Source organism: Microcebus murinus, chromosome 16, assembly GCF_040939455.1.
Source record: "Microcebus murinus isolate Inina chromosome 16, M.murinus_Inina_mat1.0, whole genome shotgun sequence".
In the NCBI taxonomy this organism is placed as follows: Eukaryota; Metazoa; Chordata; class Mammalia; order Primates; family Cheirogaleidae; genus Microcebus; species Microcebus murinus.
In genome coordinates, this window is record NC_134119.1 from 9,901,813 (window position 1) to 10,185,306 (window position 283,494).

Here is a 283,494-nt window from a genome sequence, read left to right on the forward strand (position 1 = left end):
AGGCACGTGCTCTCACAGGTAGAGGCGACAGTGCTTATCCTTTGATGTTATGTGGACACGAGGTGCCGGTCCCGGCCTCTGCCTGCAGGGAAATTCCATGCGTGTGTAGACGCTGCTCCTTCCGAGCCGCTAGGGGGAACTTGAGGACCGAGGGACACTTCTGCTTCCTGTTTTCAACCAGCAGCCAGGCCCTGCGTGCCCAGCTGCCCCGAGTTTCAAGACTTTGCTTTCATAGCTTCAGAACTCATTTCGTGGCCAAGGGCGCCGTGAAAAACAGACGTTTCTTTTCATGTTGTTGACCAGAATATTTTGCAGGACTTAAAAAAAAAAAGGGGGGTGGTGGTGGAGGAGAGGGTGTGGGAGATGAATATTTATTTGCTCTTAGACATTTGCATTTTTGAATAATTGGCAAACGAAGGGGCCTCTCCCCAGCTCACTGTTGAGGCTAATAAGGTTTTGAGACGAAATGTTCCAACATCCCAAGTACTTTAACTGTTTTTGTTATGAAACTTTTCAGGGTGACTTGAAACCCTGCGGTATTTGCGAGGAGGTCTATAAATGATGGATTTGCTCACCTCAAAATAGAACTGTAGTCGCTCCAAACTTTCCAGAAGTGGGAGCACAGTGACAGAATTCATTCAGGACTTGCTAATTTCCTACTGCAGATGGGTTACATAACAGCACGGTCCCGCCTTTGCGCCTCCCAGAACTACCCATGAAGTGATGGTGAAATGTATCATTAAAAAGCTAGAAATAGCTCTGCTAAACTCTGGGAAAAAGATGAGTTTTTTTTTCTGATAGCCCTCCCCGCCCCCCTTTTTTCACCCAAACATTGCATAACGTTAAAAAAAAAAGTCAAATCTTTCCGTGGGATTTAATTTCATTCTCCATGTGGCTGTGGTCGGAGGGGTAACTTAAGTGCTTCGGGGGCTGGTGGATTTTTGGAGGATCACGCATTCCCGGATCAGTTTTCATCTAAAGTTTTAGCCGGGAAATACACCCAACCCTGGGGTTTTTCCCCCCGCCCCGCCTGCCCTCCTTTTGGGATGGGTTATCTACGCGAGACATGGCATCTTCTCAGAAAGCCTGCCTTCCCTCGGGGATGCCAAGACAAAGCCACCCGCCACTTTCTGTGTTGCGGTTTGGTCTCGAAATGGATTCCCTCTAAAATTTGGGGTAACTGAGTCATATGTGAAGTCACTGGCCCCATAGCCTTTGCTTGGTGACAAGCCAGGTCTCATTTCTTAGCATCTAGCCCCAGGTTCTGTCTGCCCACACTGAGAACTTGGTGTTCTAAGCCTCTGCTGTCCATTTTGAAGAGATTTAAGAGAAATGCATTGTTTCTTTTATCAGGTCCAGATAAACCCAGGACTATTTTTTATTTCCTTTGAGAAAGATTAGAGAGTCTAGAAGAAAGAAAAAAAAGGGGGTGGGTGGGTGGGGGGCGTGTGGAATATGCTGACATCTTCATTCCTTCATTCACCAAATATGTACTGAGCACCTACTACGTGTTAGACACTGTTCTGGGGGCTGGAGGTGTGGCAGGGAAGTGGATGGGCACAGGCCCTGCCCGCAAAGGGTTTATATTCTTGTATGAGAGAGACAAGAAACAGATAATGAACTTCAATATCAGGTGGAGATGGAACCTCCTAAGATGATTAAAAACAGGGCAAGTGTCAGGCAGAGGGTGATAGCCAGGGAAGAATAAGGGTGGGGAAAGTGACCAGTGTCAGAGAGGGGCCCTCTAGGGATGGGCCACTGGCTCAGAGCCCTGAAGGGTTCAAAGGAGGGGGCTGTGGAGAGAGCTGGGGGAGGTGGCATTCAGGCAGTGGTGCATGCAAAGGCCCTGGGGCAGGACAGGCTGGGGCATGATGGAGGGGCACAGGACTGGAGTGCTGAGACCGAGGAGGAGAATAGAGGTCAGGGAGCTAGGTAGGACTTTGGCACTCAGGCTGAGGAGTCCCGTAGCAGAACTGAGCGAGCATTATTCAAGTTAGCCGTTCATACTTGAACTATGCCCAAGGGCCCCGTTTCACTCCCTGCTTCCTACCCTGCCTCGCTGACCCAGCCCACCTGGGGTCATCCCACGTCCGTGTCTAAAGGGGCTCAGGTGAAAGCCCTTGCACTGGCACCCCCCCCCCCCCGCCCCCAGCGCGCCTCCACAATTTGATTGACATAAACCACGCTAGTAGCTAAAAGGCAGCAGCCAGTCCTTGCATGAAGTGTCCTCTTGCTTTTCCAGGGGCTCACACGAAGGGTCTCTGTCCAGCCTGCAGCCTGGGGTGCGGCTGGCAGAGGCGACCGTCCATTCTAGAGTCCTGGGACTCGGGCTGCGTGAACTGCCACCTAGAACTGGGAGGTGAGTCGGGGGAAGAGACATAGAAATGGGCAGAGAAAAATTAACTGGGTCATGTTCTTCGAAGCTGCCACATTTCCTGAATGTGCCCACCCGGGTCAGATTTCGAAGATGAAGGCTTTTGTAGTCCTGAGCTGCAGGAGCCCAGGCTGCGTTCAGATTCCTCCTGAAGAAAGAAAGAATAACGAGAACAGGCTGCGGAAAAGAATGTAGTTAGTGTCTTAAAGATGGCCAAAATATTCATTCTCATTTGTCCTTTTATGCGAAACAGATTTTTAAAAAGGCAATTGGAGCAGCTAACGACATCCAGAACCCTATTGATTCGAGCGGGGCGGGGGGTGGGGGCCTAAATTGGCCCAAACAGCTAATCAGGCCCAAAGAAAGAGGTGAGTTGATTACCCTGGAAATTGCACAGGAATTCTTCAAAGACCTGGCCAATCATTAGAGTTTAAGATGCTACTCTTTATGCACATAACTTAGCATAATTTTATTAGGCAGCTCATCACCACCCGAATTAGAGACAATCAGGCTGGAGAGACTGCGAGCGCGGGGCTGGCTCAGGCAGCCGCGCAGGCTTGGGTCTGCTCTCAGCCGGCCGGTGCTCGAGGACGGCACCGAGAGGAACCTCGACCTCGTTTCTGCACGCTGGTGGGAGTGGAAATGAATGCAGTGTCACCTTAGGGGGAGGTGCGGGAGTCGGGACGGGAGCAGCTAGGACTCACACGGCCCGGGTTGGAAGGTCACTTCCCCACTAGCTAGCTGGGGGTACGGGGCCAATGCTCGGAGCCCCGGCCTCCGTGGAAGGGGCAGTGAGGCCGGGGCGCTGGGGGCGGCAGACACAAACGGTGCTGCTGCTGTCCTCCTGGCCTCTGTCCACAGAGGGAAGTCCGTCACCAAAACGAGTTTCTACGCATGTTTTTCCCGAACACTGCAATGACCCGTCTGGCTAGAGTTCCTAGGAGATTTCAAAGTCTTGGGGGCAGGGACAACATCCGACCTTGACTCTTTCCGTGACCTCCTCCCGGTTCTGCAGGCGCTCTGCCTTTGCGGACCTGCCCTGGGTCCTGCGGCCCGGCCTTTGTCCTGAGCTGGGAGTGAGCCGGGCTCCCATGAGCTGACAACCGGCCGGCCGGGCGCCGCTCCGAGGCCGAGGCCGGGTGCGCGGAGGAAGCTGAGGGCAGCGCCCAGGTCCACGTGCTCAGGGATTTGGAGGGAGAAGGAAAGTAGGTAACAGAATCGGCCAATCACTTAAAACTTTTTTTTTTTTTTTACATTAAGACAACAAATTCATTAATAGAATAGAAGGCAGGATTTGCTTGAATTTTAAAAAATAAATCGCGGAACCTGAGAGAAGGGAGGGCGTGCTCCACTGCCGGTTTGTCTCACGGTACCCAGAGGAGGAACACTTGGGCGGTTTTGTCCTTAGCCAGCCCGGAGTCTGGCCCGTGGTCAGGGCTCAGTGAACCTTTGTGGCATTTGTTTTGTTTTGTTTTTTAATTGTGGTAATATACATAACAGAGTTGGTCATTTTAACCATTTTTAATTGTATAGTTTAGTGGCAGTAAGTCCTTGAGTTTTAAGAGTGGTTTCTGGAAGATTCAGGAACCTGACTGAGCAACGTGAGCCTTGCCTTTTTCTGGCTTTTTGCATTTGCAAAGTGCTTTCCCATCTACACTTCACAATCCCACGGGGCAGGTGTCATTATCCCCATTTTGCAGATGAGAAAAGAAAAGACACAGAGGCTGAGGTTGAACCAGGCCCACGCAGCACCTAAAAATGTTCCATGGTTGAATTTTGACACAGGATGTATCTGTGAGAATAAAAAAACATCCAATTGTGATAGAACAGAAAATTCCCAAACAACATAGTTTAAATAAGACGGAGGAAAATAAGCCTGGGTTTAGGAGGCCCAGGGGAGGTGTGCTGGCTTGGGCTATCGTGGGAAACTGAGGTTGCCTCAGCGCTCCACTCTCCTGTCCCAAGGCTGATGCTACCATCTCATGGGTCAGGATGGCTGCTGGAGATCCAGCCTTCATGTCTGAAGTACAGGCAGCAGGAAGGAGCAGAGGGAGTGGGCCCTCTCCCTTGAGAGAGAATTCCCAGAATTTTCCCACACATTATTTCTGCTGACACCTTAGGCAAACAACCCCATTACCACACCTGGCTTGCAAAAAGTTTGGGAAATGTAGCCTTTTACTGAGAACCCTGATGAAAGCCAAGGCTCTGTTTCTGAGGCAGGAGGGGAGAAACATGAGAAAGATGTGCAGTAACAAGGAGCCCTTCCCTTACATTACGCCATTCACTTCCCATCCACTTAAAGTTAATTGGGCGCCAGAGGAGCGTGAGCAGGTGCGAGGTGTGCACTCGCCCTCTGCTGAGGGCGATCATTGTGAACACGCAAGGCTCCATCTGGCCAGAGCCACATTCTTTCTTTCATCTGCCTTTTTTTTTTTTTTGCATTCCTTATTTCATCCATCCTAATTTTCCTTGAATCCTTTAGTTTTGCATCTTACATTGTCTTTTCATTTTTAAAAATGTAAGCATAGCAAACATACAGTAGAGTGTATTTAGTAGGCTAATATTAAATGCATAGCTGATGAATTTTTACATAGGCTTACACCCACGAGACCTCCACCGAGATCATATGGGAAGTATCTGGTTCACTGTGTAAGATTAAACTACCAACAAACTCGCAGTGAGATAGCACCTCATACTTACTAGCCTGGTTATGATAAAAAAAGACATACGTTTTGGCAAGGATGTAGAAAAATCAGAAACCTCATATGTTTCTGGTTGGAATGTACAGTGGTGTGTCCGCTTTAGAATACGGTGTGGCAGTTCCTCAAGTGGTTAAATGCAGAGTTTCCATATAACCCAGCAATTCCACTCCTAGGCATGAGCCCAAGGGAAATGAAAACATGTCCACACAAAAAATTGTACATAAATGTTTATGGCAGCAATATTCATAAGAACAAAAAGTGGAAGCACCCCAGATCTCCATCAACTAATAAACGGATAAATAATATATGGTGTGTTCACACAATGGAATCTTATTCGGCCACAAAAAGGAATACGAGCTACGGTGTGGATGACCCTTGAAAACATGCTAAACGAAAGAAGCCGGACACCAAAGACTGCACGTGTGTGATTCCACTTACATGAAATGTCTAGCACAGGCAAATCCAGAGAGACAGTGGATTCGTGGCTGTCAGGATCTGAGGACAGGAGGACTAAGGGGTGACTGCTAATGGCTACCGAGTTTCTTTTTGGGTGATAAAAATACTACAAAATTAGATTTTGGGGAGGGTTGCGCAACTGTGTAAATTTACTAAACCTCATTGAATTATAGACTTTAAATGGGTGAATTTTATGGTACATAACTTATATCTCAATAAAGCAGTTAAAACCCTGCCAAATGGTTTTCCAGAGTGGCTGTACCACATTTCACACCAGCCACGTTCGAGAGTTCCAGTTGTTTTATATCCTTGTCTGCACTTGGCATTGTCAGTGTTATTTATTTTTGCCATCCTAATAGGTGTGCAGTGGTATCTCATCATGGTTTTAAACTGTATTTCCCTAATGGCTAATAATATTAACATCTTTTCAGGTGCTTGTTTGCCATCCACATGTCTTCTGTGGTGGAACGTTCATGTCTTTGGCTTATTTTTAAAAATTAGATTGTTTCCTTACTGTTGAGTTTTGGGAGTCCTTTATATAGTTCTGGGTACAAGTACATTGCTGGACAAGTGATTTGCGAAAATTCCTCCCCCCACCCCCTTGTAGCTTGCCTTTTCATTATCTTTCACTGTCTCTCTGTTAACATTTCAAATTGTCACCCTTCCAGAGAGTGCGTTGTGGTATGTCATTGTGGTTTGAATTTGCATCAAATCATGTCTTAGTCTGATCTGTGGGGTCGTGGTTCAACAGCAGCTAAGGCTGCGTGCAAAGTGCTTTACCTGCGGACTCTTCGGAAGAGGGACTCTTTCGTTATCTTTTTCTATGGAAGAGGCTTTAGGAAATGTGGCGGCTTGCTCACGGTCAGACAGCTTGTAAGAGGCGAAACTGGGACTGGTGCACAGGTCCGTTGACTAAGATGTGGCTGCTGCCTCTTCTGAGCTATAGTCGATTCAACTTCAAGACTCTTGGTAAAAGCAACAGCCTCCCTTCTCTCCGGCAAGCTACATTCTTTCATGGCATGTCACAGGAGGTTGAGAAATGCCAAAGCTGGTGACGAATGAATGCTCCATTTATCAGACCCCCATCATTCCCAGGAACCATCCTCACCTTCATCCCTGACATAGCAGTTCCCGGGGAATTGCCACGTTCGCTAGCCGCTGTCATTGTGGCTGCTCCAGCTTTCTAATTAAGAGCAGAGCCAACCTCAGGATATGGGGTAGAGGCCTCAAACCATGAGTCATTGCGGGGATGTCATCACCCCGGGGGAAGAGAGCCCCAAGCTGTCTGGAGGCACCGTTCGATACCCACTGCGTGCGTATCTTCGAGTACCTGCTGGCTGCCGGGCGACTTCTAGGCACTGGGTACGCCGCCATGATGTAGACATTCACGGGCCTGGTTTCTTACGGAACATCTGTCTCAGGCGGGACAGAAACAGGCCTCCTTCGGGTCTTTGTCCACATGTCCCTTCCCAGAGAGGCTTTCCTTCACCTCCCTGTCTGACACTGCAGTCCTGTCACTTCCTAGCCCCTTTCGTTACTGTGTTTGTCCTCAGGCTTAGTCTCGTTTGCTAAAATGTGAGGTCAGGGGCTTTTAATTATTTACTATTCTGGGTGCCTAGAAAAAAGTGGCTCATAGTGAGTGTTCAGTAAATGTGAAATGAATAGTTGAAGTAAACCAATAATGTCATTGCATTGTACAGCGAGGGATGCTATGGTGACAGTAAATTAGGGTGCTGCTGGGGAGACTGACTGGAGTGGGGAGGGGCTTGGGGGTTGGGGAGTGTGCCAGGCTGTTTTAGACTTGGTGGTCAGGGAGGGCCTCCTTGAAGAGGTGGCTTTCGAGCTGAAATCTGAAAGTTGAAAGAAGCCAGCATTCACGGATGTGAGGAAACAGGGTTCCAGGCAGATGAAATAGCGCATGAAAACGCCCTGTCACGGGAAGGGTTCAGAGTATTTAGGAACAGAAAGGAGAGTAATGGCAGCTGTTGCAGAAGAGTGGCAGGAGGTAGACACTGTTGCCCAGTAGGAGGGCATCTGTTTACCCCTGGGCCTGTCCCCACCACGCCAGGCAGTGAGCTGCCTCTGGCCCTTGGAGGTAAGCTGCAGAGTGGACCTGCTATGTGTCATGTTGAGAGACTCCAGATCCCAGGGTCATGGATTCCCATAGCCAGAGACGTCAAGAATATGGCTCATACCCCAGACCACATTGCTTATCCTAAGTACAACTGGTTTCTTTCTCTAAGTCCAGGGCTGTGGCTTTTGGTAGCTGGGTCAATCATGAGAAAACTCTTTTAATTCTTAAGAGTCTCTCCCCTGGGTCCAGGGAATGCCTCTTAAAGAAAGAGACTTCTGAGGGCCATGCATCTTGCAAATCCGTGTGTGGATGCTGGGTTCTAGGCACTTGGACCTGTATTAACTTGTTGAATCTTCACTATAACCTTGTGGGCTAAGTGGAATTAAACTCATCTGACAGACAAGGAGAACAAGATACACTTAAATTCCAGCCCTGGAAATTTATTAACTGTGAAATGCTGGGCAAACATTCTACTCTGAGCCTGAGATTTTTCACCTGTAAAATGAATGCATGTCTGTGTGCATGTGTAACACCCCCCTCAGAGTCCCCCCAATTGATATGATAATATTTTGGGGGGAGAAATAAATATGGTGATGTATGTGACATGCCTAGGATGGTACATGAACTTATTATCTAGTTATAGCTCTGTGGTTGCACACAACAGAAATTAGCACTGGCAAAGTTAAGCTGAGAAAGGAGAAGGGGGATTTATTATTGCCAGGTTGTAGCATGGCTCGCAGACTGGAACTTTGGTTTGGACACGCTGAGGATACAGGTGACAGGAGCTAATGCACCATGCAGTCAGGTCTCTGCAACTTATTTTCTCTTTTTTTATTATGGCATTTTGTTACAGCATTTGCAACTTGTTTTCTGGCCTCCAGCTCTTTTGCCCCACCACCCCCTCCTTGCATCATTCAAGAGTCAACATCATCGTGTGAGAATCTGATGAGCCGAGGTGGGGTCACATAGCAGGGTATTTTTTTTTAAATTGAGGCAGGGCCTCACTCTGTCACCCAGGCTTGAGTGTAGCGGCATTAGCGTAGCTCATTGCAGCCTTGACCTCCCGGGCCCAAGTGATCCTTCCTGCCTCAGCCTCCCAAGTAGCTGGGACTATAGGTACACACCACCACACCTGGCTAATTTTAAAATTATTATTTATTTATTTTTTTGGTAAAGAGACAGGGTCTTACTACATTGCCCAGGTTGGTCTCGAACTCCTGGCCTCAAGTGATCCTCCCACCTCAGACTCTCATAGTGCTGGGATTACAGGTGTGAGCCACCACACCCAGCCAGTATTTTGATTGACACTTCCTCCAAGACGGTCTGCTACCGGGAAGAAGTAATTCCCCAAAAGGATTGTTTTTGTTCTCCCCAGGAGAAAGGGCAAATGGACGTTTTGTGGTCAAACAGTAACACCTGTCCCCCACGGTAATAATTTCGGCTTTCCTACTGAACTCTCTGGTCAAGACTGTCACCTCTGCAGGCTTCCCTTCCTACTCCGCCAAGTGCAGGCGCTCAGTTCCACACCAGCGTGACCGTCTCTTTCGATCAGCTTTGAAAACGTCCCCACAGGAAGTCCTCTTACAACTCATTGGCCGGTGCTAGGATACACGCCCACCCGTCAACCAATCGCTGGCGAGAGAGGCGCGGGCAAAGGCCAATCAGAGCGGAGCCCTGGCTTCCCGGAAGCCGGAGCGGAGCGGGCGACGGCCGCCATGCTCTCGCGCTCCGGGGGCCGCGGCAGGACTCTCCCCGCCGGCCGAGCGCGACAGCCGTGGGGCGAGAGGCTCCTTTTCCCCTCTGGAAGACGTTCTGGAACGTTTCTGGAGCTCCGCAGAGGGAGGCGCCCCGGCACCCCGCCGGCAGCGCCGCCTCCCCGCAGCGTCGAACGTGGCGCGCCGGCACCTGCGGGGAAAGCCACGCCAGGTGTTCGCACCCAGTGGACAGACGCGGCTCTGGCCGGCGGGGGGGAAGCCGCCTTGCCGGGCACCCGTCGGTGGCTGCCGGCCTAAGGCAGTTCTTAATTAGAGTGCCGGGTCGGCCCTGCTCCGCCTGTTGGGGGTGGCTGTCCCCTCGGCTCACCTTGCAGGTAGCTGCCCGTTCCAGGGTGGCGCTTCTCCGCCCGCCTGTACCCGTGTGCCCGAGCACGGCCACTCTTCCCCAAAGCTGGGAACTAAATGTGAGGTGCTGAAAGAAATATTGCAATTGAAATAATGCTTTAGGGAACGCTTATATGCCTTGGAGTGAATTAATATCTTAGGGGAGGGGGGAAAAAAGCCCCTTCTCTAAGCACAAATACATAACTTTTCACGTTCCTTTCTAGGCACCAAGGATTTTTAACAGCAGTGTAAATCAGATTTTACAGGCCACATATTTCAAGCATGGAGTTCATTAAATGTGTGAAATTTGACATTTGCTTCAGGGCGTGGCTAGGGTCTCCAGCAATGAATCACAAATTGTGTTGGGCTTTTCCGATCAAGTTCAATGTGCTAATAGCCCCGTGGAGTTGCACACAGAGGCAGTTTCCCTTCAAGCCTTTCCAAGGCCGGTTCTCTCCGGAACACACTCCTTTAATGCACTGGGCACTCATAAGAGATGTGGGTCCGCCATTGTCGTTCCAGTTGAGCATGGTGGAAGACTCGGTCTTGCAGTCGATTCCTGAGTTGTGTCGGGAGATTTATTGATTCAGTAGCCATTTGCTCAGCACCCACCCTGCCAGGCTCTGGGCTGGGCCCTGAGAGTTCAGTGGCAGATGAGCCGGTGTCTGGGCTGGAGGAGTCTGCAGTTTTGGGGGGAGGCGGTGGACATAAAAAGACTTAATTTCACCAACAATTATGCAATTGCCAACTGTGAGAAGTGCTGTGAAGGAAAACCTGACGTGTTATGAGGCCCAGGTGTTAGGGGGAGACCTATTTTTTTTTTTTTTTTCTTTCTGGGAGTATCAAGAAAGAGCTTTCTGGGAGTAATAGTTGAGATGTGAAGGAGGGGTGGATCTTAGCTAGAGTAAGAGTTGGGGGTGTGCAGGGGAGGGAGAAGGGGGACAAGGTGGAGAACAAGCTCTGCCCTCAGACACTTGCTGACTAAATATTTAAAGACCACCTGACGGGCTTGCTCTGGAGTAGGTGTACGGATGGGGAGAAAGCCTTGGAACTTGTATTAGTGGAAACTCACGGTTGCTGGTGACACAAGATCAATTCACTGGGAATTTATTGGTCCGTGCATCTAAAAAGTACAGAGTAGATCTAGCTTCAGGCATGGCTGGATCTAGGATGCAGATGATATGAGGCATCTGCTTCTGGCTCTGGCTCTGTCTTGCTTTATGTTTGCTGCTTATGTCAGGCAGAACCTCTCTTCGCGGTGGCCTCAGCTGCACAGACACATTCCACTAGTTTTCCAATCCCAGGCAACGGAGTGTCTCCTCCTCAATAGTTCCAGCAAAAGTTCTAGGTTTGAATCACATTGGCCTTTGTCACATGCCCAACCCTTAGAGAAGCACTGTGGTTAGGAGTGTGCAGTGCCCTGCTTGGCCAGATCTGGGTCACAGGCCATCTGCGGAGTCGGAGAGGCGAGGGGATACTCTCTGCCTAAGTCTGAAGACTGAGAATGGAAACGGGGTGTTCCCCCAGAGGAAGACTGGGGCGGGTGCTGGTATGAAGAGGCGGGATGATGGGTGCAGGGCCAGGCAGAACATCTGTCCCAGAGGTAAGGCCTCAGGTGCGCGAGTCTTGGGGTGCTTCACCGTGAGTACCAAGACGACGTCACTGAGTTTCCGTTCTGTGCCATGCACGGTGCTCAGGGAGAGCTGAACAAGAATGGCTCCCCGTCCCCCGAGTCCCTGTCTCTGAGAAGGGAAAGGAGGTACACACATGACCAGAATTCAAGGAAGGGTGGTAAGGTCTTTGAGAGTATTGTGAAGACAGAGAGTAAAGAAGTGACAGCTATGACATCGTCATGGAAGACAGACCTGCCCGAGAAAGGCCTTAAGCAAGGAGTGGAGTTGCGGGAGGCCGAACGTGCAGAGTGGACTGGGCGGGACGGGAGGCACGGAGGCTGGGGCGTGGGCATGTTCGCTGACCGCTCAACAGGCCGTCTCTCAGACGCATAGAGACTTGTAGAAAAACACTCGTGGGAAAGTGCTAGAAGAAGTTGGAACCCATTGTTGGTTGCTATGTTAATTAGAATGTGTTTGGCTGCCAGTGACAGAAACTCATCTCACACCAGTTTAAAGCTAAAGAGAGAGAGGTAGTGGGCGGGTAGCACTGGCGTCAGGCGCGGATGTATCGGGGCCTTAAAGAAGTTTTAAATGCCAGTTCTTTCGCGATCTCACAGCTCTGCTTCCCCCTGTGTTGACTCTCCCCTTTTGGTGGCAAGAGGGCCTCAGCCATCTCCTACCTGCGTCTTTCAGCCTGGCAACAACAGCAGAGGGAGAGAGAGAGAGGGAGGAGGACCCTAATTTTCCACAGTTCCAGCAGGGACCTAGGGTTGGCTGTGGATGTCCTGACTTGGGTCACGTGGCCAACCCTAAACCAACTCCCTGTTCGGGGGAATGCTGCGCACTCAGCAGCCCAGCCTGGCTCACACACCCTCCTCCTGGACCTGGAATTATGGGCAGCCCCCAAACCACTTGGACTCAAAGTTGGGGAGGTGTGATTTCCTGGGCCCCTAAGAAAACCACTGAGGGTGGAGTTACTGGGGGAAGAGAACAGGAATGCTGGAAAAACAAAAACAACAGACCTCCATCACAGGAAGGTTTAACATCACAGCGAGGAGTTGGTATTTATTTCAGGAGTCAATAGGGAGCCATAGAAGGTTGTTGAGCAGGGGAGCAGTGGTATTATGATCTGGGCTGTTCCTTAGGAAGATACCCTTAGCAGTGGTGGTGGGGAGTGGTCAGCTAGAGTGGAAGGAGAAGAGGTGAGGGGAGGGGAAGAGGGTTTTGTGATGGGCCAGGAGAGATGAGACGTAAGTCCAGGATAGGGCATCGGCTGCCAGAGCGGAAGAGAGACCCGCGCGGGAGGGAACTGGTGGGGTGGGGGTGGGGACGTGCTGGACACTTGGCGAGGGACGCAGAACGGGAGGTGGGAGCCTGCCCCTGGAGGTGGTGCTGATTTTGGAAGGACGTGACCTCCAGGGGAAGACGGGGCTGTGGCAGGAGAACAGAGGGGCCTCTCCCGTCTCTCCTCGGAGCATTTGGGGGCCAGTCGCGGATCCCGTGGGCATGGCCTTCTGGCTCTGGGCAGGGCGGGTCCTCGGAGCAGGATGCCATTTTCCGCAAAGCTTTCCAGATGTTTGCTTTGTTGGTTTGCTTTATTTATTTTTTTAAGTGGTAACAACAAAGGGGAAAAAAACCAACCAAAAAACAAAGCAAAGCAGAAGTGGAGAGGGAGGGGCCCTTTAGGAGAGTGGCCTGGGCAAGGCATGAAGTGGGGGCACCTGCCCCAGGTGACCCACAGCTCCCTCTGCTGCCCTGGCTGTCTGGGGACAGCGCTTGTTCCACGTCCTTCCCCGTCCCTGTCCCTGGGCCCAGGCCCTTTAAAACTCTCGGGAAGGAGGCTGCCGGCTCTGTGCTGAGCCCCGCACCCTCCCTCGGCAGCCAGGCAGTGACTCAGACCTCCCCAGCCTCCTGCCTCTGTGCAGGGCGGCCACAGGGCTTCCTCCAGGGACCCGGGAGGCAGCTACTTCCCAGTCCTTCCTGCCTACAAGTGTCATTCCTAGAACCTGGGCTTGGGAGGAAACAGGGCTCTGCCTCGTATTAGCCTTGTGGCCCTGGGCGAGTCACAAAGCCTCTGAGCCTCAGAACAGCGAGGGCTGGAGTCTGCCGCCACCTGGAGCAGTGCTGGGCTGGGGCGGTGAGCACAGGCAGGTCCCGCCCCGAGACGCGGTAAGGCGTTCCCAACAGGAGCCATGGCCAGCGTCCGTGCTCACAGGAGAAATCGTGGGCCAGAGGAGGCCGGCGGAGAGGCCGGCGCAGATTCCCGCGGTTGGGCAGCGGGGGCTCCTGGGCTGTGGAGGGAGGCGGGGTCCCTGGGTACCTCGGTAATCAGAAACCAGACCCAAACGAGCAGGGTCGCTGGATAAAACCACAGGACCCCCAGTGAAATTAGGATTTCAGATAAACGATAAGTTTTTTTAGCATAAGTATGTCTCAAATGTTGCATGGGATATACTTATACTAAAAATATTGTCGTTCATCCAAAATTCAAATGTAACCCACATCGTGTGTTTTTATGTGCTACGTCTAGCAAACTTGCAAACCGATGGCTGTAAAAGAAGGAGCTTATCATTGCAAAGTCCAAGGAGGGACCCCAGGCTGGCTTGGACCCGGGGTTCGAGCTGCAACTAGGATTTGGTTTCTGTCTCATCTCGAGGCTCCGCTTTTGCCATGCTGGCTCTACCCTAGCTTCCCCCTCCCGTTTCCTGATCGCCACGCTCTCCCAGCCTCACCTGCAGCAGGTAGGAATGAGAGTCTGCCCAGGGCCCCCACCCCAGCTCCTGCTGTCCCTGCGCCAGTGGCTGTGCTCAGGGGAACTCGTACGCTGATTGGCTTGGCCCTCGGTCACATGACTCGACTGTAACCTGAGAATGAAGGGCCCTCCCAGCGCACAGGTGGGAAGGGGTGGGCTGCCAGGGGGAACCCGGAGACCTGTTTTGCCAGGGGTGTGGGGCCGCGTGCACTGCCGCGGGTCTGGGTGAAGCCCTGGTGCCCTGACTCTGTCGCCCTTGGTTTCATCTGGGGGACCAGTGACCAGTGCACCTGCAGCCCCATCCTGCCCGGCCTAGCTCAGTGACGACACAGCCCTCAGCCCGCCCTGCGCCGGACCAGCCGTGAGGAAGGGGGAGAAAGTAAGTCAGAGGAGCGACGGAGCACGTCTGTGGGGCCCCTGCTGTCTGGCGGGCTCCGGGCAGGAGCCTTCGCACGCTGGGCTCTAGCTCGGGCCGCCATTGAGATAGGCGTGGTCATCTCTGTGTGACTCGGAGAGAAACGGAGTGTGTCACATGCAATGTTTTTGGCCACAAGGAATGCAAGACCCGACTCAAACTGCCCTAAACCTTGCGGAGCTGTGGTGTCTCGTTCTCAGGAACTTCAGGGGGAAGGCGGGTTTCAGGAGTAGCGCGATCAAAGCTGTGCGGTTCCCTCAGTTTGCTCCCCTCTGAGTTGGCCGCGTCTTCAGGCTGGCTTGCTGCGGGGTGGCGAGGGGGCTGCTGTCACCCGCTGGGGCCCCCGCTGGCCAGATCTCCAGACCTGCAACCCCTGTGGGTGAAATAGGAGATGCTGCGAGTGAGAGCATCCCATTCAAGGTCGCTTGCATGAAAAAGAAGTGTTTTCAGATCGGTGAAAAGCTACATGAAGGTTCCCGTGGCTTCAGGCGTGGCTGGATTCGGGCTGAATACTGTCAGCAGCACTCAGTCTCCTTCCGTCGCAGAGAGCGTGTGGGCGGCGTTCTCTGCCGTCTCGCTGTGCAGAGTGCAACGCGCCGCAGCGGCGACAGCGACTCCAGGCTGACATCCCTGTATCTCAGGAGGAGAGAGAACGTATGTGTGGGTGAGGTTCTCTTTTTCAGCAGTTCAAACTACTGTCCCAAGGCTGATTGTCATCGGCCTGAGCGGGTCACTCTGGATGCCGATTAGCTGGACCTAATGCCCTTCCCCTCACGTGCCCGTCCCGAGAGCTGCGGTGGAGTCAGCCGCTCCTGGGCTGCATGAACCGAGGGTCAGAAAGGTCTGATCCCACAAAGAAAACTGGGGCGCCATTTCCAGAAGGAGTGGGAAGGGGCTGGGGCAAAGGCAGTGGATATTGGGACGGGTCTTCCTGCAGGCGGGCCATGGCGGAAGGTCCCCTCCCCTCCCGGCCCCTCCTCCCCAGCCTGGGCTCGCGGGCTGCCAAGATTGAGGCCGGAGACTGTCTCCTGCTATTCATGCTCTGACTTTTTGGGTTTAGGGGAGAGGCCGGTAGCAGCAAGCTGCCCTCCTTGTGCACGGCCTTTCATTTTCACTTCCCATCTTGTTTTTAAAATTAGTTTTGCTCTTAAAACTGATGACAGTGCGATTTTCTATTGCCCGCCTGCAAACCGAGTCAGCTCCATGACAAGCATCACTTTGAGAGACTCTGGCCACACGGCCGGCCCGGGGCTGACGCGCCTTTGCATGGAGGAAGGGGAAAAGATCGACTGTAAATAAACATAATTCATGGAAAGTGGACAGTCTCCCAAGAATGCTGTCACCGTCTCCCGCTCCGTGGGCGGGAATCTGGTTTAGGTCCCCTTCTTGACTGCCCGGCTCACCGGGCTCCGAGCGCTGGCGGCTGCAGAGCGTGCGGGGAAGGAGATGCCCGCGGGCCCTGCAGAGCGTGCGGGGAAGGAGATGCCACGGCCCCTGCAGAGCGTGCGGGGAAGGAGATGCCCGCGGGCCCTGCAGAGTGTGCGGGGAAGGAGATGCCCGAGGCCCCTGCAGAGCGTGCCGGGAAGGAGATGCCCGCGGGCCCTGCAGAGCGTGCGGGGAAGGAGATGCCACGGCCCCTGCAGAGCGCGCCGGGAAGGAGATGCCCGCGGCCCTGCAGAGCGTGCGGGGAAGGAGATGCTGCAGCCCCTGCAGAGCGTGCGGGGAAGGAGATGCCCGAGGCCCCTGCAGAGCGTGCGGGGAAGGAGATGCCCGCGGGCCCTGCAGAGCGTGCGGGGAAGGAGATGCTCGAGGGCCCTGCAGAGCGTGCGGGGAAGGAGATGCCCGCGGGCCCTGCAGAGCGTGCGGGGAAGGAGATAACACGGCCCCTGCAGAGCGTGCGGGGAAGGAGATAACACGGCCCCTGCAGAGCGTGCCGGGAAGGAGATGCCCGCGGCCCTGCAGAGCGTGCGGGGAAGGAGATGCCGCGGGGTGCGGGGAAGGAGATGCCCGCGGGCCCTGCAGAGCGTGCGGGGAAGGAGATGCTGCAGCCCCTGCAGAGCGTGCGGGGAAGGAGATGCCCGCGGGCCCTGCAGAGCGTGCGGGGAAGGAGATGCCTCGGGCCCTGGTGAGGGCAGGTCTCGGCTCCTCCGCACACGCCTGTCTGCTGCTGGGGAAGCCGCGCGATCTGGGGCTGCAGCAGTTTGGGGGTAGAAAGATTGAGACGCCGGCATCCACTTGGCCCTGAAGACGGTTGGTTGCGTCTAATGTAGCATTAAGCTGCTTCCTAGTTCTAGGCCCCGCTGCGCCCTGGCAGAGACCCGCCGTGGCACCTGCGGGTGGACCTGCCCCCACGCGTGGCGGCCCGCAAGGCCCGCGGTGTGCGGTGTGCCATGTGCGGTGTGCGTGGTGCCGTGTGCGTGGTGCCATGTGCGGTGTGCGTGGTGCCGTGTGCGTGGTGCCGTGTGCATGGCGCGGGCACCCGGGGCCCCTGCTCTGCGCAGGTGGGCAGGCCCAGAGCCCGGCCTCCCCGCAGGCCCCACCTCGGCTCGGTCACAGAGCGCCCCGAATCAGAGCCGCTGCTCCCCGCGCTGTGCCCGGGCCCCTGGCCGGGCTGGGGACAGCTCTGTTTACCTTGGAAGGCCCGGCCTCTTTTGTAACACTCCCTCATTGTTGCCAGGAGCCCAAAAATACTTTTATTAATGGAAAAACAGGGATGGCTCCACAAAGAAATATTTTGACAAGCCCAGAGGAGCCAGCGGGAGGTTCAGAGCGTATCCTCAGGAAGCCGGTGGCTCTTATCTTCCAGGGAGCGGGGAAAGCGCGGCTTCGGCTCGGCTGCCGGCCCTCGGGGCTGCCAGGCGCGGCCTGCCAGCCGGTTGTGCTAACACAGCTTCCTGCAGTGCGGCCTGCTCCCAGCCCCTGCCCCATGGGGGTACAGCCCCCAGCGCCCGGTGGCCTTGTTCCGGGTCACCGCCCGGTCCAGCTGTTCTCCCTGAGTGCAGGCAAAGGCTTGGAGCTCCTGCGACATCCTTCTGGGCCCGCTGTGGCCCAGCGCCCACCAGCGCCTCCTGGGAGCGGTGGCTGTGCGTCAAGGCCCAAGCGCTCAGGTAAGGGGGCCTTCCGGCTGCACTCACAGAGCCGGAGGCTCCTAGTGTGTGCTGACACTGTTTTAGGCACCCTTACATGCACTAACTCCCGCATACCTGATGGCTCTTTATTATTCCTAAAATAAAATCCATATTGGTTAGAATGCTGTTGTACTAAAGATTCCCAAATAACAGTGGCTTACATAAGTTAGGTATTTAGTTCTCTCACAAAAGAATCTCGGTGGGAGATCTAGGGTTGCTGTGGAGGCTCCATGATCATCAGGGACCTGAGCTCCCTCTATCTGGCAACTCTGTCTTTCTTACCACAGTTTCTACCTCATGGCCCATAATGGCTGCTTGGGTGCCTATCATCAAACCCACATTTTAGCAAGAAGGGGAGAGGAGGAAGTGGATAATATGTCCCACCTCTTTAAGGGTTTGTTTTTAGCCTCCTCCACCATGTGGCCTATGGCAAGTCATTTAGCCTCTTGTGTCACCTGTGAAAAGGGAAAATATTCAAACTTCTTTCAAAGGCTGTGAGCATTAGAAGTGTAAATACATGTCAAACACTCGGAACAGGGCAAACCGCGGTGTGAAAACGCAACACATTTTAGTGACTGTTACATTGACTCTGTTCAGGTGTCACCGCTCTGGAAGGCCTCCCCCAGTCCCCCCGCCCAGGTTATGTGCCCTCTCGTGTACTTCCTGGCTCCCTGCTTTTGTATTGTCTGTTGACCTCTCTGGGCCCATTGCTGGAGCGCTCCCTGAAGATTTGCCCTGTCTGTCTTGTTTTCCCACTGTGTCCCCAACATAAAGTTCAGGGCCACATGGCAGGCACCCAGAAAACTTGTCAAATGCGTGAAAGAATGAATATTTCCAGGGACAGCAGGTTTCCAGGGACAGCAGGCTCACTACCTTATGGCACGCTTCCTCAGGGCCTTTGCACATGCCATTCTCTGCCTGCAATCTGTCAGCCTGGCTGGCCGCTCACCTCATTCATTTCTGCAGTGCCACCTCCTCAGTGAAGCCTTCCACACCGCCCCGGCTAGAACGGGCTGCTTTCCCATCCCTCCCGAGCTCCCTGCTCTGCGTCACGTGTTTTCTGGGCACCTGTCGGCGGTGCTGTCTGTGTTGTGTGTTCACCGTGGGCCTCCCCCTGCACTGGGAGCCCCATGAGGGCAGCATCTGCGGGGTTCGCTCACGGCTGTGTCCCAAACACCCAGAATGTTGCAGGTATGCAACAGTGTTTGTTGAATGAATAAACAAAGGATCAAGGTGGCCCATTTGATTTTTTTTAATATAAGGAGGAAAATGCCAGTTATATGCACCCTCAGTCCTTCCCCTTCACAAGAGAGAGGCTGGATGTTTCAAGCTTCACTCTCAAAAATGCAAATGAGATTCCACCCTGCCCCTGTCCCTTCCTTCTGCCCCTGTCCCTTCCTTCTGCCCCTGTCCCCTTCCTTCTGCCCTGTCCCTTCCTTCTGCCCCTGTCCCTTCCTTCTGCCCCTGTCCCTTCCTTCTGCCCCTGTCCCTTCCTTCTGCCCCATCCCTCCCTTCTGCCCCTGTCCCTCCCTTCTGCCCCTGTCCCTTCCTTCTGCCCCTGTCCCTTCCTTCTGCCCCTGTCCCCTTCCTTCTGCCCCGTCCCTTCCTTCTGCCCCTGTCCCTCCCTTCTGCCCCTGTCCCTTCCTTCTGCCCCTGTCCCTCCCTTCTGCCCCTGTCCCTTCCTTCTGCCCCTGTCCCTCCCTTCTGCCCCTGTCCCCTTCCTTCTGCCCCTGTCCCTCCCTTCTGCCCCCGTCCCCTTCCTTCTGCCCCTGTCCCTCCCTTCTGCCCCTGTCCCCTTCCTTCTGCCCCTGTCCCCTTCCTTCTGCCCCTGTCCCCTTCCTTCTGCCCCTGTCCCCTTCCTTCTGCCCCTGTCCCTCCCTTCTGCCCCTGTCCCCTTCCTTCTGCCCCTGTCCCCTTCCTTCTGCCCCCGTCCCCTTCCTTCTGCCCCTGTCCCTCCCTTCTGCCCCTGTCCCTCCCTTCTGCCCCTGTCCCCTTCCTTCTGCCCCTGTCCCCTTCCTTCTGCCCCTGTCCCTTCCTTCTGCCCCTGTCCCTTCCTTCTGCCCCTGTCCCCTTCCTTCTGCCCCTGTCCCTCCCTTCTGCCCCTGTCCCCTTCCTTCTGCCCCTGTCCCTCCCTTCTGCCCCTGTCCCCCTTCTGCCGGCAGAGCGAGCGAGGCCAGCCCGAGCTGCAGCCTCCAGGGCCGGAAGCCAATTCCCTCTCCCTCCACGTCAGCTCCCCAGCTTCTAGGAAAATCTCCCGTCCTGAGGCCGGGCATTCCGGGGCTGCGCTGGCCTGGCCCGTCCGCCTGCAGGGGGCTGAGCGGGAGGGAGCGCGCAGGGCAGGCTCTCCTGGAAACTTGCTGTCAGCAGCCTGGGAGCTGGCGGCCCAGGGCTCTCTCCAGCTGCCTCGGAAACCTCCCTGCTGGGTCTCATTCCGTCTTGGGGGGCCCCGGGATCACCGCGGCCGATCGGGGTAGCGAGATTCAGCACTTCTGGGCTGGAAAAAGCGCGCTGGGTGTTATTTCGGGAACAGCCGCTCATGCGCGTCTCCCGCAGATCGCGGAGGCGATTAAAAGCAAGACAATGTATTTTGAAACGAGCCAGGCGGGGAGACACCCGGCCCTGCCCCAGCTGGGAACGGGGAGTTCCTGCCCGATGAGGCGGACCTTTCCATCCTCGGGCCGGGGAAGGCCTCCCCGGCTGCCAGCCGCCCGTTCCTTCCCCTCTGCCAAGCCGGCTGGGCACCTCCGCCACCTCCTCGGCCACGTGTCCGAGTGAGGGTCCCTCCCCGCCAGCTGAGCAGGTGGCCTGGCGGTCGCGGCTGCCTGTCATTCATTCATTCATTCGTGCAGCAGACGTTGACAGGATACAGGAGTGTGGCTCTGGGGCCAGGCTGCCACCGTCCAAATTCATATTCTGCCGGTCGCTTACTGTTTGGTGACCTTAGACCTCTGTGCCTCAGTTTCTCTCACCTGCAAAATGGGGCTAATAGCGGCCATCATCTCAGTTGTTACGAGGCCCAACCGAGTTAATACACGTGGAGGACGCGGGGCAGAGTCTGTCACGTGGTCACCGCTCAGTGGACGCTGGATGGGACTATTTACCGAGGACCCACCAGTTCCAGACTGTGCGCCAGGCCCCGGGTCAGACAGACGAGCCCCTCGTCTAGTGGGGAGATGAGTCATAATTAACTAGACAAACAGACGAGACAATTTCATATTGTGTTATTCACTCAACAAACACTTTCGAGGTCCGACCACACGCCAGGTGTCACTCTAGGTGCCAGGGACCTGAGGTGAGTACAGTTCCTGCCCTCAGAGAGTTGCTGTTTAGCCGGGAGGCAGGGAGACGTAGAACACGTCACCGAATACGTCGTCTATTCGTGGCAAGTCACAGGAGCTGTTAGGAGACACGACAGGCTGCCGTGATGGAGACGTGGGGGCGGGGCGGGGCTGGCGGGCCGGGAGACTGTTTCGGAGATGAGGCTCATGGAGGAACGCCTTCATAGGGTGGCATTTGAGCTGAGGCTGAAAAGAGGAAAGCAGCCAGCCACAGAGATCTGGGGACAGAGGGTTCCAGGCGAAGGGGTAAGGACGTGCAAAGGCCCTGAGGCATCTGGAGCAGGGGCGTGGCCGGGAGATGAGTCAGGTGTGGAGGGCCGGGCTTTGGAGGCCATTATGTTCATTTTCTGTTGCTTCCCCCAAACTTAGTGGCTTAAAGGAGCAAGTGTTTATTATAATCTCGCAGTTTCTACAGGTCAGGAACAGCTTAGTAGGGTGGCTCGGTCTTTCCTGAGTTGAGCCACTGGCCGTGGCTGCAGTCATACGAAGGCTTGACCCAGGCACTCACGACCGGCTGCTGGCAGGGGGCCTCAGTTTCCCCACACACAGAACTCTCCAAAGGGCTGCCTTGGTGTCCTCACCACACGGCAGCGGCTTCCCCCAGAGCGAGTGATCCGAGAGGGCAGGGCAGAGCCACATCCCTTTTATGACCCAGCCTCAGAAGTCGCAACAGTGCCGCGCACAGTGGGGAGGGACGGCCAGGAGCGGAACGGGAACGCCGAGGGGTGCCGCGCGCCTTCCTGGAGGCCGGCCACGTCAGCCACGGTCAGGAACTGGATTTCGTTCTAAAGGACGGGACCCCCGAAATGGTATGTTTGGTTGATCTGGGTGATAACAGCAGGACAGTGGAAAGATCACAGTGACTCCAGCAACAATTACTGGGCACGTAGTGTTCACTGTGCACTGCGCCCGTTGCTTCATTAGACACATTGGCGTCGGATCGTCATGCCGCCTCAAAAGGTAGGTGCGGCTCCATTCCACAGATGAGAAAGCTGAGACTTCTCCTAAGGAAATGTGATCCAAGGCAAGGCAGGGAGGCCAGTAGCATCACCCGGATTAAGAGAGGAGAGTAGGGGTGGGAGGAGAGAAGGAGTCGCCTGGTGGAAGGCCCAGAAGTGAGGACGTGCAGAACTCGGGGGGCTCTGAGTGTTTCAGCAGGGCGGGAACGTGGAGTTCAAGGCAGTGGGCAATGTGAGGCTGGAGGGGGTGGGCTAGGGCTCGTGGGTCTCTGCTGGCCACACGGGACTTTGGGCTTTATCCTAAGGTATCTGTAAGCCAGTGGGGGGTTTCAGCAGGGGGAATGACACGATCAGATTCCCGCTTTGGATGCTAAAGCTTAGAAAAGGTCGAGCTGGTCGTGCAGACCTCGGGAGGGACCGGAGAGGAGAGGGGAGTGCCGAGGAGGCTGCAAAGTCACCAGTTCCCTGGCGAGGCCGGGAATGTGGGGGGAGGACGGTGGGTGGATTCAAGAGACTTTTAGGGGGAAGATGCTCAGAGCTGGGAGGCGTGTGGGGCGTGGCAGTGGGAGGGGGGAAAGAGTCACGATGGCGACCGCCAGGGCCGGGAGGATGGAGGCGGCTGGTCTGAGCTCACGGGCCGCACTGACCGCCCTCCACGAACGTCTCCAGCATTTTAGCCCACGCAGGCAGTTCCCGCTCCTGCCGCCATTCACTGCTGCTCCCTTGGCATCACAGTGTCCTTGTCCACCAAGTCGAGGCAAGGGCCATGGAATAAGCCTGGTGAACAAATACGAGCCTCTCAGAGCAATTGAGAAAACACCCGAGAGGCAGTGTAGTCTCATGGGCAAGAACATGACCGCTAGAGCTAGGCGGCTGGGGTTCAAATCCCACCTCTGCCACTTACTGGCTGTGCAACCTGGGGCAAGCTGCATAACCCCTCTGTGCTGCAGTTTCCTCCTCTGTCAGACGATCATCACAGCCTGTTGGGAGGATTCGATGAGTCCATGCCTGCCACATAGCAAGCGCTCCATAAATGTCCATTGATACTCAGGTCCACAAACCTCGCAGTTCTGGTTTTCAGACACCCGTGTTGGGCCCACTTTCTATGTTTGAAACATGCAGAAACCCAGACCAGTTCTCAGCTGCCGTCTGCACTTCAGCCAGGAAGGGGTTGACAGTCAAGGGGCCGGCAGGCACGGAGATGACACGTGGACCATGCAGCGAGGGGCTCTCGTCTCACCTGGGCTGCCCAGGCCCTTTCAGGCATCCATCCCTGGCGGTGAACCAGCTGTTCCCGGCAGCAGTCGGGGGCGCCCCAGCAGGGGTACCGGTGTTTCTGATTTACGAGGGTGTCGGGGGAAGGGGATCTAATAAAAGGCTTCCCCGGTGATTCAAGGTCTCCTTCAACCCAGATGTCCTGCAGCCTCCCTGGACAGTCCCCCCGGGGCCACCTGGACGCCGCCTATTTGCTTTGATTCCGCTTCTCGTCTGCTTTTCCCTCACTCGCTGCTGTATTCCCACCCCGGCGAGGGCTGCTATTTTGGGGAGTTTTCGTGGATAATTTAGTGGGCGGAAGCTCCCCACCCACCCCTCTCCTTGGAGCATCCCTTAAAAAAGGGAGAGTGCTCGAGAGAAGTGAAAAACAGTGGGTGGTTCAGTTCAAAAGGACAAAATATTTCTTGCCCTGGCACTGGGAGAGGAAAGAAATTGTCTGAGGAACCGAAGAACAGCTAAACTAAGAAGCCGAGAGCTGCAGCCCAGAAGGGCAAATTAGGTGATTCAGCTGCAGCGCCCCGGGCTCCAGCCTCGTAGCATTAATGAGCTTTAAAAGGGAAAAACGCTTAGCGGGACAGAGGGTGGGCTCGGTGAAACCGTGGCTGATGCCGAACCTCCCGGCTCCAAAAGGCATCGGCGCGCTGGGCGGCGCAGGCACCTGCGCATGGGGCTGGCCTCCCAGGCCTGCGCTAGGCTGGGACGGGGTCTAAAATGATCCCCAACAACGAGTCTGCCAGAGGAGGGCCCAGCGAGCCTGTTTCCTGCCTCGCTTCTGGCCTCTCAGATCTGGGATCCGAGGGAGGCCTCCGGGAGGCAGGGGACACGGTGCCAAGAACACGGGCTTTGTTGCCAAACAGGGTTGGGTTCAACCCTGGGCCGGCCATTTCCTGGCTGCCTGCGCACCGCCTCGTGGAGCCTCAGTTTGCCCGTCTGCAAATGGGGCTCGCAACATCAAGCTCTGTGGAAGGGTGAAAGGAACAAGATGTCCCAAAGAGCCTGTGTCACACCCGGGAGGTGGCAGTTGTGTAAGGAAGGGAGGCCTGGCGGGGACGGGCATGAACACAGCGTCACACAATCTCACTCCTTCCCGGTTTAATCCCTACTCATTCCCTGACCGTGGGATGGTTTTCTTCTTTAAAAAATATCAGCGGTTGGCATTTATTATATGCCTTACTCTTCCTAGCACTTCGATTAAATTCATTTAATCCTTACAAAACCCTGTGAGGAAGGTATTACTATGTGTCCCCATTTCACAGAGTGGTAAGTCTCTGTTACAAGGCAGAGCCAAGAGTCTGATTCAAGAGACTGAGTTTTGCGTTGCCTTTTATGTTGTCCAACCCAGGGCTGCCCAGGAGAACTTTCTACAGTCATGGAAAGTTCTACTCTGGGCTGTCCAGTTTGGTAGCCACCAGCCATTTGTGGGTTTTGAGCACTTGAAAGGCGGCTTGTGCCACTGAAGAACTGAGTTTTACAGTTGATTTAATTGTTCATTACTTTGAATTTTAATGGCCACATGTGGCTAGTGGCTACCATATCGGACAGTGCGGGGCTCACCCCTCCTAGCTCCAGTATATTGCTTTGCAGGGGACTTTACAGATGACTCTAGCTCAGAGCCTGGCACATAGTAGGTGCTGAGTTAAGGGTTGCTCCTCGTAGTGTTTCTAAGTATCGCACTAACGGTCTTCAGAAGATGGTGGTTTGCAGGCTTCCTTGGTGTCTGGATAGTGGCAAAAGAAAGCTGAGTTTCTTTCATGCCTAGAATGACCAACTAACTTGTCTCAACTTGCCTGGAACTTTCTTGGCCTTAAAACTGGAAGTCTCACGTTCCAGGAACCCCTTCAGTCCCAGGTACACCAGGGCGGTTGGTCAGCCCGCTCTTGCTTGAGGAGACTGGACAAAGAAGACTCGAGGACTGGGGCTTCCTCATTCCCTCCACGGCCTTACAGGCTGCACCCCGGGATTTGCCAGGTAAACCAACAGGCACGACGCCTGCCCGCTATGTGCCTTGGTTTCCCTTTTGGCAAGTGGGAGAGAAGATCCTCAGTTTGCAGGGCGGTTGCAAGATCCTCAGTTTGCAGGGCGGTTGCAAGGAATCCAGTGGCTCCGGGGTTGGACTTACTAGAGAGGCAATGAGACTTCCTCACTTGAACCCCTTAGCACACAGTAGGGGCACAGGCAATGCTCTTGGGGGAACAGCATTGCTGAAGCTCCGCTGCTGGGGCTCCCCTGGCTGAGACAGGCTTGGTGGAGAGTCCCCTGGGTGGGGCCGGGGGTGGGGCTTTCTCAGGCCCAGTTCCAGCTGCTCTTTGGGGGCCAGCGGCTCCAGCAGGAGTGGTTGGGTCCCAGAGCTGCCCAGTGAGGCTATTGTGGGCCAGTGCTGGAAGGCTGAGTGGTCCCACGGCCGGAGCCAGCTCCTTCTCAATGCCTCTTTAAGTTCAAGTCTCTCTGGGGGGAGGGGGAGGTGATGAGTCACCAGCCTCGTTCTACCCACGGTTTTATCAGGGCTCAAAACAGTATCTGAAATGTCCATTTTCAAAGCCAGCTTTATCTTTGGGCCCAGAATTTCCCACTCTGCATGCAGGTGAAAATGCAAACGTAGTCAAAGTCCAGAAAAGGCGTCCTGACAGCCGCCCCTGTCCCCCTCCGTGTCCCCGCTGGCCTTCTGGGGGTCGGCTGCCTATCCATGCGGTTGCGAACCACGCGGGGCATCCCGCGGAGCTCCGCAAAGTTCATGCCATCCCTTCCCTTATTTTCCTGTTTATTCAGAGCATGTGTAAACACACGGGTTGCCTGGTTTCGGCGTCTCTTTGGCCATTTCATGATTGCTGGAGCCTCTGAGCATCACTGGAAACCTTGGATTTTCTAAATGAATCTAAAAATAAACTCTTTGAGAAAAAAATCTAGAAGTTGGAGAGTTGACATAAGGCACCGTTATTTATTTCTTTTCCTTCCTCCTCCTCCTCCTCTTCCTCCTCCCCTCCATCCCTGCACACACAGCCCCGCGCTGCCAGAGGCCTGAGGGACTGGGAAGGCCCGCGGGCAAGGGGCCAGGCCTTGGACAACCTGGGCTGTGGGTGAACGCTGGGCAGCTCTCCCCGCTTGGCGCCCGCTTGGCACGGGGGGCTCGGGAGGCCGGGGCGTGCTGGCCCCCAGGCCCGGGCGGGCGGCGGCCGGGCCGCTCGGAGCAGCCGCCTGCAGCTCCTGCAGCGCCGCCTGGACACGGCCCCCGCCCCCTCCGCCCCTCCGCCCGCTCCGCTCCCTCTCCCTGACTTTTCTCCCGAACAATCAGGGACTTGTGCTGGCGGCCGAAGGAGCCACGGAGCTGGCTGGCCGCGGAGGAGGCGACGTCATGGATTCCTGAGTGTGAAGTTTGCAGGAAAGCCCTTAGTTTTGGAGATGGACGGGATCCAGCGGTTTCCATGGCGCTGGATAAACAGGAGGAAACAGTGAGGGAATCCCGTTATTTTACTGCATTGAAATCCTATAAACACGGAGCGCGGGGAAGGAAGTCGCGCTGCCTCTGGAGTAAGGCGGATCGCGGAGCCGCGCCGACTCCGCCGCGCCGGGAGCCGGGAGGCGCGCAGCCCCGGGCCGCTCCGAGGCTCCTGGGCCGGCGCAGCCCCGCGGGCACGCGGCGCGGGCCACGGGCCACCGCGGCAGACCCCCGCCTGCAGACGCGCGCCGAGCCCCCGGCCCCTGCAGATGCAGAGACAGGCTGCGTTCCGACCGGGCCACTGCCGTCCCCTCCGCATCATGGGGTCTGTGGACCAAGGTAACGACTCCCGTCCCCCAGCCCCGCGCCCGGCCCTCTCCCTCCGCTCCCGCCCGGGCGCGCGCCTTCCCGGCTCGCAGGTAGCGCGGCGGACCGGCGCCCGCGCGCCGGGGAGGGAGCGGGGAGCCGGCTGGACGGCGCGCGGGGGCAGGGCGCGTCCCGAGCCGGGATTCCCTGGCCGCGCCGGCGGGAGGCTTCCCCCCGGGACGCGGGCGCATTCCCGCCGCTAACCGCTGGCTGCTTAACCGCTTCGGCGCTCCGCTTGTGACAGCAAACGCCATTCCGTCCGCTGCATTGCTAACGCTAGTGGTAGTAATAGTAAATTGATTTTTTTTTTCCTTTTAAGAGAACAGGCTTGACAGTTTACTCTTTAGTAAATATACTAAGGAAGGACGACTTTGCTTCCTAACAGTTACAGCAGCAGATGCGCTGGGACATTTAAACAATTTTCTTCCCTTTTTTTGATGCGCCCGATGGACAAAGCCCCCCAGCCCCCCTTTAAAGCGCAAAGTGCCGTCAGTTTGCTCTGCGATCTGATTGCACTCCGCTGTCCCTGTTTCTGCTTCTCTCCCCTCCCCTTGGGTCTAGCCCTGCAGTCATGCTACTCGGATCTTCTGGGGAGGGGGTTAGGGTTATACGAAGAATAAGATATGAAGACATCCCATCTGGTCGGCATTGCGGAGGGGCTTTGGCTGTACAATAATTAATCGGTCTTTGGAAATGCAACCCGGCCACGCTGTGATTTCCAGAGGCCGGCCCTGCGCTGGGGGCCCGAGGGGGGGCACTGCCAAGTGGGAAGGGCTGCAAGAGTTAAGCGAAATAAATTCGCGTGGGAGGAGTTAGCCTCGTGTCATAAAATCAGAGTTGAATGTAGGTTTTGTGCTCTGCGTGGCTGATTAAAGTTCTGGGGTTGTGGGGGGGGGTTATGAAATGACAATTTCAGTAAATAAACCTGAGGGGCTTTTTTTTTTGAAAACTAGATTGAAGCCAAATGCCTTGGGTTAGGTAAATGGTGTGCTTTGCCGCAGGAGACCTCAATGGTACATATTTTTAGCTGAGTCGCGCTTTTGAAAGCAAAGACCCTGCCAACACGTTGAATGTTTTAACTGGTACCAGTTCGTCCCGTCCTCTGCTAGTGGTCAAACCTATGACATAATGGCAAAAGTTTTACTCATACCGTATCGTCTGTAAAAGTGATGCTCTCAGACACATTAAGGACACAAAATGGTTTTTACTGTCATAAATGCGGAAACCAAGTGTTTGATGTTCTGATGAGGGGGGTGGGGGAGACAGACTTGGGCCAAATTTAGCTCTGTTTGGAAAGGAAGAGAGAGAACTTAGAGGAGAAACTGGGCTGCTGTTTTACTGTGTGATCCAACACAAGCCTCGGGTTTTACTGGGACTGCTAAATCTCCGCTCCAGGTGTGCGAACTCGCTCCCCTGCTAAGGTTCCGAAGCGTGTGTGTTTTGTACGTGTGCGCACCAGCCGCCCTCCCCAGTCCACGTTCATGTGTGCAGGGATTGTGGGCATGTGCATGCCAGTGTGTGTGTACATGTGGGAGACAAGGGCACCAGATTGCTCCGGGCAGACCACACTTGGCATGCCACGGCAGCTGGGCACACAGAGTGCAGTTCCAGCCATCAAAGACAGCTGGCTTGAAGTGGGCTGATCCAAGTGCTTCAACTGTGCCCTGCATAGGGGTCTCTCGAGGGAACGCCCAGTGCCCCTTTAAACTCAGACACCAGCCTGATCGGAGACAGCCCTACAGTGTGCATGCAGATGGGGGGAGTCAATAAATAGAGAATAGAAATATTTGCATGGTAAAAAAAAAAAACACCGAACTTTCTGTGCAGCTTTGGGCTGAGGCCCTGGGAAAAACTGAAGATCTGAAAGAGGTGTGTTCAGTTTTATCTGAAGTGAAATGATGGAAAGTATTTCAGGAATAAACAAACTCAGGGTGAGGAGCTTTGTTCACTCCCAGACCCAAACTCGCTGCCTCCCGCTTGCATCAGGATTTCTGCTTGGCCACATCACCACTGCACGATCGTGGGCAAGTGACTTGAGCTCTCTGTGCCTCACTCTTCCCATCTGTGAAATGGAGCCAGTGATCATGCCTCCCTTCTAGAGTTGTCACGAGAGTCAGTGACGCACCAAGGGAAAGCACCTAAAACGGCGTCTGGCTCATAGTCAACGCTCTATAAATGTTAGCTGCAATTCCTATTCTGTGAAAGATGCAAAATAATAACTGATGTTGTAGAGAAACTGGCTTTCACAGCAAACGTTCTTTGAAGAGATGCCGTACTTTATACCTACCAAGGTACTTTTTAGTTTGCCGGAATTTTACAGTGACACAGGGTTACGACTGTGGCTTGTGAAGCCTCAATTTCCTCATTTGCGAAAAATGAATAATGAAAGCACGGCTCTCATAGGGTTGTCTCGAGTGTCATGTGAAATAAAATGTGTAAAAAACTTAGCACTGTGCTTAACATGCAGTAAACACACCCCAAACGTCATACCACCCGACAGTTGAGGCAGTGAGACTTGGCTTTGCCCAGGGCCGTGCAGCCCATTGGTAGCACAGTGACTGGCAGGCAGTGAGTGCTCAGTTGCTGTCTGGGATGATGACAGCAAACATGCTGAACGCTGACTCTGGCTGGGGGCTACGCGTGCTTTACAAATATTAAGTCTTTTAATCGTATTTTAATTGTCGGTCACAGTGCGACATACTTATCACACCGCATGTGGTAAGCACAGCAATCCTTGTCTCCTTTATGGAGGAGGGGAGTGGGGCACAGAGAGGTGCAGTCTCTGGTCCAGTGTTGCCCAGCAAGGAAGTGGCAGAGCCTTCATTTGAACCCAGGCTCTTGACCATGTGCTCTGCTGTCTCTGAAACTCTCTAATACTTTTACAATCTTCTGTAATGCCATTTGACAGATGAGGTCACTGAGGCGAGCTCAGAACAGAGCTGGGTCTGTCCTCCCTTCAACGCCACGTTGTTTCTTAACATATCCTGGAAGAAAAAGAGATGTGTGGGAGGACATGGAGGGTGTAAGCCTCATTGTCAGAGGTGGGGAAACTGAGGCAGCCGCTGATGTGTGAGTCGGCGTGGGAGGGCTCCTTGCTTTGACTTGCCTTGGGGAAAGGAAAGCACAGTGTTTCCACTTCCACCAGAGGAAGAAAGTCCCCAGCCAGCCACCGAGCAGGCGCCAAGCCAACGCTGTTTGCCATGCTCGCGGGGCTGAGAGCCCTTCCCAGGGACCCCTCTTCCTGGCTGCTCCTTCCCTTGTCACCCAGACGGCCCCTCCTTCAGCAAGCCCTCCCAGCCCGCGGGCCTCGCCTCTCCCCGGAACTCCAGAGAGAACCGCTCGTTCCCCAGAGGCGCCTCAACCATCTTATTAAGAACTTTTCTCAGTATGGTTGTAAGCCCGAGGACGGGGACCAGGTCTGTTTCCGTGAATCTGCAGTGGGTCCCCGGTAACATTTCTGCCACCCAACAGGGTAATAGCTTGAGCTCTGAGTCAGAGGTTCAAATCCTGACTCTGTCACTTGCTAACTTTGCATGGCCTTGTGCAAGCAACTTCATTGTCTCGTGCCTTAGTTTCCCCATCTATAAAAGAGTGATAGCAATATTACTGAGAATGATATTTAATATATTTAACACATGGGTATAAACCAATCAGAACAGTAAGAGCAGCGTCCCAAGACACTCCCCTGTTGAGCCAGGTTTTAACCCTTTATTTGCTGGGGAGGGTCCTAGGCAGTAGAAGTCCTTGGAGGGCAGGGGGAAGGAGGGGCAGCAATTATTTCACAATCTATGGAAATTTTCCATCTTTTCATAAACAATATGACCCTCAAAGTACCCATGCAATAAATAATTGCTGTCATTATTATATAATTCATTAATTCAATCAACATTTATCCTTCCTCCCTCAAAAAGCAACCCCCCAAACCAATTACCAAGGGCTTTCTCATGCATATTTTCATTGGATAGTTCGTTTAGTATATCACTGAGTGATTGAGCATTTCACATCTTACCAGGAAGAAGCCAGCCAGGTTCCTATTTTTTTCCTTTGCTAGAACAGGAATTTGAGACTTTCTGTCCACCCTGGACTGGAGGCCTCCTCTGGGCTCCCAGGCCCCTGCCCTGTGCTGCCCCATCCTGCCGGTCACACTGATGGTAATTATCTGACCATTTATCCATGTCCTCACCAGGTGTGAACTCCAGGAACCAGAGACCACACCTCTTTTGCTCACCACTGTAGCCCCATTGCTGGCAGTACGCCTGGCGCTTAGTGGATGCTCTGTGATTTTTTTTTTTGTTAAATGATGCATGGAGGAATGAATGAGTTATGAATGAATGATGTACAGTAGGGGTGCCATGACTTGTTAAGGCCACAGAATAAGACAAACTCTGAAGCCCTGTGCCATCTTTTTGGCTCACTCTCTTCTGCTTCCTTTTAACAATGACAATGGCCTTTAGATTTCCACATCGTCTCACCTGGGGCTGGTGACTTCAGCAGGACTCCTGGACCATGCAGCTGGCACGTACCTTCATGTTGTCATCTGGGATAAATAAGCCCCCAGCAGAAACAGCAAGCCACAAACAACGGCGACAATGAGGATGGCAGCCACCACTTACTGAGTGCCGGCTGTGTGCCAGGCACCATTCCAAGGGCTTTCCATGTGCCTCCTCGTTCGTCCTGTCACTGGCCCTGCAGTTATGACCCCGCTCCCCCGGGGACCCATCCCTAGTAAGTTGTGGCACTGGCACTCAAACCCACACCACCGTGCTGCTGCCTGTCATGCTGAATAATAACGACAATAATAGCAATTATACAATAATAATAATGACAATAAGGTAATAATATTTTCCCTATGGGACATACACTATATGGCTAACCACTTTATGAATATTATCTCATTGGATTCTCACCAAAACCCCCTGAGAGGCTGGCGTTGAGTACGACCCTCCTTTCAGAGAGGAGGAAAACCAAGACGGGAGCGGTCACGGCATTTCAGGGGCAGCAGCAGGCCCAGCTGATGCCAAGGCTTCCGAGAGCCCCCACTGTGGTCCTGCCTCTCCCGCTCCCTGCAGCAGCCAGGACGGTGGGCTGGAGAGGAGGGCCCAGCCCCCGAGGGAGGAGCCCGCCACTAAGTTTGGAGTGGGGGCTTCTTCCCTTCCCTCCCAAGTGACCCTCCGCGCCACGCAGTGGCTCTGGCAGCCCTGTGCCCTCCCTCCTGCCATCTTCCCTCTGGGGCTTTTCCTCTCCTTTTCTTCACATCTTTCTCGAAGGCCCAGCCCAGTTCCCATCTCCTTTTAGGTGCCCCCTTGACCACTTAATTGGTTTCACCCACATTTTTAGAGCATGTGCCAGGTGCCAGGTGCCGTCGAAGACGCTGGGGCTGGGGCGGCGAGCAGGGCAGATGAGGCACCTGCGGCATGAGGCTGGCACCCCGGGGCAGGTGCACTACGAGACGTCCCAAGTGATTTCAGATGCTGTTAAGTGCCAGGGACTCAAATAGGAGAGTGGAGCTGCTGTGAATGACGTGTGTGTGTGTGTGTGTGTGTGTGTGTGTGTGTGTGTGTGTGTTGCGGGCAAATGTATTAGTTTCCTGTATTAATTTGGCTGCCCTAACAATAGAACACAAACTGGGTGGCTTAAAACAACAGAAACTTCATCTCTCACAGTTCCAGAAGCCAGCATTCTGAAATCAAGGTGTTGCAGGGCCACGTTCTGTCTGAAGGCTCTAGGAGAGAATCCTTCCTGGTCTCTTCCAATTTCTAGTGGCTTCTGGAAGTCCTTGGCATTCTGTGGCTTGTCGGTGCATCGCTCCGCTCCGATTTCTGTCTCTGTCTCCCATGGCCTTCTTCCGTGTATGCTTGTGTGTTTACTCCACTTCGTGCGAGGACAGCAGCCGCTGGACTGGGCCCCAGTGGTCTAGTATGACCTCATCTAATTTGATTACATTTGCAAAGACCCTATTTCCAAATAAGGCCCATTCACAGGTATCTGGAGTTAAGAACTGAATATAATTTTTTGGCGGAGGGACAGTTCAACCCACAGCAGTAGGAGTGCTAATTCAGACTGAATGGCCCCTTCCTTCCTAAGATGTCTTTTTGTCGTTGAGTGGCTGTAAAGTGCCAGGGGGAAGAACATTCCAGGCAGAAGGAACCGTGAGTGCAGAGGCCCAGAGGAGAGGCGTGTGCTTGGGCTGCTGGACGGACAGCAGGACGCCCAGCGTGGCCGGGTCAGCAAAGGTGCAGGGTGAGTGGTGGGGACGAGCTCCCGGAAGCAGGCCGGCAGCGCCGCGTGGGATCTCACTCATAGGAGCTGGAAATTCGTTCTCAGGATAATCGGGGCCCCGGGGCAACTCCAAGCAGCAGCATGTGTGGTCCCACGCATCTTTCCAGAGGGTCACACTGGCCCCTGAGTGGAGATCAGCCTCTGGCCAGGAGAGAGCAGGTGCCAGCAAAGCAGGTGGAGGCTGCCGCGGTGGCCCCGGCAGGAGGTGACGGTGGCTGGGGCCAGTGTCGGGTCGGAAGCAGCGCCTCTCGGCCCAAAGAGCTTTCTCCTTTGGGGTTCTCAGACTGGGTTCCATTGAGCCCTGGGATGTCATTCCCAAGCTCAGTAACTTAAAGTTTAGGTGAAGCCTAGCAATCGGCTGATGGAGGAATGAGAAAGAGAGAGAGGGGGAGGGAGAGAGCGAGAAGCGGATGCGCCCTGCTTTTGTGCAGGGAGCGGAGAGGAACGCACTCCACTCGGGTTTGGCCTTGCCCACGGGAGCCGCCGATGGGCAGCCTGGAGTCCGCTTGCCTGTCCTCATCACTCCCTGACGGTAAAGATTATGCAATCGGCACAGATGCTCGAGTCCGCAGAGCATCTGGCAGGAGAGAGAATGGAGAGGAGAAACGCCATCCCAGGGGTTACCGTCATCTGGGAGGACGGCCTAGGTGACAGAGCAGGGGTGGTGGGCCAAGAGGGACAGGCAGGCGGGTTGAGAAGTGGCGTGGGCAGAGACTAACCAACCCTCCCCTGCCTGCCCCTCGAGGCGCCCACTTGGAAGATGATGGCGCCTCTCTGGCGGAGGGACGGTGGCCTCTCCTGCTCAGCGCAGGGCGGGGACCGCAGCGGAAGGGAAGGCAGGTCTGTCGAGATGCCCTCCTGCCGAGCACTGTCCCCTAAGCAGAGGGAAATGTGCTACCAAGCCAGGAACAAAGAGGAGGCACAAAGCCAGAGCAAAGCAGCCGTGCGTGCAGGGTGGGCGGGGTGGGACTGAGACCAGGCTCCCAGGCTCAGGGCTCCGGGAGCCGGCAGGTGGCACAAATGCAGGAGGAAGCAGGTGGGGTGTGTTGAAGCGAGGGTACCACAATCATCCCAAGGGGGTGGCCTTTACTCACCTCTGGCTGATTGGTCCATACAGGCGTATGGGCCCAGGGTGGCCAGATCTGCCCATTTGTTTTTTTTTGTTTGTTTGTTTTTTTAGGAGAAATTGGAAATTTGTAATTTTATAGGAAGTCTCCCAATTTAAAAATGTTAGTTCCGATTAAAAAGAAATGATTGGGCAAGCCAAACATACTGCACCTGCAGGATGGAGCTGGCGGAGCTACTGCAGGCCTGTGACTTCTGCTGCTGTCCAATGGGACATTCTTGCATTCCACACCTCGATCTGGGTTCTGGCTTTGAGTAGAACCCTTGTCGGGCAATGCCCGCCCGGCAGGTGGGCAGTTGATCCCAACCCAGTGCCTTTGCTACGGTCCCCTCCTGGAAAATGGTGTTCTCACAGCAGAGAAGTCCTGCTCCGGCTTTAGGAGCTGATGTCTCAGACGACAGATTGGAGTGAAAGTCAGGTTTGAAAAGGTCTTGTTGCCCCAATCTATAAGGAGCTCCTTCCTGAAAATGGCTTTGCAAGAGTGTTGGGAGGTGAGTGAGGCTTTTGGGGGAACAAAATTTAAGGGGTGGGGGGGCCATCAAAAATCTCAGTAATTATGACAGACCATATTTTAATGTAATATTTTAAAAATCAAAATCAATGCCAAAAATCCAGGATAATCTGAAATGTAATAAAGTTTAAAGACAGGAGCAGCATGACTCTGGTGGCACTGTCACTGCTCCTGTCTTCATTAAAAGTTTGACCGTTTGTTCACCAAGGACTTTCTGTCGTTATTGTTCATTTTGATGTTGTAAAACACTATGCGAACACATAATTTATTTGATTTTTTTGGCGCCCTCTTGAAGTTTGCTTCTGTGGCTTCTACCCTAGGGCCAGTCCTGTAGGAGTCAAATGCCTCTGTCTATAAATTATAATATTAACACCCGAGTAACGACGAGTCCTGGGTGTGCTTTAACTGGGGCGGAGATCACGTCTGGAATCCGGGAAAGAATGTTCCTAGTTTTTGAATCAGACATGAAGCGTTTCAGTGCCTGCCTGTTATAGGCAGTGTTTTATTGTAATGGGGGGCTGTCAGGATGTGGGGTGCATGATAAGAATTCGTGATTTATTCATTACACAGATGGTCTCTGAGTTATGATGGTTTGACTATTTTTTGACCTTCCAATGGTGTGAAAGCGAAACACATGCACTAGAAACCATACCTTGAGTATTCATACACCCATTCTGTTTTTCACTTTCAGTGCAGTGTTCATTCCATAAATTACATGAGATAAGCAACACTGCATCATAACATAGGCTTTGCGTTAGATGATTTTGCCCACCTGTAGGCTAACGTAAGTATTCTGAGCACATTTAAGGCAGGCTAGGCTAGGCCAGGCTAGGCTATGAGGTTTGGTAGGTTAAGTGTATTAAATGCATTTTTGACAAGACATTTTTAATTTGCGATGGGTTTATAGGGATGTAACCCCATTGTAAGTTGAAGAGCATCTGTCTACTGCTATCAGCACTGGCTGCATAATTTTCAGGGTGCAGTGCAAAATGAAAATGCACAGCCCTTTGTTCCAAAATTAAGAATTTTATGATGACAACAGCAGAGCAGACTGCAGTGCAGAGTCCTTCTAAGCTCGGGCTCTTCCAAGGGTGGGGTGCTGTGGGGCTCTGCACGCCACACCCCTGAAGCCAGCCCTGGTTGCTACTCGTGTTAGCGTGGTGGTTTCCTTATTCGTGTCAAATGAGTATTAGAGCTGGAGTGGTAACTCAGATATTATCTGAGTCAGCCATCCTGTTTTACAAGAGAAACTGAGGCACAGAAAAGTCAGGTGTCTTGCTTAAAGGCTACAGCGTGGGTTAGAGGAAGAACTCAGGTTGGATCCTGGGCCTCCCAGTTCTGGGCTTTTCCTTATTGTACCACAAGAGCAGCCCGGCCGCTGCCACATGGTTATGTCTTCATGCCCGCGGGTGCCACGGACCTTCAGGAAGGTCAGCTTGGAAGGGGAGGGAGGGATCACATCTACCCCAACAGCATATTTTCTATCACAGGACACTTTCCTTTATGGAGAACAGTCTTTTTCTTTTCCTCTCTGTCTCTCTCTCTCTCTCTCTCTCAGAGTTTTTGAGAGATTTTGTTTCAGAGTTACTTGGGTTCTCCTGATGCAGTTTCATTTCCCGACTGATCTCTTAGGCGGAAGCCCTGAACATCACGTCCCTGGGGAGACCTTCCCTGAACCCCCGTCTACATCAGATTTCCTCGATCCGAGCCCTGTGACACATCCTGCTTTCCTTTCACGTGTGCGTCTCCGTTTGTAATTATACTTCGGGGCAAATGCTTGTTGACGTGAGCTGAGTTCCTGGGCCGGGGTCAGATGGTGCCAGTGTGTCTGGAGTTTCAAACTCTCCGTGGCTTCACCAGCTCCCCATTGCACTTTGGCTGGAGAGATCGGGGGAAAACTCAAAAGTCAGGACGCCCACAAGCCGGTCGGCTGCAGGGCAGGGAGAAGGGGTGACAGCAGGTTGAAGGACTCCATCCCCCACCCGCCACCACCTGGGGTGGCCACTAGATGCATAAAGGTCATGCATTCTGCTCCTGGCCCCTGCTTCTAAGAACACAAATTATTTGTTTTGGAGTCGAAAATATGCCTTTCCCTCAACCCCCCCCAATCAAGGTGGGCTTTAGAGGAGGAAACCCTCCTACTCCTCACTGCTCCAGCAGAAACCCTCCATGGGCTGGGGACCAGTCTGAACCCCTTCCCTTGCAAGAACTCTGACTGCTCTAGTGCAGACTTCAAATCACAGACACTTTGAAAGTATATCCACTGTTCAGAGGGACCACTGAGGCAGTTAAGGTCTTACTTAGAACTACTTGAACCATCCTTCCTAAGGCTGAAGTTTTTACAGCACTTGACTGGTTATAAAGTAATCTTCTCTTTAATATTTCATTTTATTATTGGCTATCTCAAGAGGTTGTCCAGTTGGGGACAAGAATGTAGGTTCTTGCCCTAGCAATTGTGTGGCCAGGGTAAGCCTCAAGGAGACAGACTCTTAAAGAGAAATCTAAGGATCTTGTACATACAAGGAGAGTCAAACTTCATCCACCCATCCAACCCTGCAGACATCTACTCTTCCATTGATCAACTGATCCATCCATCCCTGCAAACATTCACTCTTCCATTTATCCATGCAAACATCCACGGATTCATTCATCCATCCATGCATTCATTCTTCCATCCATCCATCTACCCATGCATCATCCATTCGTCCACACATCCATTGTACATTGGACATCTGCCTTAGTGGATCTCATAGGCCAGTGGAGATGGCATTCTCTGATTGGCCCAGTCTAGGCCATTTGTCTAGTGGGCCATCTAGGCCCACTTCTTTGCCAGGGGAAGGTGGGGCAATGGGGTTGGTAGCTCTGTCAAGAGTATAGAGTAGTTTCCCAAAGGAACACACTGGGGTGCTGTTATGAGAAGAAGGGAGGAATGATCCTGTGTAGGCACAATCAGCAGGTAGGTACTGGATTAGAGGCTTGTGATCATTATGGGGTGGAGGAACGAGAACAGATGTGAGTGTTGTAGGAGGGTCACCAGCTTTTCTCCTTTTCTACAGCACAAGGGAAGGCTGGTTCCCTTATTATCCCTGACCAAATTTCAGCATCTGGACCTTGGGGCCCTGTCATAAGGACCCATGGGAATCCATTTCCTTCTAGATTCTTGGCCACAAGTATCCTAGCCAGAGTCATGACTCTTGCCTTCTCCACCTAAATATATCAGCCACCCCCTAAGGTGCTTGGTGGATACACACAGTATAGCTGTGCTTATAGTTAGGAAACAAAGAAAAGAGTTTCTTTATGCTCTGACAACCAGAAAGTGCTCCCCAAGACTCTGAAATGAGTCCTGAGCTAGGCCCAGGACTGCAAAGGAGTTTGAGTCTAAACCAGCAGTTCTCACTTCTGGCCACAAATTGGAGCTTTTACAAAATACTGATGCCTGAGCCCACTCCAAGACATTCTGATTAAATTGATGTCTGGCGGGGCCCAGGTATTTGAATTTTGAGCAGCTCTCCAGGTGATTCTAACGTGAAGTTTGGGTTAAGAACCCTGGGTCTCAGTACAATTTGGAAAACCCTATTCATTGCTGTGCTGCTTTGCTTGCAGGTGGTAACCTTGATTAAGGTAGAGACTGTGTCTTGTTGACGGCTGCATCCCCGACACCTGCAGCAGGGCCAGGTACCTGGCACGTGCTCAGTAAATACTGTGGGATGAAGATTGACAGCCCTGCACAAGTCCCCTTCATGGCAGAGTCACTTGGGGTCAAGTTGCAGTTCTCACAGGGCTCTTAGGACTTCTCCCACCTAATCTGATCCTCAACACTGCCCTTTGGATTCACCTGAGATCTTTTTAAAAAATATCTTCAGACATTCAGGTCGAGTGGGTGTAGACTGCAGCCGGAGCCCACGCATTTAAAAAGGTGTCCCAGTTCATTCTAGTGCTGCTGGGACGGAAGACCACGGTACCGATTTCCTTTTCTACCACGGTGAGTCTGTTTTCTGAATTTGGCTAACTTGGCCGAGATCCCTGGAAGTGTTTTCTTCGGGGGGTGGTACTGGCTTCCTACGTAGTGTTTGCCAAACGTACCTGTTCATAACATTAACTTTGTATGCTTGATTAAAAACACACATACCTGGCTGGGCACGGTGGCTCACACCTGTAATCTCAGCACTTTGGAAGGCTGAGGTGAGAGAATCCCTTGAGGCCAGGAGTTCAAGACCAGCCTGGGCAACATATCCAGACCCTGTTTCTACAAAATATAAGAAAAATGAACTGGGCGTGGTGGTGCCCCCTGTAGTCCCAGCTACTCGGGAGGCTGAGCCTTGAGGATGGCTTGAGCCCAGGAGTTTGCGGTTGCTGTGAGCTGTGATCGCATCACTGTACTCTAGCCCAGGCAGATAGAGGGAGACCCTATCTCCAAATAATAATTAAAGAAATAAACAGATTCCTGAGCCCATACTTCAGACTTACAGAATCATGAACTCCAGGGAGGGGCCTGGGAGTTGTGTTTTCAACAAGCATCAGGTGTGCCTGTTACCGGCCAACCTCTGCACCAGCACTGAGCTCCTCGCTCTGCCTCCAACACTCTGAGCCCCTAGGAGCTCTGGCTCTTTCCCTTGGTTCTCACTGCCAGAACACAGTTGCCCCACCTCTTCCCAGCAATCAGGTTCCTCCAAATGTCACCTCCTGAGGGCCCTCCCTGACCACCAAGGGTCTGCAACCTCTGAATCCCAGGCTTTACCCCTGGTGAGTTCTCTCCCTATCCCGGCACCCTAAGGAGATGCTTCTTGTCCCCTGTTTATCTCCCCACTGCCAGAAGCTGAGATTCCCAGGGCAACAGTGTCTGGTTCATCCAGCACCTGGCATGTGGTGGGTGGCCAAGCAGTGTCGCTGTAAGAGCGGGACCTGCGCTCCCTCTCAGAGGGGGGGGCATGCCACAGCTGTGATTCCTTCCCAGGCCCTGGGGATTGGGGGGGGGGCATGCCACAGCTGCCAGCACACGCAGGCTCCTGGAGACACAGGTCTGCAATAGAAGGGAGTGGGTGCCCTCACCCCCCTTGGAGGAGAAAAGGAGGGAAAAGGGTGGGATCAGTGGGCTCCCTGGGGCAAAAGTACCAGTGGCAGCAGCTTTCTTGTCTACACCTTGGGGATGGCAGGGCGCGCTGCGCTCACCCCAGAAGGGTGGGAGGCAACGAGCGGCTGGCGGTGGCCTGGGCCCCTTGCTAAGCACGGCGCCCTGGCAGGGCCCGCGGGCGGCCTCCTTCCTCCCCAGCGCGGGCCGGCCCGGCGCGCGCCCCTCCCCCGGGCCCGGGTGGCGGCCCCGCCCCCGCTGGCCTGGCCGCCCTGTCCCCGCCTCCCCGCCCCCCCTCCTCGGGCTGCAACAGGTGCCTCCCGGAGCAGGAAGCTCGCGCCGCCGCCGCGCAGCTCCCCCGGCGCGTCCAGGACCCGCTGCGCCCGGCGCGCCGTCCCGGACCCGGCGTGCGTCCCCACGAGGGAAGTGACCCCGCCGCTCCTGCCCCCTCCGCGCCCGGCGTGCTGCCGCCTTCGCCTTCCCGGGCGAGGGGCCACGGAGAAAGCCGCGCCCGCCCTCGCCCCGGCCCCGGCCCCGGCCCCGCAGCCCTCCCGCCGCCTGGAGCGCCATGGACGCCCCGGAGCAGCAGCCCCCGGACCCCGACGGCAGGGACGGCCCGGGCCACGAGCCAGGGGGCAGCCCCCAAGACGAGTTCGACTTCTCCATCCTCTTCGACTATGACTATTTGCCTATCGAAGGTCGGTGGAGGCTCCCCAGGCCTGGCCCCCGAGCCCGGGCGGGGGCTGGGGCCTGGGGAGTGGGCGCAGAGCCCCCGCACGCTCCGCACGGCCCACTCCCTCGGGGGCCTGGAGGGGAGGGTGCCCCTGCCCAGGTGAGAGGGAGGGGAGGTGGCGTCAGTGACCGCCGCCACCCTTAGGGGGCGGTCGGCTCACTCTTGCCCCGTCGGGGAGTCGGTTTCCAGTCCCTTGTGGCTTGTCCCTGAGGGCCACTGCCCGCAAAGCAAAAGGCGGCAGGTCCCCAGCTGGGGGTGGCGTCTGCTCGCCCGTCCCTGGGACTGCGTGGTCAGAGGGCAGTGGAAGTGGTTTACTTGCCTTTGGAGGGGGAGGTGAGGAAGCAGAGGATGAGTTAGTGGGGGGGCATGCACAGAGGGGTGCCCTGCACGGAATTGTCAGGGCTGGAAGCTGCGCCTTCCCTCCAGGCGCTGGAGCGAGACAGCGCTGTGCCCACCCCCCCCCCCACCTCGTGCGAGGCGGCTGCTGGGGACGTGGTGCGAGCTGAGGAAGAGGCTGTCTGGTGCCGGGGTGGTTTGGCTCTGGGGCGCGGCCGGCCCATTTCCTCCCTGGCTGCTGCTGTGCGCGTCCCCCTGGGTCAGCCTGAGCTTCGTGCAGTGATCTTCTTCCCCTCGGCTGCAGAGGATTCGGGGGTGGGGGGACGTGGGGGTGCAGGGGAGCCGGAGTGTGGATTCGGGAGGACGCCGGCTATTCCTGCCCAGACTCGGTGGGTCTGTGCCTGCGGCCGCCCCGCGTCGCTGGGGGCGGGGGACTTCCCCAGGCTGGGCGGAGATCGCATCTGTCATTTCACGTGTTTAGCAGGAGCACTCGTCAGGAGGAGGAGGAGGAGGCGGAGGAGGTCATAAGCCCAACCTCACTGTATTTTTCTGGTTAGCAGGTTGTCTTGGAAAAAACAAAAAGAAACCCAACCAGGCTTCCTGATTTTGACAGCCCAGCCCAGCTCAGCCCAGCCCATGCTTGTAGAAGGCTGGGGCAAGCCTGCTGGTAACTTCCAGACGCTCGGAGCCCGCCCGCATCTGGTGCGTGGGCCGGGCCGTGCTCCCCGGCTGGTGTAGGAAGCCTGTCGGGGTGCTCGATGCTCGGTGCCTCGCTGTTTTCCCGGCGCTGAGTTAGGCAGATGAGTGGAGGAGTTTTCATTTTCCTATGGCGGGTGTCCTCTCTGGCCACCTTGGGTGAGGCATTTGCTTTGACTTTGGGTATCGCTTTTGCTTGGATACCTGGAGATGGTAATTAGTGATTTTTGTGTTTGGGCTGGAGTTGGAAATAGTCAGCAAAAGACACCAGTCTCCCAGAGCGGCAATCTGGAGGGCGTCCTTTGCTTCGAAACCATACAGTTAAGAACCCACAGGAGCCCTCGCTGACATCAGTGGTCTTTCTGTTCCTTAAGATCAAAGTCATGTTTTGCAGGGAACTGACACCCCTCCCAGATTCCCAATCAGCTAACTTTTATTTTTGTGTGTGTGCCCGTGGGGTGGGGGTATTTCCAGGGAAACAGTTTCCAGGCCAAATCTGAAGGGAGGTGCTTTTCATAGTTTTTTTTGGCAAGTGGTGCTTGGTGGCCACCAGATGGGTATCTAATTTCCAGAGAAAGCCCTGGAATTTTTTTTTATTTTTGATAAACTTTATTTTTTGGAACAGTTTCAGGTTTATAGAAGAGTTGCAAAGATAGCACGGAGTTCCCATGTACGCAACACCCAATTCCCTCATATTATTAACATCTCACATCAGTATGGTGCATCTGTTATAATTTATGAAGCGATATTGACACATTATTGTTAACTGAAGTTTATACTTTATGTAGATTCAGAATGTCTTTGTTTTTTTTTTACGAGCTGGACAGTTTTGAGGAGCGCTGGTTGTAGGGTATTATAGGTTGTCCGTCCAGAAGGGTTTTTCCGGTATTTTTCTCATGATTAGAAGAGGGCTGAGAGTTTCGGGAAGGAAGGCCCCAAAGGTAAAGCACCCTGCTCACCGCCTCACATCACTTCGAGGGGACGTGCCGTCAACACGATTTAGCCTGTTGATGTCAACCTTGACCACCTGGCCGAGGTGGCACCTGTCAAGTTCCTCCACCGTACAATAACTCTGTTGCAAACTATGCTCTCTGGGAGGATTTAGTATGCAAAGCCCACCCTTCAGGAGTAGAGAGCTATGCTCTGGAATCTGCGAAATAATGACTGTCGAGAGGTAGGCAGCACAGAAGAGTCAGCGCCCATGCCGTGCAGGGACACGGTGAGCTTCGAGAGGCCAGTGTGAGCTGTCCCAGGTGGGGTCTGGCTCTGGCTTACCCAGATGCCACGAGCAGTCACTGCTCTGTGCATGGTGGGCCTCCCCAGCGGCCAGCACTGGCCTTTGCGCAGTTGTTAGGCTTTGCCCCAGATGACAGCGTATTGGTGGTGCCAGGGAGTGTTCCCTAAACTGTGGGCTTGGGCTTGGCAGAAACCAAGGAAGGAAAAGGCCTTCGGGTGGGACAGACATCATCGTTAGAATTGGTCGAGGTTTGGGGAGGTTGAATGCTCATGTTTTGGAGCTTTCGCATGTAGCAGGCGTTTATTAGCGCCCCGTAATACCCCTCCAGCCCTGGCGGGCAGGCGCTGTTAGCACCCCCATTTGATGAGGAGGACGCTGTGGCACACAGAGGTGGAGCAGTTTTCCCAGGAAGGCAGAGCTGAGGCGTGATACTGGCCCACTGCAGGGCCTGGGCTCTCAACTCTCGTGGAGGGTCCCCGTTCCCTCCTGTGGTGGAGACACGTGTCAAGCAGTTAGCAAGGGCCCCGGGACCACAGCTGGGCTGGCACTTAAAGCATTTACCGACAGGGTGATCTTGAGCAAGTCCTTGAACGTCTCTGGCCCTCAGTTTGCTTATCTGTAAAACAGCTGAAAAAATAGTATTTACCTCATAGGGCTGTTGTCCACTTTGAATGGATTAACCCATTTAAGTCGGCTAACACAGGGTGTGATTTGCTACTAGCATTTTATCAACCCTTTGCTTTCGTTAATAGAGGCGTTCCAGTTCATGCAAGCCATTGTTTATTTACTTGCCCTGCTAGGGAGCAGCTATTGTGTTAGGTCCTGGGGAGCAGTGGGGACCAGGCCCCAGCTCCTGCCCTCAGAGGGCTGGTGTTGCCTGTTGTTTTCTCTCGTCTAACTGCGCTAACGAACAGCTCCAGCAGGGTGTTACAGCCTAGAGGAAGCGGCAGGCCTCCTTGCCTTGTTCTTGAACCCAGCAAGAGTCTAGGGTGGGCTTTAGGTGGAGGTGTATGTATTCTATCGTGTTAAACAAGTCCCCATTCATTCCTATTTCCTTGAGAGTTTTTGTTAGAAATGGGAGTTGAATGATACGAAAGGCTTTTTGGCATCCGTGGAGAAATAAAATTTTATTCTTCTTAGACCTATTAATATGTTGGCTTTATTACTAGATTTCCTAATATTGAAACCTTCCTGGGATGTACCCCACTTGGCCGCTGTGTATTATATTCTTGTGGTTGTGGTTTGGTAATGTTTTATTTAAGATTATTTTTTCAGCGGTATTCATGTGTGATATTTGTCTGCAATGGGCTTTTTTGTGTGCTCTCAGGTTTTTTTCCTTTTCTATGCTTGGGAACAACTTATGTGCACCCTGGTTTCTGAAGGTGTGATAGAATTCCTCTGTGACACTATCTGTGAACACTTACGGGCCTGGTACTTATTTGTGGAGTTGTTTCTCTATGGCTTTCTCTGCTACGTTTGTAGAAATTGGCCTGTTTACACTTTCTATTTCTACTGGAGTAAATTTTGGTGCATGGTATGTTTCTAAGAAATTATCCATTTCATCTGCCTAGGTATCAAATGTATTTTCCAGAGATGAGCAAAGTAGACTTATTTTTCTTCTAGTAGAGGCGACAGCCAAGTGCATGGTGATAGACAGACTGGGGGCAGGGAGGTGGGGTCCTGATGGAGGGGGCACTGAGCCCGGCTTGGACGGGGAAGATGTGCTGGCTGTCCCAGGCAGTTCAGAAGTCGAATTCCCTTGTGCGTGTGAGACTTCAGTGGATCCATACTCCTCCCAACTTGTAATGCATTGGGAGAGATGGGTGGGCACTGGGACTCTCTGGTCACCTGCAGAGGTGCCGGATGTCCAGTGTCCTGGCTTGGAGACAGACACGGGGGAGGTGCGTGTGTCTGCTTTGCCTCAGTAGGTCTGGGGCGTTCCTCCTTCCATTCCTGGTAAGCTCGAGCATACGGCGCCAACTCTGACCTTTTGGAAAGGAAAGCAGACTGTTCTATCGCTGCCTGTTGCTTTGTAGAGTTGACTCCTGAGATTCTTAAACTTTTGGGGTCACAGCCCTTTGCAAAGCTGATGAAAGCCCCAGACCCTGCACAGACACATACATGCTCCATGCATGTGCACACTACACACGTGTGTCCCTTCCCCCACACACTGGGCCGCCCCCACCCCGTCCCCCACTGCAACCCCAATCCCCACTCCCTTGCAAATTCCCCCTCATTGCCTTCATACCACTTCTCAGGGAGAGACACGGGCCCTTCTGTGGCCCATTCGCTCCTGTCGCTTGCACTTCAGCTTGGGAACACCTGCTCTCAACCTATTCACAGGGGACAATTAAAACCTCGTTCGTTCGGCAAACACACTGAATGCTGGTGTTGTGCCAGGCCCTGTGGGGGTAGAGAGACAAATTAGATGTGGTCCCTGCCCTTACCTGCCCCCGGCTATTATGGGACACAGCCTGGTAAACAAATAGGGACAAATGAGGTGCTGTGATACAGTATCTGGGTTTTTTTTTTTTTTTTGGTGCTTACTAAAAATAGAGTTCTACACTAAGCAAGCAGGTTCGCTAAACACATGTGACATTCAGAGACATTGCCGTCTGTGTTAAGGACAGGCCTTAATAAGCCTGCTTTGGACAAATAATGTCTCCAGGTGCAGCTGGAAAGGTGAACCCAGGGCTAGAATTGAGTAGCGGCCTTGTCGGGGACGCAGAGGAAATGGGGGTAAAGTTGCCTCCATCATTCTTTACCACTGAACACATGTCATCCTGGCCTCCAAGTTAAAGGCCCTCTGTTCTTTAGGGGGCCTTAGATTTTGATCAGGAGCAGAGGCTCTTAAAACCTTAAAGCAGTGTTGTTCAAATTGGTTCCCAAGCCACTCCAGCCACATAAGGCGGTGGGTTAAATAAACCTGAAGAATGCAGTGTGAGTGGCAAGTGGTTCTTAGTCCTGGCTGCGCAGTAAAATCTCCCTGGATCAGTGAGGTCAGACTCTTTGGGGTGAGTTGGCTTTGCTGAGAGTCGTGCACCAGGCAAATGGCAGGCCGGGCCTTGAACCTGCGCACTTGGGACCCTGAGTCCCTCAGCACTGTGGCTCATAGCCAGGATGTGGCCCCCCGAGAGGGCAGCGGGACCCCCGTAGAGCTGCGTTCTCCGGCTGTGTCTGGTGTGTCCCAGGTCGGGTAGCACGTGCGCACATTCGCCCCTAGGAGCTGATACTTACGTGGTTATAAGTTGCGTGTTTACTGCTGTCCTAATGGGATCATGCTCGTTATGAAACTGGCAAGAACAGAAACGGACAAGGACAGGATGCAAATGGGAGTTCTGCTATTTTTACGTTTCTTTCTGCATCCCCATGGATGGTCCTTCATGCCTCCTGGGTGCCTGAGCCTTCGTGCCTTCCAAACCTGCACGCCACTGGCTCAGCAAGTCCCAGCACCAGGTCTGACGTCAGAAGACCCTGGCTCAGGGTGCTGCCTTAGCTGCCGTGTGCCTGGGCGCCCGTGAGGAAGCAGGGCTGGCACGCAGCAAGCCGCGATCTCGGTATTTGCCGAATAAATGGATGAAAAGCTTCAGGGTTCCCGATGAGCATTATGCCGGAGGGCAGGTGGTTTTTGTTCCTTGGGCTTGCGTTTTCTCCTCTGTGAAATGGGGCTGGCCATGACAGTGCCCACCGACACAGATCCTGCACACGCACATGCGTGGTGTGTGCGCGTGTTCCTACAGTGTGTGCAGGGCTGACGTGAGGCTTCAATGAGGCAGTGTATTCAGCGCAAGGCGACAGGTGGCATCCACGGTGATGGGCTCTGAGAGATCTTCTAGCTCTCCTGAATTCTCGAGGGCATCGGCCTTGGACTTTGAGGAATCCTGAACGTTAAGAGAGGATGGACAGCAAGTGAAGGGGCATGCCGTTTGGTGATTCGGGCTGCTGGGCTTGAGTCTGGCGCTATAGCAAATTTTCTAACTCTTATGCATGTTCAGTTCTGACTTTAAAATCTCTCCTCTGTCCCTGCCTCAGCCCTGGAACTTGGCTGGCTGCAGAAGCTTCCTCAATTGTCCAGATTCTGTGGCTGGGAGAGTCCCATGTGGCTGCCTGTCTCGGGGATGCAGGATCTCCCCTGGCATCACGCCTGGCCCCATGGGACTGCCTGAGCCGGGGCCAGGAAGGAGTAGCCCTGAAAATGCGGCGTGATGGATGCACTGTGGCTTCCCCCCAAGGAGGGACTTCCTCCTTCCTCCCTCCCCCACACAGGAAATAACGACAAGCTCTGCAGAGCTCCAGCCGTCCTGGGCTTCCCTGGGCTGGTGCAAGGTTAGGTTTTTGGTCATCGTTCTCAAACTGAGCTCAGGGAATAAGGCAAGACCTCGAGCCTGGGGCTCTTCCTGGGATAGGCCGGGGGGCTGTCTGCTGCCCCACCTGGAGCAGAGCCTGGTGCAAGTTTCCCAAAGCAAGAGGAACTGCCTTTGACATTTTCCCTGAACGTTTATTATAAACTTTTCCCAAAATATGTATGCAAAAGTGGAGATGATGGTATAATTAACTCCCATGTTCCCAGCACCCAGCTTCAACTATTATTGCTTTTTTACTTTTCTAAAAGACTCAGCTTTAGAATATTATTGTTGACAATGACAGTAAGGCCAGACTTATTCTGCTCCTCCCATCCCAGCATGTCCTCCCACCCTCACCCCTGCCTGCTTTAAATCCAATTCCACATGTCATAATATTTTATTGATGAATAGATTAGTATGTATCTCTCAAAGATAAGGACTCTTGAGAAAAATCAAATACTATTAATAAGCCTAAAAAATGACTTAGGATGAAATAGCCAGTGTTCAGATTTTCCTGCTTGCCTCATAAGTTGTCTTTTTATAATTAATTGGTTTGAACCAAACATGATCCTTGTGTTGTATTTGGTTGACACGATCATTGTCTCTTTTATTCTATAAAAAAACCACCATTAGTCTATTTCCTTGCCATTTATTTGTTGGAGGAACGAGGTCATTTTTCTGGGGCAGTTCTCCCCACTTTGGATTTTGCCAGCCACATCCCTGTGGTGTCATTTAACCTGTTCCTCTGTCCCCTGCATTTCCTATAAACTGGCATTTAGATCTAAATCCCTGTGCCTTGGATCTTTAATGCTTTTTTTCCCCCTCTGCAAGAGAAATATACCAAAGGCAGACTATAAGCTACACACAGAGCAGGCAGATTGCTTTTCCTGAGTTGGCATTTGGGACTCTCCCTACCTTCAAATCTGAGGTTTTGGGAAAGAGCATTTTTTCAGCTGGGCCTATTTTAGTTAATAAAGTGCATTTCTAAAAGCCAGTACTTCTCATGTGAATTTTAATTGAGCCATGCCTGGGTGAACTTTCTGGAGGGAAGAAAATGGCCTGCAAAGCTCAGGATTTGTAAAGGCCCTTATCAAAACAGACCTGCTCGGGCATGCCTGCAAAAGCGGGAGTGTTAAATGAGGGGGAAAGAAAAACCCCTTTAAGTCTGAAACGCCTGCAGAAGTTATTTTAAAGGCTACAGAGAGGGGCTGTATACCTGAATAATCCTACGAAGGTGGGCTACAGGTCTGAAAGCTGCAGCGGGTGACATCACCTCCGTTGCCATGGAGCAGGGAAGAATGTCTTAATAACCAGGGGTTGGCAGGGGCCGCCGATTAAGTGTGCCCACCCCCGGGAACATGGCACTGAAATGAAAGCTCCCGGGGAAAAGCATAAATAAAGAACCCGTCAGTCAGTAAGGTATTAATTTTAAATCTCTGCCCCTGGCCAAGGGTTGCACGGGCCCCGCTGTCTTCAAGGGGAAGTTTCCGCTTGGATCTTATGTTGGCCGAAAGAAAAGTGGAGATGAGCTTTTCAGGCCGTGCCGGGGGGTGTGGGGATCAGCTGGGGACTCAGCTCCCTGGGGCGGCAGGGGTGAGGGTGAGGGCCCTTTGCCAAGTTGGTTAGAGGATGAAAAGAAGGGATGCTCCCCCGCCCGTGCCCCCTTCCGTGGGCCTTTGATGGTGGGTTCAGCCGTGGCGAGCCCCGTTTCTGCAGGAGGATTATCTGAAGTCTATTTCTGGTTAATTCTTCTGACCAGATCTTTCCTTCTCCTTTTGGTGAGGAAGCCACTGCGAGTCCCGCTCTCTGTCGTGCACTGTGGTCTCCTCTGTTTGAAACAGAACTCTCTAAATCACAAATTTGATCTCAAATGGCTATCTTTAAAAACAGAGGTAGTACGGCAAGGCGACTGGGCAAACGCAGCATGGTGCATTCCTACGGTGAAATGCTACGTGGCAATAAAAAAAGAAACGACTCATTGCACGCAGTGTGAACGAAGCTCAGACAGTGTTGAGCAAAAGAAGTGAGACGTGTCCATCCTATGTGATTTTATTTATGTGATGTTCAAGAACAGTCAAGCCCGGTCTATGGTAGGAGAAGTCAGTGAGTGGTTCCCCCTGGCAGAGGGGGACACAGGGAACCTTCTGGCAGGACTGTAAGTGTTCTATGTCTTGAGTGTGTGCGCACAAATAAAAAGGCACGAGATGTACATTAAATATTCATGCATTTTACTGCAAGTAAGTGATGCCTCAGTTTGAATCCCGGCTCTGTCCCAACTGTCTTTGTGAACTTTGAAGTTTTCCTGCACCCCAAGCCTCAGTTTCCCCAACTTTAGCACGGAAGTGCTGCGATTACCCACCTCCCAGGGTGGCTGTGAGCTGCAGGGACAGCACGCGGGAAAGCTGGAGGCACGGTGGACACCCGCTACTAGAATGAACGAAAACAGGAGTGTGTCTGGAATTCTTCAAGGCAGAAGGGCCCCTTGAAGCCAGCAAGAGGCAGTTCTTCCCATCCAGATTGGAGGATGGAGATGAGTCCTGTGTCTGCCACGGGCCTGGGCCCTGCTGCCCCCATCTAAAAGGTGACCTTGAGGCCTGCGGGTTGCAGATTCCATACATTCTCCACGCCTCTCCAAAAGCAGGACGTGCCGGCGTGCGGGCGCCTGTGTTTCTGCAGACGCCGTGCCAGCAGCCGCGCTGCGAGCCTCGTTGCTCCAGGCCGTCCCGGCCCTGTGTCCCGGGCGCCTGGCCTTCGTGGCAGCCTGCCTGGGAAGCACTGCTGGGCCTTTCTCGGCCTGTCTGGTGCAGGCAGACAGCTGTCTTAGCCGGGGCAAGGTCAGCAAAGACCATGGCGTTCAAGGTGGCTTTTTCCAGTGGCTGCGCACGGACGAGACGGGACGGTAAACGTCCGTCCTTTCCTTTCTGGCACTTCTGGACCTGATTTGTCCGGATGGAATTTCTCGGCTTTCAGGGCCCGCGTCTGTATGTGTCACCTCTGAATGAAGGGTGTGACGACCTGAGCGTCGTCATTACTAACACACATGATTCACTGACGAGGAATCCAGTTGCCGTCGCGCCTGCGCGCGGGCCGGCGGGGAGCGGGGTCTGGGCGGCTTTTCTTATCCGAAAGTTCGCTGAGTGTCGGGTGTGCTATTTGCAGGGGATGGGTCGCTTTTCAAAGAGGTCCTTCCCTATAGCTGGTGCTGGTCGACCAGAATCAAATCCATCCACCTTCCCGCTCCGTTCTGCAGATTCCCTGCAGCCCCCGGTGTGCAGGGGGTTATGGGCGCCGTCGGGGCGGGAGGCAGCACTGGTCTGTCCATCCGCACGCCTTCCCTCTGGCTGCGGATCTTCCGTGCCAGGTTGTGACATCCTGAGTGCTGCCGTGGCGACAGACTGTGATGTCTCAAACCTGGGCCTGGGCCTCGCACCACCTCGGGGGTGAGCTCGCGGCGCGCTGCACCGGGTCACCTCGCCCCGGACGGGCCCCGGCTCTGTGGCCCTGTCGGCCGTCTCAGGGGCGTCCAGCCCCGAGGCCAGGCCCCGGCTCCTCTCCTGCAAGCCGTTCAAACCCGAAGGCGCCATTTAGCTCTGCGCCCTCCTCCTCCTCTGCAGGACGGCCGCCTCCTGCAGGTTCCCTCGCTAGGTTTCTATTTTGGTCATTCTGTTCTGCTTCCCGAAAATTCCACCCGCCCGTAGCTCTCCGCAGAGAAGATGTTCTCTTGCTGTTCCTTTTTTCAAAAGTGATCTGTTGGCTGGTGGGTTGGCACTGAGTGGCCACCTCGGACTTGGCCGTGCGTCCGTCTGGGGGGGTGAGCAAGAGGAGGAGGAAGGGCTCTGGCGGGGCCGCGGTGTGGCCTGACTGCGATTTTTAAAATAACCCTTGACTCAATCCCGGGGCAAATAGAGGGATTGTGAACATTCCAGAAGAAAGGAATCTGTGTCTTCAGTTGTCGGGGGCAGTCTAGCTCCTGAGGGAGACAGTGAGGCCCCCAGGGAGTTCCTGTTCCAGCGCGGCCTCATTCCAGGTGCCGGGGTGAGGCGTCCGTCCCCGTTTATGAGAAGCGGGGAAGAGTGACGGTTAGGCAGGCAGGAGGGCCAGGTTGCCCGAGACTTGAGTCTCGGCTCTGCCACTTAGAAGAAGTGTGACCTTGGGCAAATGACTCACCCTCTCTGGGCCTCATTTCCCCCATTTATAAAGTGAGGAAACCATCTCATACATTTCACAGGGTTCCCGTGGGGCAAACATTAATATATGTTAGATGCATTCTTGGTATTAAGTAAATGGTATAGCTATGTTAGCTGTTAACCATTTTCATTATGACATGTTGTTCACTGAGTCACTAACACTTTAGTAAGATTTAGGGGATCCATTCCCAGGTAGCCTGGGGGCGTGGGAAGGAGGGGCATGGGAGCCATTCTTCACACATTTTCTGAAGGTCAGCGGAGTCTGTGATGAAAAGGAGAATTCCCAAAGTGCTGACCAATCCATTTTATTTTTATGAACATTTCTTCCTTTTTTTTTCTTATTTTTAAAGCTTTTAAAGGGGCTCAGGGGCTAGTGCATGTCATACTTTTCAAGTTGTAAAGTAGAGCAACTATATCAGAGAAAGGGCAGAATTTTGCTTAAAAGATCATTCTTTCAGTGATGATAATAACCCACTAGACCCCATTTATTGCGTATTCTCTGTGGTTTGGGCTTTGTGTGGATTAGATGAACTGTCAGGCTGGTATGGTCACCAACCTCGTCACCCTCATGTTCCATGTGAGGACGTGGAGTTTCCCCAAGTCTTAAGCCAGGCGCGGGAGGGGAGCGGGGTCCCCTGACGCCGCGCTGCTCTGTGGCCCGGGACCTGGGTCTCTGCAGACCCCCAGGGGGGCGGGGCCGGCCTCTCCAGCAGTTGTGTCTCGAAGCTCCTGGAAGTGGCCAGAGCTCTCCCCACACATTAATGAGGCCCGGCTTCGGGGCCAGAACCCAGGAACGTGGTGACAGGAGGGTGGTGAGGAGGGTTTTCAGACGCCTGCTGCCGAGATGAGTGTTACCTGCCAGGGCGGGTGGTGAGCAGCTGTCTCGTTTCTGAATCAGCGCGGGTCTGAGGGCATGACTCACGGGGGACGCCTCCAGCAGTCCGAGCGCCTGGGCTGCACGCGGGCCTTGTGCGCCGGGCTGGGGGTCAGCGCCGGGCTGGGGGTGCAGCGCCGGGCTGGGGGTCAGCGCCGGGCTGGGGGTGCAGCGCCGGGCTGGGGGTGCAGCGCCGGGCTGGGGGTGCAGCGCCGGGCTAGGGGGTGCAGCGCCGGGCTGGGGGTGCAGCGCCGGGCTAGGGGGTGCAGCGCCGGGCTGGGGGTGCAGCGCCGGGCTGGGGGTGCAGCGCCGGGCTAGGGGGTGCAGCGCCGGGCTGGGGGTGCAGCGCCGGGCTAGGGGTGCAGCGCCGGGCTGGGGGTGCAGCGCCGGGCTGGGGGTGCAGCGCCGGGCTGGGGGTGCAGCGCCGGGCTGGGGGTGCAGTGCCGGGCTGGGGGTGCAGCGCCGGGCTGGGGGTGCAGCGCAGGCGCGGTGCTCGGCGGGGGCGGCTCTGCCCGGCAGGACGGGTCGGCAGTGCCTGGAGACAGTTTTGGTTGCCACAGCTGGGAGAGGGGCAGGGATGCTACTGCTGGCATCTAGTGGGTAGAGCCGGGGATGCCACCAAATGCCAATCAGACCCCACAACAAGGAGTCCTCCAGCCTCTCGTGGAAAGTCGTTCTGAGGTCGAGCATCCCGGGCCCGGGGTTGACGATGCGCCCGGGTCGGCCTGGGTACGAGCTGTGGGGCTTCAGGCACGGGAATGCGCCTCTGCACGTCTCAGTTTCCTGCCCATGGAAGGAGGGTCCACAGTGCCCACCTCGTAGATTGCTGTGAGGGTAAAATAACATACTGCATGGCATGTGCTTGCAACGGTGTCTGGCATGTGAGTTCTCAATAAATTTTAGCTGCTTTTGCTGCATCATGTATTATTACCATTGCTCTAAGACCCTCATCTGCCTTCTAAGAGCTCATAGTCTAGGGGGAGACGGAAAATGAATCCACAGATAGACTTCAGTATGGGATTCTGTGGCATCTGGGGACATAGAAGAAGAGCTGCCTGACCCAGCCTGGGGAATCAGGGAGGGCCTCCAGGAGGAGGTGGCTCAAGTTTAAATTATGATAGCCAAATAGTAGCTTGTTAGGAGAAGTGAGGTCAGCAGGTACAGAAGGGCATTCAGGACAAAGGGAGCAGCATGTGCAAAGGCACTGAGGCACAGAGGACCTAGAGTAGTGACCTCGGAATCCACTGCCACGGCTTCCACCTTCTTCCTCCCTTTTGGTGCTGATGCCTCGAGTGCAGGCCAGGTGCCTCCCGTGGCAGGCGAGATGGTTTCAGCTGGTCCTCCGCTGAGTACACGGCATACAACGAGAGCTGACGTTTTCAGTGGTGTTCTGTCTTTGAGTGGGTCAGGAGTGGAGTCTCAGCAAGGCAGCGCCGTGTCTTGAACACCTTTCTTTCTAACACTTGTTCTTCTCTCCCTGCTATCTCCGGTCCTTAGCACAGGTAGACTTTCTGGGGTCATGAAAAAAATATTCCATATCTGGACTGTGGTTTGTGGTGACAAGGGCGGATAACACTGGGCAAAACTCATTAAACCCCACACTCAGCATCTGTGCCCACACCGTAGCTAAGGCGGGGCAAGCCTCAGGCTCAGGGCCTTTGGCCAGCCACTCTGTCTCGCTCCAATTCTGTAACTTTTATTTTTGTTGTGTCTTTACCCTACCTTCTGTTTATGGAGGTGACATTGATTTTCCGTTTGTGGTTGTAGTGTAAAGTTTCCCTTTAAAATAAAAATTAATGAGTGAATCTAAATACTAGAAATATTAAGCAAATCATATTTACTGGTGGTGCATGGCTAGAGCAAAGATCATGCCAATAGTAAGAAAAGCAAGATTTTTGGAAACCCTCCTGAGAAAATGTGGTGGTTCTGAGATGAAACTAACGTCCCCCAGTGCCGTGTGGGTGTTGCAGTGAGTGTCGGAGAGGTGTCTGCCAGGGTGGCAGTTGTTTAAGGGGAAAGAGCAAAGGAATCTCAGCTACTTAAATATGTTAATGATGCACCATTTATGAAATTTACTGTCAAATACCCAGAGGACTCAGAATTATTATTAACTATTTTCATATTCTTTGTTTGCTGTTAAACATTCAGTCTTAGGGCCAGGGGGAAAAAGGGAAGAAAAAACTGGTGCTTGGATTAATTAAAACCAATGTAAATGCTTTCAATATTTTTGCTCGGCAAACTGGAGCTTTCTGTTTTTCAGTGTTCGCAGGGAGTGTGAGTGATGTGTTTTTTTTCATGGCTGCACTTCTGTGGACTGTTCACATCAGCCCTGAGGGTGTGCTTCTGATAAGATGCAAGGCAGTTTTTCTGATAAGGCTGGAAGTTTTGCTAAGAGACTTTCTGTGTTTTGTTTTTCTGGTTCAGAGGGCAGTGAATTCTCAGAATGTTGTCGGACATGGACCTAACATTGATCTTTTCCTAGATTAAAAGTCTATGCTCTGTTACCTGCTAGGAAGATTGCGTGTGTGTGTGAGAGCATGCAAGTTCAAACACAAGCTTACGTGGAACTGCAGCTTCATGAGAACTCCAGACCCTCTAAACTCTTGCTAGAAAAAACATCAAAGGATTTCAGAGCCAGAAACAACCGAGGAGACTGAGTCAGTTTAATACTGTTCTGTTATAAACGAGGAGGGTTTGAGCCCTCAAGTGGGCGGGGGATTTTTCCAGAGTCACACAATTAGTGGCAGAGCAGGACCAGAGTCTCAATTTCCTGCTTTGTAAACCAGAGTTTCATTAGTATGTATCATTTATGTCAGCCGCCACCTATGAAATAAAATTTAAAATGTTCCTTTTGGGAATTGCTTCTTTTCTCTACATAATTATAGAAATCAAAAAGTCTTTCTGCTGAGCCACTGTTTCCTAATTCCTTAGTTCCTCTGCTGGAGGAAGTCATTGTTAACCTGTGCCTTTCAGAGCAAGCCAGCAGCTGTGTGTGTGTGTGTGTGTGTGTGTGTGTGTGTGTGTGTGTGTGTTTACATTCTCTCACTTTTTTTTGTTTTATTATACTATGGACACTGTATACAGCTTGCTTTTCTCTATTACCACTAAATCTGGTGGTCATTCCACATCAGTGCAGAAAGCACTTTTTCAAGCCTTTTTATAGCTGTAGTGTCTCCTGTTCTATGAAAGAGCCAGGATTTAACCCCTCCCAAATCGATGGCCTTCCCGTCACTTCCAGTCTTTGGGATCCCAGACAGGACTGCAGCAGCTGGTCTTATGCACACTGCATTTTGCACAGATGAGAGTTTATCTGCAGGATGCATTTCTAAAAGCTACATCACTTGGTTCCAAGGGCACGTGTGTTTGGAATTTTGATAGACACTACCAAATTGCCCTCTCTAGAGGTTACATCCTTCTACCTCTTTGTTTGGATGTTAGCATCTTTGAGTAATTTAAATACTCCACGTAGACTTTTCTGAACTTGGGTTGTTCATTCGTTCAGGCAGCCGACACATCTTGTTTGGAGACCTACTTTGTGGCCGGTGCCATCCAAGGGCTGGGGCTGGGGCTACGCTGTGGAGCAAGAGAGTCCTCATGGCGTTTACTGATGGGTGGGGCTGGGGCTGCAGGTTGGGAGAGGCTGACAATAAGTGGATAACTCCACTGTTGCTTAATTGGGATGGTGAAACGTGCAAAGAACAGAGCAGGGACCTGTGAGCAGGGCCTGAGCTAGTCGAGGAGGTCAGGAACCTTCCAGGAGCATGTGGCACCTCAGCCAGGCTTGTGGGCATGAGTGGGCTTTAGTCCTGTAGAGGAGGGTACCTGGGTGTTGGTGGGGGAGGAGCTGTTGAGGCAGAGGGAACAGCAAGTGCAAAGGTTCTGAGGCAGGAAGGAGCTCGGTGCTTTCTGAAACCTCCGCTTTGCCTGGAGTCCAGAGAGAGGGAGGGGAGAGAGCAGACAGAGGGGAGAGGAGGTGGGCAGGCAGGGCCCTGCCAGGCTGGCCTTGTTGAGGTCATTTATCTTTACTCGAAGAGCTGAGGAAGCCATTTGGGGGCACTCACTAGGAGTGGGGGCACCATCTAGACCCTACGAGATCACCGCAGCACTCAGCTAACCCGGACAGCGCTTCCTCTGGGATGGCGCAGAAAGGGCACAGGGAGGTTGGGACTCGCCCGAGTGGCCCCCCGGGCCCACCAAGGCAGGAGCTGGTCACACAACTGCAGGAAGACGTCCTGTTTCTGGCCGGCGGGCCCTTGGACTTGATTCTTTCATTTACTTAGTCTCTCGGCCATTCAGCAAACGTGTTCGGAGGGCCTGCAGGTGCCAGGCGCTGTGGCAGGCGCTTGGCAACCAGTGCGGAACACGGGGCTCCGCCCTGGCGGGCTCAGCGCGCGGTGGGAGCCGTGCACGTCTACAAAGGGCCAGGCAGCCGGCAGTTTCGGCTCCGTGAGCCCCGCAGTCCCTGCGGCAGCCGCAGCTGGAGCGCAGACACCGCGGCTGGCTTTGTCCGCCCTGCGCAAACACACAGGCGCAGCGGTGTTCTAATTCACCCCACACCCGCCCGCGGTGCGCCTGGCCTGGCGGAGCGGCCGAGCTTCCCTGAACAGATAAGTATCTGCTGTGATGGGAGCTGCCGACAGGTGTCAATGGAGAGGAGATGCCAGGGAAGAGGGTGGAGGTGATCGTTTCAGGGGGCCAGTGCAGGAGGCGCAGGCAGCGCACATGCGGGAGGAGCTGCCTGAGCACCGCGGGGTGTCGGGGGCTGCTGCTGGGCCAGCCTGGGCAAGAGTCGGGACAGGCCGGGGCTGGGGACATGCTGTGTTGGACGCTTCAGGACCTCCTGAGGTGCTGGGAAGCCTTTATAGTGGGGTTTGAGAGGGGACGGTTCAGAGGCCGCCGTGGGGGGCAGAGGAGGGGCAGGGGGAGGAATGGGGAGCCCAGGGAGGAGGGGGCAGCAGCAGTCAGGTGGAGAGGGTGTCTGGGCAGCCGCGGCGGGCTGGGAGGCAGGGAATTGGGCTCGGGTCTTGGTGGCGGAGCAGTTGGGGTTCTAGAGCAGTTGGGGTCAGTGAGGGTCAAGGCCGACCTGCATGGCTGAGGGGGAGGGGAGGGGCCCTGCGAGGTGGGGTTCCCTGGAGGCCGAGTGGGGTAAGGGGCGGCGGGAAGGAAGTTAGTTCCCTGGCCGACTCCGCAGGGATCTCCCAAGCAGCCCGTGTGCCTGGACTGAGTGGTGAGGCGGGGTGTCCTGCCTAGGAGGGGGCAGGCAGGGAGTTCAGTGACGGAGGGGAAGGGGGGCGCTTGTGCAGTTGACACAGAACGACCCGCGTGAACACCGTTCTCCAGTAGGGCCCGCCGAGGGGGCAGCACAGGTGGGCAGCCACCAATAAGGAAAAGATGAGGTCGTTCTGCGTCCGCTGGTTTTAATAGTTTGGGGGACTCTATCGCCGTGACCCTGCCTTTTGGCGGTGGGATTTCTAAGCCTGCTAATTCCGGGTCTTTGGGTCAACCTCTTCCCCTTGCTGGGCCTCAGTTTCCTCGTGTGTAAAAGGACACAGTTGAGAACCCGGGTCAGGGATCCTGGTTCTGAATTAAGCCTCTTGTTATAGCGGGTGTGACTGTCTGGGGTTCGAGCCCCCAGCGCTGTGCAGCGCCCCCCCTGTGTCCTGGGCCTTGTTGTGTGCACAGAGCGCCCAGACAGGCCTAGGCAGTGTTTTTCAAACCGTGGGTCACGACCCACTGGTGGGCCAGGAAATCCACATATTGGGTTGTGAGCAGTGTTGAAACGAATTAACCTCAGATGAGAGGGAAGGTCAGGGGCCGGCCTGTGTGGCAGGGTAAGTATTGTGGGTGCGGGGGTGGGGCCGGGCTGCGAGATACACTGCATTTCCCCTAAGGACTCCATTCAAACCGAGTTCGAGGCCATCCGCCCAGCAGCCTTCAAGGCCCAGCTGGGACCTGCGGTGCGGAGCACCTGCCCCTAGACTCGTTCCGCTTCGGCCTCTCTCTTCAGGGGGTCTGGGACGGAGGGCCTTGGTTTCCTCCGGGGTGAGGGCAGAGGCTCCAGCGTGGGGTTTGGCGGCGGGGATCTGGGACAAACAGTCAGGAGGCTACGCCGCGCCGCGAGTTCCGTTTTAGAGGCTTAAACAGACCCCCTCCCCCTTCTCTTTCCAGAAGAGCCGAATGCACGTAAGGTCGCCAGCCCGCCCTGCGGATTCGCATACCCCGATGTTGCCCTGGACTATGGCCTCAAGCCGTACGGCCCCCTTGCCGGTTTCCCCGGCGAGCCCCCCGGCCGGTTCGGAGAGCCGGAGCGGGCGGGGCCCCCGAACTTTCTGAGCCCGGCCCGGGCGGCGGGGGCGGCCGGCCTGAGCCCTCGGATCGAGATCACTCCGTCCCACGAACTGCTGCAGGCGGGGGCGGGCGCCCGCGCGCGCGACGCCGCGCCCCCCGCGGAGCAGCCCGCGCCCGCGCCGCCCGGCCCGCGGTTCACGCTGCCCGTGCCCGGCTTCGAGGGCTACCGCGAGCCGCTTTGCTTGAGCCCCGCTAGCAGCGGCTCCTCTGCCAGCTTCATTTCCGACACCTTCTCCCCCTACACCTCGCCCTGCGTCTCGCCCAATAACGGCGGGCCCGACGACCTGTGCCCCCAGTTTCAAAACATCCCTGCTCATTATTCCCCCAGAACCTCGCCAATAATGTCACCTCGAGCCGGCCTCGCCGAGGACAGCTGCCTGGGCCGCCACTCGCCCGCGCCCCGTCCGGCCTCCCGCTCCTCGTCGCCTGGTGCCAAGCGGAGGCATTCGTGTGCCGAGGCCTTGGTTGCCCCGCTGCCCGGAGCCTCACCCCAGCGCTCCCGGAGCCCCTCGCCGCAGCCCTCGTCCCGCGCGGCAGCCCAGGACGACGGCGCCCCGGCCGGGTTCCCCCCCGCGGCCGGCCCCGCCGTGCTCATGGACGCCCTGAGCAGCCTCGCCGCGGACCCGCCCTGCGGCGTGCCCCCCAAGATGTGGAAGACCAGCCCCGACCCGTCCCCCGTGCCCGCCGCGCCGCCCAAGGCCGGCCTGCCGCGCCACCTCTACCCGGCCGTGGAGTTCCTGGGGCCCTGCGAGCAGGAGGAGCGGAGGAACTCGGCGCCCGAGTCCATCCTGCTGGTGCCGCCCACCTGGCCCAAGCAGCTGATGCCGGCCATTCCCATCTGCAGGTGAGCACGCCTTCCTTCCGCCTTCCGGACGGTGGATCCCGCCAGCCAGGTCTAGCTCTAAGGGATGCAGAGCCCAGTAGGCTGGATTTGAATCCTGGATTTGCCACCTGCTGGCTGTGAGCCCCTGAGCCACACACAGTTTCCCGATCTGTAAGATGGGTATAATTAGTGTGCCCGGCTCACCAGGTGGATGCAGTCACAGGGTAAATGTGATCGCTCATATGCACCTCATTCATTCATTCAACAAGTACTTATCAAACACCTGCTATGTGCTGGGTTCTCAATACAGGTACTGGAGAGACCGTGGTGAACTGAACAGGCAAAAATTTCTCCTTCCTGGAGCTGACATTCTCGTAAGCCCAAAGCAGCCTTAATATGTCAAATCTGCCATCATTTTAAAGGGAATCGATTTTTGTTGGCATCTACTGTGTGCCTCAGTGTAGCACTTGGTTATATGGAGGCCCTAAAAAAAAAAAAGTGAAAGCCATAAATCTCAAGGAGCTTAGAAATCATGGCAAGCTGAAGAGACGCACATAGACAGCAGCTCATAGGCGTGGGGGCCTTTTAGGACCGGATCTGAGCCCCAGCTTGGCCGCTCACTGCCTGTGTGGTCGTGGGTCTCTCTGGTGCTGCTGTCCTGCTGCTGCACTTGTGTCAGACATTGCTAATCAACTGGGACCCTCTTTCTCATCCGGCACGTTTTTGATGCTGGGGCCAGGGCAGACATCATTAATCAATCAAGGCTCTCCATTTTTACTTAGCATCTTTCTGGCCTTGGTTCATTCCCTGTGAGATGGAGATGATGATAGTACCTACCCTATGGCTTTTTCGCCCCCGGGGATTAGGTGAGCTGATATATGTTAAACTCTTAGCACAGAGCCTGCACAAAGTAAGGGCTCAAAGAAGGGATAGCTGCTGTTAGTTACAGGAGAGTCTTATTAAAGGGAAGTACTTTAAAAAGTGCTTCCTTGTTGACAAGCTCGTTTGTGCTGGGAGATTGGTCTTAGAATAGCTTTTAGAGTAGTGACCGTGACAGTAATAACCACAAACATTTACGGATGCTTCCTAGTGCCAGGGACCATTCTAAGTACAGTCATTCCTCAGTATCCGTGAGAGATTGGTTCCAGGATCCCCCAGAGATACCCAAATCCTCAGATGCAAGTCCCTTATGAAAAAGTGGTGTAGTATTTGCACATAACTTATGCGCATCCTTCTGTATACTTTAACCACTTCGGTACAGCGCTCACTGACCGCGAAACCTGGCCCACAGCCGGCACTCACAGTCCGCACGACGGTCTGTGCTGTGCATGGACGACGGATCCCTTTTGCTCTTGTGTGACGAGGAAAGCTTTAACGCACTGAAAGCTTGTTTTACTTTACAGGCAGCTTTACTTGTCATGTAAATCAGAATAGGTAACATACACATATATGTTTTCATTACGTTATTTTTAAATGTTCACAGTTTTATTTTGATAAATGAAAAATTAGAAAAGTCATATCACGGGTCGGCTAAAGTCGATGCTCGTACCGAAGTGGTTAAATCATCTCTAGATTACTTATACCTAATGTCGTGCCTACACATGACTTCACGTGGGTTTAGCACGGTACTTAGAGCACAGCAAATCCAAATTTTGCTTTTTGAAACTTTGTGGAATTTTTTTCCTGAATATTTTCCATCCGAAGTTGGTTGAATCCATGATGCGGAACCCACAGATACAGAGGGCTGACTGTACTCTGTGTATATTATTTAATTCTCCTGTAAACCTAGTTTGGTTTTAGTTGTTATCGTTCATTTGATAAGAAAAAGGAGGTATATAAAGGCTATGGGCAGATATTATCTGTTCCGTTGGATGAAGAATTGGAAGGCTTATATTGTTACCATTATCCCTATAGTTTTCAAATTGGCTTTTGTTTTAGCAAATGGAAGCCTTTATTTTCCAAATAAAATATTAAATTGAGAAAATACATAAAGGTAGAGCCATTTTGACTACTGCAGGAAGGAGGGCGGCCAAGGGCCCTGCCCAGTGAGCTTCGTTTGCCCCTACACCAGGCCACAATGGACCGCAGGGAACATTCCGTCTGGCATTTCCCCCAAAGTGGGTGCCGAGAACCCCAGTGCCACAGTAGGTCAGTCGGTGCTTCTTAATGAAGGAGTTTCTGGATTTAACAGAGTTAAATAGGTACCCTTGTGCAGGCCTTCTCAGAGCCTTCAATGTGGACAGAGTCTACAGTGATTTCAAAGGCCATTTAGCTATAGCGTTCTGAGTTCTGTGACTGAAGTGTCACCAAGCCACCTTAGGAAATGCTGATCAAGACCAACTCCTGGTACAGATTTGGGCTCAGAGAGATGAAGTGACAAGCCCACAATCACCGGCTAGTGAATGACCACATTGAAAACTAGAATCTGGAATTCCCGGCTCCTCATTCTTTCTGCTACATATACATATCAGTCTTCAAACCATGAGTTTATTACTGATCATTAAGGAGCATTGATATAAAAATATGATTGTGATAAATTTATCTGAGACTGTTATTTATAAAATACTTCCCAATGCATTCTGTATCTTGATCTAAGAGATTCTGAGTTTTAGGGTCTTTTAGTCCTTAGCAAGTGCCAATCTGTGCCAGCCAGTGAGATATTTGCAAGAATTTTCTATAAGGTTAAGAGGATAGAGTATTCAGGAAAGTCTCTTGATAACCTTTCTCCCAGGGCATATGGACACTCAGCAGAGGGCTAGAATTCAAGTGCAGAATTTCAGGCTGGCTCCAATGGTCTAATTCTTAAGATTCTATTTCAGTGTCAAAAAACTGTTTCAGAATCAAACAAAATTATAAATTGAAACTTGAGGATAGCCCATGGAATCTTCTACTCATCACTACATTTTTTTTTTGAGACTTCAAAAGATAATTAATGCAGGATGAAGAGCATTTTTTAAAAAATGAGTCTTTTTGCAAACTTTAAAAAAATTTTTAGCCGGGCATGGTGGCGCATGCCTGTAGTCCCAGCTACTCGGGAGGCTGAGGCAGGAGGATCGCTTGAGCCCAGGAGTTTGAGGTTGCTGTGAGCTAGGCTGACGCCACGGCACTCACTCTAGCCTGGACAACAAAGTGAGACTCTGTCTCAAAAAAAAAAAAAAAAAAAAAAAATTTATAATAATTTGAATACGTGACGTGGCTGCAGGAGAAGCTAATGGCATCTTAGCACTGTAACTAAGGTAGAAATAAAGGTCTTTTGGACACCCTAATCCTGCGGGGTGAGAGGACTTGAGGCGGCGGTCTGGTTGGGAAGAAGGGCTGGAGATTTGCTTGTACAGTGAGGGCGTAATTTCCAGTGGGATTGTGTGTTTACGTTGGACTCTGTCACTGATAAAGTTTGTGGAGGTACTACCACCCCCCCTCCCGCCCTGCCATTCTCCTCTTGGTACTGCTGTGATAGAGGAGAGAGAGAGTTGGCTTTATTGCAAATGCTTAATTAAGTCCAGTTGATAGTGTCATATCCTAGCAGCCCCGAGCCAAGAGGGAAAGAACACTCTGATTGGATTAATGATTTCTGCCATATGTGAAAAATCAGGACACAGTGATACAAATCTGTGCATTTGCAACTTCAAAGTTACTTGGAATGTACAAGGCTTCTTTGAAGTAAAGCTGCTCATTCATTCATTCATCCATCCACCCATGGGATAGTTAATGAGAGCCTATCAAATGTCAGGCATGGTTCTAGGATCAGTCCGTAAATGAAATGTTTTCTTAGACCTGTTTTAAATAAATTAGCTTAGAGACAAGAGGCACTGTGGAGATGCAAATGGTGCACTGGATTTGGAGTCAAGAGACATAGCTGGAGCCTTGCTGCTGCTTCTCTGTCATGTTGGGGAAATGAACTCATGTTCTCTGGGGTGCAGAAGGAGTGGTCTGGACAGATCTTCAAGACCTCGGTCAACTCTTAAACGACATAATTCTAACCACATATCAAGTACCTGTTGGATATGCTGGGTTCTTACCTTAGTCCATTTTCTGTTGCTTTAACAGGATACCTGAAACTGAGTACCTTATAGGAATGAAATTTATTTCCTATAGTTCTGGAGGCTGGGAAGTCCAAGGTCGAGGGGAGCATCTGGTGGGGGCCTTCTTGCTGGTGGGGACTCTCTGCACATCCCGAGGAGGCGAGGGCAGCACGTGGGAAGGGGGCTGATGTGCTAGCTCAGGTCTCTCTCCCTCCTCTTTTAAAGCCTGCAGCCCCACTCCCATGATAACCCATGAATGCATCAACCCATTAATTAATTAATCCATGAATAGACCCAGTCACCTCTTAAAGTCCCCACCTGTCCATGCTGCCACATTGGGGATTAAATTTCAACATGACTTTCGGAGGGGACACCTATTCAAACTGCAGCAGTAGGGTCGAGGCTATATAAGAAAATGAAACTTAATGTCCTCAAAGATCTTACGACTTCAGACGTGAAGATATGTGTATCTAATACCGTAACTAAGTCGGACAGTCTTTAGGAAATATCTATTTATTTGAAATATATATTACAGGAAAAATAATTACAGTGAATATTTATTGAACGCTTTTTGTGCTAAGCTTGTCATACGATCTCGGTATCCCCATTTCACATCTGCGGAAACTGAGGCCTAGGGAGGTAGAGGCATTTGCTCAGAGTCACACAGGTGGTTGGAGGTGGAACAGGGACTTGAACCTGGACGTGTAACCCCAGCCACGTTCTTGACATTTCCTCTTCATTTAGTATCAGGGGCTCATTCGCTCCCGAACTGGACACCTCTATGGTGCCTACACGTTGGGTACTTGACCTGCCACGTAGTGGTGTGACTGGAAGGGACCTCTCCCCAAAACGTACGTTTAGCTGAGATCATCATCTGACGCAGGGATAAGAGCTGTGATGACCCGTAGGTGCCATCTGGTCCCTTTCCCGTGTGGTTATAAGAGTGCGGATAGGAGGGGCGAAGCTGCTTGCGTAGAGGCACATGGCAAGTGATGGCACAGGTGAGGGCCCCGATTTCCATTTTTCCCAGAAGTTGCCACAGTTAGAAGCATGCTGGAACCAACACATAACGAAAGGAGCTTCACCAGTTGAGAACTGGGTCAGGCCGTCTTCATCAAGACGAGAGCAAAGACAAAGACCCCGGCCCTGTGGGCGGCGCTGGCTGCCCCGTCTGAGGGCCGTGCGCCTCCACGGCCTCTGGCCTTCTGTTCACATACGGCCACGTGCTGCACGATGGCATCTTGGGCAGTGACAGACCACCTGAATGATGGTGGCCCCTGAGATTATAATGCTGTGCCTTTTCTGTGTTTTGAGATGTTTAGCCACACAAATCCTCACCATCGTGTTGAGGCTGCCCACGGTGTTCAGAGCGACACGCGGCGCGGGTGCGTAGCCTGGGAGGGCGGCTAGCCGTGCAGCCCAGGCGTGCAGCAGGCGACGCCGTCTAGGTTCGTGTTGACACGCTCCATGGTGTTCGCGTATCGACCCATTTCTCGAGATGTGTCCTGTTGTTAGACAGCATATGACTGCATCCACAACCTTCAGACGAGGGCCACTCAGGGTCATCGCGCAGGCTGACGGGCCCTGTTGTGCCGTGCCCGTGACCGACTCCGTTTCTCCTGCAGCATCCCGGTGACCGCCTCCCTCCCTCCGCTCGAGTGGCCTCTCTCCAGCCAGTCGGGCTCTTACGAGCTGCGGATCGAGGTGCAGCCCAAGCCGCACCACCGCGCCCACTACGAGACAGAAGGCAGCAGAGGGGCGGTGAAGGCTCCCACCGGCGGCCACCCCGTCGTGCAGGTATGGACTTGGGTTCTCTTCCTTTCGTGTCTGGGGTTTGTCACTGGGCGACTCACCTCTGCTACGCCACTACCAGCGCTCGCGAGGCTGAGGTCTGTGTGTGTCAGCCTCCTGCTGCTTTGAGGGACGAGACCTTCGAGATTGAGTTGGGGTCAGACGCTGACCCAGCTGCGCAGGCAGGAGGGGAAAGTCTCGTTGAGCTGCATAAGAGGATAGAAATGATGTTCTCGTGCCAGGATACTTCTTCCCTTCTCGTTCTGATTGAGAAACTGCTAGAGTTTCGCGGAGGTTCGTGTGTTGACAGAAGGTTTCTGAAGCCGTCATCTTAAGTTTCAGATGAGTGTCCATCGAAGGAAACCAACATACTCTTGTAAAATACAGGACAGTAGGAAAAATTAAAACTGTACCTGAGCAAACTTCCTGAAATAGCTCTATTAGTATTTTGAGGCATTGCCTGTTGTGTTTTTTCTATTCACAGGCATGGCAGCCTCAGTCTCTATTGCTGTATGTTTATATACCTGATAAAATACACTGTGACACCCTGGGACTGCTCTCCAGTGCCCAGAACGGTTGCCTTATGTGCTGTGTCCTGGTTCATGGTCTTGATGGCGGGAGGGCTGGGCTGTGACAGTCACTCTGTCACACCTGAAAATTGCTTTTTGTAAAAGAAGGTCCTCATATCCTTGTGATCTTCTCGGCTTGTCAGTTTTAGGATGGGAACCTCCTGGCCTGCCGTGAGGCTGCTGAGACTCTGCAGGTTTGAGTCAGAACTTTTGGTAGTAACAGAGAGAGGAGCTCATCCAAAGCAGATTAGAAAGACGGGATTGTATGAGCGGGAGATGCCGCTCAAGAGTACCCGGGCTTGGGAAGTCAGGGTCCAGGACTTGTTGGTCAATCCGTTCAACAGGTGGATTCATTCTGCAGGTGTTTGTCGAGCACCTGCTATGTTTGTGCTGTGTGTCGTGTTTGATGCTGGAATACAGTGAGGAATAAGAAAGAAGTCATGGTCCTTCCTCGGGGCATTTGCTCACACTCTTCCTCCTGTGCAGTCCCCTCCTTGGAGGGATCTTGGCTGACTCCTCTCCATCTACGTTAACTCTTCTGTTTTGCGTGCCCAGAGCTGCTCCATCCTGTTTTCCTTCCTGCCACTTGCCACAGCTTGGAATTCTACCACTGGCACGATCATTGAGTCTGCGTCCTCCTCCCCCGACCATGAGCTCTGGGGTAGGATGGAGTTCGGAGCCCCTTCCTATGGTCTCTGTCCATTTCGCTCTGTGTGGTGTCTCCATTCACTGACGTTTATTGAGCACCTACTGTGTGCCAGGCACAGTGCTAGATTCCAGACATGGTATGATCAAAACATCCAGAAATTCTCACCCTCATGAGCTTACATTTTAGCAAGATGATAACAAACAGTTAACACTTACCGCATGTGAGACCCCGTTCCAAGTGCTGTACGCGTGTTAGCTTATTTAATCCTCAGAGGAGCCCCATGAGGGTTACAGGTTACAGTTAGGTCAAGGAGAGGTCAAGGAGCTTGTTCAAGGTCATTGCTGTTAACTGGTGGAGCTGGGGTTTAGACACTGCAAGCTCTACCTGCGGCACCGTGGGTCTGATCCGTATGCCGACCACTGCCTTCTCCCCAGTTTTACACGCTGGCCTAGCCTTGTCATCAGCTCGAGGGGCCCAGATTCTCAGAACTGCCGACTGGCCCTGGTTCAGGGGGGTGCCCCCCTCCACTGTAGTTGGCTGTGGCCAGCGAGCTTGGGCCGTCCGAGGAGCTAGGCTCAGCTCACCCACACACTGGGGACTGCAGCCGTGGAAAGTTCCGGAGAAGGGAACGGGCTGTGCTTTCCTGCACCTGAGCTTTGTGCCCATCCCTCCAGCGGCTTCCAAGGACTCATCCCCTTCCTGCCTGGAACTGTGACACCCAATGTCACGATTTAAAACTTTGCAGCCATATCCTCATAAGACAAAAAGTGGAGCATTAAAGAAAAATTCATTTGAATAGGTGACGTGTTTGTTTCCAAACAAAACTTGCAAATCTCTGATTTTTAGAGTAGGAAATCAGTTTTTTTTTTTATTTTTTTTAATATCTTCTTTGAAGAGTGAAGAAAAGAGGGATCTTTGAGACCGTGGCTGCTCTTAACCTTTCAGTGGGCGCAGAACCCCTTCGGAGATCTGGAGTGTTGCCCTTTCTGTCCCGAGAAGCCGCTGAGAAGCGGCGTTGCCCTGCGTGGGCCTCGCCTAGATGTTTCTAGCGGCTTCTCTCTCGACCTGTCTTCCTCTGTTTCTCCGTGCGTGTTTCTGTTTTGGAGCCTTGAGGCCTTTTCATCCCCTTCAACGATTTGATGTCCCACCCTTTTCTCTTTGCTTCGCCACACTATAGACCTTCATTCTTTTTTTTTTTTTTTTTTGCATGCTTAGTGGTTTTAAGCGTCTCAATATAGAAAGAAAATGAGTCCAAGACCATCTCATTTTCTCTCCTTAAATATAAAATTAAAAATCTTAAACATATGCCATGTTCAGCTGTTCTTTTTTCTTTCCCCCATTTTTTGGAATATCACTTGGTCTTAGAAGAAAGTTTGTTCCGAAACCTTCAGTGCTTTTCGGACCTCGTGGCTCGCTCCTTCGGCCAGAGCTTTGCTGGGCGCGGCCTGCGTCGGGCCCGTGCTGGGCGCCGGTGATGCCGCGCGGGGCGGTCGGCACAGTGCCAGCCCCGAGGAGCCCAGGGCCTGCCAGAGGTGGAGGGCGGACCAGGGCCGTTCGGAGTGACTGTGGCCCAGATACGGGCAGGTCAGGGAGGCCGGAGCGGCCCGTTGCCGGCGCTTTGGAATGGGGGTGTGGGCTGACACCTGGACGCAGGGTGAGATGCAGTGGCTGAGAGGAGCTTGTGCATTGGGTTGTCGAGCTGGGGTGACCGTTCCAGCAAAGCACACCACGCCAAGAGATGGTACTTGGAAGACCTGCTTTAGAGGGTTTCGCTGAGGAGGTGACTCACCAGCTGGAACCTGGAACAGGTGATGGTCAGCAAAGAGATGAATGGCATCTTCTCCCCCTCCGTCTGTCTCTTTCTTTCAGTGGTGGCGGGAGAGTGTTCCATTCACAGAGCACAGCACATGCAAAGGCCCTGAGGCAGACGAGAATTCTGTGTGTCTGAGGAACTGAGGGAAGGCCAGTGTCATTCAAGTTTAGCTTGGAGGCTGATGGTTGGTAGGGCCAGACTGCGCAGCAGGGCTTATGAGCCAAGGTGAGGAGCTAGGGTTTTATTCCAGGGCAAGGGGACGGGGTTTAGAGTAGGGGAGGAATGTGATTCTAATTTAACTTTTTTTTTGAGACAGAGTCTTACTCTGTTGCCCGGGCTAGAGTACCTTGGCGTCAGCTTAGCTCACAGCAACCTCAAACTCCTGGGCTGTAAGCGATCCTTCTGCCTCAGCCTCCCGAGTAACTGGGACTACAGGCATGCGCCACCATGCCCGGCTGATTTTTTTCTACATATTTTTAGTTGGCCGATTAATTTTCTTTCTATTTTTAGTAGAGACGGGGTCTCGCTCTTGCTCAGGCTGGTCTTGAACTCCTGACCTTGAGCGATCCGCCCACCTCGGCCTCCCAGAGTGCTAGGATGACGGGTGTTAAGATCACCCAGGCTTCTCCCTGGGGACTAGATTAGAAGGAGTCAGGGCGGGGGCCGGGAGATGGGTTCCGCAGGCTGTGGCAGTGCCAGGGAAAGATCCAGGTGGTGGCGAGGGCGGGAAGGAGGCGGCGGGCGGGGGAGAGATGGATTCTCTGGTGTGATCTTCAGGACTTCGGTATGAGAGGTGAAGGAGCAACTGTCTGGATGGTGGTGAAAGACTTGAGGAAGAAAAAGCTTTCTTGGGTGAAGACGGTGAGTTCAATGTGGGGCACGGAAAGCATGAAGAGCTTCCAAGGCATCCAGGCCAAGGTGTCAAGCAGGCCGTTGGCCGTACGAGTCTGGAGCTCAGAAATGCAAAACCTTGAATTGTCTAGCTCGCAGGCTGCAGACTGCCACAGGACCACGCGCTCCGTTCCTGGAGGCGGCCTCGGGTAGCACCCCCGTGCAAGGACATACTTCCCCCTCCTCCAACACCCCCCGTGCCCATCCATCAGCAGTGGACCAAGGAGAGAACCAGAGAAGAGACAGAATCACAAACTGACAAGCTCACGACACGCCGGGCAATGCAAGGCAATGACTGAATTGGCCTGAAACGTCGGGGACAGGAGGGAGTGGTGGGGGGTAGGGCACAGCGGCACCTGTGACTGACCTCAAGGAGGCAGGCACTGTTCAGTCCCCGTAGGTCGTGACATGGGTCCAGTGTTGCCAGGTATTATTACAGTTTGTCTTTTTCCCCAGAGAAGCTAGGAGTCTGAGTTTTTATGTGAAATTCGATTTTTAAGTTTTGGCCACCAAATCAAACTTCAGGTTAGATTCGGCTCAAGGCAGACATCCTTCGGGTCACATCCTCTGGAGCACGCAAGCACTGTGCTGCCTCGGCGTGTACCAGATAGCAAGGGGTGAGGGAGAGGCGATGTTTGTGTGGTCTCTAAGAATCGCCCGGCTAGGGGAGGAGCGCGGCGTCCCTCTCGTCAGGCGCTGAGCCTCGTCGGCGTTGAATGAGTGGAGGGTTCTGTCGGAGGAACCAAGACGTCTGAGCTCACTGGCCTGGCTTTGGTCTGCAGGTATCAGATGACAGAGGGAAACGCTTGATCCGTCTCGGAAGAGGCACTCGCCCCTTGGCGGAGCCCCGCCGTCGGGCCCTCATTCCATTTGAGGACGGGCTGCGCCGGTCCGTTGCTGGACCAGACTCCATGCAGAGCAGCTCTGCAGGGCTGGGCTTTGAGGGCTTCCACAGCGGTCTGTGCAACGCCATCGCCGTCTCACCCCTGCCTGCCTGCTCCACACCCTTCAGCCGCGTCCGCACACAGGTCCCTGGGGGGGGGTGCTCTGTCATGTTCCTCATCCATCTCTGGGGGGCCTTTCCAGAAGCATCATTCTTGCCGCCCTCTGGGGCAGGTTTTCCACCGAAAGAACGGTCGCGGGCCGTCCTTTTAGTTAGAGAGTGATCCTCACCTCTGAAGACAGCGCCCCGAGTCTTTGCAGCAGATGTCGGGCATAGGAGAAGGGCGCGGAGAGCTCCTTCAGGCGGAATTCCTTCCAGATGCAGAAATCCGGTCGCCGCTTCGTCCCGGCAACGGTGGCGAGTAGCGGGCTAGAGGGTGGGGCCCACGGCGCACCTGTCCAGGTCACCCCCACCCCCAGGCCGGAGGACACCGGTTTGGTCCCCAGGCTTCCATCTCACGAGACGGACTAGGGGACGCTGGTGCTCCTGCTGCTGGAGTTCGGCTCTTGTGCTGTCCGCGGCTCCCTTGAATGGCGTCCAAGAAGGGAAGAAGGAAGCCAGATGGGGTCTCTCCCTTCCAGGCGAGGGTGGAGTCGTGACAGCAAGCAGCCCCCCACCGGCAGCTGGCCAGGCACGCCGGCTTCTATTTGTCTAATAAAATCTCGGGCTTGGTGAGACCCCCGCCCCCAGCCCTCCTGCCAACTGCTGCCCTGTTAAGACAGGGGACAGGAAGCAGGTCTGGCCCGTGCTAATTTGTCTCCATCGGGCTGCTGTGTTGGCGGCTGCGGAGGTTCCATCAGACCTTGCGCAGAGGGGCAGGGGGAGGAACCAGACGGCGACCAGGTGGCTCTGGCCAAGATCGCTGTGAGATTGTTGGGGGTGCATTTGCTCATTTATTCAAGCTGTTTACCCAGCACCTACTGGGTGCCGGGCCCTGGGAGCGTGGCAGTGAGCAGAACAGATGAAAACCCCCACCTCGCCTCGGCAGTGGGGAGGTGAACAGGACGGCTGATAAAGGGACAACCAGACACTGTGCTGGCAGGTGACCGCTCCGACGGGGAGACCACCCGGGCAAGGCGAGCTGGCGGCGGTGGGACAGGCCTCCGGGGAGGAGACATCGTGGCAGACAAGGGGAGCTGGGGGCAGACGGCTGGCGCGGGGATCTGGAGCAGCAGGGCCGGCCAGGGGGCCTCGGCAGGGAGGGTGATGCTGGACCTCGCAGGGCGCCAGAGGACGCGGCTGCGAGTGAGGCGGGAGCCGCAGGGCCGGGCCTGACTCGGGTTTCGGCAGGAGCCCTCTGGCTACCCTGCGACGAGAACGGGGCTGGACTCGAGCGTGCGTCCCAAGTCGGGCCGGCCGGACTTCATGAGACTGGCATGCCAGGAGGGTGGTCCCCTGTGTGCATGAGGCTGCGGCCCCAGGAAAGCCGGGGTCCTTAGGGCGCAGTGGCCCGGCCACCCCCACTCCGATGGCTCCTCTTGTGGAAGGGAGGGTATCTTGTAGGTGACGTGATCCGTCCCCTCGCTGGAGGACGGGGGCAGGGTGGGGCGCCCACAGGGCTGTGCAGAGCTGGCGTCGTGCCGCTGTTGTCAGGAGGAGCCGATCTCACACCCTGGCTGCGTTTGTGCCAGTCTCTTGATTATAACTCTGGAGATTCAATTTAAAAACTTGCAGAAGAGGACAGTCCAAGCCAAGTGTGTCCACGGACCAAGAGTGGCCTCCTGAGTGTGTCCTTGGCCAGAGCCTGGCGTGGCCACTGATGGTCTCGTGGAAGAATCGAGACCAGGGTGCTGGCCTCCCGCCAGCAGGTGGAGTGGAGTGTGCACAGGTGCGGTGCGACCAGTGCCGGCCACCCGCGTGCTGGTGCCGCTCCCTGCCAAGGACACGCCGAGATCAGGCGAGCGGTGCTTTCCGAGCATAAGCTGTCACGTTGCCCCGGAACGCAGGCAGAAAACAGGTTTCAGATTCTCGGAGAAACGTTTGCCAAAGAGGGATTAAGTCTGAAATGTGCAATATTTCTGCCAACCAGTGGGACCATATGAAAGCAAGTTCAGACCGGGCGCGGTGGCTCACACCTGTCATCCCGGCACTCTGGGAGGCCGAGGCGGGAGGATTGCTCGAGGTCAGGAGTTCAAAACCAGCCTGAGCAAGAGTGAGACCCCGTCTCTACTATAAATAGAAAGAAATTAATTGGCCAACTAAACACACATATATATATATAAAATTAGCTGGCCATGGTGGCGCATGCCTGTAGTCCCAGCTACTCTGGAGGCTGAGGCAGGAGGATCGCTTCAGCCCAGGAGTTTGAGGTTGCTGTGAGCTAGGCCGACGCCACGGCACTCTAGCCCGGTCAACAAAAGTGAGACTCTGTCTCAGAAAAAAAAAAAAAAAAAGCGAGTTCATTTGTCCCACAAGCCGTTTGGGGGCCCTACTAGGTGCCGGGCAGCGCGGTGTGACGACGGGAGCCGGGCTCACGGTGCGCCTGCCCCAGTGTGACCCATTTCATCCTCGCAGCGCTGCCGTGGAGTGTGGCTGGTAGGGTTACCACGCTCATTTTCCACGAGGAAACTGGGGCACGGGGCGGGGAAGCAGCTGGCCTCGAGGCAGCCCCGGCTGCAGGGCGGCAGCGCAGGTCTGGGCACGGGGGTCTGTGGCGGGGCCCACCCCGACAGCCAGCAGCCCTGCTCCTGGCCAGTGGCAGGGCGGGTTGTTTGGAGCAGGGCAGTGCTGGCGTCGGTGGCTTTGGGACTCTGGGTGACCCCCTGGGCTGCAGTTTCTTCAGTTGCAAAGTGATGAAGACCTCGCCCTGCAGGCTGTGTGTTTTGTGTCAGGAGTACTTAGGATGCTAACCACAAGTGCCCAGCGTGGTCTTTGGCACCGAGGAAGCATTTAATCCACTGTTCTTCTTGGGGAGAGAAGGCAGTGTCGGTGCATGATCTGGGATCTCTTGAGCTCTGCTAGCCTAGCAGTCGATTCCTGTGCCTATTCCAGGTTTTTCGTTTTAAGAGACTGGGTCTCACTGTTGCCCAGGCTAGAGTGCAGTGGCATCATCATAGCTCACTGCAGCCTCACACGCCTGGGCTCAAGCGATCCTCCCGCCTCGGCCTCCCAGGGTGCTAGGATTACAGGCGTGAGGCACCGCGCCCGGGCCAGCCTTTTCTGATTGATTTGACCAAATCTGAGACTAATCTATGGTACGGAGAGCACGGGGAGAGTCGCTTACTTACACGTCGTGTGTTACGTACATGATCTTCCTTTACCCACACGGAGGGCTGGGGCTGCTGTCATTCCCGTTTGACAGATGGGGGAGGCACAGGGGCGTGAACACGCCTCACCTAAAGGCAGGCAGCCGGTCGGCACTGGGGCCCTGACCTTGGCTTTTAACTTCCGGGCTCTTATCTTTCTGCTCGCCTGTTCGTGCGCCCGTCCGCCTGCTGGCAGCCGGCCGTGCCCGGAGCAGGGTGCAGTCGGGTGCGTGTGGGTGCTGGCGGGCTCTGCGGCTGCGGGGGCGGATGGTGGGCGTGCGGGTGAGGCCCGCAGGCCGCACGATCTGAGCACTGACCCGGCGCCGGGCGTTCGGGTCCCGCCCTTGCCGCCACCCTCTCCACTAAGGGACCTCAGGCCAAGCCAGCTTCTTCTCGTCCCGTGGGAAAGGAAGCATCTGCGTGCGTGAGTGGCTTGGCGTGTGCCCGTCGGCTGCGGCGTGCCGGAAGAGAGGGGACCGCGACCACGCCTGGGAGCCCTCAGAGGCCCCGGCCGTCCCGCTGTGACCCGTCCGCAGGTCGGGGCTGGCGTGCACAAGGAGCTGCTGTGTCCCCGGCTGGCCCTGCCGCCCTTCCGGCTGCCCTGTGGGCCCCGCGGGCGTGGGGCCGAGACCTCTGCGTCCAGCACTCAGCATTGTCGCATCTGGTCCGTGAATGAGTCTGCAGACCGCTCGGAAGGCGCCGGCTCCATTGACAACAGAGTCATTAACTGACCGCGAGGGGGGTGGAGGTGGGGGCAGTGCCTCTCACGGCCCCACTCCCTCCGGATGCCGGGCGACAGCGTGGGTGTCTGCGCGGAGCCGCCTCTGGCAGAGATCGTTCCGTTTAGTGAGCACTTACTGTGTGGCACGCTCGCCACACGGTCCGGCCTGCACGGCCCCTGCTCTGTGCGTGAGGAAACCGAGGCTCCGAGGTCCTGAGTGGCCGCCCCAAGGAGCACATTGTCGCCAGTGACAAACAGGCCGACCCTGCCCCAGCTCATCCTGTGTGCCAGCTTCGGGAGCTGCTGGTGCTGTTGTTAACATGAACCCCACTTACAGATGGACAGACTGAGGCTTACGAAACCCAAGTGGCTTTTTCAGGGTCACACTGTTCTTCGGAGGGGATGATAGTAACGCCTGCCTCCCGGGGTCAGGCAGAGGTTACACGAGTTAACACGGTCCAGTGCAGGGCCCCGTGCGTGGCGAGTGCTCAGGACGTGCTGCTTGTTGTTGTTCTGTGTTATTGTTTGTCCTGTTGGGTGAAGAAAGGGAGCGCGTGTTCTCACGCGGAGGTTAGGGTTCCCGCCACGACCCCGAGCCGGGAGGGTGTGAGCTGTACACCGGACACAGGTGATGCGGACATCTGCGCTTGTCGTTTGTTGAGAATGCGCTCGGTGCGTGGCTCTCGTCCTCAGGTGACACCGGGACGTGGCGCGGTGACCGCGAGCCTCGTGAGGTCACAGGGCTTGCTACGGTTAGGCAGCCGGGACGCGCTGGGGCTGCGTTTAAGAGCGAGTGTGTCGGGCACCGTGGCCAGGCGTCTCTACTGTGCTGGGGTCCCCGCGCCCACGCCGAGGGGTGGCTGATGCTGACTGCTCTGACACAGGGGCGAGGGGCTGTGTGTGTGCTGTGCGCGCACACAGACACACAAACACACGCCTATAATTTATGCCTTCCTTACTACATGAATATGCGCTATGTGTATACGCACGGGATATATACACACACACGTGCGTCTCTGCCCCTGCAGTTTTACTGAATTATTTATTAGACTTTTTTATGTTCTTTAATATGTACTCATGGTTTAAAAAATATAGGAAAATATGAAAAAGAAACTAAGAAGTACCCTTCATTACCTGGAATGAAGTACTGTTCTCGCCTGGCATTTTTCTTTCTTTTTTTTTTTCTTTTTTTTTTTTTTTTTGAGACAGTCTTGCCTTGTTGCCCAGGCTGCAGTAAGTGCCGTGGCGTCAGCCTAGCTCACAGCAACCTCAAACTCCTGGGCTCAAGCAGTCCTCCTGCCTCAGCCTCCCGAGTAGCTGGGACTACAGGCATGCGCCACCATCCCCGGCTAATTTTTTCTATATATATTAGTTGGCCAATTAATTTCTTTCTACTTATAGTAGAGACGGGGTCTCGCTCTTGCTCAGGCTGGTTTCAAACTCCTGACCTCCAGCAATCCTCCCGCCTCGGCCTCCCAGGGTGCTAGGATTACAGGCATGAGCCACCATGCTGGCCTTTTTCTTTGTGGCCTTTCTTCCCTGTGCCCCCACACTGAAGCTCGCGGCACCGCTCCTGCCATCCCTGCCTGGACGAGTCTGTATCAGGTCGTTTTGATGATGCTGGAGGAGCGGATGGCGGTCACTGGGTACAGTTAGAAACTGTTTGAAGGGCTTTCCACATATAAATGGATGCAGACCTTCCAGTATTTCTAGGCAGTTCTTGGAGACACAGAGAGGCTAAGTAACTTGCCTGCAGTCACACAGGAGTTGGGTGACCTGGAACTGAACCCAGGTGGTCTAGCTCAAAACCCAGTGTTCTTAACTGCACAGGCCACAAAGAAGAAATTGGCATCTTTAATGACCCTGAGATAATTTCTAGGTTGCTCCTAGGGACTCTTACTGTTGCTTAAGTGTTTTTAAAAATTCATGAAGTGAATCTAGTCTGGGCAAGCATGAAGCCGTACTTTTTCCCTGTCAGGCTGCTTAGGCTGGTGCCGTCCACCGGCGGGGGTCCCTGTGTCTGGCCACGGCAGCCAGAAGGCCGCTGCCAGGCGCAGGCAGGACAGTAGGCGGTTTGTGGGGCAGGTGCGGCTCGCTGAAGCTGTCCTTGGGCTCCAAGGTGTCCACATCCGGGGTGGGGGTGGGGGGAAGAGCTCCCAGGTGCAGGTGAGGCATTTAGATGGTCCTGGGACCCGCCTGCCCATCCTTGCCCTGCAGCCTGAGTTCTCAGCAGACTACTGCCAGGACTCTGAGCAAGGACAATCTGACCTCCCAGGGCCTCAGTTTCCCCTGCAGCACATTGGAGAGAATGTTCCTTTTAGGATTTCTACAGGAGTAAATGACCATGCATAAAACACTACTTAGCGCAGTACCAAGTACAAACTGCTCTGGTGTCTTCCATAGATTGGTTTTTGGGGAGGAAACACATCCACATGTTGCAGAATTTGAAAGGCGCAAGCCGGGCACAGGGCAAGACCTCGGCTTGAACCCCGGTGGCTGTTTCCTCTCTCCGAGGCCCCAGGGCCACCAGTGTCTTGGACAGCCTTCCAGAGAGTCTGCGCTCGTTCTCGGGCTGTGTTCATTGTCCTGGTTGCCATGATTATCAGCATTATAATATATGATGTACTTGGGAGACTACTCAGTACGTTTTAAATTCCCAGTAAATGATCAAGGCAGTTATTAGTGTTGAACTTAAAAAGGCGCTGCATTTTGATTTTCCAAATAGGATGTGAAGCTGAATCGATCTTCTTGGAATTACTTACTTAACCGAATAGACCATTCCCCATGAAACTTAGGTTTCTGCTAAGTGAATCCCACCTTCCTATTTGACATTTATTAAAACTATAAATGCTATTCTAATGAATACAATTTTTGGAAACTGCATCAGGTGGATGTTTATTAAACCTGGGGTTTTTCCGACCCTGGGCTTAGTGACATAAAGAAGCCATCAGCATACACTTGCCTTGTCCCTCATCTACCCATCTCTCCCTCCTCAATGCGTCAGAAAAATGATATGCTAAAGATGAAATCTGAGCAATAGATAGTGTCCACAAAAGAATGGTGCCATGCTTAAAATATGGCAATAAAAGTGTTGACTTAGGATTATGAGTGATTTTCTTCTTATTTTTTATTTATTCAACAAATATCACTTGAGCTTCTACCATGTGGCAGGCACTGCGCTGGGTGCTCCCTGCTCAGTTTGGTCCAAGGATGGGCAGCCCAGACATCCCCTGGGAGCTTGTGAAAAATATGGCATCTCAGGCCCCACTGCAGCCTACTGAGTCAGAATCTGCATTTTATAGGGTCCCGAGGTGGTTTGTGTGCTTATTAGAGTCTGAGACACATTATTGTAGGATAGGAGTCATCAAATGATGACAGACAAATATGGCCCACCACTTGCTTGTCTAAATAAAGTTTTATTGGCACACATCCACACTCATTTATTTACATATGTTCTATGGCTGCCTTTGTATTACCACAGCAGAGGCGAGTCCTTACAACAGAGGCTTTATAGCCTGCAGAGCCTAAAATATTTACATTTTTTGTCCTTTACAGAACAAGTTTACTGACTACAGAGGGAGTTGGAGTAGTGAACAGAACGGACAAAATCCCCTGCTCTTACAGAGCTGCCACTCAGGTGGAGGGAGACATAAACATGTCTACATTCTGTCAAATGGTTAAAAAACAAAACAGAAAAACCAATAAGAAGATAAGAAAAATAAGGCAGGAATGGGGGATAGAAGATGACTCGGAGGTGGTGAGGATGCTATTCAGAGAAGAACTTCCTGAAGAGGTGACATTTGAACAGAATTTAGAGTATGGTGAGGGGGTAAGCTGTGTCATTATCTTGGAGGAAAGTGTTATGGGAAAGGGAACAGCCAGTGCTTAAGGCAGAATCTTGCTTGGTGTCTACCTTGGGCATCAGTACAGAGGTAGGAACCTGGGGAACTCTTCTGCATGTCACTGGGTGCAGTTGCACAGGCTGTGCACTGTGCAAAGGCACAACATGTCGTGAAGGTGCCATTCACATTTGCATATTTGGTAAGACAGTATTCTGACACATACCTGCTAAAGGTACAGAGGAAGAGATGTCTTTTGCTCATCTGCACAGAAGTGCCAGACAAGCTAGCGGTGACCTTGGTGATAGGGTTCTTTAAAAGAGAAGAAATCTGTGTGTTTGAATGGTTTTAGGTTAGGAACTCAGTCTTTGCACTGGTTGCTCAGCTCCTTCGCATTACCTGCCTGGCCCCTGAGGCGTTCGGGTTTAACTCTTGCTAGCAGGGATGGTGTTTCTGGTAGGCGGAAAGACATTGCTGTGCCATTATTTTCTTTCTTTTGGGTGGGGGTTTTTGCCGCCTTCTCCTTCCCGCCCTCCACCCAACCAGACTGCCTGGGGCGGAGGGGCTGGGGGTGGGGAGCGCTGTTGGCTTCCTCCTCTGCCTGTGCCCTGCTGTGCAACCTCAGCCCACCCGCGTCTCTCTGAGCTGTGGGAGCCTCAGCTCCAGAACGAGTGGGCGGCTGCGGAAGCCTCTAGACTAACTCGGTCCTGTGACTCAGAATAACAGGTATCACCTGAGCAGAAGTGCCTGTGTTTAGTTTTGCTCACTTTGAGGTGGGTGTTCCAGCTTCTCTTCAACTTGGCTTGCCTTAACTTGCAGTCCAGGTGGATCCATTTGGGACTTGAAGCTATTTTTTTTTTTTTTTTTTTTTTTTGAGGATGATTGAGCTAGAAACAGACTTCGGGAATCGTCTAGCTGAATGATCGGCATGTCTGATTCATACATCATTTTACTGAGGGCTGCAGCTTCCATTTTACTGAGGGATCCCTGTGTGCCAGACCTTTTCATAAGCTAACGTTGTCACAGTCTCATACCGAGTACTTGAGGTGCAGGTATTGTCACCGTCAGTCTGCAAGTGACCAAGCAGAGATGTAGAAGATGAGGTGAATCACACAGCTTGCGCAGTGGCCGCACTGGCAAAGCCGCGACTCGGCATCGAGAGCTGGGCTCAGGAACGTGTCATTCACCGGGTACGCGCAATAGCCATTCTCCACGCACTGACTTACCCGTCCTGACGTTATCAGCTGGGTCGTGTTATCTTACAAATGAGAAAGCTGAGCCCCAAAGAAATGTGCCTTGCCCAAGATAAGGCTCGTAGAAGTAGGACCATTTCAGATTTCTAATCTTCCTCCTCCTCCTCCTCCTCCTCTTTGCCTCGTGGACTTTTATGTGCGTCCTCTTTACATGTTGGCATCTGTCACAGGTCTGTTCATCTGTGCCCAGGTGTGTATGTGGGGGGGTGTTGGTACTCTGGTGGCCATTGGCTCAGCCTTTTCTTACCTCCTCCCCTCTGCCACTGACACCCAGCTGTCATCCTCCCTTGTCTGGGTGACAAGGACAGGCTCCTAAGTGGCCTCTCAGCCTCCACTTGTGCCCCCTCATGCAGTCTGCACCCCACACAGCTGCCAGAGGATCTGTTCAGAATGTAACTCGGCCCACACCCCTCCCCACTCTGACCCTTTCTATGTCTCCCCTCACTCAACAAGCACAGACAAAGCCCTGTGTCACCTGGTCCCTGCCTGCCTCTCTTCCTCACTCACTCCACCCCCACCCCTACTGCCCTCGGCGCTGCTCCTCAAATGCGCCAAGTGGGCTCCTGCCTCAGGGCCTTTGCACGTGCCGTCCACAGCTCCCAGCTCCACATGGCTCCTGTCTGTGCTGCGTTCAGGTCTCAGCTCAACTGTCGCCTCCTCAAAGAGGTTTCCTCTGACTCTTCTATCAAAATAGATACCTTTTCTCTGCCAACCTCTGTCCTTCCGCTTGGGTGGGTTAGTTTTTTTCCCCCGTTAGCCCACGCAGTCATCTGTCCCGTCCGCCACACCTCCGCCATTTCTCCAGCCCAGCCTCAAGTCCAGGGCCTGTCGCATAGTAGGTGCTCAATCTGCCACATGAACGGTGACAGAGGGAGCGTGACCGCTGATTCTCGGCGGGTCCCGGCGTGGCGCTCGGCCTCTGGGGTGGGTGGCGCCCCGGGAGCCCGGGGGTGGACGTGCTGACACAGGCAGTGGCTTTCCTGTGCCGCAGGAGGCCAGGGACGGAAGTGACAGCCGTTGGGCAGGACCCGTTCAGTTCCCGGGGACGGGCCAGGCTCCCCTGCCCTCCTGGCCCCGGCCAGCATGACTCGGGCTGGCCCGGGGCGAGCAGAAGTCGTGACTTGATGGAATAGGCACAAGTCAGCTTTATGATGATGAAGACGACGAAGGAAAAAAAACCCTTATTTTTCACTTTCCTTTTTTAATCGAGAAGTATGCTGTGGGTGTTCCCTGTGGTTTCTCAGTCAAAGAGGGCATTGTGTCTGCGCTCCGAGCTCCCCCGGGGGCTGCAGCTCGCGTGTGTCTAACTTTAGCTTTGAACTGACGCCTTCAGGGCCGGGCCGGGTTGGGGGTCCCGGGTCCCCCGGAACAAGGCGGCAGGCTTGTCGATTGTGTCCAAAGCGTGCCTGGCGGTCGCGCCCCGTCCTCGTCCTTTTCCGAGCCGCCCCCTCCCCGGCGCCCCCCTGTCGTCCGGCCGTCCCCACCCCTCCGTGAGCAAGGAGGGGCCGGGCCCGCGGGTGGGAGACGGGGCCGGACGTGCGTGGCGTGCACCCCGAGGCGAGGTGGGGTGTCCGCCCGCACGTGGGCTCGTGCGCAGGGTCTGAGCACAGGCGGTTTGGGGTGGCACCGGGGTGGCAGCCACGTAACCCTGAGGAGCAAAAACGCAGCAAAGTGTTGCATAAAAGTGGGGTCTCGCCACGGTCAGACGGGGGCCCCAACGCCGCCCCGGGAGCGTGTCTCTGCGGCGAGTCCTCTCTCGTGTGTGCTCTTGCTCTTCCTTACACACCGCGTGCCTTGTCCTCGCTCGCCTCTTCTTTTCACGTTGATTTTCTGGCGGGTTTCTTCTTCTTCTTGGCCGGGAGCAGAGGCTTGGCGTGGGGCTGGCGGTGGAGCCGTGTGACGGGCGGGCTGCCCTCTCCCTGGGGCCGCCCTGGACGTGCGCCATCAGCTGCAACTGGACTTCGGGAAGCCGAGCCTTGCTGGGGACCCGGGTGCGAGTCCTCACTCACATGGGGTCAGCCCCCGGTGCCCTGCCAGGGCCAGGATGGGAGTGACGTTTCATCGTCTCCTAAACCCATCTGCAAAACCCAGCTGAGCTGCCGAGAACAGAGGGGATTCCAACCCCTCCCCCACTGCCCTGGGGCCTTGTAGGACTGCGGGTTGGGCAACGTCATTCATTCAGTCAACAGCTACACCTGGGATAGAGGGAGAAAGGAGCTCGGTCCCTGCCTTCAGGGAGCACGCAGTCTGCTGGGAGAGACAGCTAAGGGCATAAAAGGGGGTCACAGGGGGCCAGTTGAACAATGTGGTTCATAGCAGAGGGATGAAGCCGGACAGCCTGGGTTCAAATCGTGGTTCTATCACTTACTCGCTGTGTGACACTGGGCAAGTTACTTAACCTCTCTGTGCCTGTAAAGTGGGATGATGATAGCACTTAAAAAAGAGGTGACCGTAAAGGTTCTATCACTTACTCGCTGTGTGACACTGGGCAAGTTACTTAACCTCTCTGTGCCTGTAAAGTGGGATGATGATAGCACTTAAAAAAGAGATGACCGTAAAGCATTAGGCAGAGGGCCTGACATTGGATAAATGTTAGCTGTTCTTATTTGTTTATAGAGATAAGAGCCATAGCAGACAGAAAAGGGCTACATAATAGAGAGAGTAGTGAGGCCCAGGGAGTCTGGGGTGGCTTCCTGGAGGAGGTGACTTTGGAGTGGCGGGGCGGTATTACAGGACATGAAGGAAGAGTGAAGGAACTACTGGTTATGTGCAGAGGCGAGAGGACAGTCTGAGAGCTCAGGGCCCGAGTCTGCGCACAGGTGGGTTTTGACTGGCCCAGGGCTTTGAGCAACAGTCGACTCTGGGGACCCGAGTAACAGCTGGGAGATTTCTCACACAGAGCTGGATTTCCAGCACAGAGGATCTGGCTGCACGGGGCCGTGTCCTGCAGGGCAGGTGCGGGCAGCGGGGCGGTGGCCCTCCCTTTAGACCGTGCCCGGGCTCCCTGGCATCCTCGGCGCCGACCAGGCCTAGCTCGCTCTTCGCGCGGCTCCTCTGGGCAGCTCACTGGCCGCGCCTGGGCAGAGGCCTCTGTTCACGGTGGGGAGGCTCTTCCCGCCGCCAAGCCGGCCGCCGCATGTCACGGGCAGCCTTGTACGAAGCATGGGGCGGTTCCGACCCACAGATTCCCGCGGGCACCGGGGGGGTCGCTGGGGCCTGATGAAGTTCCTCTTTAGGCGGCACGCCTGCGCGGACCTGGCCGGGGCGCATGACGCGCGCTCTCTCACGCTGGGGGGTGGCATGCGGCCCCTTTGTCGTTGGCTTTAAACACAGAAGGCAACGGGCTAGCCCTCCACGAATTTATAGGAGGGAGCAAGTCAGTTTTCCTTGGTCCCTCCAAATCCCACGCCTGCTAAAAAGCCAGTGCCCTGGGGTCCGTCTGCACCCTGCCAGTCGGCAGAGGAAACCCGGTTCAGAACTGGACGAGACAGACCCCGCGCCGGACAGGGGCGAGGTGTGTGGACTTACACAGCGACAAGCCTCGTCCTGGGCAGTTTAGATGGAATGTGTCCCCTTCTACCGCCCTTTAAATCAGGGAGAAGCTGCGTCCTCTTGGAGGCGCGCCTGTGGCCGCACTCGGATCCCGTTAGCACGGAGGCTTTGGGGCCGGCTGGATCCCGGCCCCACGGAGCGGGGTCGGGTCTTGCTGTGCCCGCCCGGAGGCCCGTGCTAGTCGCCCAGTGACTGAGTGTCCATTTGGGGACTGTGCTGGCCTCGTTTCCAAGTGCGGATGACTTGCAGGAGGTGGGCACGCCCGTTTGCTGTCACGCTCAGGACGGTCTGTGCTGCCTTCCTGGTGACAGCTTTTCTCGGTTGACAGAGGACTTCGGAGTTTGAGCCCAGGGTAGGCCCCAGGCCCCGGTGATCCTTAAGGAGTCAGAGTGAGCTCTTCCTTCTTGCGACAAACTTCTTTTCCCTTTCCATCAGAGTGTTCTTCCTGGCACACTGTGACCCCTCAGCCAGTCACCTCCGTGCTGTGTGTGGGGGGTGGTGAGACCCCCCCCCCACTGTGAAGTGCCTGGCAGGGGCCTCCTCGGTGGCAGCCAGGCTCCACCCCCAGCCTCGGGCTTCAGGATGCAGCTGGATCCACCTCTTCACCAGGGGAGGCTGCAGCCTCTATGAACAAGAATCCGAAAATAGCAGCGGAGGAAAAGGGCTTTGGGGGCATTAAGTAGAGCTGGGGGATGGAGCCTTGACAAACCCCCCGGAGTGAAGTGTGCGTGAGTGACTGATGTGTGCTATTAATACGCTTCCACTTGAAAGTAAAAGGAAAATGTTTCAACAGAGAGGAAATAGGAGGAGCAGGTGTAGCAGAAAAGCAGCCAGCGGGGGCAGCTGCCCGGCTTGCTGTTGGTTCCCCGTTGTGCCCCGTTCTGAGCTGGGCACCTGAGGCAGCTCGCTTACCCTCTCTGAGCTAATGTACGGAAGCAGAGTGGCCGGCACAGAGCTCGGCACGGGGCAGGAGCAGGGCGCCGGGGCCTTGTCTTGCCTCTGTGTCCGTGTTCCAGGGGAGACTAACAACCAGACCAACTAACGGTGACGTCCAGACGGCCTGGAGGGAGTCTGCATGGGTGACGGCGGGGACTGCTGGCGTGTGCCGAGCTCTTACTGTGTGTGGGGTGCTGTGCTGAGCACCTCTCGCCTGCTCTGCCGTCTGACGCTCAGCACAGCTCCCGCAGCGGGCGTCTGTCGCCGTCCCCCTTGTGCCCGCGGGGACTCAGAGGCGCGGCTGGTGTTCCGCGGCGCAGGCGAGTCCCGGATCTGAGACACGAGAAAGCGGCTGGTCCCGGGCCCCCTGTTCTGGGCCCGCTCTTTGCTGGTGTCCCGTTCGCGTCACAGCGGGCAGTGTCTACCCACCACCTGGTGCCGAAGTCGGCACGGACGAGACTCACGCGTGGACTCGGCTGCCCTGGGTCTCCCCGCGCACCTCTGCTCCTCAGGGGGCCGCGCGGTCTTTGCCCGCGGTGGCACCGCGCCAGGTTGCTGCCGCTCTGGAGGAGCCTCGGGTGGGGCGGCTGGCCTCGCCCAGGGTCCTGGCGACCGAGACCCCCATGGGGTGGAGAGACGCCCAAGGATGAGAGGCGCGCTCCCCTGAGAGGGCAGGAGACTGGCCGTGTCCAGCTGGGACCGCCCCCCGCGAATGGAGGTGCCTCGGGTAGGGCGGCTGGTGGCGCCCAGGGTCCTGGTGGCCGAGACCCCCCCCATGGGGTGGAGAGACCCCCATGGGGTGGAGAGAGGCCCAAGGATGAGAGGCGCTCTCCCCCGAGAGGGCAGGAGACTCGCCGTGTCCAGCTGGGACCAACCCCCGCGAATGGGAAGGTGAGCGGGACTGTCTGCAGGATCGACAGCGTGTCTCCAGTATGTCATCGATTTCCGTCGCTCAGATGCGACCCGGTGCCACCTGCCCTTGCCCCATGCCCACAGCAGCCACAGGGGACGAGGAGAGTCACAGCAGTGCAGGAGGAGGACGGTGTCCGCCGAGCACCTATGTGCGCCGACACTGGCCCTAGGAGCGCACGTGCACCAAGCCGTCAGCCTGGTCACTGTGGACTCGCGGGTGCTCCTCCCGCCGCACACGGGCGCAGAGGCGCTTTCGGAGGGTCTGAGGGACCTGCCCAAGGCCAGCAGCGGCCGGTGCGGCAGTCGGGACTGGACCTTGGGTTGGCCAGCTCCCAAGGCCCCTGCTGCTTTGCAACCTCCTCTTCCGTTTTCCCGACGGCAGCACCAGGCCCAGACGGTTTTGGTGACTCTGCAGCCGCCACGTGGCCAGCTGGAGGCTCGCTGTGACACTCCAGCCCCAACCAGGAGCTGCCCCTCGGGTGCCCGGGTGCTGCGCGCACGTGGACACGTTGCAGAGCAGGGGACACGGGACGACATGAAAGGGTCACGCTCGGCCTTGACGGGGGCCCAGCCCGCGCTGGCTTGGAGGCGGTTGAAAGGACAGCGGCGATAAGGAGCCGCTTTATCACGAGTGACAGGCGCGCTTCCTCCCTCTGCGGAGCCTTAAGCCTCTTCCAAGTGGCCTGGCCTAGGGCCGGCCTGCCCCCAGGGCTGGCGGGGGCCGTGAGCCCGAGCGCTGGGGGCGGTGGGTGCCAGGCCTTTGAAGCCACCGGTCAGGCGTGGCCCTTATCTCGGCTGTGCGCTGGGCCGGAAAGGGAAGAGGGGGAAAGGCGCTCTCCTGCGCTTTGTGCTGGGGCCTGCGGGGCTTGTTTCCCGCTTCCCTGCGAAAGGATGAGGGATGGGCGCTGGGGGCGCCCGGGCTGGCGGGCTGTGCCGGCGCGCTCACGCACACCCGCGCCAGGGTTGCGCGGTCCCCGCCGCCCTTCTCGACGGCTGGGAACCCGCTCATGCGGGGCCTGGCGCCCGGCCTCGTCTAGACGGGAAGGTGTGATGGGATTTAGAGGCGAGGCCCCCGCTCCTGCCGCGGGAGCGGTGCACCCGCGAGGCGGTTGGGGTGGCGGCGTGGGCCGGGTCTGGGATGCGCAGGGCTGCGGCGCCCGGCCGAGCGGGACAAGCGGAGTCGGTGGCACCAATGGGGCGGGGAGTAGGTGCGCGAGAGTCTAGCGGGAAGGCGGCCGGACCACGGCAAGATCCTTCCGCACCTTCGCAGGGAGTAGGGCTGGGGCGAGGCGTGCGTGCGTGTGCTTGCGTGTGCGTGTGCGTGCGTGTGTATGCGTGCGCGCATGCGTGTGTGTATGTATGCGCGCGTGTATGTATGCGTGTGTGTATGTATGCGCGTGTGTGATGGGGGGTGGGGAATATTCTCAACTGGTAAATGTGAAACTCAGCGGGGAGAAAAGAGTGAGAGATGTGCAGATTGATACCCGAGTAGATGTGCGCACAGCCGGGCGTGCGTAGGGACTTGGGTGTGCCCTGGGGTGTCCCTGGCCAGTGTGTACTGGCTCATAAGAGCTGATTGTTAAAATTTGAGGACTTCCACATTTTACTGTAATCCGTGCTCCTGAGGTTGCTGGGTCCCCTGTGTCCACATGGGGAAACGGTGTGCAGTGACACTACCGTGCATCTCATCCCAACCCCACCTGCAGCGACAGCACGTTGGAGGCTGGAAACCAGCCGTGGGGGGAGGATTTGCACCGGGCGCGTGGGTGGCAAACGCGATGAGCCAAGCTTTTTTCTTGGAGAGCTGGTTGTTAGCCATTTCCGGGCCCACCGTTGTAGACCCTTCGGCTGCATGTGCACACATGAGCAAGGAAGGTAGAGAGGCAGTCGGAAGGGCTACCCGAACAAATGCCACTTGTAGTTTCTGGACACTACATCACGTTTTTGCACGTTGCTTCGCTGATTCTCTACTTCTGTGAACACAGGGCCATCTCCTGGCACATGGCCAGGCAGAGGTACTTTTTCTTCTCCCGGTCTCTAGCAAACCTTCTCGAGTCCTTTCGGAAGGGTGTCTGGATGCTGACACCTTTTCTTAACAGGTTTGTTGATGATTTACTGGCTTCGGAAACTGCCCACCCTGGGGCTCCCCAGCCCTGGTTCCGCCCGTGCCTGGCACCAAGCCTGTTCTGATGTGCTTTGTGCGCCAGTCCGGTGTTCTGCAAACTGGTTCCCTGGGGATGGAGACATGTCGGTTGATTTCGTGCTGCTGAGCGTTTTCAGCAAGTGTGATTATGTTAATGGCACCTTTGTTTTGTCGTGTATTTGTGTACACCTGCGACTTCCACCTGGTGCCCCTGGTTTCCTGTTGATGGTAGTGATGTGAAGTTGCTCTTAAATTTCTGTAAATAACGGTGAGAATTAGATTTCAGAGACTGAGTAACTAACAGTTCTGTAAAAGATGAAGAATGTGGCTGGAGAATGGCTCGGGCGTGGGGAGCGGTGCAATGGCCGTTCGTGGCTGTGCTTTCCTCCCCCTTCAGAGACAGCTGGAACAGAATATCGTATGGCTGTCAAGAGAATGGGCCGTGGAGCTAGACCCGCTGGATTAGAATGCTGGCTTCCGTCTTCCTGGCTGTGTGACCTTGAGCAAATTGCCTAACCTCTCTGTGCCTCAGTTCCCTCTTGCATAAAATTGTAGTGCATCTCTCATCAGTCTGGGATGAAGGTTGATAGATACCAGTCAGCACTTAGAGCAGCAATGCCTGATACATTAGCAAGCACTCGGTACATTATTAGCTGCTGCTGTCGTTGCTATTATGATTAATTATAGCATCTCCCTATTATATAGATTTTTCCCTGGCGTGGCTCCTTTTGTGATTAGGTGGCGCTCAACAAGTATTTGTTGACTTGAATTGAATTTAACATTTTTAGAAGCTGCTAGGCCTGGCCCCTCTCAACCAGGAAAAAGCAATTCGGGAACCAGACAGGAAGTAAGCAGCGATTTTGTTTCCAGTGAGCACCACGTCATCGCCGCATGTGTCAGACAGTCACCTTGCCCCACGCGCCTCCCCTTTGGGAATACCTCTCTAGATGCTCATTTGGACCGTGAGCAAGAAGCCCGGGAGACTCCCAGACTGGCTGGGGTGTGTGTCCTTACTGGGTACGTTTCTCAGCAGTAGGATCGTTTGACTTTTTGGACGTGGCAGTTTCTTTCAGATTCACTTTCAGCACTGGCTTTTTAGAGAAATGATTTTCTTATGAGGCCTTTTGGGAAGCAGACTTGCGCACTGATACATCTGCTGTTGGTACCGTGAGTTTGTTTAGACTGAGGCTGCCCTACGCATGGTTGTGTTATTCTCGTGGAAATGCAGTTGAGGAGACCACGAGGGCATTGAGGACTTGGTGTCACGGTGATGGGGTGATGAGTCTTTCAGTTAGACTTCGGTTTAGTTGCATCTAGCAGAAAACCCCAAATTTTCTGTTCACCCAAGAGTTTATTTTGCTATGTAGAAGGTGTAGAGGCTTAGAGGTGGGTAGTCCAAAGTGCTATGATATGTCATCAGGAATCCAGGTTCCTTCTCTCCTCCTGCTACACTTGGGGTCACCTCCTGGTCCAGAATAATTGCTGGAACTCCAGCCATTGCATCCACATTCCAACTAGTGGAATTCCAAGGAGGAAAAGAGACAGGGCAAGAGGGGCCCACTCTCCAGCTTGGTGAGCTTCCTCCCAGGAACAGTTCTGCGAGTCTCTTGCACATTTCTGCTTACATCTCACCGGGCAAATCTAGTGATGTGGCCATGCTCACCTGCAAGGACGCTCAGACGTGTAGACTCTGAGCTGGGCTCATTGCCACCCGAGGTCATCGGGGTCCTGTTATTAAGGAAGGGAGACTGGATAATGAATAAGAGTAAGTGGTCTCTGCCACAACAGATAAGCTTAAAAAAGATACCACAATGCTGTTTTCATGGTAAAAATTTAAAGTTTTGGGAGATGTGGCCTGTTGTTTGTTGTCTGATTTGCCATAGCCTGTGGTCTAGGGAGGTGAGTCTCAAACTTGTAGTCGTGGCAGGGCTTTGGGACAGGCCCATGGCGGACGGTGGGACAGGAGAGGTCTCCCGTGCTGGGTGGTCCCCAGGGACCTTTGGGATTCTCTTTTGCGAGGCTGCGCCCCGAGGTCCGGACTCCAGCCTTGCGCCTTTCAAGCCCGCCCGTCTCCTTCAGTGCTGAGCGTGCAGTGCCCGCGACTCCACGCGGCACATAGTAGGTGCTTTCTCCACAGTCAGGCAAAGAATACGTGAATCTGAGCCTTGGTTTCCTCATCTGTAAGGTACAATTGAGCACACCCTCGTCCTCGCGGTCTTTGTAGATAGCGCATGTTCTCGGCCGCAGAGAAAGTCGGCGCTCAAAGTGCTGGGCAAAGCATGGCTATTTTTACTTATTTAATAAGTTTTTAAAAATTACAGTAAAGGTAATATATGCTTATTATAGAATGTTTAGAAAATACGGTCTATTCATTACTGAGGCCCCTACGTGCCAGGCTCTTAGCCCCCACAGAGTGTTCGTTCCAGTGAGGGGCAGACATTGAGCAGGTTAAACCACAAACAGGATCAGTTTAGGTTGTGGTGAAGCATTTTGAAAGGAAGCTGGATGATAAGAGGGAATGCCTGGGGAGGGGGTTTATTTTATATTAGGGTACTAGGGAGAATCCTCCCTGGAGATGAGCTCATTTAAGTCAATATTTGAACCAATGGTAAGGAACCAGGCAGGTGAGAATTAGGGAAAGGTCATTCCAGATGGAACAGCAAGTGCAAAGGCCCTGAGGCAGGGTGAGCTTGGCTGTTTGAGAAATAACAAGGATACTTGTGTGGCTGCCTGCAGTGGACAAGGGACAGAAGGGAGAACTCAAAGCTGGAGAGAGAAGAGAAAGAATCAGATGATGTGCAGGACTTGTGCAGGGCATGGAATTTGGATTTAATTCTTTACGTGCCGGGGAGCCATTGGTGGGTTTTAAGTAGGGAAGTGACACAATCTTACTTGCTTTTGAAAGATCCCTCTGGCTGCCTAAGGAGACTCTATTTAGGATGAGGACAAGAGCAGAGGTGGAGATTAGGGGGTGGATGCAGTGGTCCAGGTGAAAGACGTGGGGCTGGGGCCCGGGGCGGTGGAAGAGGGTGAGGAGTGGAGGCTGAGGGGTGCTCTGACAGTGCTGCTGGCAGCGTGTCGCGTCCGGCTGGGGGCAGCGTTTCACTGCAGGTGTTCTGCAGAACGAGCCCCCTCCCTGCAAATGTGAGCTTAATTTAAGAGTGGTTCTCAGTGGGGGTGACTTTGTCCCCCAGGAGGCAACGTTGGCATCCCAGCTGGGGAGGGGCCAGGGATGCCGATGAACATCCCCCAGTGCACAGGGCAGCCTCCCCAAAACAGATTATCGGGCCCCAAATCAATAGTCGGCCGTGGTCAGTCATACCGAGGTTGAGAAACCCTGATTTATTCGTTTTTTTGCCCCCGTATCTTAAAGAAATTGTGGGATAAGGATAATCCCAAATGTGAGCGCCCATCCAGAGGGTACCGGATTCTCCACTGAAGGGCTGTGTGTCCGTTATTCCGGAGGGCGGCGCTCAGCTTCACACCCCTGCCCTGAGCGCGCTCTGCTGAATGAATGAATGAATGAATGACTAAACGAAGGAGCGAGTGAACTTGGCCGTGGCCTGCTGGCGAGGTGAATCAGACTACACCGGCCCGCAGGCTTCCGCCTCGTAGTGGAGGCCAGGCCCGCCGCGCAAGAACGGGCTCCTTGTTCCGAGTGATGCGTGTGTTGCCCTGCCAGGCGCCCGCCCCTCCCGGTCACCGGAGCCGTCTCCGCGCCGTCTGGCCGCGCAGTGCGGAGTTATGCAGCGAGCCCTCCAAAAACCCACCCTTTGAAACGAAAGAAACTGGATCCCCAAATCCCAAAATAGAGTGCGGAAAGGTACACATCACGTCTGCCTTCTCCTTTTTTTTTTCCCCCTTGTGGCAAAAGTGACTCAGAAGTTTTGGTCTGGATCCAGAGAGACCTGCAGGGCCTTCGGTGGCGTGGGGGCGGGGGTGTAATTTGATTGGGAAGAACGCACCGTTTTCACGCCTGAGCTGCCTGGGTTTCCCGGCCGACTTCCGCCCCTCTGCCTGTCTCTCTGCAGCTTTGGGCTGCAGTGGGGGAGGGGAGGCCAGAGCCCACGCCGTCCAGACGCCCTGTCTCGGGGGACAGTTCACGTGAAGCTGCGCTGCAGTTTCCTTGGGGAGTTTTATCAGTGTGGTCTGACGGCTGCCACCAGGGCTGGCACTGCGGGATGCCCCTCCCCGCAGCCCTGGGGCACCCACACGCTGCCATGCCGCGCAGGTCCCCCCTCCTGGGGATTCAGTCCTCCCTCCAGCCCCTGCTTCTCCCAGAGAAGCCCCTGCAGACGGTGGGCAGCTTGTTCCTTAGCATCAGGCCGGTGTCCCGAGTGGGGGATCTGGGGAAATGTCTGGGCAGGGCGCTTTCCCCTCGCCGGCCGGTCCCTGCGAGCACAGGGGCAGCGGGCAGCGTTGCCCGCGCCTCTCCTCCCGCCCCGTCTGCGCCAGGCTGCCAGGCTGCTGTGCCTTCGACTCAGTCTCGAGATCATAAACTTCGTTTTTCCAGCCCCAGTTTGTCTCCTCTCCCAACTCCCAGCGTAATTGGGCTGGGATAATATGTCTCTTTCACGGTGAGACACATTCCTGCAGGCTGGCCCAAACGGCCGCGAGTTTACGCAGACTCCAAACGCTGGGGATTCTCATCCAGACATGAATAAGCCTCCTTGCGCAGAGTCACTGGAGGATGAGTCACTTGGCACTGCGTCGCTCCGCATAGGAGCCCAGAACCGATCTGCTCGTTTGTTTATTCGGCAAATATTTATTGAACACCTACTAGAGGCCAGGCCCTGTTCAAGGCGCTGGGACAGGCTTGCGTTTGAGTGTGTGTGTGTGTCGGGGGGGGGCAGGGACAGACAATAAGCAAATGCATAAAATAGCAGGTATCATGTGCTGTCAGGAAGGAAATAAACAGGAAGATGTGACAGAGAGACGTTGGGGGAAGTTCTCCGCCAGCCGGGCTGCCCAGAGAAGGCTGAGACCGGAAGTCAAGGGCAACCAGCTGTGGGAAGGCGAGTGTTCTAGGCTGAGTGCGTTGCATGTGCAAAGGCCCCGAGGCAGGAACAGACTTGGGCTGTTGAGGGAGCAGCAAGGAGGCCCGCGTGGCTGGGCCAGCGTGGGGAGACGAAGCTGGCCACGTGGGCCAGGGACAGACCTTGCAGGGCTTTGGAGGCCGTGATGAGGAGTTTGGATTTCATCCTAAGTACACCTGAGGATTATTCCATCTTAGAGCTGGAGGGCAAGACAGCCTTCAGGATGATTTCTTCCAAGGACTGAGACCAGACTAGAGGCACTTAACTGCCCAGAGTCACCCAGCCGGAGATGAAAGGAGGTGAACGGGCGTTAACCGTAGTGCGTGGTGCCACGTGCTTTAGGCACGGCCCTCGCCGTCCTCCCGGCAGCCCCGCGAGGCGTGCGCTGCCATCAGCCCCATTTGCGGAGGAAGAAACTGAGGCCTGGAGATGTTATCCAACTTCCCCACCACGACACAGGTCGAGCCGCTGTCAGGACGTAAACCCAGAGGGTCTCGGTGTTCAGCCGGCTCCACGCAAGAGGGGGGCAGAGAGAAGACGCGAAAAGTACTCGTTTGGCATCTTAAACAGAACAAAACACCCACCTCTACCCACATGCTTTAGGCTTGCGTATTCTAACCCGGTGCTTCCAGACTCATCTCTGTGACTCAGTGGCTCTTTGGCCCAGGGACAGGGTAGGCCAGGATGGGATTGGCGGTGGGCGCCCAGGGCTGAGTTGACATTTCTGTCGAGTGGCCCAGAAGCTGGAGGTTGAGGGTGGAGAGGGCGGTGAGAGCAGAGAAGCGAAAGTTAATGTCTCCTGCCCCTGGGGGAGGGGCAGAGGGGTCCGGGCTCTTGACCCAAAGACCCCCCCAGGGCTGTGGGGGGGGGGTGCAGCGTTTGGTCCTGATTCCCATGAGGCCAACGCGCCTTGCCTCTCATCCCCCCGCGCTGGTTTCTGGGCTTCCTCGGGGTTTCAGATGCGGACATGGTAATTGGAAACAAATCTAGCATGTTTCGGGCCATCAAGCCTCTCGAGTGAGCGTGCTTGCTGTGCGGTGGATATGTCTGTTTTTAATTTCCAGTGATGTGAGAAATATAGAATGACTCGATTCCTAATTTAGAACACGGAGAGAGACGGACCGGCGTGGTTTTCGAGCCCGTCCAGAACGTCTGACTCCCTGCTCGCGGTGCCCCACGCGATTGCCATGTGCGCGGCGCTCGGCGGGGCGGCTGGTCGCCGTGGTCGCCTGCTGGCCCGGGCACACATCCGGCCGGCGGGATCCCAGCTGGGTGGGAAAGCAGACTTGGGCCCCTCTTCATCACCCCTGTTAGGGACAGGGCGGCCCAGGTCAGGGACCGGTTGTCCGACCGGCCGAGACCTGCCCACACCCAGCAGGACGAGGCTGCGACAGTTGCCCAGGCTGGAGAGGAGTCGGTGTGGGCGGCTCAATAGCTCTTTGTCGCGGAGGGGGAGGGCCTGGAGAGGCTGCAGCTGCTCGGCTGCTCGGCCCTCCCGAGTGGCCTCGCTCTCGGGCCGGGCACCTGCGTGGGGCTCTAGGCGTGGAGGCTGCTCGGGGAACAGGACAGACCGGGCGCTGCCCTCGGGGCTGACGTCCCAGCAGGGGAGGCAGCAGCGGTCACATGGCCGTTTCCTGCAGTGTCAGGTGGTGGGAGGTGTCAGGTGGTGGCACAGCGTAAAGCAGGGGTGTGGATGAAGGGTGAGAAGGGTGTGGGGTGTCCTGTGGGATGGGGGGTTGGGGGGCCTTCTCTGATGAGGGTCACCTGAGGGCAGGTGTGAATGCAGAGGGGAGGGAGGAGGGGGCAGAGCCATCCAAGCAGAGGGCAAGATGAGTGCCGAGACTCTGGGGCAGACGCCTGCCTGGTGGGTGCCCGCCGGCTTGAGGGCCACGGGGCTGCCGTGGAGGGCGGGGGAGGGAGCATGGGGCCAGGTCTCATGGGGTCTTCTGAGTCTTGTTAAGGACTTTGGCTTTTTGGTGCAAATAAGATGCTTGCCGTTGGGGGGATTTGAGCAGAGGAGCCACAGGCTCTAAGTTACAGTTTCAAAGACTTTGTAGCTGCCCGTGAGGAGACTGTGGGGGGGCACGGGGTGGGCGGGGGTGGAAACCAGAGACCAGGCCCCCCTGGCCAGGGCACTGGGGTGGAAGAGGTGGAGGAGGCAAGGGTGACAGACTGGAGTGGGATTTAGGGACAGAATTGGCAGGGCTTTGAGAGGGCCCCTATATGGGGTTGAGGCAGAGGGGGAAGGATCAGGAGTTAGGGTCTTTACTGGAGTGGTTGATAATGCGCTCGTGAGCCAGATTCGAGATGCTCGTTGGCACGACTGGCTCAAGCCATGGGCCAAGTGTGCCTGGTGTGTGCGTGTGTGTGTGTGTGCACATGTGTGTGCATGTGCGTTTGTGTGTGTGTGTGTTGGGGCTCAGGGTGGCAGATAGATGCTGCAACTTTGGCATACAAAACTCGGTGCAGAATTTGGGATTCTGTGTGTCTGTTGAACTCCCCTCCCCACGTGCTGCGTGGCCGTGGGGAATTGCAGTGCCCGCCTCCCCCCGCGGGCTTTTCCCTCTTTCAGAGAGAAATCTTTGAGGATGACAGCAATTTCCTAATATTCAAAATTCAACAAAAATGCTACTTAACGTCGTTAATGTTTTATTTTGGTGAAACTCAAAACAGTTTGCTTGGCCAGCTGCCATTTTGGAAACCAGTCCCACATTTCGGGTCTGAGCCGTCCCGCTGAGCGTGTTTGGAAAGCTCTGAGCAGAGTTGATGGAAGAGTGGTTTTCGAGAAGTGCCACTTGCAAGAGTTCTCTCTGCACTGTTTCCGATCGGGGGCAGTTGGGAACCACCTCCATGCACGGCTACCTGTAGGGGTTAGTTACAGCTGTGGGCCGCAGGTAGGATGGAAACGCTAGGGTAGGGCCAGGGCTGGGGCCAGGTGGGGGACGTGAGGCACTAGCCCGACCCTGAGAGTGACACCCCTCGAGTCCTGTGCCCTGGGCACCTCACCGGCCCTGGGCTAGTCTGAGCCCTGGGCAGTACTGTGCAGTCATTTGAGATCGTCTCATAAAACAGGATTTAATGACAAGAGGACATAGTCATTATATTACAAGTGGAAATGATACGTAAAGTAGCACGCCTAATATGTTTATCTGTGTGCCTGGAAGAAAGGTCTGAGAGGGTAGATAATTTTAGTCTGATGGGAGGAATAAGCGTTAGTGATCTATTGCGCAGAATGGTGACCAGAGTAAACAATCATGCATTGCATATTTCAAAATTGCTAAAAGTATATTGGGAATGTTTTCACCATGAAAAAAAAGAAAAGTATGTAAGGTAATGGATTTGTTCATTAACTTGATTTAATCACGCCACAATGTAAATACATACCAAAACATCACACGTTGTGTCCCATAAATATATAATATACACAATTATTATTTGTCAATTAAAAGTAAGACAAATGAACAGTAAAACAATTGTGAATGAAAAAAAGTTTTGAAGGATGTACACTGAACTGCTGCTTCTTTTGTGGGGGGAGTATTTTTAAAAGAATTTATGTTGTCTCTTTTTCCTGCGACGAATGAACCCTTACTACTTTGTAACAAGAAAAAGGAAAAGCAAGAATTAACAGATGTCAATGCCCTTTTATCTTTGCAGAACAGCTATGAATAAATTGGCGCTAAGAGTGGGGGTGGGGGATGAGACCGATTGGCCTCCTCTGTGACATCGTGGGTCTTTGAGATGGGGAGACCATGCTCGTTTGCATCCCACTGCTTTTGCTGAGCCTGTAGGATGGACCTGCCTGTCTCAAAGTGCAGAGTCCAGACTCGGGGACTTCACCTCTTTCTGAATCAGAAGCCAGCCACCAGACAGAGGACGCAAGCAGGGCTGGTGGAGGCTGTCGCCACCCATTCGCTTATGAGCCGTAGGGTGGCGAGTAGGTTACTTCACGCGGCTGAGCCTCAGTTTTCTCATCTAAAGAGGACAACACTGCTTTGCTCTGAGCCTTGTGTGGGGACCGCATTAGCCGTGCTTGCCAGCGATCAGAATATACTGCATAGGAAAACCTCCACCTGCGGAGGGTGCAAAGTTTTCCATGTGACGAGGTTAGATGTATGGGGAGGATGTTTAAATCACACATCACTTGATCTTCCTTGGATCTGATTTGCAAGTAGCTGAGCTGGCAAGGGGACAGAGTGGATGTCCCCAAGCCTGCAGTTTGCATGCGGAAGTCACGTCGAGCTGCAGCACGGGCCCCCACCCCCACGCGCGCCGCGACGCTCCCTGCCCGTGCATTCAGCTCTGCACGCTGTGCTCAGGAAACACGCCGCCTTCCTGGAAACTCCTCAGCTGCCTGGGAAATTACAAGAAGCAGAGAACTTTCGCTCTCACCTTGGCCGCAGGAAGTAGAGCCTCCTGTGCTCTGGAGGCCGGCTGGGGCCTCTGCTCTGCCTGCAGGGCGACCCTGCTTGCCCCGCCAGCGCCAGCGGGACGACCTCACCTTTGGGGGAGCCTGGGAAGGCCACACCGAAGTCTCCCGACCAGAGTCTCCCTAAAATGGGGACGGCAGGGAGTTCGGGCCCTTGAGGGCAGATCGTGTCTTCTCAAGACATCAGGTTCTGTTTGCAAAGCCCACATGGCTCGGTGTTTGGAGAAGCAAGTAAATAGCGAAAGCCTCGCGGGGCTGGCAGGGAAGGCTGTTCCGGAATGAACCTGAGCAGTCGGAGCTCCGGGCAGGTTGTCCACCTTCTGGGGGGTGGATGGGAAGTGTCCTTTCCACCCAGGATGGCCAGGCCGCCTCACCCGGGCCCTCCTCCTCCCGGCGCCCCAAGTCAGTGCCTGCTCAGCTGCCCACGGAGGGGACTGGAATTAGTGGTCCCTGGGCTTTTCCACACGGGCAGATTCGGGTCGTCGCTCACTTTTCGAGTTATTCGTGTCCGCTCTCGGCCCTCCCGTTCCGCTCTGTAAAGTCGCCTCCCTGTTTTGATCATGCTCCTACGACAATTCTTGTTCCGTGGGCTCCTACTGCGCGCTGCGCTTTGGCACCCAGCGAAAGTCATCCTAGTTAGTCCTTTGAAGAGGCCTGGGGAGGGGGGGTGACGTCCCTCTGTGACTGGAACCTGAGTGGAAACTCACGAGGGTGGAGCGGTGGCTTCGGAGTCTCGCAGCTGTTAGGAGTGGAGCCAGGACTGAAGCTGAGCTGTGTCCGACCCAAAGAGAGAAGCTTCACTCCTCTCCTGCATCCCGCCCTTTCCTGATGTTAGCCCGGGGCAGGGGACCGTTAGCCAGCGTGGGGTGGCTCCACCTGCTCCCGTCCGTGAACGAGAGAGATTGTTCTAGGCTTTTCTAAGAAAGGAGGTTTTTCTCTTAAGGAGCAACCGTTTTTGTTTGTTTTAGTTGCTATTTGTTTCTTTCTCTACTCCCCAGCTCCCCCCCCCCCCCCCCGGGCCAATCTGCCTCTGTCTTCCTTTCTCTCTCCCCCAGCCCTGCCCTCCCGTTTAGCAGGAAGAACGCCCTTGATCTTCTAATTCAGCTCTTGCTCGTGCTTCCTTTGAGGATGTGCACTTTCTGACCCGTAGTCATGGGTCAGGGGGCAGCTGGGAATCCACCAGATGCCAAGGACACGGAAAGTGTAGCAGGATAGGGGGGTGGGCTTGGAGTCCGGGAGTCCGGAGTTCGAATTCTGACTCTGCCTTATACTTACCGCGTTGACTGGGGCAAGTTGCTTGACTTTGGCAAACCTCAGTTTCCTCATCTGCAAGATGCAGGCAACAGTATGCCCATCCCGCATGGTTTTGTCGTGATTCGTGTGCGTTCGGTGCCGCATCGTTGCTGTTGGCGGCCGTTCAGTCAGCAGTGCCCGTCGGCCGCGCTTAACAGAACGAGCAGGATCCCCGCTTCTGCGGAGCTCGTGTACGGGTGGGAGAAAGAGATGCTCATAAACAAAGAAACAGCTAACTGAACAAGGGTTTGAGGGTAATGAATTAAATACTCCAGTGGTGTGCTAATAATTGCTTAACATATGATTTTTCAGGGGAAAAAAAGCCCCAATTCATAGTATTTGCCAATTTTTGTGGTGTAAATATTCCCACCATGGCTGGGAATATCCATACCAAAGTGGTGTCAACTGGCTCTTTAAATCCCTAAAACTTTAACAGTTGGTTCTTGCAAGGCCAACAGAGCTGGCTTTAGCCCTGGGTGTATGTAAATAATGTGGTTTGGGAAAAACCCGAGGATATGAAAAACCAATGTACTAGTGGAAGAGTATTCCAGGCAGAGAAAATAGCTTGTGCAAAGGCCCTGAAGTCAGAAAGGGCTTGGTATGTCCAGGGAAGAAGAGCATGGCTGCTGTAGGCAGGATCCTAACTGGGTGGCAGACAAGGCCAGTGCTTGGCTTTTGGAAGCCTAGTAGACCATAGCACTGAGTTTGGATTTTATTTTAAGGCCACAGGAAGTCTTTGGAGGGTTGTAGGCAGGGGAGTGCCTAGATCTGATTTGCATTTTTAAAAGGTCGTTGAGCTGTTCCGTGAAAGACCAGCAAGAGGCAAGTCGGGCAGTGCTAGTCACCCCCGTGAGAGAGGCGACGGCGGCTCAGGCGGGTGTGCCAACAGGGGAGAGGATAGAAGTGTCTGGATTCAGATAGAGCCGTGGGGAGGGACAGATTTTATCTCCAGGTGCTCCCTGGCTGTTTACCCTGAGTACACCCAGCAGGAGGTTTCTGCTCTCCTGTCATCAGAGGAGGAAGTGGCCTCACGCTCAGACCATCAGGGCTCAGATCCATCCCACCTACTTTTCTTCTCCATGCCACCTCCTGATGAAACCAGGAGAGGAGATGAGGAAATATATTTTTGCAAAGCAAAAACAACAAAACCAAAATCTCTTCTCAGTGCTGCCCTTCCTGCTCTGGACTTTTGTCACTGAGAAAGGTGATGGTGTGGTCGGGTTGAGGAGCACACCCTTCCACTCCTTTTCCTATTGCATTTACACGCATATGAATGGGTGGACAGAAAACACTCGTCATTGTTTTATAAGTTTTATCATGTTGTATGTGGTTTTCTACCCATTGCTTTTCTTTTTTAACAGTGTGTTCTAGATCTTTCTGGATCAATTCATGACCTATGCCTTACTATTTTTTAAAAACACTGCTTAGTATTTCAGAGCATGCCACGTTAGTCATCAGGCTATTGATATAACTCATTGTTCATTATTACATTTGTTGTAACAAACATTTTTCTACATGTCTACTATACGTATAGTCTTTGTGGTGCATAGTGAGAGGTGGAATTACTGAGTCAGAGAGTATTGATTTATTTATGTGTGTTTATGTTAGAGGTACTGCTCCAATACTCTTTTTTTTTGAGTCAGAGTCTCACTCCGTTGCCTGGGCTGGAGTGCCGTGGCGTCAGCCTAGCTCACAGCAACCTCGAACTCCTGGGCTCAAGCAATCCTCCTCCTGCCTCAGCCTCCTGAGTAGCCAGGACTACAGGCATGCGCCACCATGTCCGGCTAATTTTTTCTATATATTTTTAGTTGGCCAATTTCTCTCTATTTATAGTAGAGACAGGGGTCTCGATCTTGCTCAGGCTGGGTTTGAACTCCTGACCTAGAGCAATCCGCCCACCTCAGCCTCCCAGAGTGCTAGGATTACAGGCGTGAGCCACCGCGCCCGGCCCTCTAATACTCTTTAAACTAGTTGTACCAGTTTATATTCCTATCAGCCACATGAGAGTGCCTGTTCCCCTACAGTCTCCAGAATACTTCATATTAACAAATATCTACATGCGTGCCGATCTAGTGGGTGAAAAATGGTATCTCATGGTTTAATTTGCATTTTTCTGTTTCCAAGTCAAATTGACCATCTGTTCTATGTTAATGGCCATTTGTTTTTCTGTGAACTTCCTGGTCATTTGACCATTAATTAATTCATTCAGCAAATATGTACTAGAATGCTTACTATGTGCAAAGCAGTATCCTAGGTGCTAGGGATTTTGTGTCAAGTTAAGTAGACAAACTTTTCTGCCCTCAAGGAGGTGACAGTTTAGTTCTGAGAGAAAGACTTAGACAAAAGAAATCAAGAAGAGATATAGCATGTTAGATTGGATAAAAAGAAGAAGGAGAAGGAGCTAGGGAAAGCCTTAGGGGTGGGCCTCAATTTTAAGCAAGAGGTCCAGGAAATCTTGTCTTTTACCTACTCACTTGTAGGCATTCTTTGTATATTCTATGCGCTGATCTTTCGCCTGTTACTGATGTATGCTGCCCCGATTTTCTTCCAGTTTTTAACTATCTTTTGACTTGCACGATGATGCTTTCATCCCAGTCTTTTTTTAAATTACAAAATCAAACTCCGTTCATTGGAATATACTCGAGTAGAAAGTGAAAGTCCTTCAGATCTTCCCAGGCCACTATGGTCAAGAGCTCTGTGCCTGTCCTCTCAGATTTGTGTTCTGTCCTCACCACTGGCGATACCCCCTCCAACCGCGGTCGGTCGCCAGTTAAGCATAGTTCCTGGCACTTTCTCCATAAATGCAGTTCTGATCTACTCTCCAGAAATGCAGTTCTTCCTCCTGGCCGCTTCGTGTTCCATTTTAGGGGGAAATCTCTGAACTTTATCCAAGCCATCCCCTCTGGCTGGACATCAGGGTTGCTTCCGGTTCCACGTTCTTCCCGATGATGTGACAATCCTGTCTTCTTCCTACTGCTCGTAGGTTCTCTGGTCGTTTTCGTTTTGCTGGACTGGAGCCACCGCGGCCCGAGCGTTGACGATTCCGTTTTCTCCCCGCAGCTCCACGGCTACATGGAAAATAAGCCTCTGGGGCTTCAGATCTTCATCGGGACGGCCGACGAGCGGATCCTGAAGCCGCACGCCTTCTACCAGGTGCACCGCATCACCGGGAAGACCGTGACCACCACCAGCTACGAGAAGATCGTGGGCAACACCAAGGTCCTGGAGATCCCCCTGGAGCCGAAAAACAACATGAGGGCAACGTAAGGGCTCGAGGCTGGGGGTCCTGACGGGGCGGGGGGCAGGGGCAGCGGCAGGGATTTGGGAGAGGGGACTCTGCGGAGTTGACGGAAGCAGCCGCTGATGGCAGTTCTCTTTCCGTGGCTATTCTCATATGTCTTGGGAGGAAGAATACTCAGGAATCTTTGAGTTGTGTCGCTTGGGATGAGGCTAAATGTATTTACATTGAGAAAGTTGATCTGACCGTGGAGATAACAATGCAGGGAGGTCCAAACGCACAATGCTAATGCACCTGCAGCTAAATATGCCTGTGCCTATGGCTAAAATTTGGGAGACACTATACACGTGTTTGGGGATTGAAAACCTCCACATGGGAAAATAAATTCAGACTTACAGGAAAACTGCAAGGAGCGTGCAGAGAGCTCCTGAGCGCCGTGACCTGGTGGCTCAGATTTACCAGTTGGCGATATTTTTCACATCCGCTTTATAATTCCTTCCTCACCCCCTTGCCCAGACCGTTTGAGAGCTGGTTGTAGACGTTATGCCCTTTTTCCTTTTAAATGCTTCCGGGTGCACTTCCTACAAGCAAGGATGTGCTCTTACACAACCCTGGTACGTTTGTCGCATTCAAGAGATTCAGCGGCGCTCGCTTCCCTCAGCTACTGGTGATCAATGTTCACTAGTTGCGTAGAGTTTTTCAGATGCTTTTGAGAATAGAAGAGTTGGCATGAAAAATCCCCCCAGAGAAGTAATTTCCACTGGGGAATTTAATTACTTTAAGTTTTTGTGTGTGTGTTTTTTTTTTTTTTTTTTTTTTTAACCCCTGTCTTGGTATAAATTCCTGGCCGGAATGCTCGCGGGGGCTTTGCAGTTAAGCCCTGTGGCCGGCCACAGGGTAAGTTGAGAGGGTTCGAGGCGTGACGTTTCCTGTTTACCGACGGGCTGCTTAACCTCCGGCAGCATCGACTGCGCGGGGATCCTGAAGCTGAGGAACGCGGACATCGAGCTGCGCAAGGGCGAGACGGACATCGGGAGGAAGAACACGCGCGTGAGGCTGGTGTTCCGGGTCCACGTCCCGGAGTCCAGCGGCAGGATCGTGTCCTTGCAGGCCGCATCCAACCCCATCGAGTGCTGTAAGCGGGGCTCCGGGCGGGGCCTTCGGAGAGTGGGCGTGCGCCCGGGCACAGTGCCCGGGGGGGCCGCAGGGATGTGCGGGGCCTACAGGGGCGTGTTGGCCGCAAAGGACCAAAGGGGCCAGTGACAGGGCACATTTAAGGGTTTCCAGGCTCTGCTTTTATTTGCTTCTGGAGGGCTTTGCGGCCTCCCAGGAAATGAAATAATACCGCTAATGAGTAGCCTACAGCCTTGTTTAGAAGATTCAAAATGTGTAAATATTATTCTGGCTTGAAAAGGGGTAGATGCATTTGGAGTGAGTTCATTGCACAGCATGTCCCTTCTTTCTTTTCCTGCTCTCTCCTGTCAATGTGAACAACAATATCACAGTGACTCTGGTTCAGCTTTGACTCTGCTGGTCACAGCGCCAAGTGCTCGGCATGGAACGGGCCATTTAACATGCACAGCAGTCCTCTGCGCTAGCTGCTGTTACTATGCCCATTTTACAGATGAGAAGGGAGAGACCCGAGGGGGTGAGAAACCTGTGCATACAACCAGGAATGGCAGGGTTGGGATTGGAACCGGTGCTTTGCATGCAGGGACCACGCCCACCCCAGCCCCTGCGGCCGGTCCCTGTGTGGCGACTGAGGCATGTTTGTGTCCAGCACTGTGCCGGGTGCTTGGGGAACACAAGATGCCCTCTCTGTCCCCAGCAAGCTTACGGTCTGGTGAGGATAAGGACACCCAAACAGATGGTTTGTAAAGTTGTAGAAGATTTTTAGAACTAGTATGAAGTGGCCAAGATCTGCCACCTGGCAAGATACTGAGCAGAAACCTGGCTCCTTCCTACCAGGTTTCAAAAGAAGTAGCTTTGTGCTCATCCTTAGGCACTTTCTAGAAGTCTTGTTAGCTTTTGCAATTAGACATGACAAAGCTGACTGTCTGCTCAGTGTTTGAATGTTTAGAAATTACTTTAAAAGGTATAAAGAAGAAAAGTAAACATTGTTCCAGAAACAAAAACTGCTTACATATATATATTTTTTAGTCTTTTCCTTCTAAGAATATTTTCTTTTTGTTGTTATAATCATGTTCCATAATTAAATTTTTTTTTTTGCCTTTGTACTGGACATTTTACCATAACTGGTGTCATAAAATCAATTTCCTACAGAGGCCTGGGCAGTTGTGAAAATGAATGGAGTGAGTTGGGTGGCAGACATTAGGGAGTAGCGGAGATTGGGGGCCAGGATGGCACATTCCCCACTTAAATGAGCTGCTGTTACTTAACTGTAGCCATTGTTTCCACATGGGAGTGTAGACTCAATGTGGCCACATCTTCTGACTTTGTAAAGAGAAACCAAAAATCTGATTTTTAAAAAAAATGGCAACAAATTCAAAATACTCTGCATGTCAGAGTCTGCCTGTGGCTTCTGTTAATCAGAGGTGGTCTTAAGACACTGGTAAGCGAAGGGGAAGCATGAATATTTTACGCAGAACACGTTGGGCAACTTGGTCTTTGGAAGCAAGTGAAGAAGCCCTCTGACTTCTTCCAGCCTCGCGAGTGAAGATACAGTGCAGGCTGAACTGGCGTCGAGTTTGTGCTCTGATGTTGGAGGAGAGAGACCCAGCAGCAGATAGCAAGGGAGAACAAGTGCTGGAAACCACGTCTCTGTAGAGACATTGGAATTCCCCGCTCTGCTCGGCAGACCCCACCCCCCATCCCCCGAACGCGGGTCACGGTGGCTGCCCCGCCCAGCTTGGTTTTGAACATCTCACGATGTTTTGGGAAGGAAGCTCGGGCTCTTCCTCACTGATTTGGGGGATTTTGAGCAGATAAGGGCTCCCCTTTCTGGCAAGTGACGCGCTCTCTGGCGTGGGGCTGTGGTTTGTAGCAAGGTGAGGACCAGGAGCCCATGTTCCTCTCTGTCTTTGGGTTCCTCAAGGCAACTTATCTACGTCCATCTGAGACTTTAAGGATCATCACTGAGCCGGGGGTACCTCCAGCAAGACCTTCAGGGCGTTAGAAAGTTATCTGGACCTTGAGAGTTTTTTTTCCGACTGATTCATCTACCTCGTTTTGACAGATAAGGAAACTGAGACTTTCTTGGGAGAGTGATTGACCCATTTTTACTTAGTAGATAGCAAAGCCAGAGCCTCCAACTTCCTGGTTCTATGAAATACCTTCTTTTGGTTTCCATAACCCACCCTTTCTTGCAGTGCCAAGCTGAGCTACCAGTTGGCTTCTCTGCCTCTCTCACCCGTCATCTTCTGTCATTTATTTTCCCTCCTTCGTTCTGTTGCCCTAGACCAGAGCCTGTTAGCTCCGTAAATATTGGACGTCTTGGCTGACTGTGTAATCCACAGGGAGATGTTCAATAGATATCTGTCGACAATTGGTCAATAGCATGCATTAGCAAAGATGTGTAAAATAAATATTTATTGACTAACGACTTAGTGTATACCCTTTGGGGAGGGTGAGCTGGTAAGAAAAACACTTCGTGGGCTGGTACTTATTTGCAAGGCTAACTTATTTACTTTGGAGGTGCCTTTATCTGCCCTCTTAGGGATCAAGGGTAAGTTCTTTGAATTTTTAGTAGAAAACACAGGAACAAACCACCGGAGGCCACTCTTTGGAAAGTGGAGTGGTCTGCTAAACAGTGCAGGTTCCTTCTGTTTGTTTATTGATAATACCCGCTTGCCAGAGGTCCATTCTCACTTTGGCGCAGACGCGCCCCGAGTGCATGTTTCTGGTCTCCTGTTTCCGCTAGGTCTTCAGTATTGCCAAGGAGACCCTTCTGGTTTGCACCACTGCTCCTTCCCTTGTTCTGGGGGAGGCTGCTTTGAACCCTCTCCAGTCTCTCGGCCTCGGGGCGCCGCCCCCGCCCCTTCCCACTGCAGGCAGATAACCGCACCTCCCACTTTCCTGGGAACGGGACGAGGTCAGAAGGGAACACCCTCGTCTTCCCCAACAACAAGCCACCCACGGCCGGCCGGCAGCTGCCCGCAGCCCTCCCCCCTCCCCCCTGCCCCGTCCACTGGGGTGGAGCAGTCCCCACCCTGCTCTGCCTCCTGCCTGCCGGGCCCAGCCCCTGCCTCCCGGCTCCTCCGTGCTCCTGGCCCTGTCTCCTCGGGGTGGTCACGCTGCCCCTGCTCCCCCCCCGCCCCCGCCCCCGTTCCCCAGGCTGCCGAAACATCCCCACAAACTGGGTGGCTCCAAACAGCAGAAGTTTATTCTCTCTCAGTTCTGCAGGCCAGAAGTCCGAAATCAAGGGTTGGTTCCGCTGGAGGCCCCGAGGGAAAGTCCGCCCCATGCCTTTCTCCAGCGCTGGCGGCTGCACCCCCCTTCTCCGCGTCTCTCTGCGTGTGTCCCATTCTGTAGGACACGCATCTTTGGATCTAAACCCCCATCCAGGCCGATCTCATCTCCATCTTTACCTCAGTTATATCCGCAAAGATCTTATTTCCAAATACGGCACGCTCTGAGGCTCCGGGCGAACGCGCAGTTCAGGGGGTGCAGTTCATTCCACCTGCTACCCAGGCGTCCTCAAGCTACGGCCCGTGGGCCACATGCGGGTGTTTTCGCCCGTTTGTTTTTTTACTTCAAAATAAGAGATGTGCAGTGTGCATAGGAATTTGTTCATATTTTTTTTTAAACTATAGTCCGGCCCTCCCACGGTCTGAGGGACAGTGAACTGGCCCCTGTTTAAAAAGTTTGAGGACCCCTGAGCTGCACCTTCGCAGCTGCGCTTCCCGACCTCCCTCCTGTCTGCTGCCCAGTCCCCAAGTGCACGGGGATCTTCCCTAACTTGCCAGCTTTGCTCAGGCTGTGACCCCACCCAGAACACAGGTTGTCAAACTGGGCTGCACGCTAGAATTAACACACACACACACACACACACACACACACACACACACACACGAGATACGGATCCCCCGGCCCTGCCCCGGAGACTGATTTGGCTCGTTGGGGTGCAGCCCAAGCACAGAGACTTGCAGAGGTGTCCCCCACGATCCTGGTGTTCGGCAGAGCTTGAGAACTGCCGACCTAGAGCCCTCTCCTGCCCCAGTCCTCAGTGGCTCGGCCGATTCCTCCTTATCCAAGGCCCCTGTGTAGATGGCTCCCGGCAGAGGAAGCGACCCCCCACAGGTGCGGGGTCCCCTCTTTGTGCTCTGACAGCCACGTTTGCTTATTGGTCTCTCTCCTGTAAGGACCAGCCCAGTCCATGTTTGCCGGGGCCTGGCGCGTCACGATGCCCTCCTAAATGCTGAACAAGTGGGAGAGGACAACAAGGGTTTCCACACGGCCTCGTGGGGAGACAGGGGCTGCAGCGAGCCGGCGGATGTCTGCAGGCGCAGATACCTGGTACCGTGACAACTTTCCGGAGCGTCTCCAGCCATGACTCGCAGCGGCTCTGCCCGAGGCCGGAGGGCTTTGGCCCTGCCCTGCAGACTGGTGCCGCTGTTGGGATTTCAGAAAACACCCAGTCATTTCACACCTAGCCCTGCCCCTGCCTGCTCAGAGCCCAGAATGTAAAGTCACTTTGCTCATTTTGCAGGGCCTAGGGGGCGGGTATGGGGTGTGGGTTAGAAATGGGTTTTCTCACTTGCTTCTCTCTCCCTCTCTCTCTCTGGCATGTGTATTTTTTACTGAGCTGTCGTTGAGATGCGGGAGATTGCACGGATTGTAAGCGCTCAGTTCAGTGGTTTCTGACAATGGCACGTACCCACACGACCGCCACTCGGAACAAGGTGTAGAGCCTTCCCCTCCTCGGCCTCCCCGGGCCCCACGGAGGCAGCCACTGCTGTGATTTCTGCAGCCATTGCTTTGTCTTCTTGCTCTAGAACTTCATAGAATGGAAACATGTCGGCGCAGCCTGTACTCTGTGGGGTCCGGCTGTTCTTGCTCAGCATGCTGTTTTTGAGATGTGCCGCTGCTGCTGTGGGGTTTGGTAGTCCGTGGTCCGTGCCTGTTCACCCGCTGGGCAGCATTCAGTTGTGCGAACGTAGCAACAGTTGCTCGTTTACCACGCGACAGAGGTTCGAGCGTTCCCGGGGCTTGGGCGTACAGCCGGGGCTGCCGCGAGCGTGCCTGTTCCAGGGCTCTGTGCACAGATGCTCTCGTTTCTCTTGGGCACACACCTAGGAAGGGCGTTGCGGGTGCATGTGGTGACTTACGTAGTCTCGGTGTCATTTTACACCCCGCACAGGAGTGCAGGGGAGTCCCGGCTGCTCTCCGTCCTCGCCAGTGTGTGGCGTGTCGGCCTTGATCGGTGCAGCCATTCTGGTGACGTGAACTGGGATCCCGTCACGGTTTTAATGTGCGGTGCTCCCGTGACTGTGACCTCGAGCCCCGCTCAGCGCTTGTGGGCTGCCTACGTGTCCTGTCCGGTGGAGTGTCTGTTCAGGTTATTTGCCCATTTTTTTATTCGGTCACTCATATTTTTATTGTTAACGTGCAGCATTCTTTATACGTTCTGGGCACGAGTCCTTTATCAGATGTATGTATTACGAGTATTTTTCCCCAGCCTGTGGCTTGCCTGTTTATTTCCTACATGATGTCTTTTTATGAACATCAGGATTTTATGTTGATGAAGCCTAATTTGTCATTTTCTTCTCTTTTGGGCTTGGCGCCTATTTTTTTTTTTTTTACTTCCCCAAGAAATCTCTGCCTATCGGAGGTAGCAAAGATATTCGCTTATGTTTCCTTCTGGAAGCTTTTGGGTTCTGGCTTTCACGTTTGGGGAAATGACCCGTCTCAGGTTGGTGTGTGGGGGCGGGGGGGTGGGGCAGTGACACTAGTCATGCTGACCAGGGAAGGCCCCTCTGAGGAGGTGGCATGATAACCCGGACCTGAGCAACTGGTCCAGGTGGCGCAGCAAGTGCAAAGGGCGCAGCAAGTGCAAAGGCCCTGGGGCGAGGATAAGCTTGGAGTCTCCAGGGAACAGGAAGGCAGCCGGGGAGATTGTGTGGAGTGAATGGAGGTGAGGTGTCCCTAGCTGGGGACCCTGAATTTTATTCTTGGGTTCCACGTAGGGGGCTGACATAGGATTTATATTTTAAAACTCTTATATTTTAAAACACTGTGCTACTCTTTTAGCACAGAGCCTAGCACACAGTAGGCCCTAATAAATTCTTGAAGACCAAATGAAGGAAGAAAGGAAGAGATGGGAGAGACAGAACAGGGAAGAGGTGAAGGAAAATGCCCAGTCACCTACTGTGTGTTGAGCGCTTCCTGTATGTGGCTGAATCAGCGTGGGGACACCACGGGGGACCGAAGCACAGAGAAGGCAAACTGCCGGCAGCCACCCAGCTGGTAGGAGGCGAGGCCAGCTGTGACATCCACACCCTCCTGCACCCCAGGGCAATGACGTCGAGCTACATCTTGAGTGACAAGATTAATTGGGGCCAGAAACCCACAGGGTGGCTTCATGTCACTGTAAATCAGAGACCAGCCGGGGACCCCCGGGGGGCTGTGGACACCCCTACCCCACGTAGCACCAGCCTGTCTCCCTCGAGACCCCGTGGCACAGATCTTGGATGGAAGCTGGGCTTCGGGCAGAGAGCAGGTTGGCCGGGCCTTTGTCAGCCTTTGGCCTCCTTGCAGTGACCATGAAGCCACGCGTCAGAAACGCCAGAAAGCTCCTTGCTGGGCGCAAGGGTTCAGAGTGGTGGGAGAGGGGTGTGGGCTCTGGAGCCAGCAGCAGCTCGAGTCCAAACCCTGCTGCTTGGTCCTAGGGAAGTTAACGTTTTGTGCCTTAGTTTCCTCATCTGTAAAATGGAGAGATGATAATGCCTGCCTCGTTGCAGGGGTTAAATGAGTGTGTGTGCATCTCAGGAAGGAAGTACTAGCTGTGATCACACAAGATAACGCAAGAACCTCCCCCGTGGTGGCCCAGTCTGGACAAATCTCATGGTCTCACCTGCAGCCCTGCAGAGGAGACTTCCCAAACCCCTGGCTGCCACCCTGTCCCTGCAGGGTGACCACAGCCCAGGCAGCAGTAGGCAGGTGTGGGAGTTGAGCAGACACGCACTGTTTCAGGTGAGCCGCAGCGGGCAACACGCCCTGCCGCAGGCGGGAGCCCAGATGCTTATCTGGCCGGTGGAGTGGGCCGGTGGGCGGGTGATTGCAGGAAGGTCGGTTTTTCTGAGAGCCTGGGATTGGGGTGGCTCCTTGCTGATTGATACGGTTGCCTGCCTGGCCCTTTGCTGGGCTGGGATGTAGGAGCAGGGAAGGCAGGTTGCCCTTGCGAACACCTACGGTGCCCCCACAGAAGCACTTGGCTCGTTCCCATCCTCCGCGTGACCCCAGGAGGCCCATCCTAAACACTTGCTCAATTCGCTGGTTCTGAGACACTGCACGGACGGGTGCCAGGGACTGAGGCCTGGCCGGGCTTCCGCAGGGCAAGGCTTGCTGCGGTCGCTGGGCTGGCGGGGCACAGGGCAGGGCTGGGCTGGTGGCCAGGCTACCTGGGGCCCCCAGCCACCGGGGACTCATGGAGCCCCAGGGAGGGTCTTGTTCCCAGGAGATACCCGGGAATATTCGGAAGGAGCCGCGGTTAGCACGCCGGGTGGCAGAGTGATGATGGGATCAGGAGAGGCGAGGCCGGCTCCCGCTGCGCAGCTGGGCCCGTGGGCGGGGCGGGGCGGGGCTGGAGGAGTGCGAGTCTGGCGGGGCGGGCGCTGGCGGTCCGTGCTCCGTAGAAGGGGCTGAGGCCCTGGAGGTCCAGAGCTGGAGCCTGGTCCCTTGCACCCCAGATGCCGCATGTACGCACACGTCACGCCCACTCCCGCGCTGTGCGTGCCGGCGGTTTGCTCACAGAGGCGAGCCCCACGCTAAGGGAGAACTGGGTCCCCTCGTGCCACCTCCCCACTTCCCAGGGAGACCCGGGGAGGGCCCGAGTGGCAGCCAGGGGGTGGGGGGCCTGTCTGCTGGCCCTGCCCGCCAATCCCAGGTGGGCGTGAGTCAGCCCCAGTTCTAGGCCAAGCCGGCCGGCGGGGCCAGGCTCCCTGCCGTAGAGACGAGGGGGCCTGCCGTAGAGACGAGGGGGCGTGTGTGCAGCAGCCGGAGCCCCTGCCCCGACGGGAGGACGGAGGACTCTTCCTGCCCGGGATGCACGCCAGGTGGTTCCCCGGGGCCCTTCCCTGTTTCACTGAGAAAGGGCTCCTTGCAGTGGCGGAGCCCAGGCTGGGGCAGATCCTGCCAGTCCCCGTGCTCAGCTGCAAACTCGCAAGCATAGCTCAGCGTCCTCAGCTCCACCACATGAGTGGGCCCTGCTTTGTGGTCGCACGGAGTTGACCGATAAAAATAAACATAACTAGCACTCATCGAGTCCTGACGAGGACTCACGCGTCCCTGCATTATTACCTCGTTTAATCTGCAAGTGGCCCAGCGAGGCTGGTGCCACGATCATCCCCATTTTACAGATGAGAAAATGGAGGCAAAGAGATTGAGCCACTTGCCCAAAGTCCCAAAGCTGTCACCTAGCTGGGATTTGAACTTGGGCAGTCACTCCGCAGCATCCTTACTTTTACAGATGACCCTAAACCGCCTCACCGTGTGGGTGTTTTGTAACGTAAACAAAGGCGTGCATACGGCGCCTGGGGACCCCACACTCTCCGTGGCACCAGCAGTGGAGAAAGGGCTCCACTGCAAGGAGCCCTTTCTCAGTGAAACAGGGAAGGGCCCCGGGGAACCACCCGGCGTGCATCCCGGGCAGGAAGGGTCCTCCGTCCTCCCGTCGGGGCAGGGGCTCTGGCTGCTGCACACACGCCCCCTCGTCTCTACGGCAGGCCCCCTCGTCTCTACGGCAGGGAGCCTGGCCCCGCCGGCCGGCTTGGCCTAGAACCGGGGCTGACTCACGCCCACCTGGGATTGGCGGGCAGGGCCAGCAGACAGGCCCTCCCACCCCCTGGCTGCCACTTGGGCCCTCCCCGGGTCTCCCTGGGAAGTGGGGAGGTGGCACGAGGGGACCCAGTTCTCCCTGACAGAACCTGCCCTTCTGCAGAGATGAATTCCTTTGGGCCCCTCCTGCCTCTCTCCTGACGCTCTTGGGCAGAGAGCGTCCTGCTTGGCACCCAGTTCCGAGGCAGGGCAGTAAAATCCCATTTGCAGGCCTGCTCGGGCCAGCCCGGGGACCCCATGCTGGCGTGAGTTTCCCTCCCCCCGCCTTTGCAGGGGCCGCTGCTCGCAGCACACCAGCGCTGTTGCCGGCGAAAGTAAACACCCAAACTGGTTAAACCAACAGCGCCCTGTTGATTCGGAGCTCGTAAAAATACAGAAGCCCCAGCCGCTTTATGACGTGCCAGAATCCGGGGCAGGAGGGGGAGTCCCGTTGCAGGGGCCGCCTTGGAGCTCAAGCTGGGGAGAGGTCAAGGCGTCACCCCCAGGCCAGACGCAGGCCCTCAAGAATGGCTTCAGAACAGAGGCCCCTGGTTTGGTTGGAAAACTGCAGCTGCGCGTTTGGGATTTCGTCTGCGATCTCGAAATGAATGCAGAGCCCAACGGGTGTTGGTGGGTCTAGGCCTGGGAGGCCCCCGGCTTCCTGAGAGCCCCCCGTGGGCCCTGGAGGAGTCACCCCAATTAGCAGCCACAGGTGATCGAGGTCGCAGCAGCAGCGGAGAGCCCGAGCCCGGGGGTGGTGCGGGCTGCTGTTTCCTTCCTCGGTTCCTCTTTCGGGGGCTGATTGGATTCCGTCTGCTCAGCTCTGAGCACCGGGCCTGCTCTGGAGGACTTCCCCGTCCTCAGGTGGCCTCGTCAGTGTGGAACTTGGCTCTTAAACGAGTGTGTGTGACAAGTCACCTGGAAAGATCGTTAAGATGCAGATCCGGCCTCTGCCTGGTAGACTGGGGCCCTGGGGTGGGGGTGTGGCCTGGGCTCCGCATTTCTGTGAAGCCCTCCCCCGACCAGAGGGTTCCCTACAGGTGACCGGGGAGCCACACCCAGAGGGATGCTGGCCGTCGGGGTCAGGAAACCTGGGCTATGGCTCGGGGTCCCCCAAGAACAGCAGTGCCGGCGGATGTGGTCTGCTCGTGGTCAAAGACAAGTGCTGATCCTGCGGCCGGCACGTGGCCGTCACTCAAGAAGCCGAAGCTTTCGGCGTTGCTGCCCTTGCTGACCAATATTTGTTGAGCCAGACGTGCTTTTCATGAACTCACCCATCTAATCCTCACGACGACCTGTGAAGTGGGGCCGTTAACAGCCCCATTTTACAGATGGGGAAACTGAGGCTCAGAGCTCTGAAGACTCTTACAAGGGTCGCCCAGTGAGGGGTCCAACACTGCAGCCTTACCAGGGGCAGGAGCTGCCTGCCTTGAGTTCCGAGCACCGATTTTCTCCTCTGTCCAATGGGCCTCGTGGTGTCTTCCTTGCTGCCGCTGCAGGGCTGTGATTTAAGGGTTAAAAAGATAACAAGAAAAATGTTTCGAAAATGACTAAGCAAGGAAAAGAGCAGCGTTTTGAAAGTCAGCGAGAGTAAACACTATGGCCTCTTGGGCAGTTACTGTGTGCTAGGCACAGGCTCAGTGTTGTCTTATGTTGGACATTTTCTTTTATTGTGGGGAAAATGCACACAACACAAAATTGGTCATTTTAACCATTTTAAAGTGTACAAGTCAGTGCGTTAAAGTAAAGTACCTTCATAATGTCGCGCACCTACCACCACCCTCTAGTTACAGAACATTTTCATCACCATGAAAGCATAACCCTGCACCCATTAGCGGTCACTGCTCAGTCTCCTTCCCCGGCCGCTGAAAACGCCCTTCTGCTTTCTGTCTCTGTGCGTTTGCCTGTTCTGGATGTTTCGTATACGTGAGACCATATACTGTTTGTCCTTTTGCATCTGGCTCCTTTCACTTGGCATAATGTTTTCAAGGTGCGTCCCTGTTTGGGCGTGGAATCAGCTCTTCATTCCTTTTTCATGGCTGAGTAACATTCCATGTGAGTACCCTGTGTATTCACCCATTCGTCCATTGGTGGACCTTTGGGTGGACGCTTTACCGGCTACGTGCTGACCACATCCACGTATTTATACATAGGATTTCTTAGACTGCTTGCAGTAGACCCATGAGACAGGTACTGTTAAGATTTTACAGGGGAAGCCCTGGTGACTCAGAGAGGTGCAGTGACTTGCCCAAGGTCACACAGCAGACACAGGGAGGTGGCAGACACAGGACTCAAACTATGGTTTTCTGACCCTGAGCCCGAGCTCCCTCTGTACGCTCCTCCGCGGCTCTCAGGGCGTTGCCTTGTGCTGCAGTGATGGTGCCACCGAGCAAACCTAGAGTCCATCGGGATCCTCTGAAGATTGTTTTTGAAAAAGCAGAACCATGCTGGGGCCTTACTCCCAGACCGTTCAGGTCGGAATCTCTAGAACAGCTCTTCTCGCCCAGGGATGATCGTGCACCTGCTTCTCCAGGGGCCGTCCAGCCCTGCCTGGAGAGATTTTCATTGTCACAGCTAGGGCGTGGGGTGCGCCTGGCATCTGTGGGCGGGAGCCAGGAGTGCCGTAAACACAGCGTGGCCCCACGCCAGGGCGTCGTCCGGCCCCAGTGTCGGCAGCGTTGGAGTGGAGAAAGCTTGCTGCAGAGCTAGAGCCTGGACGTCGGCCCCTTTTGTAGTCCCCGGCCGGGCTCCGGTGTGCAGCAGGGCTGCGCTGTGCTTCTGCAGCCTGACAAAGTCCCCCGGCTCCCGTCCACTGCAGACTCGGGCTCGGCAGGTGCAGGCGGGGCCGGGGGTGCTGCCGTTCTGACAGGCTCTCCCGGGACGCCCACACCCCGGCCCGCGCTCCGAGTTCTAAGACTGCAACGCGGATAAAGGCAGCTGGGCTGGACTCTCTGCTTTGCTTTCTTGCTTTTCTATGTCCTGAAAGTTGCATTTCAACAAAAAGTTTTCCTTCAGGTGAAGAGTAAGGAGTGCAAACGGGACAAAGGTGGAATCGTGGGTTGCTTGAGACTGGGGCTTTGCAGGGAGAAGCAGGGAGGTTCTTCGGGAGACAGAGGAGTTGTGTTCCCAGCGGCAGCTGGCCCAGCCAGCCTCCAGCCTGGGCCCTGCTGGCTGCGGGCCCTTGGCTGGCTGGCCCAGTAGTGATGACTCAGGCTTTCCACCTGTGAAATGGGCGGGATGGCTCTCGCCGCCTCCCCACCCATTCCCAAGGCCAGAAGCCCCCAGAAGCTCCTCACCTTCATCACAGGCCCGTCTTAAAAGCTGGGACCTGCAGCTGCTGTTTTCGCTGCTAATAAATCTCCATTTGTGGCAGCTCAATTAGGAAGTCATCACAAAGCTCCAATATTGAAAGACGGGATTAATAACCCAGCCCATGTGGGAGAAATTAGCAGCTTCTGCGGAGAGCCCTTTTCAGCCTGTGCTGTGGCTGGCAGCCCCTGGAACGGCGCCGGCAGGCGGGTCTCTGGGCACGCAGGGCCCGGCCCCGCTGGAGGGGAGCCCCGTCGGGGGCTGCTGCACGTTGCTAGGCTGTGCTTTCAAGGTGAAGCGTCTGGAAGCCTCTGGCGGTGCTTGGCAGACTCCCGGGATGCCGCCAAATGCATCCGTGCCCCGTCCACGTGGCCCCGGCAGACGGAGGCCCAGGCAGGGCGGGAGGAAAGGGCTGGGATTGGGCCCTGGGCCTCACGCGGCTGCTGCCTGGGCTCCCGGATGAGGAGGTCCTCGGCCTGGCAGGGAAGGGCTGGCCCTCCGCCCAGCTCTCTGGGCCCCGGGAGGCACGCCAGCAGCTCGGACTGACTCACCGGGGGCGGGCCCGGCCTCTTGGCCCACGCTGCAAGGCGGGGGTGGGGAGGCGGGCCCGGCGTGGCTGCGCCTGTGGCCTGTTTCTCACCTGCCCAGCGAGGGTGGCTGGAGGGGGGAGGGTCTGCATTCTTTCCTGCATCCTACCTTCTAGAATGATCGCTGGCCTGCTAGATTGGCTTAGGGACTGGGCTCTGGAGCTAGAGGCACTTGCTCTTGAGGGCTCAAATGGAAGCTTCCCCGTATACCCTTGGCCAAGTGGTGGCCTGACTTCTCTTAGCTTTAGTCTTCTCCGCAGTCAAATGTGAATAATATTAATCCTTCCTCCCTCTGAGGGCCGCCGTGAGCATCAGAGCACAGCATTCCGGCTTAGTGGTCAGTGCCGGCCGGTCCCCTGTCTTTCATTCTTCATAGATCTAGATGAGGCTACAGAGGTAGACGAGTGGATACACTGAGACTCGTCCATCCACCCGCCCATCCACTTGTCCATCCGCCCGTCCATCCGCCCATCCATCCACCCGTCCATCCGCCCGTCCATCCACCCGTCCATCCGCCCGTCCATCCGCCCATCCATCCACCCATCCATCCACCCGTCCATCCGCTCGTCCATCCACCCGTCCATCCACTTGTCCATCCACCCGTCCATCCACTTGTCCATCCACCCGTCCATCCACTTGTCCATCCGCCCGTCCATCCACCCGTCCATCCGCCCGTCCATCCACCCGTCCATCCACTTGTCCATCCACCCGTCCATCCACCCGTCCATCCACCCGTCCATCCACTTGTCCATCCACCCGTCCATCCACTTGTCCATCCGCCCGTCCATCCGCCCGTCCATCCGCCCGTCCATCCACCCGTCCATCTGCCCGTCCATCCACCCGTCCATCCACTCGTCCATCCACCCGTCCATCCACTTGTCCATCCACCCGTCCATCCACTTGTCCATCCGCCCGTCCATCCGCCCGTCCATCCACCCGCCGCCGACTCTGCCTTCTAAGCCCTGGGCTCCGTTCCCGCCAGCAGGCTCCTCGCAGTCCACAAAGCACAGCGCCGCCCTCGCGGGTCTGCACTCTAGCGGGCGGAGAGACGGGAGAGGAGAAACCAACAGGAGCTTCGGGTCACGTATCTGAAAGTGAACTGCTCTATGCAGAAAAGCACAGCAGAGTAAGGCCGGGTAAAGGCGACAGGAAGGCAGAGACGGGCAGGCCGGCGCTGCTGTCTTCACTGTGGGCGAGGGAGGGCCCGCAGGGGAGGTGACAGCTGAGCAGAAACTGCAGGCAGTGCGGCAGCGGGCAGAGGGAGGCGCCGGCTCGCGCAGGCGCTCAGGGAGGCGCGTGCTGAGTGCCTGCGAGACAGCGAGGGCGTCCTAGACGTGGGGCTGGGGCGGAGTGAGCGAGGCGGACTTCTAGGAAATACTGGTCCTGGGGGCAGATCCGGGGTGTCAGACCCTGGGAAGCACCACGGGCGAATTCCAAAGCGAAGGCACCTGAGCCCTCCAGGAACCGGTGCCACGTGTGGCTGCGGGACGCCCTCGGGTTTCGGCTGACATCAGATTCGCAGGGAGGGTGCGAAACCTCTTGGGAACACCCGGATTTGCCCGTCCTCTCATAGCACAGTAAAGCGTGCGGCTCTCGTTCTCCCGCCTTCCCTACGAGGAGGACAGGCATCCGTTTCTTGACTCATAACCCACAAAACATGGTGTAGGAAGGAAACTCCCTCAAATGACTTAGGGCACTTTTTACAAGGACGTTAGCACTTGGAGGGTCACCGGTTGTCAGGAGTGATGGTTCCACTTTTTGATGACATCAGGTGACCCGTGTGGGTTGTATCTATCTCACGACCGTGAAATCAGACCGCCTCTTTCAGGCAGACGTCTCCCCTCGTCACATGACCTCTCTGTCTCTCTCTCTCTGGCCCTCAGCCCAGCGATCCGCCCACGAGCTGCCCATGGTGGAAAGACAGGACATCGACAGCTGCCTGGTCTACGGGGGCCAGCAGATGATCCTCACGGGGCAGAACTTCACGGCCGAGTCCAAAGTCGTGTTTACCGAGAAGACCACAGGTCAGTGGGTTTGCAGTGGGTACCGAAGTGACCGTCTCTCTCTTCTCCACAGCATGGATTTGGGGGGTAGATCTCACCGTGCAGAGTTTTATACCCTGCTGTTTTTACTCACTGTGTCTTCAGAGATTATGAAGGCCACGCTGCTCACCCTTGCATGAACGTGCCATGCTGTATTTTAACTGATTTTAGGTTGTTTTGATTATCCCCCACCCTTAACTCTTTTTTTTTTTTAAATTATTGTCTTCACACAGAGAAGCAAACTTTTAAACCATTTTTCTATAGTAAAAAGGAAGGCCAAACAGTGCGATGATTAAGTGTGCAAGCTCTGGCCCTGGAAATCCTGAGTTCAAATCCTGATTTTGCTACTTGCTTGCTCTGTGATCTTAGGCAAATTACCTAACTTTTTCTGTGCCTTGATTTTTCATATATGTAATAATAATAATAACAAGAGTTGTTACCCCATAGGGTCGTCATGAAGATTAAATGGGTTGATACATGTTAGGTAATTATAACAGCACCAGGTATAGCATAAGCCAATAAACATTGGCTACTTAAATTTTTATTATAAGTAGTACTACAATTAATCTTATACTTTTAGGATTAATCTTCTTATACATGCATCTGTGTATCTTTTTTGTTTATTTAGGGCTTATTCCTGGCAGTGGAATTTTATATGGTCATTTTGAGGACTTTAAATACATATTACTAAATTCCCTTCCAGAACTCTATAAATTGAAACTTCTACCATGTCAGTAATACTTTCACCCCATTCCAGATATGGTATTTTTGAAATTATAAAAATATCATTTTGGGATTAGTATTTCTTTGTACTTTGCATTTCTTTGCTATGAGAGGTTTAATGTTTTTGGCCATGTCTGTTCTTTCTTTGGTATACTATCTGTTAATGTCTTCTTCCAGCGGGGATGTGGTAAAAAGATAACAGATCTGAAGTCAGAAAATATCAGATTAAAGCGAGTATTGATGAAACGTGTTGTCAGAAGGAAATTAGCTCAAATAACTTGGGGTACTTTTGGATGCTAGACCTATTTTTTTTCTTAACAGTCATGATTTCAGTAGGTTAATTCAATGGGGTGTTGATGGTTGCTGATTTGTTTGTTTATTTTCCTTAAGATGACCCAGAGACTGTAACAGGCAGGCTGTCCTGTTGTGGAGATTGTGCAGGGCACAAGGGTGCCTCCTTTGAGGGCTGCCATTCAAACCGGATACGTCTCGGGTCTATATGTCACCAGGACAGCCTCTGAGGGGTGGAAGCAGAGTGTCGTGGGGAAGGGGGGCTGCCTTCTGGCTCACACACAGCCTCCTTTTGGAACGGGCTGGCCCCGAGCCCATGCTTTGAGAGAGCATGCTAGGAGGCAGAATTTATTTTAAAGAGGTTTGACCGAAGGCATTGCAAAAAAGAACTGAAAAAGGACAGTCAGGAAGGCCGTGGCAGTGGGGAGTGGTTGAGAAGGCAGGCGTGGGGGATCGCGAGGGTTCGATGGGATGGGGGGTGGCGAGGGGCAAGGCGTGCACACCGTGGGGATGGCTGTACTGAGTGCCCCGCTCTGCCGCCACCTGTGCAAAGTCCCCTTCCTCTGTCCCCAGCTGGAAAGCGGGGACAGCGACAGTGCTGCCCCCAAAGGTGAGGGCTAAACGGGTTCAGGCAAGTGAGGGCTGAGCACCGAAGTGCTCAGCGAGGGCAGGGGCTGCCGCTGTCATTCTGCGCTGTGCGGAAGGAGGGGGTTGAGACTGTCTTGTTTGCGCAGGGCGCCTCCCCGGCGGGAGAGGAGGTCTGGGCGTGCGTGTGACCGGGCGGGACGGCGGGGTCCCTCTTGGAAGCGTCGGGTCTGATGTGCCCGTGGGGCCCCTCCGTATGAGCCACGGTCTCGCCTCTGTGAAAAGGCAAGCGGTCCGGAGCGTTGCCACGTGGCCTAGAGGAGGAGGCTGCTTCCAGCCTTACGCTGTTCTAGCAGCTCAGTGACGATCAGCCTCTCTGTTCCTTTCGTCACCCAGGTGACCGTTCCTGTGCTCGGGGCAGGCTGCTCGTGTTCAAAACCCAGCGCCACGACTCTAGCTGTGTGAGCTTGGGCAGGTTCCTCAACCTTTCTGGGCAGCAGTTTCTTCATCTGTGTGATGCGGGCGGTGACAGTCCTGCCTCGCCGGGCGGTCATGAGATTAAGACTTCATGCGTGTTAAGTACTTACAGCAATAAGTTAGTGTCACAACAATGAGTAGCACGTAGGCGGCGTCCAGCAGGTGTTAGCTGACGCTGTTTGTGGCTGCTGTTGCCGAGGGTTCAGGATTTTGTGTGGGGCCATGGAATCAAGGGCGTGTATAGATGTTTAAAGTCTCCTGATGCACTTTTGGGGAGGCTCATTTTGCAGGTGGTGGTGGGCCAGCATAGACGCTCTGGGTAGCAAGAATTGGCTAGGCTCTTGTAAATCAGAGGGCAAACCAAGGTGGCCAGAGTGGAGGCTGGTTAACACTGGGAAATACATTTGGATGAGTGTGCAGAGGCCAGAAGAGAGAGTGTTCCCAGTGCCAGGTGGAGAGACATGGCCTTGGTTTGGTCTGGTTCTGGGTAAAGTAATAGGGAGTCATAGTAGGTTCTTGAGGAGGGGAGTGGCATGGAATATAGATGACCACATAAGCATAGCTTCTACGGCTTTCACGTGCCTCCAGTAGCAGGAAACCCATCCTGCTGGCCTTGTGCTGACTTTGACAAGAAACAAAGGTTGCTTCAAAGCACCTTATTGGCAGAGGGGAAACGCTGATGAGGTGCAAACATTTGTTGCTCATGTCTGGGCAGACAGAGCCTCTGCACGGTGCTCATGGGACTGTGCAGGGCAGAACTGGAGGCTGGATCCCACCAAGCTCCTCACGCAGTTAGGAGCCAGCCAGCTTTCCAGTGCTCTGGGAGCTTAATTACTTTGAAGCTGCCCAAGGGCGCCAGCGAAGCGTTTGTTGAATGAATGAATGAACAAACGAATGAATGGCACTTACTGTATAGTTTCCATTCTGTTGCTTTTGGAAGAAATTTCACCTCTTGAAGGGAGGAAAGCACAGAGCCTGTTCAACTTCGAACGGCCGGGTGTTACGGAGAGCAACGGCAACAGCTCCCGTGGGGGGACGCGGTCTGTGGCCCCCAGGCACACAGGCAGGCTTGGAGAAGGCAGGGGAGCCAGCCATGGACAGTCGCCAGTGTCGTCAGACTCCCTGCGCCTCGGTTTCCCTCTCTGTAGAATGAATCCTTGCCTCTTAGAGCCGAGCGCATAAGCGAGCAGTATGAACTTAGTGCCTAGTAAGCGTTTACTGACGTCCGTGTTGTTTGTGGTCTCCCAGCATGCTCGTTGCTCAGGCCACAGTCATCGTTTCGTGACACATGCTGCTCCAGGGGCTGGGGGGGCTGGGCGAGCTCTGGGCGGGGCGGGGAGGCGATGGCTGTGGCCGTTACAAGCTCAGGCTCTGAGGGCAGATGGCCCGCGTTCGAATCCCTGATCTGCATTTAATAGCTGTGTTGTCCTGGGTAAGTCACCTCACTTCTCTGAGCCAACAATTTCTCTTTTGTAAAATGCAGAGGATGATTTTATTCCTCTCGGGAGGTAAGAAGATTAAATGAGATGGTACAGACTAGGTTCTTTGCATAGGGCTTGGCACATTGAAAATATTCATTAAGTGTTAGCTTTTATTATCATTACATTTTGGCTGTGAGAGGACAAAGATGAGTAAGATTTTTATCTCATGGAACCAAAGACAAAACAATTAAAGACATTAAAAAAAAAACCAATAATAAGTAATAATAAAAAACTATATGCCAAGCCTTGTTCTAAGCATGTGATGTGATTCCTCATGACAGCCCTACAAGATAGACTCCTGTTCTCCCAGCACTACTGATGAGAAACTGAGCACAGAGAGGTTAAGTAACTTAGTGAAGATCACACAGCTGGCAACGGGCAGTGATAGCATTTGACCGCAGGAAGCCTGGCTCAGAGTCCACATCTTGAACCATTAGCTGTTCTACTTTTAAAAAGCTTAGAGTCACATCACTTTTAGAACAGCTAGAGTCACTTTAGCTTAGAGTCACATCAATTTGCCCGAAGACCCTCCACTGGCCCCGAGCCACGGACTTGAACCGTGTTGTGGCGACTGAGACAGTTCTGCAGAGGGTGCCTGGAACGGGGAGGATCCGTTTCTGACCCTTTCGTGCCTGACTTAGGAACCCCGGGCGACTGCAGTCTCTGGGCGGGTGGCAAGAGACCAGCAGGGCATCTGAGACGCCGCTGACACCCCGAGAAGCAGTGGTCTCCGCGGGGCATGGGGGGACGGGGCTCGGCTTGCCCTTGCCCGCAGCCGGCCCTGCTCTCTTGACCCCGAGAGCTCGCCTCCCAGCCCGGGCCGCCTTCGCAGGGGGAATCCCTGTTGCTCAACTTCTTTTTTCCAAAACTCACCCCCGTTCCCATCTCCATGGACAGTTTGGCCGGCAAGGGCTCCGCGGGGCGGGGCGGGCAGCTGGAGTTTTCCAAGGAAGGGGAATCCCAGCTGTTTCTTGCATTAAGGAAAGGTGACAGCCTCCTGGGCTAATCTTAGCCCGCGTTTGGTCATCCGCGCCCGCGCTCCAAGGCTCTTTTTATAGCCGCGGGCTAAAATGGAACTGGCAGTTTCCACTCCAGGAGGACAGATGGGAGCACGGTGGAAAAACAGTAGGAGAGGGCCGCGCGGTGCTTCTTAAGTTAGAGAAGCTCGGTGTTTTGGAAAAATGGCGTCTTATTTATAGCAGCGGTAATACTGATAATTATTATACTATTTGTGTTACTATTTTTACTTATTTTGGGGAGTTGCAAGGGCCTGTGTGATCTGGCGCCTGCCCACCTCTCTGATCTCAGCCTGGAGGACTCCTCCCCAGCCCGCGCTTGGCCGCGGCAGCTGCTGGCTTCGTTCTGTCCCCGAGCACCCCAGGCTCACTGCTGTCGCGGCCCTTGCTCCTGCTGTTCCCTCTTGGAGTGTTCTTGCTTCACCAGGGCTGCCTCCCTCCTCCTAGCCCAGTCTCAGCCCAGAGTCTGCCCCAGTGGGGCCCGCTTTCACTGCCCCCCTCCCCAGTGCCCTGTCACCTTCTGTCCCCTTGCCCTGCTCTGCCTTCTTGCTAGCACTTAGCACTCCTGAGATTATCTTGTCTCTTTACCCAGTTGTCATCTTGTCGTCTTGTCAAGATGCCTCATCTTGTCTCCCATGCCAGACTCTTAGTTCCTTGACAGCAGTGTGCCGCTGTGTCCTTGGCATTTAGAAGGGTCCCTGGCACGTAGTAGGTTGCTCATTCATATTGTGGCTTTAAATTTTTTATTTTTTTATTTTTAGAGATGGGGGTCTCACTATGTTGCCCGGGCTGGTCCTGAACTCCTGGCCTCAAAAGTGATCCTCCCACCTTAGCTTCCCAAAGTGCTGGGATGACAGGCATGAGCCACCGTGCCCTGCTGTCATTCATACTCTTGAATGAACGTGTCATCTCCCTCAGTTGTCACTTCAGCCCTGGGAGGGAGGCGGCATAATCCCCATTTCACAGATGCGGGAACTGAGGCTCGTAGACTTCAAGTCGTGGGCCTCAGGTCCGTGCACAGCGGTGACTGGTGACGGGGCTGGAGTCCCAAGGCAGCGTTTCTGATCAGCTCCAGAGTAATTTTCTAGTCGCGTCAAAGGGGACAAAGAGAAAGCAAACAGAACAATTAGGATCGTCCCTATTTATCATTCTCAGTAATTGCTGAAAAGCCATTTATGTGTTCTCTGAAATTCAAGAAATGTGTCACCCTGCGGGCACAGTTCACGCTGGGAAGTGCAGGCTGTTCCTAACTTCAGTGGGAACCCTGGCCCCCGGCCACAGGCGGAGTCGGGGGGTCCCAGCAAAACATTGCAAAACAGGAAAAAATCTAAGGACACAAAAATAAAAGTGGTGTGGCAGCGGAAATGGGGTTGCCATGGCTCAGAGCGACTCGCTGGGCCTGGGTGGGATCCAATGTTTTGGAAGGTTCCTCCACATGACACAGGGTTTTGGAATTTTTCAGCTGGTAAATCCTCCTTAATTCAGGCCCCGGCCTGGGCCAGGCAGCTCCCTGGCTCTCAGTGTCCCGCGGGGGCGTAGGTTGGAAACCGGCCTGCGTCGGCTTACTCAGCTTCGAAACTCAAATTGTTTGAAGAGGATTTTTGTTTTGTTTTGTTGGATGATTTTCTTGGAACAGCCGGATGGCAGAGGCTCCCATCACCTGTCGGGAGGGCAAATTGATTTTGTAGAAAGGAGGCGTGGGCGGTGGAATTCCCTCTTTCCCACTGAGTCATCATATCCTGATCTGAGTCATTTTATTACTTGGAGGTCCCCAAAGGTTGTATTTTGAGCTTTGTTTAATAAATAGAAGTACATGTGCTTAAAATAATTTTTTTTTTTTTTTTTTTGCTAAATTAAGTATTTTTCCATGAATTAGTGTCCTGGAGAAATTGGAACCACCTTAGAGGAGCTGCACCAGCTCCTCCCACCTGTCCCTCCCGCCGGCCTGCGGTGCCTGCCGCGGTGGTCTCCGGAGCTGCGGGGCTGGTATGGGAGTCTCTAGACGGGCGTCCCTCTGGGAAGCGTCAGACTCCAGGCTGGGCCGGGGCATGACTAAGACTCCGCGGACCTTTGCCCTCGGTGACTCAGGTCCCCTGTGTCACGGCCCCCTGGGCTGGAGGAGCCCACCACTTACCCACGGCCCGGCTCGGACACGGAGCTCCCTCCCAGGCCGGGGGCCAGATAGCAGTGCCCACGTCCCACTGGGGCTGAGAAATTGGTCTCGTTTTCAGAGAGCTCAGCGTGCGTCTGAACGTGGGTCCCCTTGCATGAGAGAACAGACTCCCACGCAAGGGGACCCTGCAGTTCGTTTCGTTTGGATGCCGTTGAAAGTGGCTGCAGAGAAATGAGATTTCTGACTAGAAAACACGCTGGGTCCAAGCGATTCCACCGTCGGAAACTGTTCCCGGTGCCAGAGGCCTTTGTGGGGTCCCCGGTTCGCAGGCTGGATCTTGGGTCCCCCAGCAGATGTGGTGGGAAACCTGGATCGGCCTCGTGCCGTGGACTTGGGACTCGGTTTCCCCGTCTCTAAAGTGGAGTTGTGGGCGTTGTAGCAGTACAGAGAGATCAGGCACGTGGCAGGTGCTCGGCAAGCGCCAGCGGCCCTTCTGCGTGCGCTCGGGGACCTCAGTTTCCCTCCCAGGGCGTCTGCGAGGCAGAGCCGTGCTGGTTGCTTGCCTGGGAGAAGAGTCCTTCCCGGCGCAGGTGAATCTGTCTCCCCTGACCCCTGACCCCTGACCCTTGGGCTCCTGGGCTCCTGGGCTGACAGCTGGAGGGAGCTTGACTCATGGCCCGCTCCCTCCCCTCCCCCACGTCACAGATGGGGAAGCTGAGTCACACGGTGTGGTTGGCAGACTTCCTTGAGGTGAACGAGCTCGTCAGTGGAGGGCTGGGCCTGAAACCCCAATTTCCTGGTTCCCAGAGCGACCGGCTGTCTGAAGCGTGTGGCGTGCGGAGCCCCAGAGAGGGTGACTGACACCTAGAGGAGTCCCACCGGGGCGGGACCAGAGGGGCTGGGACCGGGCTCTGTGCAAAGCTGACCTTGACCAAGCCTCGGCGCCTGCTCTCGGCCCCGCTCCCCACGCGGGTTTGTCGGGCACCTACAGTGTGCGGCGCCACGTCAGGCTCTGAGGGCACGCGGCGGATGAGGCCTGCCCTTGAGGGTGGACGCCTCCCACCTGTCGATACGCAGGCACTCTCAGATGTGGGACATGCTGTGAAGGCAGGGGAACCAGGCCACAGGAGGGAGAGCGAGCAAGGGGGTGCAGCTGGGGGGAATACGGGACACTCGCTGAAATTCAAATCTTAGTCAATCAGCGAGTCTCTTCTATGGCGAGGAGCTTGGGACCCACTGGTTGTGAAAAAGGATTCATTCTGAAACTCAGATTTAACGGGATGGCTTGTATTTGTATTGGTTAAATCTGGTGACCCTGGGTGGGGAGGTCAGGGAGGACTTCCCGGAGGAGGCGGCTTTGAGCAGAGCCCTAACGCCGGGAAAGAGGGTTGGAGGCAGGAGGAACCGCCCAGCGCCAGGGCCCCGGCCCGGAGGTGAGCTGAGGGCGTCTGAGGAGCCCACAGCCGAGCCGGGTGGCTGTGCGGCGTGAGCCAGGGGCCGTGTGACCCAGCTGAGCCTGCAGAGGTGCAGGGGCGGGCAGACTGTGCCCGGCCCTGCGGGCACGTCCAGGAGGGTGGCTTTTATTCCCGTAGCAGCGTGCCGTTGCTGGAGGTGTCCAGGCAGGGGCGCGGCACGACCCGGTGGATGGGTCTCAGAGCGCCCTGGCGATCTGGAAGAGGAATGGGCTGGCCGCTGTCCCCGCAGGAGGGCTGGTCAAGCCCACCGAGCAGGAGGTGGTGGCGGGAGAGGCCAGACTGGGCGATCGAGGGACCCCTCCCCAGATCCCAGTCGGGCCGTTTGGGCAGTGTCACCGTGTTGGACAGGTGGGATCCTCAGCTGGGGGGACGTTCCCCAGCCCCCCCGAGTCTGCTGACCTCGTTCGGCCCACGCCGCCAGGGAGGAAGGACAGGACGCCTTTTCCTGCTGGTCAGTGGTCACGAAGAGCAGACTGAAAGGACTTCGACCGTTTGCATTTGGCTGGTTTTAGCAGCAGGGCCGGGACTGGGAAGCCTCACGCGGTTTCCTAACACAAGCGGACACTGTGGTCTCCTCCCCGTGTGCCTGGAGCCCGGCGGTGTGCTCAGGGCCCAGGTGGGGACGGGTTTGCCTTCCTCCTCTGGAGGGCTCGCTCGTTTCCCCCGGGGTGCCGGCGTGAGCCCGGGCCAGCCCCCTGCTCCTGCGCCGCGTTCCCTGCTGGAGTTGAAGGGCCGCCTGCTCGGGGAAGCCCTGGCACCGACCCGGGACCGGGACCGCCCGTCAGCAAGGCTGGCCAGGGATGCGCGTTCTTCGTGCCGGCCGGTGGGGCTCGGTGAGTCGGCGCTCCAGTGGGGTCAAAACGAAGGCTGCAACGTTCATTCGGCCATGCCCCCACCCTGCTTCCTTTTTCGTGCAGAATCTTGCTAAGTCTTCTCCTAGACCCAACCCTGCGCCTAAAGCGGCCGGCTCCTTTCTCTTCCCCTCTGACTCAGACTTGGAAGGGCCCGTTTCGTGCTGGCTGCCGGTCCCTGTGAATGTTGGATGGGGGAGGTTTGCCCGAACGTCTGCTGGAAAGGCCGAAGCCCTTTATTTCATCTCAGCCCGGGACAGTAGAAGCGCACTTGGTGCTCCCGGTCCTATTCCGTGGGCAGGTCTGCCCCGAGCCCCAGAGCCGGGGCGTGGGTTGGAGGTGGGTTCTTGGGACTCCTGGTCCACGGCACCGAAAGTGCCACTGAGGGTGGGTCCCCATCCCCCGAGCTGCTCTGGCTGCGTCTGATTCCTCGTCTGCACCCGCGTTCCCGGCTCCGTCCTCATCAAACGGTTCCCAAAGGGGGTTCCTCAGCTTCCTCGATAAGGGCCCAGCGATTCCTCTTTGCAGGGTCCTTTCGCTGCAGGGCTCAGCGGCCCTGGCCGTGGGCCACGCATTGGGGAATCCTGAGGTCAGTCTGTTCGTTTATATAGCCGGTGTCTATTGAGCAACTACTACGTGCCAGACACTGAAGTGCCAGGGATAGAGCAGAGAACGGGACAGGCACAGCCCTGCTCTGGGGCACCCACAGCCTGGGCAGTCGGGGACAGCAAACCAGGAGGGAGCCAAAACGATGCCAGAGAGAGGAAGGGAGGAATAGAAATGACAAGGTGGTTCGGGGGGTCTATCTGAGCTGGAGCAGGACGGGAAGGGGCAGTCACAGGAGGTTTAGAGGGGAGCCCTCTGCTGGTGGGGTGGAGAAGGCCAGTGTGGCTAAGCCCAGCTGGGGACGGAGGTGGGTCCCCATCCCAGGAGAGGTGAGGACCCTTGAGCCCCCGTCTCCCTTGAGCCCCTTGAGCCTTGACTGTCAGGCCCTGCCTCCCTATCTGGAGGCCCCTTCTCGTCCCACATCCCCCACAGCCTGCAGGGGGCCCTGGGCACGGTGGGGGCTGAATCGGAGCCGGGGGTCCGTGCCCACCTTCCATCCCGAGCGAGAGACCCGCCAGGGAATAGGCAGTTGCGATATACCTTGTTCTTATGGGAAAAAACCCGTTTATTAAAAAAATAAATAAAAATGCAAACAAATGAAGTCACCCACCATGCTGTATGTTTGCTGAACCAGTGAAGGGAGAGGCGAAGGTCTAGCCTCACCTGCCCAGGCCCCGCCCCGGGGGCGTGGCCACAGGAGTAGTTTGGGGCACAGGTGCCCTGCATTCATGCAGATGGATTTATAGTCTCTTTTTAAAAAAATAAATATTTTATTTCAAAGCATTAAGGGGGCACAGATTTTTTTTGATCCATGGTTTGAGCCAGGGCTTTACATGTGCCCATCACCCGAATAGTGTTCATTGCCCCCCTTAGGTGGGTTTTGCCCCCTTCCCCTCCCCCCTGCTTGATTTCCAATGACTTTTGCTTTAAAGTGGCGGCATGCTCTGCATACTGGTCTTCAGCTCTTAAAAAATATATATTTTTAATATAATAGGGACATGTTTCCAGGTGAGAAAATACAGATCTGCTTTATTTTAAGGGCTGCCTAGTATTCTTATCTGTAATATACCTGATAGTCCACCCTAATGAGGGGTGGCCCATAACTCATTCAGCCAATCCCCTATCGACGAATGCTTTCTGTGGCCATTTTATTCATCTGCAATGAGAAATGTAATGCAATGAAATGACACAAAAAACTTTGATACCCACTAGAACACTTGGGTCTGGTTGGCCGGCCAATTCGTTTTTCCTAGAGTTGGACCAATGTGAAACTCCAAGTTCTAAAATAATAATTATGGTAGCTATGGGCTGGGCATTTTGCTAAGCATTGCACGTACACTACTTTAATTCTCACCATGATTCTGTGAGGTCCGTGATATTACCTTTACCATTTTGCCTATGAGGAAACAGAGGCACAGACAGGCTAAGCTACCACTCAGAAGCCACACAGCTAATAAGGAGCAAGGACAGGACTCGAACCTGGACAGGGGGCCATGAGAGAGCCCCACCAGCATTTGTTTTGAACTCCACTGCCTCGTGAGAGCGGGAGGCTCAGAGGGCAGGATTCGTGAGCCCCCCCAGCGAAGCCCCGGGACTTGAGAGGCAGGGCAGAGGGAGGGAGGGAGGAGGAGCCCCGGAAAATGGCCCCGAGGTACTTTGCAAACCGCAGGCTTCCCTTAGAGACCAGCCTGCTGGGGCGTGTCTTCCACGTGCTGCGCAGTCGTGCAGTCGAGAAGGACAACAGACGTGGGCTTTCACCTCCCGTCGGGGACCTGTTTGTCCAGAACTGAGTGCAGACCCTTCGTGAGTGCGCGGGCCAGGCTGGATTCCCGAGGCTGTCCTTTGAGCCTTTGATATCTAAACGAGTGCAGAAGAAGGCAGACAGACTCTTGGCTTCAGTTCACGGGTTGGCTTTTAATTCCTCGTTCTTATGAGCCTGCGCTCTCTCCCCAGCTCCCCACTTTTTTTCAAGTTAATGGTGAAAAGACCCATCTTTGAAAGGAAAGGAAAACAGGAACATGCCACCATCTCACGTAACAGACATTGTCCTTTGTAAATTCCCTGCAGCCTGTACCTGCGGGCAGCAATATGAATAATTGCAGTCAGAGAATGTTTATTATTTTCTGATTAAAAAAATGCTTGTGTGTGTGTTTTTTAAATGAACACACTGTAGAATACATGCAAAAAATCCCACAAAGCAATGTTTAAATAATCTGTTGCCACTAGCCATAGTAATAACCCTCACCGTTTACCTGCGTCTGTTATCTGTCGGAACAGCCGGGCGGCACAGGGGCTGTGATTATCTCTGTATCTTGGATAAGAGGCAGAGAGAGGTGTAGTGTCTTATCTGAGATCACACAGATAATTGGGGGGAGTCAGGGATTTGAAGCCAGGTCTGTCTGCTTGGGGTTCGGGGTACACAGGAACGCTCTACGGTAGGTAGAGCGTCGGGGAACAGGGAGGGGAAGTTGGCTCCGGCCGCGGGACACGCCCGAGAAGGCCGGGGTCACGGTCGAGGCCTGAGGACGCTGGAGCGGCCGGTGTGTCCTCCGGCCCACGGGGGCCGCTTCCCCCGACCCAAACTTAGCGCTCGGTGGCCGCGGGAGGTGGCCTGTGCGGGCGTGGCCGGGGCTCTGGCCTGTCTGAGCCTGGGTGGGCACACCTGCCCCCCAGGGCTGCCGCACGGACGAGACCAGCCCTGACCGCGAGGGGCTTGGAGCGGTTCCCGGCCGTGGCGCGTGCTCACGAGAGTCGGGTGGGGACGGTGCCGGGAAAGCTGGACCGAGGGCGGGAGCCTTGAAGGCCACGGCGGAGCTTCCGTGGCACCCCGAGGGCACGGGGCAGCAGGGAAGGGCGAGAGAAGCTCTGTGTGAATCTTTGTGGTGGGTCGGGCCCTACAGGATCCCACCCATGCGGGATCTTTCTCTGGCCTCTCAGGAAGCGGGTCTCTTATCTCTGTGTGATACCCTTGACCTTACGTCAGAAATGTCTTCCTTATTGGATTGTGGCAGTTCTTGCTTAAAGGCAATGATTTAACGACTGTCTACTGTGTGTCTTTGCACGACCCCCTTCCTTCTCTGAGCCTCAGTTTCCTCACCTGATGGTGGTGGGCTGGCTGTTTTGTTGTTGTTGTTGAGACAGGATCTTGCTCTGTCCCCCAGGCTGGAAGGCAGTGGTGCAATGATAGCTCACAGCAACCTCAAACCCCCGGGCTCACACGATCCTCCTGCCTCAGCCTCCCAAGTAGCTGGGACTACAGGCAAGCACCACCATGCCTGGCTAATTTCTCTATGTTTTGTAGAGAATAGGGTCTTGCTATGTTGTCCAGACTGGCTTCAAGCTCCTGGGCTCAGTCCGAGTTGCTGAGATCACGGGTGTGAGCCCCCGCGCCCCGATGGGGCCGACTGATTTCTGAGAGTACTCTAAGTACCTGTGCGCTGGAATTCTGTGGCCACCGGCGGGCAGAGTTCTGTTGACCACGTACGCCCACCAGAGATGGGGCAAAGGTCTCCCTCCCGTCTCTCTTGGGTCCCTACACCTGGAGAGGAGACTCTGAACTCTCCCCTTGGACACGCTTCATGCTACACGTCACTTTGTACGCTCTGGGCCTCGTCTGCCTCCTGGCCTGAGTCAAGGAAGCGAGCTGGGCGTGGAGCTGTGGGGACCCACCTAACATTCCGGCCACTTTTGCAGGCCCCCCTTTCTCCCTTTCCTCCCAGTGATGAGCTTCTGAAAAGGGTCCTTTGTTTTCAAAGCAGTGGCGCTCGGGCAAGCAGACATGGTGCTGTTGGCGGCAGAACTCAACTCAGCCAAGGGCGGGAGGCCGAGGGAGAGAGCTGGCGAGCCAGACGGCAGCGTGTTATCGTCCCTCTGTTCATGTCTTACTCGATCCTCTCGCTTAGAGCTCACTTTGCAGTCGGGGGATGAAAACACACTTTTTGACAAGGACCTGAGCCTAGCTCGGACAGCCATGCTCCTGGGGGTCACCTCCCCCGAGAGGGGGACACGTGTCTCTGTCGGATGACCTCAGACCTGTCTTTGACAAAGAAATGAGGATTGTCCCTGACTAGTGCTCTGTCCGGGGCTTCGCATGGCAGGAGAGCCCAGATCTGGATGACTGCGGTTCAGGCTCCTCGACAACCGTCTGTCCATCTTTTCTTGCTTCCTTTTGAGCAGTGTCTGATGGCAGCTTCTGGCCTTTTTCTTGGCCCCATCAGCAGCCTTTGGAGCCCTCGATGCTTTTGCATGCTCAGTCACCAGATGTTTATCAGGCACCTACAGTGCGTTGGGTGCTGGGGACATGGCCATGGTGCAACTTGGTCCGCCCACAGGGACCGCAGGCCACGGTGAGAGTCGGCACATCAGCCACCTGTCCTCTTCCGTTCTGGCCAAGCCCACGTCTTCCTCAGTCATTTCGGGAATCGCACCTAATAGAACGGTCAGGTCAGGCCTTGCAGACTTAATTGCTGTGAAGGGCTCTGGCTTCGTCGTTGTTTGCCCCTGTTAAGGTCATCTAGATGGCCTGAGCTTTGGTAGCAATCACGAGACTTTCTGTTAATTTTTTTTGAAGGGGAAAAATATGTTCTATACTAGTAAGTTCCAATAATGCTTGAAGCCTGGGTTTCTTCCAGTGAATCTTAAGAGCCAAGACTATATGGGTTAAAGGCCAGGTGGGATGGCTCATGCCTGTAATCCTAGCACTTTGGGAGGCCAAGGTGGGAGGATTGCTCGAGGTCAGGAGTTTAAGACCAGCCTAAGCAAGAGCAAGATTTTCTCTGTGAAAAATAGAAAAATTAGCTGGGTGTGGTGGGTGGTGGTGCATGCCTATAGTCCCAGCTACTTGGGAGGCTGAGGCAGGAGGATCGCTTGAGCCCAGGGGTTTGAGGTTGCAATGAGCTATGATGTTGCCACTGCAATCTAGCCTGGGTGGCAGAGTGAGACCCTGTGTCAAAAAAAAAAAAAAAAAAAGATTATATGGGTTACAATCTAAGCACAGTTAATAGCTATGCTTAAAAAGTGGGGAGGGGTTCTTTGGTCAAACGCTGGAACATGCTACACACTCCAGCCTGCTTTGCAGGGTTACTCTGCACATGTGCATAGTAAAGCCTCTGAGAAGTCCTGCAGTAAAGAGACCCATTTGACTTTGACTCAGCAATTTCCGAAGGCTCATTAGCTTGTAGAATTTTCCCTTTTTCATAAAACCATTTAATATCCTTCAGAATCAGTGTTCCACAAAACACCCTGGAAATACTTGTGGAAATGATTTGTTTCAGCTGAAAACTACCCAATGGCCAATGTAGGTGGTCAACGAGAGAAATCAATTATTTGCAAATGCGGAGTTTTATTTGGCCCAAAATCTTGGCCCCAGACTGGGGAAATAGTGCTCTGCTCCCGGGAAGGAGAGTTTACTATTGAGCAAAAGCGTTTCATCCCTTGTTGTCATGACTCACACGAGATCCAGGCCGGCTGTGGGCGGGAAGGTGGAGGGGGAGCTCTCGTGCTCCCCTGCTCTCCAGTGGCTCGCCAGCCAGCACGCCGGCTCGGAGGCTGGGCTCCCTCCTGACTTGGGGTAGAATGTTTAAGCCACCAGTGTTCTCAGACAGTCGTGAGGGCGGTCTCAGACAGAGACCCCGTAACAGGACCCCTGTAGCAGTCTTGGCACATGCAGCACCTTTTGGAAATAGCCTTTAGTTGAACAAAGCATATAATAGAGTGCAATGTACAGTGATACTTTCAATGCTTTTGTTTAAGCAAGAAAGATATATAGACATTCAGACGCAGAGAAAAAGGATAATAATGGTAGAATTTCAGGCAATTTCTACTTTTTTCTTGTTTTTCCATTATCGCTTAGTTCATGCCTTCCTATGGGGAAAAGAAATATTCATCTATATAAAAATATAAATAATATAAATATACACATGCCCATATATATGCACATACACACCTTATTGAAATGATACAATATGTAAACCTAGATAAATATAAGATGGTGAGTTTTTATCTTTAAATCTTTGGTTTCTAATAGTTCCTTCAAAGTCTGTCATTTTTTAATTTTTCCAGATGGGCAACAAATTTGGGAGATGGAAGCCACGGTGGACAAAGACAAGAGCCAGCCTGTAAGCACACGGACAGGACGACTGTCAGCTGAGTGTCTGTGACCCCTGTCACCGTTCCTTCCTTCATGCTCTCTGTCCCTCTTTTCTTCCTCCCTTCGTCACAGTCCCCTGTGTTGAGGATCCAACAGGTGCTCCCTAAGTACATACCGAATTGATGACTGAATTAAACATCTACTGAGCACCAGGTCCTCTGATTCCTAACTGTGACATCTTACTAACTTTGACAGAGTGGCCTTCCTTGCCATCATCGCTGAAAAGTTACATCCCCCGTAAATCCAGTTTCACCCATTGAACCTATGGAATGTGTCGAGATTCCCACTAGGGTGTGCTTAGGGTCTGAGTAGGAATCTAGACACGACTGCAGTTACGTTCATGACAACTCCTTCTTTCCAGAACATGCTGTTTGTTGAGATCCCCGAATATCGGAACAAGCACATCCGCACGTCCGTGAAGGTGAACTTCTATGTCATCAATGGGAAAAGAAAACGGAGCCAGCCGCAGCACTTTACCTACCACCCAGGTAAGGGGTTCCCTGGCTGCCCCTGTGGTGTGGAGGGGCGGCCGGGTGTGGGGCTTAGGACTCCGAGGTCTGCTCCTAGCGGGGCGCCCTTGGGCAGGTGACTCGATTTCTCTGAGCCTCAGTTTCCTCACCTGTCCTATGGCATCTTCTTTTTAAGAGATACAGAAATGCACATAAAATACTTATCACAGTGCGTAGCAAGTTGCTGATGTCAATGCTATTAGCTATTATTGTTGGCATTAATATTTTCCTTTGTGGGGAGGGGGGACAGGAGAAAGGCACGTGTAGGCATGTGCAACAGAAGAGTGTTAGGACACTAAGCAGGTGACTCCTGTCCCTGTCTTGGATTTGATCATGGGGGAGTAAAAAGTGGCTGCACCCACAAACCTGCAGAATCTTCAGTTGTCTCCACAGTGGCTCAAGTGGTGGCCAAGTGGAGTGAGTGGGCGGATGACAGCCCAGAGGGCTCGTTCTTGCGAAGTTGTACAGCCCCAAGAAGAGTGATGAGTACCATTTTTCATTCATTCATTTGTCCGGATAATATTTGAGTGCCAGGCACTGTTCTTGGCTTGTAGACACAGCAGCTAACACAACAGGTTAAAAATCCCTGCCCACAGGGGCCTGACATTCTAGCAGAGGGAATAGCACTGACATTGTTGATATATTGGATTATGATTAGGGCTGCAGAAAAGGTAGACAGGAATAGCCAGAGGGTGGTATAATTTTAAGTTAAAAAAAAATGCCTTTTGAGCACTCCTTGGGAGATAGACTGCCCACTTCCCAGGCTGAGAAAGACTTGCTGGCCACCTTTCCAAATTGGAAACCTGTAATTCGAGAACATCACCCGGGGTATAATTTCCGTCCTACGATGGTTTCGCACGGAGCCTGTGGGCTGCTGGGAGCGTTAGACCGAGGGGTACGTCTGGGTGGCCCGCCCTGGTGGGCTTGGCTTCAGGGGACTGCGTCCGCACAGGGGCCACCAGGCCGGGCCTTACATAACACGCTGTCGGGGCAGTGGCCGGGCCACTCAGGCCACTAACAGGACCCCAAACTAGGAGGAAATGGCTGAGAGGTTCTAGACTGCCGCTCGAGGATACCCTTGAACGGAGAGGTTTTCAGTGACGTCTTGTGGCACACTGTCCCGTCATCGGCGGCTTGTCTAACTGAGCCCAAGCAAGCCCTCCGTCCCCCGCTGGGCCAGGGACTGAGATGGCGGCCTTTGAATGGCATCTCAGGGAATGATTTCTGTGGTTGGAGCCCGACCTGCTAGGCCCCCTTACCTGCTCCGACCCCCGACACGTGGCGCCCCGTGCCCCCGTCACAGTCCCGCTGCCGACCCGCTTACTCCAGCGAGAAGGAAATTCATTCCTCAGCTCCTGGGGCCGGGAAAGCCCTGGTGAAGATGTTGGGGACGGACCCATTGTAGTGATTGGTGCTGGGCGGGGAGCGAGGAGTGGCAACGGCAAGCACGTGCACAGTAATAGTGACGTTGACGGTAAGGCAGTAATGACAGCAGCAGCACACATTGAGCGCTTACTGTGTGCCAGCCCCTGAGCTAAGTGCTTTGTACACGCATCTTATTTAATCCTCCCAACGACTCCAGAAGGCATGATTGTTACTGCCAGGTAACAGATGGGGAAACTGAGGCCTGAGCCAGCAGCTCTGGTTCCCCCCAGTACTACAGAACTGAGGAAGGGGACAGCCACTACTTGGTCATTCCTTTGTCTGGAAAATACTTGAGTGCCCGTTATGTACCAGGTGCCGTTTTGGTCCCAGAGGCCCCAAAACCAGACAGAAGTCCTCCCTGGAAACTGACCTTTTGAGGGCGGGTGTTATAAATAGTAAATAAGCACATAAAACACACGCAGCATTTCGGAAGCGGGCGAGTGGCGTGATGGAAACGCGGGGACAGGCGATGAGAGCCGCCAGGGAAGGGGGAGGTGGGAGGTATGGTCTCAGATCAAGCCTCCTCCTCTGAGCCCTCGCCTTGGAGAAGCAGGCTGCAAGCGCCCCGGGGCTGACTCAGCCCTGCCGCCGCTTTCCAATGCTGGGAAACCCCTAATTCAAGATGAGCACCGCCAGGGTGACATTTCTGACCTCAGACAGTTGCACGGGGACCTTTTGCCCCGGGCTCCTAAGCGACAGGGCCCAGCTGTTTGGTCCCACCCACTTGGGCTCCCAAAGCCCGCGGCTGTGCGCGAGTCGTCTGCACGTCCCGGCTCCCTGCGACGGGTGCGCCCGTGTGCTTCTCTCTCCCCGCAGTCCCCGCCATCAAGACGGAGCCCACGGACGAGTACGACCCCACTCTGATCTGCAGCCCCGCCCACGGGGGCCCGGGGAGTCAGCCTTACTACCCACAGCACCCGATGGTGGCCGAGTCCCCCTCCTGCCTGGTGGCCACCATGGCTCCCTGCCAGCAGTTCCGCTCGGGGCTCTCGCCCCCTGACGCCCGCTACCAGCAGCAGAGCCCCGCGGCCGCCCTCTGCCAGCGTGCCAAGAGCCTGAGCCCCAGCCTGCTGGGCTACCAGCAGCCGGCCCTCATGGCTGCGCCCCTGTCCCTCGCGGACGCCCACCGCTCGGTGCTGGTGCACGCGGGCTCCCAGGGCCAGAGCTCGGCCCTGCTGCACCCCTCTCCCGCCAGCCAGCAGGCCGCGCCGGTGATCCACTACTCGCCCACCAGCCAGCAGCTGCGCTGCGGGGGCCACCAGGAGTTCCAGCACATCATGTACTGCGAGAACTTCCCGCCCGGCAACCCCAGGCCCGGCCCGCCCCCGGTCAGTCAAGGCCAGAGGCTGAGCCCCGGCTCCTACCCCACGGTCATTCAGCAGCAGAACGCCACCAGCCCCAGAGCCGCCAAAAACGGACCCCCGGTCAGCGACCAGAAGGAAGTGTTGCCCGCGGGAGTGACGATTAAACAGGAGCAGAACTTGGACCAGACCTACCTGGATGACGGTAAGATGCGGGATTTTCCCATGCTGCGAGGTGGGCCCTGACGCATCCCCCCACCCCGGGACGTTCTTGTGTGGCCTGGGGGGTTCCTCAGCCTCCCTGGGCCTCGGTGTCCCCATTTTTAACTTAAGGGACTTGAATCTGACCTCGAGGGCCTCCCCCCCACCGTGCAAGAATGACTTCCCAGCAGGGGTTTTGGGGTGAGCAGCAGCAGTTTGGGGTGCCTCCCTACGACCACGCCAGTGAAGGCAGCAGACGAGGGGGGCAGTGTCTCCAGGTCATGAACTGGGTCAGTCTCAACGCTTCCACTTGCTTCACCATTGCCAGATTTAGACCAAGGCCAAGAAAACAGAAAGGAAGGAAAGCTAACCTCCTTTCATTCCTGCACAGAAAACCCCGACTTTATCAGCCGTCCTTTGTGCGTGTGGGAGAGGGGACGGGAAGGGAAGAAGGCGGCCCATTGAGAAGTGGCTCCTCGGAAGCACTTGCGGGCGGGCGGGCCGCGGGCGCTCCCCACCGGCCGAACAGAGGCGCACATTGATGGGCGGGGACGGGGACTTCCGCAGTGGGGAGCCCAGCTGCTGGGGCGCCCGGGCAGGGGCAGGATGCAGAGGGGCTTTGTGCGCGGCTGTGGGTGCCGCGTTTGCTGGCAGAGCGCCCGGCCAGAGGGTGGGCCTGGCGGGCGGCTGTGGTGTGGCGCTGGACTGGGCGCCCAGGGAGGAAGGACCAGTCGTGTTGCTAAGACCCACCTGGGACCAGCCAGGTGCAGCTGAAGGTCGGGGGTGGGGAGGCAGAGCAGCCTTCCCTTGGGGGATCCAGGAAGCAGAAAGCAGGTGGCTGGAGAGTCTTAGCAGGAGAAGGAAACCCAAACCTCTGGCGGTCATCGCCGGCTCCAGCCTCACATTTCACGGGCAGTAGCATCTGATACACCCTGAAATCTCGATGATTCAGGAAAATTAACTCTCAGGAACCCAGCCAAGGAGTAGGAAGTAAGGCAAAAGCTTCAAAACAGCCACAGTAGTTTTGGTAAAGACCAGGTATGACGTTTCAGACCCTTCGGTGCCAGGAAAATCCCTTGCTCCTTTCTCAGAGACTGTTGGTTTTTACTTTACATAAAACCTTGACCAGCCAGGTTATCTGGGGGTCCTGCAACTTCTGGTAGTTTCCGTGCCCTCTCGCTGGTGAGACTGTCTATCGAAAATGTCCCCTAACCTCATCAGTGATCTCTCGGGCCACTTACTGGAGGGTCATCCTGGCCTTACAGGCTGCCCTCGGGGATTGTTGTGTGAATAATTGATCTGTTTGATCCTGAGTAATCCAACACAGGTGGAGCTGGCGTCACTGCTGTGTTTTAGGAGGGAGACCTGCATGGTCGTGCAGTCCATCCTCAAACGACGTGTGTGCACAGTGGTTGAGGTGAAGCCTCGGTGCTTGTTTTAAAAGAGGGTATCACATAGAGAGCTAGCGACTGCAGGACGCCAGTGCAGGGGAGCCGTGCACGTGGCCGTGACTGCACTCCCGTCCACGTGAGGGCTTGGGGTTGCAATGGAGACCAGGCGCTTTATAAATAAATGAGCGTGGGCGCAGGGGCAGATCGCTCTCCCCGGCTGACCCCGCCCGGCTGGCTTTGATCTCCAGGGCAAGAAACGCTCTGGCACCTCCCACCCCGCCCCTCGCCGGTGCCAACGGTGCGCGATGGGGGCCCCGGTTAGAGAACCAGCGTCCGAGAGGCCCGAGGTGGTCGGGACCCAGGCCCACAGGCGTGCTCGCCGCTCCCACACAAGCTCACGTTACAGAAAAGCAGCCCAGTGTGGGCGCCGTTTGGGCTCCTGAAGCCCTTTCTGAGCACAGGCAGGTCCAAGGTCGTGGTGACTGTGAGCTCTGGGCGGGGTCAAACATGAGTCAGCTCTAAGGATGTCCCAGAGAACCGAGCGTGGCAAAGTTTAAGTACATTCCTCATCACCCCAGCTCGTGGGATTTTAGGAGCTGTTCTCTGAAAGGAGGGAGGGTTCTGTGGCTTAAAAAGGTAAAAAAATAAAAAAAATAGATTACACCAAGTTTGTAAAAACATTGTTGCAGGACTTCTCAGAGCCTTCACTGTGCTAGTGGACATTGTGAATCTCTAAACCGAGGGAGGGTCGCCCTTCCCAGAATGACTTGATCACAGAGGGGAGAGTGCGTTGTTCCTTGTTGCGCCTTCCAGGGGGTGCTGTTCCCGTTGTGCCTTACTGCGCCCTGTGCTAGGGGAGCCCGGGACGGTGCAGCGGGGCTGGCCTGGAAGCCCCTCTCCCAATACTTGCCAGAAATAACACGAAGGAAACTGAGTCCTAGAGCCCAGCACTGCCCCGTCCCATGCGCCATGTTCAGGCTTCTCGATTCTCGGGCGTCATGTCCCTGGGGCCTGACGGGGCAGTGGAGTGATGTCTACCCGTGCGGCCCCGAGAGGCAGGGTTGTGCCGATGGTTAGTGTTCAGGGCTCGACCGGCCTTGACCCTGAGCCTGGGTCCGACGGGGAGGCCCCTCATGGCCTGTAGCGCCCAGCGGCACCCCCCAAACTGCATCGCCACTGTGGCCACCCGGAAGATGTAGGTGCAGCTCTGTCCCCCACTGCCGGGACGTCAGACCCTCGGGAGGGGCATCCGGGGAACATCCATACACGCGTGCCCCACCGCCAGCTCTGTGCATGTGGGTCTGCGCTTCTTGGCGTGTCGTCACCTGTTTATTACCAACACGTAGACTGCAGGGCCCCTGGCCCGGTTCTCTGATGTCTGGCTGGGAGACTTCCTGGGTGTTTAAGCTCCTTCTCTGTCCCTCTCATTGACCATTCCAAGGGAGTCTCTCCCCGACGACGCACGCGTGGCTGCCTGAAGCCCATGCTGAGCTCTGGCGTCCGGGCATTTCTGATTTGCCGTCTATTTCTTTGCCTTGGGATCCTGCCAAAGTAGGCTTTCCTTGGAAACTTCGTGAGAACTCGGCCTGTGTGTTTCGAGGGTCGAGGGAAAGTTCTGTGTCTGGAAAAGGAAGCGGCCGCCGGTGGGCATGGGTGCTTCCCTGTCTCGCACAAGTGCAAACAAATCCTCTTTGAAGTTGGCCCCGGGCCGCCCCCGCACCTGGTTATCGGTTCCGGCACCTGGGCCAGCGGTCAGGGCATCCGCCCGCTCGGTGCCGGCCGCCTGTGCTGTTCGCGGCCCTTCCCCGCCCGCGTTCCTGTACACGGACGCCGGCCGGCTCGCCCGTGTGTCTTGCAGCTCCAAACTGCTGCTGCTGCCCTCCGCTCCCAGCACTGGAGCCATCCTCAAAAAGCCCCTTGGAAATGGCAGGATAAGTGCTGTTCCAGGGCACGGCTGGCACCTCCCCGACCCCAAGCCTCGTGCTGCTCTGTCCCCGCAACTCAGGCACTTTCTCACGGTTCTCTGGGAGGAGGATTTGCACGCTGTCTCTTGTCTTCTCTCTGCTCTCCCGTCCCCCTTCTGTGCCGAGTCTCTTGCCCTGACGCCCCAGGTTGTGGCTGGGGGGCACCGACCACTCCTGGCCACGGCTGATCCCATGACCGAATCCTGGCTCACTGCACCCTTCTCTGCTCCCCAGCCCTCCCTGTCCTTAACCCTCCTCTTCCCCCCATCCCTCTCTGCCCTTGACCTCCCTGTCCTTGGCCCTTGACCTCTCTGTCCTTGTCCTTCCCTCCCTCCCTCTGTCCCCAGCCTCCCTGCGTCTCACCTGCAAGTATTCTCTGGCTGCCAGCCCTGTGCCGGGACTTACGGATACACTGGTACACAGATCAAGCGGATCCCTTGCTCTCATGGAGCGTGCGTTGGGTCCAGGAGTTAGCATTTGAGGCAATAAGTAAGAAAGCGAATTCCAAGACAGCGATGAAAGCCACGTGGGGCATTGCATGAGATTAGGAGCTAGAGGTGGCCGGGCGGGGGCAGCGCCAGCCCCCTGGGATCGGGATGGAGCCAGCCTTGGGAAGACCTGCAGGGAGGGCGTTTCGGGGGTAGGGAACAGCAGGTGGCAGAGGCCGGGAGGTCACAGGGGTGGCCTCGCACTGGCAGGCTTTCAGCAGCAGTGTGGCGTGATTTGTTCTTTGGAAAGATCCCCATGGGGCTGCCTTTGGAACGTGGACTGTAGGGAGGCAGGAATTGGAAGGAGAGACGAGTTAATGTGCTGTTTCAGGACAGCAAGAGGTTTCCTTTGTTTTAGACAAAGCCAGCTCCTGGGGGGGGGAGTGACTCGCAGGGCAGGAGCCTGGTGGGGGTGGCGCACTCCACGGTAGGTGTGCCCGTGTGTGTCCTTTCTCGAGTGCGGTTATTTAAAATGCAGCTACAGCTGCCGGAACGTGGTCAGCACGCCAGTCGCCCTACCACTTCCGTGGCGTAGAGCGCAGGGCGGCGGCGCGTCTCACCGCCCAGGGCTCGGGCGGGCGTCAGAGGTGTTGGGGAAAGTGGACTCAGACGTGACTTTCACCAAGGCCTTTGGTGACACATCCTCAGCCACCTCCAGGGTTCACTGGGGGCCATCTCACCACCGAATCCGCCACGGCCTGGGGCAGCGCTGGCCCGGCAGCCTCAAGGCAGCCACAGGCGAGAGGACCGTAGGCGCAGGCCAGGGGCCCAGGACGCAAAGGAGATCTTTGACCCCGTTCTGGAAACATCCAGGGGGGAGAGGATGTGGTCTCATTGATGGCTGCAGCCCTGCCCGTGGCTGGCGAGGACAGCAGACGTGTGTAGGGGACAGGTCGCTGATGGGTGCAGGAAGAGCACACCGGGCTGCTCATTTGCGAGTCTGCTGCTGCTCTAGTCTTCCTATGAAGGGCTTAAAAATTATTCATCAACATACATGGATAGAGTGAACTTGAGTGTTTTTGTCTATATTTAAATACTGAAACATGTGCGTATTTGGAATTCGGTAGTGCACTCTGTATTTCACAAGTGGGTCACCACGTAACTACCACCCTGGTCACCCCAGAAGCCCCCTGTGTCCTTCTGTCCTTTCGACAAAGGTGACCACCGTCCTGCCTTCTAACCCCAGAGATTCATTTCGCCTTTTTGCACAAACACGAGTCATACCGTGGTCCCCTTCTGTGTCCGGCCTCTCTGTGTCAAGCACAGGTTTGTAAGATTCGTCCGTACTGTTGGGTATGGTTGGGGTTCGTTCGTTTTCGTTGTAGCGGATTATTCCATTGAAGGAATTTCCTACAATCTCTTTATCTGTGTTCCCGTGGATGGACATTTGGGTGGTTTCCAGTTTTACGAATAAAGCTTTGTGAGCTTTCTCGAGCTCTTCTTTTGGTGCCCATAGCACAAGTTTCTGTTGAGCGTGTGGTCAGGAGCGGAGGCCCTGCCAGACAGTGTTCCAGAGTGGTTGTGCCAGTTTGTTTTAGGTGTTGTTCCTTTTCTGTCCTCTGAGCTTGCCTCCAGCCCTCACTGTTATGGAGCGTCCGGTTATGAGGGATCTGAGCCACAGACCCGGGGGGCAAGGTGTCTGGGTGTCAGCTGCCCCGGCCCGTGCTTGGATCAGCTACTTCAACTCTCGGCACCTCCGTTTCCCCTCCCACAAAGACTCTTACCTCCCGAGTGGGTGCTCTCCAAAATGGCTAAAGATGCGTTAAGAGCTGAACTCAGAGTTGCGGCACAGGACGTAAAAGCTGTTAAGCAATTCATCTTTACACCCTTAGTGGTGTGATGATGGTCGTAGCCCTGCTTCCCAGTGGTTCCTGGGGTGTCCTCTATAGCGTTACTTTATTTTGGCCTTGTCTGTTTGACGAGAATACGTGAAAAATAGGGGAAAATCCCGAGAGAAGTGGCTGATCTGCAACTCACAGGGACGGGTTTTCGGGCAGCAAAGAAGCAGTCCGGACACCTGTTCACCTTGCAGCAAAAACAGTCCCACGTGTCACTTCGCACACGAAGGCCAGGTGGCAAGAAGAGCTTTCTCTCCACCCTAGGCAGAGGGGCGCACTTGGAAGAGCTGAGCACACCACCTCCTCCAGGGAGGTGACGGCCTTGGGCAGCCCAGGCGGATTCAGCCCGGCCGCGTAGACGTGTGAGACGCAATGGTCAGCCCTCACGCATTTTCTTGTTTCTGTTTGGTTTTGTTTTTAGCTACCCCTTGACTTGTTCCCAGTTCTCAGTGTTTACTCAGTGTGTCTCCATCAGACCTAAGATGCTAGCATTGGGTGTTGGCTCCACCACTGATGATGTGACCTTGTGCAAGTTACTGGCCTCTTTGTGCCTCAGTTTCCCCATCTGTAAAACAGTGATGGTCAGAGTTCCTCCCTTCACTGGGAATGAAATGAGTTGATGCACGTCATGTGTCCTGTGCTTGGTGCAAAGGAATCCTCGATAAATGTTAGCTGCTGTTTTTATTTGCTTATGAATTTAGTGGCCTTGATTTCTGTGTTACATTTTTAGAATACATTTGTATAGGAGGAAAAAAGTTTGGCTGTTCTGATGGTTGGCAGTGGGCTCACTCGCCCTCGTGCCCTGCCTCTGCCACGTGGGTAGAAGTGGAGGCAGAGGCCAGGGCGCGGTCTGAGGTGCCCACCCCAGCCCCTCCTGGGGACTCCAGGTGTCTGCACATGGGAGATGCTGCCCTCCGCCCATGGTCGGCCGGCAACTCACTCGTGCGTCCCCTGCTGTGAGCTCCCCCACAGGGCGTGGCCCAGAGGCCCAGGTCCTGCTGGTTGTGCCACCAGCAGAGGGGCCAGGGTGTCCTGTGACAAGGCTGTTTCCCAGAAGTTGGACTTGTCCCTGTGTGAGCAACAGGCCAGTGGGGAGCGAGCAGAGACGCACCCTGCAAAACGCAGAGAGCAGAGGGAGGAGCCCAGGATGGAAAAGCATTTTGTGACCAGCCCCACTCTGTCCAGCAGGCCAGGGCTCTTTCATGGGGGCGGCAGGGCCCGCAGGGAGCCCGTGACAAAGTGGCTCCTGCTCGGTGGCCATGCAGAGCCAGCGGAGAGCTGGGCCGCTGGGCCGGCCCCGGTGGGCGGAGCCTCCTGGTGCTCCCAGAGGGTGCGAGTGGGGGCTTCTCCGTTTCCATGGGAACTGAGCAAGGTGCCTAGTGGCCCGGAGACTGTGGGCCCCCGGACAGCCTGACTTGGGCGTCCCAGTGCGAGTCTACATGGTATGCCAGAAACCGCTAGAAACTACCAGTGCCAACTTAAATTCACACGGCCACCTGTAATGGGCACCAACAAAGTGCCAGGCCCCTGCTGAGGGCTTTTGCCAGTGTTCTCTTTCATGTTCATTTTAAACTATACTTAAAACGTATTTTATATAGGCAATATGGTCATAGGTTCAGCAAAACCAATATAAAAAAGATAACCCAGCAAAAGTCTCGTTCCCACTCAAGCTCTGCCGACTGGTGCTGGTTTTTCTGTAGCCCTCCGGAACAGTGTTTCTCAACCTGTTTTTCATTATTGTCACTCTTCCTACAACCCAGGGGCCTTGTTAGACTAATTTTTTCCCAATCACCACCCCATGTAATGTCGATATGGCAGATACTCGGTGTGTATGTTGCTGTCGGCCTCGGCAGGGCCACACAGCGTTGTGATATGTAAGATTTTTTTCAGTCCCCCACCCCCAAAGAACCAATTTTTAAACCCTGGGTGTAATATCATCACCTTGAGAATGTCTGTTGTGGAGCGTCTGCGTATAGCCGTGAGCAGATGCAAATATATACGTACTCTTATTTTCCCCCTTTCTTCTACAAAAGGTAGCAAAATACACAGGTCACCTGAGGATGGGGACTTTGATGTCACTGGCTGTTACAAATGCTGCAGACGGATTGTCCCGTAACTCCTCGCGTGGCACGTGGAAGCCCGTTCTCAGGAGTGGGATGCCTGGTTCCAGGTGCAGCCTCGCCCTGGGCCTGCTGGGGGTGGAGTTTCTCTGGTTGTCCTGCCTGGCTTCCAGTGTGGTCTCACCAACGCCCCCATCTTCTGTAACCTCGGGGGAGTCACTTAGGATAATGGTCCCCAACTCTGAGGGTCGCTGTAAGAATGCAGACGAGAGCTTCCTGAGCCCAGGAGTTGTCCATGTGCCTTTCCTCCCCACCCCCAGCAGCCGCTGCCTCCTCCACCAGCTGGAAGGGGCGGAGCTGGGCTTTGAGGAAGAGCCCCGGGGCTGACTCTTGGCCCGAGTGCTCAGTATCCAGCCAGGCTACTTCTTATTGATTCAGCAAAGGCTCGTTAGTCTTATTAGCAAATTTCAGAATCCAGAGAACTCTGCTCGCCTACAAATGAGCCGGCACCATCTGCAAGGGCCGGTAGCTGGTAGCGGGTCGCGGTCCCTCTCCTGGGAGAGTAAACAGCATGTGGGTGTCTGTCTCCAGGCATGTCCTCCTCCCCTTCTAAGAACCTCAGGCTTATAGCCGTGCCACTTAGCTGTGCTTTCGTCCCAAATGATGTGTGCTGTACTGCCAACGTATGCAGGGGAGCTACCTTCCAGCTGACTCCGGATCCAGAAATGCTCAGCCGTCTTTTTGAAACTCTGCAAGGCAGATGTTTCCAGAGGAATGTGCGCTTGCACTGGGAGGTCAGAAGCCACCAAACCACAAGAAAGCCCGTCCACAGACTGGCTGTCCACCCAGCCCGCATTCCAGGGCAGCATCTGACCCACCACGAGCAGCAGATGGCTCCCAAGAAGGAGGACGGAGAGAGACGTCCCCAGTGTTGTCCGGTGGCCTCATGGCCATCCACTGCGACCAGCACTTTTCAGTGCCCTGAGTCAGTTGTGCTACATTTGATTCCCACCTCTGAGTGGGGCTGCTCTCTTGCAGTAACAAGTGAGTGTCCTCGTGAAGGAGGTAGGTGCTAAGTTAAGCAAGATTTATGGGTAGGTCAGCGTTCATAAAAAAATTTTAAAGGCCCTTCTCTGTACTTTCGTTTTTACTAGAACACAGAGCAGAAGGGCTGAGACTCACTTCCCTGCCGCGGTGGGTGTGGCGTGCGGGGCCAGCCAGGACCTCGCTAATTTCAGAGACTCAGGGTGATGATTTTGAACGTCACTACATGCAGGACTGCAGGTTGTGATGGATCTTCACTCACCCCATGATAACTCAAGATGATCTAGAATTTTTTAATATTAACTATATATATACATATATATGTACATATATATATCTTCCCAATATCAGCCCTAGCTGTAGCCTGTTTCTCTCCAGAAAAGTAGAACTTGAGAAACGATTTAGTTATTAGAGGCTATGAATTAGGTGGATGGCAGTTAGTCAAATCGTATATACTAGATTTTTCTTTGTACTCCCTGCCTTCTCCTCCATTGATAAACCCATTTTCGATACATGGCAAAGCTTTGTTTTCCCAGGGGGAAAAAACCCACAAAAAATCCCCAAAGGAAAACAACCTTCCCTTTTATGAGGCAACCATGGTTTCCCTTCATTCTCTAGACTTGAGATTTGGGTGTGTTTTGGTTTTTGTTGCCTTTAAGTATAATTCTGGACTCTCCTCTTGCCCTGGACCTGTTCAGCTTTATTTTAGCTCCAGTTTTCCCTTATTTTCCACCCTTCCAGAGAGAAAAAGAGAGGGGCTTTTGTTCTTGGGGAATGATGAAACCATTTATCTGGCCGTCCTCCACTGCATTTTTGACACCTCTTTAATTTTTTATTGATCCGGGGATCTGGTCAAGCTGCGACTGAGTGTGCACAGTGAGGCCGGAGCCTGTTTTGCTCATCCAGGGTGTCGAGCGCCTTTTGCTAGGGAACGCCAGAGACAAAGCGGGAGTCGAGTTCGGAGGAGGAGTCGTCTGTTGTGAGCCTCGGCAATGAAGCCCGCCGCTCCCAGGTTTGGGGGTGGTGATGTCTGTCTCAGCCCGTTAAATGGCCGAGAAATCAGATCTCTGGCAAAGCGACCAAAACGAGGAGCCCCCTGGTCATTTTATGATGGGCCTTGAGCACCCCAACTTGGTTTTACGACGGCTTGTCTGTCGCAGGCAGCTTGGACTTCAGTCCTGGGCACTCTGCAAACCAGCACATGGGTTTCATCTGAAGCCTGTTAGTTCCACTATCCCAAGAAAGCTGAAGGGACACTCCCTGGTTGTTAATTTCCAAAACTCTGGGCGAAGTGGCGGTTCTGTTGCATAAGCCGGCGACGTGGAAGGATGCCTTTGCAGCGTTCGGCAGCCGGTTCTTATAGATTTCTGGAAGTCGACGGTGCCTTTTGAGTTCTCAGCTTTATGAAATGCCTAAAAACGAACTGACCCAAAGTTGATTAAAGTCCCCCTTCCACTTCTCACAGATGGATTGAGTTGTGGTGTGCCGTGGCACTTGGAGGAGGGGTGGCCAACTGGTGTTGCATGGCTTGCCTGTAGCCCGCAGATATTTTGTTTGGCCCCCACAGTATTTAAAAAAAAAAATTTGGATTAAGTGCCAACATTTAAAAACCAGGGGATTGTACATAAAAAATATAGATTTCCAGATTTCCTTAGAAAATCCAAGGATCTGGCCACCATGGGCCCCACCTTCTGCATGGTGGCTCCACGGCTCAAAGCCAAGCTGGCCCTGAGTGGGCACAGACACCCCCAGAGCAAGCACCTGTCCTTGTCCACGGCCCCCGCCACGCCCTCCTGCCTCCCGACTGTAGATGGAATTTACCTTCATGCCTGTTCCGGTGTTCCTCTGACACTTGACCGGCCTCACTCGGTCAGGGATCCTGTGTGGACCTGTTAGGCATTTGAACCCTGGTCCCCATTACGAAGTGCCACCATACCCAAGGCGGCCCCCTGTGCACGGGGGGGCTTTGAGAGTGTTAGCGCCCTCGCTCTTTCCTCCTCTCCCCACCCCCACTCGCTTGTGGCTGGGGAAGGTTTTTAAATTTAAAACTTTGAAATGTTTTATTTTGAAATAAAAAGATCTTTGAAACGTTTTATTATGAAATATTTGGAGCACATGTAAATACAGAATAGCAGAGTGTACCTGGCATATCACTGCTCAGCTTTAGCTGTTACCAGCTCACGGCCAATCTGGTTTCTTCTATATCTCCATCGTCTGTTGTCTCCGTGACGTGGTAATTTTCTTGTTGTTTATTTTTTTTTCTTTTTTGTTTTCTTAGAGATGGAAGTCTTGCTTTGTTGCTCAGGCTGGCCTCGAACTCCTGGGCTCAAGCGATCCTCCTGCCTCAGCCTGCAGAGTAGCTGGGACTACAGCTACCATGTCTGGCTACACAGTAATATTTTGAAGCAAATCCTAGACATTATTACATGTATAAATACTATGTATCTCTGAAAGGACTCTGAAAATACAAGACCACTAGCTCACATGAAAATTAGTAATACTTCCTTAATATTATGAGATATCTAGTATTTAAACTTCCAGTTGTCTCCTAAATATCACAAAAGGTTTTTCTTCTTTGTTTTTATTATCTTATGGTTTGTTTGCATCAGGATTCAGACCAGGCATTACAAGTGGATGCCTTGGTTTTTAAGTCTGTTTTAATCTCAGAGGCTCCTCCTTGAGATTAAGTAGGTAAGATCCTTTTTCGATTTTATCATTAGTATTATTTTGTGATTTATTTGTTGGAAAAACAAAGGTGGTTTATCCTGTGAAATTTCTCACAGTTTGGCTTTTGCCAGTTACAGCTTCACGGTGAGATTTTAAGCATGTTCCTCCGTGTGTCCTGTAAATGACTGTCAGTTCCAGAGGCTTGATTGATGCAGATTCAGTTGTTTTGGGCGCAATTGCTTCTTAGGTGGTGACACGTGCTTCTGTCAGAAGGTACATGACACTAGGTCACCTCTGTCTCCCCGTGATGTTAGTAGCTGTTGACTCAATGCCTGCTCCATTGATTCCATGGTGCATTAATTACAAAGTGGTGATATTCTATTCTAATTCTGCCATCCCTTCCTTCCTCTCCTGTTAGCTGGAAAACTTCTATAAACAGAAACTTCCCTTCATCAACAATAGTGGAATTCATATAGAAAAGGCAGGATGAATGCTCAATTCTTTCTCTTTATTTACCAGCTTTTAAAATAATGGGTTGCTTCATTAATATCCTCCGGTGATGATCCGTTAGAGTAGTTGGGTTTCTTAAAAAAAACTTGTGCCATTATGAACTCATGGACTTGAGCATAATTAATGTTTTTTAAGATTTTAATGGGCTTTTTTTTGGGTAGTTCCTTTTGTCCTTATCATTTGAGGAATCTAAATAGTATGACTTCCTCCCCTTTGTTCCTCTGGCTTAGCAGTGTGCTCAGATAGTCTAAGGCTGGAGGGAGGAAAGAGCCCCCATGCAGGCTTAGGGTCGGAGCCCCTGCTCGTACGGAGAGGAAATCATACGGCACTTCCTGAACGCCAGCTGGCCGAGGTACTCCCTGCAGCATCGCGGAGAGAGTGTGAACTGCTGGGAGCAGTTACAGTTTGCACTGCAGGGCAGGGTTATTAGAGAGACTGAGTAGGAGGTAGAGAGCTGCTATAACCAAAACCCAACGGAACAAAGGCTTTAACAAGATAGATGGTTTCTTTCTCAGGTAACAGCACAGGCTTAAGCAGTCCATGGTGGGTGTGTGACTCCATAGTGCCAGGGACCCAGGCTCTTTGTCTTATTGTCCACAGTTCTTAGGGTGGTACCCTCATCTGCCCTGTCCAGGGTGGCTCCCGGAGGGGAGTAGAGGGTGGGAAAAGGAGGAGGGAGGGCATGACCCTTCCCTTAAGGGCATAACCCCCAAATTGCATTTAATCCCTTCAGCTAACACCTCATTGGCCAGAGCCTTGTCATGTGAACACAGCCACAAAGGATGCTGGGAAATGTAGTCTTTAATTTACATTACCCAATCATGTGCACAGCTAAAACCTGTTACTATGGAAGAGAGTGGATTTTGGGTCTCTGTGCAGACTGCATGATCGTAATGGGAAAATAGCTCCAAAAAGAGGTTGGATGTTTTATTTTCTTTAATATTCTTAGGGGTTTCTTCATCTGTTGCACAAGTATCTATTGAAATGTCTCCTACATTTCCATGCAGTTCTTAGGCGCTGGGGACACAGTAGCACAGAGCTTACTCCTACTTGGGGAAACAAATGGTGACGTACGTATTTATGATAATGGCAGGTAGTAATAAGTACTGTGAAGAAAAATCTAAAACAAAATGAGGAAGAGGCCTTAAATGTCCAGTTATTGCTGGTTTTCCCCCAATTTAGGAAGCTCCTCTCCCAAGCATCCATCCAGGAATCTCAGAATATTTTATTACCTTTCTGCCTGAAGCAAATTTTTCAACCCTGGCGCAGCGAGGTAGCATTTCAGACTGGGTCATTCTCTGTGGTGGGGGCCGTCCCGTGCATCGGAGGGTGTTCAGCAGTGTCCCCGGCCTCTACCTGCCAGACACCAGTGCACCCTACTTCCCCAGTTGTGACAACCAAAAATGTCTCCAGGTATTGCCAAGAATGCCTTGGGGGTAGCAGGAAGGGGGGGAATTGTCCCCGCTTTAAGAATTACCATCCGAAGGATTCAGCGCCCGTAAATAATGAGAATTTCAGATGGGGGCACTGCGTGCTCTGGATAAAATGAACGGGATGGCAAGGGAGGAGGGAGTGACTTCAGACGGGGTGGCCAGGGACAGCCTCTCTGAGGAGGTGACTTGACTTGAGACCTGAAGGAGGAGGTGAGGGAAGGGAATTCCAGACAGAGGGAACAGCAAGTGCGACGCGCAGAGTCGGGAAGAAACGTGGCTTAGCAGAAAGAGGCCTGACGTCTCTGAGAGCCGTGACTGGGGCACACGTGAAAGGACCTCGGAGGGGTGGCCCAGACCGTGGAGGGCCTCGTAGCGTGAGGGGTCTGGGTTTTACTCTGAGAGGAAAGGGAAGCTACTGGCAGGTGGGAGGTTGGGGTGCACGTTTGCCAGGCTGGCAAGTGCAGGAAGTGATTATGACGACACCAGCGATCCTCCCCACTCAGTGAGCACCTGGGGAAGGCAGGGACTAGTCATCGTCTCTGTCTCAGATGTAGAAGCAGGCTGGGAAGAGAGGGGTGTGTCTGAGGTCACGAAGGCAGAGGCACGGGGAAGGGGGGATGGTTAGAGGCACCCGGGGGTGAGGAATGGTCTCGAGTCAGTTTGTGGTCCCCCAGCCCACCCTGCTCAGATCCCCCCCCTCTCATCTGTACGGTTGCCTAAGGAATTCAGGGGTGGGGCTTTATGTGAGTTACTGAATGTCTGTGATCTCAGTTTCCCCATCTGTAAAATGGGGATAATAGCAGTGCTTGAAGTTTAAATAGAATGATACGTGGAAAGTGAGTGTAACAGAGCCAGCCTCGGGGTAAGTGCCCCACAGACAGGAACTGGCAGCTTCATTCTCTTCCTCCTCCTCACTGTCGTCTGCCCAGGGCTGTGGAAGCGTGTCAGTCTCCGCATTTGGGGCGTGCACAACCTTCTCTAATAATCTTCTCATGCGGGTCTCAAGCAGCCTCTTCCGGAGTCGAGCAGGCCCTTTACTCCAGAGAGACGTGGAACCCCTTCTCTACGACTGCCTGCTTGGGTGGGCTGCGAGCTGGGGGACAGCCCCCCCCCCCGCCGGATGGGGGTAGAGCCGGGAGGGGCACTCGGAAGTCTCCACTGGGCTCAGCGGGCAGGTCCTCGGGGGCCCGGCCAGGCCCCTTCTCTCTGGACCATTTCAGAGCCAAGTCTGTCGCTGTCCCTGTGATGGTCTGAACTCCTGCTCTCTTCCTCCCCCGGACTCCTGTTTCCTGAATATCATTTTCTGTGCTTGGTGTAGAGCTGGTCCGGACCGGGGCCATTTTTCCCTCCCGTGAGATGGGCAACGCTGGCACCAAGGAAGGAAGGTGGGCAGGGGAGGAGGAAGGGAAGGGAGGGCATGGAGCGCGGCAATGCAGAGGGGTGTGAGGACGCCCCCTCGGGCGTCACTGGGACACCCTCGGTGGCCAAGCCTCTCGGGCGTCACTGGGGTGTCCGAGGTGGCGGAGCCCCTCGGGCGTCACTGGGGCATCCTCGGTGGCAGAGCCTCTCGGGGGCCAGGCTGGCACGCACACGTCCTTCCACCCAGGGAACCCCGCCACTGGCTGTTATCTTGAGATGTCCTGGCACCTGTGTGGGCTGGGCTGGCGTGTTAATTCCACGTCCGTGGTCCCTGTCCTCTGGCAAGGGCCTTGTGCCCGCAGGGCTCCTGGCTTTCCTGGGTCACGGGAGACGGGTCGAGGCCACGTACTCAGGCACCATGACGAGCCTCGAGTGCCGTCGGGACCCGGCAGGCCCACCTGGACGCTGCGGCGCACATGTCATCAGGGACCCGGCAGGGCCACCTGGACGCCCCGCCGCGCGGCGCGTGGGAGGCTGCCGGCAGCCTCGTCTGCAGCCGCCGAGGACAGACACAGCCCGCGTGGTGTCCGTAAGACGCAGCCACAGGAAGGCGGCGCTGGCCCAGAGGGGAAGGGGGACGTTCCCTGTTTGTGGTTTTCTAGCCTTTGGATTCTCTTTTCTTCTTTAATAGGTATGCATTGCATAGAATAAAGTCTTTAGAAAGAAAGGGGCAGATTTCCGGCCCTAGAAATGCCCCGAGGCTAGGCAGTGTGAACGGCGGGGATCTAGAATCAGAAAGCTCTGGCTCCCGCAGGGGCATGCCTGCCGGTGTCCGGCCCGTAATCGTTCTCAGCCACCCTCAGCTGTGGGTGGAGGCGACACGTGGCCCTGCTGAGGCTCCGTGCCTCTGAACCTTCGCCTGTGCCATGCCCTCTGCCTGGGACGCGGTCCCCTCTCTCCTGTGCCTTTCGAAGTCCCACCAGCGTCTCAAGGCCCTGACAAGGCCTTATTTCTCTGCAACTGGGGGGTTTCTCTCCGGCCTCTGGGTCCCGGGGACATGCACGGGCCTCTTCGGGTGTTCCCTTTCTTTCCCCCTCACTCGGAAGATGCCTGATCTGTCTGTGCCCTGACCGCCCCTGGGCTGCCCGCGCACGTAGCGAGCCCTTGACGTTTACTCACGGCCCTGCGCGGAAGGAGCTTCTGGGTGTCTGTGCAGCTCACGGGCGCCCAGGGATGCCATGCCGCTGCCTGCGTACGATCTATGCAAGTGTTAAAACAGTTCTAAATGATACAAAACCATTTGTCATAGAACGACGACAGCAATAATAGCAGCCAGAGCTTAGACGGCACTTACTGTTTACCGCTCTTCCAGGCCTTTGCCGCGTTAACTCTTTCAACCCTCACGACAGCCCCGTGAGGCCAGCGCTGTAAGTGTCCCCGCCTTATAGATGAGGAAACCGTAGCTCAGGGAGGTTAAGGAACCGGTCCAAGGTCACATAGCGGGCAAGCACATTCGAGTACGATTTATCTTTTTGAGAAAGGACGCTGCCTGTTTCTCTGGGAGTTCAGGAGTGCAAGCGAAAACCTCTGCAGCGCCCACTAGCAAGGGTGGACGGCGCACAAAACCCGGGGAGGTGGCCCGAGTCCTGGCCCAGAATGGGGCTTTTGGCTCCACGCGGCGGGACAGCCCTGGAGTCCGGGGCTCCCCGCGCCGCGTTGCCTGTGCCTCGAGGGGGCCGTGGTCCACAGAGGCAGGCGCTCGGGGGCCTGCACCGTCGGGCCGGGGCAGGCCCTCAAGGAGGTGCCGGCCACGCGGCCACTAGAAAGTTGACTTCCCGCCTGCAGCGGCGCCAGGGGTAGTGACGGCAAAGCCAGCGCCGCAGGGAGGGCGGCTGCCCGGAGAGCCGGGCACTGTGCTCAGCCCCGCGCTCAGGGCCGGCCGCTCCGCGTGCGTCTCTCCTCCCGGGCCCTTTGTTGCTCCGTGGAGCTCGGCGCTGGGTCGCTTTGGACACACGAGCGCTCCTTTTGCAGCGACGCCCGAGAGACCGCGGCCCTGTGCGTGCCAAGGGGCCAGCCCAGCTGGCGCACACCCACGCCCACGCCGCGTTCCGGCTCCTCCCGAAGAAGGTGGGGCGTCCCGTGGGCCCACCTGGCAGGCCGCAGGGGGCAGCCTCAGGTGCCCAGGGACCGGGCGTCCGAGCCGGCCGGCGCCTCCTCCGTGAACAGCGGCGTGTGAGCAGCCCGGCCCGGCCCGGCCCGCGGGCCTGCCTCTTGCTGTGGTTGCCGGCCGTTTCTGGGGCTGGAAACCAGAAACAGCGCCGTGCTTTCCAGGCTGCCAGCGTTCTGAGAAGCTCACGCTCCGGCCCGGGAACTGGAACTCCTCCTCCTGCCCGCGCCGGCCCCTTCGCAGAGGGGGACCCCAGCTCCCTCCGTGGGGGTTTCCTGTTCCTGTCCTGCCGAGGGGGAGGTTCTGAGGGGACCCTCTTTCCTCTTGGAACGCGCTGGGCGTTGCTCTGCTGGGGTCAGCGGCCCCCTCCCCGCTCTGCGGCCCCGCTGTGCAATGCCAGAGTGTGCTGGCGTCTGGGACAGGCCCCCCCCCCCCCCCGGCAAGACTTGGCTGGATCCGGCTCCAGGTCTCACAGCCCTTGGTCTCTTGCTGACCAGAGTTCTCAGACGGCCAGGGTCCCTCTGTAAGCCGGCGTTGGTGGCAGGGCTGGAGGGACAGCCGCCCGTTTGCAGCAGTTCCTGCCCAGACGGTGTCCCCACGGTGGGGGCTTTACACTCCGAAGAGGGGCTCATTCGCACTGCGGGGGTCTTCTCGGAGAGAAATGGGATGGGGCGCTTTCTCACTGAGGTCGGCCACTTCCGTTTTGGGAAGTTTTGCATCCTGGCTCCACATCCTCGTGCTGTAGTCAGTTCCTCTCGACATGTTTGCTGAGTGCCCACCGCGTGCCGGGCAGAAGGCACGCCGGCGTCAGTTTGGAGACAGCGTGCGCTGTGGTTTGTTGTGCAGCTTAGGTGTCGTGATGCCATGAGTGCGCTCAAGGACACAGCCCAGGGTCCCGTCTGGGCAGGAGACATAAGTCAGCTTCCTTAGGTCCCCGTGAACTTCAGTGGTTAACTCAGATCACTTTAGGCCTGAGCAAAGAGCTTCTGTCTTTACTATTAATGTTAGACCTTTATCAGCAAGGCAGGCGTCCAGGGCAGGTCCCGGAATGAGACCTCCTGGGTTTAAAGCATGGCGTGGTCATCTGCTAGCTGTGTAACTCAGATCACGTCCCTTCACCTCTCTGAGCCTTGATTTGCTGAACTGCAAAATGGGAGTAACACCACCACCTCCCTCGTGGGATGCTGTGATTATTGAGTGGGTTAGTACATGTAGGTTTCTTAGCATAGGCCTGGCACAGAGTAAGTGCTATATTGTGCCAGCTGCCACTGCCACCACCATCTATCAACACCTGCTATCACCAGATAAATTAGTGGGTAGGTGAGGTGAGGTCCCTGCCCTGTGGATCTTATAGTCCAGCAAGGAAGAAGAAGAAATGCCACAAAGAAATATATTTCAGGTGGTGAGACATGCTGTGAAGACAAGACAGGGTGCTGGGGGAAGATGACATCAGATAGGGCTACCTGGGAGGTGACTTCTGCTGCCCCAGTGGTGCTAGGATGCCCTTACATGTGCTAGAATGTGCCGGAACACCAGTTCTTGTATGGTAGGCACGAAGCTGATCTGTCCTGTTCCTTCCCTCCTCCTCTCCCTCCCTTTCTTCCATCTTCCCTTCCTTTAAATACTAAGTTGCTTTTATTAAACATAAACATGCTAACAATACACACACATGTAATGACAAGAATACACACTGTGTACCTACCCCGCCCCCAAGTTTAAAGAAGAACAGGGTAACCCTTACCTTGGAGCTGCCTGCCTTTTTCGAAAACATTACCATGCATGCAAACCTTTCAGTTATGTTTCTCTGAAAGATAACGTAAGGAAAAAAAAAAAAAAGCTCTCCCCCACTACCATTATCACACTAAAAATGAAGAATTCTTGCCTATTGTAAAACTGAGTACTCATATTTCCAGTTGTCTCATAGGTGCCTCCATTTTTTTTTCAGTTTGCTTGACTCTGGATCCAGGGAAGGGACCAGATGTTATGATTGAAACGTCCTTTCCGTTTCTTTCATCTGTCCAGACCCCCTTCATCTTCTCTCCCCTGGCATCTTGGTGCCAACAAAGCCAGGTGATCTGTCCTGTGGAATTTTCCATGGTCTGGGTTTTGCAGACTGTGGTTCCATGGTGTCACCTAGCCTGTGGCTCCGTCCTCGTATTCCTGCAAATCGGCAGTTGGATCTGGATCTGGCTGGGTCAGATTCAGCTCTGCCGCTCTGGGCCAGGTGACCCCAGCAGCCAAGGGTGACCGCAGCAGCCGAGTGTCTCCATCGGGGAGCACGTGGGGTCCGGGGTCTTGTCTCTGGTGTTCACAGCCACGATGTGATGCTCAAGACCCGGCCTCAGCCTGTGATTCCAGACGTATCTTCTCCACTCCCACCTTGGAGTGATCGCTACCTTGGCCTTTGTGCCTGTCACTTTCTTCTCCTTATAGTTTTACCACGTGGTTTGCTGCCTACACAATACATTTGGTTTTGCGTGCTTGAGAACTTTATGTAAACGCAGTAGTTCTGGGAGTGGTGTTCTGTGACCTGCTTTTTCCTTCAGCACTGTGTTCTGGAAATGCACTCATCGTCTTTGCTGTATCGGTCGTTCCTTCCTTTTCTCTGCTGCATAGTATTCCATTGTGGAGCCTGTCTATCCATCCTGCTGATTGGAGTAGGGGCGGCATTTGGTTGTTTCCAGGTTTTCCAGGTTTTTCCTCTTTGCTGTCACTGACAGTGCTGTCTGCAGTGCTCTTTCTCTGTGTCCTGGTGCATGCACACCGGGAAGTTTCTGCCTGCAAGTGCAGTTGCTTGATCCCATTGGAACAGAGAGTGCTGAATTCTCTCCAGCAGTTTCAACGGTTTACGCTGCCGTCGGCAGCACACGCGTGATTCATCACTCTGTATCCTCCCAGCATGCGGTACTGTCAGATGGCTTAAGTTTTTGGCTTAGTGGGCGTATGTAAAATGGTATCTTTTGACGAACAGAAACTTTTAGTGTAGTTAAATTTATTTTCTGAAAGGTGTGAGATTTTGTGAGTATAGTTTACGATGGTGCCACCCAAGATGAGTCATTGCCATCACATCTCTGGGGCACTTATTAGAAATGCAAATTCTTAGGCCGGTGCTGTGGCTCACACCTGTAATCCTAGCACTCTGGGAGGCTGAGGTAGGAGGATTGCTCCAGCCCAGGACTTTGAGGTTGCAGTGAGCTTCGACAAGGCCTCTGCAGTCTACCCTGGGACTGGGCAACGAGAGCAAGACTCTGTCTCAATAAAAAGATAGACATGCAAATTCAGAAACACCAGTCTGTGCTTTCCAGCAAGCCTTCCAGCTGATTCTAAGGCTCACTCCAGTTTAACTTACTGGTTTAGGAAATCTTTCTCTGCCCTGATATCATGAAGAGATTCTCCTGTTTTGTCCTCCGAGCATGTTGCAGTCTTGCCTTGCACACTGGAGTTGATGCTTGTGTCCGGTGTGGGGGAAGGTTCTGAGTTCATTGTTTTCCACACAGGTAACTACTAGTCAAGGGCCACCCAGCGTGAAGTCCGCCCTAGCCCCACGGCCTGTAGTCCCACACGTTGTGGGCTTCCTCCTGAGCTCCCGGCTCTGTTCCTTAGGCCGGTTTGTCCATGTCCGGCCAACACCACAATTGTCTTTTGACAAATCGTTGTCTGTATTTAGGGGGCGCAGTGCACACTGTCTCTATTGCAGCAGCTTTGTGGAAATGCTCGGTGTCTGGCAGGCCCAGCCACAGCCTGTGACTCCTCACAGCTGTCCCGGCTGTTCGTGGCCTTTTCCGTGTCCCCATCAGAGCGAGCTTGCCGGGCTCTGCAGAGTGGCACTGAATTTTAGATCAGCTTTGGGTCGTTAAATCTCTCGCTCAGTTAGGGAAAAGGGACATTGTACAGTGTTGGGTTGGTGTGGGTTTTTTCCAAAGCCTGTTCAAGGTTGTTGGTCGTCTTTCGTGACAGAGATAAAGGGCAGGCCTCCTCTTGCAGGGCTCGCCACCGTGACCCACCTGCCGCGGGGGCTGGGATCCACCTGCGAGCCGCGGCGGCTGCAGCCTGGCCTCCCCTCCCCCGGAGGCCGGGCGGCCTCAGCGGGCGCTTGGGGTGAGGATGACAGGGCCACGGGGCTTTCGCCGGGACGCTGGCCCCCCCCCAACCCCTAGTGGCTCGAGTTTCCTGGGGATCCGCTGCTCTTAAACCCTGCTTCCCACCTGGGGCTTGTCTAGCCGGGTCCCAGTTGCCTCATGAAATAGGCTCGGGACAGAGAAGCTCACAGATGGAGAAACCATTTCTCCTGCGTGGAAAACGAAGGTTTCGGGTTCCAGCCCCCGCACTTCTCGTGCTAACCCCGTTTGCCATGTGGTTTCATGTTCCCTCTGGGCACCACGCATGGCGCTGGCTGCTCTGGGCCGTGCGGGCCTCGTGGAACTTTCGGGCCAGGATTTCGCTAGTCAGGAGGAGGAGCTGGCGTGCCAGGCGGGAGGACCGTGCGACCCAAAGCTCTTCTCCTTGGGGAGCAGGAAGCGGATTTCTCACTGTTTCTCTTGGAACCTGCTCTGCACAGACGAGCGGCGCAGGAGTGCGCAGTCTGTACCCAGAAGCCGCGGTTTCTTCCTTCGTTTGTTCATTCTTTTGTTCCAGCATTCATTCACCCAGCAGCTGCTTGCTGTCCACTGCTGGGGAGGGCGCAGTGAGCAAAAGGGCTGCAAGTCACTGCCCTCGTAGGACAGGCAGTGCAGACACACAGATGGTAAGCCCAGGTGGTGCTAAATGCTCTGTGAGCAGCGAAGGCAGCTGGCGTGTGCTGGGGAGGCCCGTGAGGGAAGCGTCTCAGAGGTGGCATTTGAGCCGAGATCTCCACGAGAGAGCCGTGCAAACATGTAAGGAGAGAGGGCAGCAAGCGTGAGGGGCCAGAGGCATGAGCACGCCTGGCGTGATCAGAGTGCACTAAGGCAGGCCGCAGGACTAGGGAGAAGGGGGTGTGATCTTCATTTTAAAGGAGTGGCCGCTCCCAAGGACACGTGGCATCCTTGGGTCCCGGCGGTGGCTCAGTGCTGGCCCGGAGTTAGGTAGAGCCGACCCCAATGGGATTCTGATGAGGCCGGTGGGTGTTCAAGACACCCCGGCCCCTGCTGTGAGGCCACTCACTGCCGTCACCCTCTGGAGCAACCTGGACTTCCCTGTTATCAGCCTCCAGCTGTGGAGCCGAGATGGTGACACCCCCTCTGGAGGGAGGGCTCCTCTTGTGCTCCGCGGACGGCCACCAGAGCCCAGAACCAGAATCAGATGCCGCCGCTGGGAGGCTTGGGCTCGGTCAGGTCTAGAAACACAAGGCGCTGGGGGGCTCGGGGGCAGCGAGCTTACATTTTCCTCTTCTGCTGGGGAACATAGCCGAAGGAGCGAGCCGGGAGGTCTCCAGTCACTCATCTCGGGGCCCAGGCCTGGGCTTTGCTGAGCTCTCGTGATACACTAGCACTTACCCTGCCTTTGAGATGCGCACCTGGGCCAGGCCACACTTTGCTTCTTAAACCTCATCCCCTCCTCCAGTTTATCCAGAGCTAACAACATGTATGTTAGTGTACCCCATTTTTCCTTGTGTGCTATATAGGGGTGATTTCTCGGAAAAAACAACTCTGGGGTCTCCCGGGGACCAGTGTTTGTGCAGAATCGCATTCGATGAAGCACGTGCTGGTTGCTAGGTTGTGATTGGAGAAGAATTTCTAGCTTCAGGTAGCTTGAGTCAGACTGCTCTACTATTTAATAGCTGGATATCCTGGGTTTGTTAATCTGAGACTCAGTTTTTCTCATCTGTAAAATGGGGACAGTTGATACCTACTTCATGGGATTACCATGAAGGTTAAATAGATGTAAAGTGGTTTGTAGAAGGCACCACATAAATGAACAAAATAATAACTATTATTCTACATCAGGAGGTTTCATCTGTAGCTAACAGAACACCTGACAGAAGGGGCTGGCTGTTTCGGATGTCACAGCAGCTGAGGCTGGGGGGAGGTTTCTGGGCTGGTGCAGCCGCTCAGCAGCGTCCCCATGATGCTCCCCCTTCTCCCCCTGCCTTTGCTGAGTGACGACAGTGCCTACCCCCGTGGACACCCCGTGACCCCTGCAGTCTCGAGTGTCACCCTGCACTCACCAACACCGGAGGCAGCACAGGCAGCCCCCTCCCTCGCCTTCACCGGCGCGTGCCCGGCACATTCCTCCGCTGTCTCGCCGGTCAGCGCTGCGTGCCGCGGCTGTCCTGGCTGCAGAGGGGCTTGGACGCAGGTGGTCAGCACGGCTGGCCTCGGTCCCAGGCTCTGCCAGGAGGGAAAGGGCTGCTGGGCAGTGGCTGCCATAGTAACATTAAGGCCCCCACAGGAAGCCCAGCACCCCCAGACCACCTCTTCCTTGGTCCACTTGCCTCTGTGCCCACCCACCCCCAGCCCAGTGTCTGGTCCTGCTTGTCCTGCCTGAGGGGCCAGGAGCCAGGTGGCCAAGGAGCGAGTGGAGGACACGCTCGGGCGGGCAGTTCTGGCCACCCTCACTGCTGCTCGGCCACGGTGCAGCCACCGCTGGCTCGGCCACCAAGCTTCCTGCCAGGTTTCAGACCAGCTCCTGGAGGCATTCGAAAGCCAGACCTAGTTGGGAAAATTCTGGTGAAATTCAATCGACGTGGAGGTGGGTTTTATTCTCTCACCCAATTTTCCCTCCCTGAAATTTGTGCTGGGCACCTACTGCGTGCTGTGGGTGCATAAGCGCAAGGGAGAGACGTGGTCCCTGCCTTTACGAGGCAGCTACAGCCCAGTGAGGGGTTGGTGTTAAAACGTCACGGGCTTCCAGATACACCATGGTACCCTCTCCCAAAAACCCAGGACTCAGTGCCACACTAACCTTGCACTGCTGAGAGGCTGTGCTCATAAAAGCACGTCTGCAGGGCTCACCCCGACCCGTGGAATGCCAGGCTTCTACGAGCGTGGGCACGTGCTAACAGACGTGGTGGGGCACAGCGAGAAGGCACAGGTGAAATCCCGGGGCCTGCACACCCCTGGTTCTGTAGGAACTCTGGAGGTGAACTCTGGAGGCCACCTGCACCCGTCTGTCTTAGCAGCGTCTCTGGCCGAGGCCCTGAAGAGCAGCCCCCTTGGTGGAGTCACACTGAACGTGCATTTGGGGTTCGAGGCATCGTTGAAGTCTGGTGGTGGCGGGTGGCCCTGGGGAAGTCAGGGACAAGGAGGAGCTGGGATGAAACCGTAGGAATCTGATTCTGGGGACGTGGCTTGTCTCTTGACCGGAGTAGGATGAGCGTCTCTTCCTGGAGGCAGGCGGCTCCTGGTGTCACCTTGGGGCTCGGTGCCTTCTCAGCTACAAGCCGATCTGTCCCACCCGTGTGCCAGTGACGTGCTGCCCTCTCAGTTGTCACCTTTGCCTCTTTCTGGAAACCAGAGTCTCAGAACTGCCCTGTTTACTCATCCCGAGAGCTGGGGACGGTTTGGGATGTGGCGTGGCATCTTTCTCGTAAGCCCCGAGGCCTTGCTCGTCAGCCGTCTGGCAGCTGGGCGCCGTGCAGGTCTGCTGCCGGGGCTGGCTTCCGGAGGCCTCCGGTTTGCAGAGCGTGGTGGTGGCTCAGAGCGCTGCTCTGCGTGTCGCCGGCCGGGTGCAGCGAGGGCTGGGAGGGGCCCCTCTCGGCAGGATGTGAAAAGGCATCTCTGGAGCACAGCGCCCCGACAGCACGCCCACTCTGAAAATGCAGAAATAGCGTCCGGGGTGAAAGTGCTTGGGTGGAAGAGGCGGGGACTGGCCGTCTCGTCGGTTCAGTTTGCTGTTCAGTGGTGCGGCGGGCCGGGACGTAGTGCTGATGGTAACAGGAACAGCCGCTAACACTTCGGCTAGTTTTAGCTTGGCGTTGGGCCCCGTAGATTCATTCCCACATCACAGACCAGGAGACTGAAGCTCGAGGACATAGAGAGGAGTGACGACATGCAGCGACCTCACCGTGTGCCTTGCATGTGTGAAGCACCCTGCACGTGTTGACGACTCCGTGGCTCCATCTAAAACCTTTAAAAGTCGGGAACGACCATTGCCCGCCTTTCACAGGGGTGGCACGGAGAGCTGGAGGGTTTGCCTCAAGTCCCACGAAAGGGCATGGCAGAGCTGGCAGTTGGGGCCCAGCAGTCTGTGTTTCCCTGTGACTTGTCCCCAGGGTGTGGCCCCTCTTCCAAGCCCCTATCTCAGGGACTAAAACCTGACCAGAAGCACAGAGGCTGAGTTTGTGAGAGGGGCTGTTGGCCAGAGGAACCCGGGGGGCGGGGGGGGGGTGGATTTGAGGCCAGCTGCAGGCAGAGAAGCAGGATTCAGATGCTGAGAAAGGAGCCACCTCCCCACCAGGCGGCAGGTGTGGAGCCAGCATGCACAGAGGTGCTGCTGTGGGGACGTCAGGATCTGCTCCTTGTTCAGCCCTGCCGTGCACCGGCCGTGAGGTCCTGGGCAAGTCGCTTAACCTCACGACTTGCTGGCTGATGCCTGCCGCGTGCGCATAGGCCGAGACATTAGGAATGTGCTTAGGGGACTGTATCGGTCAGCTGAGGCTGCATGAGAAAATGCCACAGACTGGGTAACTTAGACAACGGAAGCAACGTTGTGACATTCTCACAATGCTGGGGGCTGGAAGTCTGACGCAGGGTGCCAAGAGCAGGTCCTGGTGAGGGCCTTCTTCCTGGCTCATGCCCACCTTTTCACCAGGAGAGAGACAGACTGACTCCTGCTATCTCTTCTTCTAAGGGCACTAATCCCACCCTGAGGGCCCCCACCTGCATGACCTTGTCTCACCCTAATTCTCTCCTAAAGGCCCCATCTCCAAAAGCCCTCGCATTAGGGGTTGTTAGGGCTCCAACACGTCAATCTGGGAGAGACCCAACTCTGCCCATAGCAGGGAGTGAATCAGAAGTTAAGGCTCTGTTTCCTGGGAGAATTCCTGCCTCTTAGGACACCTGGTGTAATGTCACACTGGTCAGTCCAGGCAGCTCTTTGAGTTGATGGCAGTAAGTGCAAAGGGCCAGGCCTTTCTCAGTTAGAGAAACTTAACACAGAGCCTGCTCCCGGCTCTGACCCTCAGGAATTTTGTTCTAGGCTGATAGTGGCTTCTCTTGCCTGTGAATCTGGAAGATGAGGGGAGCGAGGCAGATGTGGTTGAGATATTTTTTAGGAAATTGAAAACTTGAAAAACGTGAGACAGGTCAGAAGTTGTCCTGGAAGGGAGTGTGACATGGTCACGTTCGTACAGGACACGGGTACCCCGTGTTGGGGCTGTACCGTGAGCTGGTCATGGCATACATGGGAGGACAAAGAATGATCTGGAAGGTGCATTTACGGGAGGGTGAGATGGAGACTGGGTTGGAGGAGCCAGTAGCTGTCCAGTGAACCCTTCCCAGCAGCCAGGGCCACGCTGGCACTCAAAGTGAACGTCTCGGAAGGCCAGGCCAGGGGTTCAGGCCCCACCGCCGGGCGAGGAGGAAGTTCTGTGGGATTCGGTGACATGAGGAAACGGTGGAGACCTTTCTTACTTCCACCTGCGAATCCACTGGGGCGTCTCCGGCCTCAATTCCGTCTCTCACGGATAAGCAAACAAGTAAACTCGAATGTCTTAAATACCTAATTGTTTGGAGGAATTAAGCAAACATTTATTTTATCATCTCACTTGTGGTCGCAGGCTGATCTGTGGGTTTGGATCACCATTGCTTTCCGCTCGCCGTTATTTTCCTGTGCTCGCTCTGCGGCCGACGCTGCTCCGCGGCGGTTTCGGGCCCGGGCGGCAGGAGCCCGGCAGGAGGACGAGGCCGCCAACAGCCCGCGTTTCGGGCGCTGTCCTGCCTGCGGTTGCTGCTTGAGAAGCCCGTGGTTGCTTGACGGGGGAGGGGGCCTAGCTGCCTGCGATGGGAAGAAATCCCGCTGCACTTGGGCAGTGGAGCCGGGCAGAGGGGCGAGCTCGGCTCAGGTCTGGAGCTTGCTTACGCTGTTGGCCGGGCCTGCCTCTAGGGCAGCTTAGTTTAGAGACAGTCTCGACTTGTTTCTCCAGAGAATGGAGGAGGGGGTCGCACGTTCTGCACAGGCTAAGAGGGATCTCTGTGTCTCACCATAGAGCCATGAGGCGGGCCATTCCCGAGCCCAGTCCTCGTTCGCGCCAGCTTCCCGCCGTGCCTGCGATCTCAGGAGTCTGGGGAGCTGGCCGTAGGAGTAGCTAAGGCGACAGGGTCTCGGGCCTGCATTTTTGTCAGCAAAGGCTATTTGTTGGCCCGTGGTGCTTTCGTGACCGTGATCAGGGCTGATTGAGCTCATCGGTGACCTGGCCCGCAGCATGAGTGAGGCAGCTCGCCAGTTAAGTCTGGGCGGTGAGAGCCACCGCGCGGTCGTCGTAAGCGACCACAGGATGCAGGCGGCGGCCCTGAGAGTGGTTATTGGTAGGAGTTGTAGTGGCCCCTGAGGAGGGTACAGTAACCCTAAATGCTGCCTTCTCTCTCCGTGTCCCCTCACCACGGTGCTGGCCTGCACATTCACACGGATCATGGAGCTTCCCCGTCAACGTGCAGCAAAATGGAATTGGATTCCTGGCTAGGGCAGCGGCTCCTTTGGGGCTGGTCTTTATCTCCTTTCACGTCTTTCTCCTCCACCCTTCTTCCTTAGAGAACCTCGGTGTAGAGTTAATGAACGCTGACAGTGAACCAGCTCTGTAGCGTCTTGTGTGATCCCCACGGTGACTTTGCCAGGAGGTCTTCTCATTCCCATCTCGTGGCTGAGGAAACTGAGGCTCAGTGAGACTTGGGGGGGGGGGCTTTGTTCTAAGAGCTTCTGAGCCCCCCGGGGCAGCCCAGTGATCTTCCAAATGTGGGAAACCCCCGTCTGGGACCGGCCCCCAATGCTTGGGGCTGTTCCTGCAAGTCACCCCATCTCTCTAACTCGCCCCGAGAAACGGGAGTCACACCCCTCCCCCCGAGGCGGCTGTGGCTGTGAGGGTGGCAGGGGGCACGGCCACCTGTGCTCGGCGGGGGTCTGGGGCTTGCGTCCAAGTAAGACGGGCCCCGTCTCCCACCAGGAGGCAGAGACTGAAACGCCACGACCAAACAGGAAGCTGCACCTCAGAGCGCTGTCGACAAACCATCGGTTTGATGCTTTCTGTTTCTCGGTGGGGGCAGGGCTTCTCGGGGTTTCTGAGTCCGCCGAGATCGACCCCGTGTGCCCCGCACGCCACGCCAGCACCACGCAGCTGTGCATGTGTGGACAGAGTCCTCGTTCTGGCCCGTCGGTGTTAGGAGCATGGCCCCTGGGGTTCCGCCTGGGCTTGAATTGCTCCTCCACGGTGTGACCCGAGACCTGCGCGTGACACCTGGCACCTTCTAGGTGCTGCTGCAATGAGTCTGTGTGGATGAGACAGGAACATTCTCTAATAAGATTTGTTTGCCATGTGCGTGGGGAGAATCACAGAGTGATATTGCTCAGTGGGGTCCAAAAGTTTATACTGTCACGTTAGCGGGAGACAGGGAACGTAGGTAATTCTGTTGAGTGGTTAATGCTGTGTCTGGAATGGGTTGGGCCAGGTCTGGCTGCCTTCATGATCTTCTTTCCTGCAGTGCAGGGAGATAGCAGGGGGGGGAAGGCAGTTGTTCTTTTTCATGAGTCTGTCTGGTTTTATGCAGACAGAAAATCCCTTCCAAAGTCTGTTGCTTTTTAGGGGCCTTCAGTTCAAAATACTCTATATACCAAGGAGTCATATTTTGGGATGAAATTGGAGTAACAGCTGAGTAAGATGGGGCGTGGCATGCTCTAAGTTCCAAAAGCATCACCCTGCCCCTGGGCCGGGGGACCTAGCACAGAGGTGGCTGGTTTCCAGTAGATCCAGAGCATTCATGTGGGTGTTCAACACGGAGTCAGGGAATACACCAGGGTGGGTCCAAACAACGGGAAGGAGGGAGTGTTTCCCATAGGGGAACATGCAGAACAGGGTTACTTGGGGAGGAGTGGTGCAGACTCAGAGGATGGTTTTGGCCATGCTGAGATGCCCAGCAGGCAGTTAGATACCTACACCTGAAGTTCAGGGGGGCTGCTCTGGGCTACAATTATTGATTTTTCCATTGTCAGGATAGAGTGGTATTTTGAGGCCTGGAGCGAACAGTGCCTGCTGCTCCTGGATTTGGAACAAGCTACTTTATAGTGGAAGCAGGCAGGGAGCTGCCTTAGGGCCACATGCGCCTGGAATTTTTGCTTTAGGAGATGGCTCGAAATGTACGGTCCAAAGCTGCCTAGGAGGAAAGATGGGTTTGTCATCTTGCCCCTGACCTGCAGCAGCCTGTAACCAACCTATCCGAGCCTCCCATTTGGAAATTCGGGCCTGTCCCTGCAGAACTGCTAAAGATCTCGCTTACCGAATGTTCTCCCCCTTGAGGGTGAGATTTTGGGGTGCACACACCTGTCCTTGCAAGAGCATCCTGGTTTCCTCGGCCACGATGCTCATCGTCATTGCCTGTAGGAAACCGAACCCAGGAAACATGCGAAAGTCAGGCGTTCTGAGTGGTTTCGGGACTTGTCAGTGTTCTGAAAGTTCTAGGCCTGGTACAGATGGAAGGAGGGGCTGGTTATTTAGCACTGAAGGGAAAAAACACGGTAGGATGGCCTGAAAAGGAGACCTGAATGGTCTATTTTTTTAAGTGTCTTCCTCGCTCTGATCAGGTGAGAGCTACATTTTTGTCATCCAAAAAAAGAAAAAAATGTAAGAAAATCTGCAGTTTTATGAATTTACGTGACCACCAAGGTGTTGTCATCACTAATAAAAAGAAACTGGGGCCAAATTTCATCTATGTAAGAAGAGAGGGGGTGACATTTGAATAGCCCCCAGTGGCACTGCCCTTGACTGCAGCAGAGGCAGATTTATTTCTGTGGTGGGCCACGGCCTGAAGCTGTCACAGGCCGACTGGCTACACACGTACGCCCAGACTCTTGCTGATGCACTTGGACTTTGCACAGAGTGCCCCATCTCAGATGATGATTACCTGGCGTTGGGTTAACTCTGGCACAAATGTTAAGATGGGGCCGGATTTGTACAGCCGAGGGTCAGGTTCTCTCCTGGGTTCTGAGTGGCTCCAAGTTAAGACATGCTCATTCCATGGATGATACTGGCGTGAGTTGGAAGCATAATAGAGGTCAAAGGTGACTTTTTTCCCCCTTCTCAAAAATGGTTTTACGAATCTTTTTCAGAGCTGATAGACACACACCTTAGCTGGATACAAAACATATTATGAAACAGAGTGACTGTGATCTTTGATCCAAGCAATCAAAGTTAAAGGTAATTGACATCTTCTGCTTCTCCTTTTGTTTTCCAGCTGTGTGTTTCCTTGACTTGGATTTTTTATTTTTGGTGAAACTAAACTTTGCTGTGATACCTAAAGGCCCTCTCTTCTCATTTTCCAACCATCCTCACAGACACCGTTTCCTGCTCTTCATGACGGGCCCTTCTCGGGGGCCTTCCCCGAGGGTCTCGGTCTGCGAGGCTGGAGCTCGGGGGTGGGGCGGGAGGAGAGGGGGACTTGCATGCTCTCCCCGTCACGCTGTCCCAGGGCTGGCTGCGTGTCCAGTTCAGTGGGGCCGTCCAGCGGTGGCAGGGCGTTCTGCTCTGCACCGGGGCCACACCGTGGGACGGAAGTCCGAGCTCCTCGTCTTCGCTCATTTCCATTCTTGATCCCCTCAACTCAGAGTCTCAGCTCTCCCCGCGGGCTTACTTGTCGTGTGCTTTTGACAGCTGTCGTTTGCTACTCAGTTTCTGGATTTGAAACCAGCCTCTCGAACTGAGGCTAGAGCCGGGAGCCCCGCCCCAGGTACCATCAGTAGACCCGCCCTGAGCGGCCTTGGTGACAGGGCCTCCACAGGAGAGTCCAGTAGCTGAAGCAGACCTTAGGATGCAAGTTTTAGGAGGCTCTTGGGGGTAACGTCCACATGGGGCACTGAGGAAGTCTCTTTATTGCTCTGTGCCTCAGCTTCTTGGACACTGTGCAGGGTATTTAATCCTTCCCACATTCTAGAATAAGTCAGCACAGGGGCAGGCACCTAGTCGGCCAGTGTTAGGTGCTCGCTGGGCCACAGCATCTGAATGTTCCCTTTGCCCATGAAAATGGGCTCGGTCCAGAGTCCTTGGCAGCATCACCCTGATGGTCTAATCTGAAATCCCACTAACACCACCCACTTGCTCACACCTCAGAACCATGTTGCCAGAGGACGGGGCCTGCTGAGATATTACCAGCGTGTCCGAACCTGGCAACAGGCAGCGATGCTGCCAGCGCGTGTTTGCTAAACATAGACACCTGCCACGGTCCCTCCTAAGGGCTTTGCTTGCAAGGAATTAGGATGGTAAAAATGCAAGTAAAATATCGGTGCTGAGAGTATAAGCCACTTAGGGAGCTTGTCAAAGGGCAGTGCAGCAAGAATGCTCGGGCCTCCGAGGGGCTGTCCCGTTGCAGAACGCTTCAGACACCCCCAGGGCATTGGGCTACAGTCCTCTCCAGCACTCCCGAGTGTCCCAGCAGGCTGAGACAGCTGGAGTGGATGAAAGGCTGGGGAGTTAGGTACCAAGGGCGCGGCCGAGCCCTGCGACAGGTTTGTCCTCAGCCAACACGTCTTTTCAGTTTTGACCCTGGAATCCCCTCTTGGCCTCCACTGTAGCTTCCCCCAGAGAGCACATCACTGCTTTCAGGTCACCCCTCCTGACCAGAGCATGGGGGTCTTGGGCGTGAATCCCCCAAGGTACTGCAGGGAGGGGATGCGCTGGTGGGGAGGAGGGGCAGTGCCTCGAGCCCCTGGATGCCCCGATTTGGCCTGGAGATCGCAGCCTCTTGTTCCCACCCCGGCCTGAGGAGTGAGTGTCCTTCCGGCTGCGGTGTCTGCGGCTGGGCCAGGCTCTCGTGGGCACTCACGGGGTCTCGCCAGCCTTTATAAGACATGCTTGGGGCCTGAGAGAAAGGCAGGACTGTTTTGTCTGCTCCTCCTCGTTGCTTTCCCAGGGGCTTGAGTTCCAAAGTCAGCAGTTAAGGGCCTGGAGCAAAAGTCACCCTCGATGGCCCTGTAAATTGCACCTAAGCTACACTGGTTTTGCGTAGCCCTGAGCAGCCATTCTGCGGAGCGGAAGACATTTGAGAACCTCTGGGGCCTGATACCAGAAAGAAGGGAGTCAGAATGCAGGTGTCTGGGCCTTCAAGCACATCAGAAAATTGCTAGGGCAGAGTGGGATGCTAGCAGAAGTCAGGTCTAGTTTTCAGAAATGTACCACTAAATGGATCCCAAGTTGTTTGAACCACACTTACAAGAGGCAGTGGATTGCCACCCCCAAAAGGGAGGCAGAAAGAACATCCTGCTTTGCCATTGGTCCACACTAGGGGCTGGCAAACTACAGTGCTCAGGCCAAAGCTGGCCCCCAGCCTGTTTTGGTAAATAAAGTTTTATTGGGACATTTCCACGTCCCTTTGCTCCTATATCGGCTACGGCTGGTTTCATGCTACATTGACAGAGTGAGTAGTTGAGAGACCACAGAGCGTACAAAGCTGAAAACATTATCTGGTCCTTTACAGAGAAAATACCTTCGTTTTATGCCTGCAGCCAGCCATTTTTACTAGAATATTTATATTCTTATACAAATGACTTTGTCAGATATGCTGAAAATATTACATCCTACATGTTTTTGAGTTTTAAAAAGTAATATATATAACTTTTTTTTTTTTTTTTTTTTTTTTTTTTTTTAGAGACAAGGTCTCACACTGTCCCCAGGCTGGAGAATAGTGGTGCGATCACAGCTCACTATACTCTAGCCCAGGTGACAGAGCGAGGCCCTGTCTTAAAAAAATTATCCATCTTTTCCTTTCTGGCTTCAGGTGTAGAAGTCACCCTGAGGTTATGACACATTCTCCACCAGTCTGTTCACCATGGCACCGCCAAGGGTGATCAGAGGTCAAGAGCGCTGGGCAGACTCGCCACTGCCGGCCTCAGTTCTGTTCTGGGGAGGTGACGTTCTCTCAGGCAGAGCACCTGCCTGACCTGGTCCCCTGGCCACGTGACCTCTCGCTCTGTGCCGTTACCTAAGGACAGGCTGCCCTGGCCTTTCGCTAATCTCACATGACACGGGTGATGAATACTGAACTTCGTTGCGAAGTCACCTACTGGTTGTGTAGGCCATATAGCGTGTGGGTAGATTAAATCCTGGTTCAAATCCCAATCTCTCTTCACCTGCTGTGGTCAGAGACTGCCGGTCTCTACTTCCCCACCTAGAAAAATTGCTAGGGCTGCTGTGAGAATCACTTTATAGCCCCTGGTGCTATACAGAGCCCGGCCGCAGCCCTCAGCAAATGCGAGCAGCTCACAGAGACAAAAGCTCCAGATCAGCAACCCGTTTGCCAGAGGACAGGACAGTCAGCTTCCCTAAGCGAGTGACCTAGGCTGACGGTGCAGGCATGGGCGGGCACCTGCCGGGCACGCCAGGCAGGAATGTGGACACAGCTTCCAGGAAGACATGGCGTTGGAAGAGGGGCAGACAGAGAAGCGAGGACTTGGACAAGGTGGGGAGGAAGCTATTTGGAGAACCGCATGTGGCCCGGTCTGGGAAGAGGTACAGTCCCTGGCCTAGGGTAGATGCTCAAAATAGTTATCGGATGGATGAAATGCTGATGGCAACGATAGAGGAGACGGCTCTCAGAGTCAGACTTGGGGTCAGGCCCAGCTCTGACCTTGTGACCTCAAGTTTCTGTACCCCTTTCTAAGCTTCCGTGTTCTCGTCCCTTAGTAAGTGTAACTGAGTACCTTCCTACGCCCCAAGGCACCGTCTGAGGGCTAGGACCGCCTCGGGAATGAGAGCGTACACAGAGCAACGGACGGCGAGTTGCCAGGAACTGGTCAGTGGAGCAGACGAGGGGACAGAACCCAGCCGGTGGCCCCTGCGGGTGCCACCAGGGAAAGCGTGGTCCCGGTGGGGAGGAGGAGGCCAGTGTGCTGGAGGGCAAGGGCAGTGGGGGGTGACGAGTCTCAGTGGGCAGGGACTGTGGGGAACCAGGAGGAGGGGCCCAGGGCAGGATTTTTGGATAAGGGAGACCTTGAGCACCCAAAGGAGGCAGGGTGGGGAGACCTCACAGGGGGAAAGAGAGAGGGAGAACTGTCACTCCGGACATCATGGGTTGATTCGAAGGGGAGCGAGGTCCCCTTTCCCTCAGACGCTCAAGTCTACAAGCGTGAAACCCCCCTGCAGGCAGGAGGTGGAGTCTGTGAAGCAGCCGAGACCCCCCCTAGCTCAGAAGAGCCTGACGCGGCTCCACTCAGTACCTAGCCAGTGTTTCTGCTCTAGAACTTTCTCCCTGCTCACCGCCCCGGGAGCAAGCTCTGAGGTGTCAGAAAGAGGAGGTTCCTGCTTCCTAACCACAGAGGTTGTGGGGTTCGATCTTCAGGGCCACCTCGCCCGCCCCCAGCAGTGACAGGGCCTCAGTGCAGGGTGTTCGTGGAATTTTCCAGATGCAACTTCGCTTCTACCTGAAAGTAGCTCTCAGAAAAAGCAGGGACGTTTTTATCCGAAGGGAGGAAAAACCGCTCCCGCCTGCTCGAGAGGCGCCCCGCCCACCCTCCGCCCCTGTGTCCCCAGAGAGGAAAGGACCCTCCGTGCCGCCCCGGTGCCAGCATCTCTGCCTACCCGCTATTTTTAGAAAGCTGAGGCTGTGGAAAGTTTCCATGAAGGATCAGCTCCTCTGGTTTCCCAGGTTGAGAAAACAGGAAGCCCTTCAGAATCCGGGCTTTGAAAAGCTTCACATGAAGCGGGCCTGACCCCACCTCCCGTGGCTTTCTGCTTTCACTACGCCTGCCTGCGAGTGCCGCAGCCTGCGGGGGCCGGGCTGGGGTGACCGGCTTCCTTCAGCCTCTGGTTTAGGGCCCTGGGAGTCAGCTGGTCCCTGGCACCCCATTAGTGCTGGTTAGCCAAACAGATGAATTCGTCCTGCTTCCCACTAATGGATCCTTTGCCACACTTTATGCTAATGCACATCCTCATCCGCTAACACACGCGCCACGTTCTCCTACCTCCATCCATGCTATCCTGCAAGCCAGTACCAGCTACACACTGGGCACCGTAATCATTTCTTTGCTCGCATTATCCCACCTAAGCTCCTCAGCAACCCTAGGAGGGAGGCAGTAGTTTTAGACACACTTTACAGATGGGGAAAGTGAGGCATGGTTCACCAAACAAGGAAGTGGCAGAGGTGGGAGTCTAAGCGTGACTTTCTGGCACAGAGCACTGAGTTCAGAGCCCCACGTGAGGCGTGGGGATGTAACTGACCACAGCCAAGAGCTACTGGGCACCACTCACCAGGTACTGTCATGTATGTTAATGTTTGCCATCTTCACAACAGCCCTAAAAAGTATGCACTATTACGATTCCCATTTCTCAGATGAGAAAACTGAGGCACACAGAGGTAAAGTCACACAGCCAGTTAGGTGAAGGAGCTGAGAGTCAAACCTGGCTTAACCCAGCTTGGGATTCCCTGCCCCTGGAGGCCATAGACCCATTTGGGCAGGGTTTTTTTCCAGGCGAAGTGCCCTAGACCTAGGAGGGCCCCGCTTTGAACTTGGGGAGACTTTGGGCAACTCTTAACATTTAACCCTCGGTGCCAGTTTTCCATTGCTGTAGCTTCAACATAAGGCTAAGATGAGAAAACAAAGCATAAGGACGTGGTGGGAGGAATTCAGGGACAGAACCAGGAAACGGGAGGTGAACCTGCCTTTGATGAGACCCCAAAGGGGTCTGCTCCCCGCCCCCCAGGACGACACACAAGGGAAGGTGCACACATACGTCAGGGAACGTGCACGGGGCTGCTACTGATCGCAGCTTGTATGTCTAAGAAGGTTGAAGGGAGCCCCTTTCGCAGGATCTGCTGTTCTAAGCTCTCACTGCCCCGATTCCAGCAATTAGTGCCTTAGATCAGTGGCCCAAAGGGGAGAATGTAGCTGGGTTCCCGGCGCCAGTGGTTGGCACTGTGCTCTTGCGTCCCTGCTCTGCTCTCCACACCTGCTTTTGGCTGGGGGAAACGGGGAGGGGACTGAACTCTCTGGAGCCTCTCTGAAGACAGACAGCCAACGTGATCCCTTCCTGGCCATGCTGAAAGAAAGTCTTTGGCTGGGGGACACCCGCCTGCTCTTTCCTGGGGCTCCCCTTTTGAGAACCGTTTTAAGTTTTGTGAATCGAGGAAGAACTGTGTTTTTATCAGACTTAATCGTGGCATAGGTATTTTCTAGACGTCATAATGGAAGTATTTTGGTACACAGTGGAGAGCCTCAAGTGCATGAAATAAAATGCAGACCAGGAGAAAGTCACCCAACACATGCCTTATGACCCAAATCCATTTCTGCCACAAAAAGATTTGAAAAAGTTCCCATCTGAGCAATTTTCACTAACAGATTTATAGCACAAAATACTATTGTCCAAAAAAAAAAAAAAAAAAATCACAACTTAGAAAGGCATTTCTCAAGTTAAAAATGATCAAACTTATCACAAGAAACAAAAGTATTTTATAAAGCCTGGTGGAAGTCTGTAGAAAGTGAGCCTGATGTGTGTTTTTGGTGCCCTCTCACTCACTCCACTCTCCCCCCACCCTTTTTCTTTCGTAGTTAATGAAATCATCAGGAAGGAGTTTTCAGGACCTCCCGCACGAAATCAGACGTAGAAGCAGCCATTATAGCAAGACACCTTCCGTATCTGACCCCTGGCGCCCCCGCCGCTGTCTCCTTTTCTGCTCATACTCCCGGCCCGGAGTCCACGCGCGGAACGAGCTCGGGTGGGGCACGAAGCTTGGCTCTTGGCTGAGGAGCTCGCCGCCTCTGTCAACACCTTTCGATTCCGTCGCACATCCCAAAGAGCACCCCGGCTGACCTCACGTCCGAACATGAAGTGCCTGCTGACCGAGACCACGTTCTGCACCAGACAGGACACCGGAACACACCCGGGAACTTCGTGGCTGGAGCGTGGGGGGCTGGGGACGGAAGGCGTGGGTGCTGTGATCAAACCCCAGCCCTCGCACTCATTTTTCCAGGTCACAGATGCAGCTGCTGACCTTTGGAAGGAAAGGCATTCTCAGAGCAACCAAAGGAACGTGCTCCAAGAGTCCAGCTAACAGGCTGAAGAAACCCCAAACCCTCTTGGTAGAGGCAGAGACCCAACTGTCGGTTTTGGAGGTCGCCTAGTTCATGCTGCACCCGGGCCAACAGCTAAAGCTTTATTTTTGAATTCTCATTCCAAAACAAGACTGTCTTGCCCAGACAAGATCACCTGTTAAAACTTCTTGGCGTTAAGTTATGACGTGTACACGTTGGTTATTTTTAATTTTTTCTCTGCTTCGAAAGGCTGGCAGAGGCGGCTAGCGATCGAGTTGCTCTTTAACCCCTGGGGCGCGGGGTCCGTACTGAGCAGTGTCCACAGACTGGGGAGGGTGGCCCAGGTCACAGAGCAAGTGCCGGTCTGCTGCCGCTGTAGGACCTAGATGCTTTTCAAAGCTCCCGCTTGCTTTCTTCCTAACAGCCAGAGCGCTTTCCCATAAAGTAGTTAAGAATCTCAAGCATGTGCATTGAATTTTGAGGAGGAATGGCAGAAAAGCTAAATCAACAGCAAAAAAAAAAAAAAAAGTACAGGTATTTTTGTTAAGCAAAACAGCCAAAGTGCTTCTGTAAGCGGGTTTTTACCAATATAGAGGAAAAGGGCTGAATTCCCTCTTTTCCCTAAACTCAAAGTTTAAAGCAGAGTTCAGGATTTGGCCCCAGAGACCTGTCTGCACTGGCGGGCGCGTTCTGATAGAAGCAACGCGTCTACTCCGATGCATCCTTGGCTTGAATGAGCTCTGCTCGGACCAGTGGGATGCGATTTTCCCCACCTCTTTTTCTCCACTGAACGCACCCATAGGCCTCACCAGTCTTCCTCTGTTGGTGCAATTTTTGCAACCGAAACCCTCAGGGTTCTTGGCAGATGAGTTTTTAATCGCACAGCTGTGTGTTTCTGTCTGCATTTACTGCAGACACCCCAGGACAAGCTGGGGCTTCATCTTCAGCCGTTCGGTGGTTTCCCCAGTAATCAAAGTGAAAATACTCCTCAAAATACTCTTCACACTCAGAGTGATTTCTCAGTCCAGCCTGCTAGACAGAAGGCCCAAGATGAAAGTCACGGCCATTCACTGCCCACTGTGGGGTTTTCTCTTGTCCAGGTTATACCCAGAGGTAAAACCTTCCTGCGAGTCGGGGCCAGGTGTGTTCGGCACTCCAGGGAGTAGACAAAATGCCCCGGTTCGCGCCCTTGCGCTTGTACGTAACCTTTTGGTCAATACCTAGCATTTAATTTCCAAGTACAGAGGTTAGCAAAATTCTCTTTTAAATAAACACAATGTCAGTAAGAAGTTGACTTCTGCCACGGAGCTACTGGGATGCTAAACACTTCCTCATTAACAAAGAAAGTTCCTTATACTAGCAGCTTTACCTAAAGAACTGACTTCGCCAGGGACGAGTGATGGGTAGTTAGTGAGTGATTTGTTCTCACTTGGTCTGGCCAGGAGCCAGTTTTTGCACATGAGGGAATTTGGCCTTTCCTCAGTTATCTGAATGTTTTATCCAAGTGCCTTCCTGCTATTGTAGCAAACTAGCCCAGCCTCATTGTCCACGGGGTGAAAAAGGACTAACGCATTTTCCATCAATCTTCTAACCATGTTAGTGAAAAGGGCTTCCTGGTAGCTCAAACTCCTGTACGTATATATATGTGTGTGTATATAATGCACACACGAATAAACCTCTCTTTTTCTAAGACATCTTAGCTGGATATTAGAGGAAGCACTATACCAAACAGCAAAGGAAAAAGAAACAAAAGCATTAGATTTGAGACATAAACGGGCAAGAGAAAGTGTATTCGGGACTGATAGCTATCCAGAAAGTTTTGTCAGTTACAGATGCCAGGAGGAAATTTTGCCAAGAGTAATTGCTCATGAGATATTTTCAGAATGGGAAGAGGCAATAAGATCCTCTAAGAGAAGGAGAAGGTACAAGTGTCTAAATAGTAAAGATGGGTGTGTTGCACGTGTCAGAAGGTTGTCAGTTTAGTCAAGGTTTGCACTTGCTACGTCCAAGTTAATGTAAATATGTAGCACTCGACAGATATACCATGTTGCTGAATGTAGTATATTTCCAAAGTTTGCAAGTCGGCACAAGTTTTCCTGTATTGTACAAAAATACCGCTGCTTGATAATATATATAGCAATCCAAATTAATTAGTATGATATTAAATTTTATTTTCTTAACTGTATTTTTATGCTTTTTATCTGTCTTCAATATATTGCACCCCTGTTGGAATTAGAAAATATTTATAAATGGTCAGAAATCTTTTTAAGTGTCTCTTTTTACATATATGTTGATGTTTCTTAAGAGAAATAATGTATTCTTGAAAAATTTGTTAATCATTCCAGGAAACGAACACTCCCCATACCCACCCCCCCCCCCCCCGCCACCCCTCCAAAAAGGAAAAAAAAACCCTACCTAAGAGCCTGTTAATCACTTATCTGGTAGAAGAAAGCATCCCAGGAAGGATGGGGGGGGTAGCTTTGTGGAAGAAGGAACCACATTTTCTTGCTCAAGAAGGATGCTTTCTTCATCCCGGAGGCTGGATCTTGTCACTGAGGATTGTAAAGTGACTAGATCCCCCCTGAAAATAAGTGACCTAGTAGGCAATTTTGATTTTTTTAAAAAACCACCACTGACAACAAAACCCTGTGTTGTACTGTAATGGGATTCAGAGAGTTCATATTCACAGAACCGCAAGTGCAGGCCGATATTCACAGTGCTGACCAAACCCAAACCCCGGTAGGTAACCCCCATCGACATTATCCAAAGGCTAGCCACCGTTTTCCAGCGTAGACAGAGCTGAGGATGAAGCGGTTCCTTCTAAGAACAGGGAAGCACTGATACTGCATTTGTTGTTTACATCCAGTAGTAAAGTCGGCCTTGGCTAGGACAGGGGCTGTCACATTTAGGCAGATCAGAAACTGATGTGTTTTAATAGTCACTCTGGACTAAAGTGAGGCTGAATTTGTTTTATGTCAAAAAAAAAACCCCAAAAAGACAAAAATCACCCAAACCTTTTCGAGTGCTTTCTGTTGTTCAGATCAGGGGTCCACTTAACAACTGTGTGTTTACAAGAGGCACAGGGTTGTGACATTCGACAGCCTGAGGAAACCTTTCCCAAACTCGTTTTCTGGAGGGACAGCACTTCAGGGACCCCACACATCTCTTAACCTTGGGTCTCCCAGGCCTAGGGCTCCGGCACCCAGTCTCATGAAACCAAACCGGCCAATTGCACTGCAAGTGATTTTCTGCATTCCAGCTGCATGCTTAAGAAAAGGCAGTATCACGTGAAACTGATCGCAAACCTCAGTTTCCCTCAGCTTTTGTGAGTGCCTTCACTTACAGCCAGCACCACCATCGTAACTTGGTTTGTTTAAAAACAAATTCTTCTGGTGGTTGGTGAGAGAGAGAGGTTCCCTCCTAAGCAAACCCCATCTGAAAGTGAGAGGGGGCTCCTGGGAGCGAAAGGGTTAACATCCTACCTTTATGCCGAAGCTGTTGGCTGATCAAATGTCCCCCAGTTCAGGGTCTAGAGGGGAGGGACAGCAATGGTGCTGCTTCCACCTGGAGAGGTACTTAGAGCATTTTGATTGGCCCGAGCAGACCTGGGCTATCGGGACCGCCAAGCTTAACATCTGGACATCTTGTCAAAGAACCTCACTCACCCCTGTGGCCTCTACAGCCCTAAGAGGGGAGAAAATATTGACAGTCCTAAGATAATTCTCCAACCAATAGAAGTCTTTCCAACAGTGTGGTGCTGGCAGACCTAGGTTTGGAAAATCCTGTTAAAAGGAGTTTGAATACATCACATTCCTATGCAAATGTTTTTAATCTCCAGTTTAATGTAGTTTATTTTTGCTATATGTAAAGTATTTTTATACGGCTTGTATCATGATAGTTTAGCAATAAAACAGTTGAAAGCAACAGCTACTTTGGTCTCTCGTCTTCTCTAGAGGGGGGCTGCTCAAATACCCCCTTCACGTTTGGGGTTCATATCTAGCAAGGAACGTCATCTGCATGCACGTACCGAGGGCACCTTTACTCCTCATCCCAGCCCTGGGAGGTGGGTACCATCCCACTGTGCTTGCAGCATCACCTGCCCAAAGTGACAAGGCCACAAGGCCAACCTGGATCTGTCCGATTCTCCCCGACACAGCTCTTCTGTAATCTGCGCTGCTAGAACTTTTTAAGGTGGCATCCAGGGAAAGGAAGTCTGTGGCGTTTGCCTCAAGACCAACTTTCAGAGGGTCCCAGAGCACTCACAGCCAACTGAGCCAAAAGGCAAAAGCAGCCCTTTTTGAGCATCTTGCAAAAAGCACCTTTTACCTTCAAACCCACAAAAAAGGATCAGATATTGTAAGTACTCGATCTTTTTAGCTGGCTTCCTCTTTAAAACAGCTTTCCAGCCCTGTAGAGCCACAGCACCTGGGAGATTTGGGAGTAATTGCTATTTTTTAAAGTCTTAATATTGTTCAAACTGCCTCCCACTCCTTCAACCCCAGGGAGACATGGCCCCACCCCACCCCACCACGGCCCTGCGCTTGGACTGCCTTCCTGGGAATTTTCTAGGCCTCCTTCCAGTGCCTGGAACCGGCAGCACCATATGGGCAGGTATGCCAAGCCCAGACAGGGCACTGCATGGGGCCCGGCCACGGGAGTCACCTACGTTTCAATGTCCTTGGTCTCCCTCTGGTGGCTGAGACCAGCTGGTCCCCATTCCTCCCCCTCAGATGCCCCAAAGAGTTCCAGAACCCGCACCTATAAGGGTCCAGGCCAGTCTCTACAACAGCGTCCTGGAGGGCAAGTTGCCCCTGGCGACTGGTGCAGCATTTTGATCTTGATTTTCGTGGGATCGTGTGAGATCGGGCCACTAGAATGGTACTACCATGCTGCCCCAGGGATGACTCAAATCGCTTATGTGGACAGGAGCCCCATGAAGAAATGTCTTCCCAGGGCCACACACCCTAGGGGCAACTCTGTCCCCTTAAGATGTTTGCTGCAGCTTGTTTGGCTTAGTGTTAACTCACTCTCTAGAAAACCTTGTACCACTTCTGAAGAGAGAACCAGAATCACTTAAGCAGAAGACAAGGACGAAACTGCACAGGCGTTCTAAAAGATCACTCGGTTCTACATTTGCATGTGAGCCTCACTTGTTAGACACGAATCGGGCCTTTCCCCGATGGAAAATGAGGACAATAGTTCCGGCCTCACAAGCATGGAGGGCTTGACGAATATTAGCTATTGATCCAATATCCCCATCATTTAACAGGTTCCAGATTCACCCAAGGCTTACTCTTGAGCCCCTCTTGGGACCTCATTTTCCCAATATCTGGAAGAAAGCATTTAGAGCTCTGACAACGGGGTTTGAATTTTCCCAACTAGATTATTAAAGAAACTTGAGTTTATCCAATTTTCAAAACCTGAGGCACAAAGGGACACCCGAGGGCGAGTTTGTGCATCTGAGAACATTCCTTGCTCCACACAGCCACACGGTGTGGTCTCGTGCTAAGGAGAAAAGAATACTGGTCTACTAACAGGTTGGAATTAAGTCACCAGGAACAAACTAGCAATGCTGACTCCGATACAACCTCTTTCTTTGGCTTCATAAACCGGAAGGAAACCGATTTCTTGGCAGGACCGGGTTGGGTATAAAACAACGCAGAGGACATGGGGGCGTCACATCCACGCATCATTCACAAGACCGTCCCAGGATGAAAGTGAAGTCGTGTCTTTGGAGGAGCCCCGGGAACTGTGACGAGGTATATGGGACATGTTTGCTATAAACCCCGTGACATTTTTGTGGTGCAAAAATGGGCTCCTTACTCTCAACGGTCTCTTGCCCCGCCCTCCTGGTGAAATCCAGATGTTTGGAAAACGGCGTTATCACCAGAGACGGGAAAGCCTGCCGCGCCTGCGCCGGGCAGCCAGGAGCTCCTCGCCGGCTGCAGGTTTCAGGCTCTGAAGCTTTGATTGGACCGAAGACACAGAGTACAACACAAGACGATACAGTTCCGTCTGATTCCCCAGGGCTGTACTTCTTACAGCAGTGGTCCTTAGGTCCTTTTTTTTTTAAGGTGGAGGGGGGACACCCCAGCCTTCCAGGGGATATGGACAAAACCCCCCCAAACACATTGCCAGCCGTTGCTGCTGCTTCTCAAAGCGCCAGAGACCTGTGCGCCTTTCTCCACTTCACTCTGACCGCCGTGAGGCATGTCAGCTCACCGTGCCCCCAAATTTCCCAAATCCCAGTCTCCTGTCCCCGCCCGCTCCCAACACGCGCCCCGCCTTCCCCGTCAGCTCAGGGCAACAGCCTGTAAGCAGCTGCTTAGTCAGAACCCTGGGACCCTCCCTGTCCCCATTTCCCTCTCATCAGAAGTCCTGGAGGGAGGGTCCCTTTCCAAAGCCCATCCTCCTTCCACGCACACGGGGCCACCCTCGCCTTCTGCCCGGATGGCCGGCCGAGTGGCCCCTCGCCCACACCGCGGCCAGCCTGCGGGCGAAGGAGCCCCAGACCCTCCTATGGCTCACCTGCTTAAAGCCCAACACGGCTTCTCTTTGCACTCAGAACGATCCTAATTCCAGACAAGCTGCTCAGCGACCTTCCCCACCCACCACCAATCCACACTCACCTCCCGCCACGGCCTTGCTTCGTTCCTGGCCCACACCTCCGCATTGCCCGCCTCTGTGTCTCTTTTCCTAATACCTGAAGTCACCTGACTCTACTTCCCATGGACTGGCTCTTCCTCGCGTTTCAGCTCTCCAACCACGCGTGCTGTCCTCAGGGACCGCCAGGTGGCCCGTGGGATCTCCCCCCACCCGCCGCTCACACACTCCCCCGGCGCACGCAAATCCTCCCGTTTGGACGGCCACTGCTCATCCGCTGTCCGTCACCCCAGTAAACTCCACCAGGGCAAGGACGGCCTCGTCTCCGCGCGATGCCGGTCTGCACACCCGCGTGCGGGGGCCCTCGGTACTGAGCAAACGCGCCCGGCTTCCCCGCCTGCAAGTGGCCCTGGGAACGATGGATCCACCAATTCAATGGATTCATTCCGATGGCACGTATGGAAAATTAATCACTTTCAAACATCTAACACGTTTTGGAAAACCAAACAACTCACTTGAGAGAGACCTTCCTTCTGTCCCCAAACCATGGCTTGGTTTGTTCATTTCTAATTACACGTGAGCGCATTCCAGCCTGTCTTCAGGAAGAGCCAGTTCCCTTTACTGCGGAGAGCCACAGAGACCAGACTCCCTGCAATCCCGGAGGCTGCCAGGCCAGAGTCACCTGCCTCCTGGCAGCCTGCAGTCACCTGTGGCCCTCCTGCTTGCAAAACGCTCGCTGCTGCGGCTCAACAGCTCCTCGGGGACAGGTGAGAAGAGGGCCAGCTGGCCAGCTGCCGTTTACGAGCCAACTGTGAAACGGGCCTCTCCGAGGAGCCCGTTTGACAAGGCGAATAATGGGGCCGTTTGCAGTGGAGCGAGGTGCGACCAGAGCCCGCCGCCTGCCACGCTAGACGGTGCTAACGCCCTGGCTGGGCGCCCTCCACCTGGGCCGCCCGGAGCCCGAGTTCGAGTTTCTCCCCCAGGTGGCGCCAATAAGCCTGGGCGTCCTGTGCACGCCGCTGGCATCCCACGCAGACCCCGACCCCTGACCTGGGCTCCGGGATCCAGAGACACAAGAGCACAAATCCTTCCTGAAACCTGTCCCCGAGACCGGCACTGCCCAGGGTGGGGGTGTGGGGGGAGTCCGGACCTCCTCTGAGAGCCGCGCAGTGGGGGTCCCGGCCCCGCTGCTTCCGTCTCCCAGGGCTCAGGCCTCACCTCCAGGACGAGTCTCTCCTGCCACTACCCCGCGCGTCAGACTCAAGGCCCCCCGTTCCCCCCCTCTGAACCCCACGGGCTCTGGGCCCCCACTTTCCCCCTCCCCTCAAGGCCCATCATCACGAAACCCTCACGGGCCCAATCCCCCTCCCAAGCCCCCCACGGGGCCCGGCTGTTTTCATTTTAGCCGAAACCCACCGTGACCCCGAGGCCCTGCTTCCCTTGCAGACCGTGTGACAGCTGTCACGAACGCAGTGACTTGAAGCAGCGCGCAGTCACCACCTCACCGTCCTGGAGTCAGAAATCCACAGTGGGTCACTCGGGGCTGGGTTCCGTCCCGGGGAGAAGCCTTTCCCGTCCATTTCCCGGCTCCTCTGGAAATAAATACACCTGCCCGCGGTCCTTCACGCCCGGCCCTCCCTCCTCCTCCTCTGCCGGACTCTCGTGCCGCCTCCTAAGGGCCCCGTGATTTCATTGAGCACACCTGGACAACCCATCACACCTGCGATCAGTAGTCACACCTGCAAGGTCCTTTTTGTTGTGTACGATGACATGTGCACAGGTTCCGGGATTAGGGCGCGGCATCTTTGGGGGGCCCTGGTCCTGCCCGCCATACCCTCCCAGGAGCTACCACGGCGCCCCGAGGGGCAGGCGCCTCCTTGCTCCCTTTGCCACTTGTGGCTGTTCTTCCTGAGCCATCGTCCTCATTTCTTGGTGACCGTCACTCCCGGGACAGGGCACTTTACCCAGCCGCTCTGCTATCTTAATGCTTGTTGATTTCTTCATCCATCAGGGGATCCCTCTTCCCGCATCCCAGCTTCTCAGTTTCCTAAATTCCTCTCCCCTGTGACCTGCCCTCCTGCTCCAGCTATCACCCCCCCCACCCTAGGGGCTCGCACTTGCTGGTGGCCGTCTGTCTAAATTCCCCGCAGGGCTGTTAAAACACCAATCACAGGCCCCACCCCAGAGTTTCCGAGGCAGCAGGTCTGGGGAGGGGCCTGGGAATCTGCATTTCTAACCAGGCCCAAATGACGCTCACACTACCAGTCTGCCTGCTTTGAGAACCACCGCCCTAGACCTTGCACTTATACATCTCTGCAGCTCCCCCCACCCCCCATCTTCTCAATCCCGAGCCCCCCCCCGCCCCCATCTTAGACACTGTCTTCTCTCTCGAGCACTGGCTCCTACAATCCCACATCCTGCCTGAGGCCACTGTGCCCCCACTCTGCCGCCTTGCTGCTATGGCCTTGCCCCAAGCTGTTCCCTTCTCGCCCATTCCCAGCTCAATCCCAGGGCCGGGCACTGTCACCTCGCCCAAGCCGGCTAGATCCCACACCGTTCCCTCTCCGTCCGCACCTGCGGCAGCTCTGCGTGGCCACAGAGGAGCACGGGCACGCTCTCCTCCCACGGGTGCTGCACCTCCTCCCTCCTCCCTCTGCTTGGGTGCCCTGCGCCACCCCTGCTGTCTCCTGCCGGCCTTGTTCCTGCTTCCGGGGGAAGCAGAGCCAGAGAAGATCCCACAGGGACTGGCGGTGCGGCAGGTGGCAGGCATGGCGACACTTGGGGAACAAGTGGGGACACGTCGCAAGCCGTTTTCCCTGGAATGCCTGGCCGCAGCCCGCCTTCCGGTAAGCCCCCCTGCATGGCCTGGGGGTCGTGGGGGTGTGTGAGGAGACTCGAGCTTTCCCCTGCGATTTACCCAGCCAGAAGCCAGATCAGAACTCAGTCACCCACCCCTCTGGGGTCAAGGCCAGAGCAAAAGAGCGAGCCGGCCCACGGCAGCGGGCGGGGCGCGGGGCCAGGAAAGGCGGGGTCCTGAGCGTGGTGTGGCCCTGAGGGTGTCCGTGTCCTAATCCCCAGAACCCGTGAATATGTCCCCTTACAAGGCAAAGGGGTTTTGCAGGTGTGGTTAAGAGCTCTGAGATGGGGACATTGTCCCGGATCAACCAGGGGGACCAATGTAGTCACAGGGGCCCCGTAGGAGGGAGGCTCGGAGTCAGAGGAGGAGGGTGACGACAGGCAAAGAGGGCAGAGTGACGTGCTCCAAAGGGACTCAGGCCGCCGCTAGAAGCTGGAAAAGGCCAGAACCAGATTCTCCCTAGGCCACCCAGGAAGGCAGCCTGCTGACATCTTATTTCAGGACGTGTGACCTCCGGAATCGTAAGATGCTAAGCTTGCGTTGTACGAAGCCACTAAGTTTGTGGCATGTTGTCACGGCAACAAGAGGGAACTAATGCAAATGGTCGTGTGTTTCTTCCACCTACCTGCCAGGTGGGCGCCAGCCCTGGTCGGCCCCTCCACAGGGCTCTGCGGCACACGGCTGTCCTGGCTCCACCTTTCCAAATAGGGAATGCAGGTTCCGAGCGGCGACGAGACTTCCAGGGTCGCACGGTGGGTGGCCGAGCCAGGCGGCAAGCCCAGGCCCCCTTCATTCGGATGCCACCAACCTTCCTCGCACCGAGCCCCACTGCTTCCCTGGTGCCCTCACCCCTCGGGCTTCAGCGTCCCCGTTTGCCACACGAATAGACTGGACTGTGTCAGCCCTCCCACCGAACGCGTGTTTAGTGAGTCGTTAGCAAGTGTTGGGGGAAAACGTTGGGGGGAGTAGGTGTGTGACACAGTGTCTTCAGAGGTACCAAGTTCAAGGTTGGAGCCTTTTTTTGCTTTTCGCGTCAGAGCCCCCGAGACGCTGAAGAGCACCGCGATGACCTAGAGCAGGCGGTGTGGGCGCCGTTTCCCAAACCGATTGGCCCACGGGACCACCTTGAGCAGAACCTTGCTCAGGACTGATGCTGGGGGCACCACACTCTGGGAGGCTGCACCAGAGGACCCTGAGGGTCTCCACTCATGTACGAGGCACCAGGACTCCATGAGGTGCAGCCCGTGGGCAGGTCTGGGACTCGCCCATCACTGTGCTCACCAGGCAGGCCTGGACCTCGAGTGCCTGCGGGAGCAGCCCTCCTTGTTAGCCTCCTGCCGCCGCGGTGACACGTTGCCACAAACTCTTGGCTCAAAGCGACAGTTATTATCTCACAGTTGTAGAAGTCAGCAGTCTCACTGGGCTAAAGTCACGGTGCCAGCAGGCCGTGTTCCTTCTGGGGGCTCTGGGGGGGGGGGTGTCTGTTTTCTTGCCTTTTCTGGCCTCGAGGGGCGCCCGCAGTCCTGGGCTTGCAGCCCCTCCCTCCCCAGCTCCGCCCAGCGATGCCGGCCCAGCCCTTCTCACGCTGCCCCCCCCCCCGCCACTTCTAGGGCCCCTGTGGTTGCACTGGACCCACCTGGCTAACGTGCCCTCCCACCGTCCGTCCGTCAGCTGTCAGCAGCCTCAAGTCCCCCTGGCCACGCTGCACAAAGTCACAGGTTCGGTGACGGGACGTGGGCATCTTGGGGGGCCGTCATGCTGCCACCCAGAACTCCTCTGCTTAGCTCTGAGCCCCGCGCAGCTGCAGTCCCCTCTGCCTGCTGGTGATGCCTGCACTGCGGCTCTGCGGGCGGGCTGGCCATCGCCGCCGCGCCACAGGAAGCCGAGGCTTGGCGGGGTGAGGTCACCTTCCCGAGGCCACCCGGCGGGTAAGGCGCCAAGCAGGGCTTCACGCCCAGGTCCACCTGTGTGCCTCGAAAGCCATGTGTCTCAGCCATCACGGGGACTCTGTCACCCACCACGGGCCACCCGTCCCTGTGGAGCCCCCGGCTGCTTCCTGCGGAGGAACAGCTGAGACAGGCGGTGACCCGGCGGGCGGGGGTGGCTGGCGGTGCCCCTTGGAGGGTTTATGACGTGCCTGGCGCCACGCCATGCCCTTCCAGCCACCCTGTGCCCGGCCCCGTGGCCTCCCTGCAAGGTGGGTCTCCCCTCCTCCTTTCTCAGGTGAGTGGGGCGCTCGGGGGAGACACGTGCTGACGGCCACGCAGCGGTGAGCTGGGGGAGTGAGGACTGAACCCCGGTCTCTGCACCCAAAGTGGCTGCGCCCAAACCCCTACCCTTGCCCCCAGCAGGGATCACGTGGCTCCGGGGCGCTGCCCGGGAGGCTCAGGGATCTTGGGGGGTCACGGTGCCCACACGCACGCAGGGACTTCCTTGTCTGCCAGGCGAGAACTCGGAGGAGGACCAGGCGGGACAAACCGCTCGAGGAGGTTTATTTTGGGGAGTCTTAGAAAGTGACTCTGGCCAAGAACACCAGCGTGAGAAGGTCGTTTTCTCCACGAAAACTGTCACGAGCCTTCGAAATCCGACTCCCTTCCTCGGCCAGGTGGAGGGAGGTGGCCCTGTCTGCGCCACCTGGCCCCCAGAAGGCCCCCGAGCGGGCGTAGCCGTCCTGCCGCCATTTTCAGAATCGCTCATGTGCCGCTGTGACGCCAGACCCTTTCCGTCCTCGGGAGCTCTCGCGCAGGAACATCTGGATGTGAAGGGCGCCGGGTGCAGTGCGGGCAGAGATCTGGCTCCCTCACGCCCACGCCCAGCCTCCTTCTAACTGAGAAGCGTTTCCCCGCGGGAGGACAAAGGCGTGGAGACCCACTGCCCCCTAGAGGAACCGATCCCCGAGGCCCAGCCGGGACGCCCCGCTCTGGGGCCGGGTTCCCCCTGCACCCCTACAAGACCCGCTTCCTGGACCTCCCCTGACCTCAGCCCCCAAGCCGCAGGAGCCCCCGGCCCCCCACGGACCGGAGCGCAGGACCTCGGCTGCTCGCTCCATCCAAACAACAGCGCTCGCCACGGGAACCTCCGCCAGGGTCCCCGATGACTCTCAAAGCCACAAGTCCTGAAGATACTAGGGTGCCCCCTGCCCCCAATGCGGTCCAAAACCAACCCAACGCTGAGCTGTGAAATCAGAGCAAGGAAGGACAGGGCACTTTAGAATTCTGTGTGACGACTGCTCTGATGTCATTTTTATGGAAATAAATATCCTTCGAATTGTTAACAAGAACGTCTGGGTGCTCCTCTCTGCCAGAACATTCAAGAACTCTTTCACGGCGCTGGCTCTTGCTTCTCGAGCAGGCGTCGCACACCCGAGGTCCCGAGATCCCGAGCTCCCTCCCCGAGTCCTCGGGCCGACCTGAAGGTGCGCTGCTGCCGCCCTCACCCTCACATGCAAGGAAACTGAGGCACAGAGAGATCAAGCTACTTGCCCAAGGTCACGCAGCTGAGAAGTGAAGACTGGGCGACTCAAACACGGGCAGTCTGGTCGTTAACCGTTAGGCCATATGTCTCCGTTTCTGATTTGGGAGACCCAGAGGAACCCATCTCTGGGGTCAGGGAGTTGGAGCAAAGGGAAGTCATGCTTCTCCTGCCTCCTCCGAGTCTCGACTCTGCCCACACTTCCCTCCGCATCTACGTGGTCCCGCCCCACCCTCTCCCACCTGCTGGCCACAACAGCCCCCTCCGGCCCCTTTGAGACAGCCACGCTTCCCAAGGGCACACTTTAGCCTGTGGCCTCCCCGCGTAAACCTTTAGGAAACCTAGGACACAGTCTCAGAGCTCAGCCCTCGTCACTTCCTCCAGGAAGCCCTCCTGACTTCACCCGTCTTCCCCCTTAGCACTTCTCGTCCCAGAACTCGCTGCAGTTGTGGCTTCTCATTGGCTGTGTGATCGCATGGCCTGTCTCCCCACTGCTGGACGCTGACCCCAGCAAGGCAGGGACTCTGCTTGGGCTGCTGCTGTGTCCCCAGGCCCCCACCTCGACCTTGAGCACACACACCGCCAAGCACAGAGCAGGCACTTAACTACTGACTAAGTGAACACATGAATGAATGAATGAATGAATGAATGAATGAATGAATGAAAGCAAAACGCACCAGGGGCTCCCAGGAGGGAGAGATGCCATCTCAGTAGGGCAGGGAGGGGAACTCAGGTGACTTCGTGGAAGAAGGGGCACTGGAGCCAGAGTTTAGACACACGGAGAACGGAGGGTGGAGGGCAACGGGAGGGCTGCACCCCTGGGGAGCCGCCCCACCAAGGCGCGAGGCCCTGGTCCCGGTCTGCCGAGCTCCGGGTCGGCACTGAGAGGCGCTCCCGCCACACCACGTGGCTCCCAGGCCTTCGAGGGTCACACCCCCAGCCCGGCTCCCTGCCGGTCCCTCTCCCTCGGCCATGCCCCACCTGACACTATGCTGCCCCCCAAAGCACCCCTCTCCCCCACCGTGCACCCCCCCCACAGCGCCCCCCACCCCCTCGCTCTACCAAAGGCTGCGACCGGTGACCCGCAGGCTGGCCTTGGCTCACGCACACGTGGTTTTGTCAGCACAGTATTTTTTCCTTCTTTTAAAAAAACATTTGAAATTCAGCAATCTTCACCAAAACATTTAGATTTCCATTTTCTTCTGAAGAGCTAGATGATCTGGCCGCACAGCCCTCCTGCCACCCGCCAGTTGGAGCCGGGTATGACTGCCCCTTTGATGGGGGCGTGTGTCGGCGACTGGCCGCTGCCCGCCCCTCCACCCCCTCATTCACCCTCGCCACCTGCCCAGGCCCGGGGGCAGCCCCGCGCGGGACCGCCCCACACACGGTGGAACACGCCGCGTCTGTGCGAGCCCGCGCTGGGCCCTGGTGCGCAGAGAACACAGAACGCAGAAGGGACGGTCCCATGGCTGGTCCTTGGCAGCAAATGGGACTCAGCTGACCGGGGGCACCTGCAGGGAGGCCCTCCTGACTCCCTGGTTAGAGCTGGGCCACCCCACGCCGCCCCGACCTAGTGCCGTCACCCTCAATTGTCCCCCTCGCGGCGCTGCCGGAGCGTGTGATGGAGTTCCTGTTGTCCTTGGATCTCCTCCTCCACCAGCGCAAAGTCGGCCCGCGGGGGCGGCACTGCTGGGATGGGGCCGGCATCGCCAGCCCAGGCGAGCCGGGAACACGCGGGTGTCCCGGCAACAGGCGTGCGATGCTCGGATGAGCGAGCGAAGCCGCGCGCTTCTGTTCCCTAGGAGCGCCCGCTCCGTGGGGGACAGACTTTATCGGCTGTAGTGGGTCGAATGGCGACGACCCCCACCCTGCCCCACCAAAGGCAAATCCACTAGGAACCTGCATGCGACCCAAGAAAGGGTCTTTGCAGATGTGATTTAGCTAAAGATCTCCAGTGAGATCGCCCTGGATTATCCGGGTAGGCCCTAAACCCAGCGAGCGCGCTCCCGTAAGAGACCTGTTTTCCCTTCCCTCACTCTGGCCAGCGGAGCCACTCGCTTCCCCAGACGCACGGGCACCCTGTCCCTTCTGTGTGAAGTCCCCCTGCCACACCCGGGGAGCGTCCCTGATCCCCCGGTGGATCCCCCTCCGGTTCTCTGTCTTAAGGTGGAGGGTGTTCTCGCCTCCTGGCCTCGTCTCCTCCAGCCGCCTGCGGGCTCCCCGGGAAGGGGACACTCTGTGCCTCTCCTGTCCCTGCACTCTGGTGGGCACACGGCAGTGGTGTAGCGACCGATGAAAACAGGCGGTGACGTGCTTGGCAAGCCGCAGCTCTCAGCTGCCCTCCACCCCGTGCAGCCAGCCGCCGCCTCCTGCTGCCAGTTCCCTGTGACCCCTGACCTCTGACCCCTCTCACATCCAGCTCACAACCTCTGACCTTCTCATTCCATCCTCTCCGGGGTCACACCTCCTGCCTTGGGGCTAAGCAGCCCTCCACGCTGGGGCTCCACACTTGTAACGAGACCTCTGACTGCGCCAGAGGTCAGTGGGGGATGGCCGAGTGGGTCAAGGGCGCGACCTCGCGGCCGACCTTCCCTGCTCCTGCCTGGTCTCTGGCAACACCACTCGGACCTCCAATGCCGATGACACCTGCCTGGCAGGACTGTGTAGGAATGAAATGAGGGCACCTCATGTGGCTTCCTTAGAAACCGTGAGGTGGGGAGCAAGTCCTCGGCAACAGCGGCTAGTGTTGGGATGATGATGACAACCATGACAGTGGGGACAGTCAGCGCCACGTGCCGCGCTGGCCCCGGGCCAATCCGCACGTGTGACGGGGACGGCATCCTCCCTGTGACTCAGGGCGCGTGTGGGGAGGCCCCGGTCGCGGGCAGAGGCAGGCGGCCACCCTGGCCCGGCCACGCCCCGCTCGGGGCCCTTTCTCGGAGGGAGCCGGGTTCCGTGGTGCCGGGAGATGCTTTCAGGATGACGCGAGCGTGCTTCTGAGGTCAGCTCTAATCAGCCCGACTCCCAGACGGTGCCCTGGCTTAGAAAGACGAGGAGGAGAAACGGAGTGAGTCACCGTGCAAACCAGCTGGATGAGACAGAGACACAACAAAGCCCGCTCCTCCCGGCCAGAGCGGCCGCCTCAGCGCCGCAGAGGCACAGCTGGAGGGGATTAGGGGGCTCTCGGGTTCCCCAAGACCGCAGCAGAGGCGGCTCGGCCGAGCCACCGTGACTCACGGCGGGGACCACAGAGCCTCGGCCAGGCGGGCAGAGCCAGGCCTGCGGCAGGAGTGGCTGCCCTGCTCGGGGGTGCCGGGAGGCCAGGGACGGCGGACGGCGGGGACGCTCAAGACATGGGTGAGGACGAGACCCCAGAGCTGCGGCAACGTGACCCCCACGATGGCTTCCGCGTCCTGGAGGATGTCGCGGGACCCAGACTCGGGCTCACGGATGTGCACTGGTGGCTCTGTCCTCAGTGCCAGAGATCCTTCCCCAGATGCAGCCAGGCCCGGTGGCCCACAGCCCTGCCCGCGGGGAGGGACGGGGGGACGGGGGGAGGGCACACGCGGCCGCCGCCCGGATCTCGGGCCCCTTTGCAGCGTTGTGTCTGCGCAGGTCCTGGACTTGGCAGGCTTCGCCGGCCGGACTTTGCCTGGGGCGGCAGGGAGACGTGGCCAGACGGCGCCGAGGGGCAGGCGGGGCGGGCGCTGCACGCTCCGGACCCCACGGTGACCCTCAGGCCGACGTCTGACCCCCAGCCAGGACTGTCAAGACGGCTCGCTGGGGGTACAGGGTCACTCTGGTTTCTAAGACGACAGCAATCACACATACATGTGGAGAAGCACTCTGTGTTCAATGATACAGAGAAGTATGTCTCGAAATGTTCCCCATTAACAACTACCAAGCCCACTCCCCAGTGGCGTGAATTACTGGTTTTGGTTTTTCTAGCATTTTTCTGATAGCAACGTTTACCTTTAATGATACATCTACTTCTGCCTCTGGATTTATCCACTTTAGATGGCGCTGAGCAATCCCTTCCACGGAAAGATAAGGAAACAAGCGCGGCTACTCTGGCTTCTGTGTGTTCTTCCCCTCCCCCATCCGTGTTAGTTGTATGACTTCATATCGTGGACCCCGAGGACAGTCTGAATTCAATTCCCTCCTCTGCCACTTACTTGCTGTGTAACCTTGGGCAAGTTACTTAACCTCTCTGTGTTCCAGTTTCCTCATCAGTAAAAACGGGGATAATGGTAGTACCTGCTTCATAAAGTTGCCATGAAGATGAAGAAGGAACATATTTCGTGTTAATTTGTGGCAAGTGCTTAGAACAGTGACTGATATACAACGTCTGAATAAACTGTTAGCTACTATTTCTCATCATTCTGTTCTAAAGTTTAGAGTGAAATCTGTGAGTGGTCAGGGGGTTGATTCTCAAAACCAATAAGCAGCATTTATGACATGACCAGGTAAATAGTGCTCTCTAAGGAACTAAGGGTGAGTGGACCCCTGAAGAAGAAAACATGATCCCGAGTCACAGGAACTTTACTGCTCAGAGGAGAATCTTCCAAGTGTCAGGTTTAATAGATGCTTCCAGAATCTTTCCAGTAGGGTCCTTTGCCTATTCTGTGTAATCATTAACTGACACTTTAAAAAAATGTTCACGCCATCCTCTTTCTTTTTTTTTTTTTTTTGAGACAGAGTCTCGCTTTGTTGTCCAGGCTAGAGTGAGTGCCGTGGCGTCAGCCTAGCTCACAGCAACCTCAAACTCCTGGGATCCAGTGATCCTTCTGCCTCAGCCTCCCGAGTAGCTGGGACTACAGGCATGCGCCACTATGCCCGGCTAATTTTATATATATATATCAGTTGGCCAATTAATTTCTTTCTATTTATAATAGAGACGGGGTCTCGCTCTTGCTCAGGCTGGCTTCGAACTCCTGACCTTGAGCAATCCGCCCGCCTCGGCCTCCCAAGAGCTAGGATTACAGGCGTGAGCCACCGCGCCCGGCCTGGATATCCTCTTTCTTAGATTGCTTTTCAGGAGACTGACACATATCCTTGGGTAGTTTTTTTCATATAGAGTATATGGCTTGTAAATTTCCAAATCCTCGAATGTCTTAGAATATCTTTATTTGATTTATCTGTATAAAGAATCCTAGCTGAATATATTCTACCTTCAGAACAGGGAAGACATATCTTCATCATGCATTAGTCTGAGTTTCAATTTTTTTGTGGTGGGCCACTTTTTAAATCATTATTTCCAAAATCCTGTATGGTAACCTCTTTATTTGTAAAAACTTAAAATTTTCGCCGCTGTTTGTAGATACGCATCGCAATTCTAACCAGGTGGAACTATGTAGGCTGAAGATTCAAGAGGTACAAGCAAATGTTCTTATTTCTTTTATTATTTCTTCCCCTTCATTCTCTCCCTTCTTTTGAAATTCTCATTATACAGAGGCTGGATCTCCTGCATTTATCCTGTGTCTCAATTTTCGATTTTCTAGTTTGCCTATTTACACTAGATTCTGGGAGATTTCTTCAAGTTGATCTTCCACATTACTAACTCTATCATCGGCCATGTCTATTTTACTTTTCAGTCCATTCATTGAAATTTTCAAATGTAATCATATTTCCCATTTTCAAGAACGATTCCTTCATCTCTGACTACTCCACTTTTACAACAATCTACTTTGTTGATGTGATAGTCTCTCAAATCTTCCTGAAGATACAAACTAGAATAAAAACAATTTTTTTTTCTCTTTTTCCTGGAATTATCTCTGGTCATTCCAGCGTGAAGCATTCAGTTTATTCACTTGGATCCTTTCCTTCTGTGATGCCTGTTTTCTCCAAATGTCTTATGACGCCCTGAATGTTTTTCACATTTGCACATAAATAACGAAGTTGATCAGTTTCCATAAGCAGCATGGGCTTCTCTGGCAACTTAGAAGGGCTCATTCCCCCCAGCCTCTCCCTGAAACGGCAGGCCAAGCCACGGGCTGTATATACACGGCCGGGGACACTGACCAGCAGGGGCCTCTGCAGGGTCCAAGGTCAGAGAGAATACAGGGGAGATCCCAGGAAGACCCCAAATTACCAAAGCAAAGAGGATTAAATCAACAAGGGGTTTATTTTTCTCAGGCGGAAGGAAGCCTGGGGGTGGGCGGTCCTCCCATGGAAGGGGTGCTCAGAGCCGGCAGGGAGGACCCGGGCTCCTCTTCACTGCCCCCCTCGTACCCGAGAGGCGGCTGACAGCCCTGCAGCCTCTCCCGAGCCTCTGGTGGGAAGCAGCAGCAAGAGGGGAGGGGAGGGGCACACATCAGGAAGCCAAAAGCCATTCCAGAAACCCCCGGCAGACGCCCTGTCTTACGGGAGACCGGGAGATCAAGATTTTAATCCAGTGTTTTGGGACCTTGAACAAATTAGAGTTTCTCTTAGAAAGGAAGGAGGACAATAGGCACTGGGCGAGCTACTGACCACGTGTGTGACGGGCACTTTTGCCTCCTTTGCCCCCGGGAGGAGCTGCTCACGCCCCCCGCCAGCCCCGTGCCCATGTTGGGGAACCTAATTCCCCCCCAACACCAATTCTCTCCCACTCTGCCTTTTTGGTAACAAATGTCCTATTGTCACTGGGCACGTGGCCGCCTAGAATAACCACATTCCCCAACCTTCCTGGCCTCTGGGTGTGCCCACGTGCCCACGTTCCAGCCCACAGGGCAGTGGTAGAGGCGAAGGAGCCCACTTTCAGGTTGTGCCCACGGAGGGAGGGAGCATGCTACCCCCGCCATCTTTCCTTCTGGCCGGCCAGGCCACCCATGTGGTGGAAACTGTCTGAACACATCTACTGATCCATCCATCCATCCATCCATCCATCCATCCATCCATCCATCCACCCACCCACCCACCCACCCACCGATGCATCCATCCAGTAAACATTTCGGTCCAGGTGACCTTCTAGGTGCTGGGGACACAGCAGCAAGTGAGAGACGAAGGTCCCTGATCTGGCAGAGCCACTTTCTAAGGGAGAGACAGGTAAAGGAATGTAAGTCAGGTCGCGACTGCTGCTAAGAAGGATAAAGCACTTTAAGGAAAGACAACGGGGTAGTGATGTGGGGGCGTCATCTTTGATGTGGGGGGCCAGGGAGGTTCTCGCTGAGCAGACCCTGACCGAGGGGGAGGGAACCGTGTGGCATCTAGGAGAGTCACTCGGCAGACACAAAGCTGCAAGGTGCGGCGCACCTGGTTTGCTCCAGGAACAGGAGGCAGAGAGTGGAAGGGCGCGAGGTCAGTCTGCCACGGCGCGTGGCCCTGCAGGGCCTGGGACCTCGGGAAGGCTTTGGGTCCTTCTCTGCGCAGGGGAGGAACACGGAGGGTTTTGACAGTCCCAACTGTCCTTTCAACATGCCACCCTCCCCCTGGAGCTCAGGGGGTGTCCCAGCCCCGCCCCTGCCGCCATGGAGACCAGCCGGGAGGCGGGATGCGGTTTCCTCCCTGGTGGCCCGGCTCCCGCTGGCCGTGGGGAGGGGACAGAGCCCCAAGTGACGCCACTGGCCGCCAGCGTGGCCGCGATTCTCCAGGGAAAACCCAGCCACGGGCCGTTTGCGTGGCTCTCTCCAAGGCCACGGATGCGGAATCGCCCACAACTACCCCCCACGGTTGAACACCAACCAGATGTCATCTCATTTAACCCTCATCACAACCCTGTGAGGTGGGCGGCCACTGTCCCCATTTTACAGATGGGGAAACCAAGGTCCTGAGAGGTTAAAAGAACTTGCCCGGGGTCACACAGACAGTAGGTGGCAGCCCCGGCACCTGTACCCATGTGTGTGGGGTGCTGGCAGCGCGGAATCTGTGCCTGTGGGTGAGACCTGCTGCACACGGCTCTGTAGTACACGTAAGTTTCACTTCCTGTTTGTATTTGGCTGAAAGAAGCACACCCTGCGTCCCTGCGGTGGGAGAGGCTGAGATGGGGCCCCAGCTTTGACGACGGTTTCCCCAGATGTCGGGGCGGCTTTATGAACCACAGCTCCCCCGGCAAGGCCGAGACGCGAACACCAGACGGTGAAGCCGCGAGGACACAGACCACGCCTCCTACAGTTTTATGGTCCCATGAGTCGGTCGACGAGCCTGAATAGCGCTCAGATGCCAACTCCGTGCCAGGACCTCTGCTGGACACTGAGGACATGGAATAAACCAGCTGGACCCGGTTCCTAACCCTACGGTGGAGCCAGCAGGCCGAGACGTGACCTGAGCACACAGGGGCCACGGGGCATGAGGGGAGCCCACCAGGTGAGACCACACAGGCCTGGTGGGCTCCAGAGAGTTCCACCCAGGAAGGCCCCCTGGGGAGGCGATGTTTGAAGATGACACCAAATAACAGGACAACGCAGACCAGGCTTCTTTAGTTTTGCGTCTCCAACGACAAGCACACGCCTGGCCCAGAGTGCGTCATCATCCATGTCGCCACCTCCCTCCCGGCTCCCACGCTGGCGGCCAGTGGGCGTGTCATATCTATTAGCTCGTCCAGGTATGTTTGCATCCATCCTCCCCTACCAACCCCATTTTACAGAGAGGGAAAACTGAGGCTCGGGGAGGCGCTTTGCATCACCCAACTGGTGTTAAAACTCACATCCAAGTGGCGCCAAAACCAAGCTCCCTCCTGGAACCCGTCCTGCCTGAGTGCTGAACGGCCATCCTAGAGACAGTTCTGGGATGGCGCGGTTGGTAACATCCACCGGGCCCCAGCCCCTGGTCCGGGGCAGGCGGCAGGTGGGTTCCCTCTCTCTCGGTTCCTTCCTTCCTGACCACCAAGGGCCGCCAGGCACAAGGCCGTGCTCCAGGGCACAGCCCTCCCATCTGCTGGCACCAGCCCTGGCCCAGGCCTGGGAATGCCACCGGCCACCGGCCTTCCCTGCCCCGGCCCCCGGCCCCTCCACTGGCTCCAGAAGCCGAGGAGCCTTTCAGGGCCACCTGGTCTCGGCCGCCCCGTGCCACGACTCCTGCTGCCACGCACGACAGGAAACCCGGCGGTGCGGTCGCCTCCCGGCGGGTCATAAATCCGGCTCCCGGAGATTAGCCGGGCTCCAGGCTCCCCTGCTCGGCCTCTCCAAGGGGCGCAAGGAAGGACTGAGTCACGGCCCCCGGCCCTTTCTAAATTGGACTTAAAATGAAAAAATAAATAACAGAAGGAAAGGGCCTGATTGTTTTCAAGGGCAGAGAAATGAGCTTTCTCCAGAACGACCCCAGGGAGTGAGCCCAGGGCAGCCGCACCCCGCCTCCCACTGAACTTCACCTTCAAGGTGAGGCCGGGAGCCAAAGCAAATATTGTGGCAAAGTCTAAGTTACTGCTGACGCTCGCCCGGCAACTTGATTAACTGAATTGAGTGCAAACAACTCTCACGGCTCCTTCCTCTCTGCGAATTCGGGTGGGAGAGGCAGGGCCTGGGCTCAGAGCCAGCCCCCACCCCAGCACTGCGCTGCGCCCTGCTCGTGTCTCCTCTCGTTTCTTTCTGCAGAGCACCCGGGCTCGCTCCGGGCTCTGGTGCCTGCTGCAAGAGGAAACGCGGGGCCCCTGCTTGAAAAAGCGCTGGGAAAAGTGCCGCTCACGGGACTGACATGTGGATTTTTTCCTTTCTCCTGTGGGCTCTCTCTTGACGTGTTGTTCCTTTGCTGTTTAATGTTGTTCAAAGAAAACAACAACAACAACAAATTGTAAGCTATTAGCATGAAGTTTTACCACCATTCATCTTTCTATTGTGCAATGCCTAATTTTTAGTTTAAATATAAGGGCATTTAACCATAAGCAGAACCACAGAAATTTTGCAACTTGCATCCGGAGCTTGTATGTGCAGAGCTACGCTGCTTTGACCAGGACAGTGTGGATGCCCCACAAAACCACCTCGACCGCTTGTGTTTCGCTTCTTGACACATGCACGTCCCACCGACGTGGCCGCCAGCCTAGCAGTGAAGACGCAAGGGCCGAGAGGACGGGCCCTGCTCGCCTGGCAGCAGGAATGGCGATCACTGCAGGGAAGCGACACATGCACTAAGGGGTCCCGGGCCGCTCGGGTTCCTTTCTGCATTCGCCTTCTTTCTGCTTCCACGGCTCCTCCTGGTTCTGAGAGCCGGCGTGGCTCTTGAGTTGCGCAGGGGACACTCACCTTTGACCCGCTTTGCGTGTCACTGAACTCGCACGGAACGCTGGAATCCTGGGGACACTGAGCTCTCCCTGCAGACGGGCGGCAGGAGCAGTGTCCCGCGCCTGTCTTCTCTGCTCCGGCACACGCTCCCTCGGCCCGTTGGACTCCACTCACAAAACCCGAGTTCAAGGATAAAATTGTGAAGCATTTTAAGGTGGCGAAAGTGGAGGGTTACGCCGAGCTCAGGGCCCCTCCGAGCAGGAGGCCCCGCGTGGTCGCACGGGCCGTGCACCTGTGAGGTTGGTCCTGATGACGCGTTTATTTTTCTTACTCAAATATGACACGTATGTTGTAGAAAAGTTAGAACACACAGACAAGGGAAGTCTGATGCCCGTGAGCGATGGCTACCGCAGCACTGGCTGCCTCACCCTCTGGGTGGTTCACAGGCCTGTGCCACCAGATCCCCCGTCAAAACTCTCCACCGGATTCTCCACGGGTTTCCCATCACACGCAGGCCACAGCGCCCGCTTCCTACTGGGGCCATGAGCCCGGGCGACGCCCCCCTGCCTGCCCTCCGCCTCTGCCCCTGCTCTCTCTGCCCCAGGCGCCGGGCCTCTCCCCACTCCTGGAACCAAGCCTTCCCCACTCCGCCTCTGCGCCTGCGTTCCCCGCGCCTGGGACCCGTCCGCAGCCTCTTCCTGCCACGGCCTCTTCTGCGGCAGGTCCTAGCTCCAACGTCACCAACCCCGAGGCCCTTCTCTGACCATTAACCCTTTGCACTCGCTTGCTTTTTTCTCGACTCCTTTATTCTACTTGGGATTTAATTTTTTAAATACCCCAGATTTTACATTTTACTTCTCCTTTCATGCTAATGAAAACAAGAAAAGATACTGGAAAAATCAAAAATCCCCCGTCACCCCGCGGTGAAACTACGTGTCGAGTATGGCTCGACGTACGAGCTGCTGCCCATGCTAACCGTGTCCAACATACGAGCTGCTGCCCATGCTAACCGTGTCGGGTCACACTCCACATCCGAGTGCAAAGGGTTAACTACCTTGCTGCTATTCTTCTTCATCTGTGGGACCAGCGACTCTCCCCTGGGCTGTGCTTGGTGCCCAGAGGCTTCAGACTGGGTTTCTGAACCGATCCCGATGGGGCTGTGATCGCCGTGATCGACTTAGAGCAAAGTGGGCAAACTCCCGCCCGCTGGCCGCATCTGGCCCACTGCCTGCATGTGCGAGTGGAGTTTTATTGGAACACAGCCGTGCCCACTTGTTTGTGTAAAACCTACGGCTGCTCTTCTGCCACGGCAGCAGAGCTGACTATCCGTGACAGACACTGCGTGGCCCTTTGTGTAAGAACCTTGCCGACCCCTGGCTTAGACCAGCGCGAGCCCTCCGTTGGATCTGGGGGTGGGGTCAGCCTCTCCGAGTCTCGTGGCTGTGTCAGAAAGGGGCTGAGGCCTAAACAACACAGGTGTGCCAAGAAGGCGCCGGAAGGGAGAGTCAATGCTGAGGAATCGACCTTCGGTTACAGGAAACACTGGCGTGCAGTAAGCATAAAGTGTGCTCCACTTTAAGGCAGCAATGTGATTTATTCAGTAAACCCTGTAAGACGCAACATCTAGATGGCTTCTGAGTTTTTGCCCTTGTAAACACGGCTGGTTCTCTATATCCGCAGGTCTGCAACTGCAGATTCAACCAGCCTTGTATCAATACTCAGGGAAAAAACTAACACAAAATAACACAAACAAAAAACAATAGAGTATTACAAATGTTTACGCAGTATTTACATTGTATTAGGCACTGTAAGTCACCTAGGGATGATTTAAAGCCTATGGGAGGCCGTGCATAGGTTGTGTGTAAATACTGTAACATTTCCTATAAGGGACTTGAGCTTCCTCAGATTAGTGTCCCCAGGGGTCCTGGAACCAACCCGCATGGACACGGAGGGATGGCTGCACTCCCAGAACACGGTTCTGCATGCACACATGCCTGGAACCGGCTATGTCCTGAGGACCTGAGCAATTTTCGCATCTGAACGGGGTCCCGGGCAGGGGCCTGAGCTCTTCTCCACACTGACCTCTTGTCGCTTTCCAGGGTGGTGGGAAGACTCTGAAGTCTTGCCTTGTTCTCCAAGACGAGTGCGAGGGTGCCCGCTGAGATGCTGTGGACACGCGGAGGGGCCCTCTTGTTGGCCATCGCAGCTAGACCCCACGCTTGGAAGGCTGGCGTTTATTGCAGCCCTTTCACACTGAGGAAACAGAGGCTCAGAGACTGACAGTCACTTGCCCAAGGTCACACAGCCCGGCAGCCCGGCAGACCCATTCCCAGGAGCAGAGGCTGCTCTCTCTGGAAGGCACAGTCAGGCTGGGCAAGGTGACGGTTCCATATTTTCCAACTTGGCGGTAGCCTTTGGGATAGGCCGCTAGTCCCTACTGTCTCTCATTGCACCCCAAATTCCATAACAAACCAGAGGCTGGGCCCTAAGGCTGTATATCTAGTTCGGGTGTCAGCAAACAACTGCCTGATGGCCAAATTTGGCCCGCTGCCTGTTTTTGTACCATCCATGAGCTAAGAATGGTTTTCATATTTTTAAGTTGTTGAAAAAAATCAAAAGAAGAGTAATATTTTGTGACATGTGAACATCATATGAACTCTGGACTGCCTCTGTCAAAAGCATGTGGCAGAAGTGCCAGAGTGATGTCTGAGGCCACATGGCTTCATGGGTCTCTTTTGGGACAAATGCCTTTGAACCCCTGAACTGCCATGTAAGAAATATGACCATTCTGAAGCCAATATGCTTGATATACCATGAGGAGATTGCCCAGAGAGAGAGAGAGAGAGAGAGATGTCTGAGGAGCCCCAGCTGTTTGAGTGGACACCCAGCATCCTCTGAATCGTTATCTGCATCAGAATCAGCATCTGCAACTGAGTAAGCACCATCTGCATCAGCATGTGCATCAGCATCTGCATCATCTGCATTAGTATCAATATCTGCATCAGCATCTGCATCATCTGCATTAGTATCAATATCTGCATTAGGATCTACATCAGCATCTGCATCAGGATCTGAATAAGAATCAGCATCTGCATCAGTATCTGCACCAGCATCTGCACCAGCATCTGCATCAGTATCTGCACCAGCATCTGCACCAGCATCTGCATCAGGATCTGCATCAGGATCTGAATAAGAATCAGCATCTGCACCAGCATCTGCACCAGCATCTGCATCAGTATCTGCATCAGCATCTGCACCAGCATCTGCATCAGTATCTGCACCAGCATCTGCACCAGCATCTGCATCAGGATCTGCATCAGGATCTGAATAAGAATCAGCATCTGCACCAGCATCTGCACCAGCATCTGCATCAGCATCTGCACCAGCATCTGCATCAGCATCTGCATCAGTATCTGCATCATTTGCATCAGTATCAATATCTGTATTAGCATCTGCATCAGCATCTGAATAAGAATCAGCATGTGCATCAGCATGTGCATCAGCATCCTCTGTCAGAGCAGGCCTTCAGGGATCCCAGCTGCCAGCTTTTCCTCAGCCACTCTAGCTGACACCATGCAGAGTCACAGACAAGCTGTTCCTGCCAAACCCTGTCCAGACTGCAGATTCATATGATGAATAATAATAATGGCTGTTTTTTTAAAAGCCCCCAAAGGTTAAATGACGTGTTCAAGGTCAATAGTTCATAAGTGTCAGAGTTTTTGCTTGAACTCCAGCTTTGTGTGGTTCCAAAGTCCCTGGCTTTGGAAGTACAAGGATTAAATGAGATGACGTGTGGCAAGGGCTCAGCCCAGCACCTGGCACATGACAAGTGCTCAATGAATGAGGGCTGTCGTCACTGCTGTGGTTATTCTTCTTATCGTCATAAGTTGCCCAAGGACCCCCAACACTTCAGGGACAATTAAGTTTTCCAACCAGGCTGCGCAGTGCTGGGGCTGTCCATGCTCTTTCCTCCTATCCTCTCCCGAGGAGAAGCGCGAGGAAGCCTGGGCGGTACAGTCAGGGCCGGGGCTGCACACAGCTGCTCCAGAAACCTCGGCTTCCATCGCTACTCAGCATGAGCTGGAATACAGCAGGGCCCCCACTTGCCTCCTGACCCTCTGGCTTCTGTTTCTCCCTGGCCTTGTCTCCACGGGCCAACAAGATTTAGTCTTGTGAATGGATCCAGGATCCACTGGGACCAGCCAAGACCCATTTATCAGCCCAGGGTCCTCCCGAGGAAGCTGACCTCGACTCTAGCAAGATCAGCTTGCGAGGCAAGACGCCTCCTTGCATTTGGCTGAGGCAGCTGACGCCTGCCAAGTACAGTCTCATTCTCGGGGCAGAGATGCTCTGGGACTCACAGAGCTCGGGAGCCCTGCCTGCGGGAACCGGGCCCTGGAGCCGCTGTGACTCATCCCTCTCCCAAGGTCAAGTGCTGTTTTGAAGGTCAATTGTCCTAAGGCTCCCGAAGTCGGCAAGCTTGCCAGCACGTCTCCAGGCCCTCTTCCCTCTCTCCACCCCCAATGGCCCTTACCTGAACCCCGCTCCCCTTCGTAGTGTACCCCTTGCTTTTATAAGTAGCCTGGAGATGTTTGGTTTGAATTCCGAGGCTGGACCTCATCGCTTCCCCACCCAGAGACGCCCTTGGGGCCATGAGTTAGTCACAGGCATCTGGAGTTTCGAGTCCTAGGGCTGGCACCAAAGCGGGCGTCCGTCGGGGAGCTCCTTCCTGGCCGCGCTGCCGTCCTGTGAGTCAGATGTGTGCAGCGGCGCCCTGTGGCAGTCTGCAGCCCCGCCCCGAAGGGCCAGGCCCCGGACAAGGCCGTAAAGCTGAGTGTGCGTCTGAACGCCGGCCCGCAAGTTAAGGGCCCATGCTCCAGGTCACACTCGTTTCCCAATCAGGGCCCCCTGAACAAGGAGCCACTACCTGGGTGGCGGGACACAGTAGAAATTTGCTCTCTCACAGTCCTGGAGGCCACCAGCCTGGCATGAAGGTGTCGGCCGATTCGTCCCTGCGGGGGGCTCTGCGTCCTGCCTCCCTCCAGCTTCCGGTGTTGTCACAGGCCTTGGTGCTCCTTGGCTGCATCACTGCCAGCCCTGCCTGTCTGTCCCCTGCGTGTGGCCTTCGTACTCGCTGTTCCCTCTGCCTAGATCGCTCTTTCTGGAAGCATCCAAAATGGTTTCTCCTCTTACCTACTTCAGTTCCTTCTCGGTGAGGCCAAAACCAAACAGGAAATCTGGGCCAGATCTCAGGCAGCCCAGCGTGTGGCATTGCTACGAGCGACTCCTAAGCGCGAGGGAAGAGGATCCGCTGGGCAGGTGGGCAGGACGTCCCCCTGCAGGCGGCTTGTGCTTAGCAACCCGGGCTGCTGTTTGCCCCTCTCTGGGCAGCCTCACCTCCTGCCTCTGCAAGGAAACTTCGCTTGCCTTGTAGGGGCAGTACAGGGTTTAAATGTCATAATCCAGGGCTGGGCAGGTGCTCTATGAAAAGGATGCTATAAGTAAGGGTCCTTTGCTGCCTCAGTTTCTTTCAGCTGCTGGCCTAGAATGTGGATGGGATGGCTGGAGCTGCAGCAGCCACCTTGACTCACGAGATGACCTTGAGGATGGAGGTCACATGCTGGGGATGGCAGAACAGAAAGATAGCCATCTAGATCTCTGATGATATTTTTATGTGAGTGAATAATAGCAGTCTGTCTTATTTAGACCATAACATTTTTCCTGTTATATTTAGTGAAACTTGATCCTAACAGATATAACTGATTAAAACTAGAAATCTGAAGTGGGACTCTTCCGAAGTGTTTTATAAATGCAGCCCCCACACATTTTAAACGTTTAGACTTCACCAGAAGTCCCGTCTCTGTTTTAATGGCACAGTTTGGGACAGGGAGCAAGAAAGGAGACAGGCCTGGTATTGCTGTGTAGACAGTATTAATCTGGGCGATTGTGAGTGGCACAGAAAACTGGTTTCTTGGTTGGGGTTGAAAATAGGGAGAAAGTGGGTGGTGGGCGTGAGCTTGGAACGTGCCCCACGGCAGGGACAGACGTGTGTTTACGTGATTAGCAGAGTTAGATTCGGGTCAGTGGCCACAGCTGGAGTTCGCAAATAGCCTTTGAGTAACCGCATTGTGCCATCTTCCTGGTCCGATCAGAACGAAACATCACTAAAAACAGCTCCGTCCCCCACCCCCGCCCTGCCGGGGCCCTTGGGTCACAGCAGGCTGCATGTGGCCGGCTTTGGAGCATGTGCGTGTCGAGTGGCTTTGAGGGCGCAGGCTGACGGCACTCTGGTGAGGGCAGAGACTCCGAGCGCGTCCACCCTGGGCCCGCACCACTCTCGGCCTCGACTGCAAAGGCACCGGGCAGCCAGGAAGCGCAGCCGTTGACGGACGGACCCCAGACCGGAGACTCACGCAGGGCGGCCTCCCTCTCAGCCATCTGGAGAGAGTGAGGCCCTCTTAAGATGAGATGGGTGGGAGCCGGCCCTCCTGGGCCTTACGGGTCAGGGGTTAGGGACCCTGACGTCGCTGGCTTCGAATGCCTGTTCTGTCATTTGCTAGTCAGGTCACCGTAGCTGAGGAACTTCACTCCTCGGTGCCTCGTCTGTAGAATGGGCACAATAGCAGGACCTCACTCGTACCGACACAGAGCCGGGGACAACGCCTGGCTCGTAGCGGACATGCGATGTCCGTGCGCTACTGCTACCGTTGTTATAATGACACTGATTCCAGTTGAAGTTAAGCCTCCCGGTAAGAGTTTTTATTTCATGATACTTTGTTTTCTATCATATTTATTCCATTAAATATTGAACAAGGAGGAAGTTCGGGAGGTCATTTTCACTTCGGGTTCTTATCGTAAAGCAGATAGCGTTGGAAGAAATTTCAAAAGCATCTAAACAAAATGGATTTAAAATTTTTAAGCAACTCAACAAAATAGTGACAGTCACATCCAAGCCTCTCATTTAAAAAAAAAAAAAGAGAGATTGTTTGTAGTCAGGTTCAACCCTGAGAATGCTTTATTACTAAACTGGTTTCACGAGTTTGCCTCCAAAGTTAGGCGAGTTTGATGTGGAGAGAGGGGATCCCAGAGGCTTTTTGCTGGACGGGGGAGCCAGGGTGTCGTGGCAGGGAAGAGATGTTTGTCCCTCAGAGATGACCGACGGGTGGGAGGCGGTGTCTGCGGTCGGTGTCTAGGGAGCAGGGGGTGCCCAGGAGATTGCCGCCCTTCCTGAAACCTCCTGCCACCCCGTGATGACGTCTGCTCACCAAAAAGCTGGCTGACAGCGTCAAAGGCAAACATTCGGTTAAGATGGAAAGACTCCGACTCCAGCCCTTGGGTTGTACGCTGTACACTCAAAAAGAGGGCACGGGCGCCTGTTGCGAGGGCCGTTACCTCTGGTGAAAGTGCTCTGGTTTCCTTTCGGGGGGACACCCCCCCCTCCATTCTCCGTTTCAACGGAGCTGCCTCATTCTACACCAGAGGGGAGGCACGTGACCCAGGCCCGGCCAATGGAAACACCACATCCCTTCGGCTACAGGGATTGGCTCAGAAATGGGCACATGGCGCGAGGTGGGCCAATCAGAGTTGACTCCAGGATTTTTGCTGGAACTATTGGGAAAGAGATGCTCTTTCAGCTGAGATTCCCAAACTTGTAGAATGGGAATCCGGAGTTATCGGGGGTGGGGGATGAGTGGGGAGGTTTAGCCAGTGTTTCAAAGGATTTGCCTGAGAATGCAGGCAAGGCAGAGGAAACTAGAGTATGACGTCACGGGAGAGAGACCCCTGGAAACATTGCGCTCTGAATCCAGCCACATGTGCCAAGGTATTCCTTTATTTTTGACTTAAGCCCATTTTAAAAGATTTTCTCTTACTTGTGATCAAAAGGCCCTTGACTCACGGAGGTGGAAAGCTGAGACTTAGACACAGTCCACTACCTTGGGAACCGGGCGTAGGTAGGAAGTAGCTGAGATCACAAGAAAAAAAGAAAAACCTATTACAGCTCGGAAGGCAGCTGGGGACCCATGTAAGCCACCAAGGTCCTGAGGTCCCTGGACAGGACAGAGGACACTCAGCGCTTGGGTTCATCACGACGACCTGAAGGGCCAGTGGTAGGAGGTGGAGCTGTGTCTGTGCCCGCCCAGTGCTGGAACCGGCTATTCCCAACTGCACCTGCGTGCTAGAAGGTCTGTTGCCCTGTGCGAGGCACTTGAAACCTACCAGAGCTGGCAAAGGTGAGGGGCGGGGAGGGAACCACGGCTGCTTCTGCTGACTCGTGGTGAGAGAGGGAACAGTGAATGAATGAATGAATGAATGAATGAATGAATGAATGAATGTTGCTAATATGTATTGAGCACTTACTGTGGGGCCCAGGTACGTCCCAGGATCTCTCTAGGTATCCCTTCATTGGATCCTCATAATTCTAACAAGGTGGGTCCTATGATAACCCCCATTTTACAAACAAAGAAACTGAGGCACAGAGAGACAACCTCGTCCAAGGGCACATACTTGGCCAACCGCAGAGCTGAGAGCTGACAACCGCGGCCAATCGGTGGGGGCTCAGGGGTCCCCTGCCCCAAGTCACGCACAGTGCCAGGGACAAGGAAGATCGTTCTGTGCCCAAACAGACGCGGTCTCTGTCCTCGCAGCCCTTCCCATCATCTGACATTATCTAAGGAAATAATATTTATTTGTGCACCAGTTCCTAAGTCTGTCTTCTCCACCGGAACGTCAGTCCCACGAGAGGCGGAACCACGCCGGTCTGTTCACAGCTTTATCTTCAGGGCCTAACAGGCAGGGCATGCTCGCAACTAAGTTTGTCCAACAAACAAACAAGTGAATCTAGAGAGAGTTTCTCAACCCCGGTACCACTGCCACTCGGGGCCAGGTAATTCTTTCTTGGGGCTGCCCCGTGCACGGTGGGACGTTTGCCTGCACCCCTGGCCTCTACCCACTGGGTGCCAGCAGTGCCCCCCGACCTCCCCCAGTTGCAACAACCAAAAACATCTCCGGACGCTGCCAAGTGTCCCATGGGGGACAATCACTCCCGGGTGGGCACCACGGGTCTGGAGTGTAGAATGACCCCGGGGAAAACTCACATAGCCGCCGGAGCTTAGCAGCACCCGGGCGCCTGACGCAGCACATGCCTGAAGCATGCGCTCGCCGGGAATATGTCAAGATCCCGAAATATCAGTGATGTGAGCGAGCACCGCCGGCCCGAAAGCTGAGGAGTGGCTCCGGCCCACAAGTATGCCACGATGCGCCGTCAGCGCCGAGACCCTGGAATCCACACCCGCAGCGGCGAGACGGACGCTCAGACCCGCGGTGACGTCAAGACGCAGCCGGCCGGCCCAGGCGCTGCGGGAGGAGTCCTGTTTCAGAGGTTTTGCTGGTTTGAGGAGAGGCCGTTTCTCGGGAGGGCGCCACTTGCAGATGGCAGCAAAACAGAACGCAATTTGCCTTCGCCACAACTGGCAAAAGTGAGTTTCCAGCAAGAAGGTTCTGATTTCCTTTGAGTGGCTTGTTTTTTCCCACGGATAGAGAGAGAGAGAAAAAAAATACTTGCAAACGCGAACGCCTCTCCCGGTGGCCGAGGGTTCCCCAGGCGGCGTCTTCTCCAGCGCTGTGATGTCACACAGGCACACATGCAAAATCCCATATGTGATAATTGCATCTGTCACATGGATCATGTATGGAAATCACAAACACCGCGCGTGTGTGTAAATCTTGTCTTTTCTGATTCGGGTGTTTTTATGAATCGCCCCGTCTAAGTTTTGCAATGGCCCTGCTAGGTAGGTTCACTCACCCCAACTTCACTGCTGAGGGGACTAAGGCGTGGAGAAGCTAAGTGACCTGCTCGAGGTGGCCGCCGTCCCCTACGGTTTCCGTCACCAAAAGCAGCGCCCCCCCCCCACACACACAGGTGGTCACTCAGCCACGATCACTGCCACGGGGGGCCACCACTGCCACCAGGGCCACCACTGCCACCCGGGGCCACCACTGCCACAGGGGGGGCCACCACTGCCATCGGGGGGCCACCACTGCCACGGGGGCCACCACTGCCACGGGGGGGCCACCACTGCCACAGGGGGAGCACCACTGTCACGGGGGGGGCCACCACTGCCACAGGAGGGCCACCACTGCCACCGGGGGGGGCCACCACTGCCACCGGAGGCCACCACTGCCACTGGGGGGCCACCACTGCCACCGGGGGGGGCACCACTGCCACCAGGGCCACCACTGCCACCAGGAGGGGCCACCACTGCCACGGGGGGCCACCACTGCCACTGGGGGGCCACCACTGCCACGGGGCAGGCCACCACTGCCACCAGGGGGGCCACCACTGCCACGGGGGGGCCACCACTGCCACGGGGGGGCCACCACTGCCACTGGGGCCACCACTGCCATGGGGGCCACCACTGCCACTGGGGGGCCACCACTGCCACGGGGCAGGCCACCACTGCCACCAGGGGGCCACCACTGCCACCAGGGGGCCACCACTGCCACCAGGGGGCCACCACTGCCACCGGGGCCACCACTGCACAGGTCGTGCTGGCAGGTTTTGTGAGCCTGAGGCGGACGTGCACTTGACCCCTGGCCTCCTTCTGGATGCCACCACCCAGCTCGGGGCCCCTCTCTTAACTGAGCATGGACTACGCCCGCCCACTCTAGGCATGAGGATAGGACAGTGAGCGGGACAGACAAACCCTCGCCCCCGCCCTCACGCAGCTGGTGTTTCACTGAGGGAGACAGAGAATAGGTCAATAACCAAGCACGTGGCCTCCCTCTGGGTGGTTACAAACGCTATGACAAAAAACAAAGCAGAGGCAAAAACAAGATAAGAGGGATGGAATGGAGGGATAGAGAGATCACGGAGGGCTTCCCTAAGGAGGTGACGGGTGGGCAGAAACCGGAGAAGAGCATTCTGCTCAGAGGCACAGTGAGCACAAACATAGTGGCCTCTGGTTGTGAAGGAGCTGGGGTATCCGAGCAACCCCAGGGGGGATGTTGAGGCTGAAGCTTGGAGGAGGCGGCAGGGGGTACGAGGCCAGGTTGTGTGGGGGGGTGCGAGGGAGGGGGTGCGAGGGGGGGTTGCGAGGAAGAGTGTGTGAGGTGGGGGGTGCAAGGGAGGGGGTGTGAGGTGGGGGGTGCCAGGGAGGGGGTGTGAGGCGGGGGGTGCGAGGGAGGGGGGTGCGAGGGGGGGTGTGAGGGAGGAGGGTGCGAGGCAGGGGGTGGGAAGGAGGGGTGTGAGGCAGGGGGTGCGAGGGAGAGGGTGTGAGGGAGGGGGTGCGAGGTGGTGGGTGCGAGGTGGGGGGTGCGAGGGAGGGGGTGCAAGGGAGGGGGATACGAGGAGGGGGTGCGAGGCGGGGTCCGAGAGGGGGGGTGCGAGGCGGGGGGTGCGAGGGAGGGGTGTGCAAGGGAGGGGGTGCGAGGGAGGGGTGTGCAAGGGAGGGGGTGCGAGGCGGTGGGTGCGAGGCAGGGGTGCAAGGGAGGGGGGTACGAGGAGGGGGTGCGAGGCGGGGGTGCAAGGGAGGGGGGTACGAGGAGGGGTTGCGAGGCGGGGTCCGAGAGGGGGGGTGCGAGGCGGGGGGTGCGAGGTGGGGGTTGCGAGGCGGGGGTGCGAGGGAGGGTGGTTCGAGGGGGGTGCAAGGCGGGGGTGCAGCACGCAGGGCCTTGCGAGAATCGGATTTTATTCTCCTTGTGAAGGGGAGGCCAGTCTTGTTGAATGGTGCCTCTGGCGTCGGTGGGGGTGGGGTGGGGGGGTCCCCAAACTCTACCCACCCTGGCCAGCGGGAGGCAGGGTCCCTCTCCCAGGGCGGCTCTGCTTTCGCTCAGGACCAGTCGTGGTGCGAGGGAGCAGGCGTGGGGAGGGGACGCCGTAGTGGGAAAGTGACTCGCGCTGGCCCTGGCCTGGGACCCTCCGGCTGCCACCTCTGTTTCTGGGAGACCCACGCTCCACCTGCGCCCCGAGGGCCCGCCCAAGCGGAAGGCGGTGCCAAGGGACCGGCCACCCCGGCCACGCACAGCTCAGCCTTCCCTCCCCACGAGCCCAAGCCAGGTAAGCGGAGCCCGACACGCTTCGCCACCCCGGGTCTCCGCGCACGTCCGCGAGTGCATGCACAGCGCCGGGCACAGGCAGACACAAACCTGCGTGGCCCAGGTGGCTCCCAGCAGGTCCCGCCCCGCCCCGCCCTCCGCTGGGCCACCGCCCCGGCCTCCCTGTGCTCCGGCCTCCAGAGCGTGCGTTCAGCGGGTGGCCGCTCGCAGGGCGATCGGGGTCCGAATTCCGCCCAGAGACACCGACTTCATCAGGGCACCGAGGACCAGGAGGGGAGACGCTTTCGCACCCAGGCCGACCGCGTCACCACACCGGAGAGCCCGGCGCCCTGGCACCAGATGACACCGCTTGGGCTCGCGTCCCACACGTGAGGGCAACCCCGGGGTGTCGGACCTCCGGGTGTTTGGGGGAGGCTCCCCCTCGGCCCCCACCACGGCCCAGGGGCCCCCGCTTCTGGCACAGGGAGGTGGGCTTGGTGGAGGGAGGGGAATGGGCTGTTCGTGCACGTGCCATAAACACAGGGCAAGTCCCAATTTTATGGATTTCTGAGTGGAGGCAGCTTAAGGTTAAAGATTTATATATTTGTAAAATGCCACTGCCAACGCCATTTGGCGAGGCCTTCGCCGGCACCCAAGAAGGACATGTGACCAAGGAAACTTTCGCCAGAAAATTTCCCAGACCCCTCTGGGCAAACGGTATTCCAACTCTGCTCTCTCTACACGCACACACACGCGTGCACGCGCACACGGCACCAGGCCTCTGAAACCCTTGCAAAGCAGCACAGGTTTCAGCGCTGGCACAAAAACTAAGGCACAGAGCGGGGACCGGAAACCTTAAAGTCTGTGTCCTGGGCCCCTCCGTCGCCTGAGCACAAAATGAACTGGCGAGGATTTCGACTCCACAACTGGCCCAGACTTGCGGTGACCGTGGCTAAGGGCAGCTTGGAACCGAAGGCAGGATTGTGCAGTAGGCACCTGGCTATACGGCCAGAGACCCGAGTTCAATCCTGCCTCTGCCCCTTTCTATGATATCTGGGGAGTGCTGGGCAGGTTTCTAGCCCTGTCTAAGCCTCATTTTATTTGGGTATTTGTTTACTTCCAGAAAGTGGAGACGACAAGAGCTGACCTTCCCCTGTGTTTCTGGGAGGACTGAACGGCGTGAGATGCACGCATAGGTTCCGTGAGTCGCAGCGAGGACGAGCTCCTCGGGCGGCCGACTCTCTGAGAACCGTCAGTCTGCTCCAACGCCGGTGCTCAGGCGCCGGCCATCGTCCCCACGTCCGGGCCCTGGAGACTGCGGACTCGGAGAGGCGGTGTCTGCAGAGATGGCTTTGAACTCGAGTTTCTTGTTAGGTGGTGTGATCTGCAGCAACAGGCTCACCGCTCTGACCCCGTCTTCCCTGTCACATGCTGGGGACAATGCCTGCCCCCCCAGTGCCCATGAAGACTCTGAATTAAGGTAAATGTGTGAAACTCTTGGGTCACCACCAAGTGCTAGACCAAGGTAAAGTTCTTTTCACGGTCCTCCTCCCCCATCAAAACTCGGGATTTCATCCCATTGGCTCTTCGACCTGCTTCTTCCCTGGACTGTGCTTGCTAATAAGCTATTTCTAACTAAAGTGATACTGACTGCAATGGGTAGTTGTCATACTTGCCTGCCCTGTGTTCATTCTCTCTTTTTCTGGTAACAATACGTCAGTGCCCTCTGGGGACCACACTTCCCCTCTCTCTCGGATTATGTGGCCCATGTGGTGTGGCTCCACCCCTGGCTCCCAAGAGGGATGTGTGACCCAGACTGGCCGATCATAGGATCACATTGCCCTGACCACAGGGCAGGAGGGGCACACGAGAAAATCAGAGCCAACGAGAAGAACCCGGGGGTCTTCCAGGGGCTGTCAGGAGAAGCCATGCCTTTTCTCCCTGGATCTGACCTGGAAGAATCGCTACGGCCAGCCTGGGTCTGCTGGGAGCCCTGCCTGGGAACAGGGTGAGCCCTGCCTGGGAACGGGGTGAGCCCTGCCTGGGAACGGGGTGAGCATAGCTGAAGGCAGAGCCCAGGGCTGCTGGGGCTCGAGGGAGGAGGGAGGGACCCTTAGACTCTGACTCTCCACTTACAAGAAGCCCTTGTTACGTAAGTCACCTTGGGTTACGTGTCTTGTATCTTACATCCGAAGACTCGGGACAGACAGACTGACAGAGAGACTGACAGCACACGGCCCCAACACCCCAGGTAAGATGTTAGTATTTCAGGAGAATTCACTCAGCACCACCACCTTAGCTCTTAGGAATGCGTCTGTCACCCCTATGTCTCAAATCAGGTCACTTCCTTCTTGTCCACGGCTGCTGGCCTGCCACTGGCCACGTGACCCCAGCCGTGACATTCAGCTGTCACGCATGCCCCGCCCCCCACCATTCCTCCACCTGCGGCCAGCAGAGTCCTAAAAAACAACAACAAAAAAATTCAGAACCCCACTCCTCTCTTTCTTCCTCCCATGTCAGGCTGATGAAAATTGAAACTCATGCCCTGGAGGTGACCCCACCCCGCACCCCCTTGTCCTGAGCTTCAGCTGCCCAGGCCTGACCTTGAACTTGCCAAGCTGGTTCCTGCCCCTGGGTCTTTGCCTGTGCAGTTCCCTCTGCCTGGAATGTTCTCTCCCTGTATGGTTTTTTTTTTTTCCCGCCTGGCTGATGCCTAGTCATTTTGAAGGCACAGGTTAAATGTCACTTCCCCAGGGAGGCCGTTCTGGTCGCTGCGGCTGAGTAACTCATCACCCCAAATGCCAGCGGCATGAAACAAGGGCTCATCCCGCTGGCTGACTCAGCGGGGCGGGAATTTGGACGGGACACGGTGGGCATGGCTCGTCCCCGCTCCGGGACGTCTGGGGCCGCCGCGGGAGGACCCGAGGGCTGGGGGGGGCGTGGGGGGGGCGTCCCTCCTGGGGTCTGTGGCTGGTGCTGGCTCTCTCGGGGTTTGTAGCCCTTCTCCGCAGGGGCTGTCGGGGCTCCCTGGGCGAGCGTCCCGCGAGAGACGCAAACCCGGTGGAAGCTGCAGCACTGCCCTCGGGAGTCACTCGGCGGTGTCACTCCTGCCACAGTCTGGGCGTGGGAAGCGAGTCGCTGGGACTGGACCGTGTTCGGGAAGGAGCACAGACAGAGCCCGTGGTGCTGCCGTGGGAGGCACGCCAGCATCACGCCGTCAGAGCGTGTGGGACAAAGGGCATCCATGAGGCCGTCCTTGGACATAAAATCTGCCCCAAAGCCCCCCTCACTCTCTGACTAGGACAGACCTCGTCACGGGGGTGTCCTCACAAGGACGTTTGCTTCCTTCGTAACGCCAGACACGCTTGCAGCGCTGTTGCATTTACGTGCCAGGCTAATATCCACCCTCGCCCGGCCCGTATGCTCCGTGCGTGCACCTGGGCCGGCCTCAGCTTGTTTCTGCCCCCCCCCACTTTCTGTCACTCTCTGCGTGGTGCCTGGCACGTGCGTGACCCACAGAAGACGTCCGATGGCCGTTTGTGGAGGGAAGGAAGGAACTTTTCCATCTTTCTACAGCAGAGACCTCATGTCTTGTCCCCAACCCTGCTGGCCGGCCGCTGGAGTGACAGAGGTTGCTGCTTTGCCCCAGTGTCCATTCTCTCCTCGCTGCGAAGCCAGCGGGACTGGGCCGAGCCCCGCCGGAGGAGCTCGGACGCGAAGCCATCTCTGGGTTTCCAGGTGCGAGTCCGACCTGGCCGGCACGTGCACGCTGGCCTTTTAGTAACACCGTGACGGGTCCGAGCAGAGAACAGGCCACGTCCACCTGGGAACCGGGAGGAGGATGGGTGTCATTTTAAGCTGGCGGGCGACTGTGGCTGTGGTCCCTCGTCACGGCAGCAATGGAAAACGAATACGGCCACAGACTCTGCCCAGAGACAACGTGGAGCCCCGGCTCGCCCTTCGAGATCATGCGCGTCGTCACACGTATAGACTGGGGCCACACCCGGGTGCCCAACCTACATTGTAAGATTAGTAATCAATCCAAATATTGTCCACATGGGCCCTTCTAAGGGCCCCCCGATTGCCCCCGAAGACCAGCCTCTGAGTCCCCGGCAGCCAGCCTGGGCGCAGAGAGCCTGCCTTGTCCCCAGGCCCCTGAGGAGGGCAGGCCCTGGCGATGACAGTGGGTCGGGCAGGTGCCTGTCTGCAGACAGAGTCCAGAGACGCTGCCTGTCCCTGACGGTCCACATGCATGTCCCGATGGGATGTCAGCTGTTCCAAGTGGTTTCTAGTCTCTCCCCTCTGCCCTCCCTAGAGGGCCTCGACCTTGGCATTGACGACATTTAGGACCAGGGCATTCTTTGCCCAGGGTGGGGGTGGGGGCTGTCCTGTGCACCGTAGGACGTCCAGCCGCACCCCTGGGCTCTACCCACTAGATGCCAGTGGCACCCCCCAAATGGTAACGATCACAGATGGCTGCTGGGGACAGAACGGCGACCCCAGAGGTTGGAGCGTCCTGTTGTTTTTCCTCCTGGCAAGCTCAGGGAACAAAGCCTCTCGCTGATGAGTCATCGCATTCTAATCGAGGCGGCGCATCTATCGGGCCTGTGTGTTCCGCGGGGCTCCACTGTGCCAGCGCCGGCAGGAGGAAGGAAGGGCCGGGTGGGGGCAGGCGTGCGAGGGGGGACTGTGCTTCCTGGACAGGCCACTCTGCAGGGCCCTATGGTGCCGACTCAGCAGAGAAGGTTTCCCACGGGCCAGCTCCCCCAGCGCCGCTGCGTACCGTTGCTCTCAGCCACTGCCCCTGGCAAAGGACCGGAGCCCCCCTTCCGTGAGGGCCTGCGGGCTGGCTTTGGTGAGCCCACAGCGGAGCCACGAGGCTGGCATCCTCCCCCTGTCTGACAGAGGAAGAAACTGAGGTTGAGAAAGGTCACGTGAAGCACTCAAGGCAGCAGGTCCGTCTCACTCTGAAGCCGGTTTTGATTATCCATTGCCGCCGTAAAGCAACCTCCGGCTACTGCAGCCAGGTCACTGCAGAGAGAAAGCCTTCAGTGACCTCGATCTGTAGCCAGGTCACTGCCAAGTATTTCTAGGTTCGTGCAATTTCATCATTATTAAGAATTGCAAGCCTAGAAAAAAGAGGTTGAGTATACTACATACTGCAGGTTGAGTGTTCTGGATCTGAAACGGTTGGGCCTAGAAGTGTTTCAGACTTTGGGACGTTTGCATTATATTTACCATTGACCATCCCAAATCTGAAATCCGAAATGCTCCAATGAGCATGTCCTTTGAGCGCCATGTTGGCACCCAGAAAGTTTCAGATTTTGGAGCATTTTGAATTTCAGCCTTTTAGATTTGGGATGTTCAACCTACATGTCAGAAAGGCTTGCCTCTACTACCCAGGTTGGTCCACATTTGCTTTATGACCTAAGTTACTTTAATACATTTTTACTGGAACATCACACACGTGCAGGGACATGCACATCCCGTGAATGACTGGCTCAATGAATTTTCACCGAGTGAAGTCAGCACCCAGATTAAGGAATCATTATTACCAGCACCCTAGGGAACCCGCATGTGCCCATGGTTGATTTTTTAAGAAACAAGGCACAACAGATTAAGCCAGGCCCCGTGAGTCACCTCCCCACCCCATTCCTCTCCCCCATAATCCTGAACACGCTGCTTGCTGTTCCCATGTCTGCCTTTACGTTTGCAGAACACGTGCACAGAGAGCCACGTGCAATCTGTATTACTGCTTTTCATGCTTAAAACGTTGTATGATACGCTCCTCCTAAAATGATGTTCTGAGATACGTCCGTGTCAATAAATGTAGCTATAGTCTACATTTTGCGGCAAATCTGTCAGGAGGCATTTCTCCGCTCTCCACCTGACGGACACCTTGGTGGCTCCGACAGTTCTGTGACTCGCGGGCGCCGAGACGGGTCTGGGTCAGCGAGGCTCCCGGATGCTGGGGCGGGAGCTGGCGTGTCACAGGCCGTGGGCGTACTCAATTCTGCTGCCCGCCAGGGTTGTGTCAGACTCATAGGACTTTTAAGCTGGGGAGACCCTCAGTGACCTTCTGTCCAGAAGCGACAAACTGTCAGCCCATGGAGCTGAACGGTCTGCTTAATATGTGAGTCCCCAGTGCTGATACTTACAGGCGGGAAGATGTCACACGAAAATCCAGATTTGTAGCTCTGTGCGAAAAGGCGAGCAGTTGGGCAATCCTGGGCAGACGGCTGCAGAGGTGCTTCCTGAGGCAGAAGGGGGGAAGTTCCCCGGCTGCCCTCCTGCCCTCCAACCTCTGCCTCCCACTGGCCAATCCCAGCTGCCCGGGGGCCCCGGGAGCCTGCCGGGGTCCCTCCCAGGGATAACCTCGTCCCCGCTCTGTGCCCGTTAAACGTCACGTGATGGTCTCTCCTACTTGATCTGGGCATCTTAAGAACACGCAGAAGTTACGGGGGTCTCTGTGTCTCCAGGGCCAGGCTGACAGCCTGATCAGAGCAGGAGCTGGGGCTGTGCAGCAGCTGTGACTACGTCACTGGAAGGGGCGGGGACAGCGACCTTCGCCTGGCCTCACACTTCCCAGGCCCTAAATAATAAGGCTGAACTGTAGAAGAGTGAATAATCTAGGTTTATGGCCATATGGTCTGAGTCACAACCGTTCAACTCTGTAGTTGTACAGCGAGTGAATGGCTGCGGCTGTGTTGCAATAAAACTTTATTTATAAAAGCAGGCAGGGGGCTGGAATTGGCTGGGGGGGCGGGGCTGAAGTTTGTGGCTTGTGATGTAACGGGTGCCACCTGGGGCTGTGTTTGCACAGCTGTTTGTGGTGACCCTGGAAGTGAGGCCACCAAAAGATGCTGAACTGCTCTGTGTAGAAGTCAAGAGGAATTCAGAAGAGGGGAGGGGAGGGGAGGGGAGGGGGGAGGGGAGGGAAGATTAGCTGGACAAACAGCCAGAGATGGGCACCAGAACTTGAAAATGGCCAGGAGCCTTTTTAGGACGAGCGACAACCAGTAGTGAATTGCAAGTTGCTCAAACCTTCAGTAAAGTCTGCTCTGCTCCCCGGCGCCTCTGCGAGTGGTCCTGTCTCCCAGGGCAGGCAGAGCCCGGTGCTCACGGCCTTCCCTCAGTGCCGGCGAACCCAACCCCACCGACCCCCACAGCCGCCCGGGGAGGCAGCAGTGCCTCAACCTGACTTGAAAAGTGAAGCATCTCATGTTCAAAGAAGTTAACCCGAAGTCACACAGCCAGAAAGTGGCAGAAATAGAAACCAAATCCTAAGCCCAAAATATATTATTGCCCAAACAGCAGGAAATTCAAAATAATTTCTTTTGTTTTCTGGAATGAGCTTTGGGGCTTCTCTGCACCAAACACACTGAGGCCAGATTATAAAGAATTAAACTCGGGGAGGTGAGAGCTCTCTTCCTCCTCCTCCTCCTCCTCCTCCCTCCCTCCCTCCCACTGGCCCTGGCCCTCCGAGCTCCCACCCAGAGCAACCTGCTTCTCTGAAGCGGGTTCCCCTGGGTTCTCACCACTTCTCCAGGAACTGGAAAGGTGGTGGGACGCTATGTCACCTCTGCTCAAAGCCAGCAGCTGGGCGGATGGGCTTCGGCTGCTCTGTGCCCTTTGAGGTTGGGGAGAGGGGCGGGAGGGCAAGGGGGCCCGGGCCGTTTATTCATAGAGTCCATGTACAAATGTACACGTATAATCGTTGCATCTTACACGAAAAGCATGACTTTCTTAAACATAAACATTCATAATTGACTACAATTTTTATATCTCCTTTTGGCTTTTTTTTTTTTTAAGTTTAATTTTAGATCTAGGGGTGACTTTGGCCTTCCTCAGACTCTGAGAGGCCCTTATTAGATGTCAAAGTCAAGATGTTTCCAGAGCTAAACAAAAGCCGATTTATGCAAAGTGTAAGATCATCACGAGTCAATTAGGGCTCAGACAAGGTTTTGTGACAAACACTCTAATCAATTCCACCCCTCGCCCCTCCAAGAGTCTGGGAAAGAATAAACACGAGACACAAATACGGAGCCGGCCCTTCACCTTCTCTGGCTCCCAGCACCTCCACCCACCTGCCGGCTGTGCTGGGCTTCGCCAGAGGAAGCGACATTTGACTTCCAGTTTCAGGGATCTCCGAACCTTATCCTTGGACCCCTTAAGTCCCCAGGTTAAGAAATTCCTGGTCAAGGCTTTTTAAATAAGTTAAAAACAGTAAAGAAACATAATTCACCATCGATGCAATTGTCCCCCAGGTGTAATCTCTACAGGTATGTTCCACCGTCTCCAAACCCAGTGGCTCTACCTGAGGTGGGCTCAGGTTTGATCCTGTCCCCATGATACAGGGCAAGTGACTTCATCATTAAAACGGACACACGGAGGGGACCCACCTGGCGGGGTTGCTAAGACGACTGAGTCAATATTTGCAGGCTGGGTAAAAGGCATACTGTAAGCGCCCAGTTCTTACCCCATGCTTGGTTCCCTTCCCTGCAGGCTCGGGCAGGGGCGGGGCGGGCGGGGTCAAGCCCTGTGCCCCGCCAGCCTGGGCTCCCGCCGCGCTGGGAGGACGCTGGGCGCCCCGCCGCCACGAGAGGGCGCACTTGCCTTTCCTAACGCGAGGCCCGCTCCGCCGCCTTCCACGCAGCCCCGCGGGCTCCCTGCCCCAGCCTGCCGGGAACCTCCCTCCCACCGACAGCTCGGGGTGGGGGTGGGGGCCCCTCCCAGCTGATCCCGATGCACTTTGCACAGACCCCTAATTTCCACTCGAGCGCCGGGGCGGAGACGTGGTCTCCACGGGCCCCAGGGGCTGGTCGGCTCCTTGCCCGGGAACCCTAATTGGCGACTGTGGGTCAGCGCGTCCCGCCCGAGGGTACATTGTGACTGGCGGGCCACTCCCCTGGCCGGCGCCTGGCCCCCAGCCACCCCCCAACCACAGCTGGGATGCACAGGTGACCTGGCAATGTGGTGGGATGAAGGTGGGAGCTCGCGGGGCTTCTGGAAAAGTCTGTCTGCCCTATGGACTGGGCAGGCGTCCTCCTAACCTGTGCTCCCGCCTCCTGAGAGGTGAGGTGACAAGCCCTCGGAGAGGACAGCCTGGCCCAGCTGCGGACCCCACCGCCCCTCCTGGGGTTGCACTCACTCGTGGCAGCCACTTTGACCTCTCCCCCCGCCCCCTCCCCACCAGTGGCTGCCTGAGCTTCTTAGGATAAAATGGAAACAGGCCCTGCTCCTACCTGGCCTCCAGAATCTCGTCCTTGCTTCCTTGCACCCGGCCACGGCAGCCTTCTCTTCTCCTGCTCTGCCATGCGCAGTCCTGCCGCAGGGCATTTGCACTTGCTGTTCCCTCAGTCTGGATGGTTCTTCACCCAAATTCCAAACTGCTGGCTCCCTCATTCCCACCTCAGCTCAGCGGTCACCTCCCCAGAGGCACTTCCCTCCACGTCTCCCCTCCCGCTCTGTGGCGCTATCTCCCTCTCTTCGCAGCCCTTCACAATTTCTGCAATTACCTCGTTTACTCCCCACCAGCACCTGTTTCCAGAAGGCGCCGTGTGTGGCCCCGAGCGGGTGCACAAGTAATGCTTGCTCGGTGAATGAACATATTTTCCTTTATGCTGGACCTCCTCTGAGCAGGTATTTGCAATTATAAAACCCTTGACCGAGATAACCAGACGGAAAAATCAATGAAAACCAGCCACTGCAACAAACGCATTCTGCTCTGCCTGCTTCGGGCTGAGGTCTGGTCTCCCTCTCCCTCCTGACCTCGTCCCCTCCCTCTGCCCAGACGCGGCTCATTCATCTTGCGTTCGGGTGTCACTCCTGGCATGCAAACCTACCTCCTGGGGAGGACTCTTCTACGGAGTCAGGCGGTTAGTAGCGGCACCCCTCCCTGGGACGTTCATCAACAGAAACGGATGGAAGTGACGGCCGCCCGCGGCGTCCTCTTAGCTCACAGGTGAGCCTTGATTTCCCCAGCAGATGGCTTCTGGGAGAGAGGACACAAACAGCGAACGTGCTGGGCCTCGTGCCGAAGAGTTGCAGAGGGCATGCTTTTAAACGGGAGGGCTTGCGGAGGAAATGTGAATCGTTGGCCAAGCAGCTTCGTGAACTCAGAGTGTGCTCACCGGGGACTCTGCACACTCGTGCTAGCCATCACCTTCACTGTCATCAGCCGGGTCGCCACGCCCTGCACCGCAGTAAAGAACAGCTGTGACCCTGTGTGACGACTGACATCAACCTCTCTCAGCCTCCTTGTCTGTAAGTGCACGTAAGAATTGAGGCTACGTGATGAACTCCTAGAGAAGAAGCAAGGTTACGTATGCAATGCGAGCACACCTTGACTGCAGTAAACGCTCACGTTTATTGGGGTCAGGGGGAGAACTGACCATCAGAGAAGGAAGCTGTTGGGCTGTGTGCACATGCTCCCATCTGTCACTCCCAGGGACCTGGGCTCTGATCCTTGCCAACTCAGTTCCTGTCTTCCAAGCTCCGCAATCCACTGGGCTGCTCTTCCATCCTCAGAGACTCGGCTCACGTACACTTTCACCAAGTGTTCCCTGAGCACCCCCTGGGGGCTAGACGCTGTATTGCAGGTGCAGCAGAGCATAGCTATAACTTCCACCACTGAAGAAAAAGCATCACCATGGTAGAGCTACTGACTTCTCCACTTGCGTCCCTGAAAACCTAAAGTGATTCTTATCACTATACAAGGGGAATGGCACAGATGAGCACAAGAATATAAAAGGAAGTCATGCCACATGGACATAGCACAGTGCTTTTATCCATAGTCACCAGTTCATGGGATTTGGGGCTATGGACCAGTTATCAACTAATCACTTCTCAGCTCCAAATCTGTTCTTCTTTGTCCTGCTCTGCGACACTGCAGCTGGACCCTGTAAACATTTCTCATTCACAAGCCGATTTGATGTTAGGTTTCATTAACAGCAGTGACCAGATTTCTCTTCCTGGCTCTGGGGGGATGTGTTTGTGGCCTGGATGCCCACAGATTGGAGTGCAGGCCTGTTGCACTCACCTCCGCAGCCCTCATGAACCAGGTCTGGCCCACTCATGCCTTTCAGCAAGTTTCCTAGCCATCTAACAGGCTATTCCTATAGACGATCTCTGAGCGGCACTCTCCTGGAAGCTACTTCATCACAGAAGTCTGCATGTTTGCTGAGGCATCCATTCCTTTCCTCTGAGGACTGAATCTCAGCCTCAGGGTGGAGGAGCCTCTGCCATGTTCTTAATTCTTTCCTTGGTTCTTTCTCCTTGGCCTTACTGCTTTCTGCGTTTGCAATTTCTAAAACCTTTAGAATCCTTTTTTTACCTCTTTTAGGTAGTTTACTGATTTTTCCTAGTTAATATTCAGATTATTATATTGGTATTTCTCCCTTCAGTTCTGTTAATGTTTGCTTTATATATTTAGGTACTTTGATGTTGGGTGTATATATATTTATAATTGTTATATCTTTATCATTATGCATCATGACCTTTCCTCTTGTGACAGTTTTTAAGTCAAAAAAACCTTTAAACTTATTTTGTCTTCTATTTTCTATTTTGTCCGGTATTAAGTATAGCCACCCCTGCTCTCTTTTGGTTTTCATTTGCATAGAGTATCTTCATCCATCCCTTTACTTTCATCCTATGTGTGTCCTTAAAGCCAAAGTGAATTTCCTGTAGGCAGCATATAGTTGGGTCTTGTATTTTTTTATTCATTCGGCTATTCTATGTCTTTTGATTAGAGAATTTAATGCATTTATATTTAAAGTAATTATGGATACCCTAAAAGTTCTGGCTTCATCATTATGCAACAATGTAAAAAATTACACTTGGACCTCATAGATTTATACAAATAAAAAAAATTATTGATAGGTAAGAACTTACTACTGCCATTTTGTTAATTGTCTTCTGACTATATTCCTTTGTTCCATTTTTCCTCTCTTGCTATTTTTCTCTGTGATTTGATGATTTTTTTGTAGTGGTGTGCTTTGCTTCCTTTCTCTTTGTCTTTCGTGTATTTATTATGGGTTTTTTCTGTCTTCTGCTACAGATTGTTTCCATTTTTTGGTCTATTATTTAAAAAAGCTGCTATGAGCATTTATGTACAAGTCTTTGTGTGAATATATACTTTTATTTTTCTTAGGTAAACACCAAGGAGTGGAATTACTGGGGCATAGAATAAGTGTATATTTAACTTCAAAAGAAACTGCCAAAAAACTTTTCAGAGTGACTGTGCCATTTTATACTCCTTAGAAGAGTATATGAATACTTGCCATACACTTTATATGTCATTTTTCATATAAATGAAATACTACTCAGTGACGAAAAGGAGTGATTACACAAGCAACAAAATAAATGGTCTCAAAAATAGTATGCTGAGCAAAAGAAGTCGTACACAAAAGAGTATATGCTATAATGATTCCATTTATATGAAGTTCTAGAATGGGCAAAACCTATATAGTGACAGAAATAAGATTAGTGGCTGTCTAAGATAGGGAATGAGTGTGAGTGTGTGTGTAGGGTTTACTACAAAGGGACATAAGGGAACTTTTGGGGTGATGGAGGTTACATAGGTATATACATTTGTCAAAATTCCTTAAACTGCATACTACAAATGTATGAGTTTTATCATATGTAAATTATACAATAAGTTGATTACAATATTGATATACAATTGATATTGATATTATTGATATACACCTCGGGCTCCCAGAGTGCCAGGATTACAGGTGTGAGCCACCCTATTGATATACAATAAAGTTGATTTTTAAGCAAGGATGCCATGTTAAGGTGTGGGTGCTGGGCAGTGGGTTAGGCACACCCACTGGCCAGGTGAAATGGTCCCATGTGCCAGCCTCACAGTCGGCATTATTCAAATTCATACTTCAAGTAGGTGACAGTGGCCACAACTCGTCAGGACTAGACAGAGCACGGGTGCCTGTGAATCCCACATTTCTGATGCACGTATTGGAAGTACTGGAGGTTCTTGGTATTTGAGAAACCGACACGAAAAAAAGGCTTCCTAAGGAGATTACACTTAAATATGGATATGAACTTCATAGTAAGTAACAAAAACAACAAAAATGTTATGCTTTGTTTTGAAACATACAAAATTAAGAAAACAGTTTAGAAGCATTTTTATTTATTTATTTTTTAAGATATAGGGTGTCACTCTGTCACCCAAGCTGTAGTGCAGTGGCACAATCACAGCTCGCTGTAGCCTCCAACTCCTGGCCTCAAGCGATCCTCTTGCCCACGCCTCCCAAAGTGCTAGGATTATAGGCATGAGCCTCTGCACCCAGCCTAGAAGCATTTTAAAAACTTAAGTTATAATTTAAATTATGTGCTCAATTCTTAGAGTGAACACAGAATGAATGAATTCAGTGTAGATAATTTTCTTCTGGAGTAATTTTCCCCAGAAAAATTTTGATAGCACAACACAAACAGCATCCTTTACTTAAGGCTTGACCTCTAAATCGTGTTATGAGCTGGATCACCTCAAGGCTGGATCAGTTTTCCCACAGGACACCATTAACCTTTGACAGTTCTCATTTAAAGCAATTAATCTTACCCTTATATTTATTAATTTTCTCTCGTTTAATTTTTAACTGGATCATTTCCACTAGATCCGGGCTTGTCAAGGCTTTGGACAGAAGCTGAGCAGTTTAAAAATTTCACTTTTTCATATATTTCTACATCTTTGGCAGTATTTCCAATTCTACTTTGTAACTGATAAGGGATTGTCTGGTGCTTGAAACATCAAGCATTCAGGAAAACCCTAACTCATTTGAAATGGCTAGGGTTAGGTAGCTGGCATGAAACAGGAAGAATATCTAATTAGGAGCTAATTTATTAATACAAATGTTCATTCTGTGTGTGGATATGTTTGTGTTAGGGTAACTCCTGCTCCTCTATGCAGCCTTGTTCCTGGGGAGGACTTGTATAATGAGGGTGCAGATAACAAGACCGCAGAGCTGGGCTTCCTTTGGGGAGCACAAAGGAAGGTGAGTGTGATGGCTGGGTTTCAAGCAATCATTTTTGATTATGAAGAAGATTTTTGATTTCATGGAAGAGTGAGCAGATTTTAGAAATGGTCAAAGTCTGAGTTCCTGAACAATGTGGAACTGCTATACCAATCTCTGGACTGACTTGCTACCCCTGGACTTCTTTTGTATGAAGGAAAAATCTATTTCTTATTTAAGCTAATCTCCCACTGTAATCCCAACTGACTGCAGGCTCAGAGCAAACGCAGCTCCAGGCTCTAGGGCTACGGTGAAAAGCGGTGGCTGTCCCCAGTGAACAGGTCACCAGACTTCTCACAGGGTCATATTGGGTCCTATGAAGCTTCCTTTAAACTCCCTCCCCATGCAATCAAGACCCCCAGACAAAAGAGAGCTCGTTGGCTTCCTAGGGGCCAAGTGAGCCTCCAGGGAATTGTTAATTGCCCGACACAATGGGGAGGGTGTCCTCTCCAACAGGCTGCAGGAGGGTCCCCACCCTCTCTGCTGCTTGTTTCCTGCCCCGGCCCCTGTAAGCTTTCGAGTTGGCGACTCCCGGGGCTCCTGCCCCTGCTCCGAGTGCCGGGACAGCGTCTGCCTGGCTGGCCACAGGGGCCCCGCTGCCTGGAGTCAGGACACGAAGCATGCAGGGGTCTGACTTCCCAAACGGCTCCCTGTGAGAAAGAAGGGCTCTGAGATTTGGGGGCTGAGTGTGCGGGAATGCAGAGAAGAGAGGTCTCTCGGAGACACGAGGGACCCGTTCAGGCTGCAGGATAAGCAGGGGCCCCGCACGGTCCCTGCCGCGCTCCCCAGGAGGCCAAGATAATGGTTTAATGTCCGTAATAGCACTAGCTAAGTGCTGAGTGCTTTAAAATAGCTCGGAAATGCTACTGTCTCCCAGTCGGCTCCCACTCACGCCCCCCATTCCATTAGCTGGTGTTCCGGAGGAGGCCTGCAGCTTCACTTCTGTCCTCCAGGGGCCATCTAACCTTGATGCGCTGCAAAGCCACACACAACTGACCTGGCAGGGGCGCAGAGCACCACACACCTGTGTGATGAGCACCTGTGAGATGAGCCTCAGCTCTCCCAGCATGCCCAGCCTCGGGGACTTCATGCTTGTGGTTCCCTTCACCTAGAGCAGGAGCCAGCAAACCTTCTCTGTAAAGGGCCAGACCGTGTATATTTTAGGCTTTGGGGGCCTTCTTTATGTTCTCTTGGAACTACTCAATTCTGCTCTTATAGTACAAAAGCAACCACAGACAATCGTAATGAATGGGCATGGCTGTGTTCTAATAAAACTTTATTTACAAAAACAGTTGGTGGGCCGGATTTGGGCTGCAGGGCATAGGTTGCCAATTCTTGACCTAGAGAGCTGCGTGGCCCCCTCTTTCACTTCTTTCAGCCGTCCGCTCAGCTGCCCACCCTGTCCACAGAGCCATGCCCAGAGCCCCCATCCTCTGTTCCGTGACCTTCCCTCACTTTCCCTCGAAGTGCTGATTACTACGTGACATTACATCATATTAGCTTGTGTATTGCTTTATCATCTGGTTTCCCCTTTGGGAATGTAAGATGTACGAGGGGTATCCACAGCCTGCAGAAGTGTTTGGTATTTATAGATACACAGTGAACATTTACTGAATGATGGAATCTCAAAGGATACTAACAGTAAATGCAGATGATAGCTGACACTCTCTGCACATTTACATCCCTGACACTCTGACACACGTGTGAAAGATATTTAATTCTTTCGTAGCCCTGTAGTGAAGGATCTACGATTAAACCCCTTTTGCGGACGAGGGAACTGGGGTTCAGAGAGCTAAAGTGACTTGCCCAAATGGTGGCGTGAGCTGTCACAGGAAGACATCACAGAGCATCAGCGCCGGTCGGGACCTCGAGGATTGATCCTGCCCCAGACGTGGCCCTGGAAAACACGGAAACCGAGGTGCGGCAAGAGGAAGCCACGCGCCAAAGGCCACACCGCAAGAGAGGGACAAAGTAGAACGGCATCCCAGAGCGCCGCCTTCCTTGCGGTGAGATGTGGCGCCTCCGAGCGCCTGTGGCCACAGAGGCCTCGCTCGGTGAGTCCGCTCTGTCCCCCGTCCGCAGAGCAGGAGCTGGATTCGCCACACGTCAGGGAATCGCTGGACGCTGACGTCCCCCGCGTGAATTAGGGTCCCACACACGGAGGCCTGGGGACGGGGCAGGGCTCGGCTTGTGGGGGCACTGAACACGCCGATGCAGTGGGGGTGAGAAGGGACGCTTGTGGCCCCACTTTCTGCCTCTGTGGGCTTGCTTACTGGGGACGTTCCATGGACTCATGCGGCACGTGGCCTTTGTGAGGGATTTCACTTAGTATGTGTCTTCCAGGTTCCTCCGTGTTGTGGCTCATCTCAGTACCTCCCTCCTCTTCACGGCTGAGTAATATTCCAGTGCACGGGTGACCACATCTTGCAATCCATGTGTCAGTCGAGGGCTGTTTACGTGTTCCTGTCTTTTGGCTCTTATGAGAAACGCTGTTGTGAATGTTTATGTATAAGATTTTGTTTGAGCGCTTGTTTTCAACTCTTTGGGGTACATGGCCAGGAGTGGAATTGCTGGGTCATGTGGTAAAGCCGTGTTTAACTTATTAAGGACCCTGGCCAGGTGCGGTGGCTCACGCCTGTAATCCTAGCACTCTGGGAGGCCGAAGCGAGTGGATGGCTCAAGGTCAGGAGTTTGAAACCAGCCTGAGCAAGAGCAAGACTCTGTCTCTACTAAAAAAAATAGAAAGAAATTATCTGGACAACTAAAAATCATACATATAGAAAAAATTAGCCGGGCATGGTGGCGCATGCCTGTAGTCCCAGCTACTCGGGAGGCTGAGGCAGGAGGATCACTTGAGCCCAGGAGTTTGAGGTTGCTGTGAGCTAGGCTGACACCAGGCACTCTAGCCCGGGCAACAGAGTGAGACTGTTTCATAAAACAAACAACAACACAAAAACGGTATTAAGGACTCAGTTACTGGCTTTTGGGTTTCTAATAGCCACAGTTTCTGGAAAGAGGAAGATCTTTTAGCACAAACAATGCCTTTTGGGGAATGCAGATGGGTGAGGAGGGCAGGGCTGCATGCGGCATGAGAGAAAGGGGTCCCTGGGCCGGGGCCAGAGGTGGGAGGAAGGGGTGCGGTGTGGAGCAGGGCAGGAGGGCAGGGCCTGCACAGGGGTGGGAGCAGCGGGGACCAGCTAGCTAGACGCAGAGTGTCCGTCCAGGGTCCTGCTCCACCTGCAAATTGTTGAGAAAGATCCCCGTCACCTCAGGTGCAAAGTGAACAAAGGCCACGCATGGGCGACTCACAGAAGAAATACACACAGCCAGCAACATGTACAAAGCCGGGAAAGCACACGTATAACTTGAAAATGCAAACTCCGACATCGAGTTACAATCCTCCAAAAAACTCTAACAAATTGACTAAAATTTAAACGATGGTTCATAGTCAGTGTTTGTTATGGAATTGGGAGATGATTACCCGGACCCTCTGTCGGTGGAAGCACAGCACGGTGCAGCCTTTTGGGAGAGCGATTTGACAGAATCCACTTAAGCAAAGTCCCTTCTACCCTAAAAATTTCACTACTAGGAAATCTACAGAAACAAAGGCCTAAGTAGAGATCCACGTCCAAGCGTGTTTGCGTGACGTCACGTGCAATGGTATGTGTTACGCACACACGCACACACTCACACAGAAACCACCTAAATGCCCATCAAAGAGGGGCGGCCTAAACACGTTACGTACCAAAGGAAACTGGAGAAGTGTAAAGTCGCAAAATGAACGTTGTCACTCTCACTGCAAGACTCCAGTGAGAAATGCAAATTTGGGGACATCGTTATGACATGATTCCTTTTTTTTTTTTGTAAACTCTACGTGACATGTCTATAAATAGTTGCTGTTTAGACCCGCGCCATCCAAGCTCTGTGCCCGTCAAGCTGGGAGTTGGGGTGGTGCCGTCTCTGCACACAGCCTCACGCCACCCACCTGGCCGGACGCTCTGGTCTCCCCGGCATCTGCCGCTGTTGGGAGGTGGGGGAGGGGCCCCGTCCAGTGACACCCTTCAGTGTTCACCTGGGTCTTTATCCCAGATCCCGATGACAGGGTCCAAACCTTACTCAGTCCCCGAGGAGGTTTATTGATGAAACTCTAAATATAACTGAGTGTAGCCTTTAAAAAATAATACAGGTTTGCTAGTTAAAAGAATGGAATTTGGGGGAGGATAATATTTTGCTGAATTGGGGGATCGAAGTTAGTGTTCCCTATCATTGAGATCATTTGCAATCATCTGATTTTTTTTTTCTTCAACCACATAAAAATGTAAAAGCTACTCTTAGCTTTCAGGGTGTACCAAAACAAGTGGGAGGCTGGATTTGGCCCGTGGGCTGCCGTTCACAGACCCTGGGGTGGACCACCCCGGGGCCCTCAGGGACCAACCGCGGGGACCACCCGGACAGACTCCCTGGCACGTTCCCAACACCACGGAAACGCACGGAGAAAAGGAACCGCTCCAAGCACTTTCTGTTGGCAGAAAATAAAATCTAATGCAAACAGAGCTCGTGGCTTTGGTTTGGTTTGAAGAGAGTGCCCCAAATTAGAGGCCTATTGCCTTTGAAAAGGGGAATATTCCCTGTGTCAAAGCACAGGCCGGGCCTCACTTGCTGGGTGACTCCAGGTGAGTCTCTGAACCTCTCTGGGCTCTTCGTTTCTTCGCCTCTAAAAGGGGACTAATGGCAGATGCCGCAGGCTCTCCAGGGCTGAGAATTCCAAATTGATAATGGGTTTAAAAAGAACCAAACGTTATAAAAATTTTTTTCGTTACATTGTTTCCATAATGATTAAAAACTAAAACTCCTAAGTGGCCAATAAGAGGAATGAATGTTCATTCACAAGCTCATTCAAAATGGATACAACACAGGCAGACGAGAAAGTGACATTCAGAGGAATATTTAATGACTTGAGAAAGTGCTCACGACATTTCATGTGAATAAAGCAGGAAATAATTGTAATTCCCTATTTTGTTTCTCTGTGTGCATGAGCGCGCGCGCGCGTGTGTGTGTGTGTGTTAAAATGACGAGAAACGCTGAAATAGCAACCCTGGTTTCCTTGGGGCAGTGGTATTGGTGATCTTTATGTTCTGTTTAAAAGTGTGTGGTATCATACCTGCTTCAAGGCAAAAAATAAATAAATAAATAAAAAATAAAAGTGTGTGGTCTGCATTTACTATGTTATTCATGTACAGGAATTTTATTAACCACAAAAAACTACCAAGAGAGATGGCAGGGCAGGTGCCTGGCCTGTGACGAGTTGAAATGATTTCAGAGGGAGGACAGGTGAGGGCCGGCGGCCGGGCCATGGCGAGGCAGGGGTGAGGACAAGGGGGCTGTGCAGGGCAGGCGGCTGCCGACCTGGGAGAGGCGGACCCGAGCCCCGTGGGCGCTGGCGAGCTGGTGACCGCCACCCTGCCCTCCCCAGCCCTGCTCCGGGGTCCAGCGTGGCGGGACGGGGCACGGCAGACCCGGTTCCCGCAGAGGCTCGGTCCCTTGCCTACCTCTGTGCGGGGACCTCGAGCCGGGCGCTCCCCTACGGGTCCGTCCTCCCTCACGTAGGCAGGAGGCCGTGCCAGGGGTGTGGCCCGGGCCAGGGACGTGGCTGGTGGAGAGATGGCGGCGGGTCTCGCCAACGGGCATTACGGTCCATTCCTGTCATTCACGCGCAGCTACGGCCCATAAAGTCGTCGCGGACGCGGAAGCAGCAAACACGGCACACGGCCCCCGGGGGAAGCACAGGGTCGGGTTCCTGGGAGCCTCCGGCCATGCTTTCCCCGGTTGATGGACATGCAGCCTTGTGGCAGCGTGTTTCTGATCAGAGCCGCCTTCCCTAACGCGCATCGCGGTTCCCGAGCGTGGAATGCGCAGCGAGCAGCACGGTCACTTGTCCTCAAAGGGCGCTCACGGATCCCCTGGGCTAAATCTAGCCGCCGCGTCCACCCCACGGACTAGCTACCGCAGCGTCTGCCCCACGGGCTAGCTAACACGTGCATTTCCTCCGACACTACACAGACCGCGAGAAGGACGTTGCTTGCAGTGTGCGGCTGAAACGGGAAGGCGGAACATGGTCTTGTGCCACCCCGGCCGGGCGCCTGCGTCCCAGAGCGCGGCAGCTTACGGGAAGCGTCTGTTCTCACGCTCGGAGGTACGGGGGAAACAGATGGCCGGTCTCCATCTCCGCACATTCTGGGGTCGAAAGGGCAGCAGCTCCCCAGGAGTCTGTTATTCTCAGGAGTAAATTCAGAAGCTGCCACGGGGGCGGGTGGGAGTGGGGAACACCCCCGAAGGCCAGGCTCAGGACTGGCACAGCGTCACCTTCCCGCACGTTCTGCTGACCAAAGCAAACCGCAGGTCAGGCCCAGCATCGGTGGGGCAGGGAACGTCCTCCTCCAGTGGCGGCTTGGGGACGTGGGCAGAAGGTGAGCACTTACTGGACAACAAAGCCTGACCCGGGGGGTCAGAGAGCTGATGGACCCCCTTCCCTCCCTGGTTTTCAGATTCTCTGATAGTAGGATGCAAAAAGCTTAGCCCCAGTGGGGAGGAAAAAGACAGAGACGTTACTTCTGCAGCAGCAGGACAGGTAGTATAAATGAGTACGGCAGACAGGACGGAGGACAATAGGGAGTGGCGGTGACTGCGGCAAACCGGAGGGCGCAGACGCTGCCCAGGGCGACAGTTCCCAGCTCCTGCAGACCGTTGCTAGAATGGCAACCGACTCCTGTCGCCCTTGCTGGCTTGGCCCGGTCTCCCCAGCACCCGGCCTGCCCCCATAGGGAAGGTGGGGTTCCCAGGACCAGTGTCCTAGAAGCAGCTTGCCGTGCTCCCTGCTGTGCCGCACGCAGAGGCGCTCTCAACGCCGCTGGCTGTCTGCTCCGGACCCGCATCGGGCCTCACCGGGCTCTTTCCCAGGAAACGGGAATTAGCTCATCATTAGCTTTGCTGCGGGGAGGGACCGAGGCCCAGGCCCCGTCATCATCAGTGCAAAACGGCCGGGGCTGGCCAGAAGAAATTCAGATCGTGCCTAACTGGCCTGAAAGCTCAGCAGGACAGCCGTGCAGGAGAAGGAAGAGGAGGTGAGAGTAGACGTAGCCAGGTGCTACAGGCTTGAGCGGAAGTCAGTGACCCTGGGGAACCGGGGCTGGCGGAGCTGCCTCCAGACTGGTGCCAGGACATTTGCCCTGGATTCTTTCTGCATTCATTTTGATTTTTTAAAATATTGCATTCAAATATAATTTATCTTGATGGCTGAGTTTTTGGCGCCCCTTCCATTTCATACCCGGCTCTGCTGCCCGCAGATCTGTGTGGTTCCCACAAGCTGTGTGGCCCTTCTGGACCCCATTAATTCCTGGGGAAGGGGGGCGGCAGCAGCAGCTGGGCTGGATTGGACAGACGATGCACGGAAACCCTGTAAAGGGCGGCCACCCGGCGCAGCGCGCTCTTCTGCCTGGACGCGCGGCGTCTCCTCCCTGCATGTGTGGCTTCGCTCAGGGCTGGGCACGGGCTAAGGCAGCAACGTGCGCCATCCCGCTGAGTTCTCCTACAGCCCCTGAGATTGTGACCCGAGGAGGACACGGGCGTAGACACACGTCTCTTGACCAGGGCCACGCGGCGGTAACTGGCGGCTCTGGGCAGAGGGCAGACGCGCTAACTTGCAGGGCGAGGGACCAGCAGCAGACTGAAGTCCTCACCCGTCACCAAGCACCGTGCGCGACACCAGGGCCCCAGAGCTGAGCTCATCTTATGGCAATGTTCTGGGGGTCTCGCGTTTTCAGCGCCTGTGCCACTTTGGACTGGCTTTTGCAGCTGAAACAGCTGTAAAATTGCCACATTGGTGGTGTGTGCCTCAGGTGTTAACGTGAGCAGCAGCCACCGCGGCGGCCCGGGCTGCTGGCAGGGAGTGGCGATGGTGTGGACTGCTCCCGACACCCCGCGCCGAGGGGGCGGTGGGGCTGGGGGCCGCCCTGGCCAGAGCCCGAGCAGAGGGAGCAGGGAAGCGCAGACCTTCTCAACAATCAGGCAAAGCCTCGTGTGCTTGTGTCACCAAGCAGTCTGTCAGCTGCAGGAAGGACAAACTGACACCTCCGTCTGCACCATTCACCCGTTGTTGAATCCCTGGGACTTTCTCACCCGTGTGAAGCATCTTCTGCAGAGAAATCGCGTTGCTTTTCTCCACCTAGCACGTGCCCTGTGCCCCACACTTCTTTGCTGTAACAGCCCCGGTGTCCCTGCAGGTGGGCAGCCGCTGTGAAACCAAGTGGTGAAATCCAGGAAAAGTCTGCGGTTCAGTTTATAGTAATGCACTGTGTTTGTTTACTGTTGCCCCAATTGTCACAACCCTAATGGCTTAAAACAGCACAGATCTATGACGTTATGGTTTGGGAGGCTGAAACGGGTCTCACGGGGCTAAAGTCGGTGTCGTCAGGGCTAGGTCCTTCCGGAGGCTCCAGGGCAGAGCCGTTTCCTTGCCTTTCCCAGCTCGTCCAGAGCCACCTACCTCCCCGGGCTCGTGGCCCCTCCCCCCTTCAAAGCCAGCAGTTTAACACCTCTTGTCCCATCCAACCCCGTCTCATTTCCATGCTTACGTCTAATCTCGCTGGCCCTAGCTCCACTGGCCCCTCTTATGGGTCCCCTTGTGATTACACTGGGCTCCTCCGGTGATCCAGATACTCTTATCTCAAGATCTCTAAATTAATCACACCTGCAAAGCCCCTTTGCCAGGCAAGGGGACACCTTCATAGCTTCCAGGGGTGAGGACACAGACCATTGCTCAGCCCACCACACGTACCAGTGTTGGTTTTTCGGTTGTGACAGATGTACCGTCGTGACGTAAGACGCTAACAATGGGGAGACCTGGGCGAAGGGCACCTGGGAACTCTTTGTACGACCTTTGCAACTTTTCTACGAATCTAAATTTATTCCCAAAGTGTATTTTTCACCAAAAAGGTTGGGATTTGAATGGCTACCTGTAGGATCTTGGGCAAGTCACTTACATTCCCAGCTCCTTTGCCCTTTTGTCTCTAAAGTGGGCACCATGATATCCCCCCAGCTGCCCCGTGACGACAGGCAGGACACTGAAGGGGGGCATTCGGTGAGTTGCCCAGGGCCACGGGAAGCCAGAGTGTTCGCCATGATCCCAGGAGGACGTGGAGAATCAGGCCGCGGCGAGGAGTTGGGATCGGAATTTAGGAAGGAGGAAAAAAAAAAAAAGCAAAGCAAACAACAGTTGATCAAAGCAAAACATGCCCGGATGTGGCAGATTGGCTGAGAAAGATGAGGCTAATTTGGGGAGAGATGATGTCAGCACTGAGATCCTGGTAAACAACCCATCACTCTGGAAGACATATGTGACGTGTTTCAGGTCATGGTCAAGGGAAACCAAGGACCGGGGAAATTTGACGCTTTGCTATTAATATTCCGTTCCCTCCCACGTGTCCCGGGCTCTGCCCCGCACCCAGACCATCCCCTCTGCCCAGCCTGGGGCCTCGTCAGCATTCGTGCAGATGACCAACAAACCCCCTCCTCTTCCTCCCTCCAATGGTCCCACCAAACAGTGTCCGGGGTGGACCTTCCAGAACTCGAATGTGATCGTGCTGTTCCCCCATTGGAAAACCCCCCAGGGGCTCCCCCTGGCCCCAGGCTCCACCCCAAACTCCAGCCACCTTTTGTCCTTGCTGGTCTCTCTGATGTCACACTCCGACGCTCATGTTCCCTTGTGTGCCACTGTCCAGTAACAGCACTGGGCACACTCCTGTTCACGCAATGCCTCCGAGCATCTGCCCTGCTGTGCTGAGCACAGACTTCTGTCCCTGCCAAGCATCTTCCCTTTCTGGGCCAATGCCTAGTCAGTCCTCAAGACTCAACTCAGCAGTCACCTCCTCCAGGAAGCCTTCCCCGAGTACCACCTGTGGGTCGGACACCTCTCTTCTAGGCTCGAGAGCTGCTCGTGCTTGTGGCTTATGCCCATCTTAACAGCAACTCAATGACATAGAAATAATGCTCATATAACTCTTTTTTAAAAAATTGAGCTGTCTTCCCCCTGTAAAATCACACACACACAAGAGGACTGGGATGTACCCATCTCTGGAATGGGAATCTGGCAAATGCTCATTGGTTGCTCACTGGGTGCCAGACCCGGGGCTGAACGCTGAGTCTTCCCGACAACCCTTTGGAGCAGGTGACATTGTTGCTCACATTCTACAGACAGTGCCGTGGAAGCTCCGAGAGGTTAGGGGCCCGGCTGAACCCCACACAGTTACTAAGGGACAAAGATAGAGGGCCCAGACCCAAGCCCTTCAATCCCCAGGACCCGGAAGAGTCTGTTGTCAGCATTTGCTGAGTCAAAGTGCAATTCTGGGAGTGAACAGGCACAATGACCATCCTGCTGAGAGCAACCAGGGAGGACTGAGGCAAGGGAGGGGGCTGCTGGGGCCTCCTTGTGCTGTGGCCCCCAGAATCCTGCCCCTGCCCCCATTGCCAACTTTGTCCCAGGAGGTAGCTCCCACCTTCATACTTTGAACATCCTTGTTAAGGATCCCTGGAGAGCAGAGGAAGCTCCAGGAGATGACCCCATGGGGTCTGCATAGGTGGGAGGCAGTGGTGCTATGCCTGGCTTGCACCCTGCCTTCTAGCTACTGTATTTCCCCAAAAATAAGATCCACCCATAAAATAAGCCCTAGCAGGATTTCTAAGCATTTGTGCAATATAAGCCCTACCCTGAAAGTAAGCCCTAGTGACGGGCGTGGCTACGCAGCACATCTGCACAACCCAGGCATTTCGTTGCGGAGTGGTAAAGACGACGAGCAGCCCTTCCCATCGGCCCCGTCGTGACAGCTACCGTCCCAGAGGTGACCGGAAAGGTGCGGGCAGCCCCACCAACAAGGCCGGCTCCCCCGTCAGGTCCCGGCCACCCTGTGAGTGCTGCAAGCTGAGGCTTTGAGAGGAAAATAACACATGCCCTGAAAATCAGACACCCTAGGGTGTCTTCTTGAGGAAAAATAAATATAAGATCCTGTTTCATTTTGGGGAGAAACACGGTATGTGCTATACCTTTTCAGCAACATGTGAGGGGGTGGAACTCGGAGACAAGGTTGCTTTATGCCTCCAGGATCATAGCAAAAAGGTGTTCGTCAATAATCTTGCCATCAAACCAAATTCATGGTCTCATATCATCATCAGGTCCAAAATTATTAGCTTCAGGAATGGCTGGATCCAGGTGCTCAAGTGATGCCATCAGAATTCCATCTCTCCCTCACTCTCCCCCACATTTCAGATCTGCTTTCCTCTGCGTTGGCCTCATTATCAAGCAGGTTGTCCCTTAGAATGCCGGCCGCCAGCAGTTCCTGGTTTCTGTCTTACTTCTTCAGCCACTTCCTAGTAGGACAATTTCTCTTTTCTAGTAAGTTTCATAAAAGTCTCCCAACCCAATCTTGCTGGCCTGCCTTGGATTTCCCGTTCATATCTGAATCATCAAGGTGTTCAGGGAAAGAGTACATTGGTCAGGCCTGGGTAATCTGGTCACTCCTCAAACTGGGGGGTAGGAGTGGATTGCGACCCCTACCCAAAATGCACGAATCAAGGGTGGAGGCGGCAGCAAGACCCCCAGGGAACTGAGATCCTATTTTCAGAAGCGCCTGGGCGGGAAAAATCAGCAGACATCCACTGCGAAATGTCCAGGGGAAACAGGAATTCTTTCTTCCGCAGTAAATCTCCCAAGCCTGAGCTCCCTTCAGCAACCCCGTGCCCACTCCCAGATTAGGAATTCCCGAGAAGGGGCCCTAAAAGTTCCCATAAGGCAGGACACGCGGGATGTTTGTGATGGCAATCCGCCAGGCGTCCCCACGCGTGTCTGGCTCGGACGATATCGGGATTCAAAGATGGGGAGAGAGCAAGCCGTGAAAACGACCCGCTACCGAGCCCTTCGCCCGTCCGGGCTGCGGCGGCATCTGCGAGATGAACCGGCGAGGCTCCTTTGGAGACGGCAGCCACCCTCCGCGCGCTGATGAGAGGGGAAGGCCTGCAGCAAAGTGACATTCATGTGCCAGGAAAAGCACACCTTCCCTCCCGCTCCGACACCATCCCAGGATAGGGGAAGCAGGGCCACCGGGGGGAGCCCCTCCACCTCCACCTCTGAGGCTGGGGGAGCACCCGGCCCTGGGGGCCACGGGGGGAGGGGGGAGGGGCGGGGGGAGGGGACAGTGCTGGGAGAGGGAGAGGGGGCTCCAGCCTCCGTTGTTCCTGCTCCCAGGGCAAAGGCTGCCCCACCCCCACCCCCATCTGCTACTGGCAGGTCTAAATACCAGCCTGTTTCAGCTCAGAAACGTGGAAATTAAGAAAGGAAAGAGAGGCGGTGAGTCACTTTGGCTGCCGCCCCATCTGAGCACCAGCACCGCATGGGGTTTATTCTGGCCGTCAGCTCGGCGTGGGAGGGGGAGTCGGGAGTTGAGACGGTAAGTTGCACACGAGCTCCACCATGGGCTGGCGCGAGGCCTCGGGCCACACTCGCTCCTCTGGGCCTCGGTTTCCTCATCTGTACAATGGGGGTCATGCCCTTCCACGGGGTCGCTCTGGACAGTAAAGGGCACAGATGCATCGCGGCACCAGTCCGCTGGTCCTGAGCTGGCTCTGAAGGGGACGGTCCTTCCTCCTCCTCCTCCTCCTCCTCCACACCCCCCGCGGTCCAGAGCAGGAGGCAGCAGCGCTCTGTCTCGCCTGCGGCCCTGACACCCAACCCCTGGCCGGCCTCCGAGGCTGCCCCTAGCGGCTGCCCAGCCTCACGCCTGGCCTCCAGGGCCTCTCCACCCCCAGGGCCGCCCGCCAGGCCGGGCCCGTTTCTGGGGCCCGGAGCCACTTTCCTCCTTCCAGGCCACCGGGCCGCCGGCCCCCCCTCCAGCGCTGGCTCTTCTCACGCAAAGGCCCCGGCCACCCAGCCAGCAGCGACCACAGGAGCCACGTCCAGCCCGGCCCTGCGAACCATCCTGTGCGCCTGCGTGGCTGCCCACCGCCCGGCTCCCGCAGGGGTGCGGGCACCGAGGAGGGAACGTTCCGTCCGGCTCGTTCCTCTGTGCCCGGCGCCAAATGGCACACCTGGCATGGAACAGGCACTCAGATATCTGGGGAGCGAGAGAGGAAGAAGAAAGGAAAATACGGGGAGGAAGGGAGGAGCAGGAGAGAGAGGGGCGGGGTGACCCCACCCCCAGGCTCTGAGCCTCAGTTTTTCTCAAGCCTCAGGGTCACGCCCCCTGTCCCCCTCACACCCACAGTCTGGCCTGTGTGGCTGACAGCCCTACATGTGCCGTTCCATGTGCACCCCTTATGTGTGGGTCACGACCTTGTGGGTCACGAGAGCCAGTGCAGCTCCCAGGTAACATTTCCACACCGCCGTTCTCGCGGGCACCAAGCGCGATGTGCACCTGTCACTCCTGCCACCCCCCCCCGTTACACAACCCTAATGCTGCCTCTGGAGAGCCACCCCTCCCCCACACTCAGACCCCCAGTTCACATGGAGCTGCCTGGTCCCCAGCTCCAGGGATGGACCTGTGGGCTGGGTCTAGCCAATGAGAACGCAGCATTTTCCTGGCCACAGTGACTGGTTAGCAGTGGTCACATGACTCCAGCTGGGGCCATTGACTCCCAGGGCTTCCACTGCAAGTGGATTAGTACAGAGGAGCCGTCTTTCTGTTATAAATGCCAGGAGCTGACAGCAATGTCAGTAAGCCGGGAGCTGACAGCCACTTGCCCACAGCATGGCAACAGCCTGATGGAGAGTGGAGCCAGCACAGAGGACAGCAGAGCCCAGAGATGGAGAGACAGATCTCTAATGGTATCATTTTAGCGCCTGGATCCAGCTTTACCTGAAGCAGACCCCACCTCTGACATTTTCAATGACCCAAGCCAATAAATTCCATTTTGTGCTTAAGCCAATTCAACGTGAATCTGTCACTTGCCACCGAAATGTTCTGACTCATAGAGCAAGCATTAGTCAGTAGCTGGCTACTCGAGACATGTGAGGAGGCAGCCGGCGGGGAGCAGGGGTGGCGGGAGTGCTTGCCATGGAGAGAAGGCGCTGCCCCCCAACTCTCCAACCCCACTGAGGACAGAGCCTGTGCCGCCCCACCGCCATCTTTTCCAGCACTGTCCCACGGCAGATGTAAACAGCATTCCCGCTAGAAAGGGGGAGCACACACAACTCTGCGGCAACCAGGGCTTTGTCCGGGAAAACCCGCATCTTCCCAGATGGAAGGGTCCAGATCTGCTCTCTGCTGGGGGTGCCCAGCCCACCGTGAGCACCCTGCCTCCCCTCACTCCTTCAAGGCACGACATCAATCTGCGGTACGAGTCACATCTCTGGAGCAAAGGAAGACCTCCTCAGGCCTCTGCAAGGTGCGGGCATTCCCAGCGTGCGGGCTGCCTCCCACGTCCGTCCGTGCCCCGGCCTGCACCCGGCCTGCCTCCTGGGTGCTGGGGACACTGGTACGCGGGGGCCGGCAGGGGCTCGTTCCCCAGAAGGAAACAGTTGCCCCGTGGGGTGCAGCGCGGCCCTCCCGAGCCGAGCGGGAGCAGGAGCGCAGCTGCGGCTGCAAAGCACCGAGAAAGGCTTCGTCAGCCTGACAGGTGTCAGCCTCTCGGGAGGAGTGACAGCCTCTTGCCCTCCTGGGACCCTTGACGGCACGCAGACGGTCTCTCCGCTTCTGGGGGCCGGGCTGGGGCTTGCTTGGCTCCCAGCCGCAGCTTCGCCGCACGCTCAGGAGATGGGCTCCGGAGGAGCCGCCGGCACGCGGGTTTCCAAGGAGAGAGCCCGGGTCTGACTCCTAGCCCCTCGGTTCAGCCCACCCCTGAGGACATCGCCCTGCCGGAGGGCCCTAAATGTCCGCCTTCCCATGCGCGCCTGAGCCCCAGCCCGCGGCCGGCCATCTCTGCTGGGACCCTACGGCCAGCCACTTCGAACTCAGCACCTCCCGCGCCAAACCCCCGCCCCACACCGGCTCCCGCTGCGTTTCTCGCTCAGCGAAGGACACTTCCAGTCACCGCCGAGGTGAGGCTTTCCCTGGCTCGGCTCCTCCTCACCCGGAGATAATCAGCTGCCAACTGCCGACTTTCCTCCCGGATCTCTCATCCCGCGGTGACTTCTCCGCCCCGGCCTTCTCCAGCCTCAATTACTGACGGCTCAGCAGACTGCTAACAGCGCGCCTGCCCCCACTCCCGCTGGCTCCTGGCGATCCTCCGCTCAGCAGCCACCCTGCTGTCCTGCGGCACACATCTAGTCCCGTCCCGCCCCGTGCCCACCCCGCGGCGGCCACCGCCCGGCAGAGCACGTCTCGGTTCCCCCCAGGCTCACGAGGCCTTTCCGGATCCCGTTTCTAGCCTGGCAAAAAGACGACGTTCAAATGTCTCCTCCAGAGCAGCCGAACGTATTTTGTAAAGGGCCATATAATCTGTCACGTTTACTCGACCCTGCCACTATAGTGAGAAAGCAGCCGTAGATGTCACGTAGATGAACGGCTGTGGCCGTGTGCCGAGGAACTTTGTTTGCAGAAGCGAACGGTGGGTCAGATTTGACCCATGGGCTGCAGTGTGCCAAGCCCTGCTCCGGAGGAGTGAGCTAACTGCTCACCGTGTCCACGTCTCAGTTGCCCCGTCTAGAAAATGACGATGGTGTCACACACACTGAGGGTTTGAAAGAGCGTGTCTAGTGCCCGGCAGAGTCTAGCACATAGCAGGTGGTCAACGGGGATCACTATTACTAAAACCGTTGCCATTGCTCTCCCTTCCTGCAGATGTAAGAACCCATCGGCCCTGACCCCAGAGAAAGAAGGCTGTAAGGACAGAGACCCTTCTCCTCTCTGGAGGTTCGATGGCTCATGATGTGATTATGGAGCGACTGTGAGAGCAAACAGCTGAACACCTACTGTGCGCCAGGCACCGGGCTTTATGGTGCACAGCGATCAAAACAATATTTACCCCCTGAAGCCGAGCCTTAGGATTCTAAGGGAGTAGGGAAATACTGTAGGAAGTTATCATATTTGTTCAAACACAGCTGCAGGCCTACTACGTGCCGGGCCCTGTGCAGGCCCTGGGGCTGCCCAGAGGAATCGGAAGCAAGCTTTGCCTTTGAAAAGGCATTATCTACAGAAACTTTTTCTGTTACTTCTAAACATCTGCCTGTCCCTGTCCCTAAAGCCACGTGTCCCCTCACAGGGCAGAGGCTTAACCCACCCTGGGCACCCCCAGAGATCTCTCGGAAAGGCCTGAGGCCCCTGTCCCCAACCTCCCTGAGGGGACTCCTGAGTCTGACACCAAACGAAACTGGCCCTCTTCCCCGGGCGGGGCCTCTGCAGGGCCCTGAGGCTGAGCGGGCCCGGGTCCCCGTCGCCCCCGACGGAAGGGCAGCGGTGATGTTGGCTGGGAACGAGAACCTTCCCCGTTGCTCTCTTGCTGCAGGACTTCTCTCTCCCAGCAAAACCCGGCTCACCGCCCCTGGGCTCCGTCCCCCCGAACGGCAGGGTTCTAGTCTTGGGGCAGAGACTTTGAGCTGTGCCCTGCCTCCGTCCCCCACTTGCGTCTCAGCGGAACCCCCCATTTCTGATGTGCGGACCGAGGTCTGGGAAGGCGGGCGTGTCCAGCAGCGGTAGGCCATGAAGCGCAGATTCAAACCCGGCCAGCCTGACCCCAGCCGCTTCCCCGCCGCCCTCCGCCAGCTGCGTGAAGCGGCGCCCACAGATGCTGCAGATGTGTCCTCACGGCCACCAGACAAAGCAAACGGAGCTAACGTCTATGGAGCTTCACTTGGACCCGGGCGTGGGGCTCGGGCCCTCCCTGCGTCACTCCCCCTCTGCAGCGGCAAGAGGCCAGTGCTTGTGGCCCTGACGCTGAAGGTGAGGAACACGGCGCAGAGAGGACAGGAGGCTGCCGGGCTGCAGAGCAAGTTTGTGGCAGGCGGTGGTGAGGGCTGCAGGGAGCGCTGACTTTCCGTGTCTGTGGGTCAGGGGCGGGGACACCGGAGGTCCTGCCCAGCCCTGCACCGCATCCTCGTCCCAAGCCAGACAGAGATGAAGCTCACACCTGTCCCATGGGCTGGAGCTTCTCCAAGCCAGGCTTTGTCTGTCTGTCCCTGTGTTCCAGCACAGTCCGTGCCACGAGGATGGGCAGTTGCCTTTGCTCCACCCTCCCTGTCCACTGCCAAGTGCAGAGGACAGATTTGTGTGCCGTGGGTGACCCCGTGTGCCGTGGACGGCCCCGTGTGCTGTGGGTGACCCCACGTGTCCTGCACGACTCTTGCTTTTGTCCGCGGCCGGTCTCTCCCTCGGTCCCAGGGCCCCCGTGTCTAAGGGAATCAACAACTGGGCTCAGCCAAGGGGCTGACGTGCGGCCGAAGCCCTCGCTAACGCCCCGGCCACGGCGGCTGGAGTGCGACGGGCGGCTGGGCCTGTGCGCGGGAGGCCCGGCCTTTCCCGCTCACGGCGCCCCGCGGGGTGTGCAGGTGGAGTTGCCCTCACCGCCCTGCTGAGGCCGGCGCAGAGGAAGGCAGGGCAGGGAGACGGGGAGCCGCCCAGACTCCGCTGGCATCAGCTTTGTCTCTGAAGATCCGCCTTCCCCCGGATTCTCCATGCACATAAACCAATAGATTCTCCTTTTTTGTGTAAGCCATTTTACCACCAGTTTTCTGTCCCATTTGAACCCAAAGTGTTCTGATGGGGCGTCATTTGGAGCCTGTCTCCTACTGTCAATCATGATTCTAACTTCCCTTTTAAGGAAAAAAATACCCCCTCCTCCCTACGAGTCTTTCCCCAGGGCCCGGTGGGTCCCTGTGAACGGCTTTGTCGTCCACTGTTTGTCCTGCTCATCCTCAGCCGTGTCACAGGTCACTTCGAGGAGGAGGATCCCGTGTGACACGCTGCCGGGAGAGCCGGTGCAGGGACGCGGCCACGGCTCGTCTCGCTTCTCATTTAGATTCGCGTCCGCGTGTCTCGCTTTTTCAATGAAGCTGAAAGTCTATGAGGTCAGAGTCCTGTCCTATAAATCCAACAGTGACTCAGCGCCTGAGGTGCCCGAGACGCCGGCTAGAAGCTGGGAACACGGAGGACAATAAACAAGGTCACGTCCCCTCCGAGGCAGACGCGGAAGCAGATCACTGCACAGACGAAGGCCACCGTGACAGGTGACCCGAGTTGCGAGGGACTGAGAAACGCAACTGACCGGCTGCGGCAAGCCAGGGACTTGTGCCACCAGACGGGAAGAGCAGGTGAGACCCAGCTCCTGCGCTGGACGATCTAGAAGGTTCACAAGGTCAGCCGTGACCACGTCCCAGCACTGCCGTCTCAGCAGACCCTCGGCACGGCCACCTGGCGCCCACCGGCCACACCTGCCCACATCCACGTCCCCGGGGATAGTGAGGGCGGGTCCAAACAAGATGCACCCTGGTTGGATCTTCAAGATCACATGCTTGTCCATGTACCAATGACTGGGCAGGAAAAGACTGTGGAGATCCCTGTAAACCAATCAGGGCCCACCATGGCGTGACGGGGGTGGAGTCAGCTTTCCCCACAGCAGGTGGGCTGGGCAGGGGCAGGTGACTTACCTGGAGGAAGTTCAGGCAAGGGGGAGGAATGGCTGGTTGGTGGCGAACACCCACTGTCCACCCTCAGAGATGAGAATGGCTCCAGACTCCCTGAGCCGACCCCGGAGCGTCTCCTGGTCCCTCACTGCCCGCAGTGTGTGCTCAGTGTCCCTTCGTGGTCACAGCCGTAGCCTCGGCAGAAGCAGCAGCTGATGTTTACAGAGCGCTTCACGGTCTCATCTAACCAGTCCCAGGGAGCATGATCACCTCCGTTTTGCAGATGAGGAAACTGAGGCCTGGAGAGCCCAAGTGACCTGCCCAAAGTTGCTGGCCTGAAGTTGGTGACGCCCCGTTGTCTTCAGTTCCCTGGTGCTGGGAGGGATCTAGGCACACCCGCCTGCTTGGCTGGGTGGACAGTCTTCAGGGTCGACAGAAAACAGAAACCGCCTCTCCACTGTGTCACATCTGCCGTTAAAGGAATTCCGCACGCTTCACGGGGACTGCCCCCAGAGTCCTTTGCAAATCCCCAAATTGGCAATCCCTGCTACTGCATTTAATTTCCCTCTCAATGGCAGGAAAATGTAACTGTCCCCTTCAGGTTGCAAGATGCTCTGCATGGACATTAATTCTGTCCCCCAAATAAGCTTGACACCACACTCCATTGCATGACTAGCATGAAAACACTGAGCATTACTTTCTAGAATCTGCACGGTCACCCTAGCTGTCGACTTTCTCCAGAGCGGAGGGAGAGACACGTTTCACCAACTGCATCCCTGCAGGGCACGTGTGGCGTGCACGACTGCGCAGCCCACAGACACAGGTCTGGATGATGGCAGTGAGTCCCCAGGGCCAGGAGCAGCCTCTGCCTGGCCACATGGCTTTCTGCCTTGGTTCCCTCGCAGGCACCTGCTCCTGCCCGTGTGCTAGAGACACGCGTTTGCAGCTCCGGCTTGCATGGTCTCAGGTTCTGCAGCCTTGTCTCCCCCGGGATGAGAACCCTGAGCAGCCCCTTTTCCCACAGTGAGTCCCTTCCTCTCACGGGAGGGGCCGGGAGCAGGCAGGGGCGGCATGGGGGAGCACGAGGAAGAAGTTACCTGGGAGCGTCTCAGCCGGACAGACCAGGGCAGGTTGCACGGGAAGCTCATCGAAGCCCTGGGGCGGAGTTCTGCTTGCTAGCCTGGCTCTCCCCTGTCCCGACCTGGTGAATGTACCAGGAACCCCTGCCGGAAGCAGCTGCCCCACTCTCTGCTGGACTCCTGGAGCCCCTCATCAGCCTTGCTCCTGGAGCTTTGAGTTCCTGTTCACACCTCCTTCACTCCTTTAAGATTCATCTCTAATTCTTCTTTGCTGTACGGAGGCTACCAGCAAAAGCCGCTCAGCAAGGCTGATAAGTAAATGCAGGACCCGAATGACCTGGGATACTGGTAGCATCCAACACATGGCTGCGGTTATTGTGACCTCGTGTACATTTTTCAATAATCTCTGTAACATGAGGATAACAACAACACATCACCTTGTACCAGAGCAGTCACCCCTTCTCCCACAGCTATGGAAGGGAAATACTGGGAGTGAGGAATATGTAACAGAGGGAATGGCCCTGAAAAAATGGCGAAAACATTTTCTCTCTTTAAGAGATCCTCTACTCCTTTTTGAGAAGTAAAGCCTGCATCCCTGCCTCAGGCCAGTGGTTGGGTGGGGCAGGGTAAGTCTTTTATTTATTTGTGCAGCAGGAGATGGCCCGGGCCTGGCCCAGACCTGGGAAAGGGAGGCCCTGGGTGGAGGCCACCAGAGTGTCTTCATCGGAGATGGGACGATCAGAATCATCAACTGTGTTTGAACAGCAATTGCCTGAAGCTGAGAGCCCACCCTTTAAAGGCTCTGTAGTTCTGCAAATGTTTAGGAAACTTGGATTTTGAGATGAGAAGGTCTACCATTTTTTCCTCCTTTGCTGGCAAAGTAATAAAACTTTTTTTTCCTCCTCCCCAAACCACTTGTCCTCATTCTTCTGATCCGGCCTCATGGACAAGTGCTGAGTGTTTGGTAACATTCTCATAGGATGAGACTTCAATGAGTTGTCGTAGGAAAAACACTTAAAACAGTGCCTGGCCCATAGAAAAGACTCAGGAAACGCTGGCCATCAAATACATATTGAAATAACTGAGTAGCAGAGAGGCGGCACGGCCTGGTGGAAACAACGTGGTCTGTGGTTTCGCCTTGTCCATCAGGTCTCACCGGTCATTATCTCTTAGCCGGAAAGTTCTCCACCCTCTCTGAGCCTTAGTTCCTTTTTCTCCAAACGGGGATGGTGATTGTAGGGCTTTGCGGGTTGCTGGGAGGGTTCATGAACTTTAAATGCCTCCCCGTGCAAAAACCGGTCAGCACAGCAGGCCTGTGAGCCTTGCAAGGTCCTGCTCACACGGTGGCCCTGGGTGGCATCTGGGAAGGTGGATTTCGGGAGGGTTCCCCCCATTGCCTGGCAACAGTATCTCACCGTAACTAAACTGTCTGCACACACAAGCTGGTTTACGCTGGACACCCGCTTTCCTTCCGGGAATTTTGGCACATGCCAGGCTGAGGGTGCCCATGAGACCAGCTCCCCCCAAAAACCCTGGACACTGAGTCTGGAAGGAGCCCCCCTGGAACACAATGTCCACGTGTGTCGTCACAATCCGTTGCTGAGGACATTATGCGCGTCCTGGGTGGCTCTACCGAGAGAGGGCTCTGCAAGCTCGCGCCTGGCTTCCTCTGGGCTTTACTCCTTTGCCTTTTCTCCTTGCTGGCTTTGCTCCTGTCCTCTCACTGCAGTAAGCCATGACCTCGAGCACAGCTACGCGCCAAGTCCCGCGAGCCCTCCTAGAAGATCTCCGAACCTGGGGCTGTTCTTATGAACCGCTGCCACAGTCACCTGTGTCCTGCCTGCGCCCAGGTTAGTCCTCGGTAGGTAGGAACATCAGATCTAAGTGTCCCTGGTAGTCACTGGTTCATCATCCTTACTTGTAAGACTCAAATAAGAGATATCCCTCTCCTCTAAAAGTAACTCAATTTTATTTTATTCTATTTTTTTAAAGAAGTTCAAAAAGATATTTACTTGCATGGACCCAGAACCTAAGAGTAGCAAGGACAAAGACATGCAAGCCTGAGAGTATTCATAGCCCCATGGCCTTTTGAAAATCTTAAATGCTAACAAAAATTCTGTCAGCTTTGTCTTTTCTCCCTTCTTCCGCCCTGCAAGGGGGAGTCTTGTCTGATTGACTGCAGGGCCTTTTCCTTATTGACCGAGACAGTCGATAAGGGAGATGGGATGGAGGAGGACTGGTGGGGGTCACAGGAGAAAGGAGGCAGCTACCAGGGGGAGGGAAGGGGAGATTCAGGAATAAGGGGGGAATCAAAGATCAAAGAGCCCGTGAAGGCTGAATTTGAGATAGGGTTGGTTTGTCTGTTTCATTTTGTTTAAATGTGGGAATGAAGAGGAGAAAATAACCTCGTGGCAGTACCGAAGGAAGACGAATTGGGAAAGAACTCTTACAAAGAGGTTTTGGTATGAATCATGAATGGGTTTCCTCTTGGGTATGCTATTCAGAAGACTCCAATAAAGATTCGAATTACTCTAAATTGGTCTGGGGTCACTAAACTAATTTTTTTACACTGATTATGCACCAAGCTGGACCACGAGGCAAATAGGCTTTATCTGGGTTACACGAGGCATAGTGATGCCACAGCTATGAGTCACATTTTCTCTCTCTCTTTTTCATTCTTTTTGTCACACACATACACACACACACACACACACACACACACACAGGGAAGGATATTTCAGAATCTGTCGGTGACATTTACTGTCACTGGTGAGTTTTCTCTGCTCAGCCAGATTTACTGTCAACCTGCCCCACTGGAAAGTTTTCTTCCCCTCTGATTAATACGATTTACAATTATTCGTGGGGGGTCCTCAGGGGTCCTGAGCAAGAAGACGGGGGAGCCAGAGGAACCAGGCTCCCCCCACACCCAGACTCAGACGCCCGGGCAGGTTCAATGGCGCCAGGTCCAGTGACGGCCGGTTCAGCCAGCGCCAGAGCACACCGCCATGCTCCCCTCGCCGGAGGCTCAGAGACGGTCCCACCCGCTACACTGTACTAAGCCCTCGTCTCTGACAGCTTAGGCTTTTCACATCTCTGAGTTTCAAAACATGCAAGGACAAGGTCAGAATTCCTTAAGGGAAAAGAACCTGAAACAGACTATGAGAGGGCAAACATCTCACATTGGATCCTGGAATTAAAGACAAAGTAGTAATATATGCACAACACCAGCCCTTAAGAACCCCCGAGTTTAGAAAAGAAAGAAGATCAAACTCTCCAAAGGAGACTGCCAGATTTATCTTCAAGGCAGAATGTAATTTATGCAAATAAAAGGTATAAAATGTTACTGGAACAGGCACGTCACAAAGGAAATATCCAAAATGGCTAAAAACATATGAAAAACTGCTCACTTCATTACTTTTCAGGGAAATGCAAAGTAAAGCCATAAAATGATACCATGAAACAAATCCACCTGAAAGGTCAGGTGTTGGCAAGAAAGTGGAGCAACTAGAAATACCCAGACACTGCCAGGCATGGGAGAGAGATGAAATTGGTACAATCACTTTGCAAAACTATTCGGATCTTCTAAAGCTGAACATATGTATAAGTTTTGACCCAGCAATTCCACTCCTTGGAACATACCCAACAAAAATGTGGACATATGTTCACCAAACACATGATCAAGAATGTTCACAGCAGCGCTATTCTTAAATAGTTCCAACCTAAAACCCACCTCCGAGCTCATGAAGAGTAGGTGAATACCCAAAAGAACAAAAGGCATTCTATAAAAAAGAGACATCTGCACTCGAATGTCTATAGCAGCACAATTCACAATTGCAAAGATGTGGAAACAACCCAAGTACCCATCAATACATGAGTGGATTCATAAAATATGGTGTATGTATACCATGGAGTACTGTTCAGCTACAAGAAGCAATGGTGATCTAGCACCTCTTGTATTTTCCTGGATAGAGCTGGAACCCATTCTACTAAGTGAAGTATCTCAAGAATGGAAAAACCAGCACCACATGTACTCACCAGCACATTGGTTTTAACTGATCAACACCTAAGTGCACATGTAGGAACAACATTCATCAGGTGACAGGCAGGTGGGAGGGGGCGGAGAGGATGGGCACATCCATAGATAATGAGTGTGATGTGCACCATCTGGGGGATGGACACGCTTGAAACTCTGACTTGGGGGCGGGGAGAGGGGCCAAGCATGATATATGTAACCTAAACATTTGTACCCCCATAATATGCTGAAATAAAAAAAAGAGTATATGAATAACCCTGCAATACTCTGAAATAAAAAATTTTAAAAATACTAAAAAAAAAAGAAAAAAAGGAGATGAACAAATAGTGATCTAGTCACACGATGGGAACACTCTACACCAGGGTTCGGCCAACTATGGTCCTATTTTTGTAATCCAGGCTGCCCAGTTTTGTAAATAAAGTTTTATCGGAACACAGCCTGGTCCATCGGTTTAAATATTGCCCGTGGCTGCTTCCACGCTGCGACGGCCCAGCTGAGTAGGGCCGGAGATGGAACGGCCTGGGAGGCTGCAGACACCTCACGGCGCCCTTTACGGAACACGTCTGCTGTCCCCTGCTCGGCGGCCCTGAGCGCTGGACAGCTGCACGTGAGGAGGAGGGGGCTGCGTCTCTTGCCGCGTGGAATGGAAGCATCCGGTCGAGAGAGCACACAGCATTCCATTCCATTTTCATGAAGTTAGAAGTGGCAAAGCTGCCCCGTGGCGTGGGCGTGGGCAGTGAGGGTGGACCCCGCCCCGGGAGACCGAGTGCCTAACACGGACCTGGAGGTTCGCGGGACCTGGCCGTCTCTGTTTCCGGACCCTCCTGCGCGTGCCGCGATGTGTGCTCTGGGTAAGGATCCGCTGAGCTGTGTGCTCACGCCACGCGAGCTTCTCTCTACGCGTGTTTCCACGGAGAGTCTTTTAAAAACGTTGCCGGCGCCCCCCGCACCCACCCGTCACAGAACCCCGAGCGGCTCGCGCTGCCCCATCTGTGTCTGCGTGTGCCTCCCCGCGAGTCGCGGGTCCCCGAGACGCACCCCTCCTGCTCGCTCTGGTAGAGCCTTGCAAACTCCTTCCTCGAACCTCAGTTCAGCTGTCGCCGCCTCCTCCAGGGCGCCTTCCCTCCACGCCCAGGGCTCACCGGCAATCCAGGGGAGCGGGGAGGGAGGCTCTGGATCTTAAGTGAATTGGGAGAAATAAAAGTGAGTGGCTGAATCTTGAGGGTTTGTCACACAGGAGAGGCCAGGTTGGCCGCCCTGGGGGAGCTCAGTCTAATCGCTTGTGGTTTAGTCTAATCCAGGTGAAGCCATCTGTGGGGGCGGCTGGGTTGGGTGGAAGGAACATGGGACAAACCCGGAGAAAAGAACTGTGTAGCAGCCAGGACACAGTGAAGTCCAAGGGACTACAGTAATTGGCCTGAGCAAAGTGAGGAGTCCATCGTCTTGCATAACTGAGAAACGGGGAGGGAGGCGCTGGCTGCAGGTAGGGCTGGACCCAGGGCTGCAACCGATGCCACCAGGCAAATGAGGACTCGGTCCTTTCTCTCTTTGGCTCTGCCTTCCCTGCAAGTTTTGTTCTCTGGTGGGTTGTCTGGCTGGGGTAATTCCGGGGGCTCCATGCTTACCTCTTTAAGTGCAATGGAAAGAGTGAGTTTCTTTTTCCTAACAATCCCAGAGAAGTGGCAGAACGAGGTCTCCTTTGCCTCGCTTGGGTCACACCCTAACCCCTGACCGGATCTTTGTAATCAGGGGATAGAAGATGGTCCAGGGCCGAGTCGGGCCTTGCCCTGGCGCAGTGATGAGAAGACTCAGCCTCATCCAAGCCCTGCAGGGCCGAGAGTGGGGGCGAGGGAGCCCCCGGGATGGTGTAAAAAGAGATATCTGGTCTTCCTCTGTGTCTTGGCACGCACCTCCTACAGCCCTGGGACTCCCAAGGCGGTAAGTGGCACAGTATGCTAATGATCTGACACGGCTGGGGGCTCCTGGACAGCCTTGGAGCAGGGCTGGTTGCCAGGAAACCAACCCGGTTATTAGCAGGTTGGCACTTCCTGCCCCACGGCCTGGACACCTGGGGCGGGCAGAGAGGTTGAGCGTTGAGCTCATCGCCGACGGCCAAGGAGGTAATCGATCGTGCTTACGTAATAAACCTTCCATGAAAACCCAAGAGACCTGGGTTCGAGGAGCTTCTGGATGGCTGAACGCCTGGAGGCTCCCCGAGGGCGGCGCCTGGGGAGGGGGGAGCTGCGTGCCCGCCCCCCATACCTTCTACGTGTCTGCCCCATACCCCGCGGATGTCTTCGCCTGTATCCTCTGTGATACCCTTTATCATGAACCGATGAACAGAAGTGTTCTCCTGAGTCCTGTCAATTGCTCCGGCAAATTACTAATAACCGAACCCGAGGAGGGGGGCGCGGGAACCCCTGATCTATAGCCGGCGGGTCAGACGCACAGGTACCCAGCCCGAGGCTTGCAATGGGGGCTGGGCGTGGGGGACTGAGCCCCCCACCCCTGGGATCTGACGCTACCTCCAGGTCGACAGGGTCCGAATTGAATGGGTGTGGAGCACACCCGATTGCTTGGTGTGCGAGGAGACACACACACGTCTGGTGTCAGAAGCCTTTTGTGCCGTGAGAGAGGAGAGGAGAAACTGAGTTTGTTTTCTCCTATATCCTCAGAGTCCCTTGAAGAAAGATAAGGGTGTCATTACCAGCAGGGCCAAGAATGGGAGGTTGGGAGGGTCAAAACCACAGCCCACCTTGCACCGACTCATTAACTGTGACCTTCAAGAACGTGGCTTCCTGCTGCTGTGCAAGGTGACGGGTGTGCCCACCACTGGGGACGTTGCAAGATTGTGTGTGTCACCCGGGAGCAGGGGGCCTGGCCCGAGCGGGCGCCTGGTAAACAGGGGAGCCCTCTGAACCACCCTGCTGTTCCGGAAAGAAAAATCCCCTCTCTGTGCCCCCGGCCGGGGACGAGGATCGGGAGTGTGGACCACCCACCCCACCCAGCTGTGGGCACACGGCCCGTCAATCACAGCCACTGTCTGTGACAGACCCCAGAGGGGAGTCATTATCATTTTTTAATCATGCAGTTGAAACAAACAAGAATCAGGGCTCCCATGAACGTTTTTGACGTGATCTGCAAGTCAAACACGCAGCTTCAGACCACAGCTCACCCCAGCGAGACTCGTCCTTGGGGCAAGGTGGGAGGGACATCTGGCTCTGCACACAATCAGTGTGACCTCCAGCAGGACACGGACTACCAGGGGACCCAGTTTTCTCACCTGCGAGAGAATCGGTACTGCTGTGAAGATCACAGGCATGAGCTAAGTCATGCGGGTTCAGCTGCTGGAACAAAGAGCCGCTCTGCATATTCTAGAGAGCAAAGGATTTGGGGCGGGGGCATTAGATGTTCACAAGAACCACTGGAATTTCGAGAAGAGCAGGCTCTGGGCTGGGTCTCCAGGAAAACATGGCAGAACTGGCGCCCAGGAAGCTGGGACATCTGCCTCCAGCAGGAAAGTGGAGGCCCAGAGGCTGCCGGCACTGCAGCTCCAAGAACACGCAGCAAAAGCTGGGACCCTGGGATCAAGAAGCCCTCGCCGATGCACAGACCCCTGGACCCCCGCTGGCCACGGACATGCAGGACGGAAAACCCGGAACAGCAGGAGGAAGACCTGGGCTCACCACCCTTCAGGTCTCACCTGCAGGGGTGGAACTGTGTCCTGGATATTTGGGGTGCAAAGGAATTGGGGAAATGGCTTTGCCCCCCCATCTCTCTCTAGCTTCTGCTACAAGAAGATGTGGGGGGAGGGGGCTCAGCCAGAGGGTGACAGCTGAGAAAAGGGTGACAGAGAAAGCCCCAGAGACTTTGGACGTCCAGCAGCCAGTGTTGGGGGGCAGCTGGGTTCGTGTGGCCCAGTGACCCCCCTCAAGCCGGCCTCCCGAGCTCCGAAGGGTCCTGGTCACTGGGGCCATCACCCGGCCCCAGCCCTCCAGACCTAGCAGTCCCCGCCACCTCCGGGGAGCCTTCCCGTTCCCAGGCGTGGAGGGAGGACGGACTCGGGTGACACTCAGGGGTGCCGGAGCCACACAGCACCGTGAGACCGGGGCAAGGGGCTTAATCTCACCGGCCACTTTCTTCCTCTTACAACCGGGTAAAAACAGTCTCCCCGCACAGAGCGGGCGACGATCGCCACGTCTCCGTGTGTAACGCGCTCTGCCCGGTGCCCGGTGCGTGGCGAGAGCCAGCCGAGGTCGGCAGCCGGCACGGCTGACCCCCGCAGACGACCTCTCCCCACGGTAAGGCCTCTGGGGAGACACCAGGACGCCCCTGAAGGCCACACGCAGACGCTGTGGGCAGGAGGACACGGCAGCCGTCTCCCGCCCTCCCTCCCCACCGCAGGGCTGCCCCCGCTGGGAAAGCGGAGACCGGCAGACGCGGAACTTCACGTGGTGGAGCTGGGACAGGTGACCCACGCTGGCCACCAGCACCGGGAAGGGTCCTCGGGTGGACTGGGGGACATCCTTTCCCCCCGAAGAGCGAGGTGCATCCAGAGAGCATCGCCCCCGGTCTTTCCTATTTCGGACCACTGGTTCTCGGAGGGGCCATTCTGTCCCCAGGAGACGTTTGGGGACATCTGCAGACACGACCCAGAGGGAGGGGCGGGGAGAGGGGAGCCTCGCTGGCAGGGCGAGCAGAGGCCAGGGACGCTGCTAACTGTCCCACGCGCACGGGACAGTCCCCAGCACGGTGCCATCTGGCCCCAGACGTCCCCAGCTCCGAGGGCAGCTGTGTGGGGGTGTGACGGCTGGCTGTGACTCTATCTGCTGACTTCAACACGGCGCTTCCATGATTATGAAATGTTTTAAACACACAGAAAGTACCCAGATAATCTAATCAACCCCAGTGTGCAGACAGTTCATACTTAACGAGAGTTAAAATCTGCCGTGTGAGCTCGAGATGACGAGCACCGTGGCAGTACTCGTCTCCCCTCTTTTTATTTTTACAGGCAAGACACTCATGTGTTAGCTGGGACTACAGCTGCTAGGTAGACTGTGATTCCTAGGCTTTCCTGCAGTGGAGTCTGGTCATGTAACTGAACACTGCCCAGTGGTATGTGACCAGAAGTTATGTGTACAAGTTTTGGGTCATTCCCTTAAAGGGAAATGAATGCTTAATGATAATAATAGAAATGGCTGGAATGCAGATACGGTGGCAAGAGCCAGAGCAGCCACATTGGGCCATGAGGTGGAACCCATGTATGGAAGACAGCGGAATAATAAGAGAGAAGGAGCCTGGGTTTCGGGTGATTGTGAAGCTGCCTTACAAGTCTCCATATGTCTATGCAGACTGTCATATGAGAAAGACAGACTTCTATTGTGTTGCAGCCATCGCTATTTTGGGACCCTGTTTTATTAATAGCAGCGGAACCACCTTCTGGATGCACACAGGTTCCCAGTGCTCACAAAGATCTCATCTGTTCTTCACAACCAGGCAGGGTCTAGGTAGAATCAACATCATTCACTCAATTGCTCCTTCATTCAAGAACTATTTTGGGTGTCTGCCCGGTGCCAGGCACCTGCATGCTCAGCATGGAGGGGTACCCAGACTGCTCCCCCATTCCTGGCCCACCCAGTGGACCCCTAAGGCCTCGACTTCATCCTCTCCCTGTTACTTCTCCAGCCCGCTTCTTCCAACCGTGGTGCCACCTGTGCGGGCCGGGCCAGCGTCCATTCTCGCTTACTGTCCCGCAACCCCCTTCGACCGTTTCGTGCCTCCACTTCCATCGTTCTTTGCTCGAAATCTTCTCAAGGCTCTCTCTTGCAATAAGTGCAAACTTCTCGCGGCTGGCAGGCCCTGCTCACTCGAGCCTGGTCTCGCGCCCGGTGCTCTAGGCACGCTGAGCTGGGCGCGGTTTCTCCAGTGAGCCCCCCCCCCCCCAGCCTGTCCCAGCGCAGCTCCAGCTGAGGTCCTTCAGGCTTGGACTGCAGCCCCAGGTCTCCGGACGCCTTCCCCGACTGTGCGGCTTTCCCCTGGGCTCCCCGCCCCCGCCGGGCTCATCTGCAAGCTGTCTGCCCCGCCCCGGCAGTGAGCTCTTGGTGGGCGGGGTGACGGGGAGAGGCCCCGTGTCACCCGCTGCTGAATTCCCACAGCTGACACAGAGCCCGGCTCGGGTGGGCCCCAGCGGCGGCGCTAAATGGCGAGTCCCCGGTTTGTGGTGATGAAACCGAGGCTCAGAGAAGCTCCACCCGCGTGCTCAGTCCAAGGCCAGACTTCACCTGCGCCGCCGAGCCCCACCCCAGCAAGCTGCTTAGAGACGAGCTCCGAGTCCAGAGCCCCCAGCCCGCTCAGCGCAGCTGCCCGGCAGGCAGGAGGGCGGGCCGTGCAGAATCCGCAGACAGCACCTGCGGACCCGCGCTGGCGTCTGTCGGGCAAGCGGCCCGTGAGAAGCCCAACTTCCCAGCCCCAGCCCGGAGCTACAGAAGCGAAAGTTATGGGGTGAGGCCCAAGAATTGGCATTTGTCACCAACTTCCTGCTGGCACTGAGTTCACGACTATGGAGAACCGCCTGGGCGTCCTGAGAACGTGACCAAGGAGTTTCACGGTCGCTCCCCCGCCCCATGTGCCAGGCGCCTCCTAACGCCTCCCGGGATGTGGGGCCGGGCTGTCCCCGGAGGGCATCACCCCCTCCGACCCCCCGCCGTTCCTTGCTTTACTTTATTGAGAAGATCAATTTTTTTAAAAAGTGGCACTAAAACCACACTGCCCACAGGTGGAGTTTTCAGCTTGAAAGCAGATACTTTAAGCCAGGGGTCCTCAAACTTTTTAAACAAGGGGCCAGTTCACTGTCCCTCAGACAGTTGGAGGGCTGGACTATAGTTAAAAAAAATTATGAACAAATTCCTATGCACACTGCACATATCTTATTTTGAAGTAAAAAGACAAACGGGCAAAAGCACCTGCGTGTGGCCCACGGGCCGTGGTTTGAGGACGCCTGCGCTACAGGAGCGTGCAAACTAACACGGTCGATGGCACTGGGTTCTGCCCGTGGCCAGCATTACCCCGTGGCTGGGTCTCGGCTTAGTGTCTTCCCATCTCGTCGGGGGAGAAAGGAGGACGTTCCCTGCTCTGCTCGAGTTCCAAGACCTGCCGGAGGACGGAACGAGACGGCACGTGGTAAAAGACTAAAAACAGAAGGCGTCATAAACAAGCAACACGGCGGCGATGACCGCAGTGACAACAGCGGTGGCAAGGATGACAGTGATGCCCTGGTGGGACGTGTGCCCAAAAAGCGCCGGGGAGGGCGCAGTGACTGCCTTTGGCACGTGTCACATTTCGGGAGTGTGCGGACAGCCGGGGCGGTTCGACAGATCCATTCGAACGAAGCCCCACCGCCCTGTAAAGTCACAGCCAGCGCAAGAAAGGAAAAAGATTCTCGCTGACGGACAAGTCTTGTTTGAAAATGGTTACTCGAGCCTTTGAAATCTCTCAGCTGTGGCATTCGGCGTTGACAGCTGGGTCCGGGTGTGACAGCTGGGTCCGGGTGTGACATTCCCCGAGAAAGGGAAGAGGTGGCCGCGTTGCCAGGGCCCGGGAGCTGCTGCGGTTGGCGGGGCGGGGGCAGGACCTGTCCCCAACACGGAAAGGAGCAGCCCCTGGGGAGCAGCCTCCTCCCGACGGCCAGAGCCCAGCGCTGTGACCCCGTGACATCGGGTCCTGGAGCGTGACAGCAGAGGCCGGACGCTCGCCTTTGTTCGCTGAGCGCCGGCGGCCGCCGTGTGCGGCTTGCGACGCAGGCGTGGGAACGGAAAGCAGTGCGAGTCGGCCCCGACCTTTAAAACGCGCAGGGCAGATTCAAGCCCCGAGAGGACGCGGAGCCACCGGAATTCTCCCCCGCGGCTGGTGGACTGAGAGCTGGCACGGCCGCCTTGGGAAATAATGCAGCAGATGCCAGCAAAGCTAAACACATGCCCGTGGCCGACCCGGCGATTCAGCCCTGGGGACCTCACAGCCGACTGCCTGCCTGGGTTCCCCCAAAAGACTGGGAGGGCCACAGCGGCGGCGGCCGTCACGATCCCAACCGGGAAGGAAGCAAACGTCATCAGCGGTCAGCCACGTAAACACTCGCGGGTCCCCGTGCGCTGGACAGTCTAGCCGGGGCTCTGGGCGGGACTCGTTTTCCCCACCTGTCCCCTGACTTTTGGCTCCGTCTGGAGGCAGTTTGGGTTGCTAAGGACCAGGGCTGCTGATGGGTAGAAGTCACTGAACATCCCACAGTGCACACGACAGCCGCTTTCCACGAAGACTGGATCCACCCAAAACGAAAGAGGCTGAGAGATTGCGGTCTACGGCGCTGAGAAGGAACGAAGCGTCCATACACCGGTTAGATGGAAAAATTCGAACCTAATATTGAGCCCATTTGTTGAAGTCAAGTTTTCTTAGAAAGTCCCTGTTTGGGGAAGAAAAAGTCGCTTCCTGACTGGGTCTGGGTAGTTTGGGGATCGTCCCCCACTGTTTGACCAACCGCGAGTCTCTGTCTTCCCCGGGCCCCGTCCTGGTCCCCAAGCACAGAACGCCACCCCTGCGCAAACACCCCCGTAGGCGACTCTGACCTAGAAACGCCAGCTCTGGAAAAGTCTCCCCTCTCAGCCTCAGTTTCACCGCCTCTAAAATGGGCACAGCACGCGCACCACGCTGCCTCCTCCGCAGAGTTCTGGTGGGCAAGATGCTGTGTGTGAAACCGGGAACTGTGAAACTCACTCCCTGGAAGTGAGGGATTCTTTTCATTCCCCAAGATGGCACAGCACAGAGTTGGCAAAACGAATTTCCCAGGAGAAAACACGTCGCCCCCGAAACAGCAGTCTTTGCTCAGGGCTCTGAAAGGGAACCAGATGTGATAAACAAACAAACAAACAAACAAACAAAACCTCCCCTAAATTCAGAAGCTTTAAAAACACGCAAAAGCCACTGTACTTCCAAACTGCGTGTTGAGCTGCGGTTGTTGTTCACGGGGGCAGGCACGGAGGGGAGGGGCGGGAAGGTGTTTGCAGGGGTGAAGCTGAAAGGCGGGTCTGGTGCGGGAGATGCCAGCTCTGCTGTGTTCAGCCAGGCGAGCCAGAGTCACCCACCTTCGGTCCTGCAAGAACGCCAGGAGTCCTCAGGCGGTGACCATGGGCCACCCCCACCGGCCAACCAGGAAACTGCCGTCCAGGGCGGGAGGCAGGTGGCTGAGCCTTTTGTCAGAATCCCAGGGCTTGGGTGGCCTTTTGGAGCTGGAGAGGCCACCCCCTCTCTCCACCCCCGATCCCCCCATTCTCCAGACAGGAGACCACGTGGGGCGGGAAGAGGGCACAGGTGTGGACCCCGGGTCCTGCTCTGCCCAGCTGCCTGTCCTCGGACCCCCTGCTCAGGCTCCGTATCCGGTGAAACAGAGCCACCACCCCCGCCTTTCCGCCCAGCGGTGGGACTGCAATGGGCCGGGGCACCGCACAGGGGCAGGCAACGCGGGGGCCGATTCGCCAGGGAGCCTCGCCCCAGCGCCGCGTGGGGGCCGCCCGCCCCTGCTGGCCTTGCCGCCGGGCACCGCGCTGGACCCAACACGCGCCATCGACTTGTTTAATCTCCTTCGCAGTTTTATTGTCGCCACTGGAGGGGGGGGCGTGCGAGGTCAACGCGTTTGCCGAAGTCACCTAGCTGGGAGGTGGCAGCGCGGGACCCCACAGACCCCAGGCTCCAGACCCCGCCTGCCACTCTGCCTTCCCCGCTGCAGGCTGCCCAGGTGCTGTCGGGGGAGGCCGGGCCTCGAGGAAGCCCGGGAGAGGACTGGGGGGCTGCCTTACCTCCCACGCCCCCACTCCTCCCGGACGGAGCACCCCTGACCTCGGGAAGGCCTCTGCCTGGGCACCCCGGTCTCTCTGACAAAGCAGACGCCGACCCCGACAGACAGCGCTGGCCCGGGAAAAGCCCGCAGGCCTGTTGTGGGGGCGCCCAGCGTCCGTCCAGGGGCAATGCCCGTGGGAAGGAAGGGCCAGCAGGGGTGGAAGGACGGCTGTCACCCGCCATTTTCAGCCAGACCCCAGACCAGTAACAGGAACTCCAGCTCCCGTTCCTTGTCCAGATGTTGCAAACTCAAAAGCAGCCCAAAGTTTCCATTTTCACCTGAAATCTATAAATGTTGGCAACCAGTTTAAATGGTTTTTGTTTTTTTTTTTAATCTGAAAAAAACGTCAGTGTGATGTGGCTCATGGCCCACTGTGGTCAACTCGCTCCAACAAGACTGTAAGCTTTCCGACACTGGGCAAGAACTTTATGTGACCAAGCCTCCACTTGCCTCTTCTGCAAAATGGGCATATTGTGGCCTAGCTTAGGATTAGGGAAGATGAGAAAAAGTGAACATAAAGGGTCCAATGCAGAGTAAGGCACATCTTAATCTGCCTGGGCGGCTATAGTAAAATACCAAAGACTGGGCGACTGAAACAACTTTGAAATTTATTTTTCACCATTCCAGAGGCTAAAAGTCCAAGATGGAGGTGCTGGCCGATTCAGTGCCTGGTGAGGGCCCACATTTTGGCTTGCAGATGGCCCCTCTCACTGTGGCCTTTCCTGGCCTTTTCTCTGTGCTTGTGAGTGGGGAGAGGAAGAGGGAGGGAGGAGAGGGAGGGAGGGGGAGAGAGAGAGCGCGCTCTGATCTCTCTCTTCTTATAAGGGCACCAATCCCATTGGATTAGGTCCCCACCCTTATGGCCTCATTTAACTTTATTTACCTTTTAAAGAACCTGTCTCTAAATGCAGTCATGTTGGGGGTTAGGGCTTCGATGCACAAATTCTGGGGAGACACAATTTAGTCCATAGCAGCTCATGAGAGACGCTTAACAGACAGGAGCTTTAATAACTACCTTGACTATTTTTTTTTTTTAAAAGAAAAACAACAGACTTAAAAACCCAATCTCCCTTAATTTTATACTTGCAAGTTGGGAATTATTTGCATTTTTACAAGTGAGGAAAGTGAGATTTAATTAATGCCCTTTTGAATTACAAGGACGCGCTCGATGCTGAGAGCCTGGCAGGCTACCGCTGAAGTTCCAAGTGTGATGATTTTCCCGCACCCCACCTAGCACACAGGACACCAGACGCTGGGAGGGAGGGAGGAGGGAGGAGGACGTTCTGCCGGACACCGTGGGGAAATTTCAGGACACGCAGAGCGTTTGCTTTTGACCTTGTCCTAATTAAGTTTGCCAGATCGGATCTAGGAAGCCCAGCTAAATTTGAATTTGAGATAAATAACGAATAGGTAGGGGAGAGGCAGGAAAACCTAGAGCACAGATTTCCTGAAGAGTAGAAGTTGCTGCAATTGAAACACGGATAAAGAACTCGGACACCGCCATGGACACGGCAGGACGTCTGCCTCCAGCTACGAGGAGGGACCCTGGCAGACCAGCGTGCAGGTGAGATGAGAAACAACGTCGTCTGGCACGCGCCCTCACTGGGCGGCCGCGGAAGGCAGGAGGGGCAGCAAAGCTCTCGGCAACCTCCGGGCACTGGGGCGAACTGGAGTTGGGAGCGGGGACGCAAGGGACCCGAGGGGCAGCATCCCCTCGAGGGGGCACTCTGGGCGAGGGGGCACTCTGGGCGCACTCGGCACACAGAGGCGGGGGGGGGGGGAGGTGGCGGAGCACAGGACCCAAGTAGTGGCGGAAGGCAGCAGGGGCAGGGGAGGATCGCGCAATGTGATGAGGAGCTCGGATTTTGTTCTCGGTGTGCCGAGAAGATTCTGGAAGGGTTTAAGTGGGGCAGCTTCTCGATCAGCATTACAGTGCAGAACAGGAAATTGGGGTGCGCCGGGGAGCAGGGAGAAAACTCCGAAGCCGCCGAGGCCGCCGGGGTGGAGACGGTGGCTTCAGCTGGCGAGGCAGAGTAGGAAGAGAACGGAACGATCCGGCCCGTGTCTGGAAAGCAGGGTTTGCAGGACGCGAGCACAGGGAGAGTCCGGGCCTGAGCACCTGGGTAGGGAGCTGTGTCATTTTCAGGAGGAGCCTGAAGTCTGGGGAGCAGAAACGAAGAGGCCCTCGGAAGGGGCCGGTGCTCAGAGCGGGGGCGCAGACACTCCCCGCGGGGCCCCTTCCCGGGGCGGCCCCGCCCGGCGCGGGCTCTGTAGGGCGCCCCTGTACCCTTAAAATCCAGGTCCTTTCACTGGAGAGAAACTGAGTGGTGTCTGCTGCTTGTGGGGTCTCCGCGACGGCCAGAGGGCTCGGGGAGACTCGCGTACTGGGCGCCTGTCTTCCCAGAGGACACAGAACGTTTTCCTTATATTTTCAACTTGCTCTGCTTAAAGCTCTCGGGAGAAACCGTTGCAACCCATTTTCCGTGTTTCCTTCCCGACGCAGGGAGCTCAGTCAGGAGGCCGCCTGGCCCTCTCCAGTCCTTTATCACTCCACCTGGGGAGAACAGCATCTGACTGCAAACTTTGGGAACACGAAGCCAGTGTGGTTGGCTTGCCCATCTTTTGCTGTTGGGGGTGTCGGCCTGCCCACAGGAGGCCACGGTTCCTCTGCCCCCCACGCGGTGGCTCTCGGGGGAGCCACTCCCGCCCCAGCGTCTCGGGGAGGGGGCGGCCAGCCCCAGCCAGCGCCACCTCGCCTGAGCGGTCGGTTCTGCCCGGTTCTGGGGTTTGGCAGTGGGAGGGAAGTCTGATCGACACTCCTCTGGGCCACAGCTTCCGATTCAGCACCTACCGGGGAGAAGGAACATAGTACCGTGGGTTACGGCGTTGTTTCCAGAGCCTCAGGGTTAGAATTCAGGCTGTGCAGCCTCGGCGTGTCCACTCGACGCCTTGTGACTCAGTTTCTCCATCCGTCCTACGGGGACAATGACAGTCGCCGCCTGCCAGGGCTGCCGGGAGGATTCAGCGTGCTGACACACGAGGCCCTGAGACCAATGCCTGGCTCGTAAATAACTGCTCCCTCCGCGGAGCTGGTACGGCATTCTGGGCCCATCTGTTACTCTTGTTCTCGATTTCTAATTTGTTTAGACAAGCACTGCCCGGGAGAATGTTCCGTGATGACGGAGCTTCTGCTTAATAGCCTCAGAGCTCATTGAGTACTTGGAATGTGGCTAGAGAAGGGGAGGACCTGAATTTTAAAACTGGTTTCCTTTTAATTAGTTAAAATTTACATTTAAATAGCCACATGCTGGTGATCACATGGATGAGCAGGGTTAGCAGGAGCAGAAGGGGAGGCACTGATCGGGGTCTCTTGAAGACCCCGGCAGAGGGAACTCTTGCTGCAAAGCCCGTGCGGTCACAGGGCTGGAGACACGGGAAGGGAACTGGCGCTTACAGACCAGGTGCTGCCCGCCATCCCTGGGCCGGGCGCTGGATGGCGTCCGACCCCTCCATCGACGGGGAGGTGGGTTTTATGGACAAAGGCGCTGGGGCTCATGCAGGTGCAAGCCCACTTCAGGGCCCGTGGGCTGTAAGTACAGTCCCGCGATTATGGGACTAGACACTGTCGCCCACTCCAGTGGGTTACTAACATGGGCCACCCAAACGTGGCCTTGCTTTCATAAGCTCTTACTCATCAGAGCATAGCAGTTAAGCATGTGGGCTCTGGGGTCAGACTGCCTGGGTTCAAATCCCAGCTATGCCACGTACCTGCTGTGTGACTGTAGACAAGTGACTTGCCCTCTCTGTGCTTTATTTGCTAAATCCATCACAGGGATTATTTACCTCTCATAACCCTCTGATTAGGGAGAACTGTTACTCCCAGCAAAGTCTCCTAACTTGCCCGAGCTCACACACCTGGTCCGTAAGCAGCAGGGCTGGACTCTGGAGTTGGGCTCTCTGGACTCGGACTGCACGTCTGTGGCCGCTGCACCGCATGCCTCAGATGCGGGTCCCTGCCAGCGTCTAAAGTGGCTGCTGCTTCCTGTCCTGCTGTCCCCAGGAATTCTAAGGCAAGGGGCTTGGCTCAGCGCTGCCTGCAAGTCTTTCTTCCCCATGAACCAGGACCTCGTTTGCTCCTCCAATAAAGCTGATTCGATACTGTTTTAAATGAACCCATTTGCGCGGCCACCGGGGCTCCAGTCCACGCCGGCAGGGAGGGCGCCCACCGAGAGTCGCTCCTGGACGACAGCAAATCTCTGCAAGTTTGGGGAGAGGTGGGATTTACCGATTTTTTCCCTCAGAATCAGGACTGTGGCTGGGCGCGGTGGCTCACGCCTGTAATCCTAGCACTCTGGGAGGCCGAGGCGGGAGGATTGCTCGAGGTCAGGAGTGAGCAAGAGCAAGACCCCGTCTCTACTATAAAAATATAAAGAAATTAATTGGCCAACTAATATATATAGAAAAAATTAGCCGGGCATGGTGGCGCATGCCTGTAGTCCCAGCTACTCGGGAGGCTGAGGCAGAAGGATTGCTTGAGCCCAGGAGTTTGAGGTTGCTGTGAGCTAGGCTGACGCCACGGCACTCACTCTAGCCTGGGCAACAAAGCGAGACTCTGTCTCAAAAAAAAAAGAATCAGGACTGTAAGGGGTTCTGACTCCCAAGCGCTCACGTCTACCCGCAAGATGCCAGCCACACCCCATTACAATTTAAAGACTCCCGAGGGTGTCCTTCCCTCTGCCGGCACACCGCGCTCAGGGGTCACTCCTTCTCTGCCCTATGGCTGGGGCGCCGGGAAAGGGGACCCCACACCCCCAGGGTCTGCACTGAAAAACAGGGGAGGGGGCGGGGGGGGGACAGGATGGAGCAATGCTCAGCCCCAAGGGGTCTCAAGGTGGGATTTCAGGCAGCAGCACGACAACAACTGGGGAGTGCAAAAGGTTCTGGAACATTCTTCCACTCTTCCAGAGTAACTGACTTCTCTTTAGAGGATTGGCATAATCCTTAGACTTTTTTTTCCTCTTTCATATTAAGATAATTTGATACTCTTCACAATTTACAGAACAGTATTAAAACCCTCTTCCAGAAGATGTTCCCAACTTCTGAGCAGGCAAGCTCGTTCATCTTTATTATGCAAGTTCCAGAAAAACGTGGCAGTGAGATCATTCAAGGTCCCCCCTAGACTCCTCGGGAATATCCCAACGTTGCAACAGGATGAACTTGAGTCTTCCTCCCACCTGCAGGGGAACAGCATTAGAGGGGGGTGAAAGCGAAGCCCCTGGACCGTCATACAGCAGGGGGACCCTGCAGAAGCCGGCTCAGGCCTCGTCCCTCCTCTGCTCAGGGGCCGAGGGTGACTTCCCAGCACGCCTGGCCCCACCTGCTCCCAAAGGCCCCGGGGAGCCCAGGAGAGACGGGGCTGCCAGACAGCACTGGCAGGGCCCGCCAGGAGCATCCTCTGGGCTATCAAGCGCATTAACGATTCTGTGTGCAAACGATCTCACACAGGATCGAAGCCTCCCTGGCTTGCAGAGGCCGCAGAAATGCTGCCCGGCCGGCGAGCTGGACCAGACTCACAAATAACGCGCTGCCGGCCGGCCCGAGCCGGGCTGGGAGCGGGCCTTGAGGAGCGTGGCCAGGAGCTGAATCATGCGTCAAGCACAACGTACAAGTTTGACAACAGGAAGAATAAGTTGTCAAGCAAAATGAAATGGGGTGGGTTCTCTGCGAGAAAAAGTAAGAAATTAAATTATTTTGCGATTGTTTCTGACTCTAGAATGATTTACGTTTAGGAGGCAAGAAAGTTGCTGGAAGCTGTGAAACTTCTGTTGCCTGACAAGACGGGCGTGGGACCGGCCGCCCTCCTGCCCGCCTTGCCGGGCGGCCTGCACCAGAAGCCCGCACCCCAAGCCAGCCCGCAGCACCCGGCCCGGCAAACGGGCCACACGGGAGGGGCCTGTGGTCTGGTTTGGGTCGCCATGATCACGTCAGCAGCTGCCACTGCCCCACCGCCGCCCCCAGCACAGATGCCGCACCCCTCCCGTGGCCCCGTGGCCTGCACTGGGGTCCCCTCACCCCTCGGCCGCATCTCATAGCCCCCCAGTCTCCCCTCCCGGCCGTCTATTTCCAGTTCTGTGAATGTGCCCGGCTCCTTCCAGCTCCTTCCGGACCTTCACCTTCACACACGCCGGTTCCTCGGCCTGGAGCGTCCTCTCCGCGCGGCCTGGAGAACTGCTGCGCACTTCTGACCGGCCTCCGACTTTTGCCCCCTCCCACCCCCAACAGTCTGTTCTGGCACAGCAGCACCGTCGTTTCAGGCTGTGAGCCGACCATGGGGCTTCCCCGTGCTACTCGAAGCCCTCCGTGGCTCCCACCAAGGTCCCTATGAGGGACTAAAAGTCATGATGATCCGACCCTCCAGGAGGTCTTGGGCCTCTTCGTCTACTGCCCTGCCCCCAGCTCACTGGCCTCCTTGCTAGTCCTCACACTCGCCAGGCACACTCCTGCCTCCGGGCCTTTGCGCGTGCCGTTCCCCTAGAAACCCACGTGGCTTGCTCCATCACCTCCTCTAAGGTTTTGCTCAAATGTCACTTTCTCAGTAAAAAAGGCCTATTCTGTCCCTCCTATGCAGAGTTGCAAGCCCTTCCCTGGCACCTGCATTACATAACACTTGTCCCAGCTTATTCACTGTCTGCCTGCCCCTTGCAAGGAGGTCAGCTCTATGAGGGCAGGGATTTGGGGCTATTTCGTTCACAGTGTGTCCCCAGTCTAGGACAGTCCTTGACTCGTAGCAGCTGCTCCGAGTTGGATAAATAAACTCATGTCACATCCCCAGAGAGGCCTTTCCTGCCTGCCACCTGCCCACACCCCCCAAACTGGGTCAGGCCCAGGTGGGGGGGGGCCTTCTTACTGCCCCCTGACTTTTGCTTCTTCCCATTTGTTGCAATTATTATCTAAATAATTAATTGCAGAAGTATTTGGGTAATGTCCATCTCTCTTCTAGAATAAACTACCCGAGTGCAGGGTCTGTGACTGTTTTGCTCACTGCTATGCCTCCAAGTTTGGGGACACATAGGCACTCAACAAATATTTGTCAACTGAGTGGGTGAGTGAATGAATAAATGATTTAAAAACTCCAAGTACCTATTAGGTTCCAGAGTTTGTTCTTGGTGAAGCAGAGGAGACCAAGATGTATTCCCTGCCCCCAGGGTACGCTCTGTCCGGTGGGACTGCTCCACCTGCAGGTGTATTGCTAGCTGCAAGATAGGGTGGAACATGCCACCGAGATTTATAGTCTTCAATGATCCCGAATGACATTGGCTCTGGGATTGGTGTGTCTTTTTTAACCCTTCTACCCCTGAAATGTCCACCCTACTGAAGATCTAAAAGAGTCTTCTGTCACTCAGAGCTGGGACCCTTTTGAAAACTGAGCTTTTTCCTCTCTCTCCAACAAACCCAGCTCACTCCTGCCCCAGGACCTTTGCACTTACTGCCCTTTCTCCCCAGAATGTGTTTCCCCCCAAATGTCAGCACAGCTCACTCTCTCACCTCGCTTAGGTCTCTCTTCAAACATCACCTCTCTTCTTTTTATTTGTCGATACAAATAAACAAATAAAGTAACAAAGTCACCTCCTCTGAGAAGCCTTCCCTGGCCACCCCAGGTAAAACAGAAGCTCCCACCCCAGCTATACTCCTTTGCCCTGTTTCATTTTCCTGTATCAGGTGGCCACCGGACGAAATGCCAGCTGACACCTTGCATATTTATGTGTGCAACAGGATGCTAAATGGGGATTTTCGACCGGGGACGCCAAGACGCAGAAGTCTCAGGTATGCGGCGAGTTGTGGGAGGGCCAAGTCGGAAAACCGGGTCAGTGACTCTGAAGTCCCCTTGACCCACAGACAGAGGCGGCTTCCGAGCGCTGAAGGGGAGGATGACTTGGGGTGGGTGAGGGACGCAAGCTCCACGCAGCTAAGGGGACATGGGGACCCGTAACTACCTCTTGCCTGGAAAAGCCACAGGGGAGGAGGGCTGGCCACGAGGCCGTGAGCGAGCACTTTCCCTGGGGGGAGACGGGGAAGGGCCGTGGCCTGCGGCAGGGGGGCCAGCAGAGGGGGCCCGGCCTGCGGCCATGGCCGTGAAGTCTGCTGACTGAATAGTGCTAATTCCTCACCGCCACCCTTCCAGGTAATGAACGAATTCTAACAGATCAAAAGCAGCAACAAGGGTGGGTGTGTCAGGCCCCAGGGGGAGCTGGGCGTCCTGGTCCACGGAGGTGGCAACGTGCCAGCCCCGTGGCAAGCAGGAGCCCTGTGGCCCCGTTCCCAGGGTGCCGCTTCCCGCCTCTCCTGCTGCTCTTGCCCCTCAACACACGCACACAGCTCCTCTGGGGGGGACCCACGTTGCTAAGGCACAGGCCGCCACCGAGCCTGCTGGTGGCCATCCCAAAGCCACATCCTGCCTTCCTCCTGGCCGCAGAGCCCTGGCTTTGTTCCGGTGTCGCACAGTAGCCGATCTCAGGAGAAGGCAGCCCGGTCCCGCGCTGGCAGGGGTGGGCACGTGGCCCGGCTCCGCCGATGAGACACGGGGCAGTTTTCACGCTTAGGGGCAGCAATTCTAGGCCACTCTAGCCGAGAGATACCGCACAGCTTAAACAGTTTATAAGCGAAGGTGCAAAAACTGGACCCCAAGTCTGTCTGATTTCAAAACGCGCACCCCTTTCCCCCCTCCAAGCTGCCGCGAGCCTGGTTCTCCTGGGATCTGGGACCGTCCTCCATCTCTCGCTGTCAATCAAACGCCCCAGACAAGCAACAAGGCCGTAAACAGCCGCAGGTAACTGGCGCTAAGCGAGGGCCCGCGAGCTGGGTATGGATTAGATGAGGGATGGCGGACAGATTCCACCTGCACGACAGGTCCAGCTCCCGCAGCAGCTGTGCCGGGACTAGAATCTTCTCCCGGCGCTTAGGAGAGATCGCCGTGCTTGGTGAAGAAAGTCTCCCTGGGGTGTGAGGGGGGAAGGCAATCACAGAACACATTTCCTACCCATCCCGTCGTTCGGCGAATGTTGGGGACCCTCCTATGTGCCAGGCACACAGGACCCAGGACCTGGGAATCGGATTTCCAGCCCCTAGCCCTGTGACAAATACCTTTCTGTGTGCGCCCCCCCCCCCAATCTGGGTGCTTCCCTACGGCAGCCCGAGCAGACCCTACAGCCAGCAAAGTCCCCTCCCGGGACAGGACACTGGAGTTCAAGAAAAGAACACCCCGGCCCCCTAGAAATCTCTGGAAAGATCATTCTAGGCTCAGGAAATGGTGACAGCAGAAGCCCGAGGGGGGACAGGAGAGAAGGAACTTGGTGCAGGTGGCTCACGGTGAAGGAGGGGACGGAGGGGACCGAGGGCACAATGTGGGCGGGGTCAGAGCCCAGCACGTTTGCGAAGCAGTGAGCTGCCCTAGCCGCTCCTGTTACAATATATTCTGCATCACTTCGGTTAAAGCCTCACCTTGGGAGTGCTCCCCAGGATGCCTTTAGGAAGGTCTCGTTTCCTGGAATCCACTTTCAGCGCCTTTCACTTTGAATCCGTCAACCCCGCTGCAAGCCAAATGCATCCGGACAGTCGTGTTTCCTGAGACCGGCTGCTGAGTCACCATCCCAGAAGCCCCGGGGCCTCCAGGAGCTGGGGCCCGCAAACAGGACAGTCACGGGTATTTTTAACATCACCTGTCCTGGGGACTAGAAAAAGATCTGGAGGGGCGGAACGGAGAGCCTGAGAGCTGGAAGCAGAATGCCGGTCAGAGCCGAGACAGGGGTCAAGAGTATGGGCGGCTTTGCCAGGTGCCCATGCCCCAAAGCCCCGTGGGGCTAGAGGGACAGCAGAGGGCCCAGCAAACCCTGGACCCCAGAGAGGACTGCTCCCCCGCCGTAGGGTTTTAGATATTCAACAAATAAAATTTTGTCCACAAGGATAGAGAAAAACCCTGAAATTGAATAAAAATAAAACCACAAGGAACCTAACCGAATTTCAAAGGAATTACATAACCATGCAGACAACTTACTAACCCAAACAACTTCCAAACCTGGAACTTGGGCCACCAACCCTCAGTCTGATGACAGAAAAAAAGAACTGCAAAGGAAGCTTGAACTGTATTTAGTAGCCTTTCTGTTGCAGTGGTTGCGGTGTAACAGTTCTGAAATTACTTTGTGTGTGTTACAGGATTAAACAAAGGAATAAATGTTTTGGTTGTGCTGAGAGCTTGGGTTCCCACCGTGGGGGATACCAATGTGGAACGTGGAAAGGGAAGAGCGAGCCTGGTGGTGTTAGGTTGGAATTAAACATACCAGTGTAAGCTCACATTATATTATGAATAGACACACATACACACACACACACACACACACACGCATGCACACACGCTCTGCTCACTGAGAGGCCGAGATGCACTGACACCCCAGCAGCAATGAGCACGCCTAGAGCTCCACCCTAGTTCCTGGACACCATTCCCCGCTAAAGGGAACCGGGGCTCCGTGAGCAGCAGCTGGGTCCCAGGGCTGTGCAGGGAAATGGCAATGTGAGCCTGACACATCCCGATGTGCAGAAAGTGCTCACGGAACGATGGGGTTGTAGCAGGAGGACGCAGGCGGCAGACAGGGCCAGTGCCTTCCACTGCCACTTCCCAGGCAAGACCACCAGGCCGGTCTTGTGACCAAGGCTCCCCAGGGCCTGTGGGGCCCTGCTTTTTCCCTAAACTTCATTCTCCAGTCTTTCTGGCCATCGTCTGAGCACCTCCAGATGTTCCCATTCCTGACGCTCACAAGGATTTCTGTTGCCAAAGGGTCCCGGTGGACACACGCAGTCTCCTTGCCTCGGTCCAAAACCCCTCCCAGTCTTAGCAAGAGACGTACAGAGGGCCCAGTGGGGACGTCCCTTGCATGCTCTGGCCACCATTGCTCCTGTGTCCCCCACACTGGGAGAATTAGGTGGCCCACATTCCTGAAGAGTCTCGAGGAACAAGCTCTGCGGAAACCACTTCCCAGCTCCCAGGAGCCAACGCCAGCGGCCCTGCCCCGCAGCTCTGCTCAGGTGCACTCCGGGGAGGGAATGTTCCACGGTGTTCCCATAGGTGCTGGTTTCTATCAGCAAGAACGGGGTTGAATTTGCCCAGGGGACTCCAAACTATGTGTGCACCTCTTTCCAACCGGTTTCATTACAATCAGGAGGTGGGCAAAGTCTGGACTCCCACCCCCCAGACGGCTTGAAAAACACTAGAGAAGATGGACACATTTGTGACGCTGAGTGCCAACATCGCTTCAGGCTCAGGGTGCAGAGATGAAGGAGGGTGGCGTGTGTCTTGCTGGCTTCCCCACGGATTGTGTGGGTGACAGGGTCAAGCCCCTGTCCTCCCTCTGCTTCTGTGCCTCATTCAGAAAACAGGCGTGGCCACACCTGCCCAAGCCACCGTGGAAGCAAACGCAACAAGCGCAGGTGCACGTTCCAGGAGCAGCAGGCAGGACACACACACGAGTGTCTATTTCCCTGCTGGCTCTCGCCGAGTCCCCGGCACCTGGAAGGCAGGTGCGTGCTGGGGCGGCCGTCGGGTCGCCCTGACGGTGTCCTGGGAGACACAGAGGCGCAGCTCGGAGCTCACCCCTAAGAGGACGCGCCACAGTCCCTGTCTGCAGGTGGCTGTTTTTCTGCCCAGGTGTGCCGAACACTGACTAAATGAAGACTCGGGGCCACGTGCCCTGCCCTGGGCAGTCACCACAGCTCCACCATCAAGATTGGTAACCCCACCTCAGTGACACGAGACAGAGACCGGAAAGGGTAAAGCACTTTGCCCACGGCCAGGGAACCACGAATCATCAGGGCCAGGAGCTGACTCCAGGCCTGTGTGCAGAGGCCCTGCCCCCTCATCCCCATCCCCCGCCCCCGTCGTGGGCTGAGCGGTGGCCCCCAAAACACACACCTGTGCTCTAATCCCCAAAACCGTGAGTGGGACTTCCTATGGCAGAAGAGTGACTCTTACTCACAGGGCAAAGATGGGATTAGATCAAGGCTCCCCAGAGGCGGCCGGTCTCCTGGGCTACCCAGGTGGGCCTAAGTGAAGTCACGCGTGTCCCTACAAGAGCGCCAGAGGGGGCCTTGAGAGAGACACAAACAGGACAAACAGAAGAGGCGGCGGCCGAGTGGGGAGGGAGGCAGAGCCCAGAGCGACATGGCTGCAGCGAGGAATGCCTGGACACCGGGAGCCGGGTGGATTCTCCGCCAGAGCGTTCAGAGCGAGTGCAGCCCCGCTGGCACCTTGGGGTCAGGCTTCCGGCTCCCCGAACTGGAGGAATTGTTATGGTCCAGAGTGCGAGAAAAGACCACCTTAGAAACCGAATTGGGTCGAATTGTGAGTCTTTATTAGCTGGCCAGGACTACCCCTGCACCTGCCATGAGGCAGCTCCTACAGGGAGCAGCAATGAGCCGGGAAAAGTCGGCTCTTTTTAAAGGCAAAAACCACACTCTGAAAAATTATCTAATTGATCAAGCACAGTTACAGAAGCCAAAGAAAGCGTCAGTCTAACCAAGATACATTCTTATCTTGCTTCAGCAGGACTGGGGAGGGGCTGGGAACTTTCCATAGCCCTGAGCTGGGTTTCATCTCAGTGGGCGCCCCAGTGCTCCAGGGCAGTTCGACCCTGTGCTAGCTGCTGTTTTGTCTTGTGCACGGCTGTGTGTGACGCACCGCCCTCCCCTTGTCTTCTAAGCTTAAGCATTCTGGCAGAAGCCAGACGGCAGGCTCGGAGTCAGATAAGGGTCGGCCGAGAGTTTTCTCCTCTCCCTGCTGGTTGTTGGCTGCCTGTGGTCCCCAGGCCCTAACAGAACGAATCTCTGTGGTTTGAAGCCATGCGGTTTTAGCAGTTTGTCACAGTAGCCCCTCAACACGTATACACTCCGGGCCGTCCACTTTCTGGCCGAGTGTGGCAGTCCCGGGCCAGCTGCACGGCAGGGGCCGGCACTCCGGGGTCACTCGAGCCAGGCCCAGCACAGATGCTGCTGCGTCTTTCGCACTCGGGTCTGCAGGGGACGGAGACTAGGCTTGGGGGCCTGGGAGGGGACGCACCGGCTCCACACCGGTAGGTTCTGACGTTCTCGCCAGCCCTCTGCCTCAGCCTGTCGGCAGGGATTGCCGCGCACAGCCGTGACGCACGGTGCCCTGGGAGCCGCCAAAGCCGGCGAGGACCCAGAGACCTGCAGGCCCGGGAGGGGAGGAGGGAGGCAGGCGAGGACAGGGCGAGAAGGAGGGCGTGTCCCATCCAAGAGGGCGCGGAGACGCCCTGCAGCCTGTCGTACCCAGGTGGGAACCGGGCCCAGCGTGGCCGGAGCTCTCCAGGCTCGCAAAGCCAGAAGGAACATCTCCACGTGACACCTCCCCATTTTAAGCACTGACGATGGGCTCACAGCTTTCCAAAACACCTTGCGGGCCCAAGGAAACCCTCCCGAAGGCCACGTGGCCATCAGCTCCCTCCCTGGGCGAGACAAGGCCCTGCCTCTGCCTCCCAGGGGAGGGACACTCTCACCTGCGACTACCTTTCACTCCCTAGTACGACCTTTGCCCTCCCAACGCCCGGAGGTGGGGGAGGGGCTGCAAAGGGACTGAATAGAACCTCCTTCCCCAGGTCATCACCTGCGTCACACACAGGCAGGGGGCCCACCGATTCTCACGCTGCAGGTGACTCACCAGAGAGAACATAAAGGGGGCCTAATGACCAAACCAGCAGGGGTTAAGCGGCGTCACAGAGGTTGGCAACGCAGCCATGTGGCCTGCCCGCCACTCCTCTCTCTGCCACCCCTGCGAGGGAACAGATTCTGAGAACTTCCTCTGCGCCCCAGAGCCACCGGGAAAGCTGGCTGCCGTGGCCACGTGTGTGGGGTGAGAGGGCCCACACAGGGCCACAGGGGCGTGCGTGCACACGTGTGTCTATGCGCACGAGTGCGTGTGCGCACGCGACAGTGACATGCAGAGCAGAGACTCGGAGACAGTGGCAAAGAGGCACATTGCAATGTCCCACACAGCCCGCAGTTTTCTTCCAGTCTCGCTTTGCAAAAGAAAAGCAGAATTTGGCCCCGAGACATGTTCTGTTTGGGCGACACGCTGTTTTTTCCAATAATGACGTCCTAATAACAGAATCGATGACACCAGCTAGAACATATTGCATTCTCACTGTGGACCGGGCGCTGTTCTAGACTTTTGACTTGTTTTCCTGTCTAATTCTCAAAGCCATCATGTCAGTTACAGGCTGTTGATGTCTACTAGAAACCAATACTTCGTTAAAAAGATTTCTCATGCAAAGTTCCCTTCTCTCTTGCCCAGACTCGTGCCTGCAATGTGGTGGGTGACCCGCAAACGTTTGTGAGTGAATGGCGTGTGCGTTCTGGTGGGACGGGCAGATCAGTCACGCAAATCAGGGGTCATGCCCGGCCAAAGGCGGCCGTGGCACAGTCTAGGGACGGGACGTATTCTGGGGCGGGGTGGTGCCGGGAAAGGCTGCCTTGGTAAGGAGGGCTTGATTCTGAAAGACAGGTTGTGGGGGGCAGGGAGGAAGGGGTGTCAGTGCTATAAAGCAACAGCCAGGGACAGCGTGGGTGAAGGCTGGGGAGGAAACGGGAAAAAAGTCTGGAACCTTCGAGCAACCTATCCTGGCTGGTGCCCCCAGAGGGAAAGGAGAATGGGACAAGAAGAGACCAGAGGGATTGAGGCCTAGAATATCGCATTCGTTTCCTAGGGCTGTCATAACAAACGTGGGTGGTTTAAAACAACAGAAATGCACTCTCTCTCCCGGCTCTGAAACCGAGGCGCAGGCAGGGCCGCGCTCCCTCCGTAGACTCTAGGGCAGGAGCTTCCCTCCTCGCCCAGGGCCCGGGGCAGCCTCTCCCCAGTCTCTGCCTCCGCCTTCACACAGCCTCCGGCCCGAGTTTCTCTGCATCCTCTTCTCGTCTCCTACGGACGCCAGTCATTGGATTTAGGGCCCACTCTAACCCCAGAAAGACACGGTCTCAGTCCTTACTTTAATCACATCTGCGGAGACCCTATGTCCATTAAGGTCATGTTCACAGGGACCAGGAGTTGGGGCTTGGACGTGTCTTTTAGGGGAGCACTAATTCAACCCCCTGCAAACATTTTCCCGAAATATTTCCAAAGTGAACTCTTTGCGGTGGGTGGCTAAGGGCCCTGGGAAGTCCTCTGCTGTCACCATGATATGACAAACAAGTGGCAGCAATGAATGGACAGCTCACACTCTAGAAACATTGCTTAACAGATTAAACGGGCTCCTTTCTCTCCATGGGTGGTCCGTGTAGGGCCGCTGGGCCGGCCGGAACGGAACCCACTCAAGGCCCCCAAGCCCACGTGTCCCCCGCCACCAGGTTTCCTAGCTGTGTTTCCATTGGTGAAACAGCTGAAAGGAGGATTGCAAAATAAAGACCCCAAAGGGATCTGGAATATTCGAGGAAAGTGACCTGTGAGTTAGGAAACATCCCCTAGGAGTGCCTGGTCTTTCTCCGTCTTTTGTTAACTCTTCCTTGCCGCTTAAGATTTTCCTCCGCAGCTGTCGTGACACCCTCCCCAACAGACGCCCTGCGAGCCCCCAGCCACGGCCCCTCGGTGAGCCCGAGGGGAGCATGAATTAGCTGAGAAGAGCGCCCAGCCCGTTCTGAATGGTGCTCTGAATCACTCCTCATCTTTTTCCAGCCGCTGCTAGATTTAGACTCGCTTTCCTTTCTGTCTGCTAACGGGCCATGCATTATGGATGAGGACTATTTCTTATTCAGTAGCCGAGAATTGCTCTCCTATCACAAACAGCTCTTTTACTGTGCTCTCAGAAATCAAAGCCTGTCTCTGAACTCGCAGTTCCCTGGCCGCGCTCCCTGGCGGGGTGTGCTGGACGCTCTGGAGCGATAGACGTTTGAGATGTCACACGCACGGGCGGATGCGCTCCCGCTGCGAACGCACGACACGCTCGCCGGGGAGGGAGAGCCCCAGACGCGCGGGACCCCCCTTGAGTTACGGCAGTTCTCGCCGGGGAGGGGAGGGGTCATTTCAAGCCTCAGGTAGTTTCTGTTGCAGGTGGATTGGACTGTGCTGAAATTTCTGTTCCTTCACGCTGTCGCCCCTCCTCCTCCTTCATCCTCCTAACCCTGCTCTGAAATAAGGGAGAATAAAACAAACAAAAACAAAAGAGAACCACCTGCTGGAAATAAATAGTCCAAAGAGAGCAACAGTAATTACGGAGGGTAATTTTCTTCTTCTTTCTGTTTCTCAATTTCTATGGCGAACATACATTAGCTAGTTTTACTAGTGAGCCAGTTTTGAAAAACCTTCTTTCAAGCCCCGTTCGCGGAGACAAAGAAGCAGGCACACACTGTTCATCGCCACATTGTGAGATTGCCCCAGTTACCACGAAAAATCCACGGCGCTAACACTGCTAGCTAATCCCCACTGAGCACCGTGTCCCAGAGGCGGCTTTACATTTTCATCCTCTGTGAGAGAGGTGCTGTGATTATCCCCATCTTACAGATAAGGGAAGTAAGGCACAGAGAGGTTGAGGGACTTGTCCAAGGTCACACAGCAAATAGGTGCTGGAGCCGGGGTTGGAAACCAAAGGCTCTTGGTTGCATCCCTGGCAATGGCCAGCGCCAGCCTGCCGGCCGGATATTGACAACAGACCCAGGAGAGCCTCCCTGGCTGGTGCTTCGAGGGACAGAGACGAGCCTTCCCCAACGAGCCTAGCCCAAATGGCCGACTCAAGAGCCAAGGAGATGAGGGTGGTTGCTCGAAGAGCTTCATCTTGGAGTGGCTCGCCAGTGAGCAGCAGCTTGCAGGCGTGTCCATGGAGCCCCTGGAGCAGCAGGTTGTCCCGCGTGCACTAGAAGCCACGCCCTCGTGGGAAGGCGCTTCCCGGCTGAACGAAGGTCACTTCGACCATCGCGTCTTCCCCCTTCCTCCACCTTGGCCTTCAGAGTGTCCTCTCCTCTCCTCCCTCTGTCTCCGTGTCTTTCCAGACTGGAAGCACCAGCAAATCCCGTGGGACACAGCCTCCACAACGTGTCCACAGCCTCTGCCCTGGCCCAGCCTCCGCCCTCTCCCGCCCCGACTGTCCCAGTCCCCCCTCGCTGGGCTGGGCTCCTGCCCCACCCTTTGTCCTCCACAAGCAGCCGTGGTGGGGGCGGGGGGGGGTCCCATCTGAATGCAGATCAGATGACTCTGCTCAAAGCCTGCCTCCCTGGCTCCATTCCTCCAAGTCCCGGCAGCGACCCCCGACCCCGACCCCGTGGTTCTACACGACCCAGCCCCCCTCTCCTCTCTCCCTGCCCCCCCCCCACGGCCTCCCCGCTGCGGCCCAGGCGTGCCGGGTGCGCCCAACAGCAGGACCGCTGGACCGCTGCTTCCCTTGCCTGGAAGGATCTTCCTGTAAATATCTCACAGCTCCTTTCCCCACCTCCAGCTCTCCACCTTCCTCAACTCCTCCGTGAGCATTTCCTCTCCGCCCACTCAAACCTTCAACTCCTCTCAGCGCTTCATATTCTGCTTTTTTGCCTTATATTTTCTCCCTGGCATTTATCTGACACGCTATGTATTTTTCATATCGTCTTCACTGACTGTCTCCCACACAAATACTTCAAGCCCACGAGGGCAGCGATTTTCACCTGTTTTGTTCACTGCCACATCCCCGGCACCTGGAACAGCGCCTGGCACACAGTCCTTGCTCAATAAGTATCAGTTGAATAAATGAATGGAGTCCTTGAAGACCGAGTCTAGGCCTCGGTTACTCTGGGAAACCCTTCTTATGAACAGCCACCTCCCTTCCCATTCTAGGATAGGGACTTATCAAAACTGAGGTCATCCTCCTCCTCCTCATTGTCCTTACTGTGGCTGTGTGCCATGCCTTCTGTTAAGCTCCTTAGATTCGGACTGCCAGATTAAATACAGGGTACCCAGGTAAATTTCTATTTCATACAAAAAATTCATAATTTTTTAATGTAAGTATATCCCATGCAATATTTGGGATATACTTTCACTTTTAAAAATTGTTATCAAACTCATTAGACACAGACGTCCTGGATTTTTATTTGCTGAATGTGGCAACCTGATGTATACACATCACTGTGTGCACCTGTCGGGAAGTGGGCGTTCCTGCTGCCAGGTCATAGCTGAGGGGAGGCGGCGGGGCTGGGTGATGGGACGGAGAAACTGGGAGAGTTCGTGACACAGCTGATAGCTCTCTGTACAGCCTGGGAACAAAAGAAAAATTAAAAGTGGGAACTGCCGGCTATTTCGAATGAGGAAATAAAACAGAAGTGACAAGAGTGCCTTCAATCCAAGCAAGGAGAAATGAGCCTCTGCTCCTGAAAAATGAATGAAACGAGCCCTTAGGGAAAAAGGATCTTTCATTGTTAAAGACGAAAACTGCCTTCCGCAAGAACCACCAGGCTCAGAGTAAGATCTGAGGGTGGTCCACCCGGCCAAGAGGACTCCAAGGGGAACAGCTTACCGGTCGGAGCCCAGGGCCGGTCCCTTAGGCAGCTCGGGTGCGCCCCCTGCAGGAGGGACCGAGCATGCGCTTCCAGGGCATCAGTTACACCCTCGCCAAATCTTACACCCAGTGGTCACCAACAATGAACAATCCATTCAGTTTTTTACTAAATGCAAACAACTCCTTCTCTGCACTGGAAGCTCCCTAAGACGTAAGCTTCCTCTTTTCTGCTGGTTTCATGTCACCCAGCATATGTGTCATATTTTCCTTATTTTATTAAGATCTCTCTGCATCCCCTGTCTCCCATAGGATACTCCAGACTGGCAGGGATTTTCGTTTGTCTTGTTCACTAGTGCATTCCCAGTATCTGAAACGGTTCCTGGCATATGAACAGTACTCTATGAAAATATGTTAAATGAATGAATGAATGAGTGCAGCGTCCAGGTGTGCCCTGAAGGGAAAGGGGCCGTGCCTTCTTCTTCCCTCCTTTCCCCTTCCCACTGGCTGGAGTCCCCAACCTAGCAGTGTGTCCAGGTCCACACACATAAGAACCCTTAGGAATGGTGGCACAATGGGTTAGCAGGCACCAAGGAGGACAGACCAGCCAGGACTACTTACATGTGTGATATGAAAGACGGAGAAAATGAACACACGTAGCTCAAGCCATTGCTACTCTGAGGCTCTGACAGGGAAGGCTGACTGCCAACAAGCCATTGCTGTGTGTGCCCAGGTTCTGCATGGGGTGGGCAGCAGGGAAGGTGCCCCAGATAAGAGCACAGCGACTAGGTCTCAACCAAGGGACAGGGGAGGAGATGACATCCCCAACAGAGGACACAAACCATGCAAAGGCCTCAAAATATGAGGCCACAGCCTGTCCAGGGACAGCAAGTCGAACTATGAATTGCCAGGGCCAGGGTAGAGAGGTGGGATACACAGGTGGATAAAGGCAGGGTCTTGCTTGCAGCCCTAACCGAGCTCAGCTTCAGGAGAAATCTGCTTTCTGGCTCTGAAGGGTCTGGCTTGGGTGAAAGTTTTGTGGGCTCCACCTTGCATGGAAACCGGTAAGCCCCGAGATCTGGGTTTGAGAAGAAGGCCACGTGGGCCCTTGGGTCTCTGGCCCCTTCCCTCTCACGGGGCCAGCCTGAGTTCCCAGAGAGGAACTGGAAACCCAAGCCACCTGACCCTCCACCAGCAGAGCTTTGTCCCCCACCTCTCCCAAGAGGTCACATACCCTGGGGAGGACCTGGGAGTCTGGGGCCACCTGGCCAGCCCACCACTAGGTAGCACTTCTTTCTCCCTCTCATTCCCAAATCCACTTTTGTGGGTCTCTAACCCCACACCGCCTCCCAGATGCATGAGGTGCACGCAGACCCTCAGCTAACCACGTGCCCTGCCTGTGGCTCAGGAAATACAACCACTCTATTATCATCTCCAGACAGAAATCCTGATATGTTTTTTATAGTGCTTTGGGTCCAAGCAAGAGCAAGGAGCTCAGGAAGAACTTATACTCAGCCTCCTGCAAACAAATGACCAAAATCGGCCCTGTCAAGGTGTCACATTATAGCCCTACCAAGAAGCATCTTTTGTCCTTCTAAAATGCGCTTTTCAGTGTACATTCTGGGGGGAAATTGGCCTGGTTCCTGAAGCCCTGCTCTAATTGTATATAATTTTTATAAATATAGTAATTAGGACTCACTCTGTCTCGCAGTTTAAATTGAATTGGATTTTTGTGGAAGCAAGAGGAGCTGGAGGGAAGAGTGCTAGCATCCTTAAATGTACTGACCTCACTCCTTGTGGGGAAACTGGCTCTTGGGACCTCAAGGATGTATCCAGAAACCACTCTCCTCTGGGTGGCCACTTAGGAGTAGAAAAGAAAAAAAAGGCCTGTCCCCGTTCTCACCAACCTTATAAATCAAAACTTAAGAGAATAGAAGTTACAAGATAGTGGTTGTCAGTGGTCTATTTCTTCAGTATTTTAAAGTTAGAAAATTTCACATAAAAATCTGGATTTTTAGCATCTCTTGATGTCTCAAAGACCAGGCCACGCCGAGCCTGCACTCCCCTTTGACAGCGATGGGCTGAACTCAAGCAACAGCGCACGGCGACCAGACACGGCGTGAGTGATCCGCCAGCCACAGGCCCCGCTGCTCCTTCTTGCCCTCTAGCGCTGCCTGCGGCAATGCCGCCACTGTTCTCAAGGGATTGACTTCGTTCCCCGTACCCACGTCTCCATCGGAAGTGGGAAAATGTAAGATTGAGGGCCACATGTTCCTAGAAAAAATGGGATAGATCATATATGTCTTGTGAATGTGAAGAACATGCTTATATCTTTATTCGCTCAAAATACCCCCACATCCATGCGAGCCAGTCTTTAACTGTTGGTCGTGCCTTGCCTGGTCCCGGTCTGCCGGGAATCCGCAATCCCTTCCTCTTGTAGACTACATCATGGTTTTCAGCCCAGCGCCATCCCTCTGTCCATGTGACTTGGCTGTCCCCTCTAGAGGAGGGAGGACTTCCCCACCCTTTGACCTTGGGCTCAGCCGTGGGACTCGGGTGGACGGGACACAAGCAGAGGCCGGCGCTTCTGGGCTTTGTCACTGCCGTTGCCATGGGATGTCACGGGACGTGCACCTCCAGGGAGCCACCGGTCCAAAAGGAATGCAGCGCGGAGCCAAGGCCAAAGGGACTCGGCCTTGGGCAGGCAACCCACAGACATGCGGAGCAAGAATAAATGATCGTTTTTATAAGCCACTGGATTTAGGGAGCGTTTGCTATGCAGTAGCATCGTGGCAATAGTTGACTCGTACGTTTTCTATCGCAGAATCTCATAATACCCCGTTAAATCAGGGACCTAGACCTTTAAGACTCCAAAACAAGAGAGTTCTCTTCCTTTTTGAAACATCATGATATTGCAGGCTTGTGAAATTAAATCGGGCGGCATTTCCTCCCCATGCAGGAGGAACCAAAACAAGCGAATTTGGGGCCTTTCGTGACCCCGGCTGGCGCTCCCTCTGGCATCTCAACGTGGAAGGATTCCAGCTTAGTCCCAGTCATCGGCCCTTACTCAGGGTTTCTGAACGTCACCAGGGCTGGGGAAACAAGTGGCAGACACAACTTGGCTTCATGTTGCTTCCAACTGCGCTAGGAAAATGCTAAGTATGATCAATATGCGACTCTGGACAGCGGATGCCCCGCACGCAGAGGGTCCTCTCGGCCCGCAGGGAGGACGCGCCGGGTTTCAGCACGCGCAGTGAGGAATCAATCACACCTGCCGCCGGGCTCAACCCGGAGTCAGGAGATTTGATGTCTACGAACGGCAGTGGGACCGGTGGGCTCACCTCGCGCGACCTCTAGCTGCCGGAGCTCATCAGGGCCGGGCCCTTCCTTCTTCTCCCTCTTCCCAGGAGGCCTCGCCCCTTCCCGAAACTTCTACTTGGGTCTCTGCGGCTCTGTCTCCGTCCTAAGCCCAGACTCACACACCCAAGCGCACACTAGACATTTCCGCCGCGATCGCTCACAGGCATTTCAAGCCCACGGTGTCCAGGGCTGACTTACGGGCCCTCCTGTCCCTCCCTGCTTTGCCCCCAGCCTCCCCCGTAGCAGTGAGTGGGGCCGCCCGGCTGCTGCAGGTGGAGCCCGCAGGTTCTCCTTGGCATCTCCCATCCTTCGCCCGCCTCCCGCGCGTCCCATCCGAGCCCTCCAGGCGCCACCTCCAGGCTCCATCCATGTCTCCACGGCCACCATCCCAGCTGAAGTTACCATCTGTCTCACCCCGATGCCTACAGCAGCTCAAGCCCCCACTCCCACTCGCGCCCTGCCCGCCCCCGTCCGCTCCCCTCCCACAGCCTGAGCGAACATTCCGGAAACCCAGGAACGTATAGGCTGACACGACAGGAAGCTCTCTGGTGCTTGCGGGGGACAGGGACGCCAGATGGCCTGTGGCAAGCCAAAGGGACTGTCCCAAACCCCGCACCATTGTACAGTGTCCCACCTGACCTTCGCATAGGAGAAAAACCTGTTTGAGATGAGCGCCTAGAACTGGACTGATTTGCATATCTTTCAAAGTATTTTTTGCTTCACCTTAACAAATTCTGGATTTTCCAAGGATGTAACTACCACGTAAATAGAAATGGAGAGAAGACCGGGCTTCTCTTTGTTTGCAACTTTAGAGAAGTGACAGTCACCGTTTCGGAAAGTCGCACCACCTACCGCAACGCCGGCCGTGCTGGTGGCCACGGCCGCACCTCCGGGCCCTTCCGCACCGGCACCGCGGCCCCGCGTTCCCAGGACTGCGTCTGCGCGGCAGCGCTGGTGTCCCTTTTCACCTTCCGACAGAGCTCTACAGCAGCGGGTGTCTAGTGACACGTGTGACGATTGACTAGGAATTCATTTTATTTGCCCTGTGCATCACACTCAGGGCAACACACACCCGCACACGTTTGAAATCGTGTGTAGAGGTAGATTTTATTACCTACTGACTCTGTTTAGTGACGGTAAAAAAGGCTTGACAAAACGCGTTCTAAAGGGGAGCACTGAGTCGGCCGCGGAGGGAACCGCGATTTAGGGGACGGTGTCTCTGGGAGGGGGCGCGGGTGGGCTCCGTGCGATGGGGGGGACGCCCATTGAGGAAACGAACAGACCACTTGCAGCAGGAAGCCATTTAGAAATAAGGCGATGGGGAAAAAATTAAAAAAAAAAACAAAACCCTTTAGACATTGAAATGATTTTTGTTCAAAAATTAAGAAGACGAGACTTCCTTTAAATCTGCAGACTTGGTTTCCGCCTGCTTGTTCAAAGGAGAGCTGACCCCGGGCTGTCTCCCGGGACTTCCGCGCCCGCCAGACGCAGCCTCCAAGGCCGCGCGGGGTCTTCACTCTGCCCCTTCTCTGGGGCTCAGGGAGAGAAACAAAGGCTCAGACCTAATTTCTGGCGTTGCATCAGAGAATCCGGATGACCTGGACGTGACCTCCGGGAAGCTCTGGGGTCGGCGGGGAGCCTGGGCTCCGGCAGGCAGTTCCACAGAGCAGCCACTTCCGAGGCCTGAATAATCCTTCCTTTTTCATTATTTTTCTTTTGCCTAAGGACTGATATTTGTAAAAACAAGCTGTTTTGTCTCATTAAAAATATCCCCAAAACAGAAACATCTCAACTAATTACTCCCTTATCCAAGACAGCCGTAGAGATCAGGGGACCAGGTTCTGAGAAATGGGGTAACCACGGCCCCATCCAACCCCAGGCAGGGCACTCAGCCAAGGAGGACCCCAGACCGCCTCTCCTCTCTGCCTGCCTTCCTCTCAACCTCATCCCGGACCCTGGTCTTTCGCACTCGGGCTGGTAACAGTAGCGGGGCCAGCGTGTACGAACCCCGTCTAAGCACTTTGCCTCCCTCACCGCTGCTCCAGTCTCCTTATCACCCCAGCAGTACTATTTTCTATTGTGTTATTCTCCCCACTCTCCAGATGAAGAAACTGAGGCCCAGAGGAGGTGGAGAAGTTGTCACTTATCATGCAGCTAATACACAGTAAAGTCGACATTGGGCCCCGGCTCTGGGTCTCAGCTCGGGCGCTAGCAACTGGCCGTCTCCGTCCACCGTAGGGGGAGGGTCACTGCTATTCAGGGAAGGCGCTGAGCGCACTTGGGACAGGAGAGATTTTCGCTGTGCAGAACTGTCCCTCACAAGGTGGCATGTTTAGCGTCCCCAATCCCCGCCCTCTGAATGCCAGCAGCACCCCCTTATTGTAACAACCAGAAACAACCTGCGTCTCCCGTGCCCAACACGCGCACAGGCTCCCCAGGCGCTCGGGCGCCTTCTCGTCAACTTCCCAACACCCGCGCAGGTGGCTCCGGAGGCTGCCCCTCTGAAGGCTGCTCACGTTTTAAGAGCTCAGAGAGGCTGAGCCTAATCCAAAGGAGAGAACTGCTAATGGTGCTATCATCCACACTATGAAACTATATTGGGGAGCAGGAAGGTGGGGGCCCCTCTGAAGGCTGCTCACGTTTTAAGAGCTCAGAGAGGCTGGGCCTAATCCAAAGGAGAGAACTGCTAATGGTGCTATCATCCACACTATGAACCTATATTGGGGAGCAGGAAGGTGGGGGCCCCTCCGTACCCTGAAAATAGCAGCTCCAGGGCCTGATGAAGATCTGAGCACTGACAAGCTGCAATGCACCTCCCTCCTCACGAGCAATGCAGCTCAAGAACACTAAACAAACCAGGAAACAAAAACAGACATACATCCTCTGCCCAGATTACAAAATTCCAGGTTAAGTCCGTTACGGTGCACTTTCTCTTTTCATTTTGTTTTGAGAGGGGATGATTAACACATTCTTAGACTGCTGCCGGGTGATTCGAGACTGACTGCTTCTCATATTGAATTCATCTTCAAAACCACTGGGGTTCGATATGAAAATAGTTTCCCAAGCCCTAACCCCTAAGAGAGCCCAGCTCTGGAAGTCTGAGGAAGAGTCCAGGAAGTTGTAATTGCGAAAAGCTCTTCCCATGACAACTGGAATTCTCTAGTGACAGGGGAGCTGTAAACTCTACGCCCACTCTGGGCAGCTATTTGGCAGCGTATGTGAAAGCTGAGCATGAACAAGTCCCATCCCCGGATGCGCACTCGACAGAATACACACCTAAGTTCACCGCAACGTGCAAAATAATGTTCATAGCAACTCTCTTTGTAATAGCATGAAACTGGAAACAACCCAAATGTCCAAGTACATTGAATGGGCAGATAAGGTGTTATATACCTATATAATGGAATAGCAACAAACCACCACTACCACATGCAACAACATGGGTGAACCACAGAAATAATGGCGGACAACAACATAAAAAGCCAAATATGAAAGAATACTGTATGATTCCATTATATTAGATTCAAGAACAGAAAAAAAATTATGCAATAGAAGTCAGAGAGACGATACCCTCTGGGGAGGTATTGTTGACTAAGAAGAGACATGAAAGAGTTCTCAGGGCTGCTAAAATGTTCCACATCTTGATCTATACAGATGTATACATATGTAAATATCATCAAGCTGTACACTTATGATTTATGTACTTAAAAAGTAAAAAAAGAAAAGCTCTACAGGTGATTCTGATGTCCCACCAAGACTGTGAAAAGAGACCTATTTCGTGCATGACAAAAAAATAATTATTCTGAGCATGGCTAATTAAGAACTAACGCTCCCAACAGCTCAACCTGCTTTGTTCTGCAATCATAATATGCAAAAATTGAGCTTTGTAAAATGGATGAATTAGCTGGCAATTATTTGCTTTGCAGAAGTGTTCACCATGGGGTTTCTTTAAATGCCTGGCTCCCTTAGGTGCATTTGAAAAATAAGATCTGAGTCACCAAAAGCTATTTATTCACAAATGTTAACAAATGTCAATGGATGCACAAAGTGACCCTGACTTTTCAGAGTTTGGGCCAGTGGATGGAAGGAGGGAATTGAGCCTTAATACTCCAGGTAGAAGTCAGAGCTCCTCAGAGTCCAAGGAACTGCCATCCCGGAACTGCTCTGTGTTTTGAGCATTGTTTATGTGGGTGTAGGGAAAACCCTTAGCGAATGCAAGAAAGGGACCACAGAAAACTCAACTGTCTTTAAAATGTAATGGGCTCAGCGTGGAAGGATGGAGATGACATAAGACGGTATGTTTCAAAGTTCAACATGTATAGGCATCCCTGCGATCTTGCTGAAAGGCAGCTGCAGGCGGGGAATGAGTTTGCATTTCCTACAACTTCCCAGGAAGAAGCTAACCCCGCTGGTCTAGGCACCACCCTTGGGGTAGGAAGCACGGAAGGAAGATAACTCACATGGGTCAGCTCACGTAATCCTCACAACCATGCTCTAAATACACGTTATTATCCTCATTTTTCAGATAAGGAAACTGAGGCAGAGAACGGCAAAGTCACTCAGCTAGTAGGTGGGATTTAAATTCAGGCTTGTCTGATCCTAGGTTTTACTGCAACACAACCAGGGAGGGCAGAGCTGGCGGTGACAAGAGCCCTTCTTCCCCGCTCTGTCAACCCCCACCCTCCTGCACCCCCCACCCCATGGCTTTGAAGCTGGACACTCAGCAACTTCCGGCCAGCCAGCTTGACTCTGGCTCCAATTATATTCAATTACAATCGGAAGGCTATTCTTGGTGACCAAATATAGACGAGTACCTTGGTAACAGCCCGCCCCTCCCTCCCACCCTCTGCACCCTTGTTGAGGCTGAAACTCCAAAAGAATAGCAATAATTATGAGGCGGCCGGATGCTGAGGTGCACGTCTGCCCTGGCTCCTCCGGGGCCATGACCTGGCTCCTGGCTGCCTGCATGTGTCTTTCCTGTGGGACCTTGGAATCTGTCCCCTCCCCTCGTAGCCCACCCGGCAATTACTCAGCAGTGGAGATTATAACTGGGCTTCTTTTTAAAATGTTGCACCTACAGCTAAATCCTCTACTCTTCCTCTGGCACAGACACCATGTGCCACTTTAAAAGCTGAGGTCCGAGGGGGCCGAGTGGTCTCCATGGTGAGGAGAGGCTGGAAAGGCAGCGTGATCAAACTTCCAGGGAACAGCAGCATCCAAAGCCACACCGGCCACCCACCGCTCCTGTCCCACTCTGGGAAGTCTAACCACAGGCAGACAGTGTCTGCAGGTGGCCCTGGATCTCCTGCAGGTGCTGGCTCTACCAAAAGCGCCGAGCTTCCCTGGGGACCCACCTTCCAGAGTCCCGTCTTGCAGTGGGCGAGACTCTGTGAGCTGACACCACTGCAAACGCGTGGGCTGTTTAACGTTTAGAAAAAGAGATTTCTCCCTCTGTTCCCCCTTAGGGCCTCTTTGGTAGGCATGTCAGGGTTACAAGATACACGAACACCAACCAAAAGAAAAAGAGCTGGAGAACCTATATTTATTTCATACAAAGCTGACTTTAGAACAAAGTTTCAGGGATAAAGATAAATGCAAAAGGCATTGCATAATGGTAAAGGTGTCAGTTCTGCAAGAAGGCATAACGATTCTAAATGTGTATGTGCCTAACAACAGAGTATCAAAACACACAAGGCAGAAAGTCATAGAACTGAAAGGAGGAATAATCAAATCCATTGATCTGAAGTTGGATACTTCAACATTCCTCTCTTGCTAATTTTTTAGTAAACAAGTAAGCAGAAAATCAGGACTGATATATTATAGAAGTCCTAAACAATACTACCCACCAACTGGACCTAATTAACATTTATAGAACGCTTTACCCAACAACAG

General features: G+C 55.1%; 1 protein-coding gene across 1 annotated transcript; it reads left to right on the forward strand.

Annotated features, from left to right (window-relative positions):
• The first annotated feature begins 40,536 nt into the window (after positions 1-40,536).
• On the forward strand, positions 40,537-175,377 carry NFATC2 (nuclear factor of activated T cells 2). Its single transcript, XM_012766117.3, has 10 exons — positions 40,537-40,666; positions 58,543-59,566; positions 65,193-65,364; positions 100,640-100,842; positions 101,780-101,952; positions 116,590-116,730; positions 132,427-132,482; positions 132,876-133,002; positions 135,265-135,954; positions 172,531-175,377. Exons 1-10 carry the CDS (start codon positions 40,537-40,539, stop codon positions 172,584-172,586), a joined length of 2,772 nt encoding a protein of 923 aa, XP_012621571.1. The 3' UTR covers positions 172,587-175,377.
• The last annotated feature ends 108,117 nt before the right edge of the window (positions 175,378-283,494 follow it).

Coding starts and splice junctions, on each gene's coding strand:
- NFATC2 (XM_012766117.3), top strand. CDS start 40,537: ATGGACGCCCCGGAGCAGCAGCCCCCGGACCCCGACGGCAGGGACGGC. Junction 40,667..58,542: donor TGACTATTTGCCTATCGAAG/GTCGGTGGAGGC, acceptor TTCTCTTTCCAG/AAGAGCCGAATGCACGTAAG. Junction 132,483..132,875: donor ACAAAGACAAGAGCCAGCCT/GTAAGCACACGG, acceptor CCTTCTTTCCAG/AACATGCTGTTTGTTGAGAT.